The following is a 256,793-nucleotide window of genomic DNA, read 5'->3' on the forward strand; positions in this document are numbered from 1 at the left end:
ATACAAAAGTTCACCGGAGATGACTTTCCCAATACAAAAGTTCACCGGAGATGACTTTCCCAATACAAAAGTTCACCGGAGATGACTTTCCCAGTACAAAAGTTCACCGGGCATGACTTTCCCAATACAAAAGTTCACCGGGCACGACTTTCCCAATACAAAAGTTCACCGGGCATGACTTTCCCAAAACAAAAGTTCACCGGAGATGACTTTCCCAGTACAAAAGTTCACCGGGCATGACTTTTCCAATATAAAAGTTCACCGGAGATGACTTTCCCAATACAAAAGTTCACCGGAGATGACTTTTCCCATACAAAAGTTCACCGGAGATGACTTTCCCAATACAAAAGTTCACCGGAGATGACTTTTCCCATACAAAAGTTCACCGGAGATGACTTTCCCAATATAAAAGTTCACCGGGCATGACTTTCCCAATACAAAAGTTCACCGAGATGACTTTTCCCATACATAAGTTCACCGGGCATGACTTTCCCAATACAAAAGTTCACCGGAGATGACTTTTCCCATACAAAAGTTCACCGGAGATGACTTTCCCAATACAAAAGTTCACCGGAGATGACTTTTCCCATACAAAAGTTCACCGGAGATGACTTTCCCAATACAAAAGTTCACCGGGCATGACTTTCCCAATACAAAAGTTCACCGGGCATGACTTTCCCAATACAAAAGTTCACCGGAGATGACTTTCCCAATACAAAAGTTCACCGGAGATAACTTTTCCCATACAAAAGTTCACCGGAGATGACTTTCCCAATATAAAAGTTCACCGGGCATGACTTTCCCAATACAAAAGTTCACCGGGCATGACTTTCCCAATACAATAGTTCACCGGGCATGACTTTTCCAATACAAAAGTTCACCGGAGATGACTTTCCCAATACAAAAGTTCACCGGAGATGACTTTCCCAATACATAAGTTCACCGGAGATGACTTTCCCAATACAAAAGTTCACCGGGCATGACTTTTCCAATATAAAAGTTCACCGGAGATGACTTTCCCAATACAAAAGTTCACCGGGCATGACTTTCCCAATACAAAAGTTCACCGGGCATGACTTTCCCAATACAAAAGTTCACCGGAGATGACTTTCCCAATACAAAAGTTCACCGGAGATGACTTTTCCCATACAAAAGTTCACCGGAGATGACTTTCCCAATATAAAAGTTCACCGGGCATGACTTTCCCAATACAAAAGTTCACCGGGCATGACTTTCCCAATACAAAAGTTCACCGGAGATGACTTTCCCAATACAAAAGTTCACCGGGCATGACTTTCCCAATACAAAAGTTCACCGGGCATGACTTTCCCAATACAATAGTTCACCGGGCATGACTTTCCCAACACAAAAGTTCACCGGGCATGACTTTTCCAATATAAAAGTTCACCGGAGATGACTTTCCCAATACAAAAGTTCACCGGAGATGACTTTTCCCATACAAAAGTTCACCGGAGATGACTTTCCCAATACAAAAGTTCACCGGAGATGACTTTTCCCATACAAAAGTTCACCGGAGATGACTTTCCCAATATAAAAGTTCACCGGGCATGACTTTCCCAATACAAAAGTTCACCGGAGATGACTTTTCCCATACAAAAGTTCACCGGGCATGACTTTCCCAATACAAAAGTTCACCGGAGATGACTTTTCCCATACAAAAGTTCACCGGAGATGACTTTCCCAATACAAAAGTTCACCGGAGATGACTTTTCCCATACAAAAGTTCACCGGGCATGACTTTCCCAATACAAAAGTTCACCGGGCATGACTTTCCCAATACAAAAGTTCACCGGGCATGACTTTCCCAATACAAAAGTTCACCGGAGATGACTTTCCCAATACAAAAGTTCACCGGAGATGACTTTTCCCATACAAAAGTTCACCGGAGATGACTTTCCCAATATAAAAGTTCACCAGGCATGACTTTCCCAATACAAAAGTTCACCGGAGATGACTTTCCCAATACAAAAGTTCACCGGAGATGACTTTCCCAATACAAAAGTTCACCGGAGATGACTTTTCCCATACAAAAGTTCACCGGAGATGACTTTTCCCATACAAAAGTTCACCGGGCATGACTTTCCCAATACAAAAGTTCACCGGGCATGACTTTCCCAATACAAAAGTTCACCGGGAATGACTTTCCCAATACAAAAGTTCACCGGAGATGACTTTCCCAATACAAAAGTTCACCGGAGATGACTTTCCCAATACAAAAGTTCACCGGAGATGACTTTCCCAATACAAAAGTTCACCGGAGATGACTTTCCCAATACAAAAGTTCACCGGAGATGACTTTCCCAATACAAAATTTCACCGGGCATGACTTTCCCAATACAAAAGTTCACCGGAGATGACTTTCCCAATACAAAAGTTCACCGGAGATGACTTTCCCAATACAAAAGTTCACCGGAGATGACTTTTCCCATACAAAAGTTCACCGGAGATGACTTTTCCCATACAAAAGTTCACCGGGCATGACTTTCCCAATACAAAAGTTCACCGGGCATGACTTTCCCAATACAAAAGTTCACCGGGAATGACTTTCCCAATACAAAAGTTCACCGGAGATGACTTTTCCCATACAAAAGTTCACCGGAGATGACTTTTCCCATACAAAAGTTCACCGGAGATGACTTTCCCAATACAAAAGTTCACCGGAGATGACTTTCCCAATACAAAAGTTCACCGGAGATGACTTTTCCCATACAAAAGTTCACCGGAGATGACTTTCCCAATACAAAAGTTCACCGGAGATGACTTTTCCCATACAAAAGTTCACCGGAGATGACTTTCCCAATACAAAAGTTCACCGGAGATGACTTTCCCAATACAAAAGTTCACCGGAGATGACTTTTCCCATACAAAAGTTCACCGGAGATGACTTTCCCAATATAAAAGTTCACCGGGCATGACTTTCCCAATACAAAAGTTCACCGGAGATGACTTTTCCCATACAAAAGTTCACCGGGCATGACTTTCCCAATACAAAAGTTCACCGAAGATGACTTCTCCCATACAAAAGTTCACCGGAGATGACTTTCCCAATACAAAAGTTCACCGGAGATGACTTTTCCCATACAAAAGTTCACCGGGCATGACTTTCCCAATACAAAAGTTCACCGGGCATGACTTTCCCAATACAAAAGTTCACCGGGCATGACTTTCCCAATACAAAAGTTCACCGGAGATGACTTTCCCAATACAAAAGTTCACCGGAGATGACTTTTCCCATACAAAAGTTCACCGGAGATGACTTTCCCAATATAAAAGTTCACCGGGCATGACTTTCCCAATACAAAAGTTCACCGGAGATGACTTTCCCAATACAAAAGTTCACCGGAGATGACTTTCCCAATACAAAAGTTCACCGGAGATGACTTTTCCCATACAAAAGTTCACCGGAGATGACTTTTCCCATACAAAAGTTCACCGGGCATGACTTTCCCAATACAAAAGTTCACCGGGCATGACTTTCCCAATACAAAAGTTCACCGGGAATGACTTTCCCAATACAAAAGTTCACCGGAGATGACTTTTCCCATACAAAAGTTCACCGGAGATGACTTTTCCCATACAAAAGTTCACCGGAGATGACTTTCCCAATACAAAAGTTCACCGGAGATGACTTTCCCAATACAAAAGTTCACCGGAGATGACTTTTCCCATACAAAAGTTCACCGGAGATGACTTTCCCAATACAAAAGTTCACCGGAGATGACTTTTCCCATACAAAAGTTCACCGGAGATGACTTTCCCAATACAAAAGTTCACCGGAAATGACTTTTCCCATACAAAAGTTCACCGGAGATGACTTTTCCCATACAAAAGTTCACCGGAGATGACTTTCCCAATACAAAAGTTCACCGGAGATGACTTTCCCAATACAAAAGTTCACCGGAGATGACTTTCCCAATACAAAAGTTCACCGGAGATGACTTTCCCAATACAAAAGTTCACCGGAGATGACTTTCCCAATACAAAAGTTCACCGGAGATGACTTTTCCCATACAAAAGTTCACCGGAGATGACTTTTCCCATACAAAAATTCACCGGAGATGACTTTCCCAATACAAAAGTTCACCGGAGATGACTTTTCCCATACAAAAGTTCACCGGAGATGACTTTCCCAATACAAAAGTTCACCGGAGATGACTTTTCCCATACAAAAGTTCACCGGAGATGACTTTCCCAATACAAAAGTTCACCGGAGATGACTTTCCCAATACAAAAGTTCACCGGAGATGACTTTTCCCATACAAAAGTTCACCGGAGATGACTTTTCCCATACAAAAGTTCACCGGAGATGACTTTCCCATACAAAAGTTCACCGGAGATGACTTTCCCAATACAAAAGTTCACCGGAGATGACTTTCCCAATACAAAAGTTCACCGGAGATGACTTTCCCAATACAAAAGTTCACCGGAGATGACTTTCCCAATATAAAAGTTCACCGGGCATGACTTTCCCAATACAAAAGTTCACCGGGCATGACTTTCCCAATACAAAAGTTCACCGGAGATGACTTTTCCCATACAAAAGTTCACCGGAGATGACTTTTCCCATACAAAAGTTCACCGGAGATGACTTTTCCCATACAAAAGTTCACCGGAGATGACTTTTCCCATACAAAAGTTCACCGGGCATGACTTTCCCAATACAAAAGTTCACCGGGCACGACTTTCCCAATACAAAAGTTCACCGGGAATGACTTTCCCAATACAAAAGTTCACCGGAGATGACTTTTCCCATACAAAAGTTCACCGGAGATGACTTTCCCAATACAAAAGTTCACCGGAGATGACTTTTCCCATACAAAAGTTCACCGGAGATGACTTTCCCAATACAAAAGTTCACCGGAGATGACTTTCCCAATACAAAAGTTCACCGGAGATGACTTTTCCCATACAAAAGTTCACCGGAGATGACTTTTCCCATACAAAAGTTCACCGGAGATGACTTTCCCATACAAAAGTTCACCGGAGATGACTTTCCCAATACAAAAGTTCACCGGAGATGACTTTTCCCATACAAAAGTTCACCGGAGATGACTTTCCCAATACAAAAGTTCACCGGAGATACTTTTCCCATACAAAAGTTCACCGGAGATGACTTTCCCAATACAAAAGTTCACCGGAGATGACTTTCCCAATACAAAAGTTCACCGGAGATGACTTTTCCCATACAAAAGTTCACCGGAGATGACTTTTCCCATACAAAAGTTCACCGGAGATGACTTTCCCATACAAAAGTTCACCGGAGATGACTTTCCCAATACAAAAGTTCACCGGAGATGACTTTCCCAATACAAAAGTTCACCGGAGATGACTTTCCCAATACAAAAGTTCACCGGAGATGACTTTCCCAATATAAAAGTTCACCGGGCATGACTTTCCCAATACAAAAGTTCACCGGGCATGACTTTCCCAATACAAAAGTTCACCGGAGATGACTTTTCCCATACAAAAGTTCACCGGAGATGACTTTTCCCATACAAAAGTTCACCGGAGATGACTTTTCCCATACAAAAGTTCACCGGAGATGACTTTCCCAATACAAAAGTTCACCGGAGATGACTTTCCCAATACAAAAGTTCACCGGAGATGACTTTTCCCATACAAAAGTTCACCGGAGATGACTTTTCCCATACAAAAGTTCACCGGAGATGACTTTCCCAATACAAAAGTTCACCGGAGATGACTTTTCCCATACAAAAGTTCACCGGAGATGACTTTCCCAATACAAAAGTTCACCGGAGATGACTTTCCCAATACAAAAGTTCACCGGAGATGACTTTTCCCATACAAAAGTTCACTGGAGATGACTTTTCCCATACAAAAGTTCACCGGAGATGACTTTCCCATACAAAAGTTCACCGGAGATGACTTTCCCAATACAAAAGTTCACCGGAGATGACTTTTCCCATACAAAAGTTCACCGGAGATGACTTTCCCAATACAAAAGTTCACCTGAGATGACTTCCCAATACAAAAGTTCACCGGAGATGACTTTCCCAATACAAAAGTTCACCGGAGATGACTTTTCCCATACAAAAGTTCACCGGAGATGACTTTTCCCATACAAAAGTTCACCGGAGATGACTTTCCCAATACAAAAGTTCACCGGAGATGACTTTCCCAATACAAAAGTTCACCGGAGATGACTTTCCCAATACAAAAGTTCACCGGAGATGACTTTCCCAATACAAAAGTTCACCGGAGATGACTTTTCCCAATACAAAAGTTTACCGGAGATGACTTTCCCAATACAAAAGTTCACCGGAGATGACTTTCCCAATACAAAAGTTCACCGGAGATGACTTTCCCAATACAAAAGTTCACCGGAGATGACTTTCCCAATACAAAAGTTCACCGGAGATGACTTTCCCAATACAAAAGTTCACCGGAGATGACTTTCCCAATACAAAAGTTCACCGGAGATGACTTTCCCAATACAAAAGTTCACCGGAGATGACTTTCCCAATACAAAAGTTCACCGGAGATGACTTTTCCCATACAAAAGTTCACCGGGCATGAATTTCCCAATACAATAGTTCACCGGGCATGACTTTCCCAATACAAAAGTTCACCGGGCATGACTTTTCCAATATAAAAGTTCACCGGAGATGACTTTCCCAATACAAAAGTTCACCGGGCATGACTTTCCCAATACAAAAGTTCACCGGGCATGACTTTCCCAATACAAAAGTTCACCGGAGATGACTTTCCCAATACAAAAGTTCACCGGAGATGACTTTTCCCATACAAAAGTTCACCGGAGATGACTTTCCCAATACAAAAGTTCACCGGAGATGACTTTTCCCATACAAAAGTTCACCGGAGATGACTTTCCCAATACAAAAGTTCACCGGAGATGACTTTTCCCATACAAAAGTTCACCGGAGATGACTTTCCCAATACAAAAGTTCCCCGGAGATGACTTTTCCCATACAAAAGTTCACCGGAGATGACTTTCCCAATACAAAAGTTCACCGGAGATGACTTTTCCCATACAAAAGTTCACCGGAGATGACTTTTCCCATACAAAAGTTCACCGGAGATGACTTTCCCAATACAAAAGTTCACCGGAGATGACTTTTCCCATACAAAAGTTCACCGGAGATGACTTTTCCCATACAAAAGTTCACCGGAGATGACTTTCCCAATACAAAAGTTCACCGGAGATGACTTTTCCCATACAAAAGTTCACCGGAGATGACTTTTCCCATACAAAAGTTCACCGGAGATGACTTTCCCAATACAAAAGTTCACCGGAGATGACTTTTCCCATTCAAAAGTTCACCGGAGATGACTTTCCCAATACAAAAGTTCACCGGGCATGACTTTCCCAAAACAAAAGTTCACCGGGCATGACTTTCCCAATACAAAAGTTCACCGGAGATGACTTTCCCAATACAAAAGTTCACCGGAGATGACTTTCCCAATACAAAAGTTCACCGGAGATGACTTTTCCCATACAAAAGTTCACCGGAGATGACTTTCCCAATATAAAAGTTCACCGGGCATGACTTTCCCAAAACAAAAGTTCACCGGGCATGACTTTCCCAATATAAAAGTTGACCGGGCATGACTTTCCCAATACAAAAGTTCACCGGAGATGACTTTTCCCATACAAAAGTTCACCGGAGATGACTTTTCCCATACAAAAGTTCACCGGAGATGACTTTCCCAATACAAAAGTTCACCGGAGATGACTTTTCCCATACAAAAGTTCACCGGGCATGACTTTCCCAATACAAAAGTTCACCGGGCATGACTTTCCCAATACAAAAGTTCACCGGGCATGACTTTTCCCATACAAAAGTTCACCGGAGATGACTTTCCCAATATAAAAGTTCACCGGGCATGACTTTCCCAATACAAAAGTTCACCGGAGATGACTTTTCCCATACAAAAGTTCACCGGAGATGACTTTTCCCATACAAAAGTTCACCGGAGATGACTTTCCCAATATAAAAGTTCACCGGGCATGACTTTCCCAATACAAAAGTTCACCGGAGATGACTTTTCCCATACAAAAGTTCACCGGGCATGACTTTCCCATAAAAAAGTTCACCGGAGATGACTTTCCCAATACAAAAGTTCACCGGAGATGACTTTCCCAATACAAAAGTTCACCGGAGATGACTTTCTTAATACAAAAGTTCACCGGAGATGACTTTCCCAATATAAAAGTTCACCGGGCATGACTTTTCCAATACAAAAGTTCACCGGAGATGACTTTCCCAATACAAAAGTTCACCGGAGATGACTTTCCCAATACAAAAGTTCACCGGAGATGACTTTCCCAATACAAAAGTTCACCGGGCATGACTTTCCCAATACAAAAGTTCACCGGGCATGACTTTCCCAATACAAAAGTTCACCGGGCATGACTTTCCCAAAACAAAAGTTCACCGGGCATGACTTTCCCAATATAAAAGTTGACCGGGCATGACTTTCCCAATACAAAAGTTCACCGGAGATGACTTTTCCCATACAAAAGTTCACCGGAGATGACTTTTCCCATACAAAAGTTCACCGGAGATGACTTTCCCAATACAAAAGTTCACCGGAGATGACTTTTCCCATACAAAAGTTCACCGGGCATGACTTTCCCAATACAAAAGTTCACCGGGCATGACTTTCCCAATACAAAAGTTCACCGGGCATGACTTTTCCCATACAAAAGTTCACCGGAGATGACTTTCCCAATATAAAAGTTCACCGGGCATGACTTTCCCAATACAAAAGTTTACCGGAGATGACTTTTCCCATACAAAAGTTCACCGGAGATGACTTTTCCCATACAAAAGTTCACCGGAGATGACTTTCCCAATATAAAAGTTCACCGGGCATGACTTTCCCAATACAAAAGTTCACCGGAGATGACTTTTCCCATACAAAAGTTCACCGGGCATGACTTTCCCATACAAAAGTTCACCGGAGATGACTTTCCCAATACAAAAGTTCACCGGAGATGACTTTCCCAATACAAAAGTTCACCGGAGATGACTTTCCCAATACAAAAGTTCACCGGAGATGACTTTCCCAATATAAAAGTTCACCGGGCATGACTTTTCCAATACAAAAGTTCACCGGGCATGACTTTCCCAATACAAAAGTTCACCGGAGATGACTTTTCCCATACAAAAGTTCACCGGAGATGACTTTTCCCATACAAAAGTTCACCGGAGATGACTTTCCCAATACAAAAGTTCACCGGGCATGACTTTCCCAATACAAAAGTTCACCGGGCATGACTTTCCCAATACAATAGTTCACCGGGCATGACTTTCCCAATACAAAAGTTCACCGGGCATGACTTTTCCAATATAAAAGTTCATCGGAGATGACTTTCCCAATACAAAAGTTCACCGGAGATGACTTTTCCCATACAAAAGTTCACCGGGCATGACTTTCCCAATACAAAAGTTCACCGGAGATGACTTTCCCAATACAAAAGTTCACCGGAGATGACTTTTCCCATACAAAAGTTCACCGGAGATGACTTTCCCAATACAAAAGTTCACCGGAGATGACTTTCCCAATATAAAAGTTCACCGGGCATGACTTTTCCAATACAAAAGTTCACCGGGCATGACTTTCCCAATACAAAAGTTCACCGGAGATGACTTTTCCCATACAAAAGTTCACCGGAGATGACTTTTCCCATACAAAAGTTCACCGGAGATGACTTTCCCAATACAAAAGTTCACCGGGCATGACTTTCCCAATACAAAAGTTCACCGGGCATGACTTTCCCAATACAATAGTTCACCGGGCATGACTTTCCCAATACAAAAGTTCACCGGGCATGACTTTTCCAATATAAAAGTTCATCGGAGATGACTTTCCCAATACAAAAGTTCACCGGAGATGACTTTTCCCATACAAAAGTTCACCGGGCATGACTTTCCCAATACAAAAGTTCACCGGAGATGACTTTCCCAATACAAAAGTTCACCGGAGATGACTTTTCCCATACAAAAGTTCACCGGAGATGACTTTCCCAATACAAAAGTTCACCGGAGATGACTTTCCCAATACAAAAGTTCACCGGAGATGACTTTTCCCATACAAAAGTTCACCGGAGATGACTTTTCCCATACAAAAGTTCACCGGAGATGACTTTCCCAATATAAAAGTTCACCGGGCATGACTTTCCCAATACAAAAGTTCACCGGAGATGACTTTTCCCATACAAAAGTTCACCGGGCATGACTTTCCCAATACAAAAGTTCACCGGAGATGACTTTCCCAATACAAAAGTTCACCGGAGATGACTTTTCCCATACAAAAGTTCACCGGAGATGACTTTCCCAATACAAAAGTTCACCGGAGATGACTTTTCCCATACAAAAGTTCACCGGAGATGACTTTCCCAATACAAAAGTTCACCGGAGATGACTTTCCCAATACAAAAGTTCACCGGGCATGACTTTCCCAATACAAAAGTTCACCGGAGATGACTTTTCCCATACAAAAGTTCACCGGAGATGACTTTCCCAATACAAAAGTTCACCGGAGATGACTTTTCCCATACAAAAGTTCACCGGAGATGACTTTCCCAATACAAAAGTTCACCGGAGATGACTTTCCCAATACAAAAGTTCACCGGGCATGACTTTCCCAATACAAAAGTTCACCGGGCATGACTTTCCCAATACAAAAGTTCACCGGAGATGACTTTCCCAATACAAAAGTTCACCGGAGATGACTTTCCCAATACAAAAGTTCACCGGAGATGACTTTTCCCATACAAAAGTTCACCGGAGATGACTTTCCCATACAAAAGTTCACCGGAGATGACTTTTCCCATACAAAAGTTCACCGGGCATGACTTTCCCAATACAAAAGTTCACCGGGCATGACTTTCCCAATACAAAAGTTCACCGGGCATGACTTTCCCAATACAAAAGTTCACCGGAGATGACTTTCCCAATACAAAAGTTCACCGGAGATGACTTTTCCCATACAAAAGTTCACCGGAGATGACTTTCCCAATATAAAAGTTCACCGGGCATGACTTTCCCAATACAAAAGTTCACCGGAGATGACTTTCCCAATACAAAAGTTCACCGGAGATGACTTTTCCCATACAAAAGTTCACCGGAGATGACTTTCCCAATACAAAAGTTCACCGGAGATGACTTTTCCCATACAAAAGTTCACCGGAGATGACTTTCCCAATACAAAAGTTCACCGGAGATGACTTTCCCAATACAAAAGTTCACCGGAGATGACTTTCCCAATACAAAAGTTCACCGGAGATGACTTTTCCCATACAAAAGTTCACCGGAGATGACTTTTCCCATACAAAAGTTCACCGGAGATGACTTTCCCAATACAAAAGTTCACCGGAGATGACTTTTCCCATACAAAAGTTCACCGGAGATGACTTTCCCAATACAAAAGTTCACCGGAGATGACTTTTCCCATACAAAAGTTCACCGGGCATGACTTTCCCAATACAAAAGTTCACCGGGCATGACTTTCCCAATACAAAAGTTCACCGGGCATGACTTTCCCAATACAAAAGTTCACCGGAGATGACTTTCCCAATACAAAAGTTAACCGGAGATGACTTTTCCCATACAAAAGTTCACCGGAGATGACTTTCCCAATATAAAAGTTCACCTGGCATGACTTTCCCAATACAAAAGTTCACCGGAGATGACTTTTCCCATACAAAAGTTCACCGGGCATGACTTTCCCAATACAAAAGTTCACCGGGCATGACTTTCCCAATACAAAAGTTCACCGGGCATGACTTTCCCAATACAAAAGTTCACCGGAGATGACTTTCCCAATACAAAAGTTCACCGGAGATGACTTTTCCCATACAAAAGTTCACCGGAGATGACTTTCCCAATATAAAAGTTCACCGGGCATGACTTTCCCAATACAAAAGTTCACCGGAGATGACTTTTCCCATACAAAAGTTCACCGGAGATGACTTTCCCTATACAAAAGTTCACCGGGCATGACTTTCCCAATACAAAAGTTCACCGGAGATGATTTTTCCCATACAAAAGTTCACCGGAGATGACTTTCCCAATACAAAAGTTCACCGGAGATGACTTTTCGGATACAAAAGTTCACCGGAGATGACTTTCCCAATACAAAAGTTCACCGGAGATGACTTTCCCAATACAAAAGTTCACCGGGCTTGACTTTCCCAATACAATAGTTCACCGGGCATGACTTTCCCAATACAAAAGTTCACCGGGCATGACTTTTCCAATATAAAAGTTCACCGGAGATGACTTTCCCAATACAAAAGTTCACCGGAGATGACTTTTCCCATACAAAAGTTCACCGGGCATGACTTTCCCAATACAATAGTTCACCGGGCATGACTTTTCCAATACAAAAGTTCACCGGGCATGACTTTTCCAATATAAAAGTTCACCGGAGATGACTTTCCCAATACAAAAGTTCACCGGGCATGACTTTCCCAATACAAAAGTTCACCGGGCATGACTTTCCCAATACAAAAGTTCACCGGAGATGACTTTCCCAATACAAAAGTTCACCGGAGATGACTTTTCCCATACAAAAGTTCACCGGAGATGACTTTCCCAATACAAAAGTTCACCGGAGATGACTTTTCCCATACAAAAGTTCACCGGAGATGACTTTTCCCATACAAAAGTTCACCGGAGATGACTTTCCCAATACAAAAGTTCACCGGAGATGACTTTTCCCATACAAAAGTTCACCGGAGATGACTTTTCCCATACAAAAGTTCACCGGAGATGACTTTCCCAATACAAAAGTTCACCGGAGATGACTTTTCCCATACAAAAGTTCACTGGAGATGACTTTTCCCATACAAAAGTTCACCGGAGATGACTTTCCCAATACAAAAGTTCACCGGAGATGACTTTTCCCATACAAAAGTTCACCGGGCATGACTTCCCAATACAAAAGTTCACCGGGCATGACTTTCCCAATACAAATTTCACCGGGCATGACTTTTCCCATACAAAAGTTCACCGGAGATGACTTTCCCAATATAAAAGTTCACCGGGCATGACTTTCCCAATACAAAAGTTCACCGGAGATGACTTTCCCAATACAAAAGTTCACCGGAGATGACTTTTCCCATACAAAAGTTCACCGGAGATGACTTTCCCAATACAAAAGTTCACCGGAGATGACTTTTCCCATACAAAAGTTCACCGGAGATGACTTTCCCAATACAAAAGTTCACCGGAGATGACTTTCCCAATACAAAAGTTCACCGGGCATGACTTTCCCAATATAATAGTTCACCGGGCATGACTTTCCCAATACAAAAGTTCACCGGGCATGACTTTTCCAATATAAAAGTTCACCGGAGATGACTTTCCCAACACAAAAGTTCAACGGGCATGACTTTCCCAATACAAAAGTTCACCGGGCATGACTTTCCCAATACAAAAGTTCACCGGAGATGACTTTCCCAATACAAAAGTTCACCGGGCATGACTTTCCCAATACAAAAGTTCACCGGGCATGACTTTCCCAATACAATAGTTCACCGGGCATGACTTTCCCAACACAAAAGTTCACCGGGCATGACTTTTCCAATATAAAAGTTCACCGGAGATGACTTTCCCAATACAAAAGTTCACCGGAGATGACTTTTCCCATACAAAAGTTCACCGGAGATGACTTTCCCAATACAAAAGTTCACCGGAGATGACTTTTCCCATACAAAAGTTCACCGGAGATGACTTTCCCAATATAAAAGTTCACCGGGCATGACTTTCCCAATACAAAAGTTCACCGGAGATGACTTTTCCCATACAAACGTTCACCGGGCATGACTTTCCCAATACAAAAGTTCACCGGAGATGACTTTTCCCATACAAAAGTTCACCGGAGATGACTTTCCCAATACAAAAGTTCACCGGAGATGACTTTTCCCATACGAAAGTTCACCGGGCATGACTTTCCCAATACAAAAGTTCACCGGGCATGACTTTCCCAATACAAAAGTTCACCGGGCATGACTTTCCCAATACAAAAGTTCACCGGAGATGACTTTCCCAATACAAAAGTTCACCGGAGATGACTTTTCCCATACAAAAGTTCACCGGAGATGACTTTCCCAATATAAAAGTTCACCGGGCATGACTTTCCCAATACAAAAGTTCACCGGAGATGACTTTTCCCATACAAAAGTTCACCGGAGATGACTTTCCCAATACAAAAGTTCACCGGGCATGACTTTCCCAATACAAAAGTTCACCGGAGATGATTTTTCCCATACAAAAGTTCACCGGAGATGACTTTCCCAATACAAAAGTTCACCGGAGATGACTTTTCCCATACAAAAGTTCACCGGAGATGACTTTCCCAATACAAAAGTTCACCGGGCATGACTTTCCCAATACAAAAGTTCACCGGGCATGACTTTCCCAATACAAAAGTTCACCGGGCATGACTTTCCCAATACAAAAGTTCACCGGAGATGACTTTTCCCATACAAAAGTTCACCGGGCATGACTTTCCCAATACAAAAGTTCACCGGAGATGACTTTTCCCATACAAAAGTTCACCGGAGATGACTTTCCCAATACAAAAGTTCACCGGAGATGACTTTTCCCATACGAAAGTTCACCGGGCATGACTTTCCCAATACAAAAGTTCACCGGGCATGACTTTCCCAATACAAAAGTTCACCGGGCATGACTTTCCCAATACAAAAGTTCACCGGAGATGACTTTCCCAATACAAAAGTTCACCGGAGATGACTTTTCCCATACAAAAGTTCACCGGAGATGACTTTCCCAATATAAAAGTTCACCGGGCATGACTTTCCCAATACAAAAGTTCACCGGAGATGACTTTTCCCATACAAAAGTTCACCGGAGATGACTTTCCCAATACAAAAGTTCACCGGGCATGACTTTCCCAATACAAAAGTTCACCGGAGATGATTTTTCCCATACAAAAGTTCACCGGAGATGACTTTCCCAATACAAAAGTTCACCGGAGATGACTTTTCCCATACAAAAGTTCACCGGAGATGACTTTCCCAATACAAAAGTTCACCGGGCATGACTTTCCCAATACAAAAGTTCACCGGGCATGACTTTCCCAATACAATAGTTCACCGGGCATGACTTTCCCAATACAAAAGTTCACCGGGCATGACTTTTCCAATATAAAATTTCACCGGAGATGACTTTCCCAATACAAAAGTTCACCGGAGATGACTTTTCCCATACAAAAGTTCACCGGGCATGACTTTCCCAATACAATAGTTCACCGGGCATGACTTTCCCAATACAAAAGTTCACCGGGCATGACTTTTCCAATATAAAAGTTCACCGGAGATGACTTTCCCAATACAAAATTCACCGGGCATGACTTTCCCAATACAAAAGTTCACCGGGCATGACTTTCCCAATACAAAAGTTCACCGGAGATGACTTTCCCAATACAAAAGTTCACCGGAGATGACTTTTCCCATACAAAAGTTCACCGGAGATGACTTTCCCAATACAAAAGTTCACCGGGCATGACTTTCCCAATACAAAAGTTCACCGGAGATGATTTTTCCCATACAAAAGTTCACCGGGCATGACTTTCCCAATACAAAAGTTCACCGGGCATGACTTTTCCAATATAAAAGTTCACCGGAGATGACTTTCCCAATACAAAAGTTCACCGGAGATGACTTTCCCAATACAAAATTTCACCGGAGATGACTTTCCCAATACAAAAGTTCACCGGAGATGACTTTCCCAATACAAAAGTTCACCGGGCATGACTTTCCCAATACAATAGTTCACCGGGCATGACTTTCCCAATACAAAAGTTCACCGGAGATGACTTTCCCAATACAAAAGTTCACCGGGCATGACTTTCCCAATACAAAAGTTCACCGGGCATGACTTTCCCAATACAATAGTTCACCGGGCATGACTTTCCCAATACAAAAGTTCACCGGGCATGACTTTTCCAATATAAAAGTTCACCGGAGATGACTTTCCCAATACAAAAGTTCACCGGAGATGACTTTTCCCATACAAAAGTTCACCGGAGATGACTTTCCCAATACAAAAGTTCACCGGAGATGACTTTCCCAATACAAAAGTTCACCGGAGATGACTTTTCCCATACAAAAGTTCACCGGAGATGACTTTCCCAATACAAAAGTTCACCGGAGATGACTTTCCCAATACAAAAGTTCACCGGAGATGACTTTCCCAATACAAAAGTTCACCGGAGATGACTTTTCCCATACAAAAGTTCACCGGAGATGACTTTTCCCATACAAAAGTTCACCGGAGATGACTTTCCCAATACAAAAGTTCACCGGAGATGACTTTTCCCATACAAAAGTTCACCGGGCATGACTTTCCCAATACAAAAGTTCACCGGGCATGACTTTCCCAATACAAAAGTTCACCGGAGATGACTTTTCCCATACAAAAGTTCACCGGAGATGACTTTCCCAATACAAAAGTTCACCGGAGATGACTTTTCCCATACAAAAGTTCACCGGAGATGACTTTCCCAATACAAAAGTTCACCGGAGATGACTTTTCCCATACAAAAGTTCACCGGAGATGACTTTACCAATACAAAAGTTCACCGGAGATGACTTTTCCCATACAAAAGTTCACCGGAGATGACTTTTCACATACAAAAGTTCACCGGAGATGACTTTTCCCATACAAAAGTTCACAGGGCATGACTTTCCCAATACAAAAGTTCACCGGGCATGACTTTCCCAATACAAAAGTTCACCGGAGATGACTTTCCCAATACAAAAGTTCACCGGAGATGACTTTTCCCATACAAAAGTTCACCGGAGATGACTTTCCCAATACAAAAGTTCACCGGAGATGACTTTCCCAATACAAAAGTTCACCGGGCATGACTTTCCCAATACAATAGTTCACCGGGCATGACTTTCCCAATACAAAAGTTCACCGGGCATGACTTTTCCAATATAAAAGTTCACCGGAGATGACTTTCCCAATACAAAAGTTCACCGGAGATGACTTTTCCCATACAAAAGTTCACCGGGCATGACTTTCCCAATACAATAGTTCACCGGGCATGACTTTCCCAATACAAAAGTTCACCGGGCATGACTTTTCCAATATAAAAGTTCACCGGAGATGACTTTCCCAATACAAAAGTTCACCGGGCATGACTTTCCCAATACAAAAGTTCACCGGGCATGACTTTCCCAATACAAAAGTTCACCGGAGATGACTTTCCCAATACAAAAGTTCACCGGAGATGACTTTTCCCATACAAAAGTTCACCGGAGATGCCTTTCCCAATACAAAAGTTCACCGGGCATGACTTTCCCAATACAAAAGTTCACCGGAGATGATTATTTCCATACAAAAGTTCACCGGGCATGACTTTCCCAATACAAAAGTTCACCGGGCATGACTTTTCCAATATAAAAGTTCACCGGAGATGACTTTCCCAATACAAAAGTTCACCGGGCATGACTTTCCCAATACAAAAGTTCACCGGGCATGACTTTCCCAATACAAAAGTTCACCGGAGATGACTTTCCCAATACAAAAGTTCACCGGAGATGACTTTTCCCATACAAAAGTTCACCGGAGATGACTTTCCCAATACAAAAGTTCACCGGGCATGACTTTTCCAATATAAAAGTTCACCGGAGATGACTTTCCCAATACAAAAGTTCACCTGGCATGACTTTTCCCATACAAAAGTTCACCGGAGATGACTTTTCCCATACAAAAGTTCACCGGGCATGACTTTCCCAATACAAAAGTTCACCGGGCATGACTTTCCCAATACAAAAGTTCACCGGAGATGACTTTCCCAATACAAAAGTTCACCGGAGATGACTTTTCCCATACAAAAGTTCACCGGAGATGACTTTCCCAATACAAAAGTTCACCGGAGATGACTTTCCCAATACAAAAGTTCACCGGGCATGACTTTCCCAATACAAAAGTTCACCGGACATGACTTTGCCCATACGAAAGGTCACCGGAGATGACTTTCCCATACAAAAGTTCACCGATGATGACTTTCCCAATACAAAAGTTCACCGGAGATGACTTTCCCAATACAAAAGTTCACCGGAGATGACTTTCCCAATACAAAAGTTCACCGGAGATGACTTTTCCCATACAAAAGTTCACCGGAGATGACTTTTCCCATACAAAAGTTCACCGGAGATGACTTTCCCAATACAAAAGTTCACCGGAGATGACTTTTCCCATACAAAAGTTCACCGGGCATGACTTTCCCAATACAAAAGTTCACCGGGCATGACTTTCCCAATACAAAAGTTCACCGGAGATGACTTTTCCCATACAAAAGTTCACCGGAGATGACTTTCCCAATACAAAAGTTCACCGGAGATGACTTTTCCCATACAAAAGTTCACCGGAGATGACTTTCCCAATACAAAAGTTCACCGGAGATGACTTTTCCCATACAAAAGTTCACCGGAGATGACTTTCCCAATACAAAAGTTCACCGGAGATGACTTTTCCCATACAAAAGTTCACCGGAGATGACTTTTCCCATACAAAAGTTCACCGGAGATGACTTTTCCCATACAAAAGTTCACCGGGCATGACTTTCCCAATACAAAAGTTCACCGGGCATGACTTTCCCAATACAAAAGTTCACCGGAGATGACTTTCCCAATACAAAAGTTCACCGGAGATGACTTTTCCCATACAAAAGTTCACCGGAGATGACTTTCCCAATACAAAAGTTCACCGGAGATGACTTTCCCAATACAAAAGTTCACCGGGCATGACTTTCCCAATACAATAGTTCACCGGGCATGACTTTCCCAATACAAAAGTTCACCGGGCATGACTTTTCCAATATAAAAGTTCACCGGAGATGACTTTCCCAATACAAAAGTTCACCGGAGATGACTTTTCCCATACAAAAGTTCACCGGGCATGACTTTCCCAATACAATAGTTCACCGGGCATGACTTTCCCAATACAAAAGTTCACCGGGCATGACTTTTCCAATATAAAAGTTCACCGGAGATGACTTTCCCAATACAAAAGTTCACCGGGCATGACTTTCCCAATACAAAAGTTCACCGGGCATGACTTTCCCAATACAAAAGTTCACCGGAGATGACTTTCCCAATACAAAAGTTCACCGGAGATGACTTTTCCCATACAAAAGTTCACCGGAGATGCCTTTCCCAATACAAAAGTTCACCGGGCATGACTTTCCCAATACAAAAGTTCACCGGAGATGATTTTTTCCATACAAAAGTTCACCGGGCATGACTTTCCCAATACAAAAGTTCACCGGGCATGACTTTTCCAATATAAAAGTTCACCGGAGATGACTTTCCCAATACAAAAGTTCACCGGGCATGACTTTCCCAATACAAAAGTTCACCGGGCATGACTTTCCCAATACAAAAGTTCACCGGAGAAGACTTTCCCAATACAAAAGTTCACCGGAGATGACTTTTCCCATACAAAAGTTCACCGGAGATGACTTTCCCAATACAAAAGTTCACCGGGCATGACTTTTCCAATATAAAAGTTCACCGGAGATGACTTTCCCAATACAAAAGTTCACCTGGCATGACTTTTCCCATACAAAAGTTCACCGGAGATGACTTTTCCCATACAAAAGTTCACCGGGCATGACTTTCCCAATACAAAAGTTCACCGGGCATGACTTTCCCAATACAAAAGTTCACCGGAGATGACTTTCCCAATACAAAAGTTCACCGGAGATGACTTTTTCCATACAAAAGTTCACCGGAGATGACTTTCCCAATAAAAAGTTCACCGGAGATGACTTTCCCAATACAAAAGTTCACCGGGCATGACTTTCCCAATACAATAGTTCACCGGGCATGACTTTCCCAATACAAAAGTTCACCGGGCATGACTTTTCCAATATAAAAGTTCACCGGAGATGACTTTCCCAATACAAAAGTTCACCGGAGATGACTTTTCCCATACAAAAGTTCACCGGGCATGACTTTCCCAATACAATAGTTCACCGGGCATGACTTTCCCAATACAAAAGTTCACCGGGCATGACTTTTCCAATATAAAAGTTCACCGGAGATGACTTTCCCAATACAAAAGTTCACCGGGCATGACTTTCCCAATACAAAAGTTCACCGGGCATGACTTTCCCAATACAAAAGTTCACCGGAGATGACTTTCCCAATACAAAAGTTCACCGGAGATGACTTTTCCCATACAAAAGTTCACCGGAGATGACTTTCCCAATACAAAAGTTCACCGAGCATGACTTTCCCAATACAAAAGTTCACCGGGCATGACTTTCCCAATACAAAAGTTCACCGGAGATTATTTTTCCCATACAAAAGTTCACCGGGCATGACTTTCCCAATATAAAAGTTCACCGGAGATGACTTTCCCAATACAAAAGTTCACCGGAGATGACTTTTCCCATACAAAAGTTCACCGGAGATGACTTTCCCATACAAAAGTTCACCGGGCATGACTTTCCCAATACAAAAGTTCACCGGGCATGACTTTCCCAATACAAAAGTTCACCGGAGATTATTTTTCCCATACAAAAGTTCACCGGGCATGACTTTCCCAATATAAAAGTTCACCGGAGATGACTTTCCCAATACAAAAGTTCACCGGAGATGACTTTTCCCATACAATAGTTCACCGGGCATGACTTTCCCAATACAAAAGTTCACCGGGCATGACTTTTCCAATATAAAAGTTCACCGGAGATGACTTTCCCAATACAAAAGTTCACCGGAGATGACTTTTCCCATACAAAAGTTCACCGGAGATTACTTTCCCAATATAAAAGTTCACCGGGCATGACTTTCCCAATACAAAAGTTCACCGGAGATGACTTTTCCCATACAAAAGTTCACCGGGCATGACTTTCCCAATACAAAAGTTCACCGGAGATGACTTTCCCAATACAAAAGTTCACCGGAGATGACTTTTCCCATACAAAAGTTCACCGGGCATGACTTTCCCAATACAATAGTTCACCGGGCATGACTTTCCCAATACAAAAGTTCACCGGGCATGACTTTTCCAATATAAAAGTTCACCGGAGATGACTTTCCCAATACAAAAGTTCACCGGGCATGACTTTCCCAATACAAAAGTTCACCGGAGATGATTTTCCCAATACAAAAGTTCACCGGAGATGACTTTCCCAATACAAAAGTTCACCGGGCATGACTTTCCCAAAACAAACATTCACCGGGCATGACTTTCCCAATATAAAAGTTCACCGGAGATGACTTTCCCAATACAAAAGTTCACCGGGCATGACTTTCCCAATACAAAAGTTCACCGGGCATGACTTTCCCAATACAAAAGTTCACCGGAGATGACTTTCCCAATACAAAAGTTCACCGGGCATGACTTTCCCAATACAAAAGTTCACCGGGCATGACTTTCCCAATACAATAGTTCACCGGGCATGACTTTCCCAATACAAAAGTTCACCGGGCATGACTTTTCCAATATAAAAGTTCACCGGAGATGACTTTCCCAATACAAAAGTTCACCGGAGATGACTTTTCCCATACAAAAGTTCACCGGAGATGACTTTCCCAATATAAAAGTTCACCGGGCATGACTTTCCCAATACAAAAGTTCACCGGATATGACTTTTCCCATACAAAAGTTCACCGGGCATGACTTTTCCAATATAAAAGTTCACCGGAGATGACTTTCCCAATACAAAAGTTCACCGGAGATGACTTTTCCCATACAAAAGTTCACCGGAGATGACTTTCCCATACAAAAGTTCACCGGGCATGACTTTCCCAATACAAAAGTTCACCGGGAATGACTTTCCCAATACAAAAGTTCACCGGAGATGACTTTCCCAATACAAAAGTTCACCGGAGATGACTTTTCCCATACAAAAGTTCACCGGGCATGACTTTCCCAATACAATAGTTCACCGGAGATGACTTTCCCAATACAAAAGTCCACCGGGCATGACTTTCCCAATACAATAGTTCACCGGGCATGACTTTCCCAATACAAAAGTTCACCGGGCATGACTTTTCCAATATAAAAGTTCACCGGAGATGACTTTCCCAATACAAAAGTTCACCGGAGATGACTTTTCCCATACAAAAGTTCACCGGGCATGACTTTCCCAATACAATAGTTCACCGGGCATGACTTTCCCAATACAAAAGTTCAACGGGCATGACTTTTCCAATATAAAAGTTCACCGGAGATGACTTTCCCAATACAAAAGTTCACCGGGCATGACTTTCCCAATACAAAAGTTCACCGGGCATGACTTTCCCAATACAAAAGTTCACCGGAGATGACTTTCCCAATACAAAAGTTCACCGGAGATGACTTTTCCCATACAAAAGTTCACCGGAGATGACTTTCCCAATACAAAAGTTCACCGGGCATGACTTTCCCAATACAAAAGTTGACCGGAGATGATTTTTCCCATACAAAAGTTCACCGGGCATGACTTTCCCAATACAAAAGTTCACCGGGCATGACTTTTCCAATATAAAAGTTCACCGGAGATGACTTTCCCAATACAAAAGTTCACCGGCCATGACTTTCCCAATACAAAAGTTCACCGGGCATGACTTTCCCAATACAAAAGTTCACCGGAGATGACTTTCCCAATACAAAAGTTCACCGGAGATGACTTTTCCCATACAAAAGTTCACCGGAGATGACTTTCCCAATACAAAAGTTCACCGGGCATGACTTTCCCAATACAAAAGTTCATCGGAGATGATTTTTCCCATACAAAAGTTCACCGGAGATGACTTTCCCAATACAAAAGTTCACCGGAGATGACTTTTCCCATACAAAAGTTCACCGGAGATGACTTTCCCAATACAAAAGTTCACCGGGCATGACTTTCCCAATACAAAAGTTCACTGGGCATGACTTTCCCAATACAATAGTTCACCGGGCATGACTTTCCCAATACAAAAGTTCACCGGGCATGACTTTTCCAATATAAAAGTTCACCGGAGATGACTTTCCCAATACAAAAGTTCACCGGAGATGACTTTCCCAATACAAAAGTTCACCGGAGATGACTTTTCCCATACAAAAGTTCACCGGAGATGACTTTTCCCATACAAAAGTTCACCGGAGATGACTTTCCCAATACAAAAGTTCACCGGAGATGACTTTTCCCATACAAAAGTTCACCGGAGATGACTTTCCCAATACAAAAGTTCACCGGGCATGACTTTCCCAAAACAAAAGTTCACCGGGCATGACTTTCCCAATATAAAAGTTCACCGGAGATGACTTTCCCAATACAAAAGTTCACCGGGCATGACTTTCCCAATACAAAAGTTCACCGGGCATGACTTTCCCAATACAAAAGTTCACCGGAGATGACTTTCCCAATACAAAAGTTCACCGGGCATGACTTTCCCAATACAAAAGTTCACCGGGCATGACTTTCCCAATACAATAGTTCACCGGGCATGACTTTCCCAATACAAAAGTTCACCGGGCATGACTTTTCCAATATAAAAGTTCACCGGAGATGACTTTCCCAATACAAAAGTTCACCGGAGATGACTTTTCCCATACAAAAGTTCACCGGAGATGACTTTCCCAATATAAAAGTTCACCGGGCATGACTTTCCCAATACAAAAGTTCACCGGAGATGACTTTTCCCATACAAAAGTTCACCGGGCATGACTTTCCCAAAACAAAAGTTCACCGGAGATGACTTTCCCAATACAAAAGTTCACCGGAGATGACTTTTCCCATACAAAAGTTCACCGGAGATGACTTTCCCAATACAAAAGTTCACCGGAGATGACTTTTCCCATACAAAAGTTCACCGGGCATGACTTTCCCAATACAAAAGTTCACCGGGCATGACTTTCCCAATACAAAAGTTCACCGGAGATGACTTTCCCAATACAAAAGTTCACCGGAGATGACTTTCCCAATACAAAAGTTAACCGGAGATGACTTTCCCAATACAAAAGTTCACCGGAGATGACTTTTCCCATACAAAAGTTCACCGGAGATGACTTTCCCAATACAAAAGTTCACCGGAGATGACTTTTCCCATACAAAAGTTCACCGGAGATGACTTTCCCAATACAAAAGTTCACCGGAGATGACTTTCCCACCGGGCATGACTTTTCCAATATAAAAGTTCACCGGAGATGACTTTCCCAATACAAAAGTTCACCGGAGATGACTTTTCCCATACAAAAGTTCACCGGAGATGACTTTCCCAATATAAAAGTTCACCGGGCATGACTTTCCCAATACAAAAGTTCACCGGAGATGACTTTTCCCATACAAAAGTTCACCGGGCATGACTTTCCCAAAACAAAAGTTCACCGGAGATGACTTTCCCAATACAAAAGTTCACCGGAGATGACTTTTCCCATACAAAAGTTCACCGGAGATGACTTTCCCAATACAAAAGTTCACCGGAGATGACTTTTCCCATACAAAAGTTCACCGGGCATGACTTTCCCAATACAAAAGTTCACCGGGCATGACTTTCCCAATACAAAAGTTCACCGGAGATGACTTTCCCAATACAAAAGTTCACCGGAGATGACTTTCCCAATACAAAAGTTAACCGGAGATGACTTTCCCAATACAAAAGTTCACCGGAGATGACTTTTCCCATACAAAAGTTCACCGGAGATGACTTTCCCAATACAAAAGTTCACCGGAGATGACTTTTCCCATACAAAAGTTCACCGGAGATGACTTTCCCAATACAAAAGTTCACCGGAGATGACTTTCCCAATACAAAAGTTCACCGGAGATGACTTTCCCAATACAAAAGTTCACCGGAGATGACTTTTCCCATACAAAAGTTCACCGGAGATGACTTTTCCCATACAAAAGTTCACCGGAGATGACTTTCCCAATATAAAAGTTCACCGGGCATGACTTTCCCAATACAAAAGTTCACCGGAGATGACTTTTCCCATACAAAAGTTCACCGGAGATGACTTTTCCCATACAAAAGTTCACCGGAGATGACTTTCCCAATACAAAAGTTCACCGGAGATGACTTTCCCAATACAAAAGTTCACCGGAGATGACTTTTCCCATACAAAAGTTCACCGGAGATGACTTTCCCAATACAAAAGTTCACCGGGCATGACTTTCCCAAAACAAAAGTTCACCGGAGATGACTTTTCCCATACAAAAGTTCACCGGAGATGACTTTCCCAATACAAAAGTTCACCGGAGATGACTTTTCCCATACAAAAGTTCACCGGAGATGACTTTCCCAATACAAAAGTTCACCGGAGATGACTTTTCCCATACAAAAGTTCACCGGAGATGACTTTCCCAATACAAAAGTTCACCGGGCATGACTTTCCCAATACAAAAGTTCACCGGAGATGACTTTCCCAATACAAAAGTTCACCGGGCATGACTTTCTCAATATAAAAGTTCACCGGGCATGACTTTCCCAATACAAAAGTTCACCGGAGATGACTTTCCCAATACAAAAGTTCACCGGAGATGACTTTTCCCATACAAAAGTTCACCGGAGATGACTTTCCCAATACAAAAGTTCACCGGGCATGACTTTCCCAAAACAAAAGTTCACCGGGCATGACTTTCCCAATACAAAAGTTCACCGGAGATGACTTTTCCCATACAAAAGTTCACCGGAGATGACTTTCCCAATACAAAAGTTCACCGGGCATGACTTTCCCAAAACAAAAGTTCACCGGAGATGACTTTTCCCATACAAAAGTTCACCGGAGATGACTTTCCCAATACAAAAGTTCACCGGGCATGACTTTCCCAATACAAAAGTTCACCGGAGATGACTTTCCCAATACAAAAGTTCACCGGAGATGACTTTTCCCATACAAAAGTTCACCGGAGATGACTTTCCCAATACAAAAGTTCACCGGAGATGACTTTCCCAATACAAAAGTTCACCGGAGATGACTTTTCCCATACAAAAGTTCACCGGAGATGACTTTTCCCAATACAAAAGTTCACCGGAGATGACTTTTCCCATACAAAAGTTCACCGGAGATGACTTTCCCAATACAAAAGTTCACCGGAGATGACTTTTCCCATACAAAAGTTCACCGGAGATGACTTTCCCAATACAAAAGTTCACCGGAGATGACTTTTCCCATACAAAAGTTCACCGGAGATGACTTTCCCAATACAAAAGTTCACCGGAGATGACTTTCCCAATACAAAAGTTCACCGGAGATGACTTTTCCCATACAAAAGTTCACCGGAGATGACTTTCCCAATACAAAAGTTCACCGGAGATGACTTTTCCCATACAAAAGTTCACCGGAGATGACTTTCCCAATACAAAAGTTCACCGGAGATGACTTTCCCAATACAAAAGTTCACCGGAGATGACTTTCCCAATACAAAAGTTCACCGGAGATGACTTTTCCCATACAAAAGTTTACCGGAGATGACTTTCCCAATATAAAAGTTCACCGGGCATGACTTTCCCAATACAAAAGTTCACCGGGCACGACTTTCCCAATACAAAAGTTCACCGGAGATGACTTTCCCAATACAAAAGTTCACCGGGCATGACTTTCCCAATACAAAAGTTCACCGGAGATGACTTTCCCAATACAAAAGTTCACCGGGCATGACTTTCCCAATACAAAAGTTCACCGGGCACGACTTTCCCAATACAAAAGTTCACCGGGCATGACTTTCCCAATACAAAAGTTCACCGGGCATGACTTTCCCAATACAAAAGTTCACCGGGCATGACTTTCCCAATACAAAAGTTCACCGGAGATGACTTTTCCCATACAAAAGTTCACCGGAGATGACTTTCCCAATACAAAAGTTCACCGGAGATGACTTTCCCAATACAAAAGTTCACCGGGCATGACTTTCCCAATACAAAAGTTCACCGGAGATGACTTTTCCCATACAAAAGTTCACCGGAGATGACTTTCCCAATACAAAAGTTCACCGGAGATGACTTTTCCCATACAAAAGTTCACCGGAGATGACTTTCCCAATACAAAAGTTCACCGGAGATGACTTTCCCAATACAAAAGTTCACCGGGCATGACTTTCCCAATACAAAAGTTCACCGGGCATGACTTTCCCAATACAAAAGTTCACCGGAGATGACTTTCCCAATACAAAAGTTCACCGGAGATGACTTTTCCCATACAAAAGTTCACCGGAGATGACTTTCCCAATACAAAAGTTCACCGGAGATGACTTTTCCCATACAAAAGTTCACCGGAGATGACTTTCCCAATACAAAAGTTCACCGGAGATGACTTTCCCAATACAAAAGTTCACCGGGCATGACTTTTCCCATACAAAAGTTCACCGGAGATGACTTTCCCAATACAAAAGTTCACCGGGCATGACTTTCCCAATACAAAAGTTCACCGGGCACGACTTTCCCAATACAAAAGTTCACCGGAGATGACTTTCCCAATACAAAAGTTCACCGGGCATGACTTTCCCAAAACAAAAGTTCACCGGGCATGACTTTCCCAATACAAAAGTTCACCGGAGATGACTTTCCCAATACAAAAGTTCACCGGAGATGACTTTTCCCATACAAAAGTTCACCGGAGATGACTTTCCCAATACAAAAGTTCACCGGAGATGACTTTCCCAATACAAAAGTTCACCGGAGATGACTTTTCCCATACAAAAGTTCACCGGAGATGACTTTCCCAATACAAAAGTTCACCGGAGATGACTTTTCCCATACAAAAGTTCACCGGAGATGACTTTTCCCATACAAAAGTTCACCGGAGATGACTTTCCCAATACAAAAGTTCACCGGAGATGACTTTTCCCATACAAAAGTTCACCGGAGATGACTTTCCCAATACAAAAGTTCACCGGAGATGACTTTCCCAATACAAAAGTTCACCGGAGATGACTTTTCCCATACAAAAGTTCACCGGAGATGACTTTCCCAATACAAAAGTTCACCGGAGATGACTTTTCCCATACAAAAGTTCACCGGAGATGACTTTCCCAATACAAAAGTTCACCGGAGATGACTTTCCCAATACAAAAGTTCACCGGAGATGACTTTCCTAATACAAAAGTTCACCGGAGATGACTTTCCCAATACAAAAGTTCACCAGAGATGACTTTCCCAATACAAAAGTTCACCGGAGATGACTTTCCCAATACAAAAGTTCACCGGGCATGACTTTCCCAATACAAAAGTTCACCGGAGATGACTTTCCCAATACAAAAGTTCACCGGAGATGACTTTTCCCATACAAAAGTTCACCGGAGATGACTTTCCCTATACAAAAGTTCACCGGAGATGACTTTTCCCATACAAAAGTTCACCGGAGATGACTTTCCCAATACAAAAGTTCACCGGAGATGACTTTCCCAATACAAAAGTTCACCGGAGATGACTTTCCCAATACAAAAGTTCACCGGAGATGACTTTTTCCATACAAAAGTTCACCGGAGATGACTTTCCCAATACAAAAGTTCACCGGAGATGACTTTCCCAATACAAAAGTTCACCGGAGATGACTTTTCCCATACAAAAGTTCACCGGAGATGACTTTCCCAATACAAAAGTTCACCGGAGATGACTTTTCCCATACAAAAGTTCACCGGAGATGACTTTCCCAATACAAAAGTTCACCGGAGATGACTTTCCCAATACAAAAGTTCACCGGGCATGACTTTTCCAATACAAAAGTTCACCGGAGATGACTTTTCCCATACAAAAGTTCACCGGAGATGACTTTCCCAATACAAAAGTTCACCGGAGATGACTTTCCCAATACAAAAGTTCACCGGAGATGACTTTTCCCATACAAAAGTTCACCGGGCATGACTTTCCCAAAACAAAAGTTCACCGGGCATGACTTTCCCAATACAAAAGTTCACCGGAGATGACTTTCCCAATACAAAAGTTCACCGGAGATGACTTTTCCCATACAAAAGTTCACCGGGGATGACTTTCCCAATACAAAAGTTCACCGGAGATGACTTTCCCAATACAAAAGTTCACCGGAGATGACATTTCCCATACAAAAGTTCACCGGAGATGACTTTCCCAATACAAAAGTTCACCGGAGATGACTTTCCCAATACAAAAGTTCACCGGAGATGACTTTCCCAATACAAAAGTTCACCGGGCATGACTTTCCCAATACAAAAGTTCACCGGGCATGACTTTCCCAATACAAAAGTTCACCGGAGATGACTTTCCCAATACAAAAGTTCACCGGAGATGACTTTTCCCATACAAAAGTTCACCGGAGATGACTTTCCCAATATAAAAGTTCACCGGGCATGACTTTCCCAATACAAAAGTTCACCGGAGATGACTTTCCCAATACAAAAGTTCACGGGAGATGACTTTTCCCATACAAAAGTTCACCGGAGATGACTTTCCCAATACAAAAGTTCACCGGAGATGACTTTTCCCATACAAAAGTTCACCGGAGATGACTTTCCCAATACAAAAGTTCACCGGAGATGACTTTCCCAATACAAAAGTTCACCGGAGATGACTTTCCCAATACAAAAGTTCACCGGAGATGACTTTCCCAATACAAAAGTTCACCGGGCATGACTTTCCCAAAACAAAAGTTCACCGGGCATGACTTTCCCAATACAAAAGTTCACCGGAGATGACTTTCCCAATACAAAAGTTCACCGGAGATGACTTTTCCAATATAAAACTTCACCGGAGATGACTTTCCCAATACAAAAGTTCACCGGAGATGACTTTCCCAATACAAAAGTTCACCGGAGATGACTTTTCCCATACAAAAGTTCACCGGAGATGACTTTCCCAATACAAAAGTTCACCGGAGATGACTTTTCCCATACAAACGTTCACCGGAGATGACTTTCCCAATACAAAAGTTCACCGGAGATGACTTTCCCAATACAAAAGTTCACCGGAGATGACTTTCCCAATACAAAAGTTCACCGGAGATGACTTTTCCCATACAAAAGTTCACCGGAGATGACTTTCCCAATACAAAAGTTCACCGGAGATGACTTTCCCAATACAAAAGTTCACCGGGCATGACTTTCCCAATACAAAAGTTCACCGGAGATGACTTTCCCAATACAAAAGTTCACCGGAGATGACTTTCCCAATACAAAAGTTCACCGGGCATGACTTTCCCAATACAAAAGTTCACCGGAGATGACTTTTCCCATACAAAAGTTCACCGGAGATAACTTTCCCAATACAAAAGTTCACCGGAGATGACTTTTCCCATACAAAAGTTCACCGGAGATGACTTTCCCAATACAAAAGTTCACCGGAGATGACTTTTCCCATACCAAAGTTCACCGGAGATGACTTTCCCAATACAAAAGATCACCGGAGATGACTTTCCCAATACAAATGTTCACCGGGCATGACTTTTCCCATACAAAAGTTCACCGGAGATGACTTTTCCCATACAAAAGTTCACCGGAGATGACTTTCCCAATACGAAAGTTCACCGGAGATGACTTTCCCAATACAAAAGTTCACCGGGCATGACTTTTCCCATACAAAAGTTCACCGGAGATGACTTTCCCAATACAAAAGTTCACCGGGCAAGACTTTCCCAAAACAAAAGTTCACCGGAGATGACTTTTCCCATACAAAAGTTCACCGGAGATGACTTTTCCCATACAAAAGTTCACCGGAGATGACTTTCCCAATACAAAAGTTCACCGGGCATGACTTTCCCAAAACAAAAGTTCACCGGGCATGACTTTCCCAATACAAAAGTTCACCGGAGATGACTTTCCCAATACAAAAGTTCACCGGAGATGACTTTTCCCATACAAAAGTTCACCGGAGATGACTTTCCCAATACAAAAGTTCACCGGAGATGACTTTCCCAATACAAAAGTTCACCGGAGATGACTTTCCCAATATAAAAGTTCACCGGAGATGACTTTCCCAATACAAAAGTTCACCGGAGATGACTTTCCCAATACAAAAGTTCACCGGGCATGACTTTCCCAATACAAAAGTTCACCGGAGATGACTTTCCCAATACAAAAGTTCACCGGAGATGACTTTCCCAATACAAAAGTTCACCGGGCATGACTTTCCCAATACAAAAGTTCACCGGAGATGACTTTCCCAATACAAAAGTTCACCGGGCATGACTTTCCCAATACAAAAGTTCACCGGAGATGACTTTCCCAATACAAAAGTTCACCGGAGATGACTTTCACAATACAAAAGTTCACCGGGCATGAATTTCCCAATATAAAAGTTCACCGGGCATGACTTTCCCAATACAAAAGTTCACCGGAGATGACTTTTCCCATACAAAAGTTCACCGGAGATGACTTTCCCAATACAAAAGTTCACCGGGCATGACTTTCCCAAAACAAAAGTTCACCGGGCATGACTTTCCCAATACAAAAGTTCACCGGAGATGACTTTCCCAATACAAAAGTTCACCGGAGATGACTTTTCCCATACAAAAGTTCACCGGAGATGACTTTCCCAATACAAAAGTTCACCGGAGATGACTTTCCCAATACAAAAGTTCACCGGAGATGACTTTTCCCATACAAAAGTTCACCGGAGATGACTTTCCCAATACAAAAGTTCACCGGAGATGACTTTTCCCATACAAAAGTTCACCGGAGATGACTTTCCCAATACAAAAGTTCACCGGAGATGACTTTCCCAATACAAAAGTTCACCGGAGATGACTTTTCCCATACAAAAGTTCACCGGAGATGACTTTCCCAATACAAAAGTTCACCGGAGATGACTTTCCCATACAAAAGTTCACCGGGCATGACTTTTCCCATACAAAAGTTCACCGGAGATGACTTTCCCAATACAAAAGTTCACCGGAGATGACTTTTCCCATACAAAAGTTCACCGGAGATGACTTTCCCAATACAAAAGTTCACCGGAGATGACTTTCCCAATACAAAAGTTCACCGGAGATGACTTTTCCCATACAAAAGTTCACCGGAGATGACTTTTCCCATACAAAAGTTCACCGGAGATGACTTTCCCAATACAAAAGTTCACCGGAGATGACTTTCCCAATACAAAAGTTCACCGGAGATGACTTTCCCAATACAAACGTTCACCGGAGATGACTTTTCCCATACAAAAGTTCACCGGAGATGACTTTTCCCATACAAAAGTTCACCGGAGATGACTTTCCCAACACAAAAGTTCACCGGAGATGACTTTTTCCATGCAAAAGTTCACCGGAGATGACTTTCCCAATACAAAAGTTCACCGGGCATGACTTTCCCAAAACAAAAGTTCACCGGAGATGACTTTCCCAATACAAAAGTTCACCGGAGATGACTTTCCCAATATAAAAGTTCACCGGGCATGACTTTCCGAATACAAAGTTCACCGGAGATGACTTTCCCAATACAAAAGTTCACCGGAGATGACTTTTCCCATACAAAAGTTCACCGGAGATGACTTTTCCCATACAAAAGTTCACCGGAGATGACTTTCCCAATACAAAAGTTCACCGGGCATGACTTTCCCAATACAAAAGTTCACCGGAGATGACTTTCCCAATACAAAAGTTCACCGGGCATGACTTTCCCAATACAAAAGTTCACCGGAGATGACTTTTCCCATACAAAAGTTCACCGGAGATGACTTTCCCAAAACAAAAGTTCACCGGGCATGACTTTCCCAATACAAAAGTTCACCGGAGATGACTTTTCCCATACAAAAGTTCACCGGAGATGACTTTCCCAATATAAAAGTTCACCGGAGATGACTTTCCCAATACAAAAGTTCACCGGAGATGACTTTCCCAATACAAAAGTTCACCGGAGAAGCCTTTCCCATACAAAAGTTCACCGGAGATGACTTTCCCAATACAAAAGTTCACCGGAGATGACTTTCCCAATACAAAAGTACACCGGGCATGACTTTTCCCATACAAAAGTTCACCGGAGATGACTTTCCCAATACAAAAGTTCACCGGAGATGACTTTCCCAATACAAAAGTTCACCGGAGATGACTTTTCCCATACAAAAGTTCACCGGAGATGACTTTCCCAATACAAAAGTTCACCGGAGATGACTTTCCCAATACAAAAGTTCACCGGAGATGACTTTTCCCATACAAAAGTTCACCGGAGATGACTTTCCCAATACAAAAGTTCACCGGAGATGACTTTTCCCATACAAAAGTTCACCGTAGATGACTTTCCCAATACAAAAGTTCACCGGAGATGACTTTCCCAATACAAAAGTTCACCGGAGATGACTTTTCCCATACAAAAGTTCACCGGAGATGACTTTCCCAATACAAAAGTTCACCGGAGATGACTTTCCCAATACAAAAGTTCACCGGGCATGACTTTTCCTATACAAAAGTTCACCGGAGATGACTTTCCGAATACAAAAGTTCACCGGAGATGACTTTTCCCATACAAAAGTTCACCGGAGATGACTTTCCCAATACAAAAGTTCACCGGAGATGACTTTTCCCATACAAAAGTTCACCGGAGATGACTTTTCCCATACAAAAGTTCACCGGAGATGACTTTTCCCATACAAAAGTTCACGGGAGATGACTTTCCCAATACAAAAGTTCACCGGAGATGACTTTCCCAATACAAAAGTTCACCGGAGATGACTTTCCCAATACAAAAGTTCACCGGAGATGACTTTTCCCATACAAAAGTTCACCGGAGATGACTTTTCCCATACAAAAGTTCACCGGAGATGACTTTCCCAATACAAAAGTTCACCGGAGATGACTTTTCCCATGCAAAAGTTCACCGGAGATGACTTTCCCAATACAAAAGTTCACCGGGCATGACTTTCCCAATACAAAAGTTCACCGGAGATGACTTTCCCAATACAAAAGTTCACCGGAGATGACTTTCCCAATATAAAAGTTCACCGGGCATGACTTTCCCAATACAAAAGTTCACTGGAGATGACTTTCCCAATACAAAAGTTCACCGGAGATGACTTTTCCTATACAAAAGTTCACCGGAGATGACTTTTCCCATACAAAAGTTCACCGGAGATGACTTTCCCAATACAAAAGTTCACCGGGCATGACTTTCCCAATACAAAAGTTCACCGGAGATGACTTTCCCAATACAAAAGTTCACCGGAGATGACTTTCCCAATACAAAAGTTCACCGGAGATGACTTTTCCCATACAAAAGTTCACCGGAGATGACTTTCCCAATACAAAAGTTCACCGGAGATGACTTTCCCAATACAAAAGTTCACCGGGCATGACTTTTCCCATACAAAAGTTCACCGGAGATGACTTTCCCAATACAAAAGTTCACCGGGCATGACTTTCCCAATACAAAAGTTCACCGGAGATGACTTTCCCAATACAAAAGTTCACCGGAGATGACTTTCCCAATACAAAAGTTCACCGGAGATGACTTTCCCAATACAAAAGTTCACCGGAGATGACTTTCCCAATATAAAAGTTCACCGGGCATGACTTTCCCAATACAAAAGTTCACCGGGCATGACTTTCCCAATACAAAAGTTCACCGGAGATGACTTTCCCATACAAAAGTTCACCGGAGATGACTTTTCCCATACAAAAGTTCACCGGAGATGACTTTCCCAATACAAAAGTTCACCGGAGATGACTTTTCCCATACAAAAGTTCACCGGAGATGACTTTTCCCATACAAAAGTTCACCGGAGATGACTTTCCCAATACAAAAGTTCACCGGAGATGACTTTTCCCGTACAAAAGTTCACCGAGCATGACTTTTCCCATACAAAAGTTCACCGGAGATGACTTTCCCAATACAAAAGTTCACCGGAGATGACTTTTCCCATACAAAAGTTCACCGGAGATGACTTTCCCAATACAAAAGTTCACCGGAGATGACTTTTCCCATACAAAAGTTCACCGGAGATGACTTTCCCAATACAAAAGTTCACCGGAGATGACTTTCCCAATACAAAAGTTCACCGGAGATGACTTTCCCAATACAAAAGTTCACCGGAGATGACTTTCCCAATACAAAAGTTCACCGGAGATGACTTTCCCAATACAAAAGTTCACCGGAGATGACTTTCCCAATACAAAAGTTCACCGGAGATGACTTTCCCAATATAAAAGTTCACCGGGCATGACTTTCCCAATGCAAAAGTTCACCGGGCATGACTTTCCCAATACAAAAGTTCACCGGAGATGACTTTCCCATACAAAAGTTCACCGGAGATGACTTTTCCCATACAAAAGTTCACCGGAGATGACTTTCCCAATACAAAAGTTCACCGGAGATGACTTTTCCCATACAAAAGTTCACCGGAGATGACTTTTCCCATACAAAAGTTCACCGGAGATGACTTTCCCAATACAAAAGTTCACCGGAGATGACTTTCCCAATACAAAAGTTCACCGGGCATGACTTTTCCCATACAAAAGTTCACCGGAGATGACTTTCCGAATACAAAAGTTCACCGGGCATGACTTTTCCCATACAAAAGTTCACCGGAGATGACTTTCCCAATACAAAAGTTCACCGGAGATGACTTTCCCAATACAAAAGATCACCGGAGATGACTTTTCCCATACAAAAGTTCACCGGAGATGACTTTCCCAATACAAAAGTTCACCGGAGATGACTTTCCCAATACAAAAGTTCACCGGAGATGACTTTCCCAATACAAAAGTTCACCGGAGATGACTTTCCCAATACAAAAGTTCACCGGAGATGACTTTCCCAATACAAAAGTTCACCGGAGATGACTTTCCCAATACAAAAGTTCACCGGAGATGACTTTTCCCATGCAAAAGTTCACCGGAGATGACTTTCCCAATACAAAAGTTCACCGGGCATGACTTTCCCAATACAAAAGTTCACCGGAGATGACTTTCCCAATACAAAAGTTCACCGGAGATGACTTTCCCAATATAAAAGTTCACCGGGCATGACTTTCCCAATACAAAAGTTCACCGGAGATGACTTTCCCAATACAAAAGTTCACCGGAGATGACTTTTCCCATACAAAAGTTCACCGGAGATGACTTTTCCCATACAAAAGTTCACCGGAGATGACTTTCCCAATACAAAAGTTCACCGGGCATGACTTTCCCAATACAAAAGTTCACCGGAGATGACTTTCCCAATACAAAAGTTCACCGGAGATGACTTTCCCAATACAAAAGTTCACCGGAGATGACTTTTCCCATACAAAAGTTCACCGGAGATGACTTTCCCAATACAAAAGTTCACCGGAGATGACTTTCCCAATACAAAAGTTCACCGGGCATGACTTTTCCCATACAAAAGTTCACCGGAGATGACTTTCCCAATATAAAAGTTCACCGGAGATGACTTTTCCCATACAAAAGTTCACCGGAGATGACTTTCCCAATACAAAAGTTCACCGGAGATGACTTTTCCCATACAAAAGTTCACCGGAGATGACTTTTCCCATACAAAAGTTCACCGGAGATGACTTTCCCAATACAAAAGTTCACCGGAGATGACTTTTCCCTTACAAAAGTTCACCGGGCATGACTTTTCCCATACAAAAGTTCACCGGAGATGACTTTCCCAATACAAAAGTTCACCGGAGATGACTTTTCCCATACAAAAGTTCACCGGAGATGACTTTCCCAATACAAAAGTTCACCGGAGATGACTTTCCCAATACAAAAGTTCACCGGAGATGACTTTCCCAATACAAAAGTTCACCGGAGCTGACTTTCCCAATACAAAAGTTCACCGGAGATGACTTTCCCAATACAAAAGTTCACCGGAAATGACTTTCCCAATACAAAAGTTCACCGGAGATGACTTTCCCAATATAAAAGTTCACCGGGCATGACTTTCCCAATACAAAAGTTCACCGGGCATGACTTTCCCAATACAAAAGTTCACCGGAGATGACTTTCCCATACAAAAGTTCACCGGAGATGACTTTTCCCATACAAAAGTTCACCGGAGATGACTTTCCCAATACAAAAGTTCACCGGAGATGACTTTTCCCATACAAAAGTTCACCGGAGATGACTTTTCCCATACAAAAGTTCACCGGAGATGACTTTCCCAATACAAAAGTTCACCGGAGATGACTTTCCCAATACAAAAGTTCACCGGGCATGACTTTTCCCATACAAAAGTTCACCGGAGATGACTTTCCGAATACAAAAGTTCACCGGGCATGACTTTTCCCATACAAAAGTTCACCGGAGATGACTTTCCCAATACAAAAGTTCACCGGAGATGACTTTCCCAATACAAAAGTTCACCGGGCATGACTTTTCCCATACAAAAGTTCACCGGAGATGACTTTCCGAATACAAAAGTTCACCGGAGATGACTTTTCCCATACAAAAGTTCACCGGAGATGACTTTCCCAATACAAAAGTTCACCGGAGATGACTTTCCCAATACAAAAGTTCACCGGGCATGACTTTCCCAATACAAAAGTTCACCGGAGATGACTTTTCCCATACAAAAGTTCACCGGAGATGACTTTTCCCATACAAAAGTTCACCGGAGATGACTTTCCCAATACAAAAGTTCACCGGAGATGACTTTCCCAATACAAAAGTTCACCGGAGATGACTTTCCCAATACAAAAGTTCACCGGAGATGACTTTTCCCATACAAAAGTTCACCGGAGATGACTTTTCCCATACAAAAGTTCACCGGAGATGACTTTCCCAATACAAAAGTTCACCGGAGATGACTTTTCCCATGCAAAAGTTCACCGGAGATGACTTTCCCAATACAAAAGTTCACCGGGCATGACTTTCCCAATACAAAAGTTCACCGGAGATGACTTTCCCAATACAAAAGTTCACCGGAGACGACTTTCCCAATATAAAAGTTCACCGGGCATGACTTTCCCAATACAAAAGTTCACCGGAGATGACTTTCCCAATACAAAAGTTCACCGGAGATGACTTTTCCCATACAAAAGTTCACCGGAGATGACTTTTCCCATACAAAAGTTCACCGGAGATGACTTTCCCAATACAAAAGTTCACCGGGCATGACTTTCCCAATACAAAAGTTCACCGGAGATGACTTTCCCAATACAAAAGTTCACCGGGCATGACTTTCCCAATACAAAAGTTCACCGGAGATGACTTTTCCCATACAAAAGTTCACCGGAGATGACTTTCCCAATATAAAAGTTCACCGGAGATGACTTTCCCAATACAAAAGTTCACCGGAGATGACTTCCCAATACAAAAGTTCACCGGAGATGACTTTTCCCATACAAAAGTTCACCGGAGATGACTTTCCCAATACAAAAGTTCACCGGAGATGACTTTCGCAATACAAAAGTTCACCGGGCATGACTTTTCCCATACAAAAGTTCACCGGAGATGACTTTCCCAATACAAAAGTTCACCGGAGATGACTTTTCCCATACAAAAGTTCACCGGAGATGACTTTCCCAATACAAAAGTTCACCGGAGATGACTTTTCCCATACAAAAGTTCACCGGAGATGACTTTTCCCATACAAAAGTTCACCGGAGATGACTTTCCCAATACAAAAGTTCACCGGAGATGACTTTTCCCATACAAAAGTTCACCGGGCATGACTTTTCCCATACAAAAGTTCACCGGAGATGACTTTCCCAATACAAAAGTTCACCGGAGATGACTTTTCGCATACAAAAGTTCACCGGAGATGACTTTCCCAATACAAAAGTTCACCGGAGATGACTTTTCCCATACAAAAGTTCACCGGAGATGACTTTCCCAATACAAAAGTTCACCGGAGATGACTTTCCCAATACAAAAGTTCACCGGAGATGACTTTCCCAATACAAAAGTCCTCCGGAGATGACTTTCCCAATACAAAAGTTCACCGGAGATGACTTTCCCAATACAAAAGTTCACCGGATATGACTTTCCCAATACAAAAGTTCACCGGAGATGACTTTCCCAATATAAAAGTTCACCGGGCATGACTTTCCCAATACAAAAGTTCACCGGGCATGACTTTCCCAATACAAAAGTTCACCGGAGATGACTTTCCCATACAAAAGTTCACCGGAGATGACTTTTCCCATACAAAAGTTCACCGGAGATGACTTTCCCAATACATAAGTTCACCGGAGATGACTTTTCCCATACAAAAGTTCACCGGAGATGACTTTCCCAATACAAAAGTTCACCGGGCATGACTTTCCCAATACAAAAGTTCACCGGAGATGACTTTTCCCATACAAAAGTTCACCGGAGATGACTTTCCCAATATAAAAGTTCACCGGAGATGACTTTCCCAATACAAAAGTTCACCGGAGATGACTTTCCCAATACAAAAGTGCACCGGAGATGACTTTTCCCATACAAAATTCACCGGAGATGACTTTCCCAATACAAAAGTTCACCGGAGATGACTTTCCCAATACAAAAGTTCACCGGGCATGACTTTTCCCATACAAAAGTTCACCGGAGATGACTTTCCCAATACAAAAGTTCACCGGAGATGACTTTTCCCATACAAAAGTTCACCGGAGATGACTTTCCCAATACAAAAGTTCACCGGAGATGACTTTTCCCATACAAAAGTTCAGCGGAGATGACTTTTCCCATACAAAAGTTCACCGGAGATGACTTTCCCAATACAAAAGTTCACCGGAGATGACTTTTCCCATACAAAAGTTCACCGGGCATGACTTTTTCCATACAAAAGTTCACCGGAGATGACTTTCCCAATACAAAAGTTCACCGGAGATGACTTTTCCCATACAAAAGTTCACCGGAGATGACTTTCCCAATACAAAAGTTCACCGGAGATGACTTTTCCCATACAAAAGTTCACCGGAGATGACTTTCCCAAAACAAAAGTTCACCGGAGATGACTTTCCCAATACAAAAGTTCACCGGAGATGACTTTCCCAATACAAAAGTTCACCGGAGATGACTTTCCCAATACAAAAGTTCACCGGAGATGACTTTCCCAATACAAAAGTTCACCGGAGATGACTTTCCCAATACAAAAGTTCACCGGAGATGACTTTCCCAATATAAAAGTTCACCGGGCATGACTTTCCCAATACAAAAGTTCACCGGGCATGACTTTCCCAATACAAAAGTTCACCGGAGATGACTTTCCCATACAAAAGTTCACCGGAGATGACTTTTCCCATACAAAAGTTCACCGGAGATGACTTTCCCATACAAAAGTTCACCGGAGATGACTTTCCCAAAACAAAAGTTCACCGGAGATGACTTTCCCAATACAAAAGTTCACCGGAGATGACTTTTCCCATACAAAAGTTCACCGGAGATGACTTTCCCAATACAAAAGTTCACCGGAGATGACTTTTCCCATACAAAAGTTCACCGGAGATGACTTTCCCAATACAAAAGTTCACCGGAGATGACTTTTCCCATACAAAAGTTCACCGGAGATGACTTTCCCAATACAAAAGTTCACCGGAGATAACTTTTTCCATACAAAAGTTCACCGGAGATGACTTTTCCCATACAAAAGTTCACCGGAGATGACTTTCCCAATACAAAAGTTCACCGGAGATGACTTTCCCAATACAAAAGTTCACCGGAGATGACTTTTCCCATACAAAAGTTCACCGGAGATGACTTTCCCAATACAAAAGTTCACCGGAGATGACTTTTCCCATACAAAAGTTCACCGGAGATGACTTTCCCAATACAAAAGTTCACCGGAGATGACTTTCCCAATATAAAAGTTCACCGGGCATGACTTTCCCAATACAAAAGTTCACCGGGCATGACTTTCCCAATACAAAAGTTCACCGGAGATGACTTTTCCCATACAAAAGTTCACCGGAGATGACTTTCCCAATACAAAAGTTCACCGGGCATGACTTTCCCAAAACAAAAGTTCACCGGGCATGACTTTCCCAATACAAAAGTTCACCGGAGATGACTTTTCCCATACAAAAGTTCACCGGAGATGACTTTCCCAATACAAAAGTTCACCGGAGATGACTTTTCCCATACAAAAGTTCACCGGAGATGACTTTCCCAATACAAAAGTTCACCGGAGATGACTTTCCCAATACAAAAGTTCACCGGAGATGACTTTCCCAATACAAAAGTTCACCGGAGATGACTTTCCCAATACAAAAGTTCACCGGGCATGACTTTCCCAAAACAAAAGTTCACCGGAGATGACTTTCCCAATACAAAAGTTCACCGGAGATGACTTTTCCCATACAAAAGTTCACCGGAGATGACTTTCCCAATACAAAAGTTCACCGGAGATGACTTTTCCCATACAAAAGTTCACCGGAGATGACTTTCCCAATACAAAAGTTCACCGGAGATGACTTTTCCCATACAAAAGTTCACCGGAGATTGACTTTCCCAATACAAAAGTTCACCGGAGATGACTTTTCCCATACAAAAGTTCACCGGAGATGACTTTTCCCATACAAAAGTTCACCGGAGATGACTTTTCCCATACAAAAGTTCACCGGAGATGACTTTCCCAATACAAAAGTTCACCGGAGATGACTTTTGCCATACAAAAGTTCACCGGAGATGACTTTCCCAATACAAAAGTTCACCGGAGATGACTTTTCCCATACAAAAGTTCACCGGAGATGACTTTCCCAATACAAAAGTTCACCGGAGATGACTTTCCCAATATAAAAGTTCACCGGGCATGACTTTCCCAATACAAAAGTTCACCGGGCATGACTTTCCCAATACAAAAGTTCACCGGAGATGACTTTTCCCATACAAAAGTTCACCGGAGATGACTTTCCCAATACAAAAGTTCACCGGGCATGACTTTCCCAAAACAAAAGTTCACCGGGCATGACATTCCCAATACAAAAGTTCACCGGAGATGACTTTCCCAATACAAAAGTTCACCGGAGATGACTTTTTCCCATACAAAAGTTCACCGGAGATGACTTTCCCAATACAAAAGTTCACCGGAGATGACTTTCCCAAAACAAAAGTTCACCGGGCATGACTTTCCCAATACAAAAGTTCACCGGAGATGACTTTACCAATACAAAAGTTCACCGGAGATGACTTTTCCCATACAAAAGTTCACCGGAGATGACTTTCCCAATACAGTTCACCGGAGATGACTTTCCCAATACAAAAGTTCACCGGGCATGACTTTCCCAATACAAAAGTTCACCGGAGATGACTTTCCCAATACAAAAGTTCACCGGGCATGACTTTCCCAAAACAAAAGTTCACCGGAGATGCCTTTCCCAATACAAAAGTTCACCGGAGATGACTTTTCCCATACAAAAGTTCACCGGAGATGACTTTCCCAATACAAAAGTTCACCGGAGATGACATTTCCCATACAAAAGTTCACCGGAGATGACTTTTCCCATACAAAAGTTTACCGGAGATGACTTTCCCAATACAAAAGTTCACCGGAGATGACTTTTCCCATACAAAAGTTCACCGGAGATGACTTTCCCAATACAAAAGTTCACCGGAGATGACTTTTCCCATACAAAAGTTCACCGGAGATGACTTTCCCAATACAAAAGTTCACCGGAGATGACTTTTCCCATACAAAAGTTCACCGGAGATGACTTTCCCAATACAAAAGTTCACCGGAGATGACTTTTCCCATACAAAAGTTCACCGGAGATGACTTTTCCCATACAAAAGTTCACCGGAGATGACTTTTCCCATACAAAAGTTCACCGGAGATGACTTTCCCAATACAAAAGTTCACCGGAGATGACTTTTGCCATACAAAAGTTCACCGGAGATGACTTTCCCAATACAAAAGTTCACCGGAGATGACTTTCCCAATACAAAAGTTCACCGGGCATGACTTTCCCAATACAAAAGTTCACCGGAGATGACTTTTCCCATACAAAAGTTCACCGGAGATGACTTTCCCAATACAAAAGTTCACCGGGCATGACTTTCCCAAAACAAAAGTTCACCGGGCATGACTTTCCCAATACAAAAGTTCACCGGAGATGACTTTTCCCATACAAAAGTTCACCGGAGATGACTTTCCCAATACAAAAGTTCACCGGAGATGACTTTTCCCATACAAAAGTTCACCGGAGTTACTTTCCCAATACAAAAGTTCACCGGAGATGACTTTCCCAATACAAAAGTTCACCGGAGATGACTTTCCCAATACAAAAGTTCACCGGGCATGACTTTCCCAAAACAAAAGTTCACCGGGCATGACTTTCCCAATACAAAAGTTCACCGGAGATGACTTTTCCCATACAAAAGTTCACCGGAGATGACTTTCCCAATACAAAAATTCACCGGAGATGACTTTCCCAATACAAAAGTTCACCGGGCATGACTTTCCCAAAACAAAAGTTCACCGGGCATGACTTTCCCAATACAAAAGTTCACCGGAGATGACTTTTCCCATACAAAAGTTCACCGGAGATGACTTTCCCAATACAAAAGTTCACCGGAGATGACTTTTCCCATACAAAAGTTCACCGGAGATGACTTTTCCCATACAAAAGTTCACCGGAGATGACTTTCCCAATACAAAAGTTCACCGGAGATGACTTTCCCAATACAAAAGTTCACCGGAGATGACTTTCCCAATACAAAAGTTCACCGGAGATGACTTTTCCCATACAAAAGATCACCGGAGATGACTTTCCCAATACAAAAGTTCACCGGAGATGACTTTCCCAATACAAAAGTTCACCGGAGATGACTTTCCCAATACAAAAGTTCACCGGAGATGACTTTTCCCATACAAAAGTTCACCGGAGATGACTTTCCCAATACAAAAGTTCACCGTAGATGACTTTTCCCATACAAAAGTTCACCGGAGATGACTTTTCCCATACAAAAGTTCACCGGAGATGACTTTTCCCATACAAAAGTTCACCGGAGATGACTTTCCCAATACAAAAGTTCACCGGGCATGACTTTCCCAATACAAATGTTCACCGGAGATGACTTTTCCCATACAAAAGTTCACCGGAGATGACTTTCCCAATACAAAAGTTCACCGGAGATGACTTTTCCCATACAAAAGTTCACCGGAGATGACTTTCCCAATACAAAAGTTCACCGGAGATGACTTTTCCCATACAAAAGTTCACCGGAGATGACTTTCCCAATACAAAAGTTCACCGGAGATGACTTTTCCCATACTAAAGTTCACCGGAGATGACTTTCCCAATACAAAAGTTCACCGGAGATGACTTTCCCAATACAAAAGTTCACCGGAGATGACTTTTCCCATACAAAAGTTCACCGGAGATGACTTTCCCAATACAAAAGTTCACCGGAGATGACTTTTCCCATACAAAAGTTCACCGGAGATGACTTTCCCAATACAAAAGTTCACCGGAGATGACTTTCCCAATATAAAAGTTCACCGGGCATGACTTTCCCAATACAAAAGTTCACCGGGCACGACTTTCCCAATACAAAAGTTCACCGGAGATGACTTTCCCAATACAAAAGTTCACCGGGCATGACTTTCCCAAAACAAAAGTTCACCGGGCATGACTTTCCCAATACAAAAGTTCACCGGAGATGACTTTTCCCATACAAAAGTTCACCGGAGATGACTTTCCCAATACAAAAGTTCACCGGAGATGACTTTCCCAATACAAAAGTTCACCGGGCATGACTTTCCCAAAACAAAAGTTCACCGGGCATGACTTTCCCAATACAAAAGTTCACCGGAGATGACTTTCCCAATACAAAAGTTCACCGGAGATGACTTTCCCAATACAAAAGTTCACCGGAGATGACTTTCCCAATACAAAAGTTCACCGGGCATGACTTTCCCAATACAAAAGTTCACCGGAGATGACTTTCCCAATACAAAAGTTCACCGGGCATGACTTTCCCAAAACAAAAGTTCACCAGAGATGACTTTCCCAATACAAAAGTTCACCGGAGATGACTTTTCCCATACAAAAGTTCACCGGAGATGACTTTCCCAATACAAAAGTTCACCGGAGATGACTTTTCCCATACAAAAGTTCACCGGAGATGACTTTCCCAATACAAAAGTTCACCGGAGATGACTTTTCCCATACAAAAGTTCACCGGAGATGACTTTCCCAATACAAAAGTTCACCGGAGATGACTTTTCCCATACAAAAGTTCACCGGAGATGACTTTCCCAATACAAAAGTTCACCGGAGATTACTTTTCCCATACAAAAGTTCACCGGAGATGACTTTTCCCATACAAAAGTTCACCGGAGATGACTTTTCCCATACAAAAGTTCACCGGAGATGACTTTCCCAATACAAAAGTTCACCGGGCATGACTTTCCCAATACAAAAGTTCACCGGAGATGACTTTCCCAATGCAAAAGTTCACCGGAGATGACTTTTCCCATACAAAAGTTCACCGGAGATGACTTTCCCAATACAAAAGTTCACCGGAGATTACTTTTCCCATACAAAAGTTCACCGGAGATGACATTCCCAATACAAAAGTTCACCGGAGATGACTTTCCCAATATAAAAGTTCACCGGAGATGACTTTCCCAATACAAAAGTTCACCGGAGATTACTTTTCCCATACAAAAGTTCACCGGAGATGACATTCCCAATACAAAAGTTCACCGGAGATGACTTTCCCAATATAAAAGTTCACCGGGCATGACTTTCCCAATACAAAAGTTCACCGGACACGACTTTCCCAATACAAAAGTTCACCGGAGATGACTTTCCCAATACAAAAGTTCACCGGGCATGACTTTCCCAATATAAAAGTTCACCGGGCATGACTTTCCCAATACAAAAGTTCACCGGAGATGACTTTCCCAATATAAAAGTTCACCGGAGATGACTTTCCCAATACAAAAGTTCACCGGAGATGACTTTCCCAATACAAAAGTTCACCGGAGATGACTTTTCCCATACAAAAGTTCACCGGAGATGACTTTCCCAATACAAAAGTTCACCGGAGATGACTTTTCCCATACAAAAGTTCACCGGAGATGACTTTTCCCATACAAAAGTTCACCGGAGATGACTTTTCCCATACAAAAGTTCACCGGGCATGACTTTCCCAATACAAAAGTTCACCGGGCATGACTTTCCCAATACAAAAGTTCACCGGAGATGACTTTCCCAATACAAAAGTTCACCGGGCATGACTTTCCCAATACAAAAGTTCACCGGAGATGACTTTCCCAATATAAAAGTTCACCGGGCATGACTTTCCCAATACAAAAGTTCACCGGGCACGACTTTCCCAATACAAAAGTTCACCGGAGATGACTTTCCCAATATAAAAGTTCACCGGAGATGACTTTCCCAATACAAAAGTTCACCGGAGATGACTTTCCCAATACAAAAGTTCACCGGAGATGACTTTTCCCATACAAAAGTTCACCGGAGATGACTTTTCCCATACAAAAGTTCACCGGAGATGACTTTCCCAATACAAAAGTTCACCGGAGATGACTTTCCCAATACAAAAGTTCACCGGAGATGACTTTTCCCATACAAAAGTTCACCGGAGATGACTTTTCCCATACAAAAGTTCACCGGAGATGACTTTCCCATACAAAAGTTCACCGGAGATGACTTTCCCAATAAAAAAGTTCACCGGAGATGACTTTTCCCATACAAAAGTTCACCGGAGATGACTTTCCCAATACAAAAGTTCACCGGGCACGACTTTCCCAATACAAAAGTTCACCGGAGATGACTTTCCCAATACAAAAGTTCACCGGGCATGACTTTTCCCATACAAAAGTTCACCGGAGATGACTTTCCCAACACAAAAGTTCACCGGGCATGACTTTCCCAAAACAAAAGTTCACCGGAGATGACTTTCCCAATACAAAAGTTCACCGGAGATGACTTTTCCCATACAAAAGTTCACCGGAGATGACTTTCCCAATACAAAAGTTCACCGGAGATGACTTTTCCCATACAAAAGTTCACCGGAGATGACTTTCCCAATACAAAAGTTCACCGGAGATGACTTTTCCCATACAAAAGTTCACCGGAGATGACTTTTCCCATACAAAAGTTCACCGGAGATGACTTTCCCAATACAAAAGTTCACCGGAGATGACTTTCTCAATACAAAAGTTCACCGGAGATGACTTTTCTCATACAAAAGTTCACCGGAGATGACTTTCCCAATACAAAAGTTCACCGGAGATGACTTTTCCCATACAAAAGTTCACCGGAGATGACTTTCCCAATACAAAAGTTCACCGGAGATGACTTTCCCAATATAAAAGTTCACCGGGCATGACTTTCCCAATACAAAAGTTCACCGGGCATGACTTTCCCAATACAAAAGTTCACCGGAGATGACTTTTCCCATACAAAAGTTCACCGGAGATGACTTTTCCCATACAAAAGTTCACCGGAGATGACTTTCCCAATACAAAAGTTCACCGGAGATGACTTTCCCAATACAAAAGTTCACCGGAGATGACTTTTCCCATACAAAAGTTCACCGTAGATGACTTTTCCCATACAAAAGTTCACCGGAGATGACTTTCCCAATACAAAAGTTCACCGGAGATGACTTTCCCATACAAAAGTTCACCGGAGATGACTTTCCCAATAAAAAAGTTCACCGGAGATGACTTTTCCCATACAAAAGTTCACCGGAGATGACTTTCCCAATACAAAAGTTCACCGGGCACGACTTTCCCAATACAAAAGTTCACCGGAGATGACTTTCCCAATACAAAAGTTCACCGGGCATGACTTTTCCCATACAAAAGTTCACCGGAGATGACTTTCCCAACACAAAAGTTCACCGGGCATGACTTTCCCAAAACAAAAGTTCACCGGAGATGACTTTCCCAATACAAAAGTTCACCGGAGATGACTTTTCCCATACAAAAGTTCACCGGAGATGACTTTCCCAATACAAAAGTTCACCGGAGATGACTTTTCCCATACAAAAGTTCACCGGAGATGACTTTCCCAATACAAAAGTTCACCGGAGATGACTTTTCCCATACAAAAGTTCACCGGAGATGACTTTTCCCATACAAAAGTTCACCGGAGATGACTTTCCCAATACAAAAGTTCACCGGAGATGACTTTCTCAATACAAAAGTTCACCGGAGATGACTTTTCTCATACAAAAGTTCACCGGAGATGACTTTCCCAATACAAAAGTTCACCGGAGATGACTTTTCCCATACAAAAGTTCACCGGAGATGACTTTCCCAATACAAAAGTTCACCGGAGATGACTTTCCCAATATAAAAGTTCACCGGGCATGACTTTCCCAATACAAAAGTTCACCGGGCATGACTTTCCCAATACAAAAGTTCACCGGAGATGACTTTTCCCATACAAAAGTTCACCGGAGATGACTTTTCCCATACAAAAGTTCACCGGAGATGACTTTCCCAATACAAAAGTTCACCGGAGATGACTTTCCCAATACAAAAGTTCACCGGAGATGACTTTTCCCATACAAAAGTTCACCGTAGATGACTTTTCCCATACAAAAGTTCACCGGAGATGACTTTCCCAATACAAAAGTTCACCGGGCATGACTTTCCCAATACAAAAGTTCACCGGAGATGACTTTTCCCATACAAAAGTTCACCGGAGATGACTTTCCCAATACAAAAGTTCACCGGAGATGACTTTTCCCATACAAGAGTTCACCGGAGATGACTTTCCCAATACAAAAGTTCACCGGAGATGACTTTTCCCATACAGAAGTTCACCGGAGATGACTTTCCCAATACAAAAGTTCACCGGAGATGACTTTTCCCATACAAAAGTTCACCGGAGATGACTTTCCCAATACAAAAATTCACCGGAGATGACTTTCCCAATACAAAAGTTCACCGGAGATGATTTTTCCCATACAAAAGTTCACCGGAGATGACTTTCCCAATACAAAAGTTCACCGGAGATGACTTTTCCCATACAAAAGTTCACCGGAGATGACTTTCCCAATACAAAAGTTCACCGGAGATGACTTTCCCAATACAAAAGTTCACCGGGCATGACTTTCCCAATACAAAAGTTCACCGGAGATGACTTTTCCCATACAAAAGTTCACCGGAGATGACTTTCCCAATACAAAAGTTCACCGGAGATGACTTTCCCAATACAAAAGTTCACCGGAGATGACTTTTCCCAAACAAAAGTTCACCGGAGATGACTTTCCCAATACAAAAGTTCACCGGAGATGACTTTTCCCATACAAAAGTTCACCGGAGATGACTTTCCCAATACAAAAGTTCACCGGAGATGACTTTCCCAATACAAAAGTTCACCGGGCATGACTTTCCCAATACAAAAGTTCACCGGAGATGACTTTCCCAATATAAAAGTTCACCGGAGATGACTTTCCCAATACAAAAGTTCACCGGAGATGACTTTCCCAATACAAAAGTTCACCGGAGATGACTTTTCCCATACAAAAGTTCACCGGAGATGACTTTTCCCATACAAAAGTTCACCGGAGATGACTTTCCCATACAAAAGTTCACCGGAGATGACTTTCCCAATACAAAAGTTCACCGGAGATGACTTTTCCCATACAAAAGTTCACCGGAGATGACTTTCCCAATACAAAAGTTCACCGGAGATGACTTTCCCAATATAAAAGTTCACCGGGCATGACTTTCCCAATACAAAAGTTCACCGGGCATGACTTTCCCAATACAAAAGTTCACCGGAGATGACTTTTCCCATACAAAAGTTCACCGGAGATGACTTTTCCCATACAAAAGTTCACCGGAGATGACTTTTCCCATACAAAAGTTCACCGGAGATGACTTTCCCAATACAAAAGTTCACCGGGCATGACTTTCCCAAAACAAAAGTTCACCGGGCATAACTTTCCCAATACAAAAGTTCACCGGAGATGACTTTTCCCATACAAAAGTTCACCGGAGATGACTTTCCCAATACAAAAGTTCACCGGAGATGACTTTTCCCATACAAAAGTTCACCGGAGATGACTTTTCCCATACAAAAGTTCACCGGAGATGACTTTCCCAATACAAAAGTTCACCGGGCATGACTTTCCCAATACAAAAGTTCACCGGAGATGACTTTTCCCATACAAAAGTTCACCGGAGATGACTTTCCCAATACAAAAGTTCACCGGAGATGACTTTTCCCGTACAAAAGTTCACCGGAGATGACTTTCCCAATACAAAAGTTCACCGGAGATGACTTTTCCCATACAAAAGTTCACCGGAGATGACTTTCCCAATACAAAAGTTCACCGGAGATGACTTTTCCCATACAAAAGTTCACCGGAGATGACTTTCCCAATACAAAAGTTCACCGGAGATGACTTTCCCAATACAAAAGTTCACCGGGCATGACTTTCCCAATACAAAAGTTCACCGGAGATGACTTTTCCCATACAAAAGTTCACCGGAGATGACTTTCCCAATACAAAAGTTCACCGGAGATGACTTTCCCAATACAAAAGTTCACCGGAGATGACTTTTCCCATACAAAAGTTCACCGGAGATGACTTTCCCAATACAAAAGTTCACCGGAGATGACTTTTCCCATACAAAAGTTCACCGGAGATGACTTTCCCAATACAAAAGTTCACCGGAGATGACTTTCCCAATACAAAAGTTCACCGGGCATGACTTTCCCAATACAAAAGTTCACCGGAGATGACTTTCCCAATATAAAAGTTCACCGGAGATGACTTTCCCAATACAAAAGTTCACCGGAGATGACTTTCCCAATACAAAAGTTCACCGGAGATGACTTTTCCCATACAAAAGTTCACCGGAGATGACTTTTCCCATACAAAAGTTCACCGGAGATGACTTTCCTAATACAAAAGTTCACCGGAGATGACTTTCCCAATACAAAAGTTCACCGGAGATGACTTTTCCCATACAAAAGTTCACCGGAGATGACTTTCCCAATACAAAAGTTCACCGGAGATGACTTTCCCAATACAAAAGTTCACCGGGCATGACTTTCCCAATACAAAAGTTCACCGGGCATGACTTTCCCAATACAAAAGTTCACCGGGCATGACTTTCCCAATACAAAAGTTCACCGGAGATGACTTTCCCAATACAAAAGTTCACCGGAGATGACTTTTCCCATACAAAAGTTCACCGGAGATGACTTTCCCAATACAAAAGTTCACCGGAGATGACTTTTCCCATACAAAAGTTCACCGGAGATGACTTTCCCAATACAAAAGTTCACCGGAGATGACTTTCCCAATACAAAAGTTCACCGGGCACGACTTTCCCAATACAAAAGTTCACCGGAGATGACTTTTCCCATACAAAAGTTCACCGGAGACGACTTTTCCCATACAAAAGTTCACCGGGCATGACTTTCCCAATACAAAAGTTCACCGGGCACGACTTTCCCAATACAAAAGTTCACCGGAGATGACTTTCCCAATATAAAAGTTCACCGGAGATGCCTTTTCCCATACAAAAGTTCACCGGAGATGACTTTTCCCATACAAAAGTTCACCGGAGATGACTTTCCCAATACAAAAGTTCACCGGGCATGACTTTCCCAATACAAAAGTTCACCGGAGATGACTTTTCCCATACATAAGTTCACCGGAGATGACTTTCCCAATACAAAAGTTCACCGGAGATGACTTTTCCCATACAAAAGTTCACCGGAGATGACTTTCCCAATACAAAAGTTCACCGGAGATGACTTTTCCCATACAAAAGTTCACCGGAGATGACTTTCCCAATACAAAAGTTCACCGGAGATGACTTTTCCCATATAAAAGTTCACCGGAGATGACTTTCCCAATACAAAAGTTCACCGGAGATGACTTTCCCAATACAAAAGTTCACCGGGCATGACTTTCCCAATACAAAAGTTCACCGGAGATGACTTTTCCCATACAAAAGTTCACCGGAGATGACTTTCCCAATATAAAATTTCACCGGAGATGACTTTCCCAATACAAAAGTTCACCGGAGATGACTTTTCCCATACAAAAGTTCACCGGAAATGACTTTCCCAATACAAAAGTTCACCGGAGATGACTTTTCCCATACAAAAGTTCACCGGAGATGACTTTCCCAATACAAAAGTTCACCGGAGATGACTTTCCCAATACAAAAGATCACCGGGCATGACTTTTCCAATACAAAAGTTCACCGGAGATGACTTTCCCAATATAAAAGTTCACCGGAGATGACTTTCCCAATACAAAAGTTCACCGGAGATGACTTTCCCAATACAAAAGTTCACCGGAGATGACCTTTCCCATACAAAAGTTCACCGGAGATGACTTTTCCCATACAAAAGTTCACCGGAGATGACTTTCCCAATACAAAAGTTCACCGGAGATGACTTTCCCAATACAAAAGTTCACCGGAGATGACTTTTCCCATACAAAAGTTCACCGGAGATGACTTTCCCAATACAAAAGTTCACCGGAGATGACTTTCCCAATACAAAAGTTCACCGGGCATGACTTTCCCAATACAAAAGTTCACCGGGCATGACTTTCCCAATATAAAAGTTCACCGGGCATGACTTTCCCAATACAAAAGTTCACCGGAGATGACTTTCCCAATACAAAAGTTCACCGGAGATGACTTTTCCCATACAAAAGTTCACCGGAGATGACTTTCCCAATACAAAAGTTCACCGGAGATGACTTTTCCCATACAAAAGTTCACCGGAGATGACTTTCCCAATACAAAAGTTCACCGGAGATGACTTTCCCAATACAAAAGTTCACCGGGCACGACTTTCCCAATACAAAAGTTCACCGGAGATGACTTTTCCCATACAAAAGTTCACCGGAGATGACTTTTCCCATACAAAAGTTCACCGGGCATGACTTTACCAATACAAAAGTTCACCGGAGATGACTTTTCCCATACAAAAGTTCACCGGAGATGACTTTCCCAATACAAAAGTTCACCGGAGATGACTTTTCCCATACAAAAGTTCACCGGAGATGACTTTTCCCATACAAAAGTTCACCGGAGATGACTTTCCCAATACAAAAGTTCACCGGAGATGACTTTCCCAATACAAAAGTTCACCGGGCACGACTTTCCCAATACAAAAGTTCACCGGAGATGACTTTCCCAATACAAAAGTTCACCGGAGATGACTTTTCCCATACAAAAGTTCACCGAAGATGACTTTCTCATACAAAAGTTCACCGAAGATGACTTTCCCAATATAAAAGTTCACCGGGCATGACTTTCCCAATACAAAAGTTCACCGGAGATGACTTTTCCCATACAAAAGTTCACCGGGCATGACTTTCCCAATACAAAAGTTCACCGGGCATGACTTTCCCAATACAAAAGTTCACCGGAGATGACTTTCCCAATACAAAAGTTCACCGGAGATGACTTTCCCAATATAAAAGTTCACCGGGCATGACTTTCCCAATACAAAAGTTCACCGGGCACGACTTTCCCAATACAAAAGTTCACCGGAGATGACTTTCCCAATACAAAAGTTCACCGGGCATGACTTTCCCAATACAAAAGTTCACCGGAGATGACTTTTTCCATACAAAAGTTCACCGGAGATGACTTTCCCAATACAAAAGTTCACCGGAGATGACTTTTCCCATACAAAAGTTCACCGGAGATGACTTTCCCAATACAAAAGTTCACCGGAGATGACTTTCCCAATACAAAAGTTCACCGGAGATGACTTTCCCAATACAAAAGTTCACCGGAGATGACTTTCCCAATACAAAAGTTCACCGGGCATGACTTTCCCAATACAAAAGTTCACCGGAGATGACTTTCCCAATATAAAAGTTCACCGGAGATGACTTTCCCAATACAAAAGTTCACCGGAGATGACTTTCCCAATACAAAAGTTCACCGGAGATGACTTTTCCCATACAAAAGTTCACCGGAGATGACTTTTCCCATACAAAAGTTCACCGGAGATGACTTTCCCATACAAAAGTTCACCGGAGATGACTTTCCCAATACAAAAGTTCACCGGAGATGACTTTTCCCATACAAAAGTTCACCGGAGATGACTTTCCCAATACAAAAGTTCACCGGAGATGACTTTCCCAATATAAAAGTTCACCGGGCATGACTTTCCCAATACAAAAGTTCACCGGGCATGACTTTCCCAATACAAAAGTTCACCGGAGATGACTTTTCCCATACAAAAGTTCACCGGAGATGACTTTTCCCATACAAAAGTTCACCGGAGATGACTTTTCCCATACAAAAGTTCACCGGAGATGACTTTCCCAATACAAAAGTTCACCGGAGATGACTTTTCCCATACAAAAGTTCACCGGAGATGACTTTCCCAATACAAAAGTTCACCGGAGATGACTTTTCCCATACAAAAGTTCACCGGAGATGACTTTCCCAATACAAGAGTTCACCGGGCATGACTTTCCCAATACAAAAGTTCACCGGAGATGACTTTTCCCATACAAAAGTTCACCGGAGATGACTTTCCCAATACAAAAGTTCACCGGAGATGACTTTTCCCATACAAAAGTTCACCGGAGATGACTTTCCCAATACAAAAGTTCACCGGAGATGACTTTCCCAATACAAAAGTTCACCGGAGATGACTTTTCCCATACAAAAGTTCACCGGAGATGACTTTCCCAATACAAAAGTTCACCGGAGATGACTTTTCCCATACAAAAGTTCACCGGAGATGACTTTTCCCATACAAAAGTTCACCGGAGATGACTTTCCCAATACAAAAGTTCACCGGAGATGACTTTTCCCATACAAAAGTTCACCGGAGATGACTTTCCCAATACAAAAGTTCACCGGAGATGACTTTCCCAATACAAAAGTTCACCGGAGATGACTTTTCCCATACAAAAGTTCACCGGAGATGACTTTCCCAATACAAAAGTTCACCGGAGATGACTTTCCCAATACAAAAGTTCACCGGAGATGACTTTCCCAATACAAAAGTTCACCGGAGATGACTTTCCCAATACAAAAGTTCACCGGAGATGACTTTCCCATACAAAAGTTCACCGGAGATGACTTTCCCAATACAAAAGTTCACCGGAGATGACTTTTCCCATACAAAAGTTCACCGGAGATGACTTTCCCAATACGAAAGTTCACCGGAGATGACTTTTCCCATACAAAAGTTCACCGGAGATGACTTTCCCAATACAAAAGTTCACCGGAGATGACTTTTCCCATACAAAAGTTCACCGGAGATGACTTTCCCAATATAAAAGTTCACCGGGCATGACTTTCCCAATACAAAAGTTCACCGGGCACGACTTTCCCAATACAAAAGTTCACCGGAGATGACTTTCCCAATACAAAAGTTCACCGGGCATGACTTTCCCAATACAAAAGTTCACCGGAGATGACTTTTCCCATACAAAAGTTCACCGGGCATGACTTTCCCAATACAAAAGTTCACCGGGCATGACTTTTCCCATACAAAAGTTCACCGGAGATGACTTTCCCAATACAAAAGTTCACCGGAGATGACTTTTCCCATACAAAAGTTCACCGGAGATGACTTTCCCAATACAAAAGTTCACCGGAGATGGCTTTTCCCATACAAAAGTTCACCGGAGCTAGTTCAACAGCTAGTTTAAGATTACACATGAATTACTATTTTTAATTACTATCTAAGTACTTATTAACGATCTGGTAGACTTTTCTCAATAAAGCTTTTACTCAATTTAAAAGGCTACCATTTCACTTGCTGAATTCCATTCGTTTCTCTTAAGTTAAAAAGAAGAAAATGCCTACAATGGCTCTAGCATTACTTTCTTAACTTACTTGTACTTTAACCGCCTTACTAAGCAGAACACACACAATTACAAATAAAGAATTCCCTTGTGCTCAGCCGCATTACATTAGAAGAAATCTACCGTCTTATCATTCTCCGCAATTACAACCTGAGGGGGTTGACACCGCAGACATCGTTCTAACCCGCTAATACAGTCCACTACTGGTCAACACCTCCGGTCTTGTACATGGTCCACTCGAGCCGTGAAAGAAGTGAAGGAAGATTATTTTGAATTAGATCCGCCGCTAAATACATATTACCTTGGAAACTAATTCTCGTTTGACATGGATAAGAGGTATGTAAGATTTGTTAAACTGTGAGCAAATAGGGTTTTCTGTCTTTAATTTGTTGGTGGAGTTCAGTAGTTTGAATTTAAAATCTAAATTCAAACTCTTGTTTCAAGTAATCACGAAAGTCCAAGTCGTTAACAACAACCGCATTACAAATCTCTTCTTAAAGAGTACAGAGAAAAGAAATTTTCTACCCGCATATGTACATTGTACAAAAAATTTCTCGAAAAATAATAGAACTATTCTACCCGCTTACAACGCTACAAACATCCCGCAAAAAATAGAAGACATAGTCTATCCGCATATAACACTACATTATTTCACAAAAAAAAAAAAAAAAATTATCTGCATTACGACAAAGGTACAAAACAGCCATTAGAAGTTGTTGGTTTTGTCTTTTCTTAGCGCCATCGATAATTTCGCTACTCGTCAAATTAGGTGGTTTGATCTTTGATGTCCGTCTTGTAGGTCGTTGCCCTTTTATGCTGCAATTTTCTCTTCACCTACAACTGTCAACAAAAAGAAATCAAAGAATTACTCTTTGCTGTCATTAAACAACAACATTGACAATACAAAACCGAAATCAAGGAAAAGTAAAAAAAAACAGAGCTGCGATAATTAGCAACCACACTGTGGTCACAAAATCTCCGTAAATTTATAAAAACTTTCAATTTCTCTTTGGGTTTGTCCAATACTAATATGGGGAAAAATTAAAAATGTTAAATACTCTATTTTAACATTTTGCTCGCCATTGGTATTAGGACACTACAAAACGCGCCACATACTTAAATGCATTCTCTTTGTCTGTAAAGAACTCAGGAGTCGTCATCAACACCATCAACTGTTTATATTTGGCGTCATTACTTGGTTCATTTCAACAAAATCTACGCTCTTAACTATAGGCAACCGTCACAACAACACGTTGTCAGGCAGCCAAACCATCTCCACTCAACTTACATTACATTGCCTCCACATTACTGCCAACCATACTACATACCTACATACACACCCCACTTAGTCGACGCAACAACTAACATCAACAGAGCCATCTCTATACTTGATCTCTATGTTATTAACAGAACACTGCAAGCGCTGAGCTGCAGTTACGCACTTACCGCATTAACAGTCAACGACGACGTCGGCTGTTAGGCATCTTAAGCGGGATACACACGATCAGTTTTGACTGTCGATTTTTCGGAATTATCGATAACTGTCCAACCGTCCAGCAACCACAAAATATTTTGTGGTTGCCTGATGACTGACAAAAGTGAACGGCCACACTGGCAAGCAACCGATTATTTGAGCAAAACTGACAGTCAAAACTGATCGTGTGTACCCCACTTTACGCTCAATCGTCTCTTGTGTGGTTTATAAGTGTGTGTACCACAGACACCGACCACCCCACACCAAACAGAAGGTTGACAAGAGATTTAGAATAATAACAATAGAAGAAATGATCAACAAAAATCATTTCTAATTTACTGTGGTAGAGAACGCATCAAAATAAACAAATTGCGTACCGATAAGGAAATTTGCGGTCGTTAATATTTTGGTTAAAACTGTTTGGAAATAAATAAAAAAGTATAAAATCATACTGAGGAAAACGTACATAAATAATTGTGCTTTATTGGATGAAACTAACATGAGGAAACTAAACATACAAAAGGAATAAATTTTAAAGGTTTTTGGTCAAACTAAAAATATCAAAACAACGAAAACATCAGTGCTAAAAATTGCCAAACAAAAAAGGTAAATCGCTGAAAAATTTTATGTCAAAAAAAAATTTGCGAATATTAATATTGCTCTATACACAGAATACCGGTAAATTACAACAAAAACAAAAAGCAAACAAATTTTAATACGAAACAAAGTGGATGGAATTGTAATTTGGAAAAAGAAACCAAAAAGAAATATATGGAAAGAAGGAGGGTGTGTGAAATTGAAAGCTAAATTGGAAAAGAAAACAACGCAAAGAATTCAACAACAATAACAACAATATCAGCAACAGTGCCATACATCGGCCGGGCAGTTTTTTAACACAAAAAAGAATTTAAAGTTGCAACACTTTCAACGACACTAAACGCACGTTTACACCTTTCTGGTTTCAATTAATCTGGTAGGTTAAAATTCTCTATTCTATTGTCTATGCAGATAAATAAAGGTGATTAACACTGGCAAAAGATCTCATATAAACCCTGTTTCGACCGAAAATATTTTCGTGTGCAAAATTATATTTCATTTACATTTAACTGGATTTGGAAAATCTATTGGAAAAAAATATTCGTCAAATAGTGGGCTACAACGTATTTAATCATTATGTGTTAATGGTGTTTTTAACCAAATTAAGCCAGGTTTACATCTCGTTAAAAACAAAACCACAAATAGTGAAAATCTTTCTGCATTTTTACACGATACCAATTGGATACAATCTTTATTGCAACTCAGCCCCTGGTGCGAAGTGTAAAATTTTCAACGGGTTAATACCATTGTTTACAATTTACAAGGTTAATTATAATCAACCTATATTTACAAGTGCTGGAACACAGGTTTGTGCGAAATATTTGGAGATCATCTGTGGTTTTAACATTTGTCTGGGAGAAGATTAATACACCATTCCAATTCTTGGCTATACTTAATACCTCATTTTAAAAACAAAATACAAAACGTTGTTGATTGTTGTTGCTTTGTCGTCGATGTTGATATTGCTTTTTGTTGCAAAGTTTGACACACCTGGAGGAAAAACGAGTACAACAGGATTTGACATCTTAAGGGATATATCGGTACCTTAAGAGAGGAATAAGTATCTATGTAATATCTCTATAAAAAACAACTGCCTTAACAATTGTTTTGTTCTTTCCCTTCTAACGCGATCATCATTGAATTTGTTGCTGCAGTTATAAACAAATATTGGCAATCATCAGTTTTTGGAATATTGAAGAACACTTACACAAACATATCTACAAAGGAGCTAGTTGTAAGTACAACGATTTTTTTTCTGTCTTTCAAACCAAATTTCGCTTGTTACAGACGACGAGATAGCCCATAGTTGAGGTAATCTTGTTACTTTTGGTATTTGTTTCATCCAAATTTTCGACATTCTTAAAAATTCCCGTGGGAAAACCAATACAAATAGAAACACTTTTGAATATTCAAACAACATTAAAAGGTTACATAGCGCCTGGTGCAATATCGGATAATTTTCGATTTGCTCTACAGCTGACAAAATTACATTGTTTTCTAAATTGATGTACTCGACACTTTCGTAGCAAGTAGCCATTTCATTGATACTCAGGATCGCAAGTTGGATATCCCTTTGTGGGGTAAGCTTGGTTATTTGAAAAAAAAAAAAAAAAAACTTTCAGTTATTGTTTGAAATCTGAGTGACACCAAAAAATTATATTCTCGTTTTGCCACTTGTTATCAACCTTTGCCACTACACACACATCTTTTGTTGCAGAAGTTTGAGTTATTGGGAAAGTTTCAGCTGGTTTAGGTACTAATTAACACAAAAATTAATTTTTTCTGTTTGCTGCATTTAATCACTTTGACATTGTGCACACTTGATTTCAAATTGGATACTATAAAGTCTTTTCTGGATATTGAAAAACCCGTACAGCCAAATCTCTTAAAGCTATTTCCAAATACCATACTTCGGTTTTACAAGGTTTGTTTTTTTTTTTTTTTTAACTTGTCTTATTGACCGTTAATCGTTTCCAACCTCACATACTCTGGATATTTCATCTAGTCAATTAAATTGAAGAAATATTTTTAGAAGGATTTAGAGGTATACTTTTTTGTTACTACTTGAATTTGGGATTTCATTCAAACTAAAATATTTGCATTAATATTTGTTTCGAATATTAATAAAGGCCCATTCTGTGAAAATTAAAACAGCTTACTAACGGTTCAAGAAAGTAAAAGTTAGTTATTGATAAAAAACCTATAACTAATTAAACAAAATGTCGACTAGTAATGATAATAGTGGCGACAAGGCCCCTCAGAAATTTATTTTCTTTTCCGACCAAGTGGAAACGTTCTGCGCCAATTTTAAACAAACCCCTGTCGAGGAACATACTTCCTCTAGCCTGCAGGTCGAATTAGATGACCTTGAAAGGCGGTGGCGCCAACTTGTACAAGTGTACGAAAATGAAATGACTTCTGAGACTTCCACCTTAGCAGAAAATACGAGAGAGTCCATTCATTCAAAGTTTGCCAAGTCCTGTAAAGCCTACAAGGAGTGCAAGGCTTCGATTCTTGACCTCCTCCAAATTGAAAACCAAAAGCTTGCGTCCGACTCCAGAGTCACTGTTGACAGGGTCGTTTCTAATGATACCAGTTACGCTCTTAAATTACCGCCATGTGATACTGAACTGTTCAGCGGAGGTTACGATAAGTGGCCTAGTTTCCGCGACATGTTTTCAGCTATCTACATTAAACACCCCAAGTTATCTCCCGCTCAAAAACTGTTTCACTTGCGAGCCAAAACTCGGGGCGAAGCAAACCTTATTGTTAAACGATTTTCTTTAACTGATGACAATTTCCAATTAGCCTGGGATGCCTTCCGCCAGCGCTACGAAAATAAACGTATTCTAATAAACCATCAGTTGAGGAAAATTTTTGAGATCGACAGTGTTTCCTCCGAAAAGGGTAAAACGTTGCGCACTTTACAGTACACTGTGAATAATTGCCTTTCTGTCCTTAGGACATACAATATCTCTGTCATCTCGTGGGATCCAATATTAGTATATTGGGTTTCCTCAAAATTACCCGAGGAAACATTGACAGCATGGGAAAATTCTTTATCAAACCATAAGGAAATGCCGTCTTGGCCCCAACTCGATGAATTTATTTCTAAACGTCTCAATATGATGGAATCAGTTTCAGATATGAAAAAACCATCCAATACAAAAGTTAATACGTACAGTACAGCTACTGATATTCCGCACAAAGCATGCAAAGCATGTCAAGACGATCACCCTTTAAGATCTTGCCCTAAATTTCGTTCTTGGACACTTCAAGAAAAAAGGAAGTTTGTGTCTGACAATAAAATCTGTTCCAATTGCTTGTCATATGGACACACTTCAAAGAAGTGTAAAAGTAAATACTTATGCCAAACATGCAAGCAGGCACATCACACCTTGTTACATTCGGACGGAGGTAATTCTCTCAATCGTTTGCAAGGTCCGAAATCTGCATCCGCTTCTTATCATCTTGAGACTTATGACGATGAGAAACCTTGCTCTTCTAACGTTGCGCTGGCCAATAACTCTTACATTCAGAATCATTTTTCCCAATCTGGCCAAAAAACTGTTTTGCCAACCGCCTTGGTGGATATAGAACACCAAGGTATCTGTTTCACTATCCGAGCATTTATAGACCAAGGATCTCAAGAATCGTTTGTCGCCAGCCGCATCATAAATCGTTTTGACATCCCGACGAAGAAATCTCACACAATGATTTCGGGTCTGGGTGGAACTCTTCTGGAAAATTCAACCAAGATTTGCGAATTGACATTAAAGTCTACGAAATCCAATTTCAAGGTAACCGCTTCCGCTATTGTGATCTCAAATTTGAATCACCTAATGCCCGCTTCCCCAACCGCAATTTGTGACTTCACAACCTTGAAATCCCTAGAGTTAGCTGACCCTAACTTCTTCAAACCCGCACCCATTGATCTGCTTATTGGTAGTGACATACTACCAGCAATTATAAAACCTGGACTTGAGAAGAATGTTTCCGGAAATCTGTTGGCCCAAAATACGGAATTCGGTTGGATTATTAGTGGCAAGCCCACATCACAATCTGTAGTTTCCTTTGCCTCTTGGACGGCAACTGTTGATCCACTGAACCATGAGTTACAAAAATTTTGGGAGTTAGAGAATGTCTGCAATGAAAAAACCATGTCGGCCGACGACATATGGTGTGAAGAGTTTTACAAAAGAACTGTAAACCGTAGGCCTGATGGTCGTTACGTTGTAAAACTTCCTTTTAAACAAAATCTTTCTCCTGATAAGTACCTTGGGCCTTCAAGACGTGCTGCTATGGGTCAATTCCTACGAATGGAAAAGACCCTAGAACGTAATTCCGACTTAGCAACTGAATATAACAAAGTTTTATCAGAATATGTATCGCTAGGTCACATGAAAGAAACTTCAAGTCTAGAAATTGTCGATAACAACCGCTTCCTTTCCTACTACCTGCCACATCATGCTGTGGTCAAACCAGAAAGAACGTCTACAAAAGTCAGAGTAGTTTTCAACGCTTCCAAGAGAACCGAAAGTGGTCTCTCGTTCAACGACATTCTCTACACTGGTCCTACTTTACAAAATGATTTAATGAATGTTGTTCTGAAGTGGCGATTGTTTAAATATGTCTTTAATGGCGACATACAGAAAATGTATCGCCAAATATTTGTACATGAGGACGACCAACAGTTCCAAAGAATTTTGTTTCGAACTTCTCCAACAGAGAAAGTTCATGATTACTGTTTGCAAACCGTTACCTTTGGGGTAAATTGTGCGCCATATTTGGCCATCAGAACATTACTTCAACTTAGTGAAGATAGTCAATTGTCACATCCAACCGCGTCTGACATACTGAAAAGCCAAATTTACGTTGATGACATCTTATCAGGTGCACATTCATTAACCGAAGCAAGATCTTATCTTCACGAATTAATGGACTTGCTTCATTCCGCGGGCTTTCCATTAAAGAAAATAACATCTAATCATCCGCAAATTCTGCAAAACTTGCCCCCCGAGGATCTTCTAAACGAAGAATTTCTCCACATTGAGGATGTTAGTGAGACAAAAACATTAGGCATTCAATGGAATGCAATGAAAGACTATTTCTTCTACAAAGTAACTCATATAGATGTACCAAATGTTTCCATAACAAAACGAAAAGTTTTGTCAATAGTTGCGAAGTTATTCGATCCTGCAGGGTGGTTAACTCCAATTATTGTAGTTGCTAAAATCTTGATGCAACAATTGTGGATGGATGGAACTAATTGGGATGAGGAAATTAAACCGCATTCCTTTGAAAGGTGGAACTCTTTTTTACTGAATTTTTCTGATATACAAAATATAAAGATTCCTCGTTGGATTTACTATTCTCCCGAAAGTACTACTCAAATACATGGATTCTGTGATGCTTCGGAGAAAGCATATTGCGCATGTCTGTACATCCGTTCCACTAATGCACAAAATGTTACACATACAAATCTGCTTGTTTCCAAGAGCAAAGTAGCTCCTCTCAAAACTGTTAGCCTGCCCAGACTTGAATTGTGTGGAGCAGCAATGTTGTCAAAAATGATCAAAAATGTTTGTGAAAATCTAAATGTTGCGAATCATGAAATATATTTATGGACTGATTCCACTATTACACTGGCATGGATCAGTAAACCTCCTTATCACTGGAAGACATTTGTCGCCAATAAAGTTTCGGAAATTCTAGGCAACGTCGGCAATGCTAATTGGATACACGTCTCATCTGCTGATAATCCAGCGGATCTGGGTACTCGTGGATGTACCGCCGCCGAACTTAAATCCAGTGACTTGTGGTGGCATGGACCAAAATGGTTGTCCAAAACTGCTAACCATTGGCCAAAGCCAGCAGTTTCAAGAGAAGTTGCACCTGAGAAAAAAGTAATTGCTCTTCATGCAGTTATTGTCGGAGACAGTCTCCTAGAAAATTGCTCTTCCTGGAATCGAGCCTTACGAGTATTCGCGTAGGCATTCCGATTCATAAACGGGTGTAAAAAGCATAGAGTACCCGGCCTGCGAAAAAAGGTTTTACTTGCCCACGAAATATCATTTGTAAAATACAAATTCATAAGGTTGGCCCAAATGTCTCACTATGCTTGGGAATATCAAGCCTTGGAATCACATCAACCGATTCCAACCAAGAGTCGACTGCTCACGTTGAACCCATTTCTAGATGAAAACAAAATCATCCGAGCAGACGGCCGCCTCGCCAATACTGACGCAAGTTACAATGAACGTCATCCGATAATTTTACCGGAAAGATCACTATTTTGCAAACTCTTCATTGACTTTATACACCAACTACTTTTACACGCAGAGCATCAAGTTATGCTAAGAGCAATACGTCAAGAATTTTTCGTAATACGACTAAAAAGTGCCGTTCGTCTTTGCATCCGCAAATGCCATAAATGTACAATTTATAAACACCGCACGCAACATCAAATAATGTCTGCATTACCGCCTGAACGATGCACATTCTCTTTACCCTTTACGAATACTGGTCTTGACTTCGCTGGTCCCTTTGACCTTAAAACTTCTCGCCTTCGCAATGCAAAGCTTCATAAAGGGTACGCAGCAATTTTTGTTTGCCTTTCTACTCGTGCTATCCACTTGGAAGTTTGCTCTGAATTGACTTTTGAAGCATTTCTCGCAACATTCAGTAGATTTGTTGGACGAAGAGGCCTTCCAAACCAAGTCTTTTCAGACAATGGCACCAATTTTGTTGGAGCCAGCCGCACTCTGTCTCAGGACTACAAAAAGTTCCTACAATCCGCTGAGCAAAGCATAGTATCCAAGTACAATTTACACGGTTTCACTTGGCATTTCATACCGCCCCATGCTCCACATATGGGTGGCCTCTGGGAGGCAGCCGTTAAGAGCATGAAATCCCATTTGAAGAAAGTTGCTGGTAATACGAAATACACCTATGAAGAGTTTTCGACACTACTGGTTAGAATCGAAAGCATTCTAAATTCCCGGCCTCTATCTCCTCTTACTGAAGATCCTAAGGAAATTGTTCCGCTTACTCCTGGTCACCTGCTACGCGGAGCACCTCTTGTCGCAATTCCTGAGCAATTCTCAGACAACTTGTCTCTCATGAATAGGTGGAAAAGACTAAAAACTATACAGCTTCATTTCGCCAAGCGCTGGAAAAGCGAATATATTACAGAACTGCAAAGAAGATATAAATGGAAACGAGTTCAGCGAGACTTGGCAAAAGACGATTTTGTTGTCATCAAAGATGATAACCTTCCGCCAACAGAATGGCGACTTGGACGAGTACTGAAAGTGTTTACGGGTAAAGATTCCAAAATTCGCGTTGCAGAAATTCGAACGCAAAATGGAGTCATTGTTCGCCCTCTAGTAAAGCTCTGTATCCTTCCCAACTGTTAGTTCTCCGCCCTTTGCTCACATTTAACATACTCTTACTTTTAGCAATACTTCTAGCTTGCCCAAGTGCCGCATATGCCAAGAAAGGCATTTTTTAAAATCATGTCCCACATTTTCCAAAATGGCCGTTTCAAAAAGACGAACCGAAGCACAGCAGAAAGGATTCTGCTTTAATTGTTTGTGCACGGCACACACTCGTGAATGGTGCCCCAGCCGCAAAACCTGTATGGTTTGCCACAAAAACCACCACACGATGCTTCATATGGATGCTAACAAAACCCGTCGTTCTTCTGAGAAATCCTCCAACTCCAGACGCTCATCATCACCTAGTGCTAGCTCTACACCGTCATCTAACAAACATCAGCAAAATCGCAATAAACCAAAGAAAAACAAATCAGATCAGAGGTCGTCTAATTCGCCCGCTCCACAACGCCACCGATCCAACGTCAGTGAACGTTTGAGCTGTCGTGCAAAGTGCCACATCTTCGTGCCAACTGCACTTGCGAAAGTGGTTACAACTGAAGGGTGCGATAAAATTCGGTTGCTGATGAACTCAGGTGCTGCACAAACCTTGCTTTCCACAAACCTAGTTGAGCGAATCCATCTTCCAATAACGCAAAGAGCAGGCAAGACGTTCGCCACCCTCAATTTGCTGTCTTTTCATGACCACACGGTGAAAATCCAAATAACTGGAGAAGTTCGACCACAACTCAACACATCCTTTGCCGAGTCCACCAATGAAAAACGTCTGCAATCCGTATACAACCACCTGACCGATTTAGCAGACCCCCACTTCTACAATCCCATAAATATTGAGATATTATTAGCCAACGACAACATTCCTAAAATACTGCGAGCCGGTTTGATTCAAACTGGATCTAATATGCCAATCGCTCAAAGCACAGTGTTCGGCTGGATGATCTCAGGGGCCTGTGAATATTAAGTTGCGCCAACGCAAGGGAGGGCGCCATGTTGAAGCGAGTTCAACAGCTAGTTTAAGATTACACATGAATTACTATTTTTAATTACTATCTAAGTACTTATTAACGATCTGGTAGCCTTTTCTCAATAAAGCTTTTACTCAATTTAAAAGGCTACCATTTCACTTGCTGAATTCCATTCGTTTCTCTTAAGTTAAAAAGAAGAAAATGCCTACAATGGCTCTAGCATTACTTTCTTAACTTACTTGTACTTTAACCGCCTTACTAAGCAGAACACACACAATTACAATTAGAAGAAATCTACCGTCTTATCATTCTCCGCAATTACAACCTGAGGGGGTTGACACCGCAGACATCGTTCTAACCCGCTAATACAGTCCACTACTGGTCAACACCTCCGGTCTTGTACAGACTTTCCCAATACAAAAGTTCACCGGAGATGACTTTCCCAATACAAAAGTTCACCGGAGATGACTTTTCCCATACAAAAGTTCACCGGAGATGACTTTCCCAATACAAAAGTTCACCGGAGATGACTTTTCCCATACAAAAGTTCACCGGAGATGACTTTCCCAATACAAAAGTTCACCGGAGATGACTTTTCCCATACAAAAGTTCACCGGAGATGACTTTCCCAATACAAAAGTTCACCGGGCATGACTTTCCCAATACAAAAGTTCACCGGAGATGACTTTTCCCATACAAAAGTTCACCGGAGATGACTTTTCCCATACAAAAGTTCACGGAAATGACTTTCCCAATACAAAAGTTCACCGGAGATGACTTTCCCAATACAAAAGTTCACCGGAGATGACTTTTCCCATACAAAATACAGTCCACTACTGGTCAACACCTCCGGTCTTGTACAGACTTTCCCAATACAAAAGTTCACCGGAGATGACTTTCCCAATACAAAAGTTCACCGGAGATGACTTTTCCCATACAAAAGTTCACCGGAGATGACTTTCCCAATACAAAAGTTCACCGGAGATGACTTTTCCCATACAAAAGTTCACCGGAGATGACTTTCCCAATACAAAAGTTCACCGGAGATGACTTTTCCCATACAAAAGTTCACCGGAGATGACTTTCCCAATACAAAAGTTCACCGGGCATGACTTTCCCAATACAAAAGTTCACCGGAGATGACTTTTCCCATACAAAAGTTCACCGGAGATGACTTTCCCAATACAAAAGTTCACCGGAGATGACTTTTCCCATACAAAAGTTCACCGGAGATGACTTTCCCAATACAAAAGTTCACCGGAGATGACTTTCCCAATACAAAAGTTCACCGGAGATGACTTTTCCCATACAAAAGTTCACCGGAGATGACTTTCCCAATACAAAAGTTCACCGGAGATGACTTTTCCCATACAGAAGTTCACCGGAGATGACTTTTCCCATACAAAAGTTCACCGGAGATGACTTTCCCAATACAAAAGTTCACCGGAGATGACTTTTCCCATACAAAAGTTCACCGGAGATGACTTTTCCCATACAAAAGTTCACCGGAGATGACTTTCCCAATACAAAAGTTCACCGGAGATGACTTTCCCAATACAAAAGTTCACCGGAGATGACTTTTCCCATACAAAAGTTCACCGGAGATGACTTTCCCAATACAAAAGTTCACCGGAGATGACTTTTCCCATACAGAAGTTCACCGGAGATGACTTTTCCCATACAAAAGTTCACCGGAGATGACTTTCCCAATACAAAAGTTCACCGGAGATGACTTTTCCCATACAAAAGTTCACCGGAGATGACTTTCCCAATACAAAAGTTCACCGGAGATGACTTTCCCAATACAAAAGTTCACCGGAGATGACTTTTCCCATACAAAAGTTCACCGGAGATGACTTTCCCAATACAAAAGTTCACCGGAGATGACTTTCCCAATACAAAAGTTCACCGGAGATGACTTTCCCAATACAAAAGTTTACCGGAGATGACTTTCCCAATACAAAAGTTCACCGGAGATGACTTTCCCATACAAAAGTTCACCGGAGATGACTTTCCCAATACAAAAGTTCACCGGAGATGACTTTCCCAATACAAAAGTTCACCGGAGATGACTTTCCCAATACAAAAGTTCACCGGGCATGACTTTCCCAATACAAAAGTTCACCGGAGATGACTTTTCCCATACAAAAGTTCACCGGAGATGACTTTCCCAATACAAAAGTTCACCGGAGATGACTTTCCCAATACAAAAGTTCACCGGAGATGACTTTTCCCATACAAAAGTTCACCGGAGATGACTTTCCCAATACAAAAGTTCACCGGAGATGACTTTTCCCATACAAAAGTTCACCGGAGATGACTTTCCCAATACAAAAGTTCACCGGAGATGACTTTTCCCATACAAAAGTTCACCGGAGATGACTTTCCCATACAAAAGTTCACCGGAGATGACTTTCCCAATGCAAAAGTTCACCGGGCATGACTTTCCCAATACAAAAGTTCACCGGAGATGACTTTCCCTATATAAAAGTTCACCGGAGATGACTTTCCCAATACAAAAGTTCACCGGGCATGACTTTCCCAATATAAAAGTTCACCGGAGATGACTTTCCCAATACAAAAGTTCACCGGAGATGACTTTCCCAATATAAAAGTTCACCGAAGATGACTTTCCCAATACAAAAGTTCACCGGAGATGACTTTCCCATACAAAAGTTCACCGGAGATGACTTTCCCAATACAAAAGTTCACTGGGCATGTCTTTTCCCATACAAAAGTTCACCGGAGATGACTTTCCCAATACAAAAGTTCACCTGAGATGACTTTTCCCATACAAAAGTTCACCGGAGATGACTTTTCCCATACAAAAGTTCACCGGAGATGACTTTCCCAATACAAAAGTTCACCGGAGATGACTTTCCCAATACAAAAGTTCACCGGAGATGACTTTTCCCATACAAAAGTTCACCGGAGATGACTTTTCCCATACAAAAGTTCACCGGAGATGACATTCCCATACAAAAGTTCACCGGAGATGACTTTCCCAATACAAAAGTTCACCGGAGATGACTTTTCCCATACAAAAGTTCACCGGAGATGACTTTCCCAATACAAAAGTTCACCGGAGATGACTTTCCCAATACAAAAGTTCACCGGGCATGACTTTCCCAATACAAAAGTTCACCGGAGATGACTTTTCCCATACAAAAGTTCACCGGAGATGACTTTCCCAATACAAAAGTTCACCGGAGATGACTTTCCCAATACAAAAGTTCACCGGAGATGACTTTTCCCATACAAAAGTTCACCGGAGATGACTTTCCAATACAAAAGTTCACCGGAGATGACTTTCCCATACAAAAGTTCACCGGAGATGACTTTCCCAATACAAAAGTTCACCGGAGATGACTTTTCCCATACAAAAGTTCACCGGGCATGACTTTCCCAATACAAAAGTTCACCGGGCATGACTTTCCCAATACAAAAGTTCACCGGAGATGACTTTCCCAATACAAAAGTTCACCGGAGATGACTTTCCCAATATAAAAGTTCACCGGGCATGACTTTCCCAATACAAAAGTTCACCGGGCACGACTTTCCCAATACAAAAGTTCACCGGAGATGACTTTCCCAATAGAAAAGTTCACCGGGCATGACTTTCCCAATACAAAAGTTCATCGGAGATGACTTTTCCCATACAAAAGTTCACCGGAGATGACTTTTCCCATACAAAAGTTCACCGGAGATGACTTTCCCAATACAAAAGTTCACCGGAGATGACTTTCCCAATACAAAAGTTCACCGGAGATGACTTTTCCCATACAAAAGTTCACCGGAGATGACTTTCCCAATACAAAAGTTCACCGGAGATGACTTTTCCCATACAAAAGTTCACCGGAGATGACTTTCCCAATACAAAAGTTCACCGGGCATGACTTTCCCAATACAAAAGTTCACCGGAGATGTCTTTCCCAATATAAAAGTTCACCGGAGATGACTTTCCCAATACAAAAGTTCACCGGAGATGACTTTCCCAATACAAAAGTTCACCGGAGATGACTTTTCCCATACAAAAGTTCACCGGAGATGACTTTTCCCATACAAAAGTTCACCGGAGATGACTTTCCCAATACAAAAGTTCACCGGAGATGACTTTTCCCATACAAAAGTTCACCGGAGATGACTTTCCCAATACAAAAGTTCACCGGAGATGACTTTCCCAATATAAAAGTTCACCGGGCATGACTTTCCCAATACAAAAGTTCACCGGGCATGACTTTCCCAATACAAAAGTTCACCGGAGATGACTTTTCCCATACAAAAGTTCACCGGAGATGACTTTTCCCATACAAAAGTTCACCGGAGATGACTTTCCCAATACAAAAGTTCACCGGAGATGACTTTTCCCATACAAAAGTTCACCGGAGATGACTTTCCCAATACAAAAGTTCACCGGAGATGACTTTCCCAACACAAAAGTTCACCGGAGATGACTTTCCCAATACAAAAGTTCACCGGAGATGACTTTTCCCATACAAAAGTTCACCGGAGATGACTTTCCCAATACAAAAGTTCACCGGAGATGACTTTCCCAATACAAAAGTTCACCGGAGATGACTTTCCCAATACAAAAGTTCACCGGAGATGACTTTCCCAATACAAAAGTTAACCGGGCATGACTTTCCCAATACAAAAGTTCACCGGAGATGACTTTCCCAATACAAAAGTTCACCGGAGATGACTTTCCCAATACAAAAGTTCACCGGGCATGACTTTCCCAATACAAAAGTTCATCGGAGATGACTTTTCCCATACAAAAGTTCACCGGAGATGACTTTCCCAATACAAAAGTTCACCGGAGATGACTATTCCCATACAAAAGTTCACCGGAGATGACTTTCCCAATACAAAAGTTCACCGGAGATGACTTTCCCAATACAAAAGTTCACCGGAGATGACTTTTCCCATACAAAAGTTCACCGGAGATGACTTTCCCAATACAAAAGTTCACCGGAGATGACTTTTCCCATACAAAAGTTCACCGGAGATGACTTTCTCAATACAAAAGTTCACCGGAGATGACTTTCCCAATACAAAAGTTCACCGGGCATGACTTTCCCAATACAAAAGTTCACCGGAGATGACTTTCCCAATATAAAAGTTCACCGGAGATGACTTTCCCAATACAAAAGTTCACCGGAGATGACTTTCCCAATACAAAAGTTCACCGGAGATGACTTTTCCCATACAAAAGTTCACCGGAGATGACTTTTCCCATACAAAAGTTCACCGGAGATGACTTTCCCATACAAAAGTTCACCGGAGATGACTTTTCCCATACAAAAGTTCACCGGAGATGACTTTTCCCATACAAAAGTTCACCGGAGATGACTTTCCCAATACAAAACTTCACCGGAGATGACTTTCCCAATATAAAAGTTCACCGGGCATGACTTTCCCAATACAAAAGTTCACCGGGCATGACTTTCCCAATACAAAAGTTCACCGGAGATGACTTTTCCCATACAAAAGTTCACCGGAGATGACTTTTCCCATACAAAAGTTCACCGGAGATGACTTTCCCAATACAAAAGTTCGCCGGAGATGACTTTTCCCATACAAAAGTTCACCGGAGATGACTTTCCCAATACAAAAGTTCACCGGAGATGACTTTCCCAATACAAAAGTTCACCGGAGATGACTTTCCCAATACAAAAGTTCACCGGAGATGACTTTTCCCATACAAAAGTTCACCGGAGATGACTTTCCCAATACAAAAGTTCACCGGAGATGACTTTCCCAATACAAAAGTTCACTGGAGATGACTTTCCCAATACAAAAGTTCACCGGAGATGACTTTCCCAATACAAAAGTTAACCGGGCATGACTTTCCCAATACAAAAGTTCACCGGAGATGACTTTCCCAATACAAAAGTTCACCGGGCATGACTTTCCCAATATAAAAGTTCACCGGAGATGACTTTCCCAATACAAAAGTTCACCGGAGATGACTTTCCCAATACAAAAGTTCACCGGAGATGACTTTCCCAATACAAAAGTTCACCGGAGATGACTTTCCCAATATAAAAGTTCACCGGGCATGACTTTCCCAATACAAAAGTTCACCGGGCACGACTTTCCCAATACAAATGTTCACCGGAGATGACTTTCCCAATACAAAAGTTCACCGGGCATGACTTTCCCAATACAAAAGTTCACCGGAGATGACTTTTCCCATACAAAAGTTCACCGGGCATGACTTTCCCAATACAAAAGTTCACCGGAGATGACATTCCCAATACAAAAGTTCACCGGGCATGACTTTTCCCATACAAAAGTTCACCGGAGATGACTTACCCAATACAAAAGTTCACCGGAGATGACTTTTCCCATACAAAAGTTCACCGGAGATGACTTTCCCAATACAAAAGTTCACCGGAGATGACTTTTCCCATACAAAAGTTCACCGGAGATGACTTTCCCAATACAAAAGTTCACCGGAGATGACTTTCCCAATACAAAAGTTCACCGGAGATGACTTTTCCCATACAAAAGTTCACCGGAGATGACTTTCCCAATACAAAAGTTCACCGGAGATGACTTTTCCCATACAAAAGTTCACCGGAGATGACTTTCCCAATACAAAAGTTCACCGGAGATGACTTTTCCCATACAAAAGTTCACCGGAGATGACTTTCCCAATACAAAAGTTCACCGGGCATGACTTTCCCAATACAAAAGTTCACCGGAGATGACTTTTCCCATACAAAAGTTCACCGGAGATGACTTTCCCAATACAAAAGTTCACCGGAGATGACTTTTCCCATACAAAAGTTCACCGGAGATGACTTTCCCAATACAAAAGTTCACCGGAGATGACTTTTCCCATACAAAAGTTCACCGGAGATGACTTTCCCAATACAAAAGTTCACCGGAGATGACTTTTCCCATACAAAAGTTCACCGGAGATGACTTTTCCCATACAAAAGTTCACCGGAGATGACTTTCCCAATACAAAAGTTCACCGGAGATGACTTTTCCCATACAAAAGTTCACCGGAGATGACTTTCCCAATACAAAAGTTCACCGGAGATGACTTTCCCAATACAAAAGTTCACCGGAGATGACTTTTCCCATACAAAAGTTCACCGGAGATGACTTTCCCAATACAAAAGTTCACCGGAGATGACTTTCCCAATACAAAAGTTCACCGGAGATGACTTTCCCAATACAAAAGTTCACCGGAGATGACTTTCCCAATACAAAAGTTCACCGGAGATGACTTTCCCATACAAAAGTTCACCGGAGATGACTTTCCCAATACAAAGTTCACCGGAGATGACTTTCCCATACAAAAGTTCACCGGAGATGACTTTCCCAATACAAAAGTTCACCGGAGATGACTTTTCCCATACAAAAGTTCACCGGAGATGACTTTCCCAATACAAAAGTTCACCGGAGATGACTTTCCCAATACAAAAGTTCACCGGAGATGACTTTTCCCATACAAAAGTTCACCGGAGATGACTTTTCCCATACAAAAGTTCACCGGAGATGACTTTTCCCATACAAAAGTTCACCGGAGATGACTTTCCCAATACAAAAGTTCACCGGAGATGACTTTCCCAATACAAAAGTTCACCGGAGATAACTTTTCCCATACAAAAGTTCACCGGAGATGACTTTCCCAATACAAAAGTTCACCGGAGATGACTTTTCCCATACAAAAGTTCACCGGAGATGACTTTCCCAATACAAAAGTTCACCGGAGATGACTTTTCCCATACAAAAGTTCACCGGAGATGACTTTCCCAATACAAAAGTTCACCGGGCATGACTTTCCCAATACAAAAGTTCACCGGAGATGACTTTTCCCATACAAAAGTTCACCGGAGATGACTTTTCCCATACAAAAGTTCACCGGAGATGACTTTTCCCATACAAAAGTTCACCGGAGATGACTTTCCCATACAAAAGTTCACCGGAGAGGATTTTCCCAATACAAAAGTTCACCGGAGATGACTTTCCCAATACAAAAGTTCACCGGAGATGACTTTTCCCATACAAAAGTTCACCGGAGATGACTTTCCCAATACAAAAGTTCACCGGAGATGACTTTCCCAATACAAAAGTTCACCGGAGATGACTTTTCCCATACAAAAGTTCACCGGAGATGACTTTCCCAATACAAAAGTTCACCGGAGATGACTTTTCCCATACAAAAGTTCACCGGAGATGACTTTTCCCATACAAAAGTTCACCGGGCATGACTTTCCCAATACAAAAGTTCACCGGGCATGACTTTCCCAATACAAAAGTTCACCGGGCATGACTTTCTCAATACAAAAGTTCACCGGGCATGACTTTCCCAATACAACAGTTCACCGGAGATGACTTTTCCCAATACAAAAGTTCACCGGGCACGACTTTCCCAATACAAAAGTTCACCGGGCATGACTTTCCCAAAACAAAAGTTCACCGGAGATGACTTTCCCAATACAAAAGTTCACCGGAGATGACTTTCCCAATACAAAAGTTCACCGGAGATGACTTCCCCAATACAAAAGTTCACCGGAGATGACTTTTCCCATACAAAAGTTCACCGGAGATGACTTTCCCAATACAAAAGTTCACCGGAGATGACTTTCCCAATACAAAAGTTCACCGGAGATGACTTTTCCCATACAAAAGTTCACCGGGCATGACTTTCCCAATACAAAAGTTCACCGGAGATGACTTTCCCAATACAAAAGTTCACCGGAGATGACTTTCCCAATATAAAAGTTCACCGGCATGACTTTCCCAATACAAAAGTTCACCGGGCATGACTTTCCCAATACAAAAGTTCACCGGAGATGACTTTCCCAATACAAAAGTTCACCGGAGATGACTTTTCCCATACAAAAGTTCACCGGAGATGACTTTTCCCATACAAAAGTTCACCGGAGATGACTTTTCCCATACAAAAGTTCACCGGAGATGACTTTCCCAATACAAAAGTTCACCGGAGATGACTTTTCCCATACAAAAGTTCACCGGAGATGACTTTCCCAATACAAAAGTTCACCGGGCATGACTTTCCCAATACAAAAGTTCACCGGAGATGACTTTTCCCATACAAAAGTTCACCGGGCATGACTTTCCCAATACAAAAGTTCACCGGAGATGACTTTCCCAATACAAAAGTTCACCGGAGATGACTTTTCCCATACAAAAGTTCACCGGACATGACTTTCCCAATACAAAAGTTCACCGGAGATGACTTTTCCCATACAAAAGTTCACCGGAGATGACTTTCCCAATACAAAAGTTCACCGGAGATGACTTTCCCATACAAAAGTTCACCGGAGATGACTTTCCCAATACAAAAGTTCACCGGGCATGACTTTCCCAAAACAAAAGTTCACCGGAGATGACTTTCCCAATACAAAAGTTCACCGGAGATGACTTTCCCAATACAAAAGTTCACCGGAGATGACTTTTCCCATACAAAAGTTCACCGGAGATGACTTTCCCAATACAAAAGTTCACCGGAGATGACTTTCCCAATACAAAAGTTCACCGGAGATGACTTTCCCAATACAAAAGTTCACCGGAGATGACTTTCCCAATATAAAAGTTCACCGGAGATGACTTTCCCAATACAAAAGTTCACCGGGCATGACTTTCCCAATATAAAAGTTCACCGGAGATGACTTTCCCAATACAAAAGTTCACCGGAGATAACTTTTCCCATACAAAAGTTCACCGGAGATGACTTTTCCCATACAAAAGTTCACCGGAGATGACTTTTCCCATACAAAAGTTCACCGGAGATGACTTTTCCCATACAAAAGTTCACCGGAGATGACTTTTCCCATACAAAAGTTCACCGGAGATGACTTTTCCCATACAAAAGTTCACCGGAGATGACTTTCCCAATACAAAAGTTCACCGGAGATGACTTTTCCCATACAAAAGTTCACCGGAGATGACTTTCCCAATACAAAAGTTCACCGGAGATGACTTTCCCAATACAAAAGTTCACCGGAGATGACTTTCCCAATACAAAAGTTCACCGGAGATGACTTTTCCCATACAAAAGTTCACCGGAGATGACTTTCCCAATACAAAAGTTCACCGGAGATGACTTTCCCAATACAAAAGTTCACCGGAGATCACTTTTCCCATACAAAAGTTCACCGGAGATGACTTTCCCAATACAAAAGTTCACCGGAGATGACTTTCCCAATACAAAAGTTCACCGGAGATGACTTTCCCAATACAAAAGTTCACCGGAGATGACTTTTCCCATACAAAAGTTCACCGGAGATGACTTTCCCAATACAAAAGTTCACCGGAGATGACTTTTCCCATACAAAAGTTCACCGGAGATGACTTTCCCAATACAAAAGTTCACCGGAGATGACTTTCCCAATATAAAAGTTCACCGGGCATGACTTTGCCAATACAAACGTTCACCGGAGATGACTTTTCGCATACAAAAGTTCACCGGAGATGACTTTCCCAAATACAAAAGTTCACCGGAGATGACTTTCCCAATATAAAAGTTCACCGGGCATGACTTTCCCAATACAAAAGTTCACCGGGCATGACTTTCCCAATACAAAAGTTCACCGGAGATGACTTTTCCCATACAAAAGTTCACCGGAGATGACTTTCCCAATACAAAAGTTCACCGGAGATGACTTTTCCCATACAAAAGTTCACCGGAGATGACTTTCCCAATACAAAAGTTCACCGGAGATGACTTTCCCAATACAAAAGTTCACCGGAGATGACTTTCCCAATACAAAAGTTCACCGGAGATGACTTTTCCCATACAAAAGTTCACCGGAGATGACTTTTCCCATACAAAAGTTCACCGGAGATGACTTTCCCAATACAAAAGTTCACCGGGCATGACTTTCCCAATACAAAAGTTCACCGGAGATGACTTTTCCCATACAAAAGTTCACCGGAGATGACTTTCCCAATGCAAAAGTTCACCGGAGATGACTTTTCCCATACAAAAGTTCACCGGGCATGACTTTCCCAATACAAAAGTTCACCGGAGATGACTTTTCCCATACAAAAGTTCACCGGAGATGACTTTCCCAATACAAAAGTTCACCGGAGATGACTTTCCCAATACAAAAGTTCACCGGAGATGACTTTTCCCATACAAAAAGTTCACCGGAGATGACTTTCCCAATACAAAAGTTCACCGGAGATGACTTTTCCCATACAAAAGTTCACCGGAGATGACTTTCCCAATACAAAAGTTCACCGGAGATGACTTTTCCCATACAAAAGTTCACCGGAGATGACTTTCCCAATACAAAAGTTCACCGGAGATGACTTTTCCCATACAAAAGTTCACCGGGCATGACTTTCCCAATACAAAAGTTCACCGGAGATCACTTTCCCAATACAAAAGTTCACCGGAGATGACTTTCCCAATACAAAAGTTCACCGGAGATGACTTTTCCCATACAAAAGTTCACCGGAGATGACTTTCCCAATACAAAAGTTCATCGGAGATGACTTTCCCAATATAAAAGTTCACCGGGCATGACTTTCCCAATACAAAAGTTCACCGGAGATGACTTTCCCAATACAAAAGTTCACCGGAGATGACTTTCCCAATACAAAAGTTCACCGGAGATGACTTTCCCAATACAAAAGTTCACCGGAGATGACTTTCCCAATACAAAAGTTCACCGGAGATGACTTTTACCATACAAAAGTTCACCGGAGATGACTTTTCCCATACAAACGGAGATGACTTTCCCAATACAAAAGTTCACCGGAGATGACTTTCCCAATACAAAAGTTCACCGGAGATGACTTTTCCCATACAAAAGTTCACCGGAGATGACTTTCCCAATACAAAAGTTCACCGGGCTTGACTTTCCCAATACAAAAGTTCACCGGAGATGACTTTCCCAATATAAAAGTTCACCGGAGATGACTTTCCCAATACAAAAGTTCACCGGGCATGATTTTCCCAATATAAAAGTTCACCGGAGATGACTTTCCCAATACAAAAGTTCACCGGAGATGACTTTCCCAATATAAAAGTTCACCGGAGATGACTTTCCCAATACAAAAGTTCACCGGAGATGACTTTTCCCATACAAAAGTTCACCGGAGATGACTTTTCCCATACAAAAGTTCACCGGAGATGACTTTCCCAATACAAAAGTTCACCGGAGATGACTTTTCCCATACAAAAGTTCACCGGGCATGACTTTCCCAATACAAAAGTTCACCGGGCACGACTTTCCCAATACAAAAGTTCACCGGAGATCACTTTCCCAATACAAAAGTTCACCGGAGATGACTTTCCCAATACAAAAGTTCACCGGAGATGACTTTTCCCATACAAAAGTTCACCGGAGATGACTTTCCCAATACAAAAGTTCACCGGAGATGACTTTCCCAATATAAAAGTTCACCGGGCATGACTTTCCCAATACAAAAGTTCACCGGAGATGAATTTCCCAATACAAAAGTTCACCGGAGATGACTTTCCCAATATAAAAGTTCACCGGAGATGACTTTCCCAATACAAAAGTTCACCGGAGATGACTTTTCCCATACAAAAGTTCACCGGAGATGACTTTTCCCATACAAAAGTTCACCGGAGATGACTTTCCCAATACAAAAGTTCACCGGAGATGACTTTTCCCATACAAAAGTTCACCGGCCATGACTTTCCCAATACAAAAGTTCACCGGGCACGACTTTCCCAATACAAAAGTTCACCGGAGATCACTTTCCCAATACAAAAGTTCACCGGAGATGACTTTCCCAATACAAAAGTTCACCGGAGATGACTTTTCCCATACAAAAGTTCACCGGAGATGACTTTCCCAATACAAAAGTTCACCGGAGATGACTTTCCCAATATAAAAGTTCACCGGGCATGACTTTCCCAATACAAAAGTTCACCGGAGATGACTTTCCCAATACAAAAGTTCACCGGAGATGACTTTCCCAATACAAAAGTTCACCGAAGATGACTTTCCCAATACAAAAGTTCACCGGAGATGACTTTCCCAATACAAAAGTTCACCGGAGATGACTTTCCCAATACAAAAGTTCACCGGAGATGACTTTTCCCATACAAAAGTTCACCGGAGATGACTTTTCCCATACAAAAGTTCACCGGAGATGACTTTCCCAATACAAAAGTTCACCGGAGATGACTTTCCCAATACAAAAGTTCACCGGAGATGACTTTTCCCATACAAAAGTTCACCGGAGATGACTTTTCCAATACAAAAGTTCACCGGGCATCACTTTCCCAATACAAAAGTTCACCGGAGATGACTTTCCCAATATAAAAGTCCACCGGAGATGACTTTCCCAATACAAAAGTTCACCGGGCATGACTTTCCCAATATAAAAGTTCACCGGAGATGACTTTCCCAATACAAAAGTTCACCGGAGATGACTTTCCCAATATAAAAGTTCACCGGAGATGACTTTCCCAATACAAAAGTTCACCGGAGATGACTTTTCCCATACAAAAGTTCACCGGAGATGACTTTCCCAATACAAAAGTTCACCGGGCATGACTTTTCCCATACAAAAGTTCACCGGAGATGACTTTCCCAATACAAAAGTTCACCGGAGATGACTTTCCCAATACAAAAGTTCACCGGGCATGACTTTTCCCATACAAAAGTTCACCGGAGATGACTTTTCCCATACAAAAGTTCACCGGAGATGACTTTCCCAATACAAAAGTTCACCGGAGATGACTTTCCCAATACAAAAGTTCACCGGAGATGACTTTTCCCATACAAAAGTTCACCGGAGATGACTTTCCCAATACAAAAGTTCACCGGAGATGACTTTTCCCATACAAAAGTTCACCGGGCATGACTTTCCCAATACAAAAGTTCACCGGGCACGACTTTCCCAATACAAAAGTTCACCGGGCATGACTTTTCCCATACAAAAGTTCACCGGAGATGACTTTTCCCAATACAAAAGTTCACCGGAGATGACTTTTCCCATACAAAAGTTCACCGGAGATGACATTCACAATACAAAAGTTCACCGGAGATGACTTTCCCAATACAAAAGTTCACCGGAGATGACTTTCCCAATATAAAAGTTCACCGGAGATGACTTTCCCAATACAAAAGTTCACCGGGCATGACTTTCCCAATATAAAAGTTCACCGGAGATGACTTTCCCAATACAAAAGTTCACCGGAGATGACTTTTCCCATACAAAAGTTCACCGGAGATGACTTTTCCCATACAAAAGTTCACCGGAGATGACTTTTCCCATACAAAAGTTCACCGGAGATGACTTTCCCAATACAAAAGTTCACCGGGCATGACTTTCCCAATACAAAAGTTCACCGGAGATGACTTTCCCAATACAAAAGTTCACCGGAGATGACTTTCCCAATATAAAAGTTCACCGGAGATGACTTTCCCAATACAAAAGTTCACCGGAGATGACTTTTCCCATACAAAAGTTCACCGGAGATGACTTTTCCCATACAAAAGTTCACCGGAGATGACTTTCCCAATACAAAAGTTCACCGGAGATGACTTTTCCCATACAAAAGTTCACCGGGCATGACTTTCCCAATACAAAAGTTCACCGGGCACGACTTTCCCAATACAAAGTTCACCGGAGATCACTTTCCCAATACAAAAGTTCACCGGAGATGACTTTCCCAATACAAAAGTTCACCGGAGATGACTTTTCCCATACAAAAGTTCACCGGAGATGACTTTCCCAATACAAAAGTTCACCGGAGACTTTCCCAATACAAAAGTTCACCGGAGATGACTTTCTCAATACAAAAGTTCACCGGAGATGACTTTCCCAATATAAAAGTTCACCGGAGATGACTTTCCCAATACAAAAGTTCACCGGGCATGACTTTCCCAATATAAAAGTTCACCGGAGATGACTTTCCAATACAAAAGTTCACCGGAGATGACTTTTCCCATACAAAAGTTCACCGGATATGACTTTTCCCATACAAAAGTTCACCGGAGATGACTTTTCCCATACAAAAGTTCACCGGAGATGACTTTTCCCATACAAAAGTTCACCGGAGATGACTTTTCCCATACAAAAGTTCACCGGAGATGACTTTCCCAGTACAAAAGTTCACCGGAGATGACTTTTCTCATACAAAAGTTCACCGGAGATGACTTTCCCAATACAAAAGTTCACCGGAGATGACTTTCCCAATACAAAAGTTCACCGGAGATGACTTTTCCCATACAAAAGTTCACCGGAGATGACTTTCCCAATACAAAAGTTCACCGGAGATGACTTTTCCCATACAAAAGTTCACCGGAGATGACTTTCCCAATACAAAAGTTCACCGGAGATGACTTTCTTAATACAAAAGTTCACCGGAGATGAGTTTCCCAATACAAAAGTTCACCGGAGATGACTTTTCCCATACAAAAGTTCACCGGAGATGACTTTCCCAATATAAAAGTTCACCGGAGATGACTTTCCCAATACAAAAGTTCACCGGAGATGACTTTTCTCATACAAAAGTTCACCGGAGATGACTTTCCCAATACAAAAGTTCACCGGAGATGACTTTCCCAATACAAAAGTTCACCGGAGATGACTTTTCCCATACAAAAGTTCACCGGAGATGACTTTCCCAATACAAAAGTTCACCGGAGATGACTTTTCCCATACAAAAGTTCACCGGAGATGACTTTCCCCAATACAAAAGTTCACCGGAGATGACTTTCTTAATACAAAAGTTCACCGGAGATGACTTTCCCAATACAAAAGTTCACCGGAGATGACTTTTCCCATACAAAAGTTCACCGGAGATGACTTTCCCAATATAAAAGTTCACCGGAGATGACTTTCCCAATACAAAAGTTCACCGGGCATGACTTTCCCAATATAAAAGTTCACCGGAGATGACTTTCCCAATACAAAAGTTCACCGGAGATGACTTTCCCAATATAAAAGTTCACCGGAGATGACTTTCCCAATACAAAAGTTCACCGGAGATGACTTTTCCATACAAAAGTTCACCGGAGATGACTTTCCCAATACAAAAGTTCACCGGAGATGACTTTCCCAATACAAAAGTTCACCGGAGATGACTTTTACCATACAAAAGTTCACCGGAGATGACTTTTCCCATACAAAAGTTCACCGGAGATGACTTTCCCAATACTAAAGTTCACCGGAGATGACTTTCCCAATACAAAAGTTCACCGGAGATGACTTTTCCCATACAAAAGTTCACCGGAGATGACTTTCCCAATACAAAAGTTCACCGGGCTTGACTTTCCCAATACAAAAGTTCACCGGAGATGACTTTCCCAATATAAAAGTTCACCGGAGATGACTTTCCCAATACAAAAGTTCACCGGGCATGACTTTCCCAATATAAAAGTTCACCGGAGATGACTTTCCCAATACAAAAGTTCACCGGAGATCACTTTCCCAATACAAAAGTTCACCGGAGATGACTTTCCCAATACAAAAGTTCACCGGAGATGACTTTCCCAATACAAAAGTTCACCGGAGATGACTTTTCCCATACAAAAGTTCACCGGAGATGACTTTTCCCATACAAAAGTTCACCGGAGATGACTTTCCCAATACAAAAGTTCACCGGAGATGACTTTCCCAATACAAAAGTTCACCGGAGATGACTTTTCCCATACAAAAGTTCACCGGAGATGACTTTTCCAATACAAAAGTTCACCGGGCATCACTTTCCCAATACAAAAGTTCACCGGAGATGACTTTCCCAATATAAAAGTCCACCGGAGATGACTTTCCCAATACAAAAGTTCACCGGGCATGACTTTCCCAATATAAAAGTTCACCGGAGATGACTTTCCCAATACAAAAGTTCACCGGAGATGACTTTCCCAATATAAAAGTTCACCGGAGATGACTTTCCCAATACAAAAGTTCACCGGAGATGACTTTTCCCATACAAAAGTTCACCGGAGATGACTTTCCCAATACAAAAGTTCACCGGGCATGACTTTTCCCATACAAAAGTTCACCGGAGATGACTTTCCCAATACAAAAGTTCACCGGAGATGACTTTCCCAATACAAAAGTTCACCGGGCATGACTTTTCCCATACAAAAGTTCACCGGAGATGACTTTTCCCATACAAAAGTTCACCGGAGATGACTTTCCCAATACAAAAGTTCACCGGAGATGACTTTCCCAATACAAAAGTTCACCGGAGATGACTTTTCCCATACAAAAGTTCACCGGAGATGACTTTCCCAATACAAAAGTTCACCGGAGATGACTTTTCCCATACAAAAGTTCACCGGGCATGACTTTCCCAATACAAAAGTTCACCGGGCACGACTTTCCCAATACAAAAGTTCACCGGGCATGACTTTTCCCATACAAAAGTTCACCGGAGATGACTTTTCCCAATACAAAAGTTCACCGGAGATGACTTTTCCCATACAAAAGTTCACCGGAGATGACATTCACAATACAAAAGTTCACCGGAGATGACTTTCCCAATACAAAAGTTCACCGGAGATGACTTTCCCAATATAAAAGTTCACCGGAGATGACTTTCCCAATACAAAAGTTCACCGGGCATGACTTTCCCAATATAAAAGTTCACCGGAGATGACTTTCCCAATACAAAAGTTCACCGGAGATGACTTTTCCCATACAAAAGTTCACCGGAGATGACTTTTCCCATACAAAAGTTCACCGGAGATGACTTTTCCCATACAAAAGTTCACCGGAGATGACTTTCCCAATACAAAAGTTCACCGGAGATGACTTTCCCAATACAAAAGTTCACCGGAGATGACTTTCCCAATACAAAAGTTCACCGGAGATGACTTTCCCAATATAAAAGTTCACCGGAGATGACTTTCCCAATACAAAAGTTCACCGGGCATGACTTTCCCAATATAAAAGTTCACCGGAGATGACTTTCCCAATACAAAAGTTCACCGGAGATGACTTTTCCCATACAAAAGTTCACCGGATATGACTTTTCCCATACAAAAGTTCACCGGAGATGACTTTTCCCATACAAAAGTTCACCGGAGATGACTTTTCCAATACAAAAGTTCACCGGAGATGACTTTTCCCATACAAAAGTTCACCGGAGATGACTTTCCCAGTACAAAAGTTCACCGGAGATGACTTTTCTCATACAAAAGTTCACCGGAGATGACTTTCCCAATACAAAAGTTCACCGGAGATGACTTTCCCAATACAAAAGTTCACCGGAGATGACTTTTCCCATACAAAAGTTCACCGGAGATGACTTTCCCAATACAAAAGTTCACCGGAGATGACTTTTCCCATACAAAAGTTCACCGGAGATGACTTTCCCAATACAAAAGTTCACCGGAGATGACTTTCTTAATACAAAAGTTCACCGGAGATGAGTTTCCCAATACAAAAGTTCACCGGAGATGACTTTTCCCATACAAAAGTTCACCGGAGATGACTTTCCCAATATAAAAGTTCACCGGAGATGACTTTCCCAATACAAAAGTTCACCGGGCATGACTTTCCCAATATAAAAGTTCACCGGAGATGACTTTCCCAATACAAAAGTTCACCGGAGATAACTTTCCCAATATAAAAGTTCACCGGAGATGACTTTCCCAATACAAAAGTTCACCGGAGATGACTTTTCCATACAAAAGTTCACCGGAGATGACTTTCCCAATACAAAAGTTCACCGGAGATGACTTTCCCAATACAAAAGTTCACCGGAGATGACTTTCCCAATACAAAAGTTCACCGGAGATGACTTTTCCCATACAAAAGTTCACCGGAGATGACTTTCCCAATACAAAAGTTCACCGGAGATGACTTTCCCAATACAAAAGTTCATCGGAGATGACTTTCCCAATACAAAAGTTCACCGGGCACGACTTTCCCAATACAAAAGTTCACCGGAGATGACTTTTCCCATACAAAAGTTCACCGGAGATGACTTTTCCCATACAAAAGTTCACCGGAGATGACTTTTCCCATACAAAAGTTCACCGGAGATGACTTTCCCAATACAAAAGTTCACCGGGCATGACTTTCCCAATACAAAAGTTCACCGGAGATGACTTTTCCCATACAAAAGTTCACCGGGCATGACTTTCCCAATACAAAAGCTCACCGGAGATGACTTTTCCCATACAAAAGTTCACCGGAGATGACTTTTCCCATACAAAAGTTCACCGGAGATGACTTTCCCAATACAAAAGTTCACCGGAGATGATTTTCCCAATACAAAAGTTCACCGGAGATGACTTTTCCCATACAAAAGTTCACCGGAGATGACTTTCCCAATACAAAAGTTCACCGGGCATGACTTTCCCAATACAAAAGTTCACCGGAGATGACTTTCCCAATATAAAAGTCCACCGGAGATGACTTTCCCAATACAAAAGTTCACCGGGCATGACTTTCCCAATATAAAAGTTCACCGGAGATGACTTTCCCAATACAAAAGTTCACCGGAGATGACTTTCCCAATATAAAAGTTCACCGGAGATGACTTTCCCAATACAAAAGTTCACCGGAGATGACTTTTCCCATACAAAAGTTCACCGGAGATGACTTTCCCAATACAAAAGTTCACCGGGCATGACTTTTCCCATACAAAAGTTCACCGGAGATGACTTTCCCAATACAAAAGTTCACCGGAGATGACTTTTCCCATACAAAAGTTCACCGGAGATGACTTTCCCAATACAAAAGTTCACCGGGCATGACTTTTCCCATACAAAAGTTCACCAGAGATGACTTTTCCCATACAAAAGTTCACCGGAGATGACTTTCCCAATACAAAAGTTCACCGGAGATGACTTTCCCAATACAAAAGTTCACCGGAGATGACTTTTCCCATACAAAAGTTCACCGGAGATGACTTTCCCAATACAAAAGTTTACCGGAGATGACTTTTCCCATACAAAAGTTCACCGGGCATGACTTTCCCAATACAAAAGTTCACCGGGCACGACTTTCCCAATACAAAAGTTCACCGGGCATGACTTTTCCCATACAAAAGTTCACCGGAGATGACTTTTCCCAATACAAAAGTTCACCGGAGATGACTTTTCCCATACAAAAGTTCACCGGAGATGACTTTCACAATACAAAAGTTTACCGGAGATGACTTTCCCAATACAAAAGTTCACCGGAGATGACTTTCCCAATATAAAAGTTCACCGGAGATGACTTTCCCAATACAAAAGTTCACCGGGCATGACTTTCCCAATATAAAAGTTCACCGGAGATGACTTTCCCAATACAAAAGTTCACCGGAGATGACTTTTCCCATACAAAAGTTCACCGGAGATGACTTTTCCCATACAAAAGTTCACCGGAGATGACTTTTCCCATACAAAAGTTCACCGGAGATGACTTTCCCAATACAAAAGTTCACCGGAGATGACTTTCCCAATACAAAAGTTCACCGGAGATGACTTTCCCAATACAAAAGTTCACCGGAGATGACTTTCCCAATATAAAAGTTCACCGGAGATGACTTTCCCAATACAAAAGTTCACCGGGCATGACTTTCCCAATATAAAAGTTCACCGGAGATGACTTTCCCAATACAAAAGTTCACCGGAGATGACTTTTCCCATACAAAAGTTCACCGGATATGACTTTTCCCATACAAAAGTTCACCGGAGATGACTTTTCCCATACAAAAGTTCACCGGAGATGACTTTTCCCATACAAAAGTTCACCGGAGATGACTTTTCCCATACAAAAGTTCACCGGAGATGACTTTTCCCATACAAAAGTTCACCGGAGATGACTTTCCCAGTACAAAAGTTCACCGGAGATGACTTTTCTCATACAAAAGTTCACCGGAGATGACTTTCCCAATACAAAAGTTCACCGGAGATGACTTTCCCAATACAAAAGTTCACCGGAGATGACTTTTCCCATACAAAAGTTCACCGGAGATGACTTTCCCAATACAAAAGTTCACCGGAGATGACTTTTCCCATACAAAAGTTCACCGGAGATGACTTTCCCAATACAAAAGTTCACCGGAGATGACTTTCTTAATACAAAAGTTCACCGGAGATGACTTTCCCAATACAAAAGTTCACCGGAGATGACTTTTCCCATACAAAAGTTCACCGGAGATGACTTTCCCAATATAAAAGTTCACCGGAGATGACTTTCCCAATACAAAAGTTCACCGGGCATGACTTTCCCAATATAAAAGTTCACCGGAGATGACTTTCCCAATACAAAAGTTCACCGGAGATGACTTTCCCAATATAAAAGTTCACCGGAGATGACTTTCCCAATACAAAAGTTCACCGGAGATGACTTTTCCATACAAAAGTTCACCGGAGATGACTTTCCCAATACAAAAGTTCACCGGAGATGACTTTCCCAATACAAAAGTTCACCGGAGATGACTTTCCCAATACAAAAGTTCACCGGAGATGACTTTTCCCATACAAAAGTTCACCGGAGATGACTTTCCCAAGACAAAAGTTCACCGGAGATGACTTTCCCAATACAAAAGTTCACCGGAGATGACTTTCCCAATACAAAAGTTCACCGGGCACGACTTTCCCAATACAAAAGTTCACCGGAGATGACTTTCCCAATATAAAAGTTCACCGGAGATGACTTTTCCCATACAAAAGTTCACCGGAGATGACTTTTCCCATACAAAAGTTCACCGGAGATGACTTTTCCCATACAAAAGTTCACCGGAGATGACTTTCCCAATACAAAAGTTCACCGGAGATGACTTTTCCCATACAAAAGTTCACCGGAGATGTCTTTCCCAATACAAAAGTTCACCGGAGATGACTTTCCCAATACAAAAGTTCACCGGAGATGACTTTCCCAATACAAAAGTTCACCGGAGATGACTTTTCCCAATACAAAAGTTCACCGGAGATGACTTTCCCAATACAAAAGTTCACCGGAGATGACTTTTCCCATACAAAAGTTCACCGGAGATGACTTTCCCAATACAAAAGTTCACCGGAGATGACTTTTCCCATACAAAAGTTCACCGGAGATGACTTTCCCAATACAAAAGTTCACCGGAGATGACTTTCCCAATACAAAAGTTCACCGGAGATGACTTTTCCCATACAAAAGTTCACCGGAGATGACTTTCCCAATACAAAAGTTCACCGGAGATGACTTTTCCAATACAAAAGTTCACCGGAGATGACTTTTCCCATACAAAAGTTCACCGGAGATGACTTTCCCAATACAAAAGTTCACCGGAGATGACTTTCCCAATACAAAAGTTCACCGGAGATGACTTTTCCCATACAAAAGTTCACCGGAGATGACTTTCCAAATACAAAAGTTCACCGGAGATGACTTTCCCAATACAAAAGTTCACCGGAGATGACTTTCCCAATACAAAAGTTCACCGGAGATGACTTTTCCCATACAAAAGTTCACCGGAGATGACTTTCCCAATATAAAAGTTCACCGGGCATGACTTTCCCAATACAAAAGTTCACCGGAGATGACTTTCTCAATACAAAAGTTCAGCGGAGATGACTTTTCCCATACAAAAGTTCACCGGAGATGACTTTCTCAATACAAAAGTTCACCGGGCATGACTTTCCCAAAACAAAAGTTCACCGGGCATGACTTTCCCAATACAAAAGTTCACCGGAGATGACTTTCCCAATACAAAAGTTCACCGGGCATGACTTTCCCAATACAAAAGTTCACCGGGCATGACTTTCCCAATACAAAAGTTCACCGGGCATGACTTTCCCAATACAAAAGTTCACCGGAGATGACTTTCCCAATACAAAAGTTCACCGGGCATGACTTTCCCAATACAAAACTTCACCGGGCATGACTTTCCCAATACAAAAGTTGACCGGGCATGACTTTCCCAATACAAAAGTTCACCGGGCATGACTTTCCCAATACAAAAGTTCACCGGGCATGACTTTCCCAATACAAAAGTTCACCGGAGGTGACTTTCCCAATACAAAAGTTCACCGGGCATGACTTTCCCAATACAAAAGTTCACCGGGCATGACTTTCCCAATACAAAAGTTCACCGGGCATGACTTTCCCAATACAAAAGTTCACCGGGCATGACTTTCCCAATATAAAAGTTCACCGGGCATGACTTTCCCAATACAAAAGTTCACCGGAGATGACTTTCCCAATACAAAAGTTCACCGGAGATGACTTTTCCCATACAAAAGTTCACCGGAGATGACTTTCCCAATACAAAAGTTCACCGGAGATGACTTTCCCAATACAAAAGTTCACCGGAGATGACTTTTCCCATACAAAAGTTCACCGGAGATGACTTTCCCAATACAAAAGTTCACCGGAGATGACTTTCCCAATACAAAAGTTCACCGGGCATGACTTTCCCAATACAAAAGTTCACCGGGCATGACTTTCCCAATACAAAAGTTCACCGGAGATGACTTTCCCAATACAAAAGTTCACCGGGCACGACTTTCCCAATACAAAAGTTCACCGGGCATGACTTTCCCAATACAAAAGTTCACCGGGCATGACTTTCCCAATACAAAAGTTCACCGGGCATGACTTTTCCCATACAAAAGTTCACCGGAGATGACTTTCCCAATACAAAAGTTCACCGGAGATGACTTTTCCCATACAAAAGTTCACCGGAGATGACTTTCCCAATACAAAAGTTCACCGGAGATGACTTTTCCCATACAAAAGTTCACCGGAGATGACTTTTCCCATACAAAAGTTCACCGGAGATGACTTTCCCAATACAAAAGTTCACCGGAGATGACTTTTCCCATACAAAAGTTCACCGGAGATGACTTTCCCAATACAAAAGTTCACCGGAGATGACTTTTCCAATACAAAAGTTCACCGGAGATGACTTTTCCCATACAAAAGTTCACCGGAGATGACTTTCCCAATACAAAAGTTCACCGGAGATGACTTTTCCCATACAAAAGTTCACCGGAGATGACTTTCCCAATACAAAAGTTCACCGGAGATGACTTTTCCCATACAAAAGTTCACCGGAGATGACTTTTCCCATACAAAAGTTCACCGGAGATGACTTTCCCAATACAAAAGTTCACCGGAGATGACTTTCCCAATATTAAAGTTCACCGGGCATGACTTTCCCAATACAAAAGTTCACCGGAGATGACTTTCCCAATACAAAAGTTCACCGGGCATGACTTTCCCAATACAAAAGTTCACCGGGCATGACTTTCCCAATACAAAAGTTCACCGGAGATGACTTTTCCCATACAAAAGTTCACCGGAGATGACTTTCCCAATACAAAAGTTCACCGGAGATGACTTTATCAATACAAAAGTTCACCGGAGATGACTTTTCCCATACAAAAGTTCACCGGAGATGACTTTTCCCATACAAAAGTTCACCGGAGATGACTTTCCCAATACAAAAGTTCACCGGAGATGACTTTTCCCATACAAAAGTTCACCGGAGATGACTTTCCCAATACAAAAGTTCACCGGAGATGACTTTCCCAATACAAAAGTTCACCGGAGATGACTTTTCCCATACAAAAGTTCACCGGAGATGACTTTCCCAATACAAAAGTTCACCGGAGATGACTTTCCCAATACAAAAGTTCACCGGAGATGACTTTCCCAATACAAAAGTTCACCGGAGATGACTTTTCCCATACAAAAGTTCACCGGAGATGACTTTCCCAATACAAAAGTTCAACGGAGATGACTTTCCCAATACAAAAGTTCACCGGAGATGACTTTCCCAATACAAAAGTTCACCGGAGATGACTTTTCCCATACAAAAGTTCACCGGAGATGACTTTCCCAATACAAAAGTTCACCGGAGATGACTTTCCCAATACAAAAGTTCACCGGAGATGACTTTTCCCATACAAAAGTTCCCCGGAGATGACTTTCCCAATACAAAAGTTCACCGGAGATGACTTTTTCCATACAAAAGTTCACCGGAGATGACTTTCCCAATACAAAAGTTCACCGGAGATGACTTTTCCCATACAAAAGTTCACCGGAGATGACTTTTCCCATACAAAAGTTCACCGGAGATGACTTTCCCAATACAAAAGTTCACCGGAGATGACTTTTGCCATACAAAAGTTCACCGGAGATGACTTTCCCAATACAAAAGTTCACCGGAGATGACTTTCCCAATACAAAAGTTCACCGGAGATGACTTTTCCCATACAAAAGTTCACCGGAGATGACTTTCCCAATACAAAAGTTCACCGGAGATGACTTTCCCAATACAAAAGTTCACCGGAGATGACTTTCCCAATACAAAAGTTCACCGGAGATGACTTTTCCCATACAAAAGTTCACCGGAGATGACTTTCCCAATACAAAAGTTCACCGGAGATGACTTTCCCAATACAAAAGTTCACCGGAGATGACTTTCCCAATACAAAAGTTCACCGGAGATGACTTTCCCAATACAAAAGTTCACCGGAGATGACTTTTCCCATACAAAAGTTCACCGGAGATGACTTTCCCAATACAAAAGTTCACCGGAGATGACTTTCCCAATACAAAAGTTCACCGGAGATGACTTTTCCCATACAAAAGTTCACCGGAGATGACTTTCCCAATACAAAAGTTCACCGGAGATGACTTTTCCCATACAAAAGTTCACCGGAGATGACTTTCCCAATACAAAAGTTCACCGGAGATGACTTTCCCAATACAAAAGTTCACCGGGCATGACTTTCCCAATACAAAAGTTCACCGGAGATGACTTTCCCAATACAAAAGTTCACCGGGCATGACTTTCCCAAAACAAAAGTTCACCGGGCATGACTTTCCCAATATAAAAGTTCACCGGGCATGACTTTCCCAATACAAAAGTTCACCGGGCATGACTTTCCCAATACAAAAGTTCACCGGGCATGACTTTCCCAATACAAAAGTTCACCGGAGATGACTTTTCCCATACAAAAGTTCACCGGAGATGACTTTCCCAATACAAAAGTTCACCGGAGATGACTTTTCCCATACAAAAGTTCACCGGAGATGACTTTCCCAATACAAAAGTTCACCGGAGATGACTTTCCCAATACAAAAGTTCACCGGAGATGACTTTTCCCATACAAAAGTTCACCGGAGATGACTTTCCCAATACAAAAGTTCACCGGAGATGACTTTTCCCATACAAAAGTTCACCGGAGATGACTTTCCCAATACAAAAGTTCACCGGAGATGACTTTCCCAATACAAAAGTTCACCGGAGATGACTTTTCCCATACAAAAGTTCACCGTAGATGACTTTCCCAATACAAAATTTCACCGGAGATGACTTTCCCAATACAAAAGTTCACCGAAAATGACTTTTCCCATACAAAAGTTCACCGGAGATGACTTTCCCAATACAAAAGTTCACCGGAGATGACTTTTCCCATACAAAAGTTCACCGGAGATGACTTTCCCAATACAAAAGTTCACCGGAGATGACTTTCCCAATACAAAAGTTCACCGGAGATGACTTTTCCCATACAAAAGTTAACCGGAGATGACTTTCCCAATACAAAAGTTCACCGGAGATGACTTTTCCCATACAAAAGTTCACCGGAGATGACTTTCCCAATACAAAAGTTCACCGGAGATGACTTTTCCCATACAAAAGTTCACCGGAGATGACTTTCCCAATACAAAAGTTCACCGGAGATGACTTTCCCAATACAAAAGTTCACCGGAGATGACTTTCCCAATACAAAAGTTCACCGGGCATGACTTTCCCAATACAAAAGTTCACGGGAGATGACTTTTCCCATACAAAAGTTCACCGGAGATGACTTTCCCAATACAAAAGTTCACCGGAGATGACTTTTCCCATACAAAAGTTCACCGGAGATGACTTTCCCAATACAAAAGTTCACCGGAGATGACTTTCCCAATACAAAAGTTCACCGGAGATGACTTTTCCCATACAAAAGTTCACCGGAGATGACTTTCCCAATACAAAAGTTCACCGGAGATGACTTTTCCCATACAAAAGTTCACCGGAGATGACTTTCCCAATACAAAAGTTCACCGGAGATGACTTTCCCAATACAAAAGTTCACCGGAGATGACTTTCCCAATATAAAAGTTCACCGGGCATGACTTTCCCAATACAAAAGTTCACCGGGTACGACTTTCCCAATACAAAAGTTCACCGGGCATGACTTTCCCAATACAAAAGTTCACCGGGCATGACTTTCCCAATACAAAAGTTCACCGGGCATGACTTTTCCAATACAAAAGTTCACCGGAGATGACTTTCCCAATACAAAAGTTCACCGGAGATGACTTTTCCCATACAAAAGTTCACCGGAGATGACTTTCCCAATACAAAAGTTCACCGGAGATGACTTTCCCAATACAAAAGTTCACCGGAGATGACTCTCCCAATACAAAAGTTCACCGGAGATGACTTTCCCAATACAAAAGTTCACCGGAGATGACTTTTCCCATACAAAAGTTCACCGGAGATGACTTTCCCAATACAAAAGTTCACCGGAGATGACTTTTCCCATACAAAAGTTCACCGGAGATGACTTTCCCAATACAAAAGTTCACCGGGCATGACTTTCCCAATACAAAAGTTCACCGGAGATGACTTTCCCAATACAAAAGTTCACCGGAGATGACTTTCCCAATACAAAAGTTCACCGGAGATGACTTTCCCAATACAAAAGTTCACCGGAGATGACTTTCCCAATACAAAAGTTCACCAGAGATGACTTTTCCCATACAAAAGTTCACCGGAGATGACTTTCCCAATACAAAAGTTCACCGGAGATGACTTTTCCCATACAAAAGTTCACCGAAGATGACTTTCCCAATACAAAAGTTCACCGGAGATGACTTTCCCAATACAAAAGTTCACCGGAGATGACTTTTTCCAATACAAAAGTTCACCGGAGATGACTTTTCCCATACAAAAGTTCACCGGAGATGACTTTCCCAATACAAAAGTTCACCGGAGATGACTTTCCCAATACAAAAGTTCACCGGAGATGACTTTTCCCATACAAAAGTTCACCGGAGATGACTTTCCCAATACAAAAGTTCACCGGAGATGACTTTCCCAATACAAAAGTTCACCGGAGATGACTTTTCCCATACAAAAGTTCACCGGAGATGACTTTCCCAATACAAAAGTTCACCGGAGATGACTTTCCCAATACAAAAGTTCACCGGAGATGACTTTCCCAATACAAAAGTTCACCGGAGATGACTTTCCCAATACAAAAGTTCACCGGAGATGACTTTTCCCAATCAAAAGTTCACCGGAGATGACTTTCCCAATACAAAAGTTCACCGGAGATGACTTTTCCCATACAAAAGTTCACCGGAGATGACTTTTCCCATACAAAAGTTCACCGGAGATGACTTTCCCAATACAAAAGTTCACCGGAGATGACTTTTCCCATACAAAAGTTCACCGGAGATGACTTTCCCAATACAAAAGTTCACCGGAGATGACTTTTCCCATACAAAAGTTCACCGGAGATGACTTTCCCAATACAAAAGTTCACCGGAGATGACTTTCCCAATACAAAAGTTCACCGGAGATGACTTTCCCAATACAAAAGTTCACCGGAGATGACTTTCCCAATACAAAAGTTCACCGGAGATGACTTTCCCAATACAAAAGTTCACCGGAGATGACTTTCCCAATACAAAAGTTCACCGGAGATGACTTTTCCCATACAAAAGTTCACCGGAGATGACTTTCCCAATACAAAAGTTCACCGGAGATGATTTTTCCCATACAAAAGTTCACCGGAGATGACTTTCCCAATACAAAAGTTCACCGGAGATGACTTTTCCCATACAAAAGTTCACCGGAGATGACTTTCCCAATACAAAAGTTCACCGGAGATGACTTTCCCAATACAAAAGTTCACCGGAGATGACTTTTCCCATACAAAAGTTCACCGGAGATGACTTTTCCCATACAAAAGTTCACCGGAGATGACTTTCCCAATACAAAAGTTCACCGGAGATGACTTTTCCCATACAAAAGTTCACCGGAGATGACTTTCCCAATACAAAAGTTCACCGGAGATGACTTTTCCCATACAAAAGTTCACCGGAGATGACTTTCCCAATACAAAAGTTCACCGGAGATGACTTTCCCAATACAAAAGTTCACCGGAGATGACTTTTCCCATACAAAAGTTCACCGGAGATGACTTTTCCCATACAAAAGTTCACCGGAGATGACTTTCCCAATACAAAAGTTCACCGGAGATGACTTTTCCCATACAAAAGTTCACCGGAGATGACTTTCCCAATACAAAAGTTCACCGGAGATGAATTTCCCAATACAAAAGTTCACCGGGCATGACTTTCCCAATACAAAAGTTCACCGGGCACGACTTTCCCAATACAAAAGTTCACCGGGCATGACTTTCCCAATACAAAAGTTCACCGGGCATGACTTTCCCAATACAAAAGTTCACCGGGCATGACTTTCCCAATACAAAAGTTCACCGGAGATTACTTTTCCCATACAAAAGTTCACCGGAGATGACTTTCCCAATACAAAAGTTCACCGGAGATGACTTTTCCCATACAAAAGTTCACCGGGCATGACTTTCCCAATACAAAAGTTCACCGGGCATGACTTTCCCAATACAAAAGTTCACCGGAGATGACTTTTCCCATACAAAAGTTCACCGGAGATGACTTTCCCAATACAAAAGTTCACCGGAGATGACTTTTCCCATACAAAAGTTCACCGGAGATGACTTTCCCAATACAAAAGTTCACCGGAGATGACTTTCCCAATACAAAAGTTCACCGGAGATGACTTTTCCCATACAAAAGTTCACCGGAGATGACTTTCCCAATACAAAAGTTCACCGGAGATGACTTTCCCAATACAAAAGTTCACCGGAGATGACTTTTCCCATACAAAAGTTCACCGGAGATGACTTTCCCAATACAAAAGTTCACCGGAGATGACTTTTCTCATACAAAAGTTCACCGGAGATGACTTTCCCAATATAAAAGTTCACCGGGCATGACTTTCCCAATACAAAAGTTCACCGGAGATGACTTTCCCAATACAAAAGTTCACCGGAGATGACTTTCCCAATACAAAAGTTCACCGGAGATGACTTTTCCCATACAAAAATTCACCGGAGATGACTTTCCCAATACAAAAGTTCACCGGAGATGACTTTTCCCATACAAAAGTTCACCGGAGATGACTTTCCCAATACAAAAGTTCACCGGAGATGACTTTCCCACTACAAAAGTTCACCGGAGATGACTTTTCCCATACAAAAGTTCACCGGAGATGACTTTCCCAATACAAAAGTTCACCGGAGATGACATTCCCAATACAAAAGTTCACCGGAGATGACTTTTCCCATACAAAAGTTCACCGGAGATGACTTTCCCAATACAAAAGTTCACCGGAGATGACTTTCCCAATACAAAAGTTCACCGGAGATGACTTTTCCCATACAAAAGTTCACCGGAGATGACTTTCCCAATACAAAAGTTCACCGGAGATGACTTTTCCCATACAAAAGTTCACCGGAGATGACTTTCCCAATACAAAAGTTCACCGGAGATGACTTTCCCAATACAAAAGTTCACCGGAGATGACTTTTCCCATACAAAAGTTCACCGGAGATGACTTTTCCCAATACAAAAGTTCACCGGAGATGACTTTTCCCATACAAAAGTTCACCGGAGATGACTTTCCCAATACAAAAGTTCACCGGAGATGACTTTCCCAATACAAAAGTTCACCGGAGATGACTTTTCCCATACAAAAGTTCACCGGAGATGACTTTCCCAATACAAAAGTTCACCGGAGATGACTTTTCCCATACAAAAGTTCACCGGAGATGACTTTCCCAATACAAAAGTTCACCGGGCATGACTTTCCCAATACAAAAGTTCACCGGAGATGACTTTTCCCATACAAAAGTTCACCGGAGATGACTTCCCAATACAAAAGTTCACCGGAGATGACTTTTCCCATACAAAAGTTCACCGGAGATGACTTTCCCAATACAAAAGTTCACCGGAGATGACTTTTCCCATACAAAAGTTCACCGGAGATGACTTTCCCAATACAAAAGTTCACCGGAGATGAATTTTCCCATACAAAAGTTCACCGGAGATGACTTTCCCAATACAAAAGTTCACCGGAGATGACTTTCCCAATACAAAAGTTCACCGGAGATGACTTTTCCCATACAAAAGTTCACCGGAGATGACTTTCCCAATACAAAAGTTCACCGGAGATGACTTTTCCCATACAAAAGTTCACCGGAGATGACTTTCCCAATACAAAAGTTCACCGGAGATGACTTTCCCAATACAAAAGTTCACCGGAGATGACTTTTCCCATACAAAAGTTCACCGGAGATGACTTCCCAATACAAAAGTTCACCGGAGATGACTTTTCCCATACAAAAGTTCACCGGAGATGACTTTCCCAATACAAAAGTTCACCGGAGATGACTTTTCCCATACAAAAGTTCACCGGAGATGACTTTCCCAATACAAAAGTTCACCGGAGATGACTTTTCCCATACAAAAGTTCACCGGAGATGACTTTCCCAATACAAAAGTTCACCGGAGATGACTTTCCCAATACAAAAGTTCACCGGAGATGACTTTTCCCATACAACAGTTCACCGGAGATGACTTTCCCAATACAAAAGTTCACCGGAGATGACTTTTCCCATACAAAAGTTAACCGGAGATGACTTTCCCAATACAAAAGTTCACCGGAGATGACTTTTCCCATACAAAAGTTCACCGGAGATGACTTTTCCCATACAAAAGTTCACCGGAGATGACTTTCCCAATACAAAAGTTCACCGGAGATGACTTTTCCCATACAAAAGTTCACCGGAGATGACTTTCCCAATACAAAAGTTCACCGGAGATGACTTTCCCAATACAAAAGTTCACCGGAGATGACTTTTCCCATACAAAAGTTCACCGGAGATGACTTTCCCAATACAAAAGTTCACCGGAGATGACTTTCCCAATACAAAAGTTCACCGGAGATGACTTTCCCAATACAAAAGTTCACCGGAGATGACTTTTCCCATACAAAAGTTCACCGGAGATGACTTTCCCAATACAAAAGTTCACCGGAGATGACTTTCCCAATACAAAAGTTCACCGGAGATGACTTTCCCAATACAAAAGTTCACCGGAGATGACTTTCCCAATACAAAAGTTCACCGGAGATGACTTTTCCCATACAAAAGTTCACCGGAGATGACTTTCCCAATACAAAAGTTCACCGGAGATGACTTTCCCAATACAAAAGTTCACCGGAGATGACTTTTCCCATACAGAAGTTCACCGGAGATGACTTTCCTAATACAAAAGTTCACCGGAGATGACTTTCCCAATACAAAAGTACACCGGAGATGACTTTCCCAATACAAAAGTTCACCGGAGATGACTTTTCCTATACAAAAGTTCACCGGAGATGACTTTTCCCATACAAAAGTTCACCGGGCATGACTTTCCCAATACAAAAGTTCACCGGGCATGACTTTCCCAATACAAAAGTTCACCGGGCATGACTTTCCCAATACAAAAGTTCACCGGAGATGACTTTTCCCATACAAAAGTTCACCGGAGATGACTTTCCCAATACAAAAGTTCACCGGAGATGACTTTCCCAATATAAAAGTTCACCGGGCATGACTTTCCCAATACAAAAGTTCACCGGGCACGACTTTCCCAATACAAAAGTTCACCGGAGATGACTTTCCCAATATAAAAGTTCACCGGGCATGACTTTCCCAATACAAAAGTTCACCGGGCACGACTTTCCCAATACAAAAGTTCACCGGAGATGACTTTTCCCATACAAAAGTTCACCGGGCATGACTTTCCCAATACAAAGGTTCACCGGGCATGACTTTCCCAATACAAAAGTTCACCGGGCATGACTTTCCCAATACAAAAGTTCACCGGGCATGACTTTCCCAATACAAAAGTTCACCGGGCACGACTTTCCCAATACAAAAGTTCACCGGGCATGACTTTCCCAATACAAAAGTTCACCGGGCATGACTTTCCCAATACAAAAGTTCACCGGGCATGACTTTCCCAATACAAAAGTTCACCGGAGGTGACTTTTCCCATACAAAAGTTCACCGGGCATGACTTTCCCAATACAAAAGTTCACCGGGCATGACTTTCCCAATACAAAAGTTCACCGGGCATGACTTTCCCAATACAAAAGTTCACCGGGCATGACTTTTCCCATACAAAAGTTCACCGGAGATGACTTTCCCAATACAAAAGTTCACCGGAGATGACTTTCCCAATACAAAAGTTCACCGGAGATGACTTTTCCCATACAAAAGTTTACCGGAGATGACTTTCCCAATACAAAAGTTCACCGGAGATGACTTTTCCCATACAAAAATTCACCGGAGATGACTTTCCCAATACAAAAGTTCACCGGAGATGACTTTTCCCATACAAAAGTTCACCGGAGATGACTTTCCCAATACAAAAGTTCACCGGAGATGACTTTCCCAATACAAAAGTTCACCGGAGATGACTTTTCCCATACAAAAGTTCACCGGAGATGACTTTTCCCATACAAAAGTTCACCGGAGATGACTTTCCCATACAAAAGTTCACCGGAGATGACTTTCCCAATACAAAAGTTCACCGGAGAATACTTTTCCCATACTAAAGTTCACCGGAGATGACTTTCCCAATACAAAAGTTCACCGGAGATGACTTTCCCAATACAAAAGTTCACCGCAGATGACTTTTCCCATACAAAAGTTCACCGGAGATGACTTTTCCCATACAAAAGTTCACCGGAGATGACTTTCCTATACAAAAGTTCACCGGAGATGACTTTCCCAATACAAAAGTTCACCGGAGATGACTTTTCCCATACAAAAGTTCACCGGAGATGACTTTCCCAATACAAAAGTTCACCGGAGATGACTTTCCCAATACAAAAGTTCACCGGAGATGACTTTTCCCATACAAAAGTTCACCGGAGATGACTTTTCCCATACAAAAGTTCACCGGAGATGACTTTCCCATACAAAAGTTCACCGGAGATGACTTTCCCAATACAAAAGTTCACCGGAGATGACTTTTCCCATACAAAAGTTCACCGGAGATGACTTTCCCAATACAAAAGTTCACCGGAGATGACTTTCCCAATATAAAAGTTCACCGGGCATGACTTTCCCAATACAAAAGTTCACCGGGCATGACTTTCCCAATACAAAAGTTCACCGGAGATGACTTTTCCCATACAAAAGTTCACCGGAGATGACTTTTCCCATACAAAAGTTCACCGGAGATGACTTTTCCCATACAAAAGTTCACCGGAGATGACTTTCCCAATACAAAAGTTCACCGGAGATGACTTTCCCAATACAAAAGTTCACCGGAGATGACTTTTCCCATACAAAAGTTCACCGGAGATGACTTTCCCAATACAAAAGTTCACCGGAGATGACTTTCCCAATACAAAAGTTCACCGGAGATGACTTTCCCAATACAAAAGTTCACCGGAGATGACTTTCCCAATACAAAAGTTCACCGGAAATGACTTTCCCAATACAAAAGTTCACCGGGCATGACTTTCCCAAAACAAAAGTTCACCGGAGATGACTTTCCCAATACAAAAGTTCACCGGAGATGACTTTTCCCATACAAAAGTTCACCGGAGATGACTTTCCCAATACAAAAGTTCACCGGAGATGACTTTCCCAATATAAAAGTTCACCGGGCATGACTTTCCCAATACAAAAGTTCACCGGAGATGACTTTCCCAATACAAAAGTTCACCGGAGATGACTTTCCCAATACAAAAGTTCACCGGAGATGACTTTCCCAATACAAAAGTTCACCGGAGATGACTTTCCCAATACAAAAGTTCACCGGAGATGACTTTCCCAATACAAAAGTTCACCGGAGATGACTTTCCCAATACAAAAGTTCACCGGAGATGACTTTCCCAATACAAAAGTTCACCGGAGATGACTTTCCCAATACAAAAGTTCACCGGAGATGACTTTTCCCATACAAAAGTTCACCGGAGATGACTTTCCCAATACAAAAGTTCACCGGAGATGACTTTTCCCATACAAAAGTTCACCGGAGATGACTTTCCCAATACAAAAGTTCACCGGAGATGACTTTCCCAATACAAAATTTCACCGGAGATGACTTTTCCCATACAAAAGTTCACCGGAGATGACTTTCCCAATACAAAAGTTCACCGGAGATGACTTTCCCAATACAAAAGTTCACCGGAGATGACTTTTCCCATACAAAAGTTCACCGGAGATGACTTTCCCAATACAAAAGTTCACCGGAGATGACTTTTCCCATACAAAAGTTCACCGGAGATGACTTTCCCAATACAAAAGTTCACCGGAGATGACTTTCCCAATACAAAAGTTCACCGGAGATGACTTTTCCCATACAAAAGTTCACCGGAGATGACTTTCCCAATACAAAAGTTCACCGGAGATGACTTTCCCAATACAAAAGTTCACCGGAGATGACTTTTCCCATACAAAAGTTCACCGGAGATGACTTTCCCAATACAAAAGTTCACCGGAGATGACTTTTCCCATACAAAAGTTCACCGGAGATGACTTTCCCAATACAAAAGTTCACCGGAGATGACTTTCCCAATACAAAAGTTCACCGGAGATCACTTTTCCCATACAAAAGTTCACCGGAGATGACTTTCCCAATACAAAAGTTCACCGGAGATGACTTTCCCAATATAAAAGTTCACCGGGCATGACTTTCCCAATACAAAAGTTCACCGGGCACGACTTTCCCAATACAAAAGTTCACCGGAGATGACTTTCCCAATATAAAAGTTCACCGGAGATGACTTTTCCCATACAAAAGTTCACCGGAGATGACTTTCCCAATACAAAAGTTCACCGGAGATGACTTTCCCAATACAAAAGTTCACCGGAGATGACTTTTCCCATACAAAAGTTCACCGGAGATGACTTTCCCAATACAAATGTTCACCGGAGATGACTTTCCCAATACAAAAGTTCACCGGAGATGACTTTTCCCATAAAAAAGTTCACCGGAGATGACTTTTCCCATACAAAAGTTCACCGGAGATGACTTTTCCCATACAAAAGTTCACCGGAGATGACTTTCCCAATACAAAAGTTCACCGGAGATGACTTTTCCCATACAAAAGTTCACCGGAGATGACTTTCCCAATACAAAAGTTCACCGGGCATGACTTTCCCAATACAAAAGTTCACCGGAGATGACTTTTCCCATACAAAAGTTCACCGGGCATGACTTTCCCAATACAAAAGTTCACCGGAGATGACTTTCCCAATACAAAAGTTCACCGGAGATAACTTTTCCCATACAAAAGTTCACCGGAGATGACTTTCCCAATACAAAAGTTCACCGGAGATGACTTTCCCAATACAAAAGTTCACCGGAGATGACTTTTCCCATACAAAAGTTCACCGGAGATGACTTTCCCAATACAAAAGTTCACCGGAGATGACTTTTCCCATACAAAAGTTCACCGGAGATGACTTTCCCAATACAAAAGTTCACCGGAGATGACTTTTCCCATACAAAAGTTCACCGGAGATGACTTTTTCCATACAAAAGTTCACCGGAGATGACTTTCCCAATACAAAAGTTCACCGGAGATGACTTTTCCCATACAAAAGTTCACCGGAGATGACTTTCCCAATACAAAAGTTCACCGGAGATGACTTTCCCAATACAAAAGTTCACCGGAGATGACTTTTCCCATACAAAAGTTCACCGGAGATGACTTTCCCAATACAAAAGTTCACCGGAGATGACTTTTCCCATACAAAAGTTCACCGGAGATGACTTTCCCAATACAAAAGTTCACCGGAGATGACTTTCCCAATACAAAAGTTCACCGGAGATGACTTTTCCCATACAAAAGTTCACCGGAGATGACTTTTCCCATACAAAAGTTCACCGGAGATGACTTTCCCATACAAAAGTTCACCGGAGATGACTTTCCCAATACAAAAGTTCACCGGGCACGACTTTCCCAATACAAAAGTTCACCGGAGATGACTTTTCCCATACAAAAGTTCACCGGAGATGACTTTCCCAATACAAAAGTTCACCGGAGATGACTTTCCCAATACAAAAGTTCACCGGAGATGACTTTTCCCATACAAAAGTTCACCGGAGATGACTTTCCCAATACAAAAGTTCACCGGAGATGACTTTCTCAATACAAAAGTTCACCGGAGATGACTTTTCCCATACAAAAGTTCACCGGATATGACTTTCCCGATACAAAAGTTCACCGGAGATGACTTTTCCCATACAAAAGTTCACCGGAGATGACTTTCCCAATACAAAAGTTCACCGGAGATGACTTTCCCAATACAAAAGTTCACCGGAGATGACTTTTCCCATACAAAAGTTCACCGGAGATGACTTTCCCAATACAAAAGTTCACCGGAGATGACCTTTCCCATACAAAAGTTCACCGGAGATGACTTTCCCAATACAAAAGTTCACCGGAGATGACTTTTCCCATACAAAAGTTCACCGGAGATGACTTTCCCAATACAAAAGTTCACCGGAGATGACTTTCCCAATACAAAAGTTCACCGGAGATGACTTTCCCAATACAAAAGTTCACCGGAGATGACTTTCCCAATACAAAAGTTCACCGGAGATGACTTTTCCCATACAAAAGTTCACCGGAGATGACTTTTCCCATACAAAAGTTCACCGGAGATGACTTTTCCCATACAAAAGTTCACCGGGCACGACTTTCCCAATACAAAAGTTCACCGGGCATGACTTTCCCAATACAAAAGTTCACCGGGCATGACTTTCCCAATACAAAAGTCCACCGGGCATGAATTTCCCAATACAAAAGTTCACCGGACATGACTTTCCCAATACAAAAGTTCACCGGGCATGACTTTCCCAATACAAAAGTTCACCGGAGATGACTTTCCCAATACAAAAGTTCACCGGAGATGACTTTTCCCATACAAAAGTTCACCGGAGATGACTTTTCCCATACAAAAGTTCACCGGAGATTACTTTTCCCATACAAAAGTTCACCGGGCACGACTTTCCCAATACAAAAGTTCACCGGGCATGACTTTCCCAATACAAAAGTTCACCGGGCATGACTTTCCCAATACAAAAGTCCACCGGGCATGAATTTCCCAATACAAAAGTTCACCGGAGATGACTTTTCCCATACAAAAGTTCACCGGAGATGACTTTTCCCATACAAAAGTTCACCGGAGATGACTTTCCCAATACAAAAGTTCACCGGAGATGACATTCCCAATACAAAAGTTCACCGGAGATGACTTTCCCAATACAAAAGTTCACCGGAGATGACTTTCCCAATATAAAAGTTCACCGGAGATGACTTTTCCCATACAAAAGTTCACCGGAGATGACTTTCCCAATACAAAAGTTCACCGGAGATGACTTTCCCAATACAAAAGTTCACCGGAGATGACTTTTCCCATACAAAAGTTCACCGGAGATGACTTTCCCAATACAAAAGTTCACCGGAGATGACTTTCCCAATACAAAAGTTCACCGGAGATGACTTTTCCCATACAAAAGTTCACCGGAGATGACTTTCCCAATACAAAAGTTCACCGGAGATGACTTTTCCCATACAAAAGTTCACCGGAGATGACTTTCCCAATACAAAAGTTCACCGGAGATGACTTTTCCCATACAAAAGTTCACCGGAGATGACCTTCCCAATACAAAAGTTCACCGGGCATGACTTTCCCAATACAAAAGTTCACCGGAGATGACTTTTCCCATACAAAAGTTCACCGGGCATGACTTTCCCAATACAAAAGTTAACCGGAGATGACTTTCCCAATACAAAAGTTCACCGGAGATGACTTTTCCCATACAAAAGTTCACCGGAGATGACTTTCCCAATACAAAAGTTCACCGAAGATGACTTTCCCAATACAAAAGTTCACCGGAGATGACTTTTCCCATACAAAAGTTCACCGGAGATGACTTTCCCAATACAAAAGTTCACCGGAGATGACTTTTCCCATACAAAAGTTCACCGGAAATGACTTTTCCCATACAAAAGTTCACCGGAGATGACTTTCCCAATACAAAAGTTCACCGGAGATGACTTTTCCCATACAAAAGTTCACCGGAGATGACTTTCCCAATACAAAAGTTCGCCGGGCATGACTTTCCCAATACAAAAGTTCACCGGGCATGACTTTCCCAATACAAAAGTTCACCGGAGATGACTTTCCCAATACAAAAGTTCACCGGAGATGACTTTCCCAATACAAAAGTTCACCGAAGATGACTTTTCCCATACAAAAGTTCACCGGAGATGACTTTCCCAATACAAAAGTTCACCGGAGATGACTTTTCCCATACAAAAGTTCACCGGAGATGACTTTCCCAATACAAAAGTTCACCGGAGATGACTTTTCCCATACAAAAGTTCACCGGAGATGACTTTCCCAATACAAAAGTTCACCGGAGATGACTTTTCCCATACAAAAGTTCACCGGAGATGACTTTCCCAATACAAAAGTTCACCGGAGATGACTTTTCCCATACAAAAGTTCACCGGAGATGACTTTCCCAATACAAAAGTTCACCGGAGATGACTTTCCCAATACAAAAGTTCACCGGAGATGACTTTTCCCATACAAAAGTTCACCGGAGATGACTTTCCCAATACAAAAGTTCACCGGGCACGACTTTCCCAATACAAAAGTTCACCGGAGATGACTTTCCCAATATAAAAGTTCACCGGAGATGACTTTTCCCATACAAAAGTTCACCGGAGATGACTTTCCCAATACAAAAGTTCACCGGAGATGACTTTCCCAATACAAAAGTTCACCGGAGATGACTTTTCCCATACAAAAGTTCACCGGAGATGACTTTCCCAATACAAAAGTTCACCGGGGATGACTTTTCCCATACAAAAGTTCACCGGAGATGACTTTCCCAATACAAAAGTTCACCGGAGATGACTTTCCCAATACAAAAGTTAACCGGAGATGACTTTCCCAATATAAAAGTTCACCGGGCATGACTTTCCCAATACAAAAGTTCACCGGGCACGACTTTCCCAATACAAAAGTTCACCGGAGATGACTTTCCCAATACAAAAGTTCACCGGAGATGACTTTTCCCATACAAAAGTTCACCGGAGATGACTTTCCCAATACAAAAGTTCACCGGAGATGACTTTTCCCATACAAAAGTTCACCGGAGATGACTTTCCCAATACAAAAGTTCACCGGAGATGACTTTTCCCATACAAAAGTTCACCGGAGATGACCTTCCCAATACAAAAGTTCACCGGGTATGACTTTCCCAATACAAAAGTTCACCGGAGATGACTTTTCCCATACAAAAGTTCACCGGGCATGACTTTCCCAATACAAAAGTTAACCGGAGATGACTTTCCCAATACAAAAGTTCACCGGAGATGACTTTTCCCATACAAAAGTTCACCGGAGATGACTTTCCCAATACAAAAGTTCACCGAAGATGACTTTCCCAATACAAAAGTTCACCGGAGATGACTTTTCCCATACAAAAGTTCACCGGAGATGACTTTCCCAATAAAAAAGTTCACCGGAGATGACTTTTCCCATACAAAAGTTCACCGGAGATGACTTTCCCAATGCAAAAGTTCACCGGAGATGACTTTTCCCATACAAAAGTTCACCGGAAATGACTTTTCCCATACAAAAGTTCACCGGAGATGACTTTCCCAATACAAAAGTTCACCGGAGATGACTTTTCCCATACAAAAGTTCACCGGAGATGACTTTCCCAATACAAAAGTTCGCCGGGCATGACTTTCCCAATACAAAAGTTCACCGGGCATGACTTTCCCAATACAAAAGTTCACCGGAGATGACTTTCCCAATACAAAAGTTCACCGGAGATGACTTTCCCAATACAAAAGTTCACCGAAGATGACTTTTCCCATACAAAAGTTCACCGGAGATGACTTTCCCAATACAAAAGTTCACCGGAGATGACTTTTCCCATACAAAAGTTCACCGGAGATGACTTTCCCAATACAAAAGTTCACCGGAGATGACTTTTCCCATACAAAAGTTCACCGGAGATGACTTTCCCAATACAAAAGTTCACCGGAGATGACTTTTCCCATACAAAAGTTCACCGGAGATGACTTTCCCAATACAAAAGTTCACCGGAGATGACTTTTCCCATACAAAAGTTCACCGGAGATGACTTTCCCAATACAAAAGTTCACCGGAGATGACTTTCCCAATACAAAAGTTCACCGGAGATGACTTTTCCCATACAAAAGTTCACCGGAGATGACTTTCCCAATACAAAAGTTCACCGGGCACGACTTTCCCAATACAAAAGTTCACCGGAGATGACTTTCCCAATATAAAAGTTCACCGGAGATGACTTTTCCCATACAAAAGTTCACCGGAGATGACTTTCCCAATACAAAAGTTCACCGGAGATGACTTTCCCAATACAAAAGTTCACCGGAGATGACTTTTCCCATACAAAAGTTCACCGGAGATGACTTTCCCAATACAAAAGTTCACCGGAGATGACTTTTCCCATACAAAAGTTCACCGGAGATGACTTTCCCAATACAAAAGTTCACCGGAGATGACTTTCCCAATACAAAAGTTCACCGGAGATGACTTTCCCAATATAAAAGTTCATCGGGCATGACTTTCCCAATACAAAAGTTCACCGGGCACGACTTTCCCAATACAAAAGTTCACCGGGCATGACTTTCCCAATACAAAAGTTCACCGGACATGACTTTCCCAATACAAAAGTTCACCGGGCATGACTTTCCCAATACAAAAGTTCACCGGAGATGACTTTCCCAATACAAAAGTTCACCGGAGATGACTTTTCCCATACAAAAGTTCACCGGAGATGACTTTTCCCATACAAAAGTTCACCGGAGATGACTTTTCCCATACAAAAGTTCACCGGGCACGACTTTCCCAATACAAAAGTTCACCGGGCATGACTTTCCCAATACAAAAGTTCACCGGGCATGACTTTCCCAATACAAAAGTCCACCGGGCATGAATTTCCCAATACAAAAGTTCACCGGAGATGACTTTTCCCATACAAAAGTTCACCGGAGATGACTTTTCCCATACAAAAGTTCACCGGAGATGACTTTCCCAATACAAAAGTTCACCGGAGATGACATTCCCAATACAAAAGTTCACCGGAGATGACTTTCCCAATACAAAAGTTCACCGGGCACGACTTTCCCAATACAAAAGTTCACCGGAGATGACTTTCCCAATATAAAAGTTCACCGGAGATGACTTTTCCCATACAAAAGTTCACCGGAGATGACTTTCCCAATACAAAAGTTCACCGGAGATGACTTACCCAATACAAAAGTTCACCGGAGATGACTTTTCCCATACAAAAGTTCACCGGAGATGACTTTCCCAATACAAAAGTTCACCGGAGATGACTTTCCCAATACAAAAGTTCACCGGAGATGACTTTTCCCATACAAAAGTTCACCGGAGATGACTTTCCCAATACAAAAGTTCACCGGAGATGACTTTTCCCATACAAAAGTTCACCGGAGATGACTTTCCCAATACAAAAGTTCACCGGAGATGACTTTTCCCATACAAAAGTTCACCGGAGATGACCTTCCCAATACAAAAGTTCACCGGGCATGACTTTCCCAATACAAAAGTTCACCGGAGATGACTTTTCCCATACAAAAGTTCACCGGGCATGACTTTCCCAATACAAAAGTTAACCGGAGATGACTTTCCCAATACAAAAGTTCACCGGAGATGACTTTTCCCATACAAAAGTTCACCGGAGATGACTTTCCCAATACAAAAGTTCACCGAAGATGACTTTCCCAATACAAAAGTTCACCGGAGATGACTTTTCCCATACAAAAGTTCACCGGAGATGACTTTCCCAATACAAAAGTTCACCGGAGATGACTTTTCCCATACAAAAGTTCACCGGAGATGACTTTCCCAATGCAAAAGTTCACCGGAGATGACTTTTCCCATACAAAAGTTCACCGGAAATGACTTTTCCCATACAAAAGTTCACCGGATATGACTTTCCCAATACAAAAGTTCACCGGAGATGACTTTTCCCATACAAAAGTTCACCGGAGATGACTTTCCCAATACAAAAGTTCGCCGGGCATGACTTTCCCAATACAAAAGTTCACCGGGCATGACTTTCCCAATACAAAAGTTCACCGGAGATGACTTTCCCAATACAAAAGTTCACCGGAGATGACTTTTCCAATACAAAAGTTCACCGAAGATGACTTTTCCCATACAAAAGTTCACCGGAGATGACTTTCCCAATACAAAAGTTCACCGGAGCTGACTTTTCCCATACAAAAGTTCACCGGAGATGACTTTCCCAATACAAAAGTTCACCGGAGATGACTTTTCCCATACAAAAGTTCACCGGAGATGACTTTCCCAATACAAAAGTTCACCGGAGATGACTTTTCCCATACAAAAGTTCACCGGAGATGACTTTCCCAATACAAAAGTTCACCGGAGATGACTTTTCCCATACAAAAGTTCACCGGAGATGACTTTCCCAATACAAAAGTTCACCGGAGATGACTTTCCCATACAAAAGTTCACCGGAGATGACTTTCCCAATACAAAAGTTCACCGGAGATTACTTTTCCCATACAAAAGTTCACCGGAGATGACTTTCCCAATACAAAAGTTCACCGGAGATGACTTTTCCCATACAAAAGTTCACCGGAGATGACTTTCCCAATACAAAAGTTCACCGGAGATGACTTTCCCAATACAAAAGTTCACCGGAGATGACTTTTCCCATACAAAAGTTCACCGGAGATGACTTTCCCAATACAAAACTTCACCGGAGATGACTTTTCCCATACAAATGTTCACCGGAGATGACTTTTCCCATACAAATGTTCACCGGAGATGACTTTTCCCATACAAAAGTTCACCGGAGATGACTTTCCTATACAAAAGTTCACCGGAGATGACTTTCCCAATACAAAAGTTCACCGGAGATGACTTTTCCCATACAAAAGTTCACCGGAGATGACTTTCCCAATACAAAAGTTCACCGGAGATGACTTTCCCAATACAAAAGTTCACCGGAGATGACTTTTCCCATACAAAAGTTCACCGGAGATGACTTTTCCCATACAAAAGTTCACCGGAGATGACTTTCCCATACAAAAGTTCACCGGAGATGACTTTCCCAATACAAAAGTTCACCGGAGATGACTTTTCCCATACAAAAGTTCACCGGAGATGACTTTCCCAATACAAAAGTTCACCGGAGATGACTTTCCCAATATAAAAGTTCACCGGGCATGACTTTCCCAATGCAAAAGTTCACCGGGCATGACTTTCCCAATACAAAAGTTCACCGGAGATGACTTTTCCCATACAAAAGTTCACCGGAGATGACTTTTCCCATACAAAAGTTCACCGGAGATGACTTTTCCCATACAAAAGTTCACCGGAGATGACTTTCCCAATACAAAAGTTCACCGGAGATGACTTTCCCAATACAAAAGTTCACCGGAGATGACTTTTCCCATACAAAAGTTCACCGGAGATGACTTTCCCAATACAAAAGTTCACCGGAGATGACTTTCCCAATACAAAAGTTCACCGGAGATGACTTTTCCCATACAAAAGTTCACCGGAGATGACTTTTCCCATACAAAAGTTCACCGGAGATGACTTTCCCAATACAAAAGTTCACCGGGCATGACTTTCCCAAAACAAAAGTTCACCGGGCATGACTTTCCCAATACAAAAGTTCACCGGAGATGACTTTCCCAATACAAAAGTTCACCGGAGATGACTTTCCCAATACAAAAGTTCACCGGAGATGACTTTTCCCATACAAAAGTTCACCGGAGATGACTTTCCCAATACAAAAGTTCACCGGAGATGACTTTCCCAATATAAAAGTTCACCGGGCATGACTTTCCCAATACAAAAGTTCACCGGAGATGACTTTCCCAATACAAAAGTTCACCGGGCACGACTTTCCCAATACAAAAGTTCACCGGAGATGACTTTCCCAATACAAAAGTTCACCGGAGATGACTTTCCCAATACAAAAGTTCACCGGAGATGACTTTCCCAATACAAAAGTTCACCGGAGATGACTTTCCCAATACAAAAGTTCACCGGAGATGACTTTCCCAATACAAAAGTTCACCGGAGATGACTTTCCCAATACAAAAGTTCACCGGAGATGACTTTCCCAATACAAAAGTTCACCGGAGATGACTTTCCCAATACAAAAGTTCACCGGAGATGACTTTTCCCATACAAAAGTTCACCGGAGATGACTTTCCCAATACAAAAGTTCACCGGAGATGACTTTTCACATACAAAAGTTCACCGGAGATGACTTTCCCAATACAAAAGTTCACCGGAGATGACTTTCCCAATACAAAATTTTACCGGAGATGACTTTTCCCATACAAAAGTTCACCGGAGATGACTTTCCCAATACAAAAGTTCACCGGAGATGACTTTCCCAATACAAAAGTTCACCGGAGATGACTTTTCCCATACAAAAGTTCACCGGAGATGACTTTCCCAATACAAAAGTTCACCGGAGATGACTTTTCCCATACAAAAGTTCACCGGAGATGACTTTCCCAATACAAAAGTTCACCGGAGATGACTTTCCCAATACAAAAGTTCACCGGAGATGACTTTTCCCATACAAAAGTTCACCGGAGATGACTTTCCCAATACAAAAGTTCACCGGAGATGACTTTCCCAATACAAAAGTTCACCGGAGATGACTTTTCCCATACAAAAGTTCACCGGAGATGACTTTCCCAATACAAACCTTCACCGGAGATGACTTTTCCCATACAAAAGTTCACCGGAGATGACTTTCCCAATACAAAAGTTCACCGGAGATGACTTTCCCAATACAAAAGTTCACCGGAGATCACTTTTCCCATACAAAAGTTCACCGGAGATGACTTTCCCAATACAAAAGTTCACCGGAGATGACTTTCCCAATATAAAAGTTCACCGGGCATGACTTTCCCAATACAAAAGTTCACCGGGCACGACTTTCCCAATACAAAAGTTCACCGGAAATGACTTTCCCAATATAAAAGTTCACCGGAGATGACTTTTCCCATACAAAAGTTCACCGGAGATGACTTTCCCAATACAAAAGTTCACTGGAGATGACTTTCCCAATACAAAAGTTCACCGGAGATGACTTTTCCCATACAAAAGTTCACCGGAGATGACTTTCCCAATACAAATGTTCACCGGAGATGACTTTCCCAATACAAAAGTTCACCGGAGATGACTTTTCCCATAAAAAAGTTCACCGGAGATGACTTTTCCCATACAAAAGTTCACCGGAGATGACTTTTCCCATACAAAAGTTCACCGGAGATGACTTTCCCAATACAAAAGTTCACCGGAGATGACTTTTCCCATACAAAAGTTCACCGGAGATGACTTTCCCAATACAAAAGTTCACCGGGCATGACTTTCCCAATACAAAAGTTCACCGGAGATGACTTTTCCCATACAAAAGTTCACCGGGCATGACTTTCCCAATACAAAAGTTCACCCAATACAAAAGTTCACCGGAGATAACTTTTCCCATACAAAAGTTCACCGGAGATGACTTTCCCAATACAAAAGTTCACCGGAGATGACTTTCCCAATACAAAAGTTCACCGGAGATGACTTTTCCCATACAAAAGTTCACCGGAGATGACTTTCCCAATACAAAAGTTCACCGGAGATGACTTTTCCCATACAAAAGTTCACCGGAGATGACTTTCCCAATACAAAAGTTCACCGGAGATGACTTTTCCCATACAAAAGTTCACCGGAGATGACTTTTTCCATACAAAAGTTCACCGGAGATGACTTTCCCAATACAAAAGTTCACCGGAGATGACTTTTCCCATACAAAAGTTCACCGGAGATGACTTTCCCAATACAAAAGTTCACCGGAGATGACTTTCCCAATACAAAAGTTCACCGGAGATGACTTTTCCCATACAAAAGTTCACCGGAGATGACTTTCCCAATACAAAAGTTCACCGGAGATGACTTTTCCCATACAAAAGTTCACCGGAGATGACTTTCCCAATACAAAAGTTCACCGGAGATGACTTTCCCAATACAAAAGTTCACCGGAGATGACTTTTCCCATACAAAAGTTCACCGGAGATGACTTTTCCCATACAAAAGTTCACCGGAGATGACTTTCCCATACAAAAGTTCACCGGAGATGACTTTCCCAATACAAAAGTTCACCGGCACGACTTTCCCAATACAAAAGTTCACCGGAGATGACTTTTCCCATACAAAAGTTCACCGGAGATGACTTTCCCAATACAAAAGTTCACCGGAGATGACTTTCCCAATACAAAAGTTCACCGGAGATGACTTTTCCCATACAAAAGTTCACCGGAGATGACTTTCCCAATACAAAAGTTCACCGGAGATGACTTTCTCAATACAAAAGTTCACCGGAGATGACTTTTCCCATACAAAAGTTCACCGGATATGACTTTCCCGATACAAAAGTTCACCGGAGATGACTTTTCCCATACAAAAGTTCACCGGAGATGACTTTCCCAATACAAAAGTTCACCGGAGATGACTTTCCCAATACAAAAGTTCACCGGAGATGACTTTTCCCATACAAAAGTTCACCGGAGATGACTTTCCCAATACAAAAGTTCACCGGAGATGACTTTTCCCATACAAAAGTTCACCGGAGATGACTTTCCCAATACAAAAGTTCACCGGAGATGACTTTTCCCATACAAAAGTTCACCGGAGATGACTTTCCCAATACAAAAGTTCACCGGAGATGACTTTCCCAATACAAAAGTTCACCGGAGATGACTTTCCCAATACAAAAGTTCTCCGGAGATGACTTTCCCAATACAAAAGTTCACCGGGCATGACTTTCCCAATACAAAAGTTCACCGGAGATGACTTTTCCCATACAAAAGTTCACCGGAGATGACTTTCCCAATACAAAAGTTCACCGGAGATGACTTTTCCCATACAAAAGTTCACCGGAGATGACTTTCCCAATACAAAAGTTCACCGGGCACGACTTTCCCAATACAAAAGTTCACCGGAGATGACTTTCCCAATATAAAAGTTCACCGGAGATGACTTTTCCCATACAAAAGTTCACCGGAGATGACTTTCCCAATACAAAAGTTCACCGGAGATGACTTTCCCAATACAAAAGTTCACCGGAGATGACTTTTCCCATACAAAAGTTCACCGGAGATGACTTTCCCAATACAAAAGTTCACCGGAGATGACTTTTCCCATACAAAAGATCACCGGAGATGACTTTCCCAATACAAAAGTTCACCGGAGATGACTTTCCCAATACAAAAGTTCACCGGAGATGACTTTCCCAATATAAAAGTTCACCGGGCATGACTTTCCCAATACAAAAGTTCACCGGGCACGACTTTCCCAATACAAAAGTTCACCGGGCATGACTTTCCCAATACAAAAGTTCACCGGACATGACTTTCCCAATACAAAAGTTCACCGGGCATGACTTTCCCAATACAAAAGTTCACCGGAGATGACTTTCCCAATACAAAAGTTCACCGGAGATGACTTTTCCCATACAAAAGTTCACCGGAGATGACTTTCCCAATACAAAAGTTCACCGGAGATGACTTTCCCAATACAAAAGTTCGCCGGGCACGACTTTCCCAATACAAAAGTTCACCGGAGATGACTTTTCCCATACAAAAGTTCACCGGAGTTGACTTTTCCCATACAAAAGTTCACCGGGCACGACTTTCCCAATACAAAAGTTCACCGGGCATGACTTTCCCAATACAAAAGTTCACCGGGCATGACTTTCCCAATACAAAAGTCCACCGGGCATGAATTTCCCAATACAAAAGTTCACCGGAGATGACTTTTCCCATACAAAAGTTCACCGGAGATGACTTTTCCCATACAAAAGTTCACCGGAGATGACTTTCCCAATACAAAAGTTCACCGGAGATGACATTCCCAATACAAAAGTTCACCGGAGATGACTTTCCCAATACAAAAGTTCACCGTAGATGACTTTCCCAATACAAAAGTTCACCGGAGATGACTTTCCCAATACAAAAGTTCACCGGAGATGACTTTTCCCATACAAAAGTTCACCGGAGATGACTTTCCCAATACAAAAGTTCACCGGAGATGACTTTTCCCATACAAAAGTTCACCGGAGATGACTTTCCCAATACAAAAGTTCACCGGAGATGACTTTTCCCATACAAAAGTTCACCGGAGATGACCTTCCCAATACAAAAGTTCACCGGGCATGACTTTCCCAATACAAAAGTTCACCGGAGATGACTTTTCCCATACAAAAGTTCACCGGGCATGACTTTCCCAATACAAAAGTTAACCGGAGATGATTTTCCCAATACAAAAGTTCACCGGAGATGACTTTTCCCATACAAAAGTTCACCGGAGATGACTTTCCCAATACAAAAGTTCACCGAAGATGACTTTCCCAATACAAAAGTTCACCGGAGATGACTTTTCCCATACAAAAGTTCACCGGAGATGACTTTCCCAATACAAAAGTTCACCGGAGATGACTTTTCCCATACAAAAGTTCACCGGAGATGACTTTCCCAATGCAAAAGTTCACCGGAGATGACTTTTCCCATACAAAAGTTCACCGGAAATGACTTTTCCCATACAAAAGTTCACCGGAGATGACTTTCCCAATACAAAAGTTCACCGGAGATGACTTTTCCCATACAAAAGTTCACCGGAGATGACTTTCCCAATACAAAAGTTCGCCAGGCATGACTTTCCCAATACAAAAGTTCACCGGGCATGACTTTCCCAATACAAAAGTTCACCGGAGATGACTTTCCCAATACAAAAGTTCACCGGAGATGACTTTCCCAATACAAAAGTTCACCGAAGATGACTTTTCCCATACAAAAGTTCACCGGAGATGACTTTCCCAATACAAAAGTTCACCGGAGATGACTTTTCCCATACAAAAGTTCACCGGAGATGACTTTCCCAATACAAAAGTTCACCGGAGATGACTTTTCCCATACAAAAGTTCACCGGAGATGACTTTCCCAATACAAAAGTTCACCGGAGATGACTTTTCCCATACAAAAGTTCACCGGAGATGACTTTCCCAATACAAAAGTTCACCGGAGATGACTTTTCCCATACAAAAGTTCACCGGAGATGACTTTCCCAATACAAAAGTTCACCGGAGATGACTTTCCCATACAAAAGTTCACCGGAGATGACTTTCCCAATACAAAAGTTCACCGGAGATTACTTTTCCCATACAAAAGTTCACCGGAGATGACTTTCCCAATACAAAAGTTCACCGGAGATGACTTTTCCCATACAAAAGTTCACCGGAGATGACTTTCCCAATACAAAAGTTCACCGGAGATGACTTTCCCAATACAAAAGTTCACCGGAGATGACTTTTCCCATACAAAAGTTCACCGGAGATGACTTTCCCAATACAAGAGTTCACCGGAGATGACTTTTCCCATACAAATATTCACCGGAGATGACTTTCCCAATACAAAAGTTCACCGGAGATGACTTTTCCCATACAAAAGTTCACCGGGCATGACTTTCCCAATACAAAAGTTCACCGGAGATGACTTTCCCAATACAAAAGTTCACCGGAGATGACTTTTCCCATACAAAAGTTCACCGGAGATGACTTTCCCAATACAAAAGTTCACTGGAGATGACTTTTCCCATACAAAAGTTCACCGGAGATGACTTTCCCAATACAAAACTTCACCGGAGATGACTTTTCCCATACAAAAGTTCACCGGAGATGACTTTCCCAATACAAAAGTTCACCGGAGATGACTTTCCCAATACAAAAGTTCACCGGGCATGACTTTCCCAATACAAAAGTTCACCGGGCATGACTTTCCCAAAACAAAAGTTCACCGGGCATGACTTTCCCAATATAAAAGTTCACCGGACATGACTTTCCCAATACAAAAGTTCACCGGAGATGACTTTCCCAATACAAAAGTTCACCGGGCATGACTTTCCCAATACAAAAGTTCACCGGGCATGACTTTCCCAATACAAAAGTTCACCGGAGATGACTTTTCCCATACAAAAGTTCACCGGAGATGACTTTTCCCATACAAAAGTTCACCGGAGATGACTTTTCCCACACAAAAGTTCACCGGAGATGACTTTCCCAATACAAAAGTTCACCGGAGATGACTTTTCCCATACAAAAGTTCACCGGAGATGACTTTCCCAATACAAAAGTTCACCGGAGATGACTTTTCCCATACAAAAGTTCACCGGAGATGACTTTCCCAATACAAAAGATCACCGGAGATGACTTTCCCAATACAAAAGTTCACCGGAGATGACTTTTCCCATACAAAAGTTCACCGGAGATGACTTTCCCAATACAAAAGTTCACCGGAGATGACTTTCCCAATACAAAAGTTCACCGGAGATGACTTTTCCCATACAAAAGTTCACCGGAGATGACTTTCCCAATACAAAAGTTCACTGGAGATGACTTTTCCCATACAAAAGTTCACCGGAGATGACTTTCCCAATACAAAAGTTCACCGGAGATGACTTTCCCAATACAAAAGTTCACCGGGCATGACTTTCCCAATACAAAAGTTCACCGGAGATGACTTTTCCCATACAAAAGTTCACCGGAGATGACTTTCCCAACACAAAAGTTCACCGGAGATGACTTTTCCCATACAAACGTTCACCGGAGATGACTTTCCCAATACAAAAGTTCACCGGAGATGACTTTCCCAATACAAAAGTTCACCGGAGATGACTTTTCCCATACAAAAGTTCACCGGAGATGACTTTCCCAATACAAAAGTTCACCGGAGATGACTTTTCCCATACAAAAGTTCACCGGAGATGACTTTCCCAATACAAAAGTTCACCGGAGATGACTTTCCCAATACAAAAGTTCACCGGGCATGACTTTCCCAATACAAAAGTTCACCGGGCATGACTTTCCCAATACAATAGTTCACCGGGCATGACTTTCCCAATACAAAATTTCACCGGGCATGACTTTTCCAATATAAAAGTTCACCGGAGATGACTTTCCCAATACAAAAGTTCACCGGGCATGACTTTCCCAATACAAAAGTTCACCGGAGATGACTTTTCCCATACAAAAGTTCACCGGAGATGACTTTCCCAATACAAAAGTTCACCGGAGATGACTTTTCCCATACAAAAGTTCACCGGAGATGACTTTCCCAATACAAAAGTTCACCGGAGATGACTTTCCCAATACAAAAGTTCACCGGAGATGACTTTCCCAATACAAAAGTTCACCGGAGATGACTTTCCCAATACAAAAGTTCACCGGGCATGACTTTCCCAATATAAAAGTTCACCGGGCATGACTTTCCCAATACAAAAGTTCACCGGAGATGACTTTCCCAATACAAAAGTTCACCGGGCATGACTTTCCCAATACAAAAGTTCACCGGGCATGACTTTCCCAATACAAAAGTTCACCGGAGATGACTTTTCCCATACAAAAGTTCACCGGAGATGACTTTCCCAATACAAAAGTTCACCGGAGATGACTTTTCCCATACAAAAGTTCACCGGAGATGACTTTCCCAATACAAAAGTTCACCGGAGATGACTTTTCCCATATAAAAGTTCACCGGAGATGACTTTCCCAATACAAAAGTTCACCGGAGATGACTTTCCCAATACAAAAGTTCACCGGGCATGACTTTCCCAATACAAAAGTTCACCGGAGATGACTTTCCCAATACAAAAGTTCACCGGGCATGACTTTCCCAAAACAAAAGTTCACCGGGCATGACTTTCCCAATATAAAAGTTCACCGGGCATGACTTTCCCAATACAAAAGTTCACCGGAGATGACTTTCCCAATACAAAAGTTCACCGGAGATGACTTTCCCAATACAAAAGTTCACCGGGCATGACTTTCCCAATACAAAAGTTCACCGGAGATGACTTTTCCCATACAAAAGTTCACCGGAGATGACTTTCCCAATACAAAAGTTCACCGGAGATGACTTTTTCCATACAAAACTTCACCGGGCATGACTTTCCCAATACAAAAGTTCACCGGGCATGACTTTCCCAATACAAAAGTTCACCGGAGATGACTTTCCCATACAAAAGTTCACCGGAGATGACTTTCCCAATACAAAAGTTCACCGGGCACCACTTTCCCAATACAAAAGTTCACCGGAGATGACTTTCCCAATATAAAAGTTCACCGGGCATGACTTTCCCAATACAAAAGTTCACCGGGCACGACTTTCCCAATACAAAAGTTCACCGGAGATGACTTTCCCAATACAAAAGTTCACCGGGCATGACTTTCCCAATACAAAAGTTCACCGGGCATGACTTTCCCAATACAATAGTTCACCGGGCATGACTTTCCCAATACAAAAGTTCACCGGGCATGACTTTTCCAATATAAAAGTTCACCGGAGATGACTTTCCCAATACAAAAGTTCACCGGGCATGACTTTCCCAATACAAAAGTTCACCGGGCATGACTTTCCCAATACAAAAGTTCACCGGAGATGACTTTCCCAATACAAAAGTTCACCGGAGATGACTTTTCCCATACAAAAGTTCACCGGAGATGACTTTCCCAATACAAAAGTTCACCGGAGATGACTTTTCCCATACAAAAGTTCACCGGAGATGACTTTTCCCATACAAAAGTTCACCGGAGATGACTTTCCCAATACAAAAGTTCACCGGAGATGACTTTTCCCATACAAAAGTTCACCGGAGATGACTTTCCCAATACAAAAGTTCACCGGAGATGACTTTCCCAATACAAAAGTTCACCGGGCATGACTTTCCCAATACAAAAGTTCACTGGGCACGACTTTCCCAATACAAAAGTTCACCGGGCATGACTTTCCCAATACAAAAGTTCACCGGGCATGACTTTCCCAATACAAAAGTTCACCGGGCATGACTTTCCCAATACAAACGTTCACCGGAGATGACTTTTCCCATACAAAAGTTCACCGGAGATGACATTCCCAATACAAAAGTTCACCGGAGATGACTTTTCCCATACAAAAGTTCACCGGAGATGACTTTCCCAATACAAAAGTTCACCGGAGATGACTTTCCCAATACAAAAGTTCACCGGAGATGACTTTTCCCATACAAAAGTTCACCGGAGATGACTTTCCCAATACAAAAGTTCACCGGAGATGACTTTTCCCATACAAAAGTTCACCGGAGATGACTTTCCCAATACAAAAGTTCACCGGAGATGACTTTTCCCATACAAAAGTTCCCCGGAGATGACTTTCCCAATACAAAAGTTCACCGGAGATGACTTTCCCAATACAAAAGTTCACCGGAGATGACTTTTCCCATACAAAAGTTCACCTGAGATGACTTTTCCCATACAAAAGTTCACCGGAGATGACTTTCCCAATACAAAAGTTCACCGGAGATGACTTTTCCCATACAAAAGTTCACCGGGCATGACTTTCCCAATACAAAAGTTCACCGGGCATGACTTTCCCAATACAAAAGTTCACCGGGCATGACTTTCCCAATACAAAAGTTCACCGGGCACGACTTTCCCAATACAAAAGTTCACCGGGCATGACTTTCCCAATACAAAAGTTCACCGGGCATGACTTTCCTAATACAAAAGTTCACCGGGCATGACTTTCCCAATACAAAAGTTCACCGGAGATGACTTTTCCCATACAAAAGTTCACCGGAGATGACTTTCCCAATACAAAAGTTCACCGGAGATGACTTTTCCCATACAAAAGTTCACCGGAGATGACTTTACCAATACAAAAGTTCACCGGAGATGACTTTCCCTATACAAAAGTTCACCGGAGATGACTTTTCCCATACAAAAGTTCACCGGAGATGACTTTCCCAATACAAAAGTTCACCGGAGATGACTTTTCCCATACAAAAGTTCACCGGAGATGACTTTCCCAATACAAAAGTTCACCGGAGATGACTTTCCCAATACAAAAGTTCACCGGAGATGACTTTTCCCATACAAAAGTTCACCGGAGATGACTTTCCCAATACAAAAGTTCACCGGAGATGACTTTCCCAATACAAAAGTTCACCGGAGATGACTTTTCCCATACAAAAGTTCACCGGAGATGACTTTCCCAATACAAAAGTTCACCGGAGATGACTTTTCCCATACAAAAGTTCACCGGAGATGACTTTCCCAATAAAAAAGTTCACCGGAGATGACTTTCCCAATACAAAAGTTCACCGGAGATGACTTTTCCCATACAAAAGTTCACCGGAGATGACTTTCCCAATACAAAAGTTCACCGGAGATGACTTTCCCAATACAAAAGTTCACCGGAGATGACTTTTCCCATACAAAAGTTCACCGGAGATGACTTTCCCAATACAAAAGTTCACCGGAGATGACTTTTCCCATACAAAAGTTCACCGGAGATGACTTTCCCAATACAAAAGTTCACCGGAGATGACTTTCCCAATACAAAAGTTCACCGGAGATGACTTTTCCCATACAAAAGTTCACCGGAGATGACTTTCCCAATACAAAAGTTCACCGGAGATAACTTTCCCAATACAAAAGTTCACCGGAGATGACTTTTCCCATACAAAAGTTCACCGGAGATGACTTTCCCAATACAAAAGTTCACCGGAGATGACTTTTCCCATACAAAAGTTCACCGGAGATGACTTTCCCAATACAAAAGTTCACCGGAGATGACTTTCCCAATACAAAAGTTCACCGTAGATGACTTTCCCAATACAAAAGTTCACCGGAGATGACTTTTCCCATACAAAAGTTCACCGGAGATGACTTTTCCCATACAAAAGTTCACCGGGCATGACTTTCCCAATACAAAAGTTCACCGGGCATGACTTTCCCAATACAAAAGTTCACCGGGCATGACTTTCCCAATACAAAAGTTCACCGGAGATGACTTTTCCCATACAAAAGTTCACCGGAGATGACTTTCCCAATACAAAAGTTCACCGGAGATGACTTTTCCCATACAAAAGTTCACCGGAGATGACTTTCCCAATACAAAAGTTCACCGGAGATGACTTTCCCAATACAAAAGTTCACCGGAGATGACTTTCCCAATACAAAAGTTCACCGGAGATGACTTTTCCCATACAAAAGTTCACCGGAGATGACTTTCCCAATACAAAAGTTCACCGGAGATGACTTTCCCAATACAAAAGTTCACCGGAGATGACTTTCCCAATACAAAAGTTCACCGGAGATGACTTTTGCCATACAAAAGTTCACCGGAGATGACTTTCCCAATACAAAAGTTCACCGGAGATGACTTTTCCCATACCGGAGATGACTTTCCCAATACAAAAGTTCACCGGAGATGACTTTTCCCATACAAAAGTTCACCGGAGATGACTTTCCCAATAAAAAGTTCACCGGAGATGACTTTTCCCATACAAAAGTTCACCGGAGATGACTTTCCCAATACAAAAGTTCACCGGAGATGACTTTCCCAATACAAAAGTTCACCGGAGATGACTTTCCCAATACAAAAGTTCACCGGAGATGACTTTTCCCATACAAAAGTTCACCGGAGATGACTTTTCTCATACAAAAGTTCACCGGGCATGACTTTCCCAATACAAAAGTTCACCGGGCATGACTTCCCAATACAAAAGTTCACCGGGCATGACTTTCCCAATACAAAAGTTCACCGGAGATGACTTTTCCCATACAAAAGTTCACCGGAGATGACTTTCCCAATACAAAAGTTCACCGGAGATGACTTTTCCCATACAAAAGTTCACCGGAGATGACTTTCCCAATACAAAAGTTCACCGGAGATGATTTTCCAATACAAAAGTTCACCGGAGATGACTTTCCCAATACAAAAGTTCACCGGAGATGACTTTTCCCATACAAAAGTTCACCGGAGATGACTTTCCCAATACAAAAGTTCACCGGGCATGACTTTCCCAAAACAAAAGTTCACCGGGCATGACTTTCCCAATATAAAAGTTCACCGGGCATGACTTTCCCAATACAAAAGTTCACCGGAGATGACTTTCCCAATACAAAAGTTCACCGGAGATGACTTTCCCAATACAAAAGTTCACCGGGCATGACTTTCCCAATACAAAAGTTCACCGGGCACGACTTTACCAATACAAAAGTTCACCGGGCATGACTTTCCCAATACAAAAGTTCACCGGGCATGACTTTCCCAATACAAAAGTTCACCGGAGATGACTTTTCCCATACAAAAGTTCACCGGAGATGATTTTCCCAATACAAAAGTTCACCGGAGATGACTTTTCCCATACAAAAGTTCACCGGAGATGACTTTCCCAATACAAAAGTTCACCTGAGATGACTTTCCCAATACAAAAGTTCACAGGAGATGACTTTTCCCATACAAAAGTTCACCGGAGATGACTTTCCCAATACAAAAGTTCACCGGAGATGACTTTTCCCATACAAAAGTTCACCGGAGATGACTTTCCCAATACAAAAGTTCACCGGAGATGACTTTTCCCATACAAAAGTTCACCGGAGATGACTTTCCCAATACAAAAGTTCACCGGGCATGACTTTCCCATACAAAAGTTCACCGGAGATGACTTTCCCAATACAAAAGTTCACCGGAGATGACTTTTCCCATACAAAAGTTCACCGGAGATGACTTTCCCAATACAAAAGTTCACCGGAGATGACTTTCCCAATATAAAAGTTCACCGGGCATGACTTTCCCAATACAAAAGTTCACCGGGCATGACTTTCCCAATACAAAAGTTCACCGGAGATGACTTTTCCCATACAAAAGTTCACCGGAGATGACTTTTCCCATACAAAAGTTCACCGGAGATGACTTTTCCCATACAAAAGTTCACCGGAGATGACTTTCCCAATACAAAAGTTCACCGGAGATGACTTTCCCAATACAAAAGTTCACCGGAGATGACTTTTCCCAATACAAAAGTTCACCGGAGATGACTTTCCCAATACAAAAGTTCACCGGAGATGACTTTTCCCATACAAAAGTTCACCGGAGATGACTTTCCCAATACAAAAGTTCACCGGAGATGACTTTTCCCATACAAAAGTTCACCGGAGATGACTTTCCCAATACAAAAGTTCACCGGAGATGACTTTCCCAATACAAAAGTTCACCGGAGATGACTTTCCCAATACAAAAGTTCACCGGAGATGACTTTTCCCATACAAAAGATCACCGGAGATGACTTTCCCAATATAAAAGTTCACCGGGCATGATTTTCCCAATACAAAAGTTCACCGGGCATGACTTTCCCAATAGAAAAGTTCACCGGAGATGACTTCCCATACAAAAGTTCACCGGAGATGACTTTCCCGGGCACGACTTTCCCAATACAAAATTTCACCGGAGATGACTTTCCCAATATAAAAGTTCACCGGGCATGACTTTCCCAATACAAAAGTTCACCGGGCACGACTTTCCCAATACAAAAGTTCACCGGAGATGACTTTCCCAATATAAAAGTTCACCGGAGATGACTTTCCCAATACAAAAGTTCACCGGAGATGACTTTTCCCATACAAAAGTTCACCGGAGATGACTTTCCCAATACAAAAGTTCACCGGAGATGACTTTTCCCATACAAAAGTTCACCGGGCATGACTTTCTCAATACAAAAGTTCACCGGAGATGACTTTCCCAATACAAAAGTTCACCGGAGATGACTTTTCCCATACAAAAGTTCACCGGAGATGACTTTCCCAATACAAAAGTTCACCGGAGATGACTTTCCCAATACAAAAGTTCACCGGAGATGACTTTTCCCATACAAAAGTTCACCGGAGATGACTTTCCCAATACAAAAGTTCACCGGAGATGACTTTTCCCATACAAAAGTTCACCGGAGATGACTTTCCCAATACAAAAGTTCACCGGAAATGACTTTTCCCATACAAAAGTTCACCGGAGATGACTTTCCCAATACAAAAGTTCACCGGAGATGACTTTCCCAATACAAAAGTTCACCGGAGATGACTTTTCCCATACAAAAGTTCACCGGAGATGACTTTTCTCATACAAAAGTTCACCGGGCATGACTTTCCCAATACAAAAGTTCACCGGGCATGACTTTCCCAATACAAAAGTTCACCGGGCATGACTTTCCCAATACAAAAGTTCACCGGAGATGACTTTTCCCATACAAAAGTTCACCGGAGATGACTTTCCCAATACAAAAGTTCACCGGAGATGACTTTTCCCATACAAAAGTTCACCGGAGATGACTTTCCCAATACAAAAGTTCACCGGAGATGATTTTCCAATACAAAAGTTCACCGGAGATGACTTTCCCAATACAAAAGTTCACCGGAGATGACTTTTCCCATACAAAAGTTCACCGGAGATGACTTTCCCAATACAAAAGTTCACCGGAGATGACTTTTCCCATACAAAAGTTCACCGGAGATGACTTTCCCAATACAAAAGTTCACCGGAGATGACTTTCCCAATACAAAAGTTCACCGGAGATGACTTTTCCCATACAAAAGTTCACCGGGCATGACTTTCCCAATACAAAAGTTCACCGGGCATGACTTTCCCAATACAAAAGTTCACCGGGCATGACTTTCCCAATACAAAAGTTCACCGGGCACGACTTTCCCAATACAAAAGTTCACCGGGCATGACTTTCCCAATACAAAAGTTCACCGGGCATGACTTTCCCAATACAAAAGTTCACCGGGCATGACTTTCCCAATACAAAAGTTCACCGGAGATGACTTTTCCCATACAAAAGTTCACCGGAGATGACTTTTCCCATACAAAAGTTCACCGGAGATGACTTTCCCAATACAAAAGTTCACCGGAGATGACTTTCCCAATACAAAAGTTCACCGGAGATGACTTTTCCCATACAAAAGTTCACCGGAGATGACTTTCCCAATACAAAAGTTCACCGGAGATGACTTTTCCCATACAAAAGTTCACCGGGCATGACTTTCCCAATACAAAAGTTCACCGGGCATGACTTTCCCAATACAAAAGTTCACCGGGCACGACTTTCCCAATACAAAAGTTCACCGGAGATGACTTTTCCCATACAAAAGTTCACCGGAGATGACTTTCCCAATACAAAAGTTCACCGGAGATGACTTTTCCCATACAAAAGTTCACCGGAGATGACTTTCCCAATACAAAAGTTCACCGGAGATGACTTTTCCCATACAAAAGTTTACCGGAGATGACTTTCCCAATACAAAAGTTCACCGGAGATGACTTTCCCAATACAAAAGTTCACCGGGCATGACTTTCCCAATACAAAAGTTCACCGGAGATGACTTTCCCAATACAAAAGTTCACCGGGCATGACTTTCCCAAAACAAAAGTTCACCGGGCATGACTTTCCCAATATAAAAGTTCACCGGGCATGACTTTCCCAATACAAAAGTTCACCGGAGATGACTTTCCCAATACAAAAGTTCACCGGAGATGACTTTCCCAATACAAAAGTTCACCGGGCATGACTTTCCCAATACAAAAGTTCACCGGGCACGACTTTACCAATACAAAAGTTCACCGGGCATGACTTTCCCAATACAAAAGTTCACCGGGCATGACTTTCCCAATACAAAAGTTCACCGGAGATGACTTTTCCCATACAAAAGTTCACCGGAGATGATTTTCCCAATACAAAAGTTCACCGGAGATGACTTTTCCCATACAAAAGTTCACCGGAGATGACTTTCCCAATACAAAAGTTCACCTGAGATGACTTTCCCAATACAAAAGTTCACAGGAGATGACTTTTCCCATACAAAAGTTCACCGGAGATGACTTTCCCAATACAAAAGTTCACCGGAGATGACTTTTCCCATACAAAAGTTCACCGGAGATGACTTTCCCAATACAAAAGTTCACCGGAGATGACTTTTCCCATACAAAAGTTCACCGGAGATGACTTTCCCAATACAAAAGTTCACCGGGCATGACTTTCCCATACAAAAGTTCACCGGAGATGACTTTCCCAATACAAAAGTTCACCGGAGATGACTTTTCCCATACAAAAGTTCACCGGAGATGACTTTCCCAATACAAAAGTTCACCGGAGATGACTTTCCCAATATAAAAGTTCACCGGGCATGACTTTCCCAATACAAAAGTTCACCGGGCATGACTTTCCCAATACAAAAGTTCACCGGAGATGACTTTTCCCATACAAAAGTTCACCGGAGATGACTTTTCCCATACAAAAGTTCACCGGAGATGACTTTTCCCATACAAAAGTTCACCGGAGATGACTTTCCCAATACAAAAGTTCACCGGAGATGACTTTCCCAATACAAAAGTTCACCGGAGATGACTTTTCCCAATACAAAAGTTCACCGGAGATGACTTTCCCAATACAAAAGTTCACCGGAGATGACTTTTCCCATACAAAAGTTCACCGGAGATGACTTTCCCAATACAAAAGTTCACCGGAGATGACTTTTCCCATACAAAAGTTCACCGGAGATGACTTTCCCAATACAAAAGTTCACCGGAGATGACTTTCCCAATACAAAAGTTCACCGGAGATGACTTTCCCAATACAAAAGTTCACCGGAGATGACTTTTCCCATACAAAAGATCACCGGAGATGACTTTCCCAATATAAAAGTTCACCGGGCATGATTTTCCCAATACAAAAGTTCACCGGGCATGACTTTCCCAATAGAAAAGTTCACCGGAGATGACTTCCCATACAAAAGTTCACCGGAGATGACTTTCCCGGGCACGACTTTCCCAATACAAAATTTCACCGGAGATGACTTTCCCAATATAAAAGTTCACCGGGCATGACTTTCCCAATACAAAAGTTCACCGGGCACGACTTTCCCAATACAAAAGTTCACCGGAGATGACTTTCCCAATATAAAAGTTCACCGGAGATGACTTTCCCAATACAAAAGTTCACCGGAGATGACTTTTCCCATACAAAAGTTCACCGGAGATGACTTTCCCAATACAAAAGTTCACCGGAGATGACTTTTCCCATACAAAAGTTCACCGGGCATGACTTTCTCAATACAAAAGTTCACCGGAGATGACTTTCCCAATACAAAAGTTCACCGGAGATGACTTTTCCCATACAAAAGTTCACCGGAGATGACTTTCCCAATACAAAAGTTCACCGGAGATGACTTTCCCAATACAAAAGTTCACCGGAGATGACTTTTCCCATACAAAAGTTCACCGGAGATGACTTTCCCAATACAAAAGTTCACCGGAGATGACTTTTCCCATACAAAAGTTCACCGGAGATGACTTTCCCAATACAAAAGTTCACCGGAAATGACTTTTCCCATACAAAAGTTCACCGGAGATGACTTTCCCAATACAAAAGTTCACCGGAGATGACTTTCCCAATACAAAAGTTCACCGGAGATGACTTTTCCCATACAAAAGTTCACCGGAGATGACTTTCCCAATACAAAAGTTCACCGGAGATGACTTTCCCAATATAAAAGTTCACCGGGCATGACTTTCCCAATACAAAAGTTCACCGGGCACGACTTTCCCAATACAAAAGTTCACCGGAGATGACTTTCCCAATATATAAATGTTCACCGGAGATGACTTTTCCCATACAAAAGTTCACCGGAGATGACTTTCCCAATACAAAAGTTCACCGGAGATGACTTTCCCAATACAAAAGTTCACCGGAGATGACTTTTCCCATACAAAAGTTCACCGGAGATGACTTTCCCAATACAAAAGTTCACCGGAGATGACTTTCCCAATACAAAAGTTCACCGGAGATGACTTTTCCCATACAAAAGTTCACCGGAGATGACTTTCCCAATACAAAAGTTCACCGGAGATGACTTTTCCCATACAAAAGTTCACCGGAGATGACTTTCCCAATACAAAAGTTCACCGGAGATGACTTTTCCCATACAAAAGTTCACCGGAGATGACTTTCCCAATACAAAAGTTCACCGGGCATGACTTTCCCAATACAAAAGTTCACCGGAGATGACTTTTCCCATACAAAAGTTCACCGGGCATGACTTTCCCAATACAAAAGTTTACCGGAGATGACTTTCCCAATACAAAAGTTCACCGGAGATGACTTTTCCCATACAAAAGTTCACCGGAGATGACTTTCCCAATACAAAAGTTCACCGGAGATGACTTTCCCAATACAAAAGTTCACCGGAGATGACTTTTCCCTGTAACGAACCACCTCATGCGGGCCCTACTTCCTCCGGAAGTGGCTACCTCCTTGCCCCGGCCGTGCTCAGTCTTGGGGCAGTTCTTTTCCTTCAGAAGTAGGCTCGGTTTCGTTATCATAAAAGTAAAATAAGGTAGCTCTTATAGAAGAAGGAATAGATATGGAAATGATAGTGAAAACTGGGAAAAGTTAAGTGGGAATAAAAGAAAACGATGATGATGCTACTTTAGATGCAGTGACAGATGTTATTCCACCGCTTCAGCATACCCACCCTACCGTGCTGAAATATATGTTCTCAGCCCTAAAACACCTCTTTACTTAAACACCTTTACCTTTCGCAAATGAAAAATGACCACTTAACAGTTCATAGTGTTTATATTTAAAACTCGAGTAAACAATAGCGAATATTAAAAGTAGATTTCATATAAAATTGAGAAATTATGTGATAAAAGTACAAAAGTGTATCCTTGCAAAGGATCAATGTATTGGTTATTATCTCTATATATATGAAATATGTGATTGATGTATGATTATTAATGTCAAGAGAAAATTGTATTATTTAAGTTTAAGTGATGAGAGCTAAGTCAAACATAAAGTAAAATAGGTAAAACTCACCAATTAAATCTCGCGTTGTCATCAGGCCTGTTGACTTAGTTGATTCATGCTGAATCTGCGGCTGTTTGTTATACAAAAGATTTACGTTTGCTTAGCTCACAATTAAATGGAAACTGAAATGTGTGAAAACTAATTTAAGTACTAAATTCATAACAGGAATTCCAAGGTCCTGCGGATCAATTTGATAGGATATTGAGCTTTGGAGCCTTTGATTTCATAATAAATCTTGGTAATGGTTAGTTATATGGGGAGAACATTCGAATTTCAATATGGTTTCAAAGAATGTTCTCCATCTTGAGTCACTATTTGGGAAAGTTTGGTTCCCGCTTCAGCGGGAATCGCCTTAATAGATTAATTCCTCTTGTTGTCTCTGGTTCTATTCACTAATTATAAATCTTGATTCACTAATTATATCGTTAAATCCGTATTTTATATTTGATATTTGATGTTATATCTTCCAAATTTTTGTAGACTTAAAATTGGCGTAAATCAGGGCGTCAAGGATACTTTCGTAGCAGAACAGAAATTGGAGGATTTGATATATGTGCTGGTCCTTTGATACGCCGATTCCCCCAAGAATCTGCAGTCTAATAATAACAAATATTTATGTATATGAAATGCGCGAATATATTTCATACCAGCAAAAGTCCTTACCCAAACTGTAAAAATAAGTCCTTATTCCACGAAATAATTAAATGTCCTTGGATATCCTTCGTATTCAAAAGGAAAGGATATATCAGTTTTTTTTTTAATCCCTTTTTCAAATATTCTAGAACGTCTTGACTGTGTAACTTTTCGAATTGAAATGATTTTCAATATTTTCTGTACAATATTGTTTGAATAAAAGTATTGAAATTTTCTAGTTTAAATTTCAAAGCCTACAATTTTATATTTTCTACAGTAATTTTTTTTTTTGTTTAACCTTCGGTCACAAACTATACCACGCTTACAAAAAAAAAAAAAAAAAAAAAAAAAAAAAAAAAAATTTTACTACGTCCAGATGTCTTTCAAGTGGTAAACCGCAATTTTACCACTTTCACAATCTTGTAACTCGTAATTTACTTTCCCTAGTTTTCGAAGTACAATAGCTTTAATACCAATGGGTGCTAATTTGGAACTAAAATGATTTAAATGAGAACTCTGTACAAAATTCCGTCGTATCACCTCTTGTCCAATTTTTAATTCTCTATACCTTGCTTTGGCATTATATATTTTCATATTCTTTTCATATGCTGCCTTCATCTTTTCCTGTATTTTATTACGCATTACCGTAAATTTATCTTCTCGTTGAATTTGTATATCACTTTCTTCCAGCAATTGCAGTTTCTTCAACAATTTATAGTCTTGGCCATGTGTAATCATTTGCTGTCCAAATACAATTTGATAAGGCGTTTTGCCCGTCGTCTGATGGATGGTATTCCTAAGGGCACAATTAACACTTGAAAGATATATATCCCATTGTCTGTGATCTTCCTTCACGTATGACCGAAGTGCAGCGTTCACAGTCCTATTTACACGTTCGCTTGCGTTTGCCTAAGGGCTGTAAACAGCGGTGTACATATGATGCACACCAAATTCGGATAGAAATTTGTCGAAATCCTTACTTTTAAATTCTAGAACGTCTTGACTGTGTAACTTTTCGAATTGAAATGATTTTCAATATTTTCTGTACAATATTGTTTGAATAAAAGTATTGAAATTTTCTAGTTTAAATTTCAAAGCCTACAATTTTATATTTTCTACAGTAATTTTTTTTTTTGTTTAACCTTCGGTCACAAACTATACCACGCTTACAAAAAAAAAAAAAAAAAAAAAAAATTTTACTACGTCCAGATGTCTTTCAAGTGGTAAACCGCAATTTTACCACTTTCACAATCTTGTAACTCGTAATTTACTTTCCCTAGTTTTCGAAGTACAATAGCTTTAATACCAATGGGTGCTAATTTGGAACTAAAATGATTTAAATGAGAACTCTGTACAAAATTCCGTCGTATCACCTCTTGTCCAATTTTTAATTCTCTATACCTTGCTTTGGCATTATATATTTTCATATTCTTTTCATATGCTGCCTTCATCTTTTCCTGTATTTTATTACGCATTACCGTAAATTTATCTTCTCGTTGAATTTGTATATCACTTTCTTCCAGCAATTGCAGTTTCTTCAACAATTTATAGTCTTGGCCATGTGTAATCATTTGCTGTCCAAATACAATTTGATAAGGCGTTTTGCCCGTCGTCTGATGGATGGTATTCCTAAGGGCACAATTAACACTTGGAAGATATACAGTCAGGGACAAAAGTTTACATACACCCCCTAAATCTCGGGTATTAGGGTTAGTAGTGATTTTTATGAAATTCCAAGTATGCAGTTTTATTTCGTCTCACTAATAAACAATATTTAATAGAACAAATGTATATTCCATAATACAAATAACGGTAAATTTTACAAAAACCTAAAAATGATGGGGACAAAAGTTTACATACACCCCAAGGAAATATGCGTATTGCCGTGCAATTTATGGAATTAACAGCAAAATTTATACATTTTATTGTTTTGGTGAATGCCTTTGGGTGTTTGAGATATATTTTAGAGAAAAGAAAATAATTTTTGGGGGTCAAATGCCGTTATTTAAGGTCAAACTTCTTGTATAGTTTGTTAACGCCGACCCTTGCTTAATTATTTGCGTTTTTAGGTAATGCACTTTAAAAAAAAACACAAAATTAGTGTCAGATTACACATTTTGAGACCCTAGAAAGCTTTGGAGTTGTTCTTGTGCAAAATATTGCTTCTTGGACGTCGATAAATGCCCGCTTTTCATCAGATTTCTCAGGAAGTTAATAGATTCCGCGGAATTCTTGGTGCAAATTACATATAGAAGGCCTTGAATTGCCTTGTAATATGGTCTGATACAATCCTCTGGCATCAATTGAATCAGAAATGTGAAATATTCTGTTACAATCCTGTTCCCGAAGCTTCCAAAGCATCAAAATGTAAGCACTACCAAAAAAAGCATGAAATTTGTACTGTGAACAACTTCGTTTTCGTATTATGATCATTACCGTCACTATAGGGGCGAAAAGTTTCGTATACTTGTACATTTCTGAGTTAATTGATGCCAGAGGATTGTATCAGACCATATTACAAGGCAATTCAAGGCCTTCTATATGTAATTTGCACCAAGAAATCAGCGGAATTTATTAACTTCCTGAGAAATCTGATGAAAAGCGGGCATTTATCGACGTCCAATAAGTAATATTTTGCACAAGAACAACTCCAACGCTTTCTAGGGTCTCAAAATCTGTAATCTGACACTAATTTTGTGGTTTTTTAAAGTGCATTACCTAAAAACGCAAAGAATTAAGCAAGGTTCAGCTTTAACAAGCTATACAAGAAGTTTGACCTTAAATAACGGTATTTGACCCCCAAAAATTATTTTCTTTTCTCTAAAATATATCTCAGACACCCAGAGGCATTCGCCAAAACAACAAAATGTATAAATTTTGCTGTTAATTCCATAAATTGCACGGTAATACCCACATTTCCTTGGGGTGTATGTAAACTTTTGTCCCCATCATTTTTAGGTTTTTGTAAAATTTACCGATATTTGTATTATGGAATATACTTTTGTTCTATTAAATATTGTTTATTAGTGAGAAGAAATAAGACTGAATATTTGGAATTTCATAAAAATCACTACTAACCCTAATACCCGAGATTTAGGGGGTGTATGTAAACTTTTGTCCCTGACTGTATATCCCATTGTCTGTGATCTTCCTTCACGTATGACCGAAGTGCAGCGTTCACAGTCCTATTTACACGTTCGCTTGCGTTTGCCTAAGGGCTGTAAACAGCGGTGTACATATGATGCACACCAAATTCGGATAGAAATTTGTCGAAATCCTTACTTTTAAATTGCGTCCCGTTGTCGGAAACGAGAACCTCTGGCACACCATAGCAAGAAAATATTTCATCTTTTAAATATGTAATAATGGGTTTCGCTACCAATTTCTTCACAGGCTTCAGAAACGTAAATTTTGAGTAATGGTCTAGCACAATTAATATACCTATATAACCATTTCGTGTACGAGGGAGTGGTCCAATAATGTCGACATAGAGTCTTTGGAATGGTCTCTGCGTTATTACCATATTACCCATTGGAGGTCGTAATGCCATAGCAGGTGCCTTTGATGTTTTGCAAACATCGCATTTATTTATATACTTATTTACATCGGCCACTAGCTTAGGCCAATAGAAATACCTCCTAATTACCTCTATTGTTTTGGCAATACCACAATGCGAAGAGTTTGGTATATCATGAGCAGCATAAATAATCTTGGCACGTAATTTTGACGGAACTACCAACTTCCAAGAACTCTCTTCATGTTCATCCCTACCAGCAAATTTCGTCCTTTTATAAATAAATTTGCCTTCCACTCTAAAATCAGGATGTCCAGTATTTTCCACCTCTAACCTCAACTTTGAATATTCTTCTTCATTAAAAGCGTCTGAATCCAGATTTATTAAAGACTTTACTTCGATTTCTGACACAATGCCTTCTACTTCAAAGCTTCGCGACAAAGCGTCTGGAACAACATTTTCCTTTCCTCGCCTATGTTCGATGGTAAAATTAAAACTCTGCAATTTCAACGCCCATCTGGCTAATCTACCTGATAAATTACTTTGCTTCATAAGCCATTTAAGACTGGCATGATCTGTGACTACTTTAAATTCGTGACCTTCTATATACGCTCTGAACTTTTTAATTGCTAGAACTACTGCCAAACACTCTAGCTCTGTTATTGTGTAATTCCGCTGGGCTTTATTGAGCTTCTGTGACATATACGCTATGGGCCTCTCATTACCATGACAGTCCTCCTGAGCCAACACTGCTCCAACTCCAACTTGACTTGCGTCGCATTGTAATATGAAGGGCTTACTAAAATTGGGATGGATCAAGAGTGGTGCTTGGCACAACTTCGATTTCAATTCGTCGAACGATTTTTGCGCGTCATCGCTCCATTTGAAAGACCTCTTCTTTGACAGCAACTCAGTTAAGGGAAATGTTAGGGTAGAAAAGTCAGCTATAAAACGCCGGTACCAACCGGTCATTCCTAGAAATTGGCGTAATGCACGTACCGATGTTGGAGTTGGAAAGTCAATGATCGCTTTCACTTTCTCCGAATCTACACTCAAAGAACCTTCTCCAACAACGTAACCTAAATACTTCACATGTCTTAAAGCGAAACTACTTTTCTTGACATTGATTGTAAGTCCCGCCTTCCGGAATTGTTTAGCTACTTCTTGAAGGTGCTGCAAATGCTCATCAAAACTTTCCGACATTATCAATAAATCGTCAAGATAGACGAAGATGTGTGTTTTCATATTATATGGGATTACTTGATCCATAAGGCGACATAATGTTTGGGGTGCGTTGCACAACCCAAATGGCATTCTTGTAAATTGGTATAAGGGCCTGTTAGGAATAGTAAATGCTGTTTTTGGCTTGGATGACTCATCTAATTTAATTTGCCAAAATGCATCTTTGAGATCTACTTTGGAAATAAATTTCACAGATGGCAACCTTGACAGAATTCCCTCTATATTTGGAATTGGATACGAGTCCTTAACGGTGGCAGAGTTAAGTTTCCTGCTATCTACACAGAATCTAACCTTGTCAGGTTTAACTATTAAAACTCCCGGTGACGACCATGGTGACTGGGGACACTCCTCAATCACTCCGAGCGACAACATCCTGTCGATTTCTTGACATAGGACATTCTCCTTTGCCGGAGATATCGGGTAATATCTCTGCTTAATAGGCTTTGAATCCCCCGTATCGATTGAGTGTTCAACCAGGTGGGTACACCCCAAGCCTTCTCGTTCTGAACTCGGGAATAATTCGACAACCGAATCCAATTTCCGTTTCTGTTCTGGGGTTAACTCTATGAATTCCTCGTCTGAAACAGTCTTTGCAACCTCACCAATTTCACCATAAGTGGATATCGAAATATTAAATTTCTTCCAAAAATCGATCCCACATATAATATCTTGTTTTATAGACGGGATAACTAAAAATTCGAAATTATATACTCGCTCTTGGTATGTAAATTCAACCTTGGCTATGCCAGATATTGCCTGTGACTGACCATCGGCAGTCTTAACGTTTCCATAACATTTTCTAAAATCTTGTAACTGTTGAATTTTACGACTTAACTCGCCTCCAATAACGCTTTTGTTTGCACCACTATCCAATAAAGCAAAATATAATTTGTCATCTATGGTAATCGGGATATATGGTCTGGTATCGCCATTCTTTGTAGTTATGGAGGCTATCGTGTATTTCCGAAAGGATTTTAATCTTTTCCAATAATGTTGAATTCGCAACGAATTACGTTTTTGTTTCGAATTTTTAATTGAATGAGTAAGTCCGTTTGTTGTGCTGCTGGATATGTTATTTATAATTCGATCTGTATTTTGAGTTAGTAATTTATCGATTTGGATAGGTGATACTATTACATCATGGGGTATGTTTTTGGATGTCCACTCTTCTTTTGAGGGACACCCCTTTTTACGTTTCCCGCAATTTTGCATTTGGGACAAGTAGGCCGATAAGTATTAATCTGTCCACAACCATAATAGAATATAGTTCGGTCTTTTATACAATTCTTATAGGTGTGTCCATTCTCACGACAGTTCCAACATAAAACATCTAAGTGAATCTCCATCACATCTGTGTCTTCTGGTTCGCTATTAATTTCATTATTATCTACTTCGGCCACTTGAACCTTGTCTCGATAACGGCTCAATTTATTCGCTGTTTGCAGCTCCTTAACAAACTTTTCGTGTCTCCTAACAGTTTTTCGAAGTTGGGCAACGCTCGTTATTTCTAAATGTAACAACTCGTGCCTTATTTCCGTTCTAAGATTGCGAATCATGGTTTCGCATAATTCCTCATCTGTCATAGGCACTCGAAGCCGTTCAGCTAATGTCATTATGGAATCATGAAATTCGTCGAAAGTCTCACCATTTCGCTGCTTCCTACGACGAATATCATCCTTTAAATCATAATCATTGAAACATTCTTTATACTGGATCTTTAATGAAGCACATAGTCCGGCCCATTCTACCACCTCATTTTGACGATGGTATCTCCAATACCATTCAAGTGCTTTGTCTTCAAACAGTATATGTATATATCTGCATAATAATCCAAAATTGCCAGCAAGGCTATTGGTGGTCATAATATTTACTCTATAAATAAATTCCTCTACTGGAATGTCCTTATTATAACCCGAGAAAGACAATTTCCAATTACGAATTGTATTCATTACTTTTTCAGGGTTATTTTGTAAAATATTAGAATCCGCATTTCGGTCCGATCCAGAAATATTTGCTGGAGTTATAATTTCTCTTGATTCGGAAGCATTACCATTCACATGCATCCCCTGTACTAAACGCCCTACTTCATTGGCAATTGTGGATGTTATTTCGCTTCGCATTTCAGAGATAGATTCAGAGACTATTAATCGAATTCTATGTTCATCTACTCTATGTGTTCTTTCAATACTGGCAGAAAGTGTTCTAGAGCGATCAATGTCCAAATTCCTCCTCCTAGATCTAGTTCCATGTGCCACAGTAGGCGAACTACTATCATCTTCTACTACATAAGATGCATTTGCTTGTGCATCATTATTTGCATTTCTTTCGGTACTACGAGTAACCGGCATTATGTGTATATGTTAATATATATATAAAATTCAGATTTAAGAAACAGTTATAATCTGACTAAATAGTACCAGGGCAAAAACAGGAATTACAGAAATTAATTTAATAATCAATAAAGTTCAGTTGCTACTCGGATAAAGGTATTTTAGTAGAGGTGTTAACCTTTAGTAACATCATCATGTCAAAAGATAAATTGTGCTTCAGATTATAGAGTTTCTCCCAGGTTCAGACCCCAAGAACAAAAATCCACTATAACCTAGAGCATACTGATAGATATCTCCGAACTACTGCAATGGTAATAAAACAACATATAATCATTTCAAAAAGTCTTATTTGCGATAGTTCAAAGATGGAAAAAGGAAAAGAGAGAGAAAGAGGAAGAGAAAGAGAAAGAAAAAGAAATGTTCCTTCAAACTACTGCAGCGGTAATTAAACGATTTAAACCATTTAATGAAATCCTTTCTGCACAAGTTTAAAAGAAAATCTTCCAAAATGTATTTGGTACGAAATTCGCAATGGCTAAGATCGTCAAAACTTTCCGACATTATCAATAAATCGTCAAGATAGACGAAGATGTGTGTTTTCATATTATATGGGATTACTTGATCCATAAGGCGACATAATGTTTGGGGTGCGTTGCACAACCCAAATGGCATTCTTGTAAATTGGTATAAGGGCCTGTTAGGAATAGTAAATGCTGTTTTTGGCTTGGATGACTCATCTAATTTAATTTGCCAAAATGCATCTTTGAGATCTACTTTGGAAATAAATTTCACAGATGGCAACCTTGACAGAATTCCCTCTATATTTGGAATTGGATACGAGTCCTTAACGGTGGCAGAGTTAAGTTTCCTGCTATCTACACAGAATCTAACCTTGTCAGGTTTAACTATTAAAACTCCCGGTGACGACCATGGTGACTGGGGACACTCCTCAATCACTCCGAGCGACAACATCCTGTCGATTTCTTGACATAGGACATTCTCCTTTGCCGGAGATATCGGGTAATATCTCTGCTTAATAGGCTTTGAATCCCCCGTATCGATTGAGTGTTCAACCAGGTGGGTACACCCCAAGCCTTCTCGTTCTGAACTCGGGAATAATTCGACAACCGAATCCAATTTCCGTTTCTGTTCTGGGGTTAACTCTATGAATTCCTCGTCTGAAACAGTCTTTGCAACCTCACCAATTTCACCATAAGTGGATATCGAAATATTAAATTTCTTCCAAAAATCGATCCCACATATAATATCTTGTTTTATAGACGGGATAACTAAAAATTCGAAATTATATACTCGCTCTTGGTATGTAAATTCAACCTTGGCTATGCCAGATATTGCCTGTGACTGACCATCGGCAGTCTTAACGTTTCCATAACATTTTCTAAAATCTTGTAACTGTTGAATTTTACGACTTAACTCGCCTCCAATAACGCTTTTGTTTGCACCACTATCCAATAAAGCAAAATATAATTTGTCATCTATGGTAATCGGGATATATGGTCTGGTATCGCCATTCTTTGTAGTTATGGAGGCTATCGTGTATTTCCGAAAGGATTTTAATCTTTTCCAATAATGTTGAATTCGCAACGAATTACGTTTTTGTTTCGAATTTTTAATTGAATGAGTAAGTCCGTTTGTTGTGCTGCTGGATATGTTATTTATAATTCGATCTGTATTTTGAGTTAGTAATTTATCGATTTGGATAGGTGATACTATTACATCATGGGGTATGTTTTTGGATGTCCACTCTTCTTTTGAGGGACACCCCTTTTTACGTTTCCCGCAATTTTGCATTTGGGACAAGTAGGCCGATAAGTATTAATCTGTCCACAACCATAATAGAATATAGTTCGGTCTTTTATACAATTCTTATAGGTGTGTCCATTCTCACGACAGTTCCAACATAAAACATCTAAGTGAATCTCCATCACATCTGTGTCTTCTGGTTCGCTATTAATTTCATTATTATCTACTTCGGCCACTTGAACCTTGTCTCGATAACGGCTCAATTTATTCGCTGTTTGCAGCTCCTTAACAAACTTTTCGTGTCTCCTAACAGTTTTTCGAAGTTGGGCAACGCTCGTTATTTCTAAATGTAACAACTCGTGCCTTATTTCCGTTCTAAGATTGCGAATCATGGTTTCGCATAATTCCTCATCTGTCATAGGCACTCGAAGCCGTTCAGCTAATGTCATTATGGAATCATGAAATTTGTCGAAAGTCTCACCATTTCGCTGCTTCCTACGACGAATATCATCCTTTAAATCATAATCATTGAAACATTCTTTATACTGGATCTTTAATGAAGCACATAGTCCGGCCCATTCTACCACCTCATTTTGACGATGGTATCTCCAATACCATTCAAGTGCTTTGTCTTCAAACAGTATATGTATATATCTGCATAATAATCCAAAATTGCCAGCAAGGCTATTGGTGGTCATAATATTTACTCTATAAATAAACTAGCTGACCCGGTCCGCGTTGCTGGCCCGTTGTTTGGGTTCTCCGTGTAAACTCTAGTTATCTATCCAGTATTGATACACCCATAATTAGGCATCCCTCTAGAAACTTCTTAATATAAATCAATGTTTTGACATAAATTCCATATAATGGTATCCCCCAAATTTAAGATATAAAAATCTCTTTTATTATACCCTTCACCATAAATCGACAGTTTAAAGCACTTTGTGACCCACATATAATGGTCGGTGCACGTCAATTAACATTGCTATATATTGGATTGTTGGTCTCGGTTGGGGTCGTAATTATTACTGCAAAGAATTGTTGGTATAGGTCCACGTTTTGATATAGCTCCCATAGAACGGTACCGGCTGATTTTCGCTATTTTTGAGGATTTAACATCATTATCACACCGAAATGGCTGAAATCTGGTTTTAATATATTTTAAAGAGGAGAGCATAAATATTCGTATCGACCGAAAGACACGCCTTTTGATTTGCGCTCGGTATGTAACAGTAATAGGTTCACGTTTTGATATAGCTCCCATAAAACAGTACCTCCCGATTTTCGATAGTTCAGAGATATAGCCACTGTTCAGTATACGTCCTCGTTTTGATATAGCTCCCATAGAACGATGGCGCCTGATTTTCGCTATTTTGTTGGATTTAACCTCATTCAGGCCGATCGAACGTAACGCTTTTTTTCTTCGCGCTCTATATGCAATAGTGGTAAAATACCCCTCAGCGAAATGTATGTTCCTTCGGGATATGTATGGCAACATTTATATAATTCATAAAAAAAATTACTTCTATAAATTGTAGTTGTTATTATCGAGATTTTGCTGTATTTAAAAAATATATCTTTACCTAGGTATTCCAAGGACTGAAATCAATGCTCATGAAGTTTCACTTCCCACATTTTGAGATTTTATCCGTAATTATAATATTTTCAAAAATCGAACACGATCGCGGTATTCTGATCCCAATGATGATATTGTATTGTATATCAATAACTTTGTCTGATTTCCAATGGATCTTTCTGGAATTTCGATCTTGTGACATCTCAAGTTATCCGGATTTTACTGTATTCCAAAATGTGGAGTTGATCGCGCTGTCCCACTTATTGTTTAGTGTTCAGCGTTTATAGCGTGTTTTAGGCATGCTTACAAAATTATGTATATTATCTGAAATAATAAATGTTTGCAAATTTTGTGATGACCGCGATATTTCACTTTTCGCGATATTTCACTTCCGCGAAGACCATTCAGGGTCAAGACAGTAATTACAGTAGTATTGCAAACAATCTGTAAACAATACGTTCAAAAATATCATGGACTTCAGATTTAAAAAAAAAAAAAAAAATTGAAGGAGAACCTCCGGTCACTACACTTAGCCGTATTAAAATAGCTCACGACCGCGCTATCCCACTTGTTCAAGCTAGTGTTTATATCATTTTTGTGTCACGCTTAAGGGCTGTTTACACTATCTATCAATGTCATATGAGATGTCAAATTTGCTACCTGTGAATGTTGTACAAATAGTGTGACCACTATGAAAATGTTTATCTATCAAAACAATGTGGCAACTCATATGTACATTTTTCATTTAGGGAGCACTCTATTCGGCTATGTATTTTCGTGCGCTGTTGAGAAATATATTGTTGGAAGAAAACAATTTTACCAAAAAAATGAAGAACATAGGTAAAGGAAATGAAAATGTGAGTGCGGTTAAAGTTTTTAACAAAATAAATTGTGTTTGTTGCGTGATTTGTATTTTGTGGTCTTACGAAATTGTATGCTAGTGTGAACGCAAAAACTAAAAGTGGTATGTACTTTGACAAACATAAAGGATGTCGAATGGATAAAAGAAGTGACAGTTTATATGACATCGATAGATAGTGTAAACACCCCTTTACTAAAATTATGTATATTAATTGAAATAATACATTTTTGAAAACTTTGTGATGACCGCGATCATTCAGGGAAAACAATCTGTAAACAATCAAAGATTTCAGATTTTCTTAAAAACATTGTTGGGGAGGACCACGGGTCACTACTCCTAGCCATATAAAAACAGCTTACGACAGTTCTAATTAATTGAAATAATACATTTTGGAATATTTTGGGATGACCGCGATTTTCACTTCCGCGACGACCATTCAGGGTCAAGACTGTAATTACCATAGCATTGCAAACAATTTGTAAACAATATATTAAAAAGTATCTTGAATTTCGCGGTTTTCTTAAAAAAATTGTGGGGAGGACCATCGGTCACAACACTTAGCTGGATAAAAAATAGATTACGACATATTCTCAGACCTAAAAACTCCACATACAAAATTTCATAAGATTTCCCAATCGATTTTTCGGAATTTCTATATAGTGACATCTCAAGTCATCGGGATTTTACTGTATTCCAAAATATGGCGTTGACCGCGTTATCCCACATATTGAAGCCAGTGTTTTAGCGGTTTTGTAGTCACGCTTACTAAAATTAGGTATATTATCTGAAATAATACATTTTTGAATAATTTGGGATGACCGCGATATTTCACTTCCGCGACGACCATTCAAAAAAATATATAGCCTATTTTCACCACCGGTGTTCCCAGTACATTATCTGAAATTTTCAAGAAAATCTATTCATCCGTTTTTGAGTCTATTCGGAACATACAAACATACAAACATACAAACAAACAAACATACTAACATACACACATTGCCTTTTATATATTAGATTGATACACCCATAATTAGGCATCCCTCTAGAAACTTCATAATATAAATCAATGTTTTGACATAAATTCCATGTAATGGTATCCCCCAAATTTAAGATATAAAATCTCTTTTATTATACCCTTCACCATAAATCGACAGTTTAAAGCACTTTGTGACCCACATATAATGGTCGGTGCACGTCAATTAGCATTGCTATATATTGGATTGTTGGTCTCGGTTGGGGTCGTAATTATTACTGCAGAGAATTGTTAGTATAGGTCCACGTTTTGATATAGCTCCCCTAGAACGGTACCGGCTGATTTTCGCTATTTTTGAGGATTTAACATCATTATCATACCGAAATGGCTGAAATCTGGTTTTAATATATTTCAAAGAGGAGAGCATAAATATTCGGATCGACCGAAAGACACGCCTTTTTATTTGCGCTCGGTATGTAACAGTTATAGGTTCACGTTTTGATATAGCTCCCATAAAACAGTACCTCCAGATTTTCAATAGTTCAGAGATATAGCCACTGTTGGGGGTCGTAAACAGTCTTGCAGAGAATTTTCAGTATACGTCCTCGTTTTGATATAGCTCCCATAGAACGGTGGCGCCTGATTTTCGCTATTTTTGGTGGATTTAACCTCATTCAGCCCGATCGAACGCAACGCCTTTTTTCTTCGCGCTCTATATGCAATAGTGATAAAATACCCCTCAGCGAAATGTATGTTCCTTCGTGATATGTATGGCAACATTTATATAATTCATAAAAAAATTACTTCTATAAATTGTAGTCGTTATTATCGAGATTTTGCTGTATTTAAAAAATGTATCTTTATCTAGCTATTCCAAGGATTGAAATCAATGCTCATGAAGTTTCACTTCCCACATTTTGAGATTTTATCAGTAATTATAATATTTTCAAAAATCGAACACGATCGCGGTATTCTGATTCCAATGATGATATTGTATATCAATAACTTTGTCTGATTTCCAATCGATCTTTTTGGAATTTCGATCTTGTGACATCTCAAGTTATCGGGATTTTACTGTATTCCAAAATGTGGAGTTGATCGCGCTATCACACTTATTGTTTAGTGTTCAGCGTTTATAGCGTTTTTTAGGCACGCTTACAAATTATGTACATATATTATCTGAAATAATAAATGTTTGCAAATTTTGTGATGACAGCGATATTTCACTTCCGCGAAGACCATTCAGGGTCAAGACAGTAATTACAGTAGTATTGCAAACAATCTGTAAACAATACGTTCAAAAATATAATGGACTTCAGATTTTCAAAAAAAAAAAAAAAATTTGAAGGAGAACCTCCGGTCACTACACTTAGCCGTATTAAAATAGCTCACGACCGCGCTATCCCACTTGTTCAAGCTAGTGTTTATATCATTTTTGTGTCACGCTTACTAAAATTATGTATATTAATTTAAATAATACATTTTTGAAAACTTTGTGATGACCGCGATCATTCAGGGAAAACAATCTGTAAACAATACGTTCAAAAATATCAAAGATTTCAGATTTTCTTAAAAACATTGTGGGGGAGCAGCACCGGTCACTACTCTTAGCCGTATAAAAACAGCTTACGACAGTTCTAATTAATTGAAATAATACATTTTTGAAAATTTTGGGATGACCGCGATATTTCACTTCCGCGACGACCATTCAGGGTCAAGACTGTAAGTACCATAGCATTGCAAACAATTTGTAAACAATATATTAAAACGTATCTTGAATTTCGCGATTTTCTTAAAAAAATTGTGGGGAGGACCAGCGGCCACTACACTTAGCGGGATAAAAAAAGAGATTACGACCTACTCTCAGACCTAAAAACTCCACATACAAAATTTCATAAGATTTCCCAATCGATTTTTCGGAATTTCTAAATAGTGACATCTCAAGTTATCGGGATTTTACTGTATTCCAGAATATGGCGTTGACCGCGTTATCCCACATATTGAAGCCAGTGTTATAGCGGTTTTATAGTCACGCTTACTAAAATTAGGTATATTATTTGAAATAATACATTTTTGAATAATTTGGGATGACCGCGATATTTCACTTCCGCGACGACCATTCAAAAAAATATATAGCCTATTTTCACCACCGGTGTTCTCAGTACATTATCTGAAATTTTCAAGAAAATCTATTCAGCCGTTTTTGAGTCTATTAGGAACATACAAACATACAAACATACAAACAAACAAACATACTAACATACACACATTGCCTTTTATATATTAGATTCCTCTACTGGAATGTCCTTATTATAACCCGAGAAAGACAATTTCCAATTACGAATTGTATTCATTACTTTTTCAGGGTTATTTTGTAAAATATTAGAATCCGCATTTCGGTCCGATCCAGAAATATTTGCTGGAGTTATAATTTCTCTTGATTCGGAAGCATTACCATTCACATGCATCCCCTGTACTAAACGCCCTACTTCATTGGCAATTGTGGATGTTATTTCGCTTCGCATTTCAGAGATAGATTCAGAGACTATTAATCGAATTCTATGTTCATCTACTCTATGTGTTCTTTCAATACTGGCAGAAAGTGTTCTAGAGCGATCAATGTCCAAATTCCTCCTCCTAGATCTAGTTCCATGTGCCACAGTAGGCGAACTACTATCATCTTCTACTACATAAGATGCATTTGCTTGTGCATCATTATTTGCATTTCTTTCGGTACTACGAGTAACCGGCATTATGTGTATATGTTTATATATATATAAAATTCAGATTTAAGAAACAGTTATAATCTGACTAAATAGTACCAGGGCAAAAACAGGAATTACAGAAATTAATTTAATAATCAATAAAGTTCAGTTGCTACTCGGATAAAGGTATTTTAGTAGAGGTGTTAACCTTTAGTAACATCATCATGTCAAAAGATAAATTGTGCTTCAGATTATAGAGTTTCTCCCAGGTTCAGACCCCAAGAACAAAAATCCACTATAACCTAGAGCATACTGATAGATATCTCCGAACTACTGCAATGGTAATAAAACAACATATAATCATTTCAAAAAGTCTTATTTGCGATAGTTCAAAGATGGAAAAAGGAAAAGAGAGAGAAAGAGGAAGAGAAAGAGAAAGAAAAAGAAATGTTCCTTCAAACTACTGCAGCGGTAATTAAACGATTTAAACCATTTAATGAAATCCTTTCTGCACAAGTTTAAAAGAAAATCTTCCAAAATGTATTTGGTACGAAATTCGCAATGGCTAAGATCGTAATTCCGAAACACTTTTAAAAGATTTTATAAACTGTTAATATGGAACCAGCATCAAGGTGTTAAATTACTGTTCAATTAATTTAACCGGACTACGGCTTGTTGCTGGCCCCACGTTGGGCGCCATTTAATTTATGTAACGAACCACCTCATGCGGGCCCTACTTCCTCCGGAAGTGGCTACCTCCTTGCCCCGGCCGTGCTCAGTCTTGGGGCAGTTCTTTTCCTTCAGAAGTAGGCTCGGTTTCGTTATCATAAAAGTAAAATAAGGTAGCTCTTATAGAAGAAGGAATAGATATGGAAATGATAGTGGAAACTGGGAAAAGTTAAGTGGGAATAAAAGAAAACGATGATGATGCTACTTTAGATGCAGTGACAGATGTTATTCCACCGCTTCAGCATACCCACCCTACCGTGCTGAAATATATGTTCTCAGCCCTAAAACACCTCTTTACTTAAACACCTTTACCTTTCGCAAATGAAAAATGACCACTTAACAGTTCATAGTGTTTATATTTAAAACTCGAGTAAACAATAGCGAATATTAAAAGTAGATTTCATATAAAATTGAGAAATTATGTGATAAAAGTACAAAAGTGTATCCTTGCAAAGGATCAATGTATTGGTTATTATCTCTATATATATGAAATATGTGATTGATGTATGATTATTAATGTCAAGAGAAAATTGTATTATTTAAGTTTAAGTGATGAGAGCTAAGTCAAACATAAAGTAAAATAGGTAAAACTCACCAATTAAATCTCGCGTTGTCATCAGGCCTGTTGACTTAGTTGATTCATGCTGAATCTGCGGCTGTTTGTTATACAAAAGATTTACGTTTGCTTAGCTCACAATTAAATGGAAACTGAAATGTGTGAAAACTAATTTAAGTACTAAATTCATAACAGGAATTCCAAGGTCCTGCGGATCAATTTGATAGGATATTGAGCTTTGGAGCCTTTGATTTCATAATAAATCTTGGTAATGGTTAGTTATATGGGGAGAACATTCGAATTTCAATATGGTTTCAAAGAATGTTCTCCATCTTGAGTCACTATTTGGGAAAGTTTGGTTCCCGCTTCAGCGGGAATCGCCTTAATAGATTAATTCCTCTTGTTGTCTCTGGTTCTATTCACTAATTATAAATCTTGATTCACTAATTATATCGTTAAATCCCTATTTTATATTTGACATTTGATGTTATATCTTCCAAATTTTTGTAGACTTAAAATTGGCGTAAATCAGGGCGTCAAGGATACTTTCGTAGCAGAACAGAAATTGGAGGATTTGATATATGTGCTGGTCCTTTGATACGCCGATTCCCCCAAGAATCTGCAGTCTAATAATAACAAATATTTATGTATATGAAATGCGCGAATATATTTCATACCAGCAAAAGTCCTTACCCAAACTGTAAAAATAAGTCCTTATTCCACGAAATAATTAAATGTCCTTGGATATCCTTCGTATTCAAAAGGAAAGGATATATCAGTTTTTTTTAATCCCTTTTTCAAATATTCTAGAACGTCTTGACTGTGTAACTTTTCGAATTGAAATGATTTTCAATATTTTCTGTACAATATTGTTTGAATAAAAGTATTGAAATTTTCTAGTTTAAATTTCAAAGCCTACAATTTTATATTTTCTACAGTAATTTTTTTTTTGTTTAACCTTCGGTCACATCCCATACAAAAGTTCACCGGAGATGACTTTCCCTATACAAACGTTCACCGGAGATGACTTTTCCCATACAAAAGTTCACCGGAGATGACTTTCCCAATACAAAAGTTCACCGGAGATGACTTTTCCCATACAAAAGTTCACCGGAGATGACTTTTCCCATACAAAAGTTCACCGGAGATGACTTTCCCAATACAAAAGTTCACCGGAGATGACTTTTCCCATACAAAAGTTCACCGGAGATGACTTTCCCAATACAAAAGTTCACCGGAGATGACTTTCCCAATACAAAAGTTCACCGGGCATGACTTTCCCAATACAAAAGTTCACCGGGCACGACTTTCCCAATACAAAAGTTCACCGGGCATGACTTTCCCAATACAAAAGTTCACCGGAGATGACTTTTCCCATACAAAAGTTCACCAGAGATGACTTTCCCAATACAAATGTTCACCGGAGATGACTTTTCCCATACAAAAGTTCACCGGAGATGACTTTCCCAATACAAAAGTTCACCGGAGATGACTTTTCCCATACAAAAGTTCACCGGAGATGACTTTCCCAATACAAAAGTTCACCGGAGATGACTTTTCCCATACAAAAGTTCACCGGAGATGACTTTTCCCATACAAAAGTTCACCGGAGATGACTTTCCCATACAAAAGTTCACCGAAGATGACTTTCCCAATACAAAAGTTCACCGGAGATGACTTTTCCAATACAAAAGTTCACCGGAGATGACTTTCCCAATACAAAAGTTCACCGGAGATGACTTTCCCAATATAAAAGTTCACCGGGCATGACTTTCCCAATACAAAAGTTCACCGGGCATGACTTTCCCAATACAAAAGTTCACCGGAGATGACTTTTCCCATACAAAAGTTCACCGGAGATGACTTTTTCCATACAAAAGTTCACCGGAGATGACTTTTCCCATACAAAAGTTCACCGGAGATGACTTTCCGAATACAAAAGTTCACCGGAGATGACTTTCCCAATACAAAAGTTCACCGGAGATGACTTTTCCCATACAAAAGTTCACCGGAGATGACTTTCCCAATACAAAAGTTCACTGGAGATAACTTTCCCAATACAAAAGTTCACCGGAGATGACTTTTCCCATACAAAAGTTCACCGGAGATGACTTTTCCCATACAAAAGTTCACCGGAGATGACTTTCCCAATACAAAAGTTCACCGGGCATGACTTTCCCAAAACAAAAGTTCACCGGGCATGACTTTCCCAATACAAAAGTTCACCGGAGATGACTTTCCCAATACAAAAGTTCACCGGAGATGACTTTCCCAATACAAAAGTTCACCGGGCATGACTTTCCCAATACAAAAGTTCACCGGGCATGACTTTCCCAATACAAAAGTTCACCGGAGATGACTTTTCCCATACAAAAGTTCACCGGAGATGACTTTCCCAATACAAAAGTTCACCGGAGATGACTTTTCCCATACAAAAGTTCACCGGAGATGACTTTCCCAATACAAAAGTTCACCGGAGATGACTTTTCCCATACAAAAGTTCACCGGAGATGACTTTCCTAATACAAAAGTTCACCGGAGATGACTTTCCCAATACAAAAGTTCACCGGGCATGACTTTCCCAATACAAAAGTTCACCGGAGATGACTTTCCCAATACAAAAGTTCACCGGGCATGACTTTCCCAATACAAAAGTTCACCGGGCATGATTTTCCCAATATAAAAGTTCACCGGGCATGACTTTCCCAATACAAAAGTTCACCGGAGATGACTTTCCCAATACAAAAGTTCACCGGAGATGACTTTCCCAATACAAAAGTTCACCGGGCATGACTTTCCCAATACAAAAGTTCACCGGGCACGACTTTCCCAATACAAAAGTTCACCGGGCATGACTTTCCCAATACAAAAGTTCACCGGGCATGACTTTCCCAATACAAAAGTTCACCAGGCATGACTTTCCCAATACAAAAGTTCTCCGGAGATGACTTTCCCAATACAAAAGTTCACCGGGCATGACTTTCCCAATACAAAAGTTCACCGGGCATGACTTTCCCAATACAAAAGTTCTCCGGAGATGACTTTTCCCATACAAACGTTCACCGGAGATGACTTTCCCAATACAAAAGTTCACCGGAGATGACTTTTCCCATACAAAAGTTCACCGGAGATGACTTTCCCAATACAAAAGTTCACCGGAGATGACTTTCCCAATACAAAAGTTCACCGGAGATGACTTTTCCCATACAAAAGTTCACCGGAGATGACTTTTCCCATACAAAAGTTCACCGGAGATGACTTTCCCAATACAAAAGTTCACCGGAGATGACTTTTCCCATACAAAAGTTCACCGGGCATGACTTTCCCAATACAAAAGTTCACCGGGCATGACTTTCCCAATACAAAAGTTCACCGGGCATGACTTTCCCAATACAAAAGTCCACCGGGCACGACTTTCCCAATACAAAAGTTCACCGGGCATGACTTTCCCAATACAAAAGTTCACCGGGCATGACTTTCCCAATACAAAAGTTCACCGGAGATGACTTTTCCCATACAAAAGTTCACCGGAGATGACTTTCCCAATACAAAAGTTCACCGGAGATGACTTTTCCCATACAAAAGTTCACCGGAGATGACTTTCCCAATACAAAAGTTCACCGGAGATGACTTTCCCAATACAAAAGTTCACCGGAGATGACTTTTCCCATACAAAAGTTCACTGGAGATGACTTTCCCAATACAAAAGTTCACCGGAGATGACTTTTCCCATACAAAAGTTTACCGGAGATGACTTTCCCAATACAAAAGTTCACCGGAGATGACTTTCCCAATACAAAAGTTCACCGGAGATGACTTTTCCCATACAAAAGTTCACCGGAGATGACTTTCTCAATACAAAAGTTCACCGGAGATGACTTTCCCAATACAAAAGTTCACGGGGCACGACTTTTCCCATACAAAAGTTCACCGGAGATGACTTTCCCAATACAAAAGTTCACCGGAGATGACTTTTCCCATACAAAAGTTCACCGGAGATGACTTTCCCAATACAAAAGTTCACCGGAGATGACTTTCCCAATACGAAAGTTCACCGGAGATGACTTTTCCCATACAAAAGTTCACCGGAGATGACATTCCCAATACAAATGTTCACCGGAGATGACTTTTCCCATACAAAAGTTCACCGGAGATGACTTTCCCAATACAAAAGTTCACCGGAGATGACTTTCCCAATACAAAAGTTCACCGGAGATGACTTTTCCCATACAAAAGTTCACCGGAGATGACTTTCCCAATACAAAAGTTCACCGGAGATGACTTTTCCCATACAAAAGTTCACCGGAGATGACTTTCCCAATACAAAAGTTCACCGGGCATGACTTTCCCAATACAAAAGTTCACCGGAGATGACTTTTCCCATACAAAAGTTCACCGGAGATGACTTTCCCAATACAAAAGTTCACCGGGCATGACTTTCCCAATACAAAAGTTCACCGGGCACGACTTTCCCAATACAAAAGTTCACCGGGCATGACTTTCCCAATACAAAAGTTCACCGGGCATGACTTTCCCAATACAAAAGTTCACCGGGCATGATTTTCCCAATACAAAAGTTCACCGGAGATGACTTTTCCCATACAAAAGTTCACCGGAGATGACTTTCCCAATACAAAAGTTCACCGGAGGTGACTTTTCCCATACAAAAGTTCACCGAAGATGACTTTCCCAATACAAAAGTTCACCGGAGATGACTTTCCCAATACAAAAGTTCACCGGAGATGACTTTTCCCATACAAAAGTTCACCGGAGATGACTTTTCCCATACAAAAGTTCACCGGAGATGACTTTCCCAATACAAAAGTTCACCGGAGATGACTTTTCCCATACAAAAGTTCACCGGAGATGACTTTCCCAATACAAAAGTTCACCGGAGATGACTTTTCCCATACAAAAGTTCACCGGGCATGACTTTCCCAATACAAAAGTTCACCGGAGATGACTTTCCCAATACAAAAGTTCACCGGAGATGACTTTTCCCATACAAAAGTTCACCGGAGATGACTTTCCCAATACAAAAGTTCACCGGAGATGACTTTTCCCATACAAAAGTTCACCGGAGATGACTTTCCCAATACAAAAGTTCACCGGAGATGACTTTCCCATACAAAAGTTCACCGGAGATGACTTTCCCAATACAAAAGTTCACCGGAGATGACTTTCCCAATACAAAAGTTCACCGGGCATGACTTTCCCAATACAAAAGTTCACCGGAGATGACTTTCCCAATACAAAAGTTCACCGGAGATGACTTTCCCAATACAAAAGTTCACCGGAGATGTCTTTTCCCATACAAAAGTTCACCGGAGATGACTTTCCCAATACAAAAGTTCACCGGAGATGACTTTCCCAATACAAAAGTTCACCGGAGATGACTTTTCCCATACAAAAGTTCACCGGGCATGACTTTCCCAATACAAAAGTTCACCGGGCATGACTTTCCCAATACAATAGTTCACCGGGCATGACTTTCCCAATACAAAAGTTCACCGGGCATGACTTTTCCAATATAAAAGTTCACCGGAGATGACTTTCCCAATACAAAAGTTCACCGGGCATGACTTTACCAATACAAAAGTTCACCGGAGATGACTTTCCCAATACAAAAGTTCACCGGGCATGACTTTCCCAATACAAAAGTTCACCGGGCACGACTTTCCCAATACAAAAGTTCACCGGAGATGACTTTCCCAATATAAAAGTTCACCGGGCATGACTTTCCCAATACAAAAGTTCACCGGGCACGACTTTCCCAATACAAAAGTTCACCGGAGATGACTTTTCCCATACAAAAGTTCACCGGGCATGACTTTCCCAATACAAAAGTTCACCGGAGATGACTTTCCCAATATAAAAGTTCGCCGGGCATGACTTTCCCAATACAAAAGTTCACCGGGCACGACTTTCCCAATACAAAAGTTCACCGGAGATGACTTTCCCAATATAAAAGTTCACCGGAGATGACTTTTCCCATACAAAAGTTCACCGGAGATGACTTTCCCAATAGAAAAGTTCACCGGAGATGACTTTCCCAATACAAAAGTTCACCGGAGATGACTTTTCCCATACAAAAGTTCACCGGAGATGACTTTCCCAATACAAAAGTTCACCGGAGATGACTTTCCCAATACAAAAGTTCACCGGAGATGACTTTTCCCATACAAAAGTTCACCGGAGATGACTTTCCCAATACAAAAGTTCACCGGAGATGACTTTTCCCATACAAAAGTTGACCGGAGATGACTTTCCCAATACAAAAGTTCACCGGAGATGACTTTTCCCATTCAAAAGTTCACCGGAGATGACTTTCCCAATACAAAAGTTCACCGGAGATGACTTTCCCAATACAAAAGTTCACCGGAGATGACTTTTCCCATACAAAAGTTCACCGGAGATGACTTTCCCAATACAAAAGTTCACCGGAGATGACTTTCCCAATACAAAAGTTCACCGGAGATGACTTTTCCCATACAAAAGTTCACCGGAGATGACTTTCCCAATACAAAAGTTCACCGGAGATGACTTTCCCAATATAAAAGTTCACCGGGCATGACTTTCCAATACAAAAGTTCACCGGGCACGACTTTCCCAATACAAAAGTTCACCGGAGATGACTTTCCCAATACAAAAGTTCACCGGAGATGACTTTTCCCATACAAAAGTTCACCGGAGATGACTTTCCCAATACAAAAGTTCACCGGAGATGACTTTCCCAATACAAAAGTTCACCGGAGATGACTTTTCCCATACAAAAGTTCACCGGAGATGACTTTCCCAATACAAAAGTTCACCGGAGATGACTTTTCCCTTACAAAAGTTCTCCGGAGATGACTTTCCCAATACAAAAGTTCACCGGAGATGACTTTTCCCATACAAAACTTCACCGGAGATGACTTTTCCCATACAAAAGTTCACCGGAGATGACTTTCCCAATACAAAAGTTCACCGGAGATGACTTTTCCCATACAAAAGTTCACCGGAGATGACTTTCCCAATACAAAAGTTCACCGGAGATGACTTTCCCAATACAAAAGTTCACCGGAGATGACTTTCCCAATACAAAAGTTCACCGGAGATGACTTTTCCCAAACAAAAGTTCACCGGAGATGACTTTCCCAATACAAAAGTTCACCGGAGATGACTTTCCCAATACAAAAGTTCACCGGAGATGACTTTCCCAATACAAAAGTTCACCGGAGATGACTTTCCCAATACAAAAGTTCACCGGAGATGACTTTCCCAATACAAAAGTTCACCGGAGATGACTTTTCCCATACAAAAGTTCACCGGAGATGACTTTCCCAATACAAAAGTTCACCGGGCATGACTTTCCCAATACAAAAGTTCACCGGAGATGACTTTTCCCATACAAAAGTTCACCGGAGATGACTTTCTTAATATAAAAGTTCACCGGGCATGACTTTCCCAATACAAAAGTTCACCGGGCACGACTTTCCCAATACAAAAGTTCACCGGAGATGACTTTTCCCATACAAAAGTTCACCGGGCATGTCTTTCCCAATACAAAAGTTCACCGGGCATGACTTTCCCAATACAAAAGTTCAACGGGCATGACTTTCCCAATACAAAAGTTCACCGGGCACGACTTTCCCAATACAAAAGTTCACCGGGCATGACTTTCCCAATACAAAAGTTCACCGGGCATGACTTTCCCAATACAAAAGTTCACCGGGCATGACTTTCCCAATACAAAAGTTCACCGGAGATGACTTTTCCCATACAAAAGTTCACCGGAGATGACTTTCCCAATACAAAAGTTCACCGGAGATGACTTTTCCCATACAAAAGTTCACCGGAGATGACTTTCCCAATACAAAAGTTCACCGGAGATGACTTTCCCAATACAAAAGTTCACCGGAGATGACTTTTCCCATACAAAAGTTCACCGGAGATGACTTTCCCAATACAAAAGTTCACCGGAGATGACTTTTCCCATACAAAAGTTCACCGGAGATGACTTTCCCAATACAAAAGTTCACCGGAGATGACTTTCCCAATACAAAAGTTCACCGGAGATGACTTTTCCCATACAAAAGTTCACCGGAGATGACTTTCCCAATACAAAAGTTCACCGGAGATGACTTTCCCAATACAAAAGTTCACCGGAGATGACTTTTCCCATACAAAAGTTCACCGGAGATGACTTTCCCAATACAAAAGTTCACCGGAGATGACTTTTCCCATACAAAAGTTCACCGGAGATGACTTTCCCAATACAAAAGTTCACCGGAGATGACTTTCCCAATACAAAAGTTCACCGGAGATGACTTTTCCATACAAAAGTTCACCGGAGATGACTTTCCCAATACAAAAGTTCACCGGAGATGACTTTCCCAATACAAAAGTTCACCGGAGATGACTTTTCCCATACAAAAGTTCACCGGAGATGACTTTCCCAATACAAAAGTTCACCGGAGATTACTTTCCCAATACAAAAGTTCACCGGAGATGACTTTTCCCATACAAAAGTTCACCGGAGATGAGTTTCCCAATACAAAAGTTCACCGGAGATGACTTTCCCAATAAAAAAGTTCACCGGAGATGAGTTTTCCCATACAAAAGTTCACCGGAGATGACTTTCCCAATACAAAAGTTCACCGGAGATGACTTTCCCAATACAAAAGTTCACCGGAGATGACTTTTCCCATACAAAAGTTCACCGGAGATGACTTTCCCAATACAAAAGTTCACCGGAGATGACTTTTCCCATACAAAAGTTCACCGGAGATGACTTTCTCAATACAAAAGTTCACCGGAGATGACTTTCCCAATACAAAAGTTCACCGGAGATGACTTTTCCCATACAAAAGTTCACCGGAGATGACTTTCCCAATACAAAAGTTCACCGGAGATGACTTTTCCCGTACAAAAGTTCACCGGAGATGACTTTCCCAATACAAAAGTTCACCGGAGATGACTTTCCCAATACAAAAGTTCACCGGAGATGACTTTCCCAATACAAAAGTTCACCGGAGATGACTTTTCCCATACAAAAGTTCACCGGAGATGACTTTTCCCATACAAAAGTTCACCGGGCATCACTTTCCCAATACAAAAGTTCACCGGGCATGACTTTCCCAATACAAAAGTTCACCGGGCATGACTTTCCCAATACAAAAGTTCACCGGAGATGACTTTTCCCATACAAAAGTTCACCGGAGATGACTTTCCCAATACAAAAGTTCACCAGAGATGACTTTTCCCATACAAAAGTTCACCGGGCATGACTTTCCCAATACAAAAGTTCACCGGAGATGACTTTTTCCATACAAAAGTTCACCGGAGATGTCTTTCCCAATACAAAAGTTCACCGGAGATGAGTTTTCCCATACAAAAGTTCACCGGAGATGACTTTCCCAATACAAAAGTTCACCGGAGATGACTTTCCCAATACAAAAGTTCACCGGAGATGACTTTTCCCATACAAAAGTTCACCGGGCATGACTTTCCCAAAACAAAAGTTCACCGGGCATGACTTTCCCAATATAAAAGTTCACCGGGCATGACTTTCCCAATACAAAAGTTCACCGGAGATGACTTTCCCAATACAAAAGTTCACCGGGCATGACTTTCCCAATACAAAAGTTCACCGGGCATGACTTTCCCAATACAAAAGTTCACCGGAGATGACTTTTCCCATACAAAAGTTCACCGGAGATGACTTTCCCAATACAAAAGTTCACCGGAGATGACTTTTCCCATACAAAAGTTCACCGGAGATGACTTTCCCAATACAAAAGTTCACCGGAGATGACTTTCCCAATACAAAAGTTCTACGGAGATGACTTTTCCCATACAAAAGTTCACCGGAGATGACTTTCCCAATACAAAAGTTCACCGGAGATGACTTTTCCCATACAAAAGTTCACCGGAGATGACTTTCCCAATACAAAAGTTCACCGGAGATGACTTTCCCAATACAAAAGTTCACCGGAGATGACTTTCCCAATACAAAAGTTCACCGGAGATGACTTTTCCCATACAAAAGTTCACCGGAGATGACTTTTCCCATACAAAAGTTCACCGGCCATGACTTTCCCAATACAAAAGTTCACCGGGCATGACTTTCCCAATACAAAAGTTCACCGGGCATGACTTTCCCAATACAAAAGTTCACCGGAGATGACTTTTCCCATACAAAAGTTCACCGGAGATGACTTTCCCAATACAAAAGTTCACCGGAGATGACTTTTCCCATACAAAAGTTCACCGGAGATGACTTTCCCAATACAAAAGTTCACCGGAGATGACTTTCCCAATACAAAAGTTCACCGGAGATGACTTTCCCAATACAAAAGTTCACCGGAGATGACTTTTCCCATACAAAAGTTCACCGGAGATGACTTTCCCAATACAAAAGTTCACCGGAGATGACTTTTCCCATACAAAAGTTCACCGGAGATGACTTTCCCAATACAAAAGTTCACCGGAGATGACTTTTCCCATACAAAAGTTCACCGGAGATGACTTTCCCAATACAAAAGTTCACCGGAGATGACTTTTCCCATACAAAAGTTCACCGGGCATGACTTTCCCAATACAAAAGTTCACCGGGCATGACTTTCCCAATACAAAAGTTCACCGGGTATGACTTTCCCAATACAAAAGTTCACCGTGCACGACTTTTCCAATACAAAAGTTCACCGGGCATGACTTTCCCAATACAAAAGTTCACCGGGCATGACTTTCCCAATACAAAAGTTCACCGGGCATGACTTTCCCAATACAAAAGTTCACCGGAGATGACTTTTCCCATACAAAAGTTCACCGGAGATGACTTTTCCCATACAAAAGTTCACCGGAGATGACTTTCCCAATACAAAAGTTCACCGGAGATGACTTTCCCAATACAAAGGTTCACCGGAGATGACTTTTCCCATACAAAAGTTCACCGGAGATGACTTTCCCAATACAAAAGTTCACCGGAGATGACTTTTCCCATACAAAAGTTCACCGGGCATGACTTTCCCAATACAAAAGTTCACCGGGCATGACTTTCCCAATACAAAAGTTCACCGGGCATGACTTTCCCAATACAAAAGTTCACCGGAGATGACTTTTCCCATACAAAAGTTCACCGGAGATGACTTTCCCAATTCAAAAGTTCACCGGAGATGACTTTTCCCATACAAAAGTTCACCGGAGATGACTTTCCCAATACAAAAGTTCACCGGAGATGACTTTTCCCATACAAAAGTTCACCGGAGATGACTTTCCCAATACAAAAGTTCACCGGAGATGACTTTCCCAATACAAAAGTTCACCGGAGATGACTTTTCCCATACAAAAGTTCACCGGAGATGACTTTCCCAATACAAAAGTTCACCGGAGATGACTTTTCCCATACAAAAGTTCACCGGAGATGACTTTCCCAATACAAAAGTTCACCGGAGATGACTTTTCCCATACAAAAGTTCACCGGAGATGACTTTCCCAATACAAAAGTTCACCGGAGATGACTTTCCCAATACAAAAGTTCACCGGGCATGACTTTCCCAATACAAAAGTTCACCGGAGATGACTTTCCCAATACAAAAGTTCACCGGGCATGACTTTCCCAAAACAAAAGTTCACCGGGCATGACTTTCCCAATATAAAAGTTCACCGGGCATGACTTTCCCAATACAAAAGATCACCGGGCATGACTTTCCCAAAACAAAAGTTCACCGGGCATGACTTTCCCAATATAAAAGTTCAGCGGGCATGACTTTCCCAATACAAAAGTTCACCGGAGATGACTTTTCCCATACAAAAGTTCACCGGAGATGACTTTCCCAATACAAAAGTTCACCGGAGATGACTTTTCCCATACAAAAGTTCACCGGAGATGACTTTTCCCATACAAAAGTTCACCGGAGATGACTTTCCCAATACAAAAGTTCACCGGAGATGACTTTTCCCATACAAAAGTTCACCGGAGATGACTTTCCCAATACAAAAGTTCACCGGAGATGACTTTTCCCATACAAAAGTTCACCGGAGATGACTTTCCCAATACAAAAGTTCACCGGAGATGACTTTCCCAATACAAAAGTTCACCGGAGATGACTTTTCCCATACCAAAGTTCACCGGAGATGACTTTTCCCATACAAAAGTTCACCGGAGATGACTTTCCCATACAAAAGTTCACCGGAGATGACTTTCCCAATACAAAAGTTCACCGGAGATGACTTTTCCCATATAAAAGTTCACCGGAGATGACTTTTCCCATACAAAAGTTCACCGGAGATGACTTTTCCCATACAAAAGTTCACCGGAGATGACTTTTCCCATACAAAAGTTCACCGGAGATGACTTTCCCATACAAAAGTTCACCGGAGATGACTTTCCCAATACAAAAGTTCACCGGAGATGACTTTTCCCATACAAAAGTTCACCGGAGATGACTTTCCCAATACAAAAGTTCACCGGAGATGACTTTCCCAATATAAAAGTTCACCGGGCATGACTTTCCCAATACAAAAGTTCACCGGGCATGACTTTCCCAATACAAAAGTTCACCGGAGATGACTTTTCCCATACAAAAGTTCACCGGAGATGACTTTTCCCATACAAAAGTTCACCGGAGATGACTTTTCCCATACAAAAGTTCACCGGAGATGACTTTCCCAATACAAAAGTTCACCGGAGATGACTTTCCCAATACAAAAGTTCACCGGAGATGACTTTTCCCATACAAAAGTTCACCGGAGATGACTTTCCCAATACAAAAGTTCACCGGAGATGACTTTCCCAATACAAAAGTTCACCGGAGATGACTTTTCCCATACAAAAGTTCACCGGAGATGACTTTTCCCATACAAAAGTTCACCGGAGATGACTTTCCCAATACAAAAGTTCACCGGGCATGACTTTCCCAAAACAAAAGTTCACCGGGCATGACTTTCCCAATACAAAAGTTCACCGGAGATGACTTTCCCAATACAAAAGTTCACCGGAGATGACTTTCCCAATACAAAAGTTCACCGGAGATGACTTTTCCCATAAAAAAGTTCACCGGAGATGACTTTCCCAATACAAAAGTTCACCGGAGATGACTTTCCCAATATAAAAGTTCACCGGGCATGACTTTCCCAATACAAAAGTTAACCGGAGATGACTTTCCCAATACAAAAGTTCACCGGGCACGACTTTCCCAATACAAAAGTTCACCGGCGATGACTTTCCCAATACAAAAGTTCACCGGAGATGACTTTCCCAATACAAAAGTTCACCGGAGATGACTTTCCCAATACAAAAGTTCACCGGAGATGACTTTCCCAATACAAAAGTTCACCGGAGATGACTTTCCCAATACAAAAGTTCACCGGAGATGACTTTCCCAATACAAAAGTTCACCGGAGATGACTTTCCCAATACAAAAGTTCACCGGAGATGACTTTCCCAATACAAAAGTTCACCGGAGATGACTTTTCCCATACAAAAGTTCACCGGAGATGACTTTCCCAATACAAAAGTTCACCGGAGATGACTTTTCCCATACAAAAGTTCACCGGAGATGACTTTCCCAATACAAAAGTTCACCGGAGATGACTTTCCCAATACAAAAGTTCACCGGAGATGACTTTTCCCATACAAAAGTTCACCGGAGATGACTTTCCCAATACAAAAGTTCACCGGAGATGACTTTTCCCATACAAAAGTTCACCGGAGATGACTTTCCCAATACAAAACTTCACCGGAGATGACTTTTCCCATACAAAAGTTCACCGGAGATGACTTTTCCCATACAAAAGTTCACCGGAGATGACTTTCCCAATACAAAAGTTCACCGGAGATGACTTTCCCAATACAAAAGTTCACCGGAGATGACTTTTCCCATACAAAAGTTCACCGGAGGTGACTTTCCCAATACAAAAGTTCACCGGAGATGACTTTCCCAATACAAAAGTTCACCGGAGATGACTTTTCCCATACAAAAGTTCACCGGAGATGACTTTCCCAATACAAAAGTTCACCGGAGATGACTTTTCCCATACAAAAGTTCACCGGAGATGACTTTCCCAATACAAAAGTTCACCGGAGATGACTTTCCCCATACAAAAGTTCACTGGAGATGACTTTTCCCATACAAAAGTTCACCGGAGATGACTTTTCCCATACAAAAGTACACCGGAGATGACTTTCCCATACAAAAGTTCACCGGAGATGACTTTCCCAATACAAAAGTTCACCGGGCACGACTTTCCCAATACAAAAGTTCACCGGAGATGACTTTTCCCATACAAAAGTTCACCGGAGATGACTTTTCCCATACAAAAGTTCACCGGAGATGACTTTCCCAATACAAAAGTTCACCGGAGATGACTTTTCCCATACAAAAGTTCACCGGAGGTGACTTTCCCAATACAAAAGTTCACCGGAGATGACTTTCCCAATACAAAAGTTCACCGGAGATGACTTTCCCAATACAAAAGTTCACCGGAGATGACTTTTCCCATACAAAAGTTCACCGGAGGTGACTTTCCCAATACAAAAGTTCACCGGAGATGACTTTCCCAATACAAAAGTTCACCGGAGATGACTTTTCCCATACAAAAGTTCACCGGAGATGACTTTCCCAATACAAAAGTTCACCGGAGATGACTTTTCCCATACAAAAGTTCACCGGAGATGACTTTCCCAATACAAAAGTTCACCGGAGATGACTTTCCCAATACAAAAGTTCACCGGAGATGACTTTCCCAATACAAAAGTTCACCGGAGATGACTTTTCCCATACAAAAGTTCACCGGAGATGACTTTCCCAATACAAAAGTTCACCGGAGATGACTTTCCCAATACAAAAGTTCACCGGAGATGACTTTTCCCATACAAAAGTTCACCGGAGATGACTTTCCCAATACAAAAGTTCACCGGAGATGACTTTTCCCATACAAAAGTTCACCGGAGATGACTTTCCCAATACAAAAGTTCACCGGAGATGACTTTCCCAATACAAAAGTTCACCGGAGATGACTTTCCCAATACAAAAGTTCACCGGAGATGACTTTCCCAATACAAAAGTTCACCGGGCATGAGTTTCCCAATACAAAAGTTCACCGGAGATGACTTTTCCCATACAAAAGTTCACCGGAGATGACTTTCCCAATACAAAAGTTCACCGGAGATGACTTTTCCCATACAAAAGTTCACCGGAGATGACTTTCCCAATACAAAAGTTCACCGGAGATGACTTTCCCAATACAAAAGTTCACCGGAGATGACTTTTCCCATACAAAAGTTCACCGGAGATGACTTTCCCAATACAAAAGTTCACCGGAGATGACTTTTCCCATACAAAAGTTCACCGCAGATGACTTTCCCAATACAAAAGTTCACCGGAGATGACTTTCCCAATACAAAAGTTCACCGGAGATGACTTTCCCAATATAAAAGTTCACCGGGCATGACTTTCCCAATACAAAAGTTCACCGGGCACGACTTTCCCAATACAAAAGTTCACCGGGCATGACTTTCCCAATACAAAAGTTCACCGGGCATGACTTTCCCAACACAAAAGTTCACCGGGCATGACTTTCCCAATACAAAAGTTCACCGGAGATGACTTTCCCAATACAATAGTTCACCGGAGATGACTTTTCCCATACAAAAGTTCACCGGAGATGACTTTCCCAATACAAAAGTTCACCGGAGATGACTTTCCCAATACAAAAGTTCACCGGAGATGACTTTCCCAATACAAAAGTTCACCGGAGATGACTTTTCCCATACAAAAGTTCACCGGAGATGACTTTCCCAATACAAAAGTTCACCGGAGATGACTTTTCCCATACAAAAGTTCACCGGAGATGACTTTCCCAATACAAAAGTTCACCGGAGATGACTTTTCCCATACAAAAGTTCACCGGAGATGACTTTCCCAATACAAAAGTTCACCGGAGATGACTTTTCCCATACAAAAGTTCACCGGAGATGACTTTCCCAATACAAAAGTTTACCGGAGATGACTTTCCCAATACAAAAGTTCACCGGAGATGACTTTCCCAATACAAAAGTTCACCGGAGATGACTTTCCCAATACAAAAGTTCACCGGAGATGACTTTCCCAATACAAAAGTTCACCGGAGATGACTTTTCCCATACAAAAGTTCACCGGAGATGACTTTCCCAATACAAAAGTTCACCGGAGATGACTTTCCCAATACAAAAGTTCACCGGAGATGACTTTTCCTAATACAAAAGTTCACCGGAGATGACTTTTCCCATACAAAAGTTCTCCGGAGATGACTTTCCCAATACAAAAGTTCACCGGAGATGACTTTCCCAATACGAAAGTTCACCGGAGATGACTTTTCCCATACAAAAGTTCACCGGAGATGACTTTCCCAATACAAAAGTTCACCGGAGATGACTTTCCCAATACAAAAGTTCACCGGAGATGACTTTCCCAATACAAAAGTTCACCGGAGATGACTTTTCCCATACAAAAGTTCACCGCAGATGACTTTCCCAATACAAAAGTTCACCGGAGATGGCTTTTCCCATACAAAAGTTCACCGGAGATGACTTTCCCAATACAAAAGTTCACCGGAGATGACTTTCCCAATACAAAAGTTCACCGGAGATGACTTTTCCCATACAAAAGTTCACCGGAGATGACTTTCCCAATACAAAAGTTCACCGGAGATGACTTTTCCCATACAAATGTTCACCGGAGATGACTTTCCCAATACAAAACTTCACCGGAGATGACTTTTCCCATACAAAAGTTCACCGGAGATGACTTTTCCCATACAAAAGTTCACCGGAGATGACTTTCCCAATACAAAAGTTCACCGGAGATGACTTTTCCCATACAAAAGTTCACCGGAGGTGACTTTCCCAATACAAAAGTTCACCGGAGATGACTTTCCCAATACAAAAGTTCACCGGAGATGACTTTTCCCATACAAAAGTTCACCGGAGATGACTTTCCCAATACAAAAGTTCACCGGAGATGACTTTTCCCATACAAAAGTTCACCGGAGATGACTTTCCCAATGCAAAAGTTCACCGGAGATGACTTTCCCAATACAAAAGTTCACCGGAGATGACTTTTCCCATACAAAAGTTCACCGGAGATGACTTTTCCCATACAAAAGTTCACCGGAGATGACTTTCCCATACAAAAGTTCACCGGAGATGACTTTCCCAATACAAAAGTTCACCGGGCACGACTTTCCCAATACAAAAGTTCACCGGAGATGACTTTTCCCATACAAAAGTTCACCGGAGATGACTTTCCCAATACAAAAGTTCACCGGAGATGACTTTCCCAATACAAAAGTTCACCGGAGATGACTTTCCCAATACAAAAGTTCACCGGAGATGACTTTCCCAATACAAAAGTTCACCGGAGATGACTTTTCCCATACAAAAGTTCACCGGAGATGACTTTCCCAATACAAAAGTTCACCGGAGATGACTTTCCCAATACAAAAGTTCACCGGAGATGACTTTTCCCATACAAAAGTTCACCGGAGATGACTTTCCCAATACAAAAGTTCACCGGAGATGACTTTTCCCATACAAAAGTTCACCGGAGATGACTTTCCCAATACAAAAGTTCACCGGAGATGACTTTCCCAATACAAAAGTTCACCGGAGATGACTTTTCCCATACAAAAGTTCACCGGAGATGACTTTCCCAATACAAAAGTTCACCGGAGATGACTTTTCCCATACAAAAGTTCACCGGAGATGACTTTCCCAATACAAAAGTTCACCGGAGATGACTTTCCCAATACAAAAGTTCACCGGAGATGACTTTCCCAATACAAAAGTTCACCGGAGATGACTTTCCCAATACAAAAGTTCACCGGGCATGAGTTTCCCAATACAAAAGTTCACCGGAGATGACTTTTCCCATACAAAAGTTCACCGGAGATGACTTTCCCAATACAAAAGTTCACCGGAGATGACTTTTCCAATACAAAAGTTCACCGGAGATGACTTTCCCAATACAAAAGTTCACCGGAGATGACTTTCCCAATACAAAAGTTCACCGGAGATGACTTTTCCCATACAAAAGTTCACCGGAGATGACTTTCCCAATACAAAAGTTCACCGGAGATGACTTTTCCCATACAAAAGTTCACCGCAGATGACTTTCCCAATACAAAAGTTCACCGGAGATGACTTTCCCAATACAAAAGTTCACCGGAGATGACTTTCCCAATATAAAAGTTCACCGGGCATGACTTTCATAATACAAAAGTTCACCGGGCACGACTTTCCCAATACAAAAGTTCACCGGGCATGACTTTCCCAATACAAAAGTTCACCGGGCATGACTTTCCCAACACAAAAGTTCACCGGGCATGACTTTCCCAATACAAAAGTTCACCGGAGATGACTTTCCCAATACAATAGTTCACCGGAGATGACTTTTCCCATACAAAAGTTCACCGGAGATGACTTTCCCAATACAAAAGTTCACCGGAGATGACTTTCCCAATACAAAAGTTCACCGGAGATGACTTTCCCAATACAAAAGTTCACCGGAGATGACTTTTCCCATACAAAAGTTCACCGGAGATGACTTTCCCAATACAAAAGTTCACCGGAGATGACTTTTCCCATACAAAAGTTCACCGGAGATGACTTTCCCAATACAAAAGTTCACCGGAGATGACTTTTCCCATACAAAAGTTCACCGGAGATGACTTTCCCAATACAAAAGTTCACCGGAGATGACTTTTCCCATACAAAAGTTCACCGGAGATGACTTTCCCAATACAAAAGTTCACCGGAGATGACTTTCCCAATACAAAAGTTCACCGGAGATGACTTTCCCAATACAAAAGTTCACCGGAGATGACTTTCCCAATACAAAAGTTCACCGGAGATGACTTTCCCAATACAAAAGTTCACCGGAGATGACTTTTCCCATACAAAAGTTCACCGGAGATGACTTTCCCAATACAAAAGTTCACCGGAGATGACTTTTCCCATACAAAAGTTCACCGGAGATGACTTTCCCAATACAAAAGTTCACCGGAGATGACTTTCCCAATACAAAAGTTCACCGGAGATGACTTTTCCCAATACAAAAGTTCACCGGAGATGACTTTTCCCATACAAAAGTTCACCGGAGATGACTTTCCCAATACAAAAGTTCACCGTAGATGACTTTCCCAATACGAAAGTTCACCGGAGATGACTTTTCCCATACAAAAGTTCACCGGAGATGACTTTCCCAATACAAAAGTTCACTGGAGATGACTTTCCCAATACAAAAGTTCACCGGAGATGACTTTTCCCATACAAAAGTTCACCGGAGATGACTTTCCCAATACAAAAGTTCACCGGAGATGACTTTTCCCATACAAAAGTTCACCGGAGATGACTTTCCCAATACAAAAGTTCACCGGAGATGACTTTTCCCATACAAAAGTTCACCGGAGATGACTTTCCCAATACAAAAGTTCACCGGAGATGACTTTTCCCATACAAAAGTTCACCGGAGATGACTTTTCCCATACAAAAGTTCACCGGAGATGACTTTCCCAATACAAAAGTTCACCGGAGATGACTTTTCCCATACAAAAGTTCACCGGAGATGACTTTTCCCATACAAAAGTTCACCGGAGATGACTTTCCCAATACAAAAGTTCACCGGAGATGACTTTCCCAATACAAAAGTTTACCGGAGATGACTTTCCCAATACAAAAGTTCACCGGAGATGACTTTCCCAATACAAAAGTTCACCGGAGATGACTTTTCCCATACAAAAGTTCACCGGAGATGACTTTCCCAATACAAAAGTTCACCGGAGATGACTTTCCCAATACAAAAGTTCACCGGAGATGACTTTTCCCATACAAAAGTTCACCGGAGATGACTTTCCCAATACAAAAGTTCACCGGAGATGACTTTTCCCATACAAAAGTTCACCGGAGATGACTTTCCCAATACAAAAGTTCACCGGAGATGACTTTCCCAATACAAAAGTTCACCGGAGATGACTTTTCCCATACAAAAGTTCACCGGAGATGACTTTCCCAATACAAAAGTTCACCGGAGATGACTTTTCCCATACAAAAGTTCACCGGAGATGACTTTCCCAATACAAAAGTTCACCGGAGATGACTTTCCCAATACAAAAGTTCACCGGAGATGACTTTCCCAATACAAAAGTTCACCGGAGATGACTTTCCCAATACAAAAGTTCACCGGACATGAGTTTCCCAATACAAAAGTTCACCGGAGATGACTTTTCCCATACAAAAGTTCACCGGAGATGACTTTCCCAATACAAAAGTTCACCGGAGATGACTTTTCCCATACAAAAGTTCACCGGAGATGACTTTCCCAATACAAAAGTTCACCGGAGATGACTTTCCCAATACAAAAGTTCACCGGAGATGACTTTTCCCATACAAAAGTTCACCGGAGATGACTTTCCCAATACAAAAGTTCACCGGAGATGACTTTTCCCATACAAAAGTTTACCGCAGATGACTTTCCCAATATAAAAGTTCACCGGGCATGACTTTCCCAATACAAAAGTTCACCGGGCACGACTTTCCCAATACAAAAGTTCACCGGGCATGACTTTCCCAATACAAAAGTTCACCGGGCATGACTTTCCCAACACAAAAGTTCACCGGGCATGACTTTCCCAATACAAAAGTTCACCGGAGATGACTTTCCCAATACAATAGTTCACCGGAGATGACTTTTCCCATACAAAAGTTCACCGGAGATGACTTTCCCAATACAAAAGTTCACCGGAGATGACTTTCCCAATACAAAAGTTCACGGGAGATGACTTTCCCAATACAAAAGTTCACCGGAGATGACTTTTCCCACACAAAAGTTCACCGGAGATGACTTTCCCAATACAAAAGTTCACCGGAGATGACTTTTCCCATACAAAAGTTCACCGGAGATGACTTTCCCAATACAAAAGTTCACCGGAGATGACTTTTCCCATACAAAAGTTCACCGGAGATGACTTTTCCCATACAAAAGTTCACCGGAGATGAATTTCCCAATACAAAAGTTCACCGGAGATGACTTTTCCCATACAAAAGTTCACCGGAGATGACTTTCCCAATACAAAAGTTCACCGGAGATGACTTTCCCAATACGAAAGTTCACCGGAGATGACTTTTCCCATACAAAAGTTCACCGAGATGACTTTCCCAATACAAAAGTTCACCGGAGATGACTTTCCCAATACAAAAGTTCACCGGAGATGACTTTTCCCATACAAAAGTTCACCGGAGATGACTTTCCCAATACAAAAGTTCACCGGAGATGACTTTCCCAATACAAAAGTTCACCGGAGATGACTTTTCCCATACAAAAGTTCACCGGAGATGACTTTCCCAATACAAAAGTTCACCGGAGATGACTTTTCCCATACAAAAGTTCCCCGGAGATGACTTTCCCAATACAAAAGTTCACCGGAGATGACTTTTCCCATACAAAAGTTCACCGGAGATGACTTTTCCCATACAAAAGTTCACCGGAGATGACTTTCCCAATACAAAAGTTCACCGGAGATGAATTTTCCCATACAAAAGTTCACCGGAGATGACTTTTCCCATACAAAAGTTCACCGGAGATGACTTTCCCAATACAAAAGTTCACCGGAGATGACTTTCCCAATACAAAAGTTCACCGGAGATGACTTTGCCAATACAAAAGTTCACCGGAGATGACTTTCCCAATACAAAAGTTCACCGGAGATGACTTTTCCCATACAAAAGTTCACCGGAGATGACTTTCCCAATACAAAAGTTCACCGGAGATGACTTTCCCAATACAAAAGTTCACCGGAGATGACTTTTCCCATACAAAAGTTCACCGGAGATGACTTTCCCAATACAAAAGTTCACCGGAGATGACTTTTCCCATACAAAAGTTCACCGGAGATGACTTTCCCAATACAAAAGTTCACCGGAGATGACTTTCCCAATACAAAAGTTCACCGGAGATGACTTTTCCCATACAAAAGTTCACCGGAGATGACTTTCCCAATACAAAAGTTCACCGGAGATGACTTTTCCCATACAAAAGTTCACCGGAGATGACTTTCCCAATACAAAAGTTCACCGGAGATGACTTTCCCAATACAAAAGTTCACCGGAGATGACTTTCCCAATACAAAAGTTCACCGGAGATGACTTTCCCAATACAAAAGTTCACCGGGCATGAGTTTCCCAATACAAAAGTTCACCGGAGATGAGTTTTCCCATACAAAAGTTCACCGGAGATGACTTTCCCAATACAAAAGTTCACCGGAGATGACTTTTCCCATACAAAAGTTCACCGCAGATGACTTTCCCAATACAAAAGTTCACCGGAGATGACTTTCCCAATACAAAAGTTCACCGGAGATGACTTTTCCCATACAAAAGTTCACCGGAGATGACTTTCCCAATACAAAAGTTCACCGGAGATGACTTTTCCCATACAAAAGTTCACCGCAGATGACTTTCCCAATACAAAAGTTCACCGGAGATGACTTTCCCAATACAAAAGTTCATCGGAGATGACTTTCCCAATATAAAAGTTCACCGGGCATGACTTTTTCAATACAAAAGTTCACCGGGCACGACTTTCCCAATACAAAAGTTCACCGGGCATGACTTTCCCAATACAAAAGTTCACCGGGCATGACTTTCCCAACACAAAAGTTCACCGGGCATGACTTTCCCAATACAAAAGTTCACCGGAGATGACTTTCCCAATACAATAGTTCACCGGAGATGACTTTTCCCATACAAAAGTTCACCGGAGATGACTTTCCCAATACAAAAGTTCACCGGAGATGACTTTCCCAATACAAAAGTTCACCGGAGATGACTTTCCCAATACAAAAGTTCACCGGAGATGACTTTTCCCACACAAAAGTTCACCGGAGATGACTTTCCCAATACAAAAGTTCACCGGAGATGACTTATCCCATACAAAAGTTCACCGGAGATGACTTTCCCAATACAAAAGTTCACCGGAGATGACTTTTCCCATACAAAAGTTCACCGGAGATGACTTTCCCAATACAAAAGTTCACCGGAGATGACTTTTCCCATACAAAAGTTCACCGGAGATGACTTTCCCAATACAAAAGTTCACCGGAGATGACTTTCCCAATACAAAAGTTCACCGGAGATGACTTTCCCAATACAAAAGTTCACCGGAGATGACTTTCCCAATACAAAAGTTCACCGGAGATGACTTTCCCAATACAAAAGTTCACCGGAGATGACTTTTCCCATACAAAAGTTCACCGGAGATGACTTTCCCAATACAAAAGTTCACCGGAGATGACTTTTCCCATACAAAAGTTCACCGGAGATGACTTTCCCAATACAAAAGTTCACCGGAGATGACTTTCCCAATACAAAAGTTCACCGGAGATGACTTTTCCCAATACAAAAGTTCACCGGAGATGACTTTTCCCATACAAAAGTTCACCGGAGATGACTTTCCCAATACAAAAGTTCACCGGAGATGACTTTCCCAATACAAAAGTTCACCGGAGATGACTTTTCCCATACAAAAGTTCACCGGAGATGACTTTCCCAATACAAAAGTTCACCGGAGATGACTTTCCCAATACAAAAGTTCACCGGAGATGACTTTTCCCATACAAAAGTTCACCGGAGATGACTTTCCCAATACAAAAGTTCACCGGAGATGACTTTACCAATACAAAAGTTCACCGGAGATGACTTTTCCCATACAAAAGTTCACCGGAGATGACTTTCCCAATACAAAAGTTCACCGGAGATGACTTTTCCCATACAAAAGTTCACCGGAGATGACTTTCCCAATACAAAAGTTCACCGGAGATGACTCTTCCCATACAAAAGTTCACCGGAGATGACTTTTCCCATACAAAAGTTCACCGGAGATGACTTTCCCAATACAAAAGTTCACCGGAGATGACTTTTCCCATACAAAAGTTCACCGGAGATGACTTTCCCAATACAAAAGTTCACCGGAGATGCCTTTCCCAATACAAAAGTTCACCGGAGATGACTTTCCCAATACAAAAGTTCACCGGAGATGACTTTCCCAATACAAAAGTTCACCGGAGATGACTTTCCCAATACAAAAGTTCACCGGAGATGACTTTCCCAATACAAAAGTTCACCGGAGATGACTTTTCCCATACAAAAGTTCACCGGAGATGACTTTCCCAATACAAAAGTTCACCGGAGATGACTTTTCCCATACAAAAGTTCACCGGAGATGACTTTCCCAATACAAAAGTTCACCGGAGATGACTTTCCCAATACAAAAGTTCACCGGAGATGACTTTTCCCAATACAAAAGTTCACCGGAGATGACTTTTCCCATACAAAAGTTCACCGGAGATGACTTTCCCAATACAAAAGTTCACCGGAGATGACTTTCCCAATACAAAAGTTCACCGGAGATGACTTTTCCCATACAAAAGTTCACCGGAGATGACTTTCCCAATACAAAAGTTCACCGGAGATGACTTTCCCAATACAAAAGTTCACCGGAGATGACTTTTCCCATACAAAAGTTCACCGGAGATGACTTTCCCAATACAAAAGTTCACCGGAGATGACTTTCCCAATACAAAAGTTCACCGGAGATGACTTTTCCCATACAAAAGTTCACCGGAGATGACTTTCCCAATACAAAAGTTCACCGGAGATGACTTTTCCCATACAAAAGTTCACCGGAGATGACTTTCCCAATACAAAAGTTCACCGGAGATGACTTTTCCCATACAAAAGTTCACCGGAGATGACTTTTCCCATACAAAAGTTCACCGGAGATGACTTTCCCAATACAAAAGTTCACCGGAGATGACTTTTCCCATACAAAAGTTCACCGGAGATGACTTTCCCAATACAAAAGTTCACCGGAGATGACTTTCCCAATACAAAAGTTCACCGGGCATGACTTTCCCAATACAAAAGTTCACCGGGCACGACTTTCCCAATACAAAAGTTCACCGGGCATGACTTTCCCAATACAAAAGTTCACCGGGCATGACTTTCCCAATACAAAAGTTCACCGGGCATGACTTTCCCAATACAAAAGTTCACCGGAGATGACTTTTCCCATACAAAAGTTCACTGGAGATGACTTTCCCAATACTAAAGTTCACCGGAGATGACTTTTCCCATACAAAAGTTCACCGGAGATGACTTTCCAAAAGTTCACCGGAGATGACTTTCCCAATACAAAAGTTCACCGGAGATGACTTTTCCCATACAAAAGTTCACCGGAGATGACTTTCCCAATACAAAAGTTCACCGGAGATGACTTTTCCCATACAAAAGTTCACCGGAGATGACTTTCCCAATACAAAAGTTCACCGGAGATGACTTTTCCCAATACAAAAGTTCACCGGAGATGACTTTTCCCATACAAAAGTTCACCGGAGATGACTTTCCCAATACAAAAGTTTACCGGAGATGACTTTCCCAATACAAAAGTTCACCGGAGATGACTTTTCCCATACAAAAGTTCACCGGAGATGACTTTCCCAATACAAAAGTTCACCGGAGATGACTTTCCCAATACAAAAGTTCACCGGAGATGACTTTTCCCATACAAAAGTTCACCGGAGATGACTTTCCCAATACAAAAGTTCACCGGAGATGACTTTCCCAATACAAAAGTTCACCGGAGATGACTTTTCCCATACAAAAGTTCACCGGAGATGACTTTCCCAATACAAAAGTTCACCGGAGATGACTTTCCCAATACAAAGGTTCACCGGAGATGACTTTCCCAATACAAAAGTTCACCGGGCATGACTTTCCCAATACAAAAGTTCACCGGAGATGACTTTCCCAATACAAAAGTTCACCGGGCATGACTTTCCCAATATAAAAGTTCACCGGGCATGACTTTCCCAATACAAAAGTTCACCGGGCATGACTTTCCCAATACAAAAGTTCACCGGAGATGACTTTTCCCATACAAAAGTTCACCGGAGATGACTTTCCCAATACAAAAGTTCACCGGAGATGACTTTTCCCATACAAAAGTTCACCGGAGATGACTTTCCCAATACAAAAGTTCACCGGAGATGACTTTCCCAATACAAAAGTTCACCGGAGATGACTTTTCCCATACAAAAGTTCACCGGAGATGACTTTCCCAATACAAAAGTTCACCGGAGATGACTTTTCCCATACAAAAGTTCACCGCAGATGACTTTCCCAATACAAAAGTTCACCGGAGATGACTTTCCCAATACAAAAGTTCACCGGAGATGACTTTCCCAATATAAAAGTTCACCGGGCATGACTTTCCCAATACAAAAGTTCACCGGGCACGACTTTCCCAATACAAAAGTTCACCGGGCATGACTTTCCCAATACAAAAGTTCACCGGGCATGACTTTCCCAACACAAAAGTTCACCGGGCATGACTTTCCCAATACAAAAGTTCACCGGAGATGACTTTCCCAATACAATAGTTCACCGGAGATGACTTTTCCCATACAAAAGTTCACCGGAGATGACTTTCCCAATACAAAAGTTCACCGGAGATGACTTTCCCAATACAAAAGTTCACCGGAGATGACTTTCCCAATACAAAAGTTCACCGGAGATGACTTTTCCCACACAAAAGTTCACCGGAGATGACTTTCCCAATACAAAAGTTCACCGGAGATGACTTTTCCCATACAAAAGTTCACCGGAGATGACTTTCCCAATACAAAAGTTCACCGGAGATGACTTTTCCCATACAAAAGTTCACCGGAGATGACTTTCCCAATACAAAAGTTCACCGGAGATGACTTTTCCCATACAAAAGTTCACCGGAGATGACTTTCCCAATACAAAAGTTCACCGGAGATGACTTTCCCAATACAAAAGTTCACCGGAGATGACTTTCCCAATACAAAAGTTCACCGGAGATGACTTTCCCAATACAAAAGTTCACCGGAGATGACTTTCCCAATACAAAAGTTCACCGGAGATGACTTTTCCCATACAAAAGTTCACCGGAGATGACTTTCCCAATACAAACGTTCACCGGAGATGACTTTTCCCATACAAAAGTTCACCGGAGATGACTTTCCCAATACAAAAGTTCACCGGAGATGACTTTCCCAATACAAAAGTTCACCGGAGATGACTTTTCCCAATACAAAAGTTCACCGGAGATGACTTTTCCCATACAAAAGTTCACCGGAGATGACATTCCCAATACAAAAGTTCACCGGAGATGACTTTCCCAATACAAAAGTTCACCGGAGATGACTTTTCCCATACAAAAGTTCACCGGAGATGACTTTCCCAATACAAAAGTTCACCGGAGATGACTTTCCCAATACAAAAGTTCACCGGAGATGACTTTTCCCATACAAAAGTTCACCGGAGATGACTTTCCCAATACAAAAGTTCACCGGAGATGACTTTCCCAATACAAAAGTTCACCGGAGATGACTTTTCCCATACAAAAGTTCACCGGAGATGACTTTCCCAATACAAAAGTTCACCGGAGATGACTTTTCCCATACAAAAGTTCACCGGAGATGACTTTCCCAATACAAAAGTTCACCGGAGATGACTCTTCCCATACAAAAGTTCACCGGAGATGACTTTTCCCATACAAAAGTTCACCGGAGATGACTTTCCCAATACAAAAGTTCACCGGAGATGACTTTTCCCATACAAAAGTTCACCGGAGATGACTTTCCCAATACAAAAGTTCACCGGAGATGACTTTCCCAATACAAAAGTTCACCGGAGATGACTTTCCCAATACAAAAGTTCACCGGAGATGACTTTCCCAATACAAAAGTTCACCGGAGATGACTTTCCCAATACAAAAGTTCACCGGAGATGACTTTCCCAATACAAAAGTTCACCGGAGATGACTTTTCCCATACAAAAGCTCACCGGAGATGACTTTCCAAATACAAAAGTTCACCGGAGATGACTTTTCCCATACAAAAGTTCACCGGAGATGACTTTTCCCAATACAAAAGTTCACCGGAGATGACTTTTCCCATACAAAAGTTCACCGGAGATGACTTTCCCAATACAAAAGTTCACCGGAGATGACTTTCCCAATACAAAAGTTCACCGGAGATGACTTTTCCCATACAAAAGTTCACCGGAGATGACTTTCCCAATACAAAAGTTCACCGGTGATGACTTTCCCAATACAAAAGTTCACCGGAGATGACTTTTCCCATACAAAAGTTCACCGGAGATGACTTTCCCAATACAAAAGTTCACCGGAGATGACTTTCCCAATACAAAAGTTCACCGGAGATGACTTTTCCCATACAAAAGTTCACCGGAGATGACTTTCCCAATACAAAAGTTCACCGGAGATGACTTTTCCCATACAAAAGTTCACCGGAGATGACTTTCCCAATACAAAAGTTCACCGGAGATGACTTTTCCCATACAAAAGTTCACCGGAGATGACTTTTCCCATACAAAAGTTCACCGGAGATGACTTTCCCAATACAAAAGTTCACCGGAGATGACTTTTCCCATACAAAAGTTCACCGGAGATGACTTTCCCAATACAAAAGTTCACCGGAGATGACTTTCCCAATACAAAAGTTCACCGGGCATGACTTTCCCAATACAAAAGTTCACCGGGCACGACTTTCCCAATACAAAAGTTCACCGGGCATGACTTTCCCAATACAAAAGTTCACCGGGCATGACTTTCCCAATACAAAAGTTCACCGGGCATGACTTTCCCAATACAAAAGTTCACCGGAGATGACTTTTCCCATACAAAAGTTCACCGGAGATGACTTTCCCAATACAAAAGTTCACCGGAGATGACTTTTCCCATACAAAAGTTCAACGGAGATGACTTTCCCAATACAAAAGTTCACCGGAGATGACTTTCCCAATACAAAAGTTCACCGGAGATGACTTTTCCCATACAAAAGTTCACCGGAGATGACTTTCCCAATACAAAAGTTCACCGGAGATGACTTTTCGCATACAAAAGTTCACCGGAGATGACTTTCCCAATACAAAAGTTCACCGGAGATGACTTTTCCCAATACAAAAGTTCACCGGAGATGACTTTTCCCATACAAAAGTTCACCGGAGATGACTTTCCCAATACAAAAGTTCACCGGAGATGACTTTCCCAATACAAAAGTTCACCGGAGATGACTTTTCCCATACAAAAGTTCACCGGAGATGACTTTCCCAATACAAAAGTTCACCGGAGATGACTTTCCCAATACAAAAGTTCACCGGAGATGACTTTTCCCATACAAAAGTTCACCGGAGATGACTTTCCCAATACAAAAGTTCACCGGAGATGACTTTCCCAATACAAAAGTTCACCGGAGATGACTTTTCCCATACAAAAGTTCACCGGAGATGACTTTCCCAATACAAAAGTTCACCGGAGATGACTTTCCCAATACAAAAGTTCACCGGAGATGACTTTCCCAATACAAAAGTTCACCGGGCATGACTTTCCCAACACAAAAGTTCACCGGAGATGACTTTCCCAATACAAAAGTTCACCGGGCATGACTTTCCCAATATAAAAGTTCACCGGGCATGACTTTCCCAATACAAAAGTTCACCGGGCATGACTTTCCCAATACAAAAGTTCACCGGAGATGACTTTCCCAATACAAACGTTCACCGGAGATGACTTTCCCAATACAAAAGTTCACCGGAGATGACTTTCCCAATACAAAAGTTCACCGGAGATGACTTTCCCATACAAAAGTTCACCGGAGATGACTTTCCCAATACAAAAGTTCACCGGAAATGACTTTTCCCATACAAAAGTTCACCGGAGATGACTTTCCCAATACAAAAGTTCACCGGAGATGACTTTTCCCATACAAAAGTTCACCGGAGATGACTTTCCCAATACAAAAGTTCACCGGAGATGACTTTCCCAATACAAAAGTTCACCGGAGATGACTTTTCCCATACAAAAGTTCACCGGAGATGACTTTTCCCATACAAAAGTTCACCGGAGATGACTTTCCCAATACAAAAGTTCACCGGAGATGACTCTTCCCATACAAAAGTTCACCGGAGATGACTTTTCCCATACAAAAGTTCACCGGAGATGACTTTCCCAATACAAAAGTTCACCGGAGATGACTTTTCCCATACAAAAGTTCACCGGAGATGACTTTCCCAATACAAAAGTTCACCGGAGATGACTTTCCCAATACAAAAGTTCACCGGAGATGACTTTCCCAATACAAAAGTTCACCGGAGATGACTTTCCCAATACAAAAGTTCACCGGAGATGACTTTCCCAATACAAAAGTTCACCGGAGATGACTTTCCCAATACAAAAGTTCACCGGAGATGACTTTTCCCATACAAAAGCTCACCGGAGATGACTTTCCAAATACAAAAGTTCACCGGAGATGACTTTTCCCATACAAAAGTTCACCGGAGATGACTTTTCCCAATACAAAAGTTCACCGGAGATGACTTTTCCCATACAAAAGTTCACCGGAGATGACTTTCCCAATACAAAAGTTCACCGGAGATGACTTTCCCAATACAAAAGTTCACCGGAGATGACTTTTCCCATACAAAAGTTCACCGGAGATGACTTTCCCAATACAAAAGTTCACCGGAGATGACTTTCCCAATACAAAAGTTCACCGGAGATGACTTTCCCAATACAAAAGTTCACCGGAGATGACTTTTCCCATACAAAAGTTCACCGGAGATGACTTTCCCAATACAAAAGTTCACCGGAGATGACTTTTCCCATACAAAAGTTCACCGGAGATGACTTTCCCAATACAAAAGTTCACCGGAGATGACTTTTCCCATACAAAAGTTCACCGGAGATGACTTTTCCCATACAAAAGTTCACCGGAGATGACTTTCCCAATACAAAAGTTCACCGGAGATGACTTTTCCCATACAAAAGTTCACCGGAGATGACTTTCCCAATACAAAAGTTCACCGGAGATGACTTTCCCAATACAAAAGTTCACCGGGCATGACTTTCCCAATACAAAAGTTCACCGGGCACGACTTTCCCAATACAAAAGTTCACCGGGCATGACTTTCCCAATACAAAAGTTCACCGGGCATGACTTTCCCAATACAAAAGTTCACCGGGCATGACTTTCCCAATACAAAAGTTCACCGGAGATGACTTTTCCCATACAAAAGTTCACCGGAGATGACTTTCCCAATACAAAAGTTCACCGGAGATGACTTTTCCCATACAAAAGTTCACCGGAGATGACTTTCCCAATACAAAAGTTCACCGGAGATGACTTTCCCAATACAAAAGTTCACCGGAGATGACTTTTCCCATACAAAAGTTCACCGGAGATGACTTTCCCAATACAAAAGTTCACCGGAGATGACTTTTCGCATACAAAAGTTCACCGGAGATGACTTTCCCAATACAAAAGTTCACCGGAGATGACTTTTCCCAATACAAAAGTTCACCGGAGATGACTTTTCCCATACAAAAGTTCACCGGAGATGACTTTCCCAATACAAAAGTTCACCGGAGATGACTTTCCCAATACAAAAGTTCACCGGAGATGACTTTTCCCATACAAAAGTTCACCGGAGATGACTTTCCCAATACAAAAGTTCACCGGAGATGACTTTCCCAATACAAAAGTTCACCGGAGATGACTTTTCCCATACAAAAGTTCACCGGAGATGACTTTCCCAATACAAAAGTTCACCGGAGATGACTTTCCCAATACAAAAGTTCACCGGAGATGACTTTTCCCATACAAAAGTTCACCGGAGATGACTTTCCCAATACAAAAGTTCACCGGAGATGACTTTCCCAATACAAAAGTTCACCGGAGATGACTTTCCCAATACAAAAGTTCACCGGGCATGACTTTCCCAACACAAAAGTTCACCGGAGATGACTTTCCCAATACAAAAGTTCACCGGGCATGACTTTCCCAATATAAAAGTTCACCGGGCATGACTTTCCCAATACAAAAGTTCACCGGGCATGACTTTCCCAATACAAAAGTTCACCGGAGATGACTTTCCCAATACAAAAGTTCACCGGAGATGACTTTCCCAATACAAAAGTTCACCGGAGATGACTTTCCCAATACAAAAGTTCACCGGAGATGACTTTTCCCATACAAAAGTTCACCGGAGATGACTTTCCCAATACAAAAGTTCACCGGAAATGACTTTTCCCATACAAAAGTTCACCGGAGATGACTTTCCCAATACAAAAGTTCACCGGAGATGACTTTTCCCATACAAAAGTTCACCGGAGATGACTTTCCCAATACAAAAGTTCACCGGAGATGACTTTCCCAATACAAAAGTTCACCGGGCATGACTTTCCCAATACAAAAGTTCACCGGGCATGACTTTCCCAATACAAAAGTTCACCGGAGATGACTTTCCCAATACAAAAGTTCACCGGAGATGACTTTTCCCATACAAAAGTTCACCGGAGATGACTTTCCCAATACAAAAGTTCACCGGAGATGACTTTCCCAATACAAAAGTTCACCGGAGATGACTTTTCCCATACAAAAGTTCACCGGAGATGACTTTCCCAATACAAAAGTTCACCGGAGATGACTTTCCCAATACAAAAGTTCACCGGGCATGACTTTCCCAATACAAAAGTTCACCGGAGATGACTTTCCCAATACAAAAGTTCACCGGAGATGACTTTTCCCATACAAAAGTTCACCGGAGATGACTTTCCCAATACAAAAGTTCACCGGGCATGACTTTCCCAATACAAAAGTTCACCGGGCATGACTTTCCCAATACAAAAGTTCACCGGAGATGACTTTTCCCATACAAAAGTTCACCGGAGATGACTTTCCCAATACAAAAGTTCACCGGAGATGACTTTTCCCATACAAAAGTTCACCGGAGATGACTTTCCCAATACAAAAGTTCACCGGAGATGACTTTCCCAATACAAAAGTTCACCGGAGATGACTTTTCCCATACAAAAGTTCACCGGAGATGACTTTCCCAATACAAAAGTTCACCGGAGATGACTTTTCCCAATACAAAAGTTCACCGGAGATGACTTTTCCCATACAAAAGTTCACCGGAGATGACTTTCCCAATACAAAAGTTCACCGGAGATGACTTTCCCAATACAAAAGTTCACCGGAGATGACTTTTCCATACAAAAGTTCACCGGAGATGACTTTCCCAATACAAAAGTTCACCGGAGATGACTTTCCCAATACAAAAGTTCACCGGAGATGACTTTCCCAATACAAAAGTTCACCGGGCATGACTTTCCCAATACAAAAGTTCACCGGAGATGACTTTCCCAATACAAAAGTTCACCGGGCATGACTTTCCCAATATAAAAAGTTCACCGGGCATGACTTTCCCAATACAAAAGTTCGCCGGGCATGACTTTCCCAATACAATACAAAAGTTCACCGGAGATGACTTTCCCAATACAAAAGTTCACCGGAGATGACTTTCCCAATACAAAAGTTCACCGGAGATGACTTTCCCAATACAAAAGTTCACCGGAGATGACTTTTCCCATACAAAAGTTCACCGGAGATGACTTTCCCAATACAAAAGTTCACCGGAAATGACTTTTCCCATACAAAAGTTCACCGGAGATGACTTTCCCAATACAAAAGTTCACCGGAGATGATTTTTCCCATAAAAAAGTTCACCGGAGATGACTTTCCCAATACAAAAGTTCACCGGAGATGACTTTCCCAATACAAAAGTTCACCGGGCATGACTTTCCTAATACAAAAGTTCACCGGGCATGACTTTCCCAATACAAAAGTTCACCGGAGATGACTTTCCCAATACAAAAGTTCACCGGAGATGACTTTTCCCATACAAAAGTTCACCGGAGATGACTTTCCCAATACAAAAGTTCACCGGAGATGACTTTCCCAATACAAAAGTTCACCGGAGATGACTTTTCCCATACAAAAGTTCACCGGAGATGACTTTCCCAATACAAAAGTTCACCGGAGATGACTTTCCCAATACAAAAGTTCACCGGAGATGACTTTCCCAATACAAAAGTTCACCGGGCATGACTTTCCCAATACAAAAGTTCACCGGAGATGACTTTCCCAATACAAAAGTTCACCGGAGATGACTTTTCCCATACAAAAGTTCACCGGAGATGACTTTCCCAATACAAAAGTTCACCGGGCATGACTTTCCCAATACAAAAGTTCACCGGGCATGACTTTCCCAATACAAAAGTTCACCGGAGATGACTTTTCCCATACAAAAGTTCACCGTAGATGACTTTCCCAATACAAAAGTTCACCGGAGATGACTTTTCCCATACAAAAGTTCACCGGAGATGACTTTCCCAATACAAAAGTTCACCGGAGATGACTTTCCCAATACAAAAGTTCACCGGAGATGACTTTTCCCATACAAAAGTTCACCGGAGATGACTTTCCCAATACAAAAGTTCACCGGAGATGACTTTTCCCATACAAAAGTTCACCGGAGATGACTTTCCCAATACAAAAGTTCACCGGAGATGACTTTTCCTAATACAAAAGTTCACCGGAGATGACTTTTCCCATACAAAAGTTCACCGGAGATGACTTTCCCAATACAAAAGTTCACCGGAGATGACTTTCCCAATACAAAAGTTCACCGGAGATGACTTTTCCCATACAAAAGTTCACCGGAGATGACTTTCTCAATACAAAAGTTCACCGGAGATGACTTTCCCAATACAAAAGTTCACCGGAGATGACTTTTCCCATACAAAAGTTCACCGGAGATGACTTTCCCAATACAAAAGTTCACCGGAGATGACTTTCCCAATACAAAAGTTCACCGGAGATGACTTTTCCCATACAAAAGTTCACCGGAGATGACTTTCCCAATAAAAAGTTCACCGGAGATGACTTTCCCAATACAAAAGTTCACCGGAGATGACTTTCCCAATACAAAAGTTCACCGGGCATGACTTTCCCAATACAAAAGTTCACCGGAGATGACTTTCCCAATACAAAAGTTCACCGGGCATGACTTTCCCAATATAAAAGTTCACCGGGCATGACTTTCCCAATACAAAAGTTCACCGGGCATGACTTTCCCAATACAAAAGTTCACCGGAGATGACTTTCCCAATACAAAAGTTCACCGGAGATGACTTTCCCAATACAAAAGTTCACCGGAGATGACTTTCCCAATACAAAAGTTCACCGGAGATGACTTTTCCCATACAAAAGTTCACCGGAGATGACTTTCCCAATACAAAAGTTCACCGGAAATGACTTTTCCCATACAAAAGTTCACCGGAGATGACTTTCCCAATACAAAAGTTCACCGGAGATGACTTTTCCCATACAAAAGTTCACCGGAGATGACTTTCCCAATACAAAAGTTCACCGGAGATGACTTTCCCAATACAAAAGTTCACCGGGCATGACTTTCCCAATACAAAAGTTCACCGGGCATGACTTTCCCAATACAAAAGTTCACCGGAGATGACTTTCCCAATACAAAAGTTCACCGGAGATGACTTTTCCCATACAAAAGTTCACCGGAGATGACTTTCCCAATACAAAAGTTCACCGGAGATGACTTTCCCAATACAAAAGTTCACCGGAGATGACTTTTCCCATACAAAAGTTCACCGGAGATGACTTTCCCAATACAAAAGTTCACCGGAGATGACTTTCCCAATACAAAAGTTCACCGGAGATGACTTTCCCAATACAAAAGTTCACCGGGCATGACTTTCCCAATACAAAAGTTCACAGGAGATGACTTTCCCAATACAAAAGTTCACCGGAGATGACTTTTCCCATACAAAAGTTCACCGGATATGACTTTCCCAATACAAAAGTTCACCGGAGATGACTTTCCCAATACAAAAGTTCACCGGGCATGACTTTCCCAATACAAAAGTTCACCGGAGATGACTTTCCCAATACAAAAGTTCACCGGAGATGACTTTTCCCATACAAAAGTTCACCGGGGATGACTTTCCCAATACAAAAGTTCACCGGGCATGACTTTCCCAATACAAAAGTTCACCGGAGATGACTTTCCCAATACAAAAGTTCACCGGAGATGACTTTCCCAATACAAAAGTTCACCGGAGATGACTTTTCCCATACAAAAGTTCACCGGAGATGACTTTCCCAATACAAAAGTTCACCGGAGATGACTTTCCCAATACAAAAGTTCACCGGAGATGACTTTCCCAATACAAAAGTTCACCGGAGATGACTTTTCCCATACAAAAGTTCACCGGAGATGACTTTCCCAATACAAAAGTTCACCGGAGATGACTTTTCCCATACAAAAGTTCACCGGAGATGACTTTCCCAATACAAAAGTTCACCGGAGATGACTTTTCCCATACAAAAGTTCACCGGAGATGACTTTCCCAATACAAAAGTTCACCGGAGATGACTTTTCCCATACAAAAGTTCACCGGAGATGACTTTTCCAATACAAAAGTTCACCGGGCATGACTTTCCCAAAACAAAAGTTCACCGGGCATGACTTTCCCAATACAAAAGTTCACCGGAGATGACTTTCCCAATATAAAAGTTCACCGGAGATGACTTTCCCAATACAAAAGTTCACCGGAGATGACTTTTCCCATACAAAAGTTCACCGGAGATGACTTTTCCCATACAAAAGTTCACCGGGCATGACTTTCCCAATACAAAAGTTCACCGGGCATGACTTTCCCAATACAAAAGTTCACCGGGCATGACTTTCCAAATACAAAAGTTCACCGGGCATGACTTTTCCCATACAAAAGTTCACCGGAGATGACTTTTCCCATACAAAAGTTCACCGGAGATGACTTTCCCAATACAAAAGTTCACCGGAGATGACTTTCCCAATACAAAAGTTCACCGGAGATGACTTTTCCCATACAAAAGTTCACCGGAGATGACTTTCCCAATACAAAAGTTCACCGGAGATGACTTCCCAATACAAAAGTTCACCGGAGATGACTTTTCCCATACAAAAGTTCACCGGAGATGACTTTCCCAATACAAAAGTTCACCGGAGATGACTTTCCCAATACAAAAGTTCACCGGAGATGACTTTTCCCATACAAAAGTTCACCGGAGATGACTTTTCCCAATACAAAAGTTCACCGGAGATGACTTTCCCAATACAAAAGTTCACCGGAGATGACTTTCCCAATACAAAAGTTCACCGGGCACGACTTTCCCAATACAAAAGTTCACCGGAGATGACTTTCCCAATATAAAAGTTCACCGGAGATGACTTTTCCCATACAAAAGTTCACCGGAGATGACTTTCCCAATACAAAAGTTCACCGGAGATGACTTTCCCAATACAAAAGTTCACCGGAGATGACTTTCCCAATACAAAAGTTCACCGCAGATGACTTTTCCCATACAAAAGTTCACCGGAGATGACTTTCCCAATACAAAAGTTCACCGGAGATGACTTTTCCCATACAAAAGTTCACCGGAGATGACTTTCCCAATACAAAAGTTCACCGGAGATGACTTTCCCAATACAAAAGTTCACCGGAGATGACTTTCCCAATACAAAAGTTCACCGGAGATGACTTTCCCAATACAAAAGTTCACCGGAGATGACTTTCCCAATACAAAAGTTCACCAGGCATGACTTTCCCAATACAAAAGTTCACCGGAGATGACTTTTCCCATACAAAAGTTCACCGGAGATGACTTTCCCAATACAAAAGTTCACCGGAGATGACTTTCCCAATACAAAAGTTCACCGGAGATGACTTTTCCCATACAAAAGTTCACCGGAGATGACTTTCCCAATACAAAAGTTCACCGGAGATGACTTTCCCAATACAAAAGTTCACCGGAGATGACTTTTCCCATACAAAAGTTCACCGGAGATGACTTTCCCAATACAAAAGTTCACCGGAGATGACTTTCCCAATACAAAAGTTCACCGGAGATGACTTTCCCAATATAAAAGTTCACCGGGCATGACTTTCCCAATACAAAAGTTCACCGGGCATGACTTTCCCAATACAAAAGTTCACCGGAGATGACTTTTCCCATACAAAAGTTCACCGGAGATGACTTTTCCCATACAAAAGTTCACCGGAGATGACTTTTCCCATACAAAAGTTCACCGGAGATGACTTTCCCAATACAAAAGTTCACCGGGCATGACTTTCCCAATACAAAAGTTCACCGGGCACGACTTTTCCCATACAAAAGTTCACCGGAGATGACTTTCCCAATACAAAAGTTCACCGGAGATGACTTTTCCCATACAAAAGTTCACCGGAGATGACTTTCCCAATACAAAAGTTCACCGGAGATGACTTTCCCAATACAAAAGTTCACCGGAGATGACTTTTCCCATACAAAAGTTCACCGGAGATGACTTTCCCAATACAAAAGTTCACCGGAGATGACATTCCCAATATAAAAGTTCACCGGAGATGACTTTCCCAATACAAAAGTTCACCGGAGATGCCTTTCCCAATACAAAAGTTCACCGGAGATGACTTTTCCCATACAAAAGTTCACCGGAGATGACTTTCCCAATACAAAAGTTCACCGGAGATGACTTTTCCCATACAAAAGTTCACCGGAGATGACTTTTCCGATACAAAAGTTCACCGGAGATGACTTTCCCAATACAAAAGTTCAACGGAGATGAGTTTCCCAATACAAAAGTTCACCGGAGATGTCTTTCCCAATACAAAAGTTCACCGGAGATGACTTTTCCCATACAAAAGTTCACCGGAGATGACTTTCCTAATACAAAAGTTCACCGGGCATGACTTTCCCAATACAAAAGTTCACCGGAGATGACTTTTCCCATACAAAAGTTCACCGGAGATGACTTTCCCAATACAAAAGTTCACCGGAGATGACTTTCCCAATACAAAAGTTCACAGGAGATGACTTTTCCCATACAAAAGTTCACCGGAGATGACTTTCCCAATACAAAAGTTCACCGGAGATGACTTTCCCAATACAAAAGTTCACCGGAGATGACTTTTCCCATACAAAAGTTCACCGGAGATGACTTTCCCAATACAAAAGTTCACCGGAGATGACTTTCCCAATACAAAAGTTCACCGGAGATGACTTTTCCCATACAAAAGTTCACCGGAGATGACTTTCCCAATACAAAAGTTCACCGGGCATGACTTTCCCAATACAAAAGTTCACCGGAGATGACTTTTCCCATACAAAAGTTCACCGGAGATGACTTTCCCAATACAAAAGTTCACCGGAGATGACTTTCCCAATACAAAAGTTCACCGGAGATGACTTTTCCCATACAAAAGTTCACCGGAGATGACTTTCCCAATAAAAAGTTCACCGGAGATGACTTTTCCCATACAAAAGTTCACCGGAGATGACTTTCCCAATACAAAAGTTCACCGGGCACGACTTTCCCAATACAAAAGTTCACCGGAGATGACTTTCCAAATACAAAAGTTCACCGGAGATGACTTTCCCAATACAAAAGTTCACCGGGCATGACTTTCCCAATACAAAAGTTCACCGGAGATGACTTTCCCAATACAAAAGTTCACCGGGCATGACTTTCCCAATACAAAAGTTCAGCGGAGATGACTTTTCCCATACAAAAGTTCACCGGAGATGACTTTTCCCATACAAAAGTTCACCGGAGATGACTTTCCCAATACAAAAGTTCACCGGAGATGACTTTCCCAATACAAAAGTTCACCGGAGATGACTTTTCCCATACAAAAGTTCACCGGAGATGACTTTCCCATACAAAAGTTCACCGGAGATGACTTTCCCAATACAAAAGTTCACCGGAGATGACTTTCCCAATACAAAAGTTCACCGGAGATGACTTTCCCAATATAAAAGTTCACCGGGCATGACTTTCCCAATACAAAAGTTCACCGGGCATGACTTTCCCAATACAAAAGTTCACCGGGCACGACTTTCCCAATACAAAAGTTCACCGAGCATGACTTTCCCAATACAAAAGTTCACCGGGCATGACTTTCCCAATACAAAAGTTCACCGGAGATGACTTTCCCAATACAAAAGTTCACCGGAGATGACTTTCCCAATACAAAAGTTCACCGGAGATGACTTTCCCAATACAAAAGTTCACCGGAGATGATTTTCCCATACAAAAGTTCACCGGGCATGACTTTCCCAATACAAAAGTTCACCGGAGATGACTTTCCCAATACAAAAGTTCACCGGGCACGACTTTCCCAATACAAAAGTTCACCGGGCATGACTTTCCCAATACAAAAGTTCACCGGAGATGACTTTCCCATACAAAAGTTCACCGGAGATGACTTTCCCAATACAAAAGTTCACCGGAGATGACTTTTCCCATACAAAAGTTCACCGGAGATGACTTTCCCAATACAAAAGTTCACCGGAGATGACTTTTCCCATACAAAAGTTCACCGGAGATGACTTTCCCAATACAAAAGTTCACCGGAGATGACTTTCCCAATACAAAAGTTCACCGGAGATGACTTTTCCCATACAAAAGTTCACCGGAGATGACTTTTCCCATACAAAAGTTCACCGGAGATGACTTTCCCATACAAAAGTTCACCGGAGATGACTTTCCCAATACAAAAGATCACCGGAGATGACTTTTCCCATACAAAAGTTCACCGGAGATGACTTTCCCAATACAAAAGTTCACCGGAGATGACTTTTCCCATACAAAAGTTCATCGGAGATGACTTTCTCAATACAAATGTTCACCGGGCATGACTTTCCCAAAACAAAAGTTCACCGGGCATGACTTTCCCAATACAAAAGTTCACCGGAGATGACTTTCCCAATACAAAAGTTCACCGGAGATGACTTTCCCAATACAAAAGTTCACCGGAGATGACTTTTCCCATACAAAAGTTCACCGAAGATGACTTTTCCCATACAAAAGTTCACCGGGCATGACTTTCCCAATACAAAAGTTCACCGGGCATGACTTTCCCAACACAAAAGTTCACCGGGCATGACTTTCCCAATACAAAAGTTCACCGGAGATGACTTTTCCCATACAAAAGTTCACCGGAGATGACTTTTCCCATACAAAAGTTCACCGGAGATGACTTTCCCAATACAAAAGTTCACCGGAGATGATTTTCCCATACAAAAGTTCACCGGAGATGACTTTCCCAATACAAAAGTTCACCGGAGATGACTTTTCCCATACAAAAGTTCACCGGAGATGACTTTCCCAATACAAAAGTTCACCGGAGATGACTTTCCCAATACAAAAGTTCACCGGAGATGACTTTTCCCATACAAAAGTTCACCGGAGATGACTTTCCCAATACAAAAGTTCACCGGAGATGACTTTTCCCATACAAAAGTTCACCGGCGATGACTTTCCCAATACAAAAGTTCACCGGAGATGACTTTTCCCATACAAAAGTTCACCGGAGATGACTTTCCCAATACAAAAGTTCACCGGAGATGACTTTCCCAATACAAAAGTTCACCGGAGATGACTTTTCCCATACAAAAGTTCACCGGAGATGACTTTTCCCATACAAAAGTTCACCGGGCATGACTTTCCCAATACAAAAGTTCACCGGAGATGACTTTTCCCATACAAAAGTTCACCGGAGATGACTTTCCCAATACAAAAGTTCACCGGAGATGACTTTTCCCATACAAAAGTTCACCGGAGATGACTTTCCCAATACAAAAGTTCACCGGAGATGACTTTTCCCATACAAAAGTTCACCGGAGATGACTTTCCCAATACAAAAGTTCACCGGAGATGACTTTTCCCATACAAAAGTTCACCGAAGATGACTTTTCCCATACAAAAGTTCACCGGAGATGACTTTTCCCATACAAAAGTTCACCGGAGATGACTTTCCCAATACAAAAGTTCACCGGAGATGACTTTTCCCATACAAAAGTTCACCGGAGATGACTTTCCCAATACAAAAGTTCACCGGAGATGACTTTTCCCATACAAAAGTTCACCGGAGATGACTTTCCCAATACAAAAGTTCACCGGAGATGACTTTCCCAATACAAAAGTTCACCGGAGATGACTTTTCCCATACAAAAGTTCACCGGAGATGACTTTCCCAATACAAAAGTTCACCGGAGATGACTTTTCCCATACAAAAGTTCACCGGAGATGACTTTCCCAATACAAAAGTTCACCGGAGATGACTTTTCCCATACAAAAGTTCACCGGAGATGACTTTCCCAATACAAAAGTTCACCGGAGATGACTTTTCCCATACAAAAGTTCACCGGAGATGACTTTCCCAATACAAAAGTTCACCGGAGATGACTTTTCCCATACAAAAGTTCACCGGAGATGACTTTCCCAATACAAAAGTTCACCGGAGATGACTTTTCCCATACAAAAGTTCACCGGAGATGACTTTCCCAATACAAAAGTTCACCGGAGATGACTTTTCCCATACAAAAGTTCACCGGAGATGACTTTCCCAATACAAAAGTTCACCGGAGATGACTTTTCCCATACAAAAGTTCACCGGAGATGACTTTCCCAATACAAAAGTTCACCGGGCATGACTTTCCCAATACAAAAGTTCACCGGAGATGACTTTCCCAATACAAAAGTTCACCGGAGATGACTTTCCCAATACAAAAGTTCACCGGAGATGACTTTCCCAATACAAAAGTTCACCGGAGATGACTTTTCCCATACAAAAGTTCACCGGAGATGACTTTCCCAATACAAAAGTTCACCGGAGATGACTTTCCCAATACAAAAGTTCACCGGAGATGACTTTTCCCATACAAAAGTTCACCGGAGATGACTTTCCCAATACAAAAGTTCACCGGAGATGACTTTCCCAATATAAAAGTTCACCGGAGATGACTTTTCCCATACAAAAGTTCACCGGAGATGACTTTCCCAATACAAAAGTTCACCGGAGATGACTTTTCCCATACAAAAGTTCACCGGAGATGACTTTTCCCATACAAAAGTTCACCGGAGATGACTTTCCCAATACAAAAGTTCACCGGGCATGACTTTCCCAAAACAAAAGTTCACCGGGCATGACTTTCCCAATACAAAAGTTCACCGGAGATGACTTTCCCAATACAAAAGTTCACCGGAGATGACTTTCCCAATACAAAAGTTCACCGGAGGAGACTTTTCCCATACAAAAGTTCACCGGAGATGACTTTTCCCATACAAAAGTTCACCGGGCATGACTTTCCCAATACAAAAGTTCACCGGGCACGACTTTCCCAATACAAAAGTTCACCGGGCATGACTTTCCCAATACAAAAGTTCACCGGAGATAACTTTTCCCATACAAAAGTTCACCGGAGATGACTTTTCCCATACAAAAGTTCACCGGAGATGACTTTCCCAATACAAAAGTTCACCGGAGATGACTTTCCCATACAAAAGTTCACCGGAGATGACTTTCCCAATACAAAAGTTCACCGGAGATGACTTTTCCCATACAAAAGTTCACCGGAGATGACTTTCCCAATACAAAAGTTCACCGGAGATGACTTTCCCAATACAAAAGTTCACCGGAGATGACTTTTCCCATACAAAAGTTCACCGGAGATGACTTTCCCAATACAAAAGTTCACCGGAGATGGCTTTTCCCATACAAAAGTTCACCGGAGATGACTTTCCCAATACAAAAGTTCACCGGAGATGACTTTCCCAATACAAAAGTTCACCGGAGATGACTTTTCCCATACAAAAGTTCACCGGAGATGACTTTTCCCATACAAAAGTTCACCGGGCATGACTTTCCCAATACAAAAGTTCACCGGAGATGATTTTTCCCATACAAAAGTTCACCGGAGATGACTTTCCCAATACAAAAGTTCACCGGAGATGACTTTTCCCATACAAAAGTTCACCGGAAATGACTTTCCCAATACAAAAGTTCACCGGAGATGACTTTTCCCATACAAAAGTTCACCGGAGATGACTTTCCCAATACAAAAGTTCACCGGAGATGACTTTTCCCATACAAAAGTTCACCGGAGATGACTTTTCCCATACAAAAGTTCACCGGAGATGACTTTTCCCATACAAAAGTTCACCGGAGATGACTTTCCCAATACAAAAGTTCACCGGAGATGACTTTCCCAATATAAAAGTTCACCGGAGATGACTTTTCCCATACAAAAGTTCACCGGAGATGACTTTCCCAATACAAAAGTTCACCGGAGATGACTTTTCCCATACAAAAGTTCACCGGAGATGACTTACCCAATACAAAAGTTCACCGGAGATGACTTTCCCAATACAAAAGTTCGCCGGAGATGACTTTTCCCATACAAAAGTTCACCGGAGATGACTTTCCCAATACAAAAGTTCACCGGAGAAGACTTTTCCCATACAAAAGTTCACCGGAGATGACTTTCCCAATACAAAAGTTCACCGGAGATGACTTTTCCCATACAAAAGTTCACCGGAGATGACTTTCCCAATACAAAAGTTCACCGGAGATGACTTTTCCCATACAAAAGTTCACCGGAGATGACTTTCCCAATACAAAAGTTCACCGGAGATGACCTTTCCCATACAAAAGTTCACCGGAGATGACTTTCCCAATACAAAAGTTCACCGGAGATGACTTTTCCCATACAAAAGTTCACCGGAGATGACTTTCCCAATACAAAAGTTCACCGGAGATGACTTTTCCCATACAAAAGTTCACCGGAGATGACTTTCCCAATACAAAAGTTCACCGGAGATGACTTTTCCCATACAAAAGTTCACCGGAGATGACTTTCCCAATACAAAAGTTCACCGGGCATGACTTTCCCAATACAAAAGTTCACCGGAGATGACTTTCCCAATACAAAAGTTCACCGGAGATGACTTTCCCAATACAAAAGTTCACCGGAGATGACTTTCCCAATACAAAACTTCACAGGAGATGACTTTTCCCATACAAAAGTTCACCGGAGATGACTTTCCCAATACAAAAGTTCACCGGAGATGACTTTCCCAATACAAAAGTTCACCGGAGATGACATTCCCAATACAAAAGTTCACCGGAGATGACTTTCCCAATATAAAAGTTCACCGGAGATGACTTTTCCCATACAAAAGTTCACCGGAGATGACTTTCCCAATACAAAAGTTCACCGGAGATGACTTTTCCCATACAAAAGTTCACCGGAGATGACTTTCCCAATACAAAAGTTCACCGGAGATGACTTTTCCCATACAAAAGTTCACCGGAGATGACTTTCCCAATATAAAAGTTCACCGGAGATGACTTTCCCAATACAAAAGTTCACCGGAGATGACTATTCCCATACAAAAGTTCACCGGAGATGACTTTCCCAATACAAAAGTTCACCGGAGATGACTTTTCCCATACAAAAGTTCACCGGAGATGACTTTCCCAATACAAAAGTTCACCGGAGATGACTTTTCCCATACAAAAGTTCACCGGAGATGACTTTTCCCATACAAAAGTTCACCGGAGATGACTTTCCCAATACAAAAGTTCACCGGAGATGACTTTCCCAATACAAAAGTTCACCGGAGATGACTTTCCCAATACAAAAGTTCACCGGAGATGACTTTCCCAATACAAATGTTCACCGGAGATGACTTTTCTCATACAAAAGTTCACCGGAGATGACTTTCCCAATACAAAAGTTCACCGGAGATGACTTTTCCCATACAAAAGTTCACCGGAGATGACTTTCCCAATACAAAAGTTCACCGGAGATGACTTTTCCCATACAAAAGTTCACCGGAGATGACTTTCCCAATACAAAAGTTCACCGGAGATGACTTTTCCCATACAAAAGTTCACCGGGGATGACTTTTCCCATACAAAAGTTCACCGGAGATGACTTTTCCCATACAAAAGTTCACCGGAGATGACTTTTCCCATACAAAAGTTCACCGGAGATGACTTTCCCAATATAAAAGTTCACCGGAGATGACTTTTCCCATACAAAAGTTCACCGGAGATGACTTTCCCAATACAAAAGTTCACCGGAGATGACTTTTCCCATACAAAAGTTCACCGGAGATGACTTTCCCAATACAAAAGTTCACCGGAGATGACTTTCCCAATACAAAAGTTCACCGGAGATGACTTTTCCCATACAAAAGTTCACCGGAGATGACTTTCCCAATACAAAAGTTCACCGGAGATGACTTTTCCCATACAAAAGTTCACCGGAGATGACTTTCCCAATACAAAAGTTCACCGGAGATGACTTTTCCCATACAAAAGTTCACCGGAGATGACTTTCCCAATACAAAAGTTCACCGGAGATGACTTTTCCCATACAAAAGTTCACCGGAGATGACTTTCCCAATACAAAAGTTCACCGGAGATGACTTTTCCCATACAAAAGTTCACCGGAGATGACTTTCCCAATACACAAGGTTCACCGGAGATGACTTTTCCCATACAAAAGTTCACCGGAGATGACTTTCCCAATACAAAAGTTCACCGGAGATGACTTTTCCCATACAAAAGTTCACCGGAGATGACTTTCCCAATACAAAAGTTCACCGGAGATGACTTTTCCCATACAAAAGTTCACCGGAGATGACTTTCCCAATACAAAAGTTCACCGGAGATGACTTTTCCCATACAAAAGTTCACCGGAGATGACTTTCCCAATACAAAAGTTCACCGGAGATGACTTTTCCCATACAAAAGTTCACCGGAGATGACTTTCCCAATACAAAAGTTCACCGGAGATGACTTTCCCAATACAAAAGTTCACCGGAGATGACTTTCCCAATACAAAAGTTCACCGGAGATGACTTTTCCCATACAAAAGTTCACCGGAGATGACTTTCCCAATACAAAAGTTCACCGGAGATGACTTTTCCCATACAAAAGTTCACCGGAGATGACTTTCCCAATACAAAAGTTCACCGGAGATGACTTTTCCCATACAAAAGTTCACCGGAGATGACTTTCCCAATACAAAAGTTCACCGGAGATGACTTTTCCCATACAAAAGTTCACCGGAGATGACTTTCCCAATACAAAAGTTCACCGGAGATGACTTTTCCCATACAAAAGTTCACCGGAGATGACTTTCCCAATACAAAAGTTCACCGGGCATGACTTTCCCAATACAAAAGTTCACCGGAGATGACTTTCCCAATACAAAAGTTCACCGGAGATGACTTTCCCAATACAAAAGTTCACCGGAGATGACTTTCCCAATACAAAAGTTCACCGGAGATGACTTTTCCCATACAAAAGTTCACCGGAGATGACTTTCCCAATACAAAAGTTCACCGGAGATGACTTTCCCAATACAAAAGTTCACCGGAGATGACTTTTCCCATACAAAAGTTCACCGGAGATGACTTTCCCAATACAAAAGTTCACCGGAGATGACTTTCCCAATATAAAAGTTCACCGGAGATGACTTTTCCCATACAAAAGTTCACCGGAGATGACTTTCCCAATACAAAAGTTCACCGGAGATGAATTTTCCCATACAAAAGTTCACCGGAGATGACTTTCCCAATACAAAAGTTCACCGGAGATGACTTTTCCCATACAAAAGTTCACTGGAGATGACTTTCCCAATACAAAAGTTCACCGGAGATGACTTTCCCAATACAAAAGTTCACCGGAGATGACTTTTCCCATACAAAAGTTCACCGGAGATGACTTTCCCAATACAAAAGTTCACCGGGCATGACTTTCCCAATACAAAAGTTCACCGGAGATGACTTTCCCATACAAAAGTTCACCGGAGATGACTTTCCCAATACAAAAGTTCACCGGGCACGACTTTCCCAATACAAAAGTTCACCGGAGATGACTTTCCCAATATAAAAGTTCACCGGGCATGACTTTCCCAATACAAAAGTTCACCGGGCACGACTTTCCCAATACAAAAGTTCACCGGAGATGACTTTCCCAATACAAAAGTTCACCGGAGATGACTTTCCCAATACAAAAGTTCACCGGGCATGACTTTCCCAATACAAAAGTTCACCGGAGATGACTTTCCCAATACAAAAGTTCACCGGGCATGACTTTCCCAATATAAAAGTTCACCGGGCATGACTTTCCCAATACAAAAGTTCACCGGAGATGACTTTCCCAATACAAAAGTTCACCGGAGATGACTTTCCCAATATAAAAGTTCACCGGAGATGACTTTTCCCATACAAAAGTTCACCGGAGATGACTTTCCCAATACAAAAGTTCACCGGAGATGACTTTTCCCATACAAAAGTTCACCGGAGATGACTTACCCAATACAAAAGTTCACCGGAGATGACTTTCCCAATACAAAAGTTCGCCGGAGATGACTTTTCCCATACAAAAGTTCACCGGAGATGACTTTCCCAATACAAAAGTTCACCGGAGAAGACTTTTCCCATACAAAAGTTCACCGGAGATGACTTTCCCAATACAAAAGTTCACCGGAGATGACTTTTCCCATACAAAAGTTCACCGGAGATGACTTTCCCAATACAAAAGTTCACCGGAGATGACTTTTCCCATACAAAAGTTCACCGGAGATGACTTTCCCAATACAAAAGTTCACCGGAGATGACCTTTCCCATACAAAAGTTCACCGGAGATGACTTTCCCAATACAAAAGTTCACCGGAGATGACTTTTCCCAATACAAAAGTTCACCGGAGATGACTTTCCCAATACAAAAGTTCACCGGAGATGACTTTTCCCAATACAAAAGTTCACCGGAGATGACTTTCCCAATACAAAAGTTCACCGGAGATGACTTTTCCCATACAAAAGTTCACCGGAGATGACTTTCCCAATACAAAAGTTCACCGGAGATGACTTTCCCAATACAAAAGTTCACCGGAGATGACTTTCCCAATACAAAAGTTCACCGGAGATGACTTTTCCCAATACAAAAGTTCACCGGAGATGACTTTCCCAATACAAAACTTCACAGGAGATGACTTTTCCCATACAAAAGTTCACCGGAGATGACTTTCCCAATACAAAAGTTCACCGGAGATGACTTTCCCAATACAAAAGTTCACCGGAGATGACATTCCCAATACAAAAGTTCACCGGAGATGACTTTCCCAATATAAAAGTTCACCGGAGATGACTTTTCCCATACAAAAGTTCACCGGAGATGACTTTCCCAATACAAAAGTTCACCGGAGATGACTTTTCCCATACAAAAGTTCACCGGAGATGACTTTCCCAATACAAAAGTTCACCGGAGATGACTTTTCCCATACAAAAGTTCACCGGAGATGACTTTCCCAATATAAAAGTTCACCGGAGATGACTTTCCCAATACAAAAGTTCACCGGAGATGACTATTCCCATACAAAAGTTCACCGGAGATGACTTTCCCAATACAAAAGTTCACCGGAGATGACTTTTCCCATACAAAAGTTCACCGGAGATGACTTTCCCAATACAAAAGTTCACCGGAGATGACTTTTCCCATACAAAAGTTCACCGGAGATGACTTTCCCAATACAAAAGTTCACCGGAGATGACTTTCCCAATACAAAAGTTCACCGGAGATGACTTTCCCAATACAAAAGTTCACCGGAGATGACTTTCCCAATACAAATGTTCACCGGAGATGACTTTTCTCATACAAAAGTTCACCGGAGATGACTTTCCCAATACAAAAGTTCACCGGAGATGACTTTTCCCATACAAAAGTTCACCGGAGATGACTTTCCCAATACAAAAGTTCACCGGAGATGACTTTTCCCATACAAAAGTTCACCGGAGATGACTTTCCCAATACAAAAGTTCACCGGAGATGACTTTTCCCATACAAAAGTTCACCGGGGATGACTTTTCCCATACAAAAGTTCACCGGAGATGACTTTTCCCATACAAAAGTTCACCGGAGATGACTTTTCCCATACAAAAGTTCACCGGAGATGACTTTCCCAATATAAAAGTTCACCGGAGATGACTTTTCCCATACAAAAGTTCACCGGAGATGACTTTCCCAATACAAAAGTTCACCGGAGATGACTTTTCCCATACAAAAGTTCACCGGAGATGACTTTCCCAATACAAAAGTTCACCGGAGATGACTTTCCCAATACAAAAGTTCACCGGAGATGACTTTTCCCATACAAAAGTTCACCGGAGATGACTTTCCCAATACAAAAGTTCACCGGAGATGACTTTTCCCATACAAAAGTTCACCGGAGATGACTTTCCCAATACAAAAGTTCACCGGAGATGACTTTTCCCATACAAAAGTTCACCGGAGATGACTTTCCCAATACAAAAGTTCACCGGAGATGACTTTTCCCATACAAAAGTTCACCGGAGATGACTTTCCCAATACAAAAGTTCACCGGAGATGACTTTTCCCATACAAAAGTTCACCGGAGATGACTTTCCCAATACACAAGGTTCACCGGAGATGACTTTTCCCATACAAAAGTTCACCGGAGATGACTTTCCCAATACAAAAGTTCACCGGAGATGACTTTTCCCATACAAAAGTTCACCGGAGATGACTTTCCCAATACAAAAGTTCACCGGAGATGACTTTTCCCATACAAAAGTTCACCGGAGATGACTTTCCCAATACAAAAGTTCACCGGAGATGACTTTTCCCATACAAAAGTTCACCGGAGATGACTTTCCCAATACAAAAGTTCACCGGAGATGACTTTTCCCATACAAAAGTTCACCGGAGATGACTTTCCCAATACAAAAGTTCACCGGAGATGACTTTCCCAATACAAAAGTTCACCGGAGATGACTTTCCCAATACAAAAGTTCACCGGAGATGACTTTTCCCATACAAAAGTTCACCGGAGATGACTTTCCCAATACAAAAGTTCACCGGAGATGACTTTTCCCATACAAAAGTTCACCGGAGATGACTTTCCCAATACAAAAGTTCACCGGAGATGACTTTTCCCATACAAAAGTTCACCGGAGATGACTTTCCCAATACAAAAGTTCACCGGAGATGACTTTTCCCATACAAAAGTTCACCGGAGATGACTTTCCCAATACAAAAGTTCACCGGAGATGACTTTTCCCATACAAAAGTTCACCGGAGATGACTTTCCCAATACAAAAGTTCACCGGGCATGACTTTCCCAATACAAAAGTTCACCGGAGATGACTTTCCCAATACAAAAGTTCACCGGAGATGACTTTCCCAATACAAAAGTTCACCGGAGATGACTTTCCCAATACAAAAGTTCACCGGAGATGACTTTTCCCATACAAAAGTTCACCGGAGATGACTTTCCCAATACAAAAGTTCACCGGAGATGACTTTCCCAATACAAAAGTTCACCGGAGATGACTTTTCCCATACAAAAGTTCACCGGAGATGACTTTCCCAATACAAAAGTTCACCGGAGATGACTTTCCCAATATAAAAGTTCACCGGAGATGACTTTTCCCATACAAAAGTTCACCGGAGATGACTTTCCCAATACAAAAGTTCACCGGAGATGAATTTTCCCATACAAAAGTTCACCGGAGATGACTTTCCCAATACAAAAGTTCACCGGAGATGACTTTTCCCATACAAAAGTTCACTGGAGATGACTTTCCCAATACAAAAGTTCACCGGAGATGACTTTCCCAATACAAAAGTTCACCGGAGATGACTTTTCCCATACAAAAGTTCACCGGAGATGACTTTCCCAATACAAAAGTTCACCGGGCATGACTTTCCCAATACAAAAGTTCACCGGAGATGACTTTCCCATACAAAAGTTCACCGGAGATGACTTTCCCAATACAAAAGTTCACCGGGCACGACTTTCCCAATACAAAAGTTCACCGGAGATGACTTTCCCAATATAAAAGTTCACCGGGCATGACTTTCCCAATACAAAAGTTCACCGGGCACGACTTTCCCAATACAAAAGTTCACCGGAGATGACTTTCCCAATACAAAAGTTCACCGGAGATGACTTTCCCAATACAAAAGTTCACCGGGCATGACTTTCCCAATACAAAAGTTCACCGGAGATGACTTTCCCAATACAAAAGTTCACCGGGCATGACTTTCCCAATATAAAAGTTCACCGGGCATGACTTTCCCAATACAAAAGTTCACCGGAGATGACTTTCCCAATACAAAAGTTCACCGGAGATGACTTTTCCCATACAAAAGTTCACCGGAGATGACTTTCCCAATACAAAAGTTCACCGAAGATGACTTTTCCCATACAAAAGTTCACCGGAGATGACTTTCCCAATACAAAAGTTCACCGGAGATGACTTTTCCCATACAAAAGTTCACCGGAGATGACTTTCCCAATACAAAAGTTCACCGGAGATGACTTTCCCAATACAAAAGTTCACCGGAGATGACTTTTCCCATACAAAAGTTCACCGGAGATGACTTTCCCAATACAAAAGTTCACAGGAGATGACTTTTCCCATACAAAAGTTCACCGGAGATGACTTTCCCAATACAAAAGTTCACCGGAGATGACTTTTCCCATACAAAAGTTCACCGGAGATGACTTCCCCAATACAAAAGTTCACCGGAGATGACTTTTCCCAATACAAAAGTTCACCGGAGATGACTTTTCCCATACAAAAGTTCACCGGAGATGACTTTCCCAATACAAAAGTTCACCGGAGATGACTTTCCCAATACAAAAGTTCACCGGAGATGACTTTTCCCATACAAAAGTTCACCGGAGATGACTTTCCCAATACAAAAGTTCACCGGAGATGACTTTCCCAATACAAAAGTTCACCGGAGATGACTTTTCCCATACAAAAGTTCACCGGAGATGACTTTCCCAATACAAAAGTTCACCGGAGATGACTTTCCCAATACAAAAGTTCACCGGAGATGACTTTTCCCATACAAAAGTTCACCGGAGATGACTTTTCCCATACAAAAGTTCACCGGAGATGACTTTCCCAATACAAAAGTTCACCGGAGATGACTTTTCCCATACAAAAGTTCACCGGAGATGACTTTCCCAATACAAAAGTTCACCGGAGATGACTTTTCCCATACAAAAGTTCACCGGAGATGACTTTCCCAATACAAAAGTTCACCGGAGATGACTTTCCCATACAAAAGTTCACCGGAGATGACTTTCCCAATACAAAAGTTCACCGGGCACGACTTTCCCAATACAAAAGTTCACCGGAGATGACTTTCCCAATATAAAAGTTCACCGGGCATGACTTTCCCAATACAAAAGTTCACCGGGCACGACTTTCCCAATACAAAAGTTCACCGGAGATGACTTTCCCAATACAAAAGTTCACCGGAGATGACTTTCCCAATACAAAAGTTCACCGGGCATGACTTTCCCAATACAAAAGTTCACCGGAGATGACTTTCCCAATACAAAAGTTCACCGGGCATGACTTTCCCAATATAAAAGTTCACCGGGCATGACTTTCCCAATACAAAAGTTCACCGGAGATGACTTTCCCAATACAAAAGTTCACCGGAGATGACTTTCCCAATACAAAAGTTCACCGGAGATGACTTTTCCCATACAAAAGTTCACCGGAGATGACTTTCCCAATACAAAAGTTCACCGGAGATGACTTTTCCCATACAAAAGTTCACCGGAGATGACTTTTCCCATACAAAAGTTCACCGGAGATGACTTTTCCCATACAAAAGTTCACCGGAGATGACTTTCCCAATACAAAAGTTCACCGGAGATGACTTTCCAAATATAAAAGTTCACCGGAGATGACTTTTCCCATACAAAAGTTCACCGGAGATGACTTTCCCAATACAAAAGTTCACCGGAGATGACTTTTCCCATACAAAAGTTCACCGGAGATGACTTACCCAATACAAAAGTTCACCGGAGATGACTTTCCCAATACAAAAGTTCACCGGAGATGACTTTTCCCATACAAAAGTTCACCGGAGATGACTTTCCCAATACAAAAGTTCACCGGAGAAGACTTTTCCCATACAAAAGTTCACCGGAGATGACTTTCCCAATACAAAAGTTCACCGGAGATGACTTTTCCCATACAAAAGTTCACCGGAAATGACTTTCCCAATACAAAAGTTCACCGGAGATGACTTTCCCAATACAAAAGTTCACCGGAGATGACTTTTCCCATACAAAAGTTCACCGGAGATGACTTTCCCAATACAAAAGTTCACCGGAGATGACTTTCCCAATACAAAAGTTCACCGGAGATGACTTTTCCCATACAAAAGTTCACCGGAGATGACTTTTCCCATACAATAGTTCACCGGAGATGACTTTCCCAATACAAAAGTTCACCGGATATGACTTTTCCCATACAAAAGTTCACCGGAGATGACTTTCCCAATACAAAAGTTCACCGGAGATGACTTTTCCCATACAAAAGTTCACCGGAGATGACTTTCCCAATACAAAAGTTCACCGGAGATGACTTTTCCCATACAAAAGTTCACCGGAGATGACTTTCCCAATACAAAAGTTCACCGGAGATGACTTTTCCCATACAAAAGTTCACCGGAGATGACTTTCCCAATACAAAAGTTCACCGGGCATGACTTTCCCAATACAAAAGTTCACCGGAGATGACTTTTCCCATACAAAAGTTCAACGGAGATGACTTTCCCAATACAAAAGTTCACCGGAGATGACTTTCCCAATACAAAAGTTCACCGGAGATGACTTTTCCCATACAAAAGTTCACCGGAGATGACTTTCCCAATACAAAAGTTCACCGGAGATGACTTTTCCCATACAAAAGTTCACCGGAGATGACTTTCCCAATACAAAAGTTCACCGGGCATGACTTTCCCAATACAAAAGTTCACCGGAGATGACTTTTCCCATACAAAAGTTCACTGGAGATGACTGTTCCCATACAAAAGTTCACCGGGCACGACTGCCCCAATACAAAAGTTCACCGGAGATGACTTTCCCAATACAAAAGTTCACCGGAGATGACTTTCCCAATACAAAAGTTCACCGGGCATGACTTTCCCAATACAAAAGTTCACCGGAGATGACTTTCCCAATACAAAAGTTCACCGGGCATGACTTTCCCAATACAAAAGTTCACCGGAGATGACTTTTCCCATACAAAAGTTCACCGGAGATGACTTTTCCCATACAAAAGTTCACCGGAGATGACTTTTCCCATACAAAAGTTCACCGGAGATGACTTTCCCAATACAAAAGTTCACCGGAGATGACTTTCCCAATACAAAAGTTCACCGGAGATGACTTTTCCCATACAAAAGTTCACCGGAGATGACTTTCCCATACAAAAGTTCACCGGAGATGACTTTCCCAATACAAAAGTTCACCGGAGATGACTTTCCCAATACAAAAGTTCACCGGAGATGACTTTCCCAATATAAAAGTTCATCGGGCATGACTTTCCCAATACAAAAGTTCACCGGGCATGACTTTCCCAATACAAAAGTTCACCGGGCACGACTTTCCCAATACAAAAGTTCACCGGGCATGACTTTCCCAATACAAAAGTTCACCGGGCATGACTTTCCCAATACAAAAGTTCACCGGAGATGACTTTCCCAATACAAAAGTTCACCGGAGATGACTTTTCCCATACAAAAGTACACCGGAGATGACTTTCCCAATACAAAAGTTCACCGGGCATGACTTTCCCAATACAAAAGTTCACCGGAGATGACTTTTCCCATACAAAAGTTCACCGGAGATGACTTTCCCAATACAAAAGTTCACCGGAGATGACTTTCCCAATACAAAAGTTCACCGGGCATGACTTTCCCTATACAAAAGTTCACCGGAGATGACTTTTCCCATACAAAAGTTCACCGGAGATGACTTTTCCCATACAAAAGTTCACCGGAGATGACTTTTCCCATACAAAAGTTCACCGGAGATGACTTTTCCCATACAAAAGTTCACCGGAGATGACTTTCCCAATACAAAAGTTCACCGGAGATGACTTTCCCAATACAAAAGTTCACCGGAGATGACTTTTCCCATACAAAAGTTCACCGGAGATGACTTTCCCATACAAAAGTTCACCGGAGATGACTTTCCCAATGCAAAAGTTCACCGGAGATGACTTTTCCCATACAAAAGTTCACCGGGCATGACTTTCCCAATACAAAAGTTCACCGGAGATGACTTTCCCAATACAAAAGTTCACCGGGCATGACTTTCCCAATACAAAAGTTCACCGGAGATGACTTTCCCAATACAAAAGTTCACCGGGCATGACTTTCCCAATACAAAAGTTCACCGGAGATGACTTTTCCCATACAAAAGTTCAACGGAGATGACTTTCCCAATACAAAAGTTCACCGGAGATGACTTTCCCAATACAAAAGTTCACCGGAGATGACTTTTCCCATACAAAAGTTCACCGGAGATGACTTTCCCAATACAAAAGTTCACCGGAGATGACTTTTCCCATACAAAAGTTCACCGGAGATGACTTTCCCAATACAAAAGTTCACCGGGCATGACTTTCCCAATACAAAAGTTCACCGGAGATGACTTTTCCCATACAAAAGTTCACTGGAGATGACTGTTCCCATACAAAAGTTCACCGGGCACGACTTTCCCAATACAAATACAAAAGTTCACCGGAGATGACTTTCCCAATACAAAAGTTCACCGGGCATGACTTTCCCTATACAAAAGTTCACCGGAGATGACTTTTCCCATACAAAAGTTCACCGGAGATGACTTTTCCCATACAAAAGTTCACCGGAGATGACTTTTCCCATACAAAAGTTCACCGGAGATGACTTTTCCCATACAAAAGTTCACCGGAGATGACTTTCCCAATACAAAAGTTCACCGGAGATGACTTTCCCAATACAAAAGTTCACCGGAGATGACTTTTCCCATACAAAAGTTCACCGGAGATGACTTTCCCATACAAAAGTTCACCGGAGATGACTTTCCCAATGCAAAAGTTCACCGGAGATGACTTTCCCAATACAAAAGTTCACCGGAGATGACTTTCCCAATATAAAAGTTCACCGGGCATGACTTTCCCAATACAAAAGTTCACCGGGCATGACTTTCCCAATACAAAAGTTCACCGGGCACGACTTTCCCAATACAAAAGTTCACCGGAGATGACTTTCCCAATACAAAAGTTCACCGGAGATGACTTTTCCCAATACAAAAGTTCACCGGAGATGACTTTTCCCAATACAAAAGTTCACCGGAGATGACTTTTCCCATACAAAAGTTCACCGGAGATGACTGTCCCAATACAAAAGTTCACCGGAGATGACTTTCCCAATACAAAAGTTCACCGGAGATGACTTTTCCCATACAAAAGTTCACCGGAGATGACTTTCCCAATACAAAAGTTCACCGGAGATGACTTTCCCAATACAAAAGTTCACCGGAGATGACTTTTCCCATACAAAAGTTCACCGGAGATGACTTTCCCAATACAAAAGTTCACCGGAGATGACTTTTCCCATACAAAAGTTCAACGGAGATGACTTTCCCAATACAAAAGTTCACCGGAGATGACTTTCCCAATACAAAAGTTCACCGGAGATGACTTTTCCCATACAAAAGTTCACCGGAGATGACTTTCCCAATACAAAAGTTCACCGGGCATGACTTTCCCAATACAAAAGTTCACCGGAGATGACTTTTCCCATACAAAAGTTCACCGGAGATGACTTTCCCAATACAAAAGTTCACCGGAGATGACTTTCCCAATACAAAAGTTCACCGGAGATGACTTTTCCCATACAAAAGTTCACCGGAGATGACTTTCCCAATACAAAAGTACACCGGAGATGACTTTTCCCATACAAAAGTTCACCGGAGATGACTTTCCCAATACAAAAGTTCACCGGGCATGACTTTCCCAATACAAAAGTTCACCGGAGATGACTTTTCCCATACAAAAGTTCACCGGAGATGACTTTTCCCATACAAAAGTTCACCGGGCACGACTTTCCCAATACAAAAGTTCACCGGAGATGACTTTCCCAATACAAAAGTTCACCGGAGATGACTTTCCCAATACAAAAGTTCACCGGGCATGACTTTCCCAATACAAAAGTTCACCGGAGATGACTTTCCCAATACAAAAGTTCACCGGGCATGACTTTCCCAATACAAAAGTTCACCGGAGATGACTTTTCCCATACAAAAGTTCACCGGAGATGACTTTTCCCATACAAAAGTTCACCGGAGATGACTTTTCCCATACAAAAGTTCACCGGAGATGACTTTCCCAATACAAAAGTTCACCGGAGATGACTTTACCAATACAAAAGTTCACCGGAGATGACTTTTCCCATACAAAAGTTCACCGGAGATGACTTTCCCATACAAAAGTTCACCGGAGATGACTTTCCCAATACAAAAGTTCACCGGAGATGACTTTCCCAATACAAAAGTTCACCGGAGATGACTTTCCCAATATAAAAGTTCACCGGGCATGACTTTCCCAATACAAAAGTTCACCGGGCATGACTTTCCCAACACAAAAGTTCACCGGGCACGACTTTCCCAATACAAAAGTTCACCGGAGATGACTTTCCCAATACAAAAGTTCACCGGAGATGACTTTCCCAATACAAAAGTTCACCGGAGATGACTTTTCCCATACAAAAGTTCACCGGAGATGACTTTCCCATACAAAAGTTCACCGGAGATGACTTTCCCAATACAAAAGTTCACCGGAGATGACTTTCCCAATACAAAAGTTCACCGGAGATGACTTTCCCAATACAAAAGTTCACCGAGCATGACTTTCCCAATACAAAAGTTCACCGGAGATGACTTTTCCCATACAAAAGTTCACCGGAGATGACTTTTCCCATACAAAAGTTCACCGGGCACGACTTTCCCAATACAAAAGTTCACCGGAGATGACTTTCCCAATACAAAAGTTCACCGGAGATGACTTTCCCAATACAAAAGTTCACCGGGCATGACTTTCCCAATACAAAAGTTCACCGGAGATGACTTTCCCAATACAAAAGTTCACCGGGCATGACTTTCCCAATACAAAAGTTCACCGGAGATGACTTTTCCCATACAAAAGTTCACCGGAGATGACTTTTCCCATACAAAAGTTCACCGGAGATGACTTTTCCCATACAAAAGTTCACCGGAGATGACTTTCTCAATACAAAAGTTCACCGGAGATGACTTTCCCAATACAAAAGTTCACCGGAGATGACTTTTCCCATACAAAAGTTCACCGGAGATGACTTTCCCATACAAAAGTTCACCGGAGATGACTTTCCCAATACAAAAGTTCACCGGAGATGACTTTCCCAATATAAAAGTTCACCGGGCATGACTTTCCCAATACAAAAGTTCACCGGGCATGACTTTCCCAATACAAAAGTTCACCGGGCACGACTTTCCCAATACAAAAGTTCACCGGGCATGACTTTCCCAATACAAAAGTTCACCGGGCATGACTTTCCCAATACAAAAGTTCACCGGAGATGACTTTCCAATACAAAAGTTCACCGGAGATGACTTTCCCAATACAAAAGTTCACCGGAGATGACTTTCCCAATACAAAAGTTCACCGGAGATGACTTTTCCCATACAAAAGTTCACCGGGAATGACTTTCCCAATACAAAAGTTCACCGGAGATGACTTTCCCAATACAAAAGTTCACCGGGCACGACTTTCCCAATACAAAAGTTCACCGGGCATGACTTTCCCAATACAAAAGTTCACCGGAGATGACTTTCCCATACAAAAGCTCACCGGAGATGACTTTCCCAATACAAAAGTTCACCGGAGATGACTTTTCCCATACAAAAGTTCACCGGAGATGACTTTCCCAATACAAAAGTTCACCGGAGATGACTTTCCCAATACAAAAGTTCACCGGAGATGACTTTCCCAATACAAAAGTTCACCGGGCACGACTTTCCCAATACAAAAGTTCACCGGAGATGACTTTCCCAATATAAAAGTTCACCGGAGATGACTTTCCCAATACAAAAGTTCACCGGAGATGACTTTTCCCATACAAAAGTTCACCGGAGATGACTTTCCCAATACAAAAGTTCACCGGAGATGACTTTCCCAATACAAAAGTTCACCGGAGATGACTTTTCCCATACAAAAGTTCACCGGAGATGACTTTCCCAATACAAAAGTTCACCGGAGATGACTTTTCCCATACAAAAGTTCACCGGAGATGACTTTCCCAATACAAAAGTTCACCGGAGATGACTTTTCCCATACAAAAGTTCACCGGAGATGACTTTCCCAATACAAAAGTTCACCGGAGATGACTTTTCCCATACAAAAGTTCACCGGAGATGACTTTCCCAATACAAAAGTTCACCGGAGATGACTTTCCCAATACAAAAGTTCACCGGAGATGACTTTCCCAATACAAAAGTTCACCGGAGATGACTTTCCCAATACAAAAGTTCACCGGAGATGACTTTTCCCATACAAAAGTTCACCGGGCATGACTTTCCCAATACAAAAGTTCACCGGAGATGACTTTCCCAATATAAAAGTTCACCGGGCATGACTTTCCCAATACAAAAGTTCACCGGGCATGACTTTCCCAATACAAAAGTTCACCGGGCACGACTTTCCCAATACAAAAGTTCACCGGGCATGACTTTCCCAATACAAAAGTTCACCGGGCATGACTTTCCCAATACAAAAGTTCACCGGAGATGACTTTCCAATACAAAAGTTCACCGGAGATGACTTTCCCAATACAAAAGTTCACCGGAGATGACTTTCCCAATACAAAAGTTCACCGGAGATGACTTTTCCCATACAAAAGTTCACCGGGCATGACTTTCCCAATACAAAAGTTCACCGGAGATGACTTTCCCAATACAAAAGTTCACCGGGCACGACTTTCCCAATACAAAAGTTCACCGGGCATGACTTTCCCAATACAAAAGTTCACCGGAGATGACTTTCCCATACAAAAGCTCACCGGAGATGACTTTCCCAATACAAAAGTTCACCGGAGATGACTTTTCCCATACAAAAGTTCACCGGAGATGACTTTCCCAATACAAAAGTTCACCGGAGATGACTTTCCCAATACAAAAGTTCACCGGAGATGACTTTCCCAATACAAAAGTTCACCGGGCACGACTTTCCCAATACAAAAGTTCACCGGAGATGACTTTCCCAATATAAAAGTTCACCGGAGATGACTTTCCCAATACAAAAGTTCACCGGAGATGACTTTTCCCATACAAAAGTTCACCGGAGATGACTTTCCCAATACAAAAGTTCACCGGAGATGACTTTCCCAATACAAAAGTTCACCGGAGATGACTTTTCCCATACAAAAGTTCACCGGAGATGACTTTCCCAATACAAAAGTTCACCGGAGATGACTTTTCCCATACAAAAGTTCACCGGAGATGACTTTCCCAATACAAAAGTTCACCGGAGATGACTTTTCCCATACAAAAGTTCACCGGAGATGACTTTCCCAATACAAAAGTTCACCGGAGATGACTTTTCCCATACAAAAGTTCACCGGAGATGACTTTCCCAATACAAAAGTTCACCGGAGATGACTTTCCCAATACAAAAGTTCACCGGAGATGACTTTCCCAATACAAAAGTTCACCGGAGATGACTTTCCCAATACAAAAGTTCACCGGAGATGACTTTTCCCATACAAAAGTTCACCGGGCATGACTTTCCCAATACAAAAGTTCACCGGGCATGACTTTCCCAATACAAAAGTTCACCGGAGATGACTTTTCCCATACAAAAGTTCACCGGAGATGACTTTCCCAATACAAAAGTTCACCGGAGATGACTTTCCCAATACAAAAGTTCACCGGAGATGACTTTTCCCATACAAAAGTTCACCGGAGATGACTTTCTCAATACAAAAGTTCACCGGAGATGACTTTTCCCATACAAAAGTTCACCGGAGATGACTTTTCCCATACAAAAGTTCACCGGGCATGACTTTCCCAAAACAAAAGTTCACCGGGCATGACTTTCCCAATACAAAAGTTCACCGGAGATGACTTTTCCCATACAAAAGTTCACCGGGCACGACTTTCCCAATACAAAAGTTCACCGGAGATGACTTTCCCAATACAAAAGTTCACCGGGCATGACTTTCCCAATACAAAAGTTCACCGGGCATGACTTTCCCAATACAAAAGTTCACCGGAGATGACTTTCCCAATACAAAAGTTCACCGGGCATGACTTTCCCAATACAAAAGTTCACCGGAGATGACTTTTCCCATACAAAAGTTCACCGGAGATGACTTTTCCCATACAAAAGTTCACCGGAGATGACTTTTCCCATACAAAAGTTCACCGGAGATGACTTTCCCAATACAAAAGTTCACCGGAGATGACTTTCCCAATACAAAAGTTCACCGGAGATGACTTTTCCCATACAAAAGTTCACCGGAGATGACTTTCCCATACAAAAGTTCACCGGAGATGACTTTCCCAATACAAAAGTTCACCTGAGATGACTTTCCCAATACAAAAGTTCACCGGAGATGACTTTCCCAATATAAAAGTTCACCGGGCATGACTTTCCCAATACAAAAGTTCACCGGGCATGACTTTCCCAATACAAAAGTTCACCGGGCACGACTTTCCCAATACAAAAGTTCACCGGAGATGACTTTCCCAATACAAAAGTTCACCGGAGATGACTTTTCCCATACAAAAGTTCACCGGAGATGACTTTCCCATACAAAAGTTCACCGGAGATGACTTTCCCAATACAAAAGTTCACCGGAGATGACTTTCCCAATACAAAAGTTCACCGGAGATGACTTTCCCAATACAAAAGTTCACCGAGCATGACTTTCCCAATACAAAAGTTCACCGGAGATGACTTTTCCCATACAAAAGTTCACCGGAGATGACTTTTCCCATACAAAAGTTCACCGGGCACGACTTTCCCAATACAAAAGTTCACCGGAGATGACTTTCCCAATACAAAAGTTCACCGGAGATGACTTTCCTAATACAAAAGTTCACCGGGCATGACTTTCCCAATACAAAAGTTCACCGGAGATGACTTTCCCAATACAAAAGTTCACCGGGCATGACTTTCCCAATACAAAAGTTCACCGGAGATGACTTTTCCCATACAAAAGTTCACCGGAGATGACTTTTCCCATACAAAAGTTCACCGGAGATGACTTTTCCCATACAAAAGTTCACCGGAGATGACTTTCCAATACAAAAGTTCACCGGAGATGACTTTCCCAATACAAAAGTTCACCGGAGATGACTTTTCCCATACAAAAGTTCACCGGAGATGACTTTCCCATACAAAAGTTCACCGGAGATGACTTTCCCAATACAAAAGTTCACCGGAGATGACTTTCCCAATACAAAAGTTCACCGGAGATGACTTTCCCAATATAAAAGTTCACCGGGCATGACTTTCCCAATACAAAAGTTCACCGGGCATGACTTTCCCAATACAAAAGTTCACCGGGCACGACTTTCCCACTACAAAAGTTCACCGGGCATGACTTTCCCAATACAAAAGTTCACCGGGCATGACTTTCCCAATACAAAAGTTCACCGGAGATGACTTTCCCAATACAAAAGTTCACCGGAGATGACTTTCCCAATACAAAAGTTCACCGGAGATGACTTTTCCCATACAAAAGTTCACCGGGCATGACTTTCCCAATACAAAAGTTCACCGGAGATGACTTTCCCAATACAAAAGTTCACCGGGCACGACTTTCCCAATACAAAAGTTCACCGGGCATGACTTTCCCAATACAAAAGTTCACCGGAGATGACTTTCCCATACAAAAGCTCACCGGAGATGATTTCCCAATACAAAAGTTCACCGGAGATAACTTTTCCCATACAAAAGTTCACCGGAGATGACTTTCCCAATACAAAAGTTCACCGGAGATGACTTTCCCAATACAAAAGTTCACCGGAGATGACTTTCCCAATACAAAAGTTCGCCGGGCACGACTTTCCCAATACAAAAGTTCACCGGAGATGACTTTCCCAATATAAAAGTTCACCGGAGATGACTTTCCCAATACAAAAGTTCACCGGAGATGACTTTCCCAATACAAAAGTTCACCGGAGATGACTTTCCCAATACAAAAGTTCACCGGAGATGACTTTTCCCATACAAAAGTTCACCGGAGATGACTTTCCCAATACAAAAGTTCACCGGAGATGACTTTTCCCATACAAAAGTTCACCGGAGATGACTTTCCCAATACAAAAGTTCACCGGAGATGACTTTCCCAATACAAAAGTTCACCGGAGATGACTTTTCCCATACAAAAGTTCACCGGAGATGACTTTCCCAATACAAAAGTTCACCGGAGATGACTTTTCCCATACAAAAGTTCACCGGAGATGACTTTCCCAATACAAAAGTTCACCGGAGATGACTCTTCCCATACAAAAGTTCACCGGAGATGACTTTCCCAATACAAAAGTTCACCGGAGATGACTTTTCCCATACAAAAGTTCACCGGAGATGACTTTCCCAATACAAAAGTTCACCGGAGATGACTTTCCCAATACAAAAGTTCACCGGAGATGACTTTCCCAATACAAAAGTTCACCGGAGATGACTTTCCCAATACAAAAGTTCACCGGAGATGACTTTTCCCATACAAAAGTTCACCGGGCATGACTTTCCCAATACAAAAGTTCACCGGGCATGACTTTCCCAATACAAAAGTTCACCGGAGATGACTTTTCCCATACAAAAGTTCACCGGAGATGACTTTCCCAATACAAAAGTTCACCGGAGATGACTTTCCCAATACAAAAGTTCACCGGAGATGACTTTTCCCATACAAAAGTTCACCGGAGATGACTTTCCCAATACTAAAGTTCACCGGAGATGACTTTTCCCATACAAAAGTTCACCGGAGATGACTTTCCCAATACAAAACTTCACCGGGCATGACTTTCCCAAAACAAAAGTTCACCGGGCATGACTTTTCCAATACAAAAGTTCACCGGAGATGACTTTTCCCATACAAAAGTTCACCGGAGATGACTTTTCCCATACAAAAGTTCACCGGAGATGACTTTCCCAATACAAAAGTTCACCGGAGATGAATTTCCCAATACAAAAGTTCACCGGAGATGACTTTTCCCATACAAAAGTTCACCGGAGATGACTTTCCCAATACAAAAGTTCACCGGGCATGACTTTCCCAATACAAAAGTTCACCGGAGATGACTTTTCCCATACAAAAGTTCACCGGAGATGACTTTCCCAATACAAAAGTTCACCGGAGATGACTTTCCCAATACAAAAGTTCACCGGAGATGACTTTTCCCATACAAAAGTTCACCGGAGATGACTTTCCCAATACAAAAGTTCACCGGAGATGACTTTTCCCATACAAAAGTTCACCGGAGATGACTTTCCCAATACAAAAGTTCACCGGGCATGACTTTCCCAATACAAAAGTTCACCGGAGATGACTTTTCCCATACAAAAGTTCACCGGGCACGACTTTCCCAATACAAAAGTTCACCGGAGATGACTTTCCCAATACAAAAGTTCACCGGAGATGACTTTCCCAATACAAAAGTTCACCGGGCATGACTTTCCCAATACAAAAGTTCACCGGAGATGACTTTCCCAATACAAAAGTTCACCGGGCATGACTTTCCCAATACAAAAGTTCACCGGGCATGACTTTCCCAATACAAAAGTTCACCGGAGATGAATTTTCCCATACAAAAGTTCACCGGAGATGACTTTCCCAATACAAAAGTTCACCGGAGATGACTTTCCCAATACAAAAGTTCACCGGAGATGACTTTCCCAATACAAAAGTTCACCGGAGATGACTTTTCCCATACAAAAGTTCACCGGAGATGACTTTTCCCATACAAAAGTTCACCGGAGATGACTTTTCCCATAGAAAAGTTCACCGGAGATGACTTTCCCAATACAAAAGTTCACCGGAGATGACTTTTCCCATACAAAAGTTCACCGGAGATGACTTTCCCATACAAAAGTTCACCGGAGATGGCTTTCCCAATACAAAAGTTCACCGGAGATGACTTTCCCAATACAAAAGTTCACCGGAGATGACTTTCCCAATATAAAAGTTCACCGGGCATGACTTTCCCAATACAAAAGTTCACCGGGCATGACTTTCCCAATACAAAAGTTCACCGGGCACGACTTTCCCAATACAAAAGTTCACCGGGCATGACTTTCCCAATACAAAAGTTCACCGGGCATGACGTTCCCAATACAAAAGTTCACCGGAGATGACTTTCCCAATACAAAAGTTCACCGGAGATGACTTTCCCAATACAAAAGTTCACCGGAGATGACTTTCCCAATACAAAAGTTCACCGGAGATGATTTTTCCCATACAAAAGTTCACCGGGCATGACTTTCCCAATACAAAAGTTCACCGGAGATGACTTTCCCAATACAAAAGTTCACCGGGCACGACTTTCCCAATACAAAAGTTCACCGGGCATGACTTTCCCAATACAAAAGTTCACCGGAGATGACTTTCCCATACAAAAGTGCACAGGAGATGACTTTCCCAATACAAAAGTTCACCGGAGATGACTTTCCCAATACAAAAGTTCACCGGAGATGACTTTCCTAATACAAAAGTTCACCGGAGATGACTTTCCCAATACAAAAGTTCACCGGAGATGACTTTCCCAATACAAAAGTTCACCGGGCACGACTTTCCCAATACAAAAGTTCACCGGAGATGACTTTCCCAATATAAAAGTTCACCGGAGATGACTTTCCCAATACAAAAGTTCACCGGAGATGACTTTCCCAATACAAAAGTTCACCGGAGATGACTTTCCCAATACAAAAGTTCACCGGAGATGACTTTTCCAATACAAAAGTTCACCGGAGATGACTTACCCAATACAAAAGTTCACCGGAGATGACTTTTCCCATACAAAAGTTCACCGGAGATGACTTTCCCAATACATAAGTTCACCGGAGATGACTTTCCCAATACAAAAGTTCACCGGAGATGACTTTTCCCATACAAAAGTTCACCGGAGATGACTTTCCCAATACAAAAGTTCACCGGAGATGACTTTTCCCATACAAAAGTTCACCGGAGATGACTTTCCCAATACAAAAGTTCACCGGAGATGACTTTTCCCATACAAAAGTTCACCGGAGATGACTTTCCCAATACAAAAGTTCACCGGAGATGACTTTTCCCATACAAAAGTTCACCGGAGATGACTTTCCCAATACAAAAGTTCACCGGAGATGACTTTCCCAATACAAAAGTTCACCGGAGATGACTTTCCCAATACAAAAGTTCACCGGAGATGACTTTCCCAATACAAAAGTTCACCGGAGATGACTTTTCCCATACAGAAGTTCACCGGAGATGACTTTCCCAATACAAAAGTTCACCGAAGATGACTTTCCCAATACAAAAGTTCACCGGAGATGACTTTTCCCATACAAAAGTTCACCGGAGATGACTTTCCCAATACAAAAGTTCACCGGGCATGACTTTCCCAATACAAAAGTTCACCGGAGATGACTTTTCCCATACAAAAGTTCACCGGAGATGACTTTTCCCATACAAAAGTTCACCGGAGATGACTTTTCCCATACAAAAGTTCACCGGGCATGACTTTCCCAATACAAAAGTTCACCGGAGATGACTTTCCCAATACAAAAGTTCACCGGGCACGACTTTCCCAATACAAAAGTTCACCGGGCATGACTTTCCCAATACAAAAGTTCACCGGAGATGACTTTCCCAATATAAAAGTTCACCGGAGATGACTTTCCCAATACAAAAGTTCACCGGAGATGACTTTCCCAATACAAAAGTTCACCGGAGATGACTTTTCCCATACAAAAGTTCACCGGAGATGACTTTCCCAATACAAAAGTTCACCGGAGATGACTTTCCCAATACAAAAGTTCACCGGAGATGACTTTTCCCATACAAAAGTTCACCGGAGATGACTTTCCCAATACAAAAGTTCACCGGAGATGACTTTTCCCATACAAAAGTTCACCGGAGATGACTTTCCCAATACAAAAGTTCACCGGAGATGACTTTTCCCATACAAAAGTTCACCGGAGATGACTTTCCCAATACAAAAGTTCACCGGAGATGACTTTTCCCATACAAAAGTTCACCGGAGATGACTTTCCCAATACAAAAGTTCACCGGAGATGACTTTCCCAATACAAAAGTTCACCGGAGATGACTTTCCCAATACAAAAGTTCACCGGAGATGACTTTCCCAATACAAAAGTTCACCGGAGATGACTTTTCCCATACAAAAGTTCACCGGGCATGACTTTCCCAATACAAAAGTTCACCGGGCATGACTTTCCCAATACAAAAGTTCACCGGAGATGACTTTTCCCATACAAAAGTTCACCGGAGATGACTTTCCCAATACAAAAGTTCACCGGAGATGACTTTCCCAATACAAAAGTTCACCGGAGATGACTTTTCCCATACAAAAGTTTACCGGAGATGACTTTCCCAATACTAAAGTTCACCGGAGATGACTTTTCCCATACAAAAGTTCACCGGAGATGACTTTCCCAATACAAAACTTCACCGGGCATGACTTTCCCAAAACAAAAGTTCACCGGGCATGACTTTCCCAATACAAAAGTTCACCGGAGATGACTTTTCCCATACAAAAGTTCACCGGAGATGACTTTTCCCATACAAAAGTTCACCGGAGATGACTTTCCCAATACAAAAGTTCACCGGAGATGAATTTCCCAATACAAAAGTTCACCGGAGATGACTTTTCCCATACAAAAGTTCACCGGAGATGACTTTCCCAATACAAAAGTTCACCGGGCATGACTTTCCCAATACAAAAGTTCACCGGAGATGACTTTTCCCATACAAAAGTTCACCGGAGATGACTTTCCCAATACAAAAGTTCACCGGAGATGACTTTCCCAATACAAAAGTTCACCGGAGATGACTTTTCCCATACAAAAGTTCACCGGAGATGACTTTCCCAATACAAAAGTTCACCGGAGATGACTTTTCCCATACAAAAGTTCACCGGAGATGACTTTCCCAATACAAAAGTTCACCGGGCATGACTTTCCCAATACAAAAGTTCACCGGAGATGACTTTTCCCATACAAAAGTTAACCGGAGATGACTTTTCCCATACAAAAGTTCACCGGGCACGACTTTCCCAATACAAAAGTTCACCGGAGATGACTTTCCCAATACAAAAGTTCACCGGAGATGACTTTCCCAATACAAAAGTTCACCGGGCATGACTTTCCCAATACAAAAGTTCACCGGAGATGACTTTCCCAATACAAAAGATCACCGGGCATGACTTTCCCAATACAAAAGTTCACCGGAGATGAATTTTCCCATACAAAAGTTCACCGGAGATGACTTTTCCCCATACAAAAGTTCACCGGAGATGACTTTCCCAATACAAAAGTTCACCGGAGATGACTTTCCCAATACAAAAGTTCACCGGAGATGACTTTCCCAATACAAAAGTTCACCGGAGATGACTTTTCCCATACAAAAGTTCACCGGAGATGACTTTTCCCATACAAAAGTTCACCGGAGATGACTTTCCCAATACAAAAGTTCACCGGAGATGACTTTCCCAATACAAAAGTTCACCGGAGATGATTTTTCCCATACAAAAGTTCACCGGAGATGACTTTCCCATACAAAAGTTCACCGGAGATGGCTTTCCCAATACAAAAGTTCACCGGAGATGACTTTCCCAATACAAAAGTTCACCGGAGATGACTTTCCCAATATAAAAGTTCACCGGGCATGACTTTCCCAATACAAAAGTTCACCGGGCATGACTTTCCCAATACAAAAGTTCACCGGGCACGACTTTCCCAATACAAAAGTTCACCGGGCATGACTTTCCCAATACAAAAGTTCACCGGGCATGACGTTCCCAATACAAAAGTTCACCGGAGATGACTTTCCCAAAACAAAAGTTCACCGGAGATGACTTTCCCAATACAAAAGTTCACCGGAGATGACTTTCCCAATACAAAAGTTCACCGGAGATGATTTTTCCCATACAAAAGTTCACCGGGCATGACTTTCCCAATACAAAAGTTCACCGGAGATGACTTTCCCAATACAAAAGTTCACCGGGCACGACTTTCCCAATACAAAAGTTCACCGGGCATGACTTTCCCAATACAAAAGTTCACCGGAGATGACTTTCCCATACAAAAGTTCACAGGAGATGACTTTCCCAATACAAAAGTTCACCGGAGATGACTTTCCCAATACAAAAGTTCACCGGAGATGACTTTCCCAATACAAAAGTTCACCGGAGATGACTTTCCCAATACAAAAGTTCACCGGAGATGACTTTCCCAATACAAAAGTCCACCGGGCACGACTTTCCCAATACAAAAGTTCACCGGAGATGACTTTCCCAATATAAAAGTTCACCGGAGATGACTTTCCCAATACAAAAGTTCACCGGAGATGACTTTCCCAATACAAAAGTTCACCGGAGATGACTTTCCCAATACAAAAGTTCACCGGAGATGACTTTTCCCATACAAAAGTTCACCGGAGATGACTTTCCCAATACAAAAGTTCACCGGAGATGACTTTTCCCATACAAAAGTTCACCGGAGATGACTTTCCCAATACAAAAGTTCACCGGAGATGACTTTCCCAATACAAAAGTTCACCGGAGATGACTTTTCCCATACAAAAGTTCACCGGAGATGACTTTCCCAATACAAAAGTTCACCGGAGATGACTTTTCCCATACAAAAGTTCACCGGAGATGACTTTCCCAATACAAAATTTCACCGGAGATGACTTTTCCCATACAAAAGTTCACCGGAGATGACTTTCCCAATACAAAAGTTCACCGGAGATGACTTTTCCCATACAAAAGTTCACCGCAGATGACTTTCCCAATACAAAAGTTCACCGGAGATGACTTTCCCAATACAAAAGTTCACCGGAGATGACTTTCCCAATACAAAAGTTCACCGGAGATGACTTTCCCAATACAAAAGTTCACCGGAGATGACTTTTCCCATACAAAAGTTCACCGGAGATGACTTTCCCAATACAAAAGTTCACCGGGCATGACTTTCCCAATACAAAAGTTCACCGGAGATGACTTTTCCCATACAAAAGTTCACCGGAGATGACTTTGCCCATACAAAAGTTCACCGGAGATGACTTTCCCAATACAAAAGTTCACCGGGCATGACTTTCCCAATACAAAAGTTCACCGGAGATGACTTTTCCCATACAAAAGTTCACCGGAGATGACTTTTCCCATACAAAAGTTCACCGGAGATGACTTTCCCAATACAAAAGTTCACCGGGCATGACTTTCCCAATACAAAAGTTCACCGGGCATGACTTTCCTAATACAAAAGTTCACCGGAGATGACTTTTCCCATACAAAAGTTCACCGGAGATGACTTTCCCAATACAAAAGTTCACCGGAGATGACTTTTCCCATACAAAAGTTCACCGGGCATGACTTTCCCAATACAAAAGTTCACCGGAGATGACTTTTCCCATACAAAAGTTCACCGGAGATGACTTTCCCAATACAAAAGTTCACCGGAGATGACTTTCCCAATATAAAAGTTCACCGGGCATGACTTTCCCAATACAAAAGTTCACCGGAGATGACTTTCCCAATACAAAAGTTCACCGGAGATGACTTTTCCCATACAAAAGTTCACCGGAGATGACTTTCCCAATACAAAAGTTCACCGGAGATGACTTTCCCAATACAAAAGTTCACCGGAGATGACTTTCCCAATACAAAAGTTCACCGGAGATGACTTTCCCAATACAAAAGTTCACCGGAGATGACTTTCCCAATACAAAAGTTCACCGGAGATGACTTTTCCCATACAAAAGTTCACCGGGCATGACTTTCCCAATACAAAAGTTCACCGGGCATGACTTTCCCAATACAAAAGTTCACCGGAGATGACTTTTCCCATACAAAAGTTCACCGGAGATGACTTTCCCAATACAAAAGTTCACCGGAGATGACTTTCCCAATACAAAAGTTCACCGGAGATGACTTTTCCCATACAAAAGTTCACCGGAGATGACTTTCCCAATACAAAAGTTCACCGGAGATGACTTTTCCCATACAAAAGTTCACCGGAGATGACTTTTCCCATACAAAAGTTCACCGGAGATGACTTTCCCAAAACAAAAGTTCACCGGGCATGACTTTCCCAATACAAAAGTTCACCGGAGATGACTTTTCCCATACAAAAGTTCACCGGAGATGACTTTCCCAATACAAAAGTTCACCGGAGATGACTTTTCCCAATACAAAAGTTCACCGGAGATGACTTTTCCCATACAAAAGTTCACCGGAGATGACTTTCCCAATACAAAAGTTCACCGGAGATGACTTTCCCAATACAAAAGTTCACCGGAGATGACTTTTCCCATACAAAAGTTCACCGGAGATGACTTTCCCAATACAAAAGTTCACCGGAGATGACTTTCCCAATACAAAAGTTCACCGGAGATGACTTTTCCCATACAAAAGTTCACCGGAGCTGACTTTCCCAATACAAAAATTCACCGGAGATGACTTTTCCCATACAAAAGTTCACCGGAGATGACTTTCCCAATACAAAAGTTCACCGGAGATGACTTTCCCAATACAAAAGTTCACCGGAGATGACTTTTCCCATACAAAAGTTCACCGGAGATGACTTTCCCAATACAAAAGTTCACCGGGCATGACTTTCCCAATACAAAAGTTCACCGGAGATGACTTTTCCCATACAAAAGTTCACCGGAGATGACTTTCCCAATACAAAAGTTCACCGGAGATGACTTTCCCAATACAAAAGTTCACCGGAGATGACTTTTCCCATACAAAAGTTCACCGGAGATGACTTTCCCAATACAAAAGTTCACCGGAGATGACTTTTCCCATACAAAAGTTCACCGGAGATGACTTTCCCAATACAAAAGTTCACCGGGCATGACTTTCCCAATACAAAAGTTCACCGGAGATGACTTTTCCCATACAAAAGTTCACCGGAGATGATTTTTCCCATACAAAAGTTCACCGGGCACGACTTTCCCAATACAAAAGTTCACCGGAGATGACTTTCCCAATACAAAAGTTCACCGGAGATGACTTTCCCAATACAAAAGTTCACCGGGCATGACTTTCCCAATACAAAAGTTCACCGGAGATGACTTTTCCCATACAAAAGTTCACCGGAGATGACTTTCCCAATACAAAAGTTCACCGGAGATGACTTTTCCCATACAAAAGTTCACCGGAGATGACTTTCCCAATACAAAAGTTCACCGGAGATGACTTTCCCAATACAAAAGTTCACCGGAGATGACTTTCCCAATATAAAAGTTCACCGGGCATGACTTTCCCAATACAAAAGTTCACCGGAGATGACTTTTCCCATACAAAAGTTCACCGGAGATGACTTTCCCAATACAAAAGTTCACCGGGCATGACTTTCCCAATACAAAAGTTCACCGGAGATGACTTTCCCAATACAAAAGTTCGCCGGAGATGACTTTCCCAATACAAAAGTTCACCGGAGATGACTTTTCCCATACAAAAGTTCACCGGAGATGACTTTCCCAATACAAAAGTTCACCGGAGATGACTTTTCCCATACAAAAGTTCACCGGAGATGACTTTCCCAATACAAAAGTTCACCGGAGATGACTTTTCCCATACAAAAGTTCACCGGAGATGACTTCCCAATACAAAAGTTCACCGGAGATGACTTTTCCCATACAAAAGTTCACCGGAGATGACTTTCCCAATACAAAAGTTCACCGGGCATGACTTTCCCAATACTAAAGTTCACCGGAGATGACTTTTCCCATACAAAAGTTCACCGGAGATGACTTTTCCCATACAAAAGTTCACCGGGCACGACTTTTCCAATACAAAAGTTCACCGGAGATGACTTTCCCAATACAAAAGTTCACCGGAGATGACTTTCCCAATACAAAAGTTCACCGGGCATGACTTTCCCAATACAAAAGTTCACCGGAGATGACTTTCCCAATACAAAAGTTCACCGGGCATGACTTTCCCAATACAAAAGTTCACCGGAGATGACTTTTCCCATACAAAAGTTCACCGGAGATGACTTTTCCCATACAAAAGTTCACCGGAGATGACTTTTCCCATACAAAAGTTCACTGGAGATGACTTTCCCAATACAAAAGTTCACCGGAGATGACTTTCCCAATACAAAAGTTCACCGGAGATGACTTTTCCCATACAAAAGTTCACCGGAGATGACTTTCCCAATACAAAAGTTCCCCGGAGATGACTTTCCCAATACAAAAGTTCACCGGAGATGACTTTTCCCATACAAAAGTTCACCGGAGATGACTTTCCCAATACAAAAGTTCACCGGAGATGACTTTTCCCATACAAAAGTTCACCGGGCATGACTTTCCCAATACAAAAGTTCACCGGAGATGACTTTCCCAATACAAAAGTTCACCGGAGATGACTTTCCCAATATAAAAGTTCACCGGGCATGACTTTCCCAATACAAAAGTTCACCGGGCATGACTTTCCCAATACAAAAGTTCACCGGAGATGACTTTTCCCATACAAAAGTTCACCGGAGATGACTTTTCCCATACAAAAGTTCACCGGAGATGACTTTTCCCATACAAAAGTTCACCGGAGATGACTTTCCCAATACAAAAGTTCACCGGAGATGACCTTCCCAATACAAAAGTTCACCGGAGATGACTTTTCCCATACAAAAGTTCACCGGAGATGACTTTCCCAATACAAAAGTTCACCGGGCATGACTTTCCCAATATAAAAGTTCACCGGGCATGACTTTCCCAATACAAAAGTTCACCGGGCACGACTTTCCCAATACAAAAGTTCACCGGAGATGACTTTCCCAATATAAAAGTTCACCGGAGATGACTTTCCCAATACAAAAGTTCACCGGAGATGACTTTTCCCATACAAAAGTTCACCGGAGATGACTTTCCCAATACAAAAGTTCACCGAAGATGACTTTCCCAATACAAAAGTTCACCGGAGATGACTTTTCCCATACAAAAATTCACCGGAGATGACTTTCCCAATACAAAAGTTCGCCGGGCATGACTTTCCCAATACAAAAGTTCACCGGAGATGACTTTCCCATACAAAAGTTCACCGGAGATGACTTTCCCAATACAAAAGTTCACCGGGCACGACTTTCCCAATACAAAAGTTCACCGGAGATGACTTTCCCAATACAAAAGTTCACCGGAGATGACTTTCCCAATACAAAAGTTCACCGGGCATGACTTTCCCAATACAAAAGTTCACCGGAGATGACTTTCCCAATACAAAAGTTCACCGGGCATGACTTTCCCAATATAAAAGTTCACCGGGCATGACTTTCCCAATACAAAAGTTCACCGGAGATGACTTTCCCAATACAAAAGTTCACCGGAGATGACTTTTCCCATACAAAAGTTCACCGGAGATGACTTTCCCAATACAAAAGTTCACCGGAGATGACTTTCCCAAAACAAAAGTTCACCGGGCATGACTTTCCCAATACAAAAGTTCACCGGAGATGACTTTCCCAATACAAAAGTTCACCGGAGATGACTTTCCCAATACAAAAGTTCACCGGAGATGACTTTTCCCATACAAAAGTTCACCGGAGATGACTTTTCCCATACAAAAGTTCACCGGGCATGACTTTCCCAATACAAAAGTTCACCGGGCATGACTTTCCCAATACAAAAGTTCACCGGGCATGACTTTCCCAATACAAAAGTTCACCGGAGATGACTTTTCCCATACAAAAGTTCACCGGAGATGACTTTTCCCATACAAAAGTTCACCGGAGATGACTTTCCCAATACAAAAGTTCACCGGAGATGACTTTCCCAATACAAAAGTTCACCGGAGATGACTTTTCCCATACAAAAGTTAACCGGAGATGACTTTCCCAATACAAAAGTTCACCGGAGATGACTTTCCCAATACAAAAGTTCACCGGAGATGACTTTCCCAATACAAAAGTTCACCGGAGATGACTTTCCCAATACAAAAGTTCACCGGAGATGACTTTTCCCATACAAAAGTTCACCGGAGATGACTTTCCCAATACAAAAGTTCACCGGAGATGACTTTCCCAATACAAAAGTTCACCGGAGATGACTTTCCCAATACAAAAGTTCACCGGGCACGACTTTCCCAATACAAAAGTTCACCGGAGATGACTTTCCCAATATAAAAGTTCACCGGAGATGACTTTTCCCATACAAAAGTTCACCGGAGATGACTTTCCCAATACAAAAGTTCACCGGAGATGACTTTCCCAATACAAAAGTTCACCGGAGATGACTTTCCCAATACAAAAGTTCACCGGAGATGACTTTTCCCATACAAAAGTTCACCGGAGATGACTTTCCCAATACAAAAGTTCACCGGAGATGACTTTCCCAATACAAAAGTTCACCGGAGATGACTTTCCCAATACAAAAGTTCACCGGATATGACTTTTCCCATTCAAAAGTTCACCGGAGATGACTTTTCCCATACAAAACTTCACCGGAGATGACTTTCCCAATACAAAAGTTCACCGGAGATGACTTTCCCAATACAAAAGTTCACCGGAGATGACTTTTCCCATACAAAAGTTCACCGGAGATGACTTTCCCAATACAAAAGTTCACCGGAGATGACATTTGGCCGACGTCGAAGGCTTCAGCGAATACACCTCGCATGAGTTGTCATTTGCGTCCATCCGCGGCCAGTCCCCTTCGCAAACGTATTCTTCTTCAGTGTAAAGCTGACACGTATTCAAGTCAGCTTGAGTCATTATATGATACGCATCCCGGTGGAAGTTATATATTAGATAATGTCCGGCGGACTGAGTTAAAAATTTCTCTCCATTCAGCACTATAGGAAGAGGGACGATACGATGCAATTGGGACGTATACTGTGTGAACAGTGGAATATTAGCTGACACAATCAATTTGTCTTCAATCAATGTAGCCTTAGCAGTTAGAAGTTTGTACACTGCCCTTATTTGTTCGTATTTCTTCCCAGGGAATTTAAGACGCTCAGGCATATGCTCTCTTATCCTAATCATCTCTGCTTGAAGTTGCACTGGTGTTATTAGAGAAGGGTTGAGTTTTCCATGATTAATGTCGATAAGTAAGTTTATCATACTTGACTGAACTCTTTCGTTCTCGCGGATTATTGCGTCCAAGTCTTTGGTGACCATAAAAAATCGAATCGATTTTCTGTATACGAAGTAAGTTTCCTCCATGGCCGCCGTTATGTTATTCATCTGATCCACGATCTTCTTAAAGTTGCTGTTCACATCTTCCATAGTCGTACGCAGAATATTGACAGTAGATTCCACTACGGAGGCCTGTTTTTGCATCATGAATTTAATATTGTATTGATTCTCCAGTAAGTTGCGCATGTTCTCCTCTATTTGCTTTCGACCTTCAGCATCCATGGTTCCGAATAAAACGTGCTGGAGGGACCCTATGAACTCCAACGGCGCACGTTTCGGCCTTTTCGTGTCCCTCGAGAATAAAAACGCATTTGTGTCTTGCAAACCCCAGACTTGCCGCTCCATCGTTTTCAAAATGTTGTTGCATTGCGCTTCGAATGTTTGCAACTTCTCGCATAGTGGCATCATCGTCTTTAACACTTGATCGCATTTGTCCAAAGACTCAAAAAATGGAAGCATATTAAAGATGATGATCATGTTCCATCTTGAGGTGACGACGTCTACTGATCCCATGTGATCTAAGTATAATGCCAATGACCCCTGGAGTTCCGTGATCTTTGGTAAGTCGTCTGCTACCGTCGATTTCATATGTGGTAGAACCAAAAGCAACAACATCATGTAGCTTACTAGACTGCTCGAGTTATTTCTGGGCGAGCTTCTTCTGACCGCCGTTTCATCTGCTTTCACTCCTTCTAACGGACACAGTTTGTTTATAGGCCTCTTAATCAACCCAGATTGTGTTTTTATGGTGGCGACCCTCACTAGCCCATCCGGTCCTGGATGTACATCCTCCACTTTGCCTAACGGCCATCGCCCTGGATGTGTCTCCTCATTCTTTACTATGACCAATTGCCCTTTTTGTAGGTTCTCCGTTTGACTCTTCCATTTATGACGCTGTTGAAGGGTCCCTAAGTACGCTGATTTCCACTGCTTCCAAAAATTATTCTTCATCCTTCGCACCTGCTTCCATCGATCAAGCGCCGTTAGCTTGTAGTCGCTTACAGTTTCTGGACAGCCTATCAAAGGCCTGCCGATTAGAAAATGTCCTGGGGTCAGGACATCCATCTCATCCGTATTCTCATCCAGATGATAGAGTGGTCTTGAATTCAGTACTGCTTCAATTTGATATAGCAGCGTAGACATTTCCTCAAAGGTCAACTTACTTTCGCCAACAATTCTTCGTAGATGGTATTTCATGGCTTTGACCGCTGCTTCCCATATTCCTCCGAAGTGAGGACTTGCCGGGGGGATAAAATGCCACTGTATTTTCTCCGCCGCCAATATCGGCGCTAAAGTACTGTTCTCCTTAATGGCGTCCCGAAAATCTTTATCCAAATGTTTCAATGCACCAACAAAATTTGTGCCATTGTCCGAGTACATGTGACTACTTTTGCCTCTTCTGGCAAATAAACGTTTTAATGCGGCAAGAAATGCTTCTGATGTCAAGCTGCTTACAGGCTCCAAATGTATTGCTTTCGTTGCCATACAAATGAATACCGCGACGTATCCTTTGTAGGCTCTTTGACCTCTTTCATTTGAGCACTTCATGTATATTGGACCCGCATAGTCCACGCCGCAATGAGTAAATGGTGCAGATACATTGACTCTATAATTCGGTAATATCCCCATCAGCTGATTCCGTGACTCTTGTTTATATCTTATGCATTTGACACAACTTCGATTCACACGTTTTATGCTACTTTTCATCCCAATCATCCAGTAATTCCTTCTTAGCAAATTCTCCATCACCCGAATACAACCATGAAGCGTAGCCTCATGTGCCTCTTTGATGATTAAATCGCTCAGATTTGACTTGTTCAATATCACCGGATGCTTCTCGTTGTATGCTAGCGACGATAATTGTAATCGGCCGCCTACTCTCATCAGACCTTCTTCATCTAGATAAGGATTCAACGAAGCCAGCTTGTGTTTGTGATCGACCGCTGCTCCATTTTGTAGCATTGTTAATATTTCTGGGAATTCTTCTTGTTGATGGCCTTTTATTATAATCGTCTCTGCTTCTCGCAATTCCACAACCGTCAAAAACTCCGGAAATGTCTTTCCCCGCAACTTCTCGATGTATCTAAGTACGTATGCTACCACACGCTTAAGTCTTCGAAATGAGGAATACTTCTCTAATATGTGATTAAAGTATATGGGATTGGTTCTTACAGTTGTAGTGGCCACATTAACGCACCCCGGTTCGTCTTTATACCAGCTCTCTTCGTCTTGTCTTAGCCACTCTGGTCCCTCCCACCAGAGACCACTTTCCGGCAACTTTTCGGGTGATATCCCTCGGGATCCCATGTCTGCTGGATTCTCTTTCGACTTGACATACCGCCATTTAGCTATCGGCACCCATTGTTGTATCTCTGTAACTCTTGTTCTTATAAATTTATCTCTGCTTGCACCGTTTCGTATCCATGACAACGTTATCGTTGAGTCGCTCCACATAAATACTTCCGCCTCCATTTCAATCACTCCCTTTATTTTCGCTATTAGTCTCGCCAACAAATGTGCCGCACACAGCTCCAGCTTCGGTAGCGTTTTCCTATTTTTAATAGGGTTGACTTTGCTCCTGGCTGCCACCAGCTGAACACTTCCTCCTACTTTTGCATAAACTACTGCTGCGTACGCTCTTTCCGATGCATCCGCGAATCCATGCAGCTGTAATTCACCTGTGCTGGAAAGCTGTAACCATCGAGGTATTCTTATCGACGTTAGCGAGTTTAATTTACTTGTGAATCCAGTCCACTTCTTATTTAAATCATCCATTAGTTGACTATCCCATCCGATTTCCATTACCCACAGTTGCTGGATAAACAGTTTCGCCGTTATTGTTACTGGTGTCAGCCACCCTAATGGATCAAATATTCTAGCCAAATAGGATAGCGCTTTCCGCTTCGTTATTTTCTGTTCCTCGTAAGGCTGTGTTGAAAATCCAAACTTATCGCCTGCTGGATACCATTGCAGTCCCAACGTTTTATGGCATTCATCTTCTTCTATGCTCAACACATCATTCTCTCTCTCTCTCTGACTTTATTCCTCTTAGGATCTCACTGTTGTTTGAAACCCATTTCCGCAGGTTGAATCCATATTTTGCCAGCTGCCTCTTTACTCCCTCCTGAATTTCTTTGCACTCCAATATAGAATCCGCTCCCGTTAATAAGTCGTCCATGTAAAAATCGTTCTTGATTATGCTGCCAATATTAGCATCTTCACATTGTTCTCCAATTTCCGCTAACGTTCTCAAAGCCAAATATGGTGCACATGCTGTACCGTAGGTTACCGTCTTCAATTTGTATTGTTGTACTGGCTCCTTGCTGCAGGATCTCCATAATACATATTGGTACTCTTGGTCATCCTTATGTATCCATATTTGCCGGTACATCTTTTCTACGTCTGCACTTACAACGAACTGATGCTTTCGCCATTTCGTTAAAATATCAAAAATGTCTCTCTGTAACCGTGGCCCAGCGTAAAGAATATCGTTCAAACTTCTCCCGTTCGATGTCTTTGAAGACGCATCAAACACGACTCTCACTCTTGTGGTTAGACTGCTCTCTCTGATTACTGCTTGGTGAGGAAGGTAATATTTTCCTCGCAAATCCGATTGTACTCGTACCATATGCCCCATACGAATGTATTCCTCCATAAACTGATCGTAATCTGCTCTGAGGTTAACGTTTCTGTTTAACTGCTTCTCAACACTTAGAAATCTCGCCATGGCTCTCTTATACGAGTCTCCCAACTCGATATCTTCTTTGAACGGAAGTCTGACAACAAAACGCCCGTCACTCGCTGTTGATGTTGTGGATTTATAGTGCGCCAAACAACCGTCATCTTCCACCTCCTGGCTGTCGAATAATTCTTCAATCTCCCAAAATCTTTCTAGCGTAGTCGTGGCAACAATCTTTTCGTTGCTTCGCTTCTTTGCAGTGACCGGTCCAGACAATATCCATCCCAGTTTTGTCTTCTGTGCCAAAATTGTATCCTTCTTATGAACTGCATCTTGGGCGATCTCGTGGTAGATATCGCTTCCAATTAGTACATCGATTCTATCTGACGACGCAAAGTCTGGATCTGCCAGAGTGAAGTTATCCCATTTGTTTATTTCATACTCACACGTTGGGTTTTGCTGTACTGATGCTAATTCGGGAAGTACGACCGCCTCTATGTTCACTGCATAATCACTGAGGAACCTGGGTTTCACTTCTATAATAACTTTCGACTTTGCTTTCCCGACGACTGCTCCACCCAGTCCATGCAATGTGACATCTGTCTTTAGTTTTGGAAGTTGAAGAAACTGTACCGCTTCTTCACTGATTGAAGATGTTTGCGCGCACGGATCGATTAACGCCCTCAGCGTTATAAATTCTTTCAGCTTCGATTTCACTCGTATCTGTGCTGTCGCAATTAAGACGTGATGACTATCTTCCATCGTTGTAAACGTCGACTTATTACCGCTGGTATCCGTCTTAGAAATATGCAAGCTGGTGTGATGCCTTCCGTTACAGGTAAAGCAATTCATCCTGCTCCCACACCTTCTTGTGGCTTTATGGTTCAAACAGTTAGTGCACAATTCATTTTTCTTCACCCATTCCATTCTTTCTCTGACCGTTAAATTGTTGTATTGCTGGCACTGATAGGTTTTATGCATCGTTTTTTTGCAATAACCGCACAATACCTCATCATCTTGTTTCTTGGTTGCTGCTGTGTCTAAATTGTACTGCCTTCTTGCAATGTTCCCCTCATTCTTTGACCACACCGAACTCAATGTTAGATACCGCTGCTCCAAGAATTTCAACACGTCAGCGATATCTTGAATATCAGTAGTCTTCTTCGTTGTTTGCTCATATTGAAGACGTGCTTCCTTATCGAATTTCCGCAATATAACGTGAGCTAAAATTGGATATGCGTCTCCCAACTTCAAATCCATCGCTTTTATTCCTTCTATGCATTCCGTCGACGTATCTAGTAGCTTCTTGACGCTCTCTGATGATGATCCGTCTATCATTGGCTGATCTAACAGCTTATCTAAGTAATGGCCAAACAGATTCCTTTTGTTGTCGTACCTTCGGCGTAACGTCTCTAAGGCTGTTTTATACCCCGTGCTTGTCAAGGGCATGTTTCTTATAATCTGAAGGGCGTCCCCCTTTACAGCAGATTTTAAGCGGAACAGCTTTTCTTCATCAGTAGAGCTCGGATCTTTATGAATTAGTGTATTGAAAAGCTCAAAAAATGTATTCCAATCTTCAAGCCGACCACTAAACTCAGGCATCTTTATATTCTCCACTCTCATGGACATTCTCTCGGCCTCGTCTAAAGTCTTAAGCAACTGCCTTATTCTCTTCTGTTCTTGGTAATAATCCATATTTGCTTGTTCCCACAGATCCTCAATGAACTCGTTAACAGCACCTTTTCGCCCCATTTCCGTGTGGAGGTCGAGAAGAATCCACCTCATCTTTTCCAGGTTATCGTTTAATTTTTTTAAAAAATACTTATCATCCACTTCTTGTCCTTCCCTTATCATCGCATTTAATGCCGCTACTTTGCTACTAAAAGTACTTTCCAACAATCGTATCTCCTTACTTTCGTTAGGGCACGTCTCCGACCATTTTGATGATCCCTGTGGTTTATATAATTCCTCTTGTTGCGCGGTTGATACTGCTTCTTCGGATTCTTCCTCCGTAACCTTATTCAGTATTCGCAGTATGTTGTCCTTAATTTTCTGTGCATTGCCATACACACTCTGCACAAAATATTCGTCTCCTTCGCACTTTTCTCCTTTTTTCTTGAGCGCCTCATCATTCGCTTGAAATTTACTCCATATACCATCTAACTTCTTACGAGCACCTGCTATTGCCGGGCTACGGTATCCTCTCTCTTCTCCTGTCTGCAACATCCTTTTTAATTGCTCAATGATATCATTTTGTTCCTTATAGAGCTCCTCGCGGCTGGGGATTTTGTCAGCTTTTTTTCTCAAATATGATATTTTTTCTTCTTCGTTCGTTCTCCGCTATCTCGTTCGATTTTCGCTCCTCCTTCGTATTCTTTCGTCTTCTTCGTCTTCCTCCTCGTAATTTCGCTCCTCTTATTCTTTCGTCTTCTTCGTCTTCCCCTTCGTAATTTCGCTCCTCTTTCTTTCGATTTTTCGTTGAAAGCCGCTGGTTTCCCCACTTTCAAAAAAGTGACGGTTTGAAGGACCAAATGTAAATAAAGATGCTGGCAGGTTGGGTGTTGATGAGACACTGATTTTTTTATTTTCAAATTGCAACTTACATGCTACTTTACAAAATATTTCTTAACCTAGCCTATCACTAATTCTTATCTCTAAACCCTTCATTGACCAAACCAAACAATCCGTTGATCAATGAAGAATTTTCCAACATCGTGTGTGTCATAAGAAGAGTCATAAAAACTAAAGTGCGGTCACTAGTAATGCACACACAACACTAGTGATAACAGCTACCGCTGCATGTGGGATCTTAAATGATTTTAAAATGTTCCCGACACATGACAACATAATTTACCACTTATGATCTGAACTCATAATGGTAATAAAATATTTATTGATTTAGGCTGCTGGAAACTCGAGTGGAAAATTTATTCTTTATCATCAGAATTTCCAGCGCCTCGACACCAGCCAGAAGTATGTACAAAAGTAATTTGTACAGGAGATGACTTTTCCAATACAAAAGTTCACCGGAGATGACTTTTCCCATACAAAAGTTCACCGGAGATGACTTTCCCAATACAAAAGTTCACCGGAGATGACTTTCCCAATACAAAAGTTCACCGGAGATGACTTTTCCCATACAAAAGTTCACCGGAGATGACTTTCTCAATACAAAAGTTCACCGGAGATGACTTTTCCCATACAAAAGTTCACCGGAGATGACTTTCCCAATACAAAAGTTCACCGGAGATGACTTTCCCAATACAAAAGTTCACCGGAGATGACTTTCCCAATACAAAAGTTCACCGGAGATGACTTTCCCAATACAAAAGTTCACCGGAGATGACTTTTCCCATACAAAAGTTCACCGGAGATGACTTTCCCAATACAAAAGTTCACCGGAGATGACTTTTCCCATACAAAAGTTCACCGGAGATGACTTTCCCAATACAAAAGTTCACCGGAGATGACTTTCCCATACAAAAGTTCACCGGAGATGACTTTCCCAATACAAAAGTTCACCGGAGATGACTTTTCCCATACAAAAGTTCACCGGAGATGACTTTCCCAATACAAAAGTTCACCGGAGATGACTTTCCCAATATAAAAGTTCACCGGGCATGACTTTCCCAATACAAAAGTTCACCGGGCATGACTTTCCCAATACAAAAGTTCACCGGAGATGACTTTTCCCATACAAAAGTTCACCGGAGATGACTTTCCCAATACAAAAGTTCACCGGAGATGACTTTTCCCAATACAAAAGTTCACCGGAGATGACTTTCCCAATACAAAAGTTCACCGGAGATGACTTTTCCCAAACAAAAGTTCACCGTAGATGACTTTCCCAATACAAAAGTTCACCGGAGATGACTTTTCCCATACAAAAGTTCACCGGAGATGACTTTCCCAATACAAAAGTTCACCGGAGATGACTTTCCCAATACAAAAGTTCACCGGAGATGACTTTTCCCATACAAAAGTTCACCGGAGATGACTTCCCCAATACAAAAGTTCACCGGAGATGACTTTCCCAATACAAAAGTTCACCGGAGATGACTTTTCCCATACAAAAGTTCACCGGAGATGACTTTCCCAATACAAAAGTTCACCGGAGATGACTTTTCCCATACAAAAGTTCACCGGAGATGACTTTCCCAATACAAAAGTTCACCGGAGATGACTTTTCCCATACAAAAGTTCACCGGAGATGACTTTTCCCATACAAAAGTTCACCGGAGATGACTTTCCCAATACAAAAGTTCACCGGAGATGACTTTCCCAATACAAAAGTTCACCGGAGATGACTTTTCCCATACAAAAGTTCACCGGAGATGACTTTCCCAATATAAAAGTTCACCGGGCATGACTTTCCCAATACAAAAGTTCACCGGAGATGACTTTCCCAATACAAAAGTTCACCGGAGATGACTTTTCCCATACAAAAGTTCACCGGAGATGACTTTCCCAATACAAAAGTTCACCGGAGATGACTTTCCCAATATAAAAGTTCACCGGGCATGACTTTCCCAATACAAAAATTCACCGGAGATGACTTTCCCAATACAAAAGTTCACCGGAGATGACTTTTCCCATACAAAAGTTCACCGGAGATGACTTTCCCAATACAAAAGTTCACCGGAGATGACTTTCCCAATACAAAAGTTCACCGGAGATGACTTTCCCAATACAAAAGTTCACCGGAGATGACTTTCCCAATACAAAAGTTCACCGGAGATGACTTTCCCAATACAAAAGTTCACCGGAGATGACTTTTCCCATACAAAAGTTCACCGGAGATGACTTTCCCAATACAAAAGTTCACCGGAGATGACTTTCCCAATACAAAAGTTCACCGGAGATGACTTTCCCAATACAAAAGTTCACCGGAGATGACTTTTCCCATACAAAAGTTCACCGGAGATGACTTTTCCCATACAAAAGTTCACCGGAGATGACTTTCCCAATATAAAACTTCACCGGAGATGACTTTTCCCATACAAAAGTTCACCGGAGATGACTTTCCCAATACAAAAGTTCACCGGAGATGACTTTCCCAATACAAAAGTTCACCGGAGATGACTTTTCCCATACAAAAGTTCACCGTAGATGACTTTCCCAATACAAAAGTTCACCGGAGATGACTTTCCCAATACAAAAGTTCACCGGAGATGACTTTTCCCATACAAAAGTTCACTGGAGATGACTTTCCCAATACAAAAGTTCACCGGAGATGACTTTTCCCATACAAAAGTTCACCGGAGATGACTTTCCCAATACAAAAGTTCACCGGAGATGACTTTTCCCATACAAAAGTTCACCGGAGATGACTTTTCCCATACAAAAGTTCACCGGAGATGACTTTCCCAATACAAAAGTTCACCGGAGATGACTTTCCCAATACAAAAGTTCACCGGAGATGACTTTTCCCATACAAAAGTTCACCGGAGATGACTTTCCCAATATAAAAGTTCACCGGGCATGACTTTCCCAATACAAAAGTTCACCGGAGATGACTTTCCCAATACAAAAGTTCACCGGAGATGACTTTTCCCATACAAAAGTTCACCGGAGATGACTTTCCCAATACAAAAGTTCACCGGAGATGACTTTCCCAATATAAAAGTTCACCGGGCATGACTTTCCCAATACAAAAGTTCACCGGAGATGACTTTTCCCATACAAAAGTTCACCGGAGATGACTTTCCCAATACAAAAGTTCACCGGAGATGACTTTCCCAACACAAAAGTTCACCGGAGATGACTTTCCCAATACAAAAGTTCACCGTAGATGACTTTTCCCATACAAAAGTTCACCGGAGATGACTTTCCCAATACAAAAGTTCACCGGAGATGACTTTTCCCATACAAAAGTTCACCGGAGATGACTTTCCCAATACAAAAGTTCACCGGAGATGACTTTCCCAATACAAAAGTTCACCGGAGATGACTTTCCCAATACAAAAGTTCACCGGAGATGACTTTCCCAATACAAAAGTTCACCGGAGATGACTTTCCCAATACAAAAGTTCACCGGAGATGACTTTTCCCATACAAAAGTTCACCGGAGATGACTTTTCCCATACAAAAGTTCACCGGAGATGACTTTCCCAATACAAAAGTTCACCGGAGATGACTTTTCCCATACAAAAGTTCACCGGGCATGACTTTCCCAATACAAAAGTTCACCGGAGATGACTTTTCCCATACAAAAGTTCACCGGAGATGACTTTCCCAATACAAAAGTTCACCGGAGATGACTTTTCCCATACAAAAGTTCACCGGAGATGACTTTCCCAATACAAAAGTTCACCGGGCATGACTTTCCCAAAACAAAAGTTCACCGGGCATGACTTTCCCAATACAAAAGTTCACCGGAGATGACTTTCCCAATACAAAAGTTCACCGGAGATGACTTTCCCAATACAAAAGTTCACCGGAGATGACTTTCCCAATATAAAAGTTCACCGGAGATGACTTTCCCAATACAAAAGTTCACCGGAGATGACTTTTCCCATACAAAAGTTCACCGGAGATGACTTTCCCAATACAAAAGTTCACCGGAGATGACTTTTCCCATACAAAAGTTCACCGGGCATGACTTTCCCAATACAAAAGTTCACCGGAGATGACTTTTCCCATACAAAAGTTCATCGGAGATGACTTTCCCAATACAAAAGTTCACCGGAGATGACTTTTCCCATACAAAAGTTCACCGGAGATGACTTTCCCAATACAAAAGTTCACCGGAGATGACTTTTCCCATACAAAAGTTCACCGGAGATAACTTTTCCCATACAAAAGTTCACCGGAGATGACTTTCCCAATACAAAAGTTCACCGGAGATGACTTTCCCAATACAAAAGTTCACCGGAGATGACTTTTCCCATACAAAAGTTCACCGGAGATGACTTTTCCCATACAAAAGTTCACCGGGCATGACTTTCCCAATACAAAAGTTCACCGGGCATGACTTTCCCAATACAAAAGTTCACCGGGCATGACTTTCCCAATACAAAAGTTCACCGGAGATGACTTTTCCCATACAAAAGTTCACCGGAGATGACTTTTCCCACACAAAAGTTCACCGGAGATGACTTTCCCAATACAAAAGTTCACCGGAGATGACTTTCCCATACAAAAGTTCACCGGAGATGACTTTCCCAATACAAAAGTTCACCGGAGATGACTTTTCCCATACAAAAGTTCACCGGAGATGACTTTCCCAATACAAAAGTTCACCGGAGATGACTTTCCCAATACAAAAGTTCACCGGAGATAACTTTTCCCATACAAAAGTTCACCGGAGATGACTTTCCCAATACAAAAGTTCACCGGAGATGACTTTTCCCATACAAAAGTTCACCGGAGATGACTTTCCCAATACAAAAGTTCACCGGAGATGACTTTTCCCATACAAAAGTTCACCGGAGATGACTTTCCCAATACAAAAGTTCACCGGAGATGACTTTCCCAATACAAAAGTTCACCGGAGATGACTTTTCCCATACAAAAGTTCACCGGAGATGACTTTTCCCATACAAAAGTTCACCGGGCATGACTTTCCCAATACAAAAGTTCACCGAAGATGACTTTTCCCATACAAAAGTTCACCGGAGATGACTTTCCCAATACAAAAGTTCACCGGAGATGACTTTTTCCATACAAAAATTCACCGGAGATGACTTTCCCAATACAAAAGTTCACCGGAGATGACTTTTGCCATACAAAAGTTCGCCGGAGATGACTTTCCCAATACAAAAGTTCACCGGAGATGACTTTTCCCATACAAAAGTTCACCGGAGATGACTTTCCCAATACAAAAGTTCACCGGAGATGACTTTTCCCATACAAAAGTTCACCGGAGATGACTTTCCCAATACAAAAGTTCACCGGAGATGACTTTTCCCATACAAAAGTTCACCGGAGATGACTTTCCCAATACAAAAGTTCACCGGAGATGACTTTCCCAATACAAAAGTTCACCGGAGATGACTTTTCCCAATATAAAAGTTCACCGGGCATGACTTTCCCAATATAAAAGTTCACCGGGCATGACTTTCCCAATACAAAAATTCACCGGGCACGACTTTCCCAATACAAAAGTTCACCGGAGATGACTTTCCCAATATAAAAGTTCACCGGAGATGACTTTCCCAATACAAAAGTTCACCGGAGATGACTTTTCCCATACAAAAGTTCACCGGAGATGACTTTCCCAATACAAAAGTTCACCGGAGATGACTTTTCCCATACAAAAGTTCACCGGGCATGACTTTCCCAATACAAAAGTTCACCGGAGATGACTTTTCCCATACAAAAGTACACCGGAGATGACTTTCCCAATACAAAAGTTCACCGGAGATGACTTTTCCCATACAAAAGTTCACCGGGCATGACTTTCCCAATACAAAAGTTCACCGGGCATGACTTTCCCAAAACAAAAATTCACCGGGCATGACTTTCCCAATACAAAAGTTCACCGGAGATGACTTTCCCAATACAAAAGTTCACCGGAGATGACTTTCCCAATACAAAAGTTCACCGGAGATGACTTTTCCCATACAAAAGTTCACCGGAGATGACTTTTCCCATACAAAAGTTCACCGGGCATGACTTTCCCAATACAAAAGTTCACCGGGCATGACTTTCCCAATACAAAAGTTCACAGGGCATGACTTTCCCAATACAAAAGTTCACCGGAGATGACTTTTCCCATACAAAAGTTCACCGGAGATGACTTTCCCAATACAAAAGTTCACCGGGCATGACTTTCCCAAAACAAAAGTTCACCGGGCATGACTTTCCCAATACAAAAGTTCACCGGGCATGACTTTCCCAATACAAAAGTTCACCGGAGATGACTTTTCCCATACAAAAGTTCACCGGAGATGACTTTCCCAATACAAAAGTTCACCGGAGATGACTTTTCCCATACAAAAGTTCACCGGAGATGACTTTCCCAATACAAAAGTTCACCGGGCATGACTTTCCCAATACAAAAGTTCACCGGAGATGACTTTTCCCATACAAAAGTTCACCGCAGATGACTTTTCCCATACAAAAGTTCACCGGGCACGACTTTCCCAATACAAAAGTTCACCGGAGATGACTTTCCCAATACAAAAGTTTACCGGAGATGACTTTCCCAATACAAAAGTTCACCGGGCATGACTTTCCCAATACAAAAGTTCACCGGAGATGACTTTCCCAATACAAAAGTTCACCGGGCATGACTTTCCCAATACAAAAGTTCACCGGAGATGACTTTTCCCATACAAAAGTTCACCGGAGATGACTTTCCCATACAAAAGTTCACCGGAGATGACTTTCCCAATACAAAAGTTCACCGGAGATGACTTTCCCAATACAAAAGTTCACCGGAGATGACTTTCCCAATATAAAAGTTCACCGGGCATGACTTTCCCAATACAAAAATTCACCGGGCATGACTTTCCCAATACAAAAGTTCACCGGGCACGACTTTCCCAATACAAAAGTTCACCGGGCATGACTTTCCCAATACAAAAGTTCACCGGGCATGACTTTCCCAATACAAAAGTTCACCGGAGATGACTTTCCCAATACAAAAGTTCACCGGAGATGACTTTTCCCATACAAAAGTTCACCGGAGATGACTTTCCCAATACAAAAGTTCACCGGAGATGACTTTCCCATACAAAAGTTCACCGGGCATGACTTTCCCAATACAAAAGTTCACCGGAGATGACTTTTCCCATACAAAAGTTCACCGGAGATGACTTTTCCCATACAAAAGTTCACCGGAGATGACTTTTCCCATACAAAAGTTCACCGGAGATGACTTTCCCAATACAAAAGTTCACCGGAGATGACTTTTCCCATACAAAAGTTCACCGGAGATGACTTTCCCAATACAAAAGTTCACCGGAGATGACTTTTCCCATACAAAAGTTCACCGGAGATGACTTTCCCAATACAAAAGTTCACCGAAGATGACTTTCCCAATACAAAAGTTCACCGGAGATGACTTTCCCAATACAAAAGTTCACCGGAGATGACTTTCCCAATACAAAAGTTCACTGGAGATGACTTTTCCCATACAAAAGTTCACCGGAGATGACTTTCCCAATACAAAAGTTCACAGGAGATGACTTTCCCAATACAAAAGTTCACCGGAGATGACTTTTCCCATACAAAAGTTCACCGGAGATGACTTTCCCAATACAAAAGTTCACCGGGCATGACTTTCCCAATACAAAAGTTCACCGGAGATGACTTTTCCCATACAAAAGTTCACCGGAGATGACTTTTCCCATACAAAAGTTCACCGGAGATGACTTTCCCAATACAAAAGTTCACCGGAGATGACTTTCCCAATATAAAAGTTCACCGGGCATGACTTTCCCAATACAAAAGTTCACCGGAGATGACTTTCCCAATACAAAAGTTCACCGGAGATGACTTTTCCCTTACAAAAGTTCACCGGAGATGACTTTCCCAATACAAAAGTTCACCGGAGATGACTTTCCCAATACAAAAGTTCACCGGAGATGACTTTCCCAATACAAAAGTTCACCGGAGATGACTTTCCCAATACAAAAGTTCACCGGAGATGACTTTCCCAATACAAAAGTTCACCGGAGATGACTTTTCCCATACAAAAGTTCACCGGGCATGACTTTCCCAATACAAAAGTTCACCGGGCATGACTTTCCCAATACAAAAGTTCACCGGAGATGACTTTTCCCATACAAAAGTTCACCGGAGATGACTTTCCCAATACAAAAGTTCACCGGAGATGACTTTCCCAATACAAAAGTTCACCGGAGATGACTTTCCCAATACAAAAGTTCACCGGAGATGACTTTTCCCATACAAAAGTTCACCGGAGATGACTTTCCCAATACAAAAGTTCACCGGAGATGACTTTACCAATTCAAAAGTTCACCGGAGATGACTTTTCCCATACAAAAGTTCACCGGAGATGACTTTCCCAATACAAAAGTTCACCGGAGATGACTTTTCTCATACAAAAGTTCACCGGAGATGACTTTCCCAATACAAAAGTTCACCGGAGATGACTTTCCCAATACAAAAGTTCACCGGAGATGACTTTCTCAATACAAAAGTTCACCGGAGATGACTTTCCCAATACAAAAGTTCACCGGAGATGACTTTCCCAATACAAAAGTTCACCGGAGATGACTTTCCCAATACAAAAGTTCACCGGAGATGACTTTCCCAATACAAAAGTTCACCGGAGATGACATTTCCCATACAAAAGTTCACCGGAAATGACTTTCCCAATACAAAAGTTCACCGGAGATGACTTTCCCAATACAAAAGTTCACCGGAGATGACTTTCCCAATACAAAAGTTCACCGGAGATGACTTTCCCAATACAAAAGTTCACCGGAGATGACTTTTCCCATACAAAAGTTCACCGGGCATGACTTTCCCAATACAAAAGTTCACCGGGCATGACTTTCCCAATACAAAAGTTCACCGGGCATGACTTTCCCAATACAAAAGTTCACCGGAGATGACTTTCCCAATACAAAAGTTCACCGGGCATGACTTTCCCAATACAAAAGTTCACCGGGCATGACTTTCCCAATACAATAGTTCACCGGGCATGACTTTCCCAATACAAAAGTTCACCGGGCATGACTTTTCCAATATAAAAGTTCACCGGAGATGACTTTCCCAATACAAAAGTTCACCGGGCATGACTTTCCCAATACAAAAGTTCACCGGGCATGACTTTCCCAATACAAAAGTTCACCGGGCATGACTTTCCCAATACAATAGTTCACCGGGCATGACTTTCCCAATACAAAAGTTCACCGGAGATGACTTTCCCAATACAAAAGTTCACCGGAGATGACTTTCCCAATACAAAAGTTCACCGGAGATGAATTTCCCAATACAAAAGTTCACCGGAGATGACTTTCCCAATACAAAAGTTCACCGGAGATGACTTTCCCAATACAAAAGTTCACCGGAGATGACTTTCCCAATACAAAAGTTCACCGGAGATGACTTTTCCCATACAAAAGTTCACCGGAGATGACTTTCCCAATACAAAAGTTCACCGGAGATGACTTTTCCCATACAAAAGTTCACCGGACATGACTTTCCCAATACAAAAGTTCACCGGAGATGACTTTTCCCATACAAAATTTCACCGGAGATGACTTTCCCAATACAAAAGTTCACCGGAGATGACTTTCCCAATACAAAAGTTCACCGGAGATGACTTTTCCCATACAAAAGTTCACCGGAGATGACTTTTCCCATACAAAAGTTCACCGGAGATGACTTTCCCAATACAAAAGTTCACCGGAGATGACTTTTCCCATACAAAAGTTCACCGGAGATGACTTTCCCAATACAAAAGTTCACCGGAGATGACTTTCCCAATACAAAAGTTCACCGGAGATGACTTTTCCCATACAAAAGTTCACCGGAGATGACTTTCCCAATACAAAAGTTCACCGGAGATGACTTTCCCATACAAAAGTTCACCGGGCATGACTTTCCCAATACAAAAGTTCACCGGAGATGACTTTTCCCATACAAAAGATCACCGGAGATGACTTTTCCCATACAAAAGTTCACCGGAGATGACTTTTCCCATACAAAAGTTCACCGGAGATGACTTTCCCAATACAAAAGTTCACCGGAGATGACTTTTCCCATACAAAAGTTCACCGGAGATGACTTTCCCAATACAAAAGTTCACCGGAGATGACTTTTCCCATACAAAAGTTCACCGGAGATGACTTTCCCAATACAAAAGTTCACCGAAGATGACTTTCCCAATACAAAAGTTCACCGGAGATGACTTTCCCAATACAAAAGTTCACCGGAGATGACTTTCCCAATACAAAAGTTCACTGGAGATGACTTTTCCCATACAAAAGTTCACCGGAGATGACTTTCCCAATACAAAAGTTCACAGGAGATGACTTTCCCAATACAAAAGTTCACCGGAGATGACTTTTCCCATACAAAAGTTCACCGGAGATGACTTTCCCAATACAAAAGTTCACCGGGCATGACTTTCCCAATACAAAAGTTCACCGGAGATGACTTTTCCCATACAAAAGTTCACCGGAGATGACTTTTCCCATACAAAAGTTCACCGGAGATGACTTTCCCAATACAAAAGTTCACCGGAGATGACTTTCCCAATATAAAAGTTCACCGGGCATGACTTTCCCAATACAAAAGTTCACCGGAGATGACTTTCCCAATACAAAAGTTCACCGGAGATGACTTTTCCCTTACAAAAGTTCACCGGAGATGACTTTCCCAATACAAAAGTTCACCGGAGATGACTTTCCCAATACAAAAGTTCACCGGAGATGACTTTCCCAATACAAAAGTTCACCGGAGATGACTTTCCCAATACAAAAGTTCACCGGAGATGACTTTCCCAATACAAAAGTTCACCGGAGATGACTTTTCCCATACAAAAGTTCACCGGGCATGACTTTCCCAATACAAAAGTTCACCGGGCATGACTTTCCCAATACAAAAGTTCACCGGAGATGACTTTTCCCATACAAAAGTTCACCGGAGATGACTTTCCCAATACAAAAGTTCACCGGAGATGACTTTCCCAATACAAAAGTTCACCGGAGATGACTTTCCCAATACAAAAGTTCACCGGAGATGACTTTTCCCATACAAAAGTTCACCGGAGATGACTTTCCCAATACAAAAGTTCACCGGAGATGACTTTACCAATTCAAAAGTTCACCGGAGATGACTTTTCCCATACAAAAGTTCACCGGAGATGACTTTCCCAATACAAAAGTTCACCGGAGATGACTTTTCTCATACAAAAGTTCACCGGAGATGACTTTCCCAATACAAAAGTTCACCGGAGATGACTTTCCCAATACAAAAGTTCACCGGAGATGACTTTCTCAATACAAAAGTTCACCGGAGATGACTTTCCCAATACAAAAGTTCACCGGAGATGACTTTCCCAATACAAAAGTTCACCGGAGATGACTTTCCCAATACAAAAGTTCACCGGAGATGACTTTCCCAATACAAAAGTTCACCGGAGATGACTTTTCCCATACAAAAGTTCACCGGAAATGACTTTCCCAATACAAAAGTTCACCGGAGATGACTTTCCCAATACAAAAGTTCACCGGAGATGACTTTCCCAATACAAAAGTTCACCGGAGATGACTTTCCCAATACAAAAGTTCACCGGAGATGACTTTTCCCATACAAAAGTTCACCGGGCATGACTTTCCCAATACAAAAGTTCACCGGGCATGACTTTCCCAATACAAAAGTTCACCGGGCATGACTTTCCCAATACAAAAGTTCACCGGAGATGACTTTCCCAATACAAAAGTTCACCGGGCATGACTTTCCCAATACAAAAGTTCACCGGGCATGACTTTCCCAATACAATAGTTCACCGGGCATGACTTTCCCAATACAAAAGTTCACCGGGCATGACTTTTCCAATATAAAAGTTCACCGGAGATGACTTTCCCAATACAAAAGTTCACCGGGCATGACTTTCCCAATACAAAAGTTCACCGGGCATGACTTTCCCAATACAAAAGTTCACCGGGCATGACTTTCCCAATACAATAGTTCACCGGGCATGACTTTCCCAATACAAAAGTTCACCGGAGATGACTTTCCCAATACAAAAGTTCACCGGAGATGACTTTCCCAATACAAAAGTTCACCGGAGATGAATTTCCCAATACAAAAGTTCACCGGAGATGACTTTCCCAATACAAAAGTTCACCGGAGATGACTTTCCCAATACAAAAGTTCACCGGAGATGACTTTCCCAATACAAAAGTTCACCGGAGATGACTTTTCCCATACAAAAGTTCACCGGAGATGACTTTCCCAATACAAAAGTTCACCGGAGATGACTTTTCCCATACAAAAGTTCACCGGACATGACTTTCCCAATACAAAAGTTCACCGGAGATGACTTTTCCCATACAAAATTTCACCGGAGATGACTTTCCCAATACAAAAGTTCACCGGAGATGACTTTCCCAATACAAAAGTTCACCGGAGATGACTTTTCCCATACAAAAGTTCACCGGAGATGACTTTTCCCATACAAAAGTTCACCGGAGATGACTTTCCCAATACAAAAGTTCACCGGAGATGACTTTTCCCATACAAAAGTTCACCGGAGATGACTTTCCCAATACAAAAGTTCACCGGAGATGACTTTCCCAATACAAAAGTTCACCGGAGATGACTTTTCCCATACAAAAGTTCACCGGAGATGACTTTCCCAATACAAAAGTTCACCGGAGATGACTTTCCCAATACAAAAGTTCACCGGAGATGACTTTTCCCATACAAAAGTTCACCGGAGATGACTTTCCCAATACAAAAGTTCACCGGAGATGACTTTTCCCATACAAAAGTTCACCGGAGATGACTTTCCCAATACAGAAGTTCACCGGAGATGACTTTCCCAATACAAAAGTTCACCGGGCATGACTTTCCCAATACAAAAGTTCACCGGGCATGACTTTCCCAATACAATAGTTCACCGGGCATGACTTTCCCAATACAAAAGTTCACCGGAGATGAATTTTCCCATACAAAAGTTCACCGGAGATGACTTTCCCAATACAAAAGTTCACCGGAGATGACTTTTCCCATACAAAAGTTCACCGGAGATGACTTTCCCAATACAAAAGTTCACCGGAGATGACTTTTCCCATACAAAAGTTCACCGGAGATGACTTTCCCAATACAAAAGTTCACCGGAGATGACTTTCCCAATACAAAAGTTCACCGGAGATGACTTTCCCAATACAAAAGTTCACCGGAGATGACTTTTCCCACACAAAAGTTCACCGGAGATGATTTTTCCCATACAAAAGTTCACCGGAGATGACTTTCCCAATACAAAAGTTCACCGGAGATGACTTTTCCCATACAAAAGTTCACCGGAGATGACTTTCCCAATACAAAAGTTCACCGGGCATGACTTTCCCAATACAAAAGTTCACCGGAGATGACTTTTCCCATACAAAAGTTCACCGGAGATGACTTTCCCAATACAAAAGTTCACCGGGCATGACTTTCCCAATACAAAAGTTCACCGGAGATGACTTTTCCCATACAAAAGTTCACCGGAGATGACTTTCCCAATACAAAAGTTCACCGGGCATGACTTTCCCAATACAAAAGTTCACCGGGCACGACTTTCCCAATACAAAAGTTCACCGGGCATGACTTTCCCAAAACAAAAGTTCACCGGGCATGACTTTCCCAATACAAAAGTTCACCGGGCATGACTTTCCCAATACAAAAGTTCACCGGAGATGACTTTTCCCATACAAAAGTTCACCGGAGATGACTTTCCCAATACAAAAGTTCACCGGAGATGACTTTTCCCATACAAAAGTTCACCGGAGATGACTTTCCCAATACAAAAGTTCACCGTAGATGACTTTTCCCATACAAAAGTTCACCGGAGATGACTTTCCCAATACAAAAGTTCACCGGATATGACTTTTCCCATACAAAAGTTCACCGGAGATGATTTTCCCAATACAAAAGTTCACCGGGCATGACTTTCCCAAAACAAAAGTTCACCGGGCATGACTTTCCCAATACAAAAGTTCACCGGAGATGACTTTCCCAATACAAAAGTTCACCGGAGATGACTTTCCCAATACAAAAGTTCACCGGAGATGACTTTTCCCATACAAAAGTTCACCGGAGATGACTTTTCCCATGCAAAAGTTCACCAGGCATGACTTTCCCAATACAAAAGTTCACCGGAGATGACTTTCCCAATACAAAAGTTCACCGGGCACGACTTTCCCAATACAAAAGTTCACCGGAGATGACTTTCCCAATATAAAAGTTCACCGGAGATGACTTTTCCCATACAAAAGTTCACCGGAGATGACTTTCCCAATACAAAAGTTCACCGGAGATGACTTTCCCAATACAAAAGTTCACCGGAGATGACTTTTCCCATACAAAAGTTCACCGGAGATGACTTTTCCCATACAAAAGTTCACCGGAGATGACTTTCCCAATATAAAAGTTCACCGGAGATGACTTTTCCCATACAAAAGTTCACCGGAGATGACTTTCCCAATACAAAAGTTCACCGGAGATGACTTTCCCAATACAAAAGTTCACCGGAGATGACTTTTCCCATACAAAAGTTCACCGGAGATGACTTTCCCAATACAAAAGTTCACCGGAGATGACTTTCCCAATACAAAAGTTCACCGGAGATGACTTTTCCCATACAAAAGTTCACCGGAAATGACTTTCCCAATACAAAAGTTCACCGGAGATGACTTTTCCCATACAAAAGTTCACCGGAGATGACTTTCCCAATACAAAAGTTCACCGGAGATGACTTTTCACCGGAGATGACTTTCCCAATACAAAAGTTCACCGGGCATGACTTTCCCAATACAAAAGTTCACCGGAGATGACTTTTCCCATACAAAAGTTCACCGGGCATGACTTTCCTAATACAAAAATTCACCGGAGATGACTTTCCCAATACAAAAGTTCACCGGAGATGACTTTTCCCATACAAAAGTTCACCGGGCATGACTTTCCCAATACAAAAGTTCACCGGAGATGACTTTCCCAATACAAAAGTTCACCGGAGATGACTTTTCCCATACAAAAGTTCACCGGAGATGACTTTCCCAATACAAAAGTTCACCGGAGATGACTTTCCCAATACAAAAGTTCACCGGAGATGACTTTTCCTATACAAAAGTTCACCGGAGATGACTTTCCCAATATAAAAGTTCACCGGAGATGACTTTTCCCATACAAAAGTTTACCGGAGATGACTTTCCCAATACAAAAGTTCACCGGAGATGACTTTCCCAATACAAAAGTTCACCGGAGATGACTTTTCCCATACAAAAGTTCACCGGAGATGACTTTCCCAATACAAAAGTTCACCGGAGATGACTTTCCCAATACAAAAGTTCACCGGAGATGACTTTTCCCATACAAAAGTTCACCGGAGATGACTTTCCCAATACAAAAGTTCACCGGGCATGACTTTCCCAATACAAAAGTTCACCGGAGATGACTTTTCCCATACAAAAGTTCACCGGGCATGACTTTCCCAATACAAAAGTTCACCGGAGATGACTTTCCCAATACAAAAGTTCACCGGAGATGACTTTTCCCATACAAAAGTTCACCGGAGATGACTTTCCCAATACAAAAGTTCACCGGAGATGACTTTTCCCATACAAAAGTTCACCGGAGATGACTTTCCCAATACAAAAGTTCACCGGAGATGACTTTTCCCATACAAAAGTTCACAGGAGATGACTTTCCCAATACAAAAGTTCACCGGAGATGACTTTTCCCATACAAAAGTTCACCGGAGATGACTTTCCCAATACAAAAGTTCACCGGAAATGACTTTCCCAATACAAAAGTTCACCGGGCATGACTTTCCCAATATAAAAGTTCACCGGAGATGACTTTCCCAATACAAAAGTTCACCGGACATGACTTTCCCAATACAAAAGTTCACCGGGCATGACTTTCCCAATACAAAAGTTCACCGGGCATGACTTTCCCAATACAAAAGTTCACCGGAGATGACTTTTCCCATACAAAAGTTCACCGGAGATGACTTTCCCAATACAAAAGTTCACCGGAGATGACTTTTCCCATACAAAAGTTCACCGGAGATGACTTTCCCAATACAAAAGTTCACCAGAGATGACTTTTCCCATACAAAAGTTCACCGGAGATGACTTTCCCAATACAAAAGTTCACCGGAGATGACTTTTCCCATACAAAAGTTCACCGGAGATGACTTTCCCAATACAAAAGTTCACCGGGCATGACTTTCCCAAAACAAAAGTTCACCGGGCATGACTTTCCCAATACAAAAGTTCACCGGAGATGACTTTCCCAATACAAAAGTTCACCGGAGATGACTTTCCCAATACAAAAGTTCACCGGAGATGACTTTTCCCATACAAAAGTTCACCGGAGATGACTTTTCCCATACAAAAGTTCACCGGGCATGACTTTCCCAATACAAAAGTTCACCGGAGATGACTTTCCCAATACAAAAGTTCACCGGGCACGACTTTCCCAATACAAAAGTTCACCGGAGATGACTTTCCCAATATAAAAGTTCACCGGAGATGACTTTTCCCATACAAAAGTTCACCGGAGATGACTTTCCCAATACAAAAGTTCACCGGAGATGACTTTCCCAATACAAAAGTTCACCGGAGATGACTTTTCCCATACAAAAGTTCACCGGAGATGACTTTTCCCATACAAAAGTTCACCGGAGATGACTTTCCCAATATAAAAGTTCACCGGAGATGACTTTTCCCAATACAAAAGTTCACCGGAGATGACTTTCCCAATACAAAAGTTCACCGGAGATGAATTTTCCCACACAAAAGTTCACCGGAGATGACTTTTCCCATACAAAAGTTCACCGGAGATGACTTTCCCAATACAAAAGTTCACCGGAGATGAATTTTCCCATACAAAAGTTCACCGGAAATGACTTTCCCAATACAAAAGTTCACCGGGCATGAATTTCCCAATACAAAAGTTCACCGAAGATGACTTTTCCCATACAAAAGTTCACCGGAGATGACTTTCCCAATACAAAAGTTCACCGGGCATGACTTTCCCAATACAAAAGTTCACCGGAGATGACTTTTCCCATACAAAAGTTCACCGGAGATGACTTTCCCAATACAAAAGTTCACCGGGCATGACTTTCCCAATACAAAAGTTCACCGGGCACGACTTTCCCAATACAAAAGTTCACCGGGCATGACTTTCCCAAAACAAAATTTCACCGGGCATGACTTTCCCAATACAAAAGTTCACCGGGCATGACTTTCCCAATACAAAAGTTCACCGGAGATGACTTTTCCCAATACAAAAGTTCACCGGGCATGACTTTCCCAATACAAAAGTTCACCGGAGATGACTTTTCCCATACAAAAGTTCACCGGAGATGACTTTCCCAATACAAAAGTTCACCGGAGATGACTTTTCCCATACAAAAGTTCACCGGAGATGACTTTCCCAATACAAAAGTTCACCGGAGATGACTTTTCCCATACAAAAGTTCACCGGAGATGACTTTCCCAATACAAAAGTTCACCGGGCATGACTTTCCCAAAACAAAAGTTCACCGGGCATGACTTTCCCAATACAAAAGTTCACCGGAGATGACTTTCCCAATACAAAAGTTCACCGGAGATGACTTTTCCCATACAAAAGTTCACCGGAGATGACTTTTCCCATACAAAAGTTCACCGGGCATGACTTTCCCAATACAAAAGTTCACCGGAGATGACTTTCCCAATACAAAAGTTCACCGGGCACGACTTTCCCAATACAAAAGTTCACCGGAGATGACTTTCCCAATATAAAAGTTCACCGGAGATGACTTTTCCCATACAAAAGTTCACCGGAGATGACTTTCCCAATACAAAAGTTCACCGGAGATGACTTTCCCAATACAAAAGTTCACCGGAGATGACTTTTCCCATACAAAAGTTCACCGGAGATGACTTTTCCCATACAAAAGTTCACCGGAGATGACTTTCCCAATATAAAAGTTCACCGGAGATGACTTTTCCCATACAAAAGTTCACCGGAGATGACTTTCCCAATACAAAAGTTCACCGGAGATGACTTTCCCAATACAAAAGTTCACCGGAGATGACTTTTCCCATACAAAAGTTCACCGGAGATGACTTTCCCAATACAAAAGTTCACCGGAGATGACTTTCCCAATACAAAAGTTCACCGGAGATGACTTTTCCCATACAAAAGTTCACCGGAAATGACTTTCCCAATACAAAAGTTCACCGGAGATGACTTTTCCCATACAAAAGTTCACCGGAGATGACTTTCCCAATACAAAAGTTCACCGGGCATGACTTTCCCAATACAAAAGTTCACCGGAGATGACTTTTCCCATTCAAAAGTTCACCGGGCATGACTTTCCCAATACAAAAGTTCACCGGAGATGACTTTCCCAATACAAAAGTTCACCGGAGATGACTTTTCCCATACAAAAGTTCACCGGGCATGACTTTCCCAATACAAAAGTTCACCGGAGATGACTTTTCCCATACAAAAGTTCACCGGAGATGACTTTCCCAATACAAAAGTTCACCGGAGATGACTTTTCCCATACAAAAGTTCACCGGAGATGACTTTCCCAATACAAAAGTTCACCGGAGATGACTTTCCCAATACAAAAGTTCACCGGAGATGACTTTTCCCATACAAAAGTTCACCGGAGATGACTTTTCCCATACAAAAGTTCACCGGAGATGACTTTCCCAATACAAAAGTTCACCGGAGATGATTTTTCCCATACAAAAGTTCACCGGAGATGACTTTCCCAATACAAAAGTTCACCGGAGATGACTTTTCCCATACAAAAGTTCACCGGAGATGACTTTCCCAATACAAAAGTTCACCGGAGATGACTTTTGCCATACAAAAGTTCACCGGAGATGACTTTCCCAATACAAAAGTTCACCGGGCATGACTTTCCCAATACAAAAGTTCACCGGAGATGACTTTTCCCATACAAAAGTTCACCGAGCATGACTTTCCCAATACAAAAGTTCACCGGAGATGACTTTCCCAATACAAAAGTTCACCGGAGATGACTTTTCCCATACAAAAGTTCACCGGAGATGACTTTCCCAATACAAAAGTTCACCGGAGATGACTTTCCCAATACAAAAGTTCACCGGAGATGACTTTCCCAATACAAAAGTTCACCGGAGATGACTTTTCCCATACAAAAGTTCACCGGAGATGACTTTCCCAATACACAAGTTCACCGGAGATGACTTTTCCCATACAAAAGTTCACCGGAGATGACTTTCCCAATACAAAAGTTCACCGGAGATGACTTTTCCCATACAAAAGTTCACCGGAGATGACTTTCCCAATACAAAAGTTCACCGGAGATGACTTTTCCCATACAAAAGTTCACCGGAGATGACTTTCCCAATACAAAAGTTCACCGGAGATGACTTTCCCAATACAAAAGTTCACCGGAGATGACTTTTCCCATACAAAAGTTCACCGGAGATGACTTTTCCCATACAAAAGTTCACCGGAGATGACTTTCCCATACAAAAGTTCACCGGAGATGACATTCCCAATACAAAAGTTCACCGGAGATGACTTTTCCCATACAAAAGTTCACCGGAGATGACTTTCCCAATACAAAAGTTCAACGGAGATGACTTTCCCAATATAAAAGTTCACCGGGCATGACTTTCCCAATACAAAAGTTCACCGGGCATGACTTTCCCAATACAAAAGTTCACCGGAGATGACTTTTCCCATACAAAAGTTCACCGGAGATGACTTTTCCCATACAAAAGTTCACCGGAGATGACTTTTCCCATACAAAAGTTCACCGGAGATGACTTTCCCAATACAAAAGTTCACCGGAGATGACTTTCCCAATACAAAAGTTCACCGGAGATGACTTTCCCAATACAAAAGTTCACCGGAGATGACTTTCCCAATACAAAAGTTCACCGGAGATGACTTTCCCAATACAAAAGTTCACCGGAGATGACTTTCCCAATACAAAAGTTCACCGGAGATGACTTTCCCAATACAAAAGCTCACCGGGCATGACTTTCTCAATACAAAAGTTCACCGGGCACGACTTTCCCAATACAAAAGTTCACCGGGCATGACTTTCCCAATACAAAAGTTCACCGGAGATGACTTTTCCCATACAAAAGTTCACCGGAGATGACTTTTCCCATACAAAAGTTCACCGGAGATGACTTTCCCAATACAAAAGTTCACCGGAGATGACTTTCCCAATACAAAAGTTCACCGGAGATGACTTTCCCAATACAAAAGTTCACCGGAGATGACTTTCCCAATACAAAAGTTCACCGGAGATGACTTTTCCCATACAAAAGTTCACCGGAGATGACTTTACCAATATAAAAGTTCACCGGGCATGACATTCCCAATACAAAAGTTCACCGGAGATGACTTTCCCAATACAAAAGTTCACCGGAGATGACTTTTCCCATACAAAAGTTCACCGGAGATGACTTTCCCAATACACAAGTTCACCGGAGATGACTTTCCCAATACAAAAGTTCACCGGAGATGACTTTCCCAATACAAAAGTTCACCGGAGATGACTTTCCCAATACAAAAGTTCACCGGAGATGACTTTTCCCATACAAAAGTTCACCGGAGATGACTTTTCCCATACAAAAGTTCACCGGAGATGACTTTCCCAATACAAAAGTTCACCGGAGATGACTTTCCCAATACAAAAGTTCACCGGAGATGACTTTTCCCATACAAAAGTTCACCGGAGATGACTTTGCCAATACAAAAGTTCACCGGAGATGACTTTCCCAATACAAAAGTTCACCGGAGATGACTTTTCCCATACAAAAGTTCACCGGAAATGACTTTCCCAATACAAAAGTTCACCGGAGATGACTTTTCCCATACAAAAGTTCACCGGAGATGACTTTCCCAATACAAAAGTTCACCGGAGATGACTTTTCCCATACAAAAGTTCACCGGAGATGACTTTCCCAATACAAAAGTTCACCGGGCATGACTTTCCCAATACAAAAGTTCACCGGAGATGACTTTTCCCATTCAAAAGTTCACCGGGCATGACTTTCCCAATACAAAAGTTCACCGGAGATGACTTTCCCAATACAAAAGTTCACCGGAGATGACTTTTCCCATACAAAAGTTCACCGGGCATGACTTTCCCAATACAAAAGTTCACCGGAGATGACTTTTCCCATACAAAAGTTCACCGGAGATGACTTTCCCAATACAAAAGTTCACCGGAGATGACTTTTCCCATACAAAAGTTCACCGGAGATGACTTTCCCAATACAAAAGTTCACCGGAGATGACTTTCCCAATACAAAAGTTCACCGGAGATGACTTTTCCCATACAAAAGTTCACCGGAGATGACTTTTCCCATACAAAAGTTCACCGGAGATGACTTTCCCAATACAAAAGTTCACCGGAGATGATTTTTCCCATACAAAAGTTCACCGGAGATGACTTTCCCAATACAAAAGTTCACCGGAGATGACTTTTCCCATACAAAAGTTCACCGGAGATGACTTTCCCAATACAAAAGTTCACCGGAGATGACTTTTCCCATACAAAAGTTCACCGGAGATGACTTTCCCAATACAAAAGTTCACCGGGCATGACTTTCCCAATACAAAAGTTCACCGGAGATGACTTTTCCCATACAAAAGTTCACCGAGCATGACTTTCCCAATACAAAAGTTCACCGGAGATGACTTTCCCAATACGAAAGTTCACCGGAGATGACTTTTCCCATACAAAAGTTCACCGGAGATGACTTTTCCCATACAAAAGTTCACCGGAGATGACTTTCCCAATACACAAGTTCACCGGAGATGACTTTTCCCATACAAAAGTTCACCGGAGATGACTTTCCCAATACAAAAGTTCACCGGAGATGACTTTTCCCATACAAAAGTTCACCGGAGATGACTTTCCCAATACAAAAGTTCACAGGAGATGACTTTTCCCATACAAAAGTTCACCGGAGATGACTTTCCCAATACAAAAGTTCACCGGAGATGACTTTCCCAATACAAAAGTTCACCGGAGATGACTTTTCCCATACAAAATTTCACCGGAGATGACTTTTCCCATACAAAAGTTCACCGGAGATGACTTTCCCATACAAAAGTTCACCGGAGATGACATTCCCAATACAAAAGTTCACCGGAGATGACTTTTCCCATACAAAAGTTCACCGGAGATGACTTTCCCAATACAAAAGTTCAACGGAGATGACTTTCCCAATATAAAAGTTCACCGGGCATGACTTTCCCAATACAAAAGTTCACCGGGCATGACTTTCCCAATACAAAAGTTCACCGGAGATGACTTTTCCCATACAAAAGTTCACCGGAGATGACTTTTCCCATACAAAAGTTCACCGGAGATGACTTTTCCCATACAAAAGTTCACCGGAGATGACTTTCCCAATACAAAAGTTCACCGGAGATGACTTTCCCAATACAAAAGTTCACCGGAGATGACTTTCCCAATACAAAAGTTCACCGGAGATGACTTTCCCAATACAAAAGTTCACCGGAGATGACTTTCCCAATACAAAAGTTCACCGGAGATGACTTTCCCAATACAAAAGTTCACCGGAGATGACTTTCCCAATACAAAAGCTCACCGGGCATGACTTTCTCAATACAAAAGTTCACCGGGCACGACTTTCCCAATACAAAAGTTCACCGGGCATGACTTTCCCAATACAAAAGTTCACCGGAGATGACTTTTCCCATACAAAAGTTCACCGGAGATGACTTTTCCCATACAAAAGTTCACCGGAGATGACTTTCCCAATACAAAAGTTCACCGGAGATGACTTTCCCAATACAAAAGTTCACCGGAGATGACTTTCCCAATACAAAAGTTCACCGGAGATGACTTTCCCAATACAAAAGTTCACCGGAGATGACTTTTCCCATACAAAAGTTCACCGGAGATGACTTTCCCAATATAAAAGTTCACCGGGCATGACTTTCCCAATACAAAAGTTCACCGGGCATGACTTTCCCAATACAAAAGTTCACCGGAGATGACTTTCCCATACAAAAGTTCACCGGGCATGACTTTCCCAATACAAAAGTTCACCGGAGATGACTTTTCCCATACACAAGTTCACCGGAGATGACTTTTCCCATACAAAAGTTCACCGGAGATGACTTTTCCCATACAAAAGTTCACCGGAGATGACTTTCCCATACAAAAGTTCACCGGAGATGACTTTCCCAATACAAAAGTTCACCGGAGATGACTTCCCAATACAAAAGTTCACCGGAGATGACTTTCCCAATGCAAAAGTTCACCGGAGATGATTTTTCCCATACAAAAGTTCACCGGAGATGACTTTCCCAATATAAAAGTTCACCGGGCATGACTTTCCCAATACAAAAGTTCACCGGAGATGACTTTCCCAATACAAAAGTTCACCGGAGATGATTTTTCCCATACAAAAGTTCACCGGAGATGACTTTCCCAATACAAAAGTTCACCGGAGATGACTTTTCCCATACAAAAGTTCACCGGAGATGACTTTCCCAATACAAAAGTTCACCGGAGATGACTTTTCCCATACAAAAGTTCACCGGAGATGACTTTCCCAATACAAAAGTTCACCGGAGATGACTTTCCCAATACAAAAGTTCACCGGAGATGACTTTTCCCATACAAAAGTTCACCGGAGATGACTTTTCCCATACAAAAGTTCACCGGAGATGACTTTCCCATACAAAAGTTCACCGGAGATGACTTTCCCAATACAAAAGTTCACCGGAGATGACTTTTCCCATACAAAAGTTCACCGGAGATGACTTTCCCAATACAAAAGTTCACCGGAGATGACTTTCCCAATATAAAAGTTCACCGGGCATGACTTTCCCAATACAAAAGTTCACCGGGCATGACTTTCCCAATACAAAAGTTCACCGGAGATGACTTTTCCCATACAAAAGTTCACCGGAGATGACTTTTCCCATACAAAAGTTCACCGGAGATGACTTTTCCCATACAAAAGTTCACCGGAGATGACTTTCCCAATACAAAAGTTCACCGGAGATGACTTTTCCCATACAAAAGTTCACCGGAGATGACTTTCCCAATACAAAAGTTCACCGGAGATGACTTTTCCCATACAAAAGTTCACCGGAGATGACTTTCCCAATACAAAAGTTCACCGGAGATGACTTTCCCAATACAAAAGTTCACCGGAGATGACTTTCCCAATACAAAATTTCACCGGGCATGACTTTCCCAATACAAAAGTTCACCGGGCACGACTTTCCCAATACAAAAGTTCACCGGACATGACTTTCCCAATACAAAAGTTCACCGGAGATGACTTTTCCCATACAAAAGTTCACCGGAGATGACTTTTCCCATACAAAAGTTCACCGGAGATGACTTTCCTAATATAAAAGTTCACCGGGCATGGCTTTCCCAATACAAAAGTTCACCGGGCATGACTTTCCCAATACAAAAGTTCACCGGAGATGACTTTTCCCATACAAAAGTTCACCGGGCATGACTTTCCCAATACAAAAGTTCACCGGAGATGACTTTTCCCATACAAAAGTTCACCGGAGATGACTTTCCCAATACAAAAGTTCACCGGAGATGACTTTCCCAATACAAAAGTTCACCGGAGATGACTTTCCCAATACAAAAGTTCACCGGAGATGACTTTTCCCAATACAAAAGTTTACCGGAGATGACTTTCCCAATACAAAAGTTCACCGGAGATGACTTTCCCAATACAAAAGTTCACCGGAGATGACTTTCCCAATACAAAAGTTCACCGGAGATGACTTTCCCAATACAAAAGTTCACCGGAGATGACTTTCCCAATACAAAAGTTCACCGGAGATGACTTTCCCAATACAAAAGTTCACCGGAGATGACTTTCCCAATACAAAAGTTCACCGGAGATGACTTTCCCAATACAAAAGTTCACCGGAGATGACTTTCCCAATATAAAAGTTCACCGGGCATGACTTTCCCAATACAAAAGTTCACCGGAGATGACTTTCCCAATACAAAAGTTCACCGGAGATGACTTTTCCCATACAAAAGTTCACCGGAGATGACTTTCCCAATATAAAAGTTCACCGGGCATGACTTTCCCAATACAAAAGTTCACCGGAGATGACTTTCCCAATACAAAAGTTCACCGGAGATGACTTTTCCCATACAAAAGTTCACCGGAGATGACTTTCCCAATACAAAAGTTCACCGGAGATGACTTTCCCAATATAAAAGTTCACCGGGCATGACTTTCCCAATACAAAAGTTCACCGGAGATGACTTTCCCAATACAAAAGTTCACCGGAGATGACTTTTCCCATACAAAAGTTCACCGGAGATGACTTTCCCAATATAAAAGTTCACCGGGCATGACTTTCCCAATACAAAAGTTCACCGGGCATGACTTTCCCAATACAAAAGTTCACCGGAGATGACTTTCCCATACAAAAGTTCACCGGGCATGACTTTCCCAATACAAAAGTTCACCGGAGATGACTTTTCCCATACACAAGTTCACCGGAGATGACTTTCCCAATACAAAAGTTCACCGGGCATGACTTTCCCAATACAAAAGTTCACCGGATATGACTTTCCCAATACAAAAGTTCACCGGAGATGACTTTTCCCATACAAAAGTTCACCGGAGATGACTTTCCCAATACAAAAGTTCACCGGAGATGACTTTCCCAATATAAAAGTTCACCGGGCATGACTTTCCCAATACAAAAGTTCACCGGGCACGACTTTCCCAATACAAAAGTTCACCGGAGATGACTTTCCCAATATAAAAGTTCACCGGAGATGACTTTTCCCATACAAAAGTTCACCGGAGATGACTTTCCCAATACAAAAGTTCACCGGAGATGACTTTCCCAATACAAAAGTTCACCGGAGATGACTTTTCCCATACAAATGTTCACCGGAGATGACTTTTCCCATACAAAAGTTCACCGGAGATGACTTTCCCAATACAAAAGTTCACCGGAGATGACTTTCCCAATACAAAAGTTCACCGGAGATGACTTTTTCCATACAAAAGTTCACCGGAGATGACTTTCCCAATATAAAAGTTCACCGGGCATGACTTTCCCAATACAAAAGTTCACCGGAGATGACTTTCCCATACAAAAGTTCACCGGAGATGACTTTTCCCATACAAAAGTTCACCGGAGATGACTTTTCACATACAAAAGTTCACCGGAGATGACTTTTCCCATACAAAAGTTCACCGGAGATGACTTTCCCAATACAAAAGTTCACCGGAGATGACTTTCCCAATACAAAAGTTCACCGGAGATGACTTTCCCAATACAAAAGTTCACCGGAGATGACTTTCCCAATACAAAAGTTCACCGGAGATGACTTTTCCCATACAAAAGTTCACCGGAGATGACTTTCCCAATACAAAAGTTCACCGGAGATGACTTTCCCAATACAAAAGTTCACCGGAGATGACTTTCCCAATACAAAAGTTCACCGGAGATGACTTTCCCAATACAAAAGTTCACCGGAGATGACTTTCCCAATACAAAAGTTCACCGGAGATGACTTTCCCAATACAAAAGTTCACCGGAGATGACTTTCCCAATACAAAAGTTCACCGGAGATGACTTTCCCAATACAAAAGTTCACCGGAGATGACTTTTCCC

The 256,793-nt window shown here is 41.6% G+C and overlaps 2 protein-coding genes across 3 annotated transcripts; one reads left to right on the forward strand and one right to left on the reverse strand.

Annotated features, from left to right (window-relative positions):
• Positions 1-55,446: 55,446 nt before the first annotated feature.
• LOC141391789 (uncharacterized) lies at positions 55,447-66,276 on the forward strand. 2 transcript variants are annotated; one of them, XM_073964484.1, is made up of 3 exons: positions 57,257-57,657; positions 57,723-58,882; positions 65,109-66,276. In XM_073964484.1, the coding sequence occupies exon 3, from the start codon at positions 65,185-65,187 to the stop codon at positions 66,004-66,006; it is 822 nt and encodes a 273-aa protein (XP_073820585.1). In that variant the 5' UTR covers positions 57,257-57,657; positions 57,723-58,882; positions 65,109-65,184; the 3' UTR covers positions 66,007-66,276. The 2 variants fall into 2 exon arrangements, with proteins under 2 accessions (XP_073820584.1, XP_073820585.1); XM_073964483.1 differs by lacking the exons at positions 57,257-57,657; positions 57,723-58,882 and adding an exon at positions 55,447-55,913.
• Positions 66,277-130,860: 64,584 nt separating this feature from the next.
• LOC141391791 (uncharacterized) lies at positions 130,861-229,709 on the reverse strand. Its single transcript, XM_073964485.1, has 5 exons — positions 227,349-229,709; positions 224,807-226,495; positions 223,500-223,936; positions 131,896-132,123; positions 130,861-131,290 (listed from the first exon to the last, which is right to left on the reverse strand). The coding sequence occupies exons 1-5, from the start codon at positions 229,707-229,709 to the stop codon at positions 130,861-130,863; spliced, it is 5,145 nt and encodes a 1,714-aa protein (XP_073820586.1).
• Positions 229,710-256,793: the final 27,084 nt, after the last annotated feature.

This window comes from Musca autumnalis, unplaced genomic scaffold (assembly GCF_047663935.1).
Source record: "Musca autumnalis isolate F117 unplaced genomic scaffold, ASM4766393v1 scaffold_102, whole genome shotgun sequence".
Lineage (NCBI taxonomy): Eukaryota > Metazoa > Arthropoda > Insecta > Diptera > Muscidae > Musca > Musca autumnalis.

Coding starts and splice junctions, on each gene's coding strand:
- LOC141391791 (XM_073964485.1), bottom strand. CDS start 229,709: ATGTTGCAGACAGGAGAAGAGAGAGGATACCGTAGCCCGGCAATAGCA. Junction 226,496..227,348: donor AGAGCAGTCTAACCACAAGA/GTGAGAGTCGTG, acceptor CGATGGTTACAG/CTTTCCAGCACAGGTGAATT. Junction 131,291..131,895: donor ATATATAATGCCAAAGCAAG/GTATAGAGAATT, acceptor TTGTGCCCTTAG/GAATACCATCCATCAGACGA.